This window comes from Fundulus heteroclitus, chromosome 5 (genome assembly GCF_011125445.2).
Source record: "Fundulus heteroclitus isolate FHET01 chromosome 5, MU-UCD_Fhet_4.1, whole genome shotgun sequence".
NCBI lineage: Eukaryota > Metazoa > Chordata > Actinopteri > Cyprinodontiformes > Fundulidae > Fundulus > Fundulus heteroclitus.
Genome location: NC_046365.1, coordinates 29,655,098 through 29,936,398, shown reverse-complemented (window position 1 = coordinate 29,936,398; position 281,301 = coordinate 29,655,098). Strand labels below are relative to the sequence as shown.

The 281,301-nt window shown below is 39.4% G+C and overlaps 9 protein-coding genes and 1 long non-coding RNA gene across 13 annotated transcripts in view; 5 read left to right on the top strand and 5 right to left on the bottom strand.

Moving 5' to 3' along the window:
- The window catches only part of LOC118563064 (85/88 kDa calcium-independent phospholipase A2-like), a 15,634-nt gene extending 14,912 nt beyond the window's left edge, over positions 1-722 (bottom strand). The window contains exon 1 of the mRNA XM_036136667.1: positions 505-722. Coding sequence (XP_035992560.1) covers positions 505-722 — 218 coding nt within the window. The remainder of the gene's footprint in view (positions 1-504) is intronic.
- Positions 723-4,253: 3,531 nt separating this feature from the next.
- LOC105915411 lies at positions 4,254-35,903 on the top strand. The gene is made up of 11 exons (XM_036136666.1): positions 4,254-4,578; positions 6,698-6,741; positions 6,916-6,981; positions 9,743-9,809; positions 11,369-12,589; positions 21,634-21,862; positions 22,061-22,794; positions 26,934-27,333; positions 27,980-28,221; positions 29,646-29,825; positions 34,428-35,903. The coding sequence occupies exons 1-11, from the start codon at positions 4,510-4,512 to the stop codon at positions 34,671-34,673; spliced, it is 3,498 nt and encodes a 1,165-aa protein (XP_035992559.1). The 5' UTR covers positions 4,254-4,509; the 3' UTR covers positions 34,674-35,903.
- Positions 35,904-44,446: 8,543 nt separating this feature from the next.
- LOC105915412 (dynein light chain 4, axonemal) lies at positions 44,447-48,397 on the top strand. Its single transcript, XM_012849507.3, has 4 exons — positions 44,447-44,569; positions 45,027-45,106; positions 47,098-47,181; positions 47,308-48,397. The coding sequence occupies exons 2-4, from the start codon at positions 45,035-45,037 to the stop codon at positions 47,470-47,472; spliced, it is 321 nt and encodes a 106-aa protein (XP_012704961.1). The 5' UTR covers positions 44,447-44,569; positions 45,027-45,034; the 3' UTR covers positions 47,473-48,397.
- A 20,254-nt stretch (positions 48,398-68,651) lies between these two features.
- On the bottom strand, positions 68,652-70,825 carry LOC118563203. The gene is made up of 3 exons (XR_004931097.1): positions 70,805-70,825; positions 69,103-69,314; positions 68,652-68,879 (listed from the first exon to the last, which is right to left on the bottom strand). It is a non-coding gene; the product is annotated as an uncharacterized LOC118563203 (long non-coding RNA).
- A 1,990-nt stretch (positions 70,826-72,815) lies between these two features.
- LOC105915413 (dynein heavy chain domain-containing protein 1) lies at positions 72,816-104,611 on the top strand. The gene is given in 45 exon segments (XM_036136664.1): positions 72,816-73,168; positions 73,353-73,538; positions 73,652-73,855; positions 73,962-74,072; positions 74,217-74,373; positions 74,504-74,755; positions 75,195-75,338; positions 75,456-75,561; positions 75,721-75,914; positions 76,029-76,272; positions 76,648-76,796; positions 78,158-78,283; positions 78,439-78,715; positions 78,852-78,979; positions 79,623-79,821; positions 81,026-81,120; positions 81,256-81,484; positions 81,597-81,722; positions 81,818-81,915; positions 82,004-83,791; positions 83,793-85,146; positions 85,247-85,355; positions 85,468-85,627; positions 85,732-86,014; positions 86,100-87,567; positions 88,225-88,330; positions 88,610-88,724; positions 88,828-89,014; positions 92,469-92,571; positions 92,768-92,896; positions 93,850-94,041; positions 94,225-94,644; positions 95,266-95,689; positions 96,425-96,523; positions 96,613-96,789; positions 97,200-97,378; positions 97,867-98,895; positions 100,061-100,229; positions 100,326-100,400; positions 100,582-100,807; positions 100,985-101,076; positions 101,150-101,299; positions 102,344-102,963; positions 103,470-104,380; positions 104,586-104,611. Coding segments are annotated over 44 exon segments (13,449 nt in total). The 3' UTR covers positions 103,887-104,380; positions 104,586-104,611.
- A 2,893-nt stretch (positions 104,612-107,504) lies between these two features.
- baiap2l2b (BAR/IMD domain containing adaptor protein 2 like 2b) lies at positions 107,505-126,299 on the top strand. 2 transcript variants are annotated; one of them, XM_012849499.3, is made up of 15 exons: positions 107,505-107,525; positions 107,663-107,971; positions 108,053-108,128; positions 109,169-109,255; positions 111,204-111,265; positions 112,117-112,188; positions 113,853-113,942; positions 114,043-114,174; positions 116,872-116,976; positions 117,745-117,847; positions 118,017-118,224; positions 119,302-119,367; positions 119,594-119,885; positions 119,970-120,013; positions 125,543-126,299. In XM_012849499.3, the coding sequence occupies exons 2-15, from the start codon at positions 107,918-107,920 to the stop codon at positions 125,616-125,618; spliced, it is 1,467 nt and encodes a 488-aa protein (XP_012704953.2). In that variant the 5' UTR covers positions 107,505-107,525; positions 107,663-107,917; the 3' UTR covers positions 125,619-126,299. The 2 variants fall into 2 exon arrangements, with proteins under 2 accessions (XP_012704953.2, XP_012704954.2); XM_012849500.3 differs by lacking the exon at positions 107,505-107,525 and having other exon boundaries at positions 107,571-107,971; positions 119,597-119,885.
- pvalb7 (parvalbumin 7) lies at positions 126,171-181,682 on the bottom strand. 2 transcript variants are annotated; one of them, XM_036137375.1, is made up of 5 exons: positions 181,599-181,682; positions 130,142-130,210; positions 129,872-130,001; positions 129,620-129,729; positions 126,171-126,815 (listed from the first exon to the last, which is right to left on the bottom strand). In XM_036137375.1, the coding sequence occupies exons 1-5, from the start codon at positions 181,603-181,605 to the stop codon at positions 126,790-126,792; spliced, it is 342 nt and encodes a 113-aa protein (XP_035993268.1). In that variant the 5' UTR covers positions 181,606-181,682; the 3' UTR covers positions 126,171-126,789. The 2 variants fall into 2 exon arrangements, with proteins under 2 accessions (XP_035993268.1, XP_012704959.1); XM_012849505.3 differs by lacking the exon at positions 181,599-181,682 and adding an exon at positions 133,569-133,706.
- ncf4 (neutrophil cytosolic factor 4) lies at positions 146,772-195,626 on the top strand. The gene is made up of 10 exons (XM_012849502.3): positions 146,772-146,982; positions 147,233-147,317; positions 148,492-148,651; positions 158,864-158,934; positions 162,100-162,227; positions 167,537-167,588; positions 181,699-181,797; positions 185,918-186,069; positions 188,467-188,532; positions 195,271-195,626. The coding sequence occupies exons 1-10, from the start codon at positions 146,951-146,953 to the stop codon at positions 195,476-195,478; spliced, it is 1,053 nt and encodes a 350-aa protein (XP_012704956.2). The 5' UTR covers positions 146,772-146,950; the 3' UTR covers positions 195,479-195,626.
- A 51,494-nt stretch (positions 195,627-247,120) lies between these two features.
- On the bottom strand, positions 247,121-268,352 carry LOC105915406. Of its 2 annotated transcripts, none has more exons than XM_021308942.2 (7): positions 267,467-268,352; positions 258,161-258,263; positions 256,298-256,363; positions 255,991-256,190; positions 252,648-253,755; positions 249,122-249,266; positions 247,121-248,103 (listed from the first exon to the last, which is right to left on the bottom strand). In XM_021308942.2, exons 1-6 carry the CDS (start codon positions 267,539-267,541, stop codon positions 249,130-249,132), a joined length of 1,689 nt encoding a protein of 562 aa, XP_021164617.2. In that variant the 5' UTR covers positions 267,542-268,352; the 3' UTR covers positions 247,121-248,103; positions 249,122-249,129. The 2 variants fall into 2 exon arrangements, with proteins under 2 accessions (XP_021164617.2, XP_012704951.2); XM_012849497.3 differs by having other exon boundaries at positions 255,991-256,187.
- A 5,048-nt stretch (positions 268,353-273,400) lies between these two features.
- Positions 273,401-281,301, bottom strand: part of LOC118563063 (platelet-derived growth factor subunit B-like) — a 20,911-nt gene continuing 13,010 nt past the window's right edge. The window contains exon 5 of the mRNA XM_036136663.1: positions 273,401-273,535. Coding sequence (XP_035992556.1) covers positions 273,401-273,535 — 135 coding nt within the window. The remainder of the gene's footprint in view (positions 273,536-281,301) is intronic.

Below are 281,301 nucleotides of genomic sequence, written 5' to 3'. Positions count from 1 at the left end.
ATTTTTTTGCTGCAAAACACAATTCCTGACTACTAGGTATTGTTTTAAAATGTCCATATTCCATTTCCAAGTTATCACAAAAATAACAAGGTTAAAAGTAACAAGGTGTGTTAAGGGTTGGGAATATTGCTGCAAACCACTGTATGGGTGTTTCAGATATAATTGAGCAGTAGCAACAGTGGAGCTTTAAAAACACAGACAGCTGACATTGTTGGAGTGGTTTAGACATTCAGAATGATATTAATTGTGTAGGGAACACTTGTAAAAGCATGCATTGGAACAGAATATTCTGTGACTTACTCCACCCGTTTCAATTAGTTGAGGTCATTATAAAGCGTCCTTTCAGTGATTCCATAACCTGTTTTTCTGGTCTCTAGCTGAGACAGCAACTCGTACGAAGGTGTTTAACAATGGTGGTCAATAGTAAACTAAAAATAAATAAATAAAAAAACACAGCCATGCGAGATGAAACCACAAACTTATACAGACGTGAACTATACTGACCTGAGAACCACATTTGGCGACTCAGTGGACATGAGCACGCAGTCCCATGACTGACATTGTGTGTTTTTGTACAGGACCAAGCGACCCTCCTGCTTCAGCAGAACTTTGCCTCCTCCTCCGTAATCAGACAGGGGCACGTCTCTGACCCGGTAAGGGTTTGTGAAGAGGGTCGACACGGAGGAGACGGTGTCCTGCAGCAGCCGGCCCAAGAACTGCATCGTTGCCTTAAAAGAAGGACCTGTTAATTGACAGAAGGCAATTTGCATTATCTGTGATCTGTGATCTCTGCTCAACAACACATGCAATGGTGTCCCTCTGTTTACTTTAGCAGCTCTGTTTTCTCAGTGAACGCCTATGGGATTCTTGTCATCATGAATGATTTATTTGTCCCCTGGGCAGTGAGGTCATCATTTAAGTGGATCAACAAGTTATGCACGGGATTATTTCAAGTTAGGGCGTCTTATGCTGTTCAGTTACAGCCTTTTTTTTAAATCAATGTAATGGCCTACATTTGCAAACAAAGAACTTCAATGTTGTGTTGATGTTTTAATTAGTAGGGCTAAAGTTAGCTGGTAACAGCGCCATCTCAGTCCATGACCTTCATCTTTCTGTACTGTCTAAACATAAATAAAGCTGCCTCTGGACTAAACGACGAACAAGCAGCTCCTTCAGCGATGTTCACAAATTCCCTGAGTCCATTATCATAATGAGATGCGAAAGAACGCATTACAACGCTAAACTGGGCGAAAACGTGTATCAAGACACTCTCATATACTCCGTGTTTCTGATTTAAAGTTCATAAATATATGTGTGGAGACACCACAATGTGGGAATATAGTTGTGAGTTGGAGCTAATCGCATCAATCGGTTCAAAACCCAACCGGCTTACCTGCTAGCTGCTCTCTCAGCGGCGGACAGCCTGACTTCTGACAGCTACATCAACAACCGACGCCGCAACCAAACCTGCTGAGACAGACATACACGCGCACACACCCTGATTGATGCAGGCTTGTCCAATCAGAGCACAGGATTCTGAAAAGTCAGCTCTGAAGGGAGGGGCGTAATTTAATAAGAGATGATTCGGTTTGTTTTCTACTCAGAAGGGTGAAAGCGTAATCAAGGAAAAATATGCATCAGTGACAGTTTAGTTTCGCTGCCCCGCCGCAGTCTTTTGTTGGAAAATAAATTTGGGTGAGAAGATTTAACTCGTCTCTGGTCATATACAATTGATCAATGTCAAAAAGGACAAAATGAAAGTAAAGTAAGCTGAGATCTGTCGGAATCAATCGTCATCATTAGTTTTTCTTTGTTTTTGTTTTCGTCATCATTTGCTGAAAAGGTTTCCTGTTGACGTTTTTTTTTTTTGTTTAGTGTGGAAATTATAGATCTAATACAATAGAATAGACAGTGCCAAAAAACACAGAGAAAGAAGACAGCAAACTTGCACACCAGATTAAATAATGATTAAAAAGCTAATTACTATTACAAATTATTTATTAACTGTTTACAATAGTAATAAGTTCAAATTTCATTGAAAATGTATTTTTCTTCTTATATTTAACAATGAATTAAGTCATAAAGATAAAAAGTTTACATTATTTTGTTACATTTATATTAGCTATGCATAAATACTACATGCTACAGTGAAAATTGTATATCCATGTCAAAATAAGGTCTCAATGGACCTACAACCTTTATTTTGGTTCATTTGGAGCAAATCAAATCAGGAAATTCACTAAAACAACTGATGCATTCACCAACAATGAAACAGTCCTGATAAAACCCTTCCAAAATACCAGTTTCAGCATCACTTGGCCACATTAAACCATGTCTAGAATCAGAATCAAGTTTATTGCCAAGTAGGTTTGCACTTACAAGGAATTTGACTTGGTGTTGATGGTGCGGACAAAACAAAATAAAATAGAACTTTCATCATGGGCTTAAATATAAAAATTCTTTAAAATATATCCATCCATCCATCCATTTTCTGATCCGCTTAATCCCTCATGGGGTCGTGAGGGTTGCTGGTGCCTATGTCCTCTTTAAAATATATATATATTTTTTATTTTAAGTCTAAATTAAGATCGTAAGTTGCAAAAGAAGACAAAAAAATTAAATAAAACCCAGCGTTGCCTTTTCTGCCTGTAATGTAAACAATGAAAACGCTCAGACTTTACAGTACTTTGCTAAAGCATAGACTACTCAATGCATTTTATTGGGTTTTGTGTAATAAAACCACATAAATGTAAACATAGTGAAGAGGAAGGAAAAGAATACACCGTTTTCAAAGTTTTTAACAAATACAAATATGGCGAACACAATCTGAATTTCCTTTCAATGCCATTGGTAAATATTTTTGTTGAATCTCCTTTTGCCGTAACTGCAAGTCTTCTGCACATCAAACTCAGACTGAATGGAAATCATTTATAAAAAGACAGCGTTTAAGTCTTGCCACAGAGTTTAATTTGGTTTTTGGTCTGGACATTATGCAATTATTACAGTAGAGTATAAGATCAAAAACAGAAGCTGGCTTATGGAGGACTGTCTACCTATCAATGGAAATTCTGATAAGGTCAGCAGAAAAGCTCAAAGGTTGTACATCTTCTGCAAATTCAATCAATTCAGAGAACCTAATGTTCATTTTCTACAATCTTATAAACTGTTCTTATATCTATAGATTTTTATCACCTGGTATGGCAGTGGGTCACAAAAACAAGAACAAACAATAGTAAAACTGGTCGGCAAAATTTATTGGTATCAAATAACACAAACATTTTAAAGAGAGTCACACAAAAGGCAGAATACATTCTCATCTTCCCCCGCACTTGAAAAGAAAAGAAAGCCAAAAGCAAGGATCAACAAAAAAACCCATTACTTAGCCCATTAGGCTATTTAGTTTAATCTAAAATTTGGTCATTGCTTTGTCATTTTTGTCTGGTGACTTATATCTGTAGCCTACTCATATTTTCCCCTGAGTTTTCTGTTTTCACAGCTGTTACAGAGTTATTGTGTTTTTTTTATGTCTTTCACCTGGCTGCAAGACAATTTTCCCTCTACAGACTGCAAAAAAAGTTATATAGTGAAAATGTGGCTGTCTGAAATCTGTTTTGTCTTGTAGGATAATCTGATATAGCACTGGGTTCTGCAACCTTCGGCTCTGGAGGCGCAAGCAGCTTTGTGGACCTTCAGAATGGCTCTTGATAACTTTGGCTAAAATGGTGAAGAAATAACTGCTGTGTTTGAATATAGATATAATGACTAATGCAGTTTTAGGCAGCTTTTCAGTTTTGCCAGGTATTAATTGCTCTCTCTCTGTCTCTCTATCTCTAATAAAATGCTTTTTGCAAAAGTCCCCCCCTTTGTTTTAAAACAGAAATAAAACTGTGGTTCGTTTAAAAATGAAAACGAATTTTCTGTAGATATTTATTAAAAATTATACCTTTTCTTTTTTTACCCCCCAAAAAACTTGGTGGAACATTTGCGGCTTTTGACAAGTGTCATTTTGCTGAACTGGGGTAAGAAATGGCTTCTAAAGAAATGGTTTGTAAAGTTTGCAGACCGTTGTGCGGCTCATTTCTAGTCAAGGCTATTTATTTTGTGTTTTTCTAACTATAATATGTTACTAAAAACAATTGGAAACAACTTTATGACGAAACGCCCGCCTACTGGTACGATTGTTATTTCGACAAAGAAGTCATTACTATTGATATTATTCATAAACGTGAAGCTTGACGTTAACGGCGCTCTGAACAGCTCGCGCGGTTCTTCCTGGCATCCTTGGGTCCGTCGCCTTGGCGACCAAGGATGACCCCGGACACGTGACAGGCAGACAGCGGGCTGTCCACGGCTCCACCGCTGTTTCTGCTGCTGCTCCTGCGTTTATATGACTGCCTGTGTGTGTGTGTTGCCTCTCCGCACAGTTTGGCCGACGTCTTACTACAGCAGACACCGGAGCTCGCCCGACTTTTACAAACCGACGCAGGCAGCTTAGCTCGGCCAGCAAGCATGGAGCTCTCTGCGGCGGGAGATCGCATTTTTGCCGCGGAAGCCATACTGAAACGCCGCGTCCGTAAGGTGGGTGTCGAGACTTTGATTGCAGATGTTGGCCGCGTCTCCGCGCTATAGGCTCCGAGACCGCCTTCTATAGGCAACGCCGCGGAGGCCCTCTGGTCGACGGATGCCAATAGTTGGACAGCCATTGCTAGCTTGAAGCTAACGCTCGTCCCTTGCCGCAGCTTTTATTAGCAGACAATGGGCAGAGTGATTAAAAAAAAAAACCCAGCGACACAAAGAAGCGGCTCGCTGCAAAAGAACAACACATGCATGCGCAGGGGAGGCGGGCTGCGCAGGGACGTAGTTTTTATTTTATTTTGGCCAGCTAATTGTGGCTAAAGCTATACATTGAAAGTGTCCCGTTTAAGATCTTTAATGCTTCCAGCAATGCTACGTTAAAAGTTGCCTCTAGGTCGTAACTTTAAATGCAGCGTGTGCTATAATATGGATCTCTTTATTTATTTATAATTATTATTATTGCTAAAGGCTCATTCAGACAGGATTTGATCAAGCATGGCTGACCAGATACGTCTAGAAGTTTTCATCTGGCCAGTGCTTTCTGGAAGATACCATATAGATTATGGTGGATCTCTGTTGGACCCGTGAACTTCTTGGCCAGCATTTACTTCTCAATAAAACCTGTTTGGAAATGTTTGCACGCAGAAACCACAAGATGTTACGGACATGGGGAATCTAAAAAAACAGCCGAGAATTTAGAAACTTTTCTCACAAAAAAAAAAAAAAAAAAAAAAGGAGCTGTTATATTTGAACGCTTGTACTTTGTTCTAGAGAAGGGGTCCACAACCTGCAGCCCTTGAGCCACATGTAGCTCTTAAGGGCCATTATTACAGCAGCTTTAATAACTTGGGGCAAAATAATATGGAACCCAGCAATGTTTTAAGTATAAGGATGACTTAAGAAGGCAAAAAAAGACTGGTTTCTGTAGGTTTTTGAGATGATCGTGCAATATCTGCATATCATTTTTTTGCAAACTAAGTCCCCCCCCCCTCCCTCCCCCAAATTGCCCACATGTGAGAGGTCTGATTCAAAAGCCATATAAGTGCCCTTGTTGTAAAGGCTTGATGTCCTTTATTGTTTTATAATCAAATAATTGAAAAATAAATATCTGATTATTTTAATCATAGGCACATTTTGATATAATGTGTATTCATAAAATGTTATATTTTTTGCTGTTTTAGACAAAGTTTCAGAGCGAGTTCAGAAATGGCTCTTTTTTTTTTATTAAGAAGGTTGCTGACCTCTGTCTAGAGCAATCAACGTTTAACTGTGTTTCGACTGTGAGGCTAACAAAGAACACGACAGAGAGTTAAATATGAGGAAATCGATATAATGGGGCAGGTTTTAGGAGAAACGTTAGGTATGTTGGCAAAAGTTTTCAACAGTTTCCTCTGAAACGGCAATGAAACAAGTTTTAAATGAGGCCAGGACCATGAGTTTGGCTTAAAAAGTAAGGCAGTTATAGAATATTCTAAGCTGGATTTCAGGGGAAATTTGTTATTCAGTTAACATTAAAGACGTTTTGACCCCAGATCACAAAACATGGACATTTTTCCAAAGTTCTGTATTTAGATTTTGCAGTACAATGAAACATTTAATAAAGTCTTTGAGTTCTACTCAGATATCAGATTGGCGACTTGTAATAATCCTTTTTATTTAGCCCTAAATTCTGCAATGTTTTTGCCATTAATAGCAACAACTGAGAAAGATCTACCTTGAATCAAAACTACATACAGCTTGCTTGCTTTTGCTGAAGAAATCATAAAATTAAATTATCTTGGAACAGAACCAGGTGCAGATTAGTTAACGAATCAGATCAATTAACTTTCGCCATATCGGTACTAAACAAGAATTAAAGAAGTCCTTTATGCATCCTCATGTCACTGTCAGCGCGTCTGCCATTAGGGCTCCAAGTGCTAAGCTATAAACTACCAGGCTGTTTAATAAAATAAAAATCTCAAATGGTGGACTTGCTGGTATTAGCCTCTTCTTTTTTTTGGTGCATTTTGCAGAGCATTGCAAATTCAAGTTTAGGATTAAAATCATCAGACTATTAGCTTTTAAAGATCTTGGACAGCGTTTAGGGTCTTGTTTTCATAACCCGTCTGTTTTTGTCTTGCAGGGAAGGCTTGAATATCTAGTGAAGTGGAAAGGATGGGCAATGAAGTGAGTGTCATCTTCCAAACTCTCCAAGCCTGCAGTCATTTCAGTTTTGTTACGTCGTTGCTAAATCTCCAGCATTCTGCCAAAACGGGTGTTGAATCTTAATTTGATGCAAAATCAACTTCTGCTTAATGCTTCATTTTATGTTTTTTCTTTTTCTTCTCCGACCATGTTCAGGCACAGCACCTGGGAGCCAGAGGAGAACATTTTGGATGACAGGCTCATACTGGGCTTCGAGCAGAAGTAAGTATATCCAGCTTTTTGAGTGTTAATCACTTTTGAAGTTTTCAACACTTCAAAAGCAGATTTATGGACCATAATGGCTTCTTGCGTTCCTTCGGTAGATACAATAAGATCCAAAATGAAGGCAAAAAAAACTTTGGGGTTAAGGTGGGAGCCAGTGTGAGTTCATGTTGTAGAGCTGTAGATGTAAGGAAAACATAAAACCATTAATACAAGGACATAGGAGGGCTCTGCTCCAAATACTGGACAAACTTTGCTCTGTAGCAAAAATGGACGATGAAGCGACTCACGTAAATAGAGCCGACGGTTTTTAATGTAATAAACAAAATGGAAGTGAAAAATTAAAGATAAAACAGAGAAGGAAGTAATGATAGAATCCAGCTTAACAAGGTCATTGATTGGTTGTCTAATTGTGTTTTTTGTGTTGTTTTTGTAAATGTGGAATAAATACATTTGTCTTGGCTTGGATCTACATTGTATAAACTGATAATTATTCCATCTTTTCCATGTTTTTGCACTAAAGTTTCCTAAAGAGATGCAAAACAAAATGAGCAATAACACAATGTGACAACAGTTTACAGAATAAAATGCTTTCCATCTCATGATAATTAATGTTGTGGAGGATGAATCTGTTTAAAAATCAATAAATGCATTAAAACAAAGAACAGAGAGGTTATGGTTATCACCCGCTCCCCTGGCACAGAGAGTCTGTGTGAAAAGGTCATCGCAGTGGGCAGAAACGACCTCTGCTGACTTTTTGCTGCAGCGCCGCTGAGTTTGCCTCCAACTGAAGTTCTGATGAAGGTCTGCAGAATCCGCCGTGTTTATCAGACCGTTCAGCATTCTTCTGCACACCAGCCCCCACCACAGCTTGTTCTTTACTTTGTTTACTTTCCTCTGATGTTGCTCTCCCGACGGACGGCTGCAAAGAGAGTTGTGCTCTTTTCATCACAAAGACATGGATGATAGAGACAGGGCCTCACAAAACTCAACTTTTCCTCCTTTCGTCGTGTCATAACCACAAGAATGATCGGGCTTGAGTTGGATTTTATATAATAAACCAAAGTGTGTTTTTTTTATTTTTTATTACAAATATCAATTTTATTGGTGTATATTTAGTTCTCCTGATTAAACAGCTTTAGATCAGGAGTGCACTGACTTTTGTGCTGCAATTCAAAAAAGACACAAATTTGGCCCACCAGCACAGGTGGTTTATACACATGGAGACTTAATTAAATTTATTACAAACAAATTAAAATCTATCCTCTTACCAGGGAACCTCAGCTACAACAAAGAATATTTGTTCACTTTTATGCTCTTTTTTAATTTGATATTAAATAGGGACACATCTACACAGTGACTTTTACTTAAAGCAGACTTTGATGCGGCCAAACATCTTATTGATGAACTCACCAAAGAGTGACTGAAATCCTGTTCTTATTCCTGAGACTAATTTCTTTTTAACTTTGTTTTGTTTAATCGAGCCCGAAAGAATTTGCAAACTGAATGCCGTAATAAAGGCAAACCTGCAAAATCCTTTTTAAGTTTTGAATCTGCAATTTATACAGAACTTTCCCTCAGATGATCTGACTGCTGTAGGTTTAATTAAATAAATTCTTCAGTAATTATATTTATTTGGCCCGCGGGTAACTTTGTCATGAGGAGTAAGGCCAGTGGGACAAAGTTTGGACACCCCTGTTACTGCAGTCACGCTGCAGGTTTTTGGGTGTATGGCTCTACTCGCTTTGTACATCTAAACACTAAAATTTCTACCCATTCTCCTTTGCTAGATATTCAAAGCTCAGTTGGATTGGATAGAGAACAAGTTTTCCTACAGTATCAGGTCTGGATTTTTTGGGGGGCTATTCTAAAATATAAAATATAACTGTGATCTAAAACAACTTGCGGTTTTATCTTCAGGTTTAATCGTCACGCTGAAAGGTCGTTCTCCACCTCAGCATCCCCTACATGGCTCGTAGTATGCCTTTTTTTTCTAATAAATAGCTCATAAAGGTGAGATTGGTGGAGGGTCCTGTCAAATAGATGGTTCAACCTGAGCTGGGGATCTCTACAGCTCCTCCAGAGTTACCATGGGGTGTTTGGCTGCTTCTCTGACCAATGCTCCTAACCCCCTCCCTGGGTTATCGGTGTAACACCGTCTCCTCTGTTTCTAAAGATAAAAGGGTTCTCAAGGATAATCCCAGTCCCCCTAAATGTCAGAATCCGGTCTTTATCTGGCTCTGCACCCGTTTGCTGTGAGTTTGAGTTCTGAAAAGCCGATCAGAAAAGGTGTTTGAAGGGAGCGCAGGAGTGTGGAGTGTCAGATTGTTCTTGTTGAGAAGACCTGGCTTGGCCTGAGTGAAACTGAGCAGGGTGTTGCATCTCCAGCCTGCTCTTTCAGACACCGTGTGGGCGTCGTGAAGCGCATGCCAGACTGTGTTGTTACTGCCAAGGACGCCACAACACTGTTGCATGTTCACTCATTAAACCGCTGTTTGTTCCTTAAAAGATGTTCAGATACAGTTTGATTTCCACTCATTTACTTTAAAGTGTTGTTTGTCTTTGCTTCTGACTTCTGAGACGTTTGCAGTCAAAGCTAAAAAAAGTGACGCATCAAATGGAAACGTAAATGTACGCGAAAACAGAGAATGAGAACAAGGCCCAGATATAATAGTATAATGCTCTCACCGCCTGCTTTTCATCTTTTCCTTTAATAATAACCCTCTTTTTTTCTTTCCCCCTGCTTTATTTTTTTTTTAAGGGAACGTGAAAGGGAGATGCACGGGCCCAAGAAACGTGGCCCCAAACCCAAGAACTTTGTCGTGAAGGTACGGTTTTTGCTTTATTTTGTGTAATTGCTGTTTGCACAGCTAAGGCTTCTGAATAAAAAAGATTTTATTAATACATTTGAGTTTGCATTAAAACTCCCTCTCATCTGATGAAAGCGTAAAATGTCCAAACGTGGCCCTTTCTCAGCCGTTGAGCACCCTTTGAAGTCTATTTTTGATTCTCATTGTGCGCCGAGCATCGGCCCGGTCTCTGTCATTAGTAAATGACGCGAAGAGAAGGTGGAGCTGCAGAGAAACATTTGGGCTGACCTACTTTCTTTTTCACTCAGCCATTCTCTGTTTTACAAATCAGCCTGAGAACTCGCAGCTCTGTCAGAACGGCACTAGACCCCGATATTAAAACACAGCCGCCGTCTTGTTTGTGTTGATGTAGCGAGGCCTGCCTTCCTCAGATGGGAACTTCAACCCATTTAACACTTCTTTTTTTCTTTTTTCTACACAACAATTCATGCAGGTGTTGTCCCAAAGTCTAAAAACATCAGGAGTGTATTAACTTCTTCCTGCCAATTTATGCTTAAGTTCTTATTGTGTTGTCAATTTTTTCCCGCTATATAGAAATAGAATTAATTATTGCTTAAACATAAAGTATTATTATTAATGATCACTATATTATTACTTTTGAACATTTTTAGAGCTTAGGTGGATTTTCTAATGTCTTAAAGGGGACCTAGTCTCTAATTTGGTCATGAAAAGAAAACACAAAAAAAACGTAAAAAGAAAAGAAGTTTGGCCGGGGCGCGATCAGCGGGCATAAACGCCATTGGCAGTACCGCAGAACTGTCGAAAAGCAAGATGGCCACCGTAACGTCCTGCAGCGCCTCGCAGTAAAGCGTCCTGTTTTGGTAAATGTACTCAAAAGCAATTAGTTTACTAATAAATAAAGCAAGAACAAAGTGTAAAACACAGAAATAAAATATAATAAAGGATACTTGAAACAGAAAACTTTCGTATGAAACCAGAGTGAGCTACTGGCGTTGTATTTCGTAAAGTATTAGTACGTGACTTGGCCCCTTTAAGTAAAATGAACAGGTGGTGTAAAATAGTCAGTCGGAGTTAAACTGCTGTCTCTGATTTGTCTCAGAGATTTCGTATCTGTGGTAGGAATCGTACACTTAAGGCTTCTTTCTTGTATTTCTGATTTAGAAATTGGCAAATCCGATTTCCGTAGACAGGAAACACAGCTCCATAGTCACATGTTACCTACGTCTGCGTCTGATTGGTGGAGCAGCCCGTGTGACACGTTACCCTGGAAGATGGTCATAACCGTAACGTTTCATCAGAAAAGCTTCCAGTTGTGCCACCATGAGTGTTTCTTAGGACCCTTTAGTTTGCTTTCTGTTTGCTTTCTATTATTATTGGATTTTTGGATTAAAATATCCCAAAATCCCCAGATTTTTACTCTCAGTATTTTTTCAGGCATTGTGTTTATGAACATTAAAGTCATTTTTACATAGCTTAATGTTGCTACACGTACTAATCCAGAGATCGCTCTTGGTCTTTACATTTTCTCAGCTCTTTAATTTTCTCATCTCCCTCAGGCTTGCGGTTCGAAAGCAGAGCCCAGCAGTCGCGCCTCCAGCAGCCGCCAGAACACGTCTCGCTCTTCCTCGTCCACTTCCAGCCGAGCAGCTCCTTCCTCCTCGTCTGCCGCCCCTCACACCTTACCGTTCTCCTCCTCCTCCTCTTCGTCGGCGCCTTCCCCCAAACTTAACTCTCTGGCAGCCACCCACAAGCTGAAGAAAGACATTCACCGCTGCCACCGCATGTCCAGGCGCCCGCTGCCTCGCTCGCACCCCACGGGCCCCGCTTTCTCCACTCCGGGTGGTTTTCCGTCCCGAATGCACGTCTCCCCTTTCTCCGAGACCGTCCGCATCCTGAACCGCCGAGTCAAGCCTCGGGAAGTCAAGAGGGGTCGGATAATCCTCAACCTGAAGGTGATCAACAAGCCGGGCAGGGGTGGCGCCGCCGCCGGCTCCAGGAACGGGCAGTCGGGACGCCAGAACATCCCGTCTCGCAACCGCATCATTGGCAGGAAGGGGGAGGCGCCTTACAGACCGTTCCAGCCCCCCCTGAAGATGCTGGGCTTCCCGATGTACGGCAAGCCTTTCGGGCTGCAGTGCGGCGGGCCGATGTCTTTCCACTCCCAAACGGGGTCCTGCTCCAGCGCCGGAGCGAGGGGCAGCAGCTCTTCACAGCGCCAGGCGCCACCGCCTCCTTCCTCGTCTTCTTCCAACTCCAGCAACGCCGCAGCCAAGCCCCCCCAGCCTGACGCCGAAGCCTCCAAGGAATCGAAATCCAGTAAAGCTCCCCCGGAAACCCAGAAACCGTCTTCGTCCGCCTCGCGTTCGGAAGCAAACAACAAAAGCGCAGCACCTCCCTCTCCGTCGTCGTCTTTAGAAGATCAAGACGAAGACGCCGCGGACTCTTCTCAAGCCTCGGAGGGAGGCAGGAACAGCCCCTGCCAGCACAAAGCTAAGCATCAGTCGGCCTCCGCGGTTCCCCCTGTAGATCCAGACCAGCCGTCGGCCCCCGTCGAACCCCAGCGGGTCCCCGCTGAGGGGGACCCCGACTGGCACCCTGAGATGGGGCCGAGCTGCAAGGATGTGGTGGTCACCGACGTAACCACCAACCTCGTGACAGTCACCATCAAAGAGTTCCCCTCCCCGGCGTCGGGCCCCGCCTCGCCTGCTGCCAGCGTGGAGAGCGCCTCCAGCCCGCCCCCTGCCGCAACGTCCGAGGAGCCCTCCGTCCTCAAGCCATAAGAGATCCAGTGATGCGAACTTAAATGCCATTAAGGGTAGAAAATTATATATGAAATGTATCATACCAGTGTTGCCACTTCAGCTCTATTCGACCCTATCTAACAGGGCGGTTCGCCAATATTTGTTAGATACTCAATGAAATATAGTGTGACTTAATCCCACCCAGCGATGGAATGGTAGAAAAAAAAAACATATTTTTTCTAAAAAAAGAGAAAAAAAGGACGGGGCTAGTCTGCCTTCTTGCCATTTAGATTGCCATATTTGATCCAACGTGCGCAGCAAACAGAGCAGAAAACAGCATTTGTTTTTAGCTTTATCCACACATGCCGATGGTTGCCTGTTTGTTGCAATCCCAGTCGTCCTAACCTCGCCCTAAGCTCTCAGCAGCTACCAGTGGGGTGGGGTTTGGTTACGTTCGACCCCTGGTGGGATTGGGTTAATGAGGATACGCGTTTTTGCAATTGGACTCTGAAGATACTGCGTCAGTACAGCGAGGTGAATGACTGCATCAGAAAACCCGTTCTATGTAGTTAATTAGCTTATCGAGGCCTTTCCTTCTGCTATCTATAAAAGAACATGCGTATAAATACGGTGCAAGAAAGTATTTATACGCACAACCAACTGTAGAAGCTGCCAAAAAAAATGGAGCTGTAGGTGTAATTTGGCTTCAGTTTCCCACAAACCCACCACCTTCCGCACTGATGTCATTAACTATTTAATCAGTTTATTTATATAGCGCCGACTCACCAACACACGTCATCTGAAGGCACTTTACCAAGTCAACTCTATCGAACCGTCCAGACAGATTGGTTATAATCTAAGGAAACCCTTCCTTAAATGCATCGACTCCTCCTGGATGAGCAGGTAGCCACAGGGGAGAGTCCGCTGCTTTGTGCCGGCGTACGGAGCATGCATGTAGCGAAGGTGGAGAGGAAAACTCTCCTTACACAGGAAGAAACCTCCGGCGGAACCAGGCTCAGTGTGAACGGCCTTCTGTCACGACCGACTTGGGGTTAGAGAAACCAGGGCAGAGACACAAAGAGAGCACAGAAGCCCTGATCCAGGAGTACTTTCTACGTGAGAGAATAGTAAAAGAGTAATGGCTGTAATAGCTCCTTTAGCGGCTTCGTCTAGGGGAGAAACACAGCTAAAAAGTAAACTCTGAGCCCGTTTCCAGGGCTGAAGGATGAAAGAGCACAGACGGTTAGCTGCAGTAAAAGCTCAGCCAATAGCAAGAGAAACGGGGCTAAACACTGAAAGACAGGAGCAATTATATTCACTACTTAACCCACGGCGACCCAGAAGCTCCAGGAGCAACAACCCAAATGAGGCTTTCATGGTTTCTGTCATCTTTACCGGCTGCTGGTTCACATCTGTGGGCGTTTAGAGGCAGCGGTGTGATTTTGTTTAAATCACCTGCTCTGCTAACCGGGACATGCAGAACTTTTCTCACACCTTTAAACCTTTTCTGCATTCTGTCCCTTCAGAACCCCAAACTTCAAATGGGTGTAAAATCCTAAAAGTTCTGCATCGATGTGAAGTGGAAGGTAAAGGATATTATGCTTTTGCTAGATCTACAAATAAAAATTTGAGTTTGTATTCGGCTCAAGTTCATTTGTAGTTATGCTGCAATCTGCATCAATTTCTGCCCTATAAAAGCGCTCTAGCTCAGCCAGACTGCACAGAGACATTTTTTTTTTAAAGTTTTTTTGTCTTAGATTCTCAGTCAGATTTAGAGCTGAACTTTAAATAGGCGCTTTTGACTCATGTACATGCTTTTCTAAACCTCCGCTCTCTGGTCTTTTCCAGCATCTCACTGGTTTTCCTCCACAATAGCCGTCTATTTAGCCTTTTCCATCATCCAAGGTGTCGCAGTGGTGACGGTGTTTGCTCAGTGTTGGTTTTCAGCAACAAAATGGCGTTTTTCCACGTAGCCCTAAAGTTCAGTTACAGTCTGATCGGACCGCAGCCCCTCCTGGCACGTTTCCTGTGTTTGTCTCATGGCTTTCACTCTTACATGAGTGACAGATAATTGTAGTTGTTGTGTTGTGCGTCGCTCATAGTTGTCGGGTTGACAAACGCGTCCACCTGAGCTCTGGATCTCTGCAGCTCCTCTACAGTTACCATAGGCTGTTTCAGTAATAAATGCCCTCTAGCCTGTCGGATTGGGTGGGTGTTAGTGTCCTACATAATAATAAAGGAGCCATTCTCCTTTGTTATTATTTATATATTGTGGCGCTATTGATCTTTTTTCCAAAGTAATTGGACAGGAAATGGAGCCGGAAAGGATTCGAGGTCCATTAGAAGGCCTTTAAAGCAGCGTTAGGCCGTTGAACGATGTTCTGTCTCAAGTGATCTCTGACAGACCTCTGAAGCCTCCACAGAGCAGCTGGATTCATACTGAGATTAAATTATACAAAGCTTCTGAAGGCGAGCGGTTGCACTAGATTTTACTTATGGGTATCCAAAAAAAAAAGTGTTGAACATAGATATTCCACTTTTTATTTTATTTTTTATTTTTTGAGGGAAAAAATGAAAAGCATGTTTCCTTGCCCTTCCACTTCCACTTGTTTTAGACTGTTCAGAGGGCCGTTTTACGTTGTTCACGACATCTTTCTGCTTGAAGGAACTGAGATAGTTAAACTCCGGCTGTGGTCGGTCCGGAGTGCGGATATAACAATGTCCATCCGTTTTTCTTTTCCCTTTTATTAACCTCAATAGTCTGGATGAAGGAGAAAGTGTAGCATTTATTATTTAGCACATTAAACGGAAAGATGGAGATTTTGAGCATCAACCTATTTACTCTCAAATACGTAGAATACTTGACGTTTTCTAGCAAAGGGGATACACCGTTTACCTTTCTTTTTTTTCTCTTTTTTTTCTAAACTTAAATATATGAAAAACGTTGCACGAGTTAGAAATCAACCCTCCGATACCCCTTAAAAAAATCCGGTGTAACCGTTTCCCCTTGGGAGTCATGAAGAAGGTGCCTCTACGATGAGACCAGTGAGTTTTATTTTGCTTTTATTTCATCCGTTCTGTTGCCGCTTTTGTCATCTGATTAAAAACTAAATGCGCCAGAACCTTCGTTTTGATGGATTAATAGACTTCCACACATCCTCAGTTGGTGGAAGTGTTACAGTCAGATTGCATCAGATGCTGCCGAAGGTTCAAAAATGTTTCTTGATCTCATCTTTTCATTCTTTGAAGACAGAAAAAGCTTTGATGGCAGCCTGATTTTTGTTTACTTGTTGTTACTCTCTTGTTCTCTGGCGCTTCCTGCGCGCTCCAGACCCTCCCAGATCGCCACTCGGCTCGCTGTGTTGTAACGCTTCCGCATGCGTTGCCTTATAGCTGTGCAAGCCCTGCTTAATGCTCAATGGGGCCGCTGTTAAATGCCCCCCCCCCGACTCCTTTCTCATTACTGTAATAAGTTCGCACTGGTTTTGATGTTCTTGTTTTGGAGGCTCGACCGCCGTCTGTCACGGACGAGGGCAACATTTCCTCGTCCGTCTGTTTTTTTGTTTTTCTACTGGATGGTTCTTGTTCTCAGTGCTCTTTCCATACACCGCGAATGGATTTATTCCAGTATGACTTATCCGTTATACGAGGAGAAATAAGTTGACTACCTTTAAACAATAATAAAAAATAAAGGAGAAGTGAACGAGGACGTTTATCTTTTAATCTTTTACTTAATTCAAACCATGCTGTGAACTGAAAGACAGTTTTCCTCTCCAAATGGATAGAAGTTATTCGGGAACTATTTCCTTCATGTTCCGTATATTTATAATCTTTTTAGGTGGTGGTGACACTAGCAGTTGGTAGATGTTTAAGATATTACTCCGGAGAGCATTGCTTTTTCTCTTTTGTTTTTATTCTTATATGAGGTAGCATAACTCAACTTAGTGGCCTGTCTTGTAACCAAATAGGGCTCTTAATTCTCTTTTTACTTTTACGCCTTTTTTTTTTTTCCGTCCCCCTTTGATATCGTTTTTGAGTTCATGATGTACTTTGTAAGGGCTGGATCAGCACCAATAGGGTACACTGAAGGATCCTCGTTTTAATGTATGAATTCAGATACTCAATTATGGATTGTTGTTTTTAAGCATTTTATTTTTTGGGTTCCTATTTGTACTGTACATTAATACTGGTTTGAAATATGCATAATTATTTTAATGTAAAGCTATTTTGAACGCCATTTTTTTAATAGTGTGTGTGTGTGTGTCATGACTGCAGTCATTTTTGGGTTTTATGATGATTTGAAACTGATAAGGACGAGAAGAAGGCGGAGGATAATAACGACGTTAAAATGTATGTGAAGCATGTTTTGCAACCTCTTGCTGTACAGATAATGTATTCAGTGTCCTGTTACATGTTGTTTTTGTGTGTTTCTTGTAAAAGGCCTTTGATTAAAAGCCCTCTAAAAGGATGTCGACAGTTTCTTTAGTGTTTTTTTTTTTTGTTGTTTCTCCTGTGGCAGGGTCCTCTCTGCAGACGGCTGGGGAGTCCTAAAGCAAACAAAGCAGACCTGCTTATGATCACCTGAATGGGATTTTGCTCATGAGACGCTCAGCTTGCTTATTAATGCTGCGGCACACACCATGAACCTGACCGGCTGTTTTCCAAGAACATTTATCTTTTTTTCTCTTAATTTGTGAAACTAGATTCAAAAGAAGGTAGTTTACTCAGGTGGTGCTTCTTGGGGAAGAAAACAATGTATTCAACAGGTTTTTTGCTCCATGTCTGTGTACAGGGTTGTTTTTTAAAAAGGTCAGTTTTTACTAATTCTAAATGCAGCACTTTGATAATGAAAAACATTTTTTTCATGGACTTTTATCAGTTAATATAAAAACAAAGCAGCTAATTTACACAGGAATCCTTTCTAAATGTCAGATTCCAGCAGGTTAGCTTTTTAAATGCCTTCTTGTACATCCTCTTCATGTGTTCAACAGACCAGTCTAGTCATTTAACCATACCTTAACTTTTAGAAACATTTCTTTTTATTATGTGAATTACTGGGGTTGTTACCAAGATTTTGTCATCAAATTTCATGTCAACAAAAATTAGAAAAGCATTTATTGATAAAAGTACAGACATTAATACTTATTTCATCCACTTTATAAGCAGGTTTCATTAAAGTTTAATACCCAGATCATCCACAGGGCGGCGCTGTTGAAGCGTGTCAGGATTGCAGCATCTTGGCTGTGTTTTTTTTTTTTTTTTGTTTTTTTTTTCTCTCCAGGATTGAGGTTTGGGGACATTAAGGCCAGCCCGCCTGGGTATTCATCTCTGTGTTTTGATGCTGTAATGAATAGTTCAAACAGCTTCATGCTCTTTCCACGGCTGTTTGCTTTATCCCTCTGCTCGCAGAGAGACGCTGATGAAACAGGCCGCGTGTGTTATTTGGCTGTTTTCAGGTTTTCCTGTGGATCTGTGTTTCTTCAGAGCTTTTACTCAGACTGTGACCCAGATGGAAGTTCAATAAGATCGAGTGACTCCGCGCCGGGTTGTTTATGTATCCTGAAAACCAATTAGCTTTAGTAACTCAGTTATTTGGCTGTTTTGCAAAGATTATGGCTTTCTCATTAGGTAAATATGAACATTTTGACATTGACAACGAGTTCACAACTGTTCATGATGAATACATCGGCACATTGAGTCCCATTTTATTGTGAAAGCTGTACCAAATGTCTCGACATTATGCAAAATTTGTGTTTTCCCCCTTGAAACAACCATGATCCCTGAAAAAATACAGCAGAATGATGGCATATGTTTAATTAAAAAAGTTAATTGATCTGTGTATAAATAGTTGATATTTGAATAGGTCGACCCTTATGATAAAAGTATACTCATACCATCAAATGGCCAGGCATGAACCTGCATCCACATAAAGATTCAAGCTACACTTTCAGAAAATCCTGATGCCTTTTCTTTGTCATTTTTGTTCCCTGGCAGCAATTATTCAGCTTCATAAACTGTTGCCTAAATGACTCCTGACCATATTTAGAATCACCTCTCTAGTACAGAACATACAACTTTTGCATTGCTATAGCCATGATCATTGATCTGTTGCATCTAATGATTTATTTCCTGTGTACATGCGACAAGTAAATAAACAAAATGTATAAAGGCTGCTAAACTTTTCCACATTGCATGTTTACAGTAAGCAAGCTGCAGGAATCTATTAGCTGTAAGCTCTACCTGTTATTATAAGCTTCTATAAAGCTAAGGACTTGTAGCCCATCTTCTTGTAAAGAAGCAAATAGAAGTTTAGGAGAAATTTTGGAAACAGTAGACGGCAAGAAAAAATGCTTTAGTACAAAAAGGTGTCTGTAAAAACATTTTGCCTTCATTATAATTTCATTACTAGGCAAACCAGGACAGTTGGGCTTGTGAAATTTGAGTTTTGCTTTATTGCCTTATTATAGAGCATGTACACAACTGTTAGCTCCCCTTTCCACCATAACAAACTGTGTTTGTGACCTAGTTTTTTGAAGCACATGTTATAGATTCTGGCTGGTGTCACATCTGTGACTGCGCAGACTGTATAGCCTACTGCGTGTGTCTCTGCTGAATTATGAAAACTCCCGTGTAGACTGTTTGTGGGCAGCATGCAGTTTTCAGTTTTTGCTTTTTGTTCAAAAGATAATGGCCCACACCCAAATTATAAGCTCCTTAAAACTTTTGCAAGCCACCTTTATGCACTTTTCTCCTTAACTTTGATGTAGAAGATATGCAAAATGGTGTCAGCCTCAAATTCACTGTTCACTTAAAAAACAAGCAGGCAATGAAGAGATAATATGGGATTTCAAGTGTTCGTGTCCGCTAAACATATGAGTTGATGTTTATTTAAGTCAAACTGTATTTTTATAGTTACAAAGCAAGTTTTTAATGTGATTTTGTCTGTGTAAATCATTAACCTGACAGAACATTCAAACATTGTTTCAGTCTTTACTGCTTTGGTCCTTATGTCGCACCTATTCTTTGTCTTGTAGGACCATGTCTTGATTTGTGGCTCTAATTGGCTGTTTTACTCCAAGTCCACATCTTTAAAATGGGGGACCTTGGTTCAAAACCTGGTTGAGTCAGGAAGGGCATCGGGTGTTTTACAATGTTTAACAAAAACACAAAAATTGTGGTACTCCTTGTGTTATTGGACCACACCAGTTCATCCACACCGCTCAGCTGCTCATTCCCTTACTGACCAAAGACCATCCCCAATCCTGTATAGTTTACTATTAATGCACAAATTCATCTGTATAATATGGTTGTTGTACCTCAAGCAATCATTTTGTATATTTTGCTCCCTCACCTGGATACATGGTCTCACCTGTACACAGGTTTTCATCTGTAAATACTGTCCATATGCTATAAAAACAACCTGCACCGTACCTCTTATATGCTGCTATTTATGCTGCATGCACTCGCTGCTTAATGGACTTCTGATTAGATGCTAAACTGCATTTTGTTGCTCTGTGCCTGTGTATATGTAATGGCAATGGAGTTGATTCTAACCTGGTTTAATAATGTGTTATTTTTTGTTTGTTTTTCAAACCACTCAACACCAAACTAAACCCACAGTATATTCATAATATATTTGTTGAAACTAGATCTTCAAATCACTGTGATGTGAATGAGGAAGAAATGCACACAGAAATGTAAAACTGACAGGTAAATAAAATTGAATATTATAATGGATAATAAACAATATAATTATTACAAAGGCATAAAAAACTACTAATTAAAGCTGTGGTTGGTAATCCTGTTCAGAAACACTTTTTTTATACTGGGCAAAATGGTCCTTCCATCCTGAAAGTAGTAAATACATTATGTTTTCAAAAACGAGAGGTTAAAAAATCTCTGGGGGAGCTGCATACATGTAAAAACTCAGTCACTGCTATTCGCACTAAAGGGCAGCCATTTGTCAGAGTTTTGATCCTGCTGTCACTCCCCCTGTCCCTCAAGGTCCAGGAGTATCGCCTTATCTATTGGTTGTCCCTCATGCCAATCACATTACATCAGTGTGCGTGCACATTCATGGTTAGTTTCTGCTTGGTGGCTGTGCATGCGCACTTCTATTGTTTATGTCCCCGGTTATATGCAGTTAGCTTCGGTGTTAGCCGTTCATTGTAGCTCCGCTGCTCTCACCGTATTCTTTGAACATGGCTGAAAGTCGCAAAGCAAACCACTTACATGTTTACAAGAAGAAGAGGAAGGCCTCAGTAGAAATAAATAAAACTAGAGTGGATTTGGGATATTTTTTTCACTCGATTTCCCTGAGGAGCAAAAGCAGGTAAGACGGTCTTGCACATGTGCAGTTATTCAAAAAGGGACTTGGGGAAAAATCGCCAGCTCTACCTTCAAAAACGATCTATATTTTTATGTCTTATTGTATAATTTGATTACTGCTTGCATTTATTTATTTGCTTTATTTATTTTGGTATATGCCAAATATACCTGTTGGTGGCCCCCCAAATTAAATTTTGCCCAGGGCCTCAAACACCCTCTGTTCGGCTCTGGTGCCAATAGTCAAATGTTTTCTATCCAAAACTATTAAAAAAAGTAAAAAACAAAGCAACTGGACTTGTTTTCCATAATTGAAGACGTTTCGCTTCCTCTCCAGGAAGCTTTCTCAATTCAAAAAGCCTGGAGTAATGTGGACTAAGGGGTGGACCTGTTTCGGTTGAAATTGCATGTTGTCTAAGCCATTACAAGGCCTTTGTTTTGGGCAGTAGTATAAAACTTGGTACTCCACATTACTCCAGACTTTTTGAATTGAGAAAGCTTCCTGGAGAGGAAGCGAAACGTCTTCAACTACGGAAAACAAGTCCAGTTGCTTTGTTTTTTTTTTACTTTTTTTGGAATGACCTGGATGACTGAGAACCTTCACCAGCATCTCCAAAACTAAAACAACCAACTGAAATGAACATTAGATTTTCAGGTCCGTGTCCGATGGTTTGCTATTTCTTTTCTTCCATCGCCCTTTCAATAACAGAGACGCACACTCTAAGGCGCGCGCTCGAACACGCGCGCGCGCATAGATCCCTCAGGGTCTTGTTCGCGCACGCGCAGCTGCTGCTGGAGGCTCACCTCTGCTCTCACAAGTCACGCTCCTCCTCCTCCCAGCAGCCGTCCTCATGGTAACGCACGCACGGAGGAGAGAGCAGCTTAGCAACGCAGAGACGGAGAGCATCCCCGCAGGTCCCGCAGGTCCCGCAGGTCCAGACAGCGCGGTGCCACTGAAAACCCACTCAGGAGGAGGAAACAAAGGGAAGCAACCCGCTACAGTCTACGTAAGCTAAAGAGCATGTCTTGTTTTTATCAGCGGATGTAAGGCGGACACTTTCAGGGTACGTCGTGATTTCGCTGCGCTCTCGGTGTACCGTGTCCTTCGTCTCGTTGCGGTGCGGAATGATGCTGCATGTTTGTGAGGGCATCGATCCGATCTGTGTCCGTCGCTTTTCACAGGCATAATGAAGTTTGTGCTGGTGCTGGTGGGAGCGGGCTCTCTAGCCTTCCTCGGCGCGGTCATCTGCATCATAGCCAGCGTTTATCCCCGGAAAGGCGGCGTGACTCCCGGCGACAACGGCACCATGACTTCCGAGGCGCTGATGCAGCCTCTGGAGCCCGGGTCGGTGGCCCACGCGGGGCCGCTGGGCGCCCTGCACGGCCCGGGCTCTTACGACGTGGACAACGGGCTGGGCGGCATCGATCTGGAGGTGCCCACGCTGAACGAGCTGAACCTGGGGAAGGAGACGGGAGGCGCGCCGGGGAAACAGTACAGCTTCAGTCGGCTGATCTGCACTCCTCTACCTGTTGGAGAGTGCAAGACCAAAGACCTGAGGCAGAGCCGGGAGCAGCGGCAGGCGGACGAGCCGCTGTACGGAAACGGAGGAGGAGACGAGGAGCTCCGGACGACAGCGGAGAACCTCCGGCAGATGGTCCTGCAGCAGAACGACCAGATCCTGATGGACCAGAGGACCATCCGTGAGCTGACGGGAAAGCTGAGCGAGTGCGAGAGCGGCTTGGAGGACGAGAGGACCACCCCGGCGCGGAGTGTCGGGGTGTGGAGCGGGAGCCGCCGCATCATGGCCGGGGATGATGTGAGCTCTTCGGCGGCGGCGCAGCTGCAGACGGCCCGGGCTGTGGAGGAGCTGGCGAGGGCCATTATGGACCTGAAGGACCGGATCGAAAAACTAGAGGTAAGTTTGCGTTAGTGGATAAAAAAATAAAATAAAAAATAGAAAAATGACGGAATAAAATTTAGCAAAAGTTTTCTAAACATGAAACAAACTCGTGTTGTTGTTTTTAATCATAGGTAGAAATATTACAATTTTATTTGAAAGGAGAACAAAAACCGGTTCGCCCTTTTGGAAAAGGTGGCAGACTGGGGCTAACTAAAGTCCCTTTAATGATTTTATTAAAGGGACTTTAGGGCTAACTACTTTGGTAACACTATATAGCTATAAAATATTTTTATAGAGGAAGTATGAGGATCTACAATTTAAACAAAATCTACTGATTTAATTTATCAACACATATATTATTCTTGAATATGTAATATTGATCTTTTTCACCTAGGTTCATGTTCCTTGTAATTTGGAAGCTTTATTTAGGGTATTTCAAATATTTTTTGTTGTTTTTTTACCCAAAACTATTATTAAAATTATGTTAAGTTACCTAGGTTTCAGGGATGTGTTAAAAAAAATCGATTTTCCAATTCTGAATCGATTATCATATTAGTTCTTAAAGATTGTTTTATGTAACGAAAGATTGAAATCCACTGTGAACTGAAATGTGAGAGCTGGCATTTCCGGCTCACACTCCTCTCCGGGAGGGCAGTTTTTAATGTCATATTTTTAATAATGCACCAGGTTAGTGTCCAAATAGCAGCTGTAGATATTTCCTCTGTTTTCTACCCTGGATCTGTTTGGGTTTTCTGCCCCTCAACATGTTTGTGCAAACAATTGTCTTAACATTCAGGGAGAGGCTTTGGTCCTTTCAGCCACCATTAACTACCATTACATATGATACTAGTGTCAATATGTTGCATAACTACACAGTCACGTAATTCAGGTAACAGCTAGAAAAAGGCTTTTAACACCAGCAATCCGATTTGAGATTGGATCGAAAAGAATCGATTCTAAATCTTGAGAATTGGAGTCAAATCGATTCTTGAAATGTGAATCGATACCCATCATATTTATGCAGCAGTGCAGAGCAGGATTACCTGGGAATGAGTCAGACATTGCCTTTAACTGCAGAAAAAATGGCGAAAATATTTTTAAATAGCTAAATAGATGATACAAATCACTGAGGCTTGTCAATTCTTCCAATTTCATGTGCAGCAGAATGGTAAGCAGTTATATAGGGTTAACTCTAACAACTCCTGTAACCTGCGGGGCTATTTCACTGCTTTTAATGAGGCTGGACAGCACCTGCACCCCCGCAGGGAACGACCGAGGGTGCAAGGGCACTTGAAATGTAAAGCTCTACAGGGAACAGAGATTCTTTAAAACACAATTTTGGATTTATGAAACCTGAATTATTTTCTCTTGATAGAATGCTTTTTTTGGCATTAGCACATTCTGAAAATTAATTAAGCATGAAAACCACAGTGCAGTGAAACCTTGACTGAATTATTTCACAGTGGTTACAGATTCTTTAAAACAGTTTGTAATCTGGGAAATCTTTACTCATTTAAGAAAAAGAAATTTAAAACCCAACAACAGATGTTAGGTTTCCCCTAAAAAAAACTTTTAAACTTCTCAAATTAAACAACCGAACAACTAGAATAGTTAAAAATCTCTTTTTTGCCTTGTTCTAGTGAACCCAATATCGATAACACACAATAAAATGTTGTATTGTGTTGTCACGTGAGCTGGATGCGTTGTTATTTTTCCTCAAGGCAAACTTTAAGTAGGGTAATTCTTCAAAAACAAAACTTGAGGGTTTGATATCTGTGCTCCGCATGAGGAGTCAAGCACTCTTGGGGGCAACTTGCTGGCCTTAAGGTCCTAAGCAGCATCTTATTTGCTCATACCTTGGGTGGTGGTGGGAATTAGGGTAATATATGGCGATCAAAAAATAACAGAATCCTCCCAAAATGCTTTTACACAAGTGACTCAGATTGGATGTTCCCCATGTTTCCGGCCTGCATTGTTTGTTGTTGTCTTTGCTGGACAAGCTGCCCGTCCATCTTTATTCCTCCCCTCCCCGCTGCCCAGAAACACTAACTCTTCTGACACAAATGCACATCATGTCTTGCTCACGCTCCCCACGGACCCAGGGGAAATCTGTCCACCTATACTGGCCCTCACACCCCAGTGCGCCCCCCCCGCCTCCCGTTATGTCAGCTGCCTCCTCGGCATCCAACAGTAGGACAGTGAGATACATAAAACATGAAGCTGGCTGGACAGCAAAAAGGCTGCCGCTGGGTGGGGGTTTCGGGTTTAGGGTTTAGGGATGGCGTCCGTGCATCTAGTTTGTGTGTGTGTGTGTGTGCTGAGATTGACAGACGTTACAGATGCTGGAGAAGGATAACTTGGGAAGAACCGGAAAAAAGTAAGAGACAAGACAAAAGCTGCTCCTCTTTATCGGACAGCAGGGGGATTTTTATTCCAAGACTTACATTCACATCACAACTTCACCGTCACCTTTTACATGAATGTGTATGTGGGGTGTTCTAGTCACGTATCACAATACATGTTTCCTATCATTTCTGAAAAGAATGCTTATATAAATGGTAAATTGACTGAACTTATATAGCACTTTTCCAGTCAAAATGACCACTCAAAGCGCCGTATATATAATTGTTCTACTGTGAAAAACAGGAAATAGCCAAACATTAACCACCCTTACTATCATTAGGAGGATCTCCGTTGTTAGTGAAATACAGGGCCAAGTTTGGCATCAACAGGAGTCCAGTTGTCATCATTTTACCCCCCACTAACGCTCTGGAACTTTCCAGTCTCCCGTACAGACACTGCTGTCCACACACGCACTCACGCACAGGAGCCCTGCTGCATCACTGCCAGCCCTCAGTGAGCGCAGTCACAAGGTTGTCTCCATCATTGTGAATTTATATCCTTGATGTCAAGATACAGCACTGCCTCAGCAACTCTCTTGGTATTATATATCGCCCTCGCACAAGTCTCATCCAGTCCAGCAGCTTTGCCTCTGTTTACGACAGCCTCGCCAACACCTCATATTTTAACTTATGCGTTGCATCTGAATAACAGCTTGAGTGATTATCGGTGCATCTGCTCATTTCAAAACAGCTATTTAGCAAGGAGCAACTTTAGGAACCCTTCTTCTGATATCCAGAGACAATTTGCTTCAACAATATGGTCACTGGTCATTCACTGTAAAGATAACCAATGAAAGATGAATTTAAAATGCTATGTGCAGGGTTTGGTCTTAATTAAGAAAGGCTCAGCATGCTGAGTTTTAATCCAAGTTTTTTAATTACAGGGTCTTAATACATTGATCGGACCAATCAACAGTTAAACAGAATTAAAATCTTACAATTACGTCTAATTAAGTGCCTCCAGAAGACCTGGTCTCTAAATTTCCAACCCAGATACACTTTCTTGAAAAAAAAAAAAAAACCCAAACAGTTTAAAGAGTTTTTGACATTATGCAGCATTTTAAAATTAGTAAGACAGTAATAGGTCACACAATACAACCTGGTTTAAATTTCAAACATCTTTATATGAAGATCAGTGTCCCTTTACAAAGCACTGTGTCCCTTTACAAAGCACTGTGAAATCTGCGAAAATAGTTGTTTACAGCCTAAAAAAACAGTCAAATATACTTTAATAATTATGTCCTTTGCTGAATTTGCCACAATGTTAAATACAATCATTTACTGTCCAACTATTGTTGACTGAAATCATGTTTGCTTTATGTTGATTTTTGCTTTCTTGAATCATTCTCGAAGGTTGGTTGAACCAAACAACCAGGAACCAGATTTAACATTTGAAACAAGAGTAGCAAAGACGTTGAAGAGTTTCCGTTGTGTTGAGCTGTGTTGTACCTGAGCTAAGAGTTTACACACATTTGTCAGAAGGTTTGTACATTTTAAAATTATTTGTTGTCCAGGCTCCTTATATGATCCATACCTGCAAGTTTATTTTCAGCATTCTTGTCTAGCTTTGCGTAAAGATCGCTGATAAGCGGAAACTGTAAGAAGTGATGTAACAGCCTTGTGTTTGTCGCTACCTGTTGGTCTTTGTTACTGGATGTCTTTCAATTTACTGTTCTCTTTTTTTAGTCTATTGCCATTTTTTTCCCTCTGCACTGCTCCAGCCTAATCTAGTCTTTCACCTCCACCCTGCAGGCAGAGATAGGTCCCGCAGCCCTGAACCTCACAGATCCATCTGTTGGTGCTGGCGGCAGCAGTAGCAGCAGCGGCGGCGGCAACAGCCAGACTGGGAATACTGGCAAGGCTCCAACTTCTCCCACCGGCGGCGCTCCCTCCCCGGCAGCGGGGGCTGCATCTGGGGGGCGCCGTCCTCCTTCTCTACCCTCCCCTGGCTCCAGGCCTTCTTCTCCCAAGGGTGCCCCTGGCCGGGGGAAGAACACCTGGAGGGTGGAGGACCTAGAAGGGGAACTGGAGAGGAAGATAAAAATGCTGGAGAAGGAGCGGCAGGCCATGCGGAAGGAGACGCACGGCCAGCACGAGAAGATCAACAAGGGCATTGACACCGTCAACCACCGCATCACGGAGCTGGAGCACAGTGAGTCTGTGGGAGTAAACTGATACACAGGAGGAAGCAGATAACTGCATCACCACGCTGACGCGAGAGCACTGAGGGAGACGGCTGAAATGAAAGTTTAACGAGCGCTGCGGGCGAACTAGGTCGTCGCAGCAGGGGAAAATACACTGTGGATGAAAATAAGATGGTTAATGAGTTCTGGGGTTTTGAAATGTCACGCAGGGGTGGAGGGGAGTGGAAATAATGCAGCTAAAAATAGATTAAATTAAGTTTACATTAAAAAAAATTTTTTCATTCAACTCCCTATTTTGTTTGGCTTCAAGGCAGGCAGTGGTGAAAACCACAGAGAAAAACAGGAATAAAATGATTAAAAGGGGGAAGTCAAGAAAACGTCAGGGAATTTAAAGGATACTGAGAGAGATTAGAAAAGACAGGAAACATAAAAAAAATAAACGTACACCGTCCTTTTTAACCTTATCTGGGTCCAACAAATGTTAGTATGAATTTAAATAACAAGAGTTTCTAGAGTGTCTAACTTCCCCTCACAATAAATACATTGTTACTGAAAAGAATTAGAATAGGCTTATCAATGAAACAAACATCGTCTTTGCTGCATCTTCCTGTCTGACGGTCTCTCTTTATTTCTCTGACCCGTGTCTCCAAAAAGCCCTGACAGAGCCACCGTTTCCTGACGGCTTCGTCCTCTCCTTCCCCATGCGGACCAACTACATGTACGGCCTGGTGAGAAAAGAGATAACTGAGATGTACGCCTTCACCGCCTGCGTGTGGCTAAAGGCCAAAGAGGGAGGCATCGGGACCCCCTTCTCGTACTCTGTGCCGGGCCAGCCTAATGAGCTGGTCCTGCTGCAGGGGGTCCACAACCCCGCAGAGCTGCTCATAAATGACAAGGTAGGGAGGTTTCCTCGCATCTATCAGTCGCAACTGTTGCTCATACCTTCGATACTGGGGCTAGAAATGACTTGCCAGGCGAGAGGTGTACTGAAGTTGAACAAAACAGAATTTGAGAAAAAATATTTGGGAAGGAATCTTTGTCTGAAGAAGAAGAAGAAAAGCGTTGTTTCCTTGAGTTTTCTTGTTAAACCTCAGGGCTGAGGCAGAAAATGACATAGCAAAGAAATCAATAGGGCAACCAGAGCAGCGCTGCTTTATTTTGATTAAAACAAGACAGAAACGAATTCCACACCTCAGAAAAAAGAAAAATAGTTCAAACTGAAAATGTCAACAAAGCCATCTATTAATGTTTAGAAGGGTAGAAGGTGAATCAGCGTCCTCAGGGAAATATCACCCAGTGTTCATACGCTGCTGGAAAAACTCACAAAAACGAAAACAAAAAATTGTTATACAAGCAAAAAAATGTAAAGTATGGGGTGCATTGTTATTCAGCTCCCTTTAAGAAGCTCCATAATTTTAATGCAGTTAATTAGCTTCAGAGGTTATCTTACGAGTTAATAATGTCCACCTGTACTTAATTAAATCTCAGTATAAATTGTTTGGCTGTATTGGTGAACAAACAGCATAATGAAGACCAAGAAACATAGCAGAAAGGTCAGGGATAACATTGTGGAGAAGTTTAAAGCAGGGTTAGGTTCTAAAGCAATATGGACAGCTTTGAACATCTGCAATACATCATCCAATACGGGAGAGAGTACAGCACAACAACAAAGCTACTAACACATGGCTGTCCACTTAAAGGAAACCAGGCAAGAAAAGCATTATTCACAGATACAGCCAGGAGGTCCGTGGTAGCTCTGGAGGAGCTGCAGTGGTCCACAGCTCAGGTGGGAGAATATATGGACAGAGTAAGCATTAGCTGCATCCACCACAAGTCTGTCCTTTATGGAACAGCGGCAAAGAGAAAGCTATTATTGAAATAGAATTATAGGAAATCCTGTTTGCAGTTTGCTACAAGTTAGGCAGGGGATTCAGCAAACATCTGATGTGCTTAGATGAGAACAAAATCGAGCCTTGTGGTCTACATTCAAATCAATAAATATGGAGTAAATAAAACAGTACATCACCTGAACATACCATCAACTCTGAAAAATGGTGTTGGCAGCCTCTTGCTGTGGGAATACTTGACTTCAGCAGAGGGAGCGAAGCTGGTCAGAGTTTTAAGAGGACAAAGTTTTGAGACAAAGGTTTAAATAACCGTACAACTCATCATACTTTTGCAAGGCACTGTATCAACCGCAAATCGCTTCCAGTTTAGCATCCAGTAATAATGCAAGCCTGGTTCCCCATCTCATTCGCTTGACCTCAGTTACTCACCACAGTCGCCATGTGCTTTTATTTCTTTTTCTGGTAACCTTTAGGTGGCGCAGCTTCCGCTGTCCCTACCCCAAGATGAGTGGCAGCACGTCTGCGTCAGCTGGACCCTGAGGGATGGAGTGTGGAAGGCCTACCAGGGGGGAAAGATGAAGGGCAGAGGAGAGGGACTGGCTGCCTGGCATCCCATCAAACCTGGGGGGGTCCTTATACTGGGGCAGGAACAGGTGGGATGGATGGATGGATGGATGGATGGATGGATGGATGGATGGATGGAAGGATGGTAGGGTGGATGGATGGATGGAGGGATGGTAGGATGGATGGAAGGATGGATGAATGGATGGTAGGATGGATGGATGGATGGATGGATGGATGGATGGTTGGATGGATGGTTGGAAGGATGGATGGATGGATGGTTGGATGGATGGTTGGAAGGATGGATGGTTGGATGGATGGATGGAAGGATGGATGGTTGGATGGTTGGATGGATGGTTGGAAGGATGGATGGATGGATGGATGGTTGGAAGGATGGATGGATGGATGGATGGATGGATGGTGGGATGGATGGATGGAAGGATGGATGGATGGATGAATAGATGGTAGGATGGATGGATGGATGGATGGATGGATGGATGGATGGATGGATGGATGGATGGATGGTTGGAAGGATGGATGGTTGGAAGGATGGATGGATGGATGGATGGAAGGATGGTGGGATGGATGGATGGATGGGGATGGGATGGAGGATGGATGGATGGATGGATGGATGGAATGGATGGATGGAGGATGGATGGATGGATGGATGGTTGGAAGGATGGATGGATGGATGGTTGGATGGATGGTTGGAAGGATGGATGGTTGGATGGATGGTTGGAAGGATGGATGGATGGATGGTTGGAAGGATGGTGGGATGGATGGAAGGATGGAAGGATGGATGGTTGGATGGATGGATGGATGGATGGATAGATGGATGGTGGGATGGATGGATGGAAGGATGGATGAATGGATGGTAGGATGGATGGATGGATGGATGGATGGATGGATGGATGGATGGTTGGATGGATGGTTGGAAGGATGGATGGATGGATGGTTGGATGGATGGTTGGAAGGATGGATGGTTGGATGGATGGATGGAAGGATGGATGGTTGGATGGTTGGATGGATGGTTGGAAGGATGGATGGATGGATGGATGGTTGGAAGGATGGATGGATGGATGGATGGATGGATGGATGGATGGTGGGATGGGTGGATGGAAGGATGGATGGATGGATGAATAGATGGTAGGATGGATGGATGGATGGATGGATGGTTGGAAGGATGGATGGTTGGAAGGATGGATGGATGGATGGATGGAAGGATGGTGGGATGGATGGATGGATGGATGGATGGTGGGATGGATGGATGGAAGGATGGATGGATGGATGGATGGATGGATGGATGGATGGATGGTTGGAAGGATGGATGGATGGATGGTTGGAAGGATGGATGGATGGATGGATGGATGGATGGAAGGATGGTGGGATGGATGGATGGATGGATGGATGGTGGGATGGATGGATGGAAGGATGGATGGATGGATGGATGGATGAATGGATGGTAGGATGGATGGATGGATGGATGGATGGATGGATGGATGGATGGATGGATGGTTGGATGGATGGTTGGAAGGATGGATGGATGGATGGTTGGAAGGATGGATGGATGGATGGATGGAAGGATGGTGGGATGGATGGATGGATGGATGGATGGTTGGATGGATGGATGGATGGATGGATGGATGGTTGGAAGGATGGATGGATGGTAAATTTGATGCCATTTTCTAGTTGGATGGATGAAATGTTGGAGGAAATGCCATTTTTTAGGAAATGCGAATAAAAAAGTGAGTGATGACTGACTCACAGTTGGAGGACTTCTGACCAGAAGATGTGAAGTTGTTGCCTCCTGTACGTTAATGATATTAATCCTTACTCTGGATTTCCCCTCTCCTACATTAGTGAGTCAGCTACATTACATAATCATTATAAAATCTTGTGTTATCCCTCCTCCCTGCTGTCAAAGAAACTCAAGGCTCCTGCTTGTGGCTCATCGTCCTTGCACCAAGGACAAGAAGCAGATAGTATGGCTCCCAATTCAACAAAATGATGCACCAGTGCAAAAAAAAAAAAAAATGATTTGATGGGTCGAATTTAGAGGGAGCTTGCACTTTATTAATCTCCGCTGCAAACAGCTGATGCATTGCTGCTGTGTAGATGTGTTGACTAGATTTTATTGGAAAATCCGGGCGTATACCCTCCCAGGAGGCAGCTCTGGAGTAGAATAAACATGTTTAATCTTGTTTTTGTGGAATCATCATAATTCAGTATTTCTGAGGCTTAGGCTCTTGATCCCTTTTCATTTCTATTTACCCAGGAAAGAGGAGACAGTTGTAAACCACTCTCCTGACAGCATTGTAGCCCTACAGTTAAATTTACAGTAGGTCAGTGTCACCATGATGTCGGTGTTGATAACAAGAACGAAAACAAAGTGGGACACAAACGTTTTATTACGCTTGTAATCCTTTTGTAACCTCCCTTAACCTCGGTGGCCACGTTTTTTTTTTTTGTTATTCGGGGAAAATGGAATGCAACATGAACAAAACCCTCAAAAAACTAACACCCTTACTCCAGTTATTCTCTGAAGAAATGCTGTATGTGAAGAGTCGCATACAAAGGGATAACATTTGTGACATTCCTCATTCTTCTTTTCTATTATGTATTTGTTTTCTGTTTCGGACTTACAGTCCTTATTTACAATGACAAACATTTTATGTGATAAACCAACACAAAACAACATATAATTATGAGGAGGACTGAACATGGTTTTAAGTTTTCTTTACAAATAAAAATCTTAACAATGTGTTAGACAATAATATTCAGCCCTGTTTGCTCCGGTACAACTAAAGGAAATCCGGTTCTGCCAAAGGCCTAATTAGTAAATACGGTCCTCTTATGTCTAATTTAATCTCAGGATAAATGCAGCAGTTCTGCGAAGGGCTCAGAAGTTTATTAGAAAATATTAGTGAACATACAGCATCAGGAACACAGCAGAAAGCTCAGGGGTAAACTTGCAGAGTTTTAAACAGGGTGGAGTTCTAAAACAATATCCCAATCTTTGAACATCTCAAAAAGCACCGTCCAATCCATCCTCTGAAAATGGAAAGTATCACACAACATCAAGCCTACGAAGACATGGCTATCCACCAACGCTGACAGACTAGACAAGGAAAATATTAATCAGTGAATCAGGCAAGATGTCTACGCTAACTTTGGAGGAGCTGCTGAGAATCGCAGCTCAGGTGGGTGAATCTGGAATTTGTAATTAACAAATCAGGCCTTTATGGACACGTTTCAAGAGGAAAACCATAGGGAGTCCCAGTGGCGATTCAATTCAAGTCCAATTTATTTATATAGTGCCAAATCACAACACATGTCATCTCAAGGTACTTTACAAAGTCAAATTCAATTATATCATCCAGACAGATTGGTCAAAACGTTTCATATCTAAGGAAATTTAGCAGATTGCGCTGAGTCTTGACAAGCAGCATTCACTCCTCCTGAAAGAGCGTAGAGCCACAGGGGACAGTCCATGGCTTTGCAGCAATCTCTCATACTGAGCATGCATGAACCGACAGTGGAGAGGAAAACTTCCCTTTAACAGGGAGGAAAACCTCCAGCAGAACCAGAACCAGGGTCAGTGTGAACGCTCATCTGCCTCAACCGACTGGAGGTTAGAGAAGACAGAGCAGAGACACAAAAAGCACAGAAGCACACATTGATCCAGGGATCTTTTCTATGTTTGACAGTAATAGTGGATGATCTGCATCCCCTGGATGATGTCACATCTAACACAATGCCAGACCAGGTGTACCTTCTATGAAGAGAAAAAGAGAGAGAACAAAAAGTTAAAAGTTGAAATAAAACCTAACGATGCATATTGGAGAGCAGTAGGAGAACTCAGCAGAGTGAGAGAAATAGATCCTGATGTCCTCCAACAGCCTAAGCCTATAGCAGTATAACTATAGAGATAGCTCAGGGTAACATAAGCCACTCTAACTATAAGCTTTGTCAAAAAGGAAAGTTTTAAGCCTGGTCTTAAAAGTAGACTGAGTGTCTGCCTCACGGACCAAAACTGGGAGTTGGTTCCACAGGAGAGGAGCCTGATAGCTAAAGGATCTGCCTCCCATTCTACTTTTAGAGACTCTAGGAACCACCAGTAGACAAGAAAACTGGAGAGTGCTCATGGGAACATGCATGTAGCTAAATATAGGGCAGTCCTCAATGAAAGGCTTTTGGAGGCTGCAATAGACTAGAGACTGTGACAGAGGTTCAAGCAGGACGACTCTAAACACATAGACCAAATAGAATAGACCAAATTCACGTGTTAAAGGACCAAATCATGGTCCAGACCTTAATACAACTGAGAATATGTGCCAACTTGAAAATTACTTTTCACACATCCGCTCCATCCAACCTGACTGAGCTTGAGCTACTTTGCACATCTCTAGGTGTGCAAAGCCCTGCAGCCGTGATGCCAGAGAAAGTATTGATTTAAGGTGTCACTTTCTTTTCTCTTCTGTTTCCAAATGTGCATCACTTTGTGTTGCTGTGTCACATAAAATCGCAATAAGGCATACAGAAGTTTGTATTAGAAACTTGTGAAACTACCAGCATACAAAATGTTTAAGGGGTAAAGATATTTTTGCTGAATACTGTATAAGATGGAGAAAAAGGAGAGCGTTAATTGACATGCAGCCATTTGTTTGTGACGGTTGTTTATTTTTCTACCAAAGGACACGCTAGGCGGGCGTTTCGATGCCTCCCAGGCTCTGGTTGGGGAGCTGTCGCAGTTCAACCTGTGGGACCGGGTGCTGAAACCGGCGGAAGTGGCCGCCCTCGCCGACTGCAGCTCCTCGGCGCTGGGCAATATCGCCCCCTGGACCGATCAGGATGTAGACGTCTACGGCGGTGCCACCAAGGAGTCCCTGGACCCGTGCCACGCTGCCCAGAGATCCAGCCCCTCCGGCCCCAAACAGTGAAACATTCACAGGGGGAAAAAAAATGGCCAATCATTGCTCTGTCTGATGGTCTATGTAGGAGTCGATTCAGATCTTTAAAGGTGTACCAAACTGTAGTTTAGAGTATATTTGTTTTAAGGCAGGCTAAGGAGGCTTGCTGGTGAACTGAAAGATTGTGCTACTAAGCTGTAAAGAGTGGTGTATCTGTTTTGTTCTTTGTGTTGGTGTACACGCACATGTGTTAACTTCTGCAGTGAGATACAGCGACTTCAGTCACAGAATCACTTGTAAAGGCAGCATAGTGGATCAGCTTCCAGCATTTACAGTTTTAACGAAGATGCTTCTTGTAGAGACTCGTAACCTTCTGTCGTTTAGCCTCACAGATGTATCTAGGCAGAGGGTTTGATGGCTTTGTGCGCGGTTTATGTAACGAAGCTGGAGTTACGCCATATCTAAGGTTTCTCATATGTTTACAGCACAGCGACACTAAGCTCTGTCTCTGCTCATCATGTGTCCAGTTGGTCGTTCAAAATGCTTCAAATGAAACCTGACAGCTCTTGTGCTATTATTGACTTTATCACTCTAAGGAAAAGAAAAGGAGTTTTGTTTTTTGTTTTGCTTTTCACTGTGTATGATTCTGTTGAGTAACTGTGATTTTAAGTTTTCTATATCGCACAACTTCATTTGGTAAAATATTTGACTTTAAATGTGCACGTGTGATGTCCTTTTGGTAACGTGGCTGTGTTCCAGTCTGCTCTTCTGCTCTGCTGTAAGTCTGTCTTATACTTCACTCTCCCACAGTTGAGGTGGGAAGTCAAATTTTGCTGCTGCACAACTCAGAAATCTCTTTCGACTTTGAAAATAAACACCCTGTCTCAATGACTGCTCATCGGACACAAGCACTATGACGCGTTTCATAATGCGATGATACTTTTGAATGTAAACGAGATGAAATAAGTATGTCTGCATGAGTGTTTTCTGTTTGTAAAAAAAAAACAAAAAAAACTTGCTGATGAAAGGGTTCATAAATTTCCCCTATAGCAGATATTTCAATAAGAAATTATAAACTCAGAGAGAAAGCTATTTATGATGGACAGACTTGATTGATTCTTTGGTGATAAAGTAATGTGGAGTCGAGATGCAACAGAATCTGCTGTCATCGAGCAAAGATAAACCTCAGCTGCCCTCATGCTTTTATCTAACAGAAGAAATCAAGCAAATAAACAGAAAAGATGTTTTTGAAACACTACACCCTCTTGTCTCCTACTGTGTCTGATTTTGCCAACTTCATGTTTAGACTTACTTGACACCACCATATGAATTTCATATATTTACTTAGAGGACGTATCCCTTCCTTTTCACCTTTAAAAGGAAGGTCATTCAGTTGAGGTCTGTATAATGTGGAACTGCAATGTTTTGGTCTGAATTCCTCATTATTGTCACCCCATGTTCCGCTTTTGACCTGTTTGGAGGTACCTCTGAGAGCAACTCGTTAAAGTTCTCCTTTGAAAGGAGGCACTTCACACCCCGCCCCCCTCCAGGTGACGGAGCATTCCACTTCCCCCCATTCTGCCATTTTTTTTGTATCCTGGGCGACGGTGTGGGTTAATATACCCAGCAAACAAACATTTTCACATATCCACTTGAATGCTGCTTGTCAAAGACTCGATGCAATCTGCTGGGTTTCCTTAGACATCAAACTTTTTAACCAATCTGTATGATTTGATTGAATTTCACTTTGTAAAGTGCCTTGAGATAAAATGTGTAGTGAATTGGCGCTATATAAATAAATTTGAATTGAATTGAATTGTAACTTCGGCATCCTTCAGCTTGGACCAGAAAATTGCAGTGAGAAATTAAAATGACAGTTTCGTGAAATTGATTAGCAGTAGGTCTATGAGCTTATTTAGCAGCTCCACAGCATGTGACGTAGTTGTTCAAAGAACGTAATAGAAAACGGAAAGGCTTGAAAAAGTAAAACCCACATTCTGACGTCAGGTTTTTCTTTATAGATCTCTGTCTTTGCGTGGAAAGAGACGTACGTGTGATTTAATCCCTGCTTTGTACAAACACAACCTTTATAAATGAGAGCCCGGCTGTTTTTTTTTTCTTTAACCTTTTTTAGATTTGCCATGTCCTGGTTGACTGAAAATCTCCACCAGAATATTCAAAGCAACCTGGGCCTATTTGAAGTTTGAAATGTCGTTGCCACAGTCTTAGAGGTACTGGTCCCACCCGGCCCGATTACTGCCCAACCGTTTGGGATCAGGAAATCCATTAAGTAGAACTTTAACGACAACAAGTGGACCAAAATATATCAAGAAGCAACAACATGCCTCGATCTTTAAAAAAATTCAAGGACTAGGAGAAATAAAGACAGTCTGAGAAGGTCACTTACAAGACGACGTCTAAAGCACTGCAGGCCTCAGTTACTGTCAGGATTCATGATTCAACAATAAGGGGCTCGGCAAAAATGGCCCCCACTAGAGAGCCCCAAGGCAAAATCACTGCTGATGGAAAGGAAAACAATGGCCCGTCTCAAATATGCTGAAAAAACAACAACACTTTGATGAACCACAAGACCTTTGGGAGAATGTTCTTTCGGCTGATGAGACAAAAGTGGAACGTTTTGGCATAATATTAACACTGCATTTCAGAAAAAAACCCACATCATGCCTATACTCTGACCACAAATCTTAATGCACTTATTGACTTTTACTAATTGGATATACTAATTCATAATACAATTCATACAACCTTAACTGTAGCTGAAGTCACGACAGATGAAAGTAGCTAAAATTTGACCGTGCCAATGCCTTCAGTTAAATCCTAATCAAAATGCTTAGATGGAATCTGTTACCAAAATAAATAAGCCAGTGTAAGAATTTAACTATTAAACATTATATTTAAAAACTAATGTATTAAATTAAAATTGAAATAACTGAAAAGGGTTAAAGTCATACCCTTTATAATTACTTTTTAGAGTGTACAGCGCAAAATGTGCTTTCTATCTTTAATTTCTTCAAGGGGCTCAAACATTCAAAGAGTGTACTCTTAATTATTCTGAAAGCTGAAGCCTTCATTTTGTCCAGGCAACCGTATTCCTATTCCGTATTAATTGAGGTTTTTGATGTTGTAGGTCTTTACGTTGGTAATTTAATCAACACCTCTCTTTCCTTAGGCTGCATCCCTGCTGCTTTTACACATGACGTGGGTCAACCTCTCCTTAAACAGACAAATTTACATCGTAATGTTCTATCGTACTTTAGGCCTACTTCTGGGTTGCCTTTCCTTTCAAATAATTTTAGAGATGGTTATTTACTTCAAACTTCAGGAGCATCATTCGCAGCATGGTGTTACTGAAACATTTCAACCCAGTTATAAATTGCATCAGAGCACAGAAACAGCGCTTTTTTGAGTTTTTAATAATTTACCTTTTACTGCAAACTGGGGAGATGTTGCTGTTTTAATCTTGCCTAATCTTCCTTTAGTAGATTATGATGGCTTCTGTTGAATGTTATCAAATGTTTGCTTTCATTAACAATCCTTATCAATGGGAAATACACAGATGAGATGTCTCACTTTGAATTCAGTGAAGCGGTATGACTCACATCACAGGAGTTAATGGTAGGGAAGCCATGCAAGCTGTGCAAAGCAACAGTGTGAACCTCTCTTGGATTAACTATCTGATTTGTTTAATCCTTTCAACACTGTATAAACACAACACAGTCAGTGATGTTCACTAAACTTTGTTTGCAGTTCGCCTGCTCTGTCTCTCCAGCCCTAAAAACAAGCTGTTTTTATGTTTTCTTCTAAATCACCATCTTCTCTTTCTTTCCGTTGAGATTGTCCTTATATGTCTCATCAGCAATCTTCTAAAAGCCTCTATCATACAGTAAATGGAATAAAAGTAAAACTATTATAACCACTGGTGGAGTTGCAAACACAAAATCGTGAGAGCGAGCGTAATCCCCACAGGCTTCACCACATATGGGTGTATACAGTAATTTCATTTAGTTGTGGTCAGATTAGATAAACAGCATGCTTACAATCGGGACGGCTGGGATAACACGTGTGCATATGTGTGAGATGGAGGGAGCGCTCATCAGAGACACCCCAGAAAGTCTGGTCTTGGAAGTAGACATAAGCCGTTACTCATGACTGTAACTGAGACCGTGCTGATTCGTGACTGCTGATCTGCCCACACATTTCTTGTTAGCTATAATGTGTAGTCTCCCACGAATAACTGAAAATTCTGAATATAATTCATCTAGTGTAGGCTTCATTTTCTCTTGTCTTTTCTTGCTAACTGCAACCTTTTAAACAAATACATTTAGACTTAATGCAATTTTATTCTGTTTGCATAACCTTTTTGTGAACTAATCGATGCCTCTTCTATGCCATCTGACCTTTTTGCGCGCATTCCTTGACGTTTCTATAAGCATGTTACAGCCTCCAGCCAGATTTAAGTGTGAAATGGAACAATCTAATTCAGAAATCATTAGAAGGAATGAGTCAGTCACTTGTAGTCATCAGCCAGTCACTCGGTGAGATAATCAGACTGTAAATATTTTTTTCCCCTTCACAGCCAAGTTTTTATTCTTGGCTCCATCTTTCTGTTTATAGCGCCTTTGTCACAGCTTGTTAACAGAGTCACATGGGGTCTTCCTCCCCCCCCTCCCAACAATCTGCTTCCTCTGCTGCTGAATTATAGATACAGCCTACCTTCATTACCTCTCCGAGGGAGGTAGGTTATGATAAAATGCTTGTCACCCCACCCAGCCAAAGCAGTTGAAATATTAATTTCTGCTGCAAATATTCATCACTCTCTGAGTTTTCTTTCATATCGCCTGCAGCCTTTAAATGGGGCATGAGAAGTTGAAGCTTCCTCCAGACTACAAAGGTAACAGACGGATTTTATTGTGGCTGAACGTCGCCTTACCTCATCGCTCCAAAACCTACTATGGAACCAGTCTTCATGGGGTGACAGGAAAAATGACCTAAACGTTGCCCCATAATTCCTAATGATTCGCCACATACAGGCATGTGAAAAACATTAAACACTATTAAATATACAGTTATTTAATTTAAACAATTGGAAAAAATTCTTAAAAGGATGTCCCATCTGATATTTGTCACTATTTTGAAGTGATATTATTAGATATAAACATCTAACATTCTGCTTATTTTAATTATTAAACCAAATATATTAGCAAAGATATTAGGTACGTGTGGTGGATTCTAAGACTTGTGAGCTGGCCAGGTCCTGCAGCAGCAAATTATCCCCAAACCATGATACTTCCATCTCAGTGTATGATATTTGGTATGAGGTTATTTTGCTCTGATGTTGCTTTTGGTTTATGCCAAACATGTCATCTGTTCTGGTGTCTAAACAACTCACTTCCATGATAATCTGTCCAAGAACCATTTCTCCAAGTCCTGCTCTTTTTCTACACTCAATCTGACCTTCATGATTTTCTTTGAGAGCAAATGTTTACTAATTGCACACATCCCATAAAAGTTAAACTTGGACAATCTCTTTGTAATTGGCATCGGTTTCTATATTAACAGAAAGAATTCTTTAGGTCTAATAAGGACATTTTAGGATTTTTGGAGACTTCTTTCAGCATGTTGCGGTCTGCTTTGAAGGTGAACTTGTGTAAAGGGCCAGTTGTTTTAAATGTCCTCCACTTCTAATGTAATTTCCCTACGGGATTTTCCCTTACTAGATCCCTAAACTGTTAAAAACTTCCTTCTGAAGGCCTCAGACAGCTCTCTCTATCTCACCATGAGGCTCATTTTCACTTTTACAGTCAGCACCACACTACACTAAATGTCTGAGGTTTGCAAAGAGAAATACTACTATTTATTCAAAATACTAAGTAATGATGTTCTCATCATATACACATGATTCAATATGCCGTTATCCATCCGTTTTTTTTAGGTTGGAAATAGGACAGAAATGCAGGTAGAGGAAGTTTATTAGTTAAAACAAAATAATGTACAGACCTTAACATGGAGCACTGGCAGAGTAACAAGAAGAAAATTCATGGAACAATGAAATGAACTGAGTTTATCTACTGAGGTGAGAGTGGAGAATGACATTGAATGCAAGTGAGAGGGATTAGGAACAGCTGTGGAGGAGTGCTAACAGGCAGATTTAGGGAAAGTGAATAATTAACACAAAGGAAGCTGAACAACTGCAAACTGAGGGGAAAAAAGACTAGCTTGATCTAAGAAACATAAATGCAAATGCACAAAAAACAGAACACAGGAATAAATTAAGAAACTAAATACAAAGGAAAGCACTAGTATGGCAACACTTTTCTTGCAGTAATGATACTGATAATACTGATGAATGAACTGAATGCAGTTTGTACACTTTTCATTTAAAAACATTCCTTACAACAGTCTACTGTTCAATATTTATATTTCTTGTGTTCTCCATTGGTCTCGTAGAAGTTCAAATAGAGATCGCTACAAAGCCATAAAATATAAGATATACCATATAAATAGCACAAAGGAAGCCTTTATACTCTCTGAAGAAAGAGGGTTAAACCTTCTACAGCTTGACATCTGTTTTGTTTTTCTTCAATAAAAAGTAATCCTGAATCAGTGTTTTGGTGTCTTTCCTGTCTCCTTTCTGTCCTCTCATCCTCCACCAATCAGAGCCAGACGGCTGTTCCTACTGAGCCTGGTCCTGCCACAGTTTTTTTTCCCGGTTAACAGGAAGTAGTCCGTATTCACTGTCGCTTCCTGCTTGCTTGGGATGAGGGGCTGCTGCAGTGTCGCATACTTGATGCAGCCGATTGAGCTTTCATTGATAACTTTTTACCAACTGGTATTACATGATCGACCTGTATTGGATCCTAAAATGGACTGAACTGGACTCTATGTATTTGGACTACATGATTTGACTATATTAGAGTTGAGGTGATATAAATTGGCTTTGGACCAGCAAATCTGTCTTGCAAATTATCATTAGATGAAATTTGATATAATGTCGGTGTCCCTTTACATATAGCTTGTCAATATTAACAAAACAGTTTATTTGTTTTGCCACATAGTTGCAAATAATTATGTTTTACCTTGCAAATTAACCAAGCACCTGCTTCCAAGCGTACATGGCACTGTTGACGTCAAATAAGGTGGAAGTCAGGTGAGAATTTACCAAACACGACACAACGCTTCTGGGCTGCAGCTACAGGGAAGCACAGGAAATAAGACAAATGAAACAGGTCTGTGACGATGAACTGCACAGACTGGAATGGCCGCATTTCATCGCGCTGCGATCATTTTCAGTCATGTAGCTGCATAAAAAGTTTTACAAGTCTCAACGATATTTCCCGCGGTGACATACGGACACCTCTTCAGCTGAAAATGGTGACCAGGCAGAAAGATTTCCGATGAGCCCAGTCTTACCAGTTACCCAAGCCATTCCTGCTCCTTTGGCACAGCCTTTACATGTACCATCATTCCAGTCAACATTGGCTGAAGGAAGTAAGAGAAGGATTATGCCGTTCAGGAGCTAAAACGACAGAATATATTTGGGTAAGTGATTTTGTCTGTTTTCTATGCTTCATTGTATATATGCTCTCAATCTGCATTTGCTGTCAGTGTTCTGGCATGTCACATAACAAGAATATGACATTTACCACTGGTATAACTATGTTATTTCTGTGGGCAATCACTGTCCTTGACTTTGCTTACTTCTGCTTCGCCATCCATGGCAACAGGTTGGGATGCTATGAGTCAAACTTTGACTCAAGCAAGTAAGACTGAAATTGAACTTTTGATGTGTCAGATGTGCATCATATTATTCTGGATCTGAGTTATATTCTTGAAGGGCAACTGTCATCAGATTAGATTCAGAATCTGTGTTGGAATCTATCAAAAATCATTTATTCATCCTGGTGTTACTAATAACAGCTGATCACATGAGACCTCGGTGGCCACCGCCAATCTTCACAGATCACCACTGATCCACGTTTTCTAGTGCTGAGTCTTTTATCTAATACAATCATCAAAAACACAGCAAAAGATTTTTTTTATTATAAATTGATATGCAGCAAGAAATCATCTGGTTACCAGAATTTAACGTTTTCATTGTGATCTGCTGTGATCATTAACCTATTAAAAAGAACAGCAATCCGATGTTTTTCTCACCAGTTAATGCAGCATATCCAAGAGCTATCTGGTTGTGTCTTGTTAAAAAACTGACCTGGCTGCGGTCACCCCAGGTTCATTTTGCAGAATAATATGGTGTTTTTATTGTAGACTTCTGTATTAATAAAAAAACTCTTGAAACCAAAACTATATTTTACCATATTTAATCTAAAAGGCAGAGGGATGTTTACAGCTTCAGTACTGGGCTCTCATACACAACAAGGCAACAGGCAAATTTCCGGACGTCAGAGAGTCCCGTTCATTCCTCCCCCAGACCTTAAGTAGGACCAATTGTGTACACCCATCCAGGGGCGTGCCCAGTATGATATCAGTGTTCGGTTTATCACATTGGTGGAGAAGATCATAGTATAATGCAGAGTTTCCTAGCTGAGACATCTTCCCCCAATCAGTCATTCTGTCCAATCTGAGTATGTCAGACTCTGTGCCTCCAAAGTCCGTTGTATATCTGTAATTTACATGGTGACCGACTTTCCAGTCTCTGTAATCTCATAATCCCTAATGGTCTACAACAACAACCTTCGGCGTGGAGGCGGTTACTGAGTGGAGAAAACTCAAAGTTGCCTATTTTCACTTGGGTGGTCAAAACTAAGTAAGATGAGGCTCAGAGATGAAAGAAGCTGTTTAAAATAGAACCGTTTTCTCAAAGACATGTTGAAATATGTCGGCAGTTAGTCTAGGCTGCAAGAAAGCGAGAAAGAGCAAAACGTTAAAAAAGGTTAAACAGAAAATAGCAAAGCTGCTCTTTGTTTTGCCTTTTGAAGCTTTCAATTCAAATCATTTCAATTCAATTGTATTTATATAGTGCCGATTCATGATACTTGTCATCTCAAGGCACTTTCCAAAGTCAAATTCAATCAGATTATATAGATTTGATCAGATTATACAGATTTAAATGATGCAGGATAAAAAAAAAAAAAATTGGCAGCCTTTTTGAAAAGTCAGAGTTTAGGTAAGGCTCTACATATTCTCTCATGGGAGCACACAGAGACTATTGTTTTTGTAATGAAAGCTGCACTAACTTCACCAACTGAGGAAATGGCTAAAAAAATATAATTATTATAACTGTATATTTCAAAATATGAGTTTTCTTCTTTCTTAAATAATAAAACATTGTTTTACAGTCTTACACATGTGCTATGACACCTACCCTATCATAAGTGATGATTATTGAGACAGGTTGGCTGGGGAAAAAAACATCTTCATAACGATACATTTTTATATCTTCGTAGTTTGCTTTTGTAAACTTGGCTGAAAATGTGGCAGTAAAAATACATACTTATTTTTACTTGGGCTGTGTTTTAATTGTACAACTGATAATGAAAGGATATAGACAACTGGCAAGTTTCAGGTTACGTGTAATTAGGTGACTATCTTCGGGGATGTGTGTGTATTCTAACAGCACCGTTCACTTTTTTCCTTATTTTTCTTCTTTCTATGAAGAAAGTAATCTGTTTCTCTCAAACAACGAAATGTTTAATGTTGCTCTAATTCAAGTTTGAGAGAAAGATTTAAAAAAGAAACGAGCAAAAGAGCCTGGTCGTTTCGTGAGGAGGGCCGCTGCTGTTGATGACGTCGTCCTTTCAGTTGAGCGATGGCCTTTTAACCAATGAGAACACAGCTGGACCGGAAAGGGCGGGGCTTTCCGAACTCTCCTGTACCTTGTTTAAGATGTCTCCCTAACAACCGATGCAAGCGTCAAACAGCAGAAGTTTTCGCTGGACAAACGTTGCGTAAGTAAACGCTTTCAGCCACGCATTACGTTTATACACTACCCGAAAACAGGAGCTGACGCCTTATATTGCAACCCGTTTGTTTAAAGTTGATGACTTTGAGGCAGAAAAAGGTCCTCCATCAGCTGTTTGTTCTCTAAGGCTAAGCTAATTAGCTAGCTAGTGAAGCCTGATTCAGTTATTGCTATTTACATGTGAAGGTATGCTCAGCGTTATGAATTCTCTGTTATTATCGGCATCTGTAAAGCCAGAGACCGTTAACACAAGCGTAGCGTTTATTGTTATTTGCTGGTCGATGCTCAGTGTAGTAAGCTAACCAGTTCTCAGTCGGCTCATGTTTTAGCATTGTTAGCTACTGACTTTACTGTGGCTTATGTGCTCCTCGTCGAGCGCATCTTAGGAGCAATGCATAATGTTAACAATCACGTAATAAGTCATTTATCACCGCGTATTTCAGGAGTCGGGATGGCTGCGACCGGCGAGGGAAAGAAAGAAGAGGCCGACTACAAGAGACTGCACAGCTTCCCTCTCATCAGAGTAAGACAGCAGCGAAAATCTCTTCTCGTTTTGCAAAAAACGGTTAAAATAACGTTTAGTGAAGTTTATTTATTTTATACTGTTGGTAATAAGGTATGGATGTGCTGTATGAGCATGCTCCAACTGTTCAACGTTTTTGTTTTCAAATGGTCCTAATGGTACAATTAAAGTATCTCATCCTACCTTTTTTTATATTATAGAAAAATAATCTTCACTGTATACTTTAGTTGCATTAATTTTTAGTTTAACTACAGAAGGAAATATTGATCTTTTGGTTGATTTAATATTATCTTTGGCAGCATGGAATTAAATCAACATCTCATTAAAGCTTATCAGTCACAACTGACTTTAGACTTGTTAAAACTCATTGGGCCAACAAATCTTTAGTAGGCATGAAAACCTCCCTCTGGACCTCAAAGCAACTTGGATTCTTTGCCTCTCTACTCTGGAACCTTTATTTGCCAATAAAAAATGCAGTTTTACCTGAAAAGGGGAGATTGAACATCCGATCAACAGTCCATTATTTTTGCTCAGTAGCTCAGTTTAGGAGCTCTCTGTCTGGCCAGAGTATGCTCCAATTGCAACCGACATCCTGGATACATTTCTAGGGCTGGGTATCGATTCAAATTTCAAGAATCGACTCGATTCCTATTCTTAAAGATTTAGAATTGATTCTTGTCGATTAAATTTGGTTCGATCCGATCTCAAATTGGATTGCTGGTATTAATTATTTTATTTATTTTTTTGCTGTTAACTGAATCACTATGTAGGTATGCAACATATTGATACCTGTATCATATTAACATTTAACTGCAAATTAATAAAGTAATGGTAGCTAATGGCGGCTATAAGGACCAAACCCTCTCTCTGAATGTTGAGACAATTGTTTTCACTAACATGCTGTGGAGCAGAAAACCCAAACAGATCCAGGGTAGAAAACAAAGGACGCCAGAGATATCTAGGGCTGCTATTTCTATTAAATTCAATTCAAAAATGCTTTATTGACCCAAAAGAACACTAAATCTGGACTCTAACCAGGTGCAGTATTAAAAATATGACATTAAAAATTCACCTCCCCGACTGGAGTGTGAAGGCTCTTGGAACGTATGCTGCGTCCATGCTTGGCGCTTTGTTTTGTTTTTGTCCTGCTGAGGTCTCAGAGCAGAAGAAGAACTAATAAACAGACACAGTTGTTAAGCTAAAGCCGGCTCTCGGTGTGCTTTCCTGATAAAGACACAATATTACAGCTTGTAATATTACCAGCGAGCAGTTTATAGGGTGACACCGCGCACACAAACGTGGTCATAAACATTTAGTCCGCACACTCATATCCGTGCAAGTAATACCAGCTCACACATTTAAGTTCGCAGAGGATTTTTTTTCTATATTTGGTTATATGAATTGATCTTTAGGAATTAATATGGGAATTGGTTCATAATTGGAAAATGGATTTTTAACACAGCCCTATACATTTGTGCGTGCTGGCCTCTAAAGCACGGAGTTAAGCCCTGGTTTCCCCCAAAATCTTGAATGAGCTGTGCTTCTCAACGTTTTCCAGGTTTCAGCCTTCCCTGTTTCTTGATGTCCTCTTTTAACCACATTTTTTCCTTCCACTCAACTTTCCATCAACGTGCTTGAACTCTGTGAACAGTCAGTGTCTTTAGGAAGAATCTTTTTGGTATTCAGGACTTATCTGCTAAGACACTGTCTGGTCAGCCGTCCTATTAGTGGTTGTACAAGCCGTAACGTGCGTGTGTGTAATTGAGCTACAACGTCATTATTATAATTGAATTGCCAAAATGAATTGTCTTGTAGATGATGCTCTAACTTATTCAGATGTATTTGTGAATCCTTTCTGCTGCTCTATCTAAGGGGTAGAATGAACACATTTACTGAGGGTTTTCTTAAATGATTTGGTGTAAAAGGTACGTAACTTATACAGGCTGGTTCCAATGCAAGTATGTAAAGCAGTTTGGCGTCTTTCTTTCCAGCACACAGACATGCCAGAGGAAATGAGGGTCGAGACGATGGAGTTGTGTGTAACAGCATGCGAGAAGTTTGCTACAAATAATGAAGTGAGTGTGTTCTGCTCTTATCTGTTGATATTCCAGAAGTGCTGGCCAGAAAGGACTGTTTTATGATTCTTGGTTTGCTATCAGTGCCATGTTTTTGACTGTTTTTTTTTTTTTTTTTTTTGCTAGAGTGCGGCAAAGATGATCAAGGAGTCCATGGACAAGAAGTTCGGAAGCTCGTGGCACGTCGTGATTGGTGAGGGCTTCGGCTTTGAGGTCACGCATGAAGTGAAGAACCTGCTCTACATGTTCTTCGGCGGGAGCCTGGCCGTCTGTGTGTGGAAGTGCTCTTAGCGCCTCCTGCTGGGTGCCCCCGGCTCGCTGATGCGGTCGCTATGCTGGAAACAAACACCAGCTGCCAGCTGGACACTGGTTCTCGTTTGTGTTGTGGCAGACCAGTTTGTCCAAGCTACCGGCCGCTGTGGCAGAGAAAGAAGTGCTCGGCCATGAATAAAATAACGCGGGATGGGAAATAACTTTTAAGAGGAGTTCAGACTGTGACTGTCACTTTGCCTGGTAGAGATAAAAATGGCTTCTTCCCTTTTTCTGCCACCGCTCATTTCGTTTTATACCCTCCATTTAAGCCACGTTCTGTTCCTGAACATCATCTCGAGTGATTGTGCGTTTGCATGTGCAAGTGAATTCAACTTCTCCAACACAGCTACAGCCAGCCAGGGTCTCCAAAGTCCTTTATCCTTCTTTTACTTCAGGGAGTGCATGCGTGTGTGAATTAGTGATTGCCGGGTCGGTGTGTGCTGGACACACATTTTTTCCTGAAAAAAAAAACAACAAAATTGTAACGTCACCTTCCTCGTCGGTTTTGTGCAGAGTTTATTTAACGTTTTTTTTTTTCCCGTCCATGCCACCCCAAACGTTTCACGCGTGTCTTTCTCTCAACAACAGCACTACTTTCAATAAATTTTGTAAGATTTTTTATGTGTACATATTTTAATGCAACTTGAAAGACTTCTTTTTAAAGACCAGTGTCGTCTTCTTACGACTAAGGGCTCAGAGTGTCCTGAGCCGAACAAACACTAAACCCGATTCCTTGTTTCTCCTTGCTGAGGTGTGTTCAAAGGCTGAATAATATCACCCTGCTGGGTGACTATAGCATTGTGATTGTCTCCTGTTGATGCCAGTTATGATGGACCAGTGCTACGGACCATTATTTGTGAATCTACCTGATTGTACAATAAATTGAAATGTGGAGAAACTTGAACTCAGAACTATTTTTTCTTTGCTATATTTGTTATTTTGAATAAATATTTTTATATTTTAGAGAAATGCCCGTTGGACATTTATAACGAATAAATGCAACTTGGGTTGTGACGGTGAGGAAAAATAATACGAAGGAATACTTTTGCTTGAGTTTGTGCTCTCGTGTTACAGCCACACACTTTAATGTGTTTTAATAGGATCATCAGTGATGGACCAACACAAAGTAGGGCCTAATTGTGACTCGGAAGGAACAGGATACACGGTTTTCTAAACGTTTTACAAGTAAAAATCTTAAGTGGTGTACAACCATCAAACATCAGAAATCATCTAAGTAATAAATAGAGTTCAACTGAGTATCATTTGAATGCAGCTGTTCTTTGAAGCTGCCAAAATGCTCTTGTTAGCTTTGAAGGAGCTGCATAGATTCACAGCTCTGGTGGGAAAACCTGTTGAGAGACCAGCTGTTAGTCCTGCGCTCCACACATCTGGTCTTTATCAGTCTGGCAACATGAAAAGCCCCATGTAAGGTTTTTTATTATCCATGTAGAAGAGCACAACAAGCATGGAAGAAGGTGGTCTGGTCAGATGAGACCAAAATGCTATGGTGGGAACACACTGAATACATTCCTATCATGGTCTTTAGATGTCGTGCTGTGGAAATACCCTGTGGTATAGAAAATGTAGTTGGTAAGACTTCATGAGGTGTTGAAAGCAGCTGTAAAACTGTTGGAGGTTCAGCTTAAAGCGGGTCAACAAACAGCCTGAGCTACCATGGTTTAGATCAAAGCATCTTCATGGCTGAGAATGGCCCAGTCAAAGTCCAGACCTGAATCCAATTGAAAATCTAGGGAACGATTAAAATATTAAGTTCACAGACACTCAGTTTACTCCGACAGAGGTTGAAGAATTTTGTGAAAAGAAGAATGGGGAAAATGTCCTTGTTTATGGATGTACAAAGCTGGTAGAGACAGAAAAAAATCTTACAAAATAACTACATGCTGCATTTCTGCTGAATATTTTAATTAGAATATCTTCTTTGAAAAGAAAGCGTGTGGTTCACAGATCAGTATTTCTTTTGAATCAGCTTTTATAAAAGGAAGAACCCAAAGGAGAAGATTGAAAGGACCATTTCCAAAATTAATTATAAAAGTTTTCCAGTATAGAAGCAGGAAAACTGAGTTGAAGTAGGAACTAAAGCGCCAATGAATGGGGCGTGTTTAGTTTTTGTGTTAAAAGGGCAGCAAAATTACAGTTTACATTGTTACTGAAAATACCACTTCAGTCGTTTAGTTCGGCTTTAATGTCCTTGTCGAGTTCTTCGTTGAAAGAAAGAAACGCATAAAAACCTGTGGTACTGATGTGGGTGGTTTGAGTTAAAGAAATCTATTTACTAAAGTTTCTATTTTGTGAAAGATCAATGTGCTTTCCTGCTAAATGCCCAGCATAAAATCAATAAAACTGCAGCACAATGTAAAAGTAGCATTTTATTAAACCCCAGCCCTCTAATGGCCTTTATATTTTATGATGAAACGTGACGTAATTCGATTGTTTCTTCAAAGCTCAGAGGGCTTCATGACCCAGCAGAGAAGGTACAGAGGCCATTATTGTTGACATATCAGCAGAATTTGCCAACCTCTGTGTCATCGTTTGTGAGCCAAAAACACAGACCACACATCGGGTCAGGCTGATCTGCGCTCACGACCTTTACCCGTTTTCTACCGGTGTTAACATTTAATGTGACAGGAATATCTTTGATGCTTTTGATCATATGTATAAAGTTGAGTTGGAGTTATTACAGAGGTAATAATAGCAGGTTACTGCTGTACTTAACGAAGAATATTTAAAAGTCCTTTTCTTTAAACAGTGACCATGTTCCTGTGTGTCTAACAGCATTATACATTAAGAGTTTGACATTTGTGCCTTTTTTTGGGGCTGTTTTTGCAAAGCAGCTCAGACTTCATCTGATTGATCATAGGCCGTCTGTAAATATCAGATCTCAGGTTATGAAACCGATGCTAAATCAGATTCAATATGCTATGGTCTAAATCATTCTGTTGTAACTCTGGCTCAAGGCGTGGGGTCCCTCTCTGCTGGAAGTTGAGCCTCGAATCCTGTCTCAACTGTTTTTTTTTTTTTTTTTGGCCTCTAACAGATTTTATTTTTTTCGAGGATATTCCTGCATTTAGCCTTAGCATTAAATCTGACTGTTTCCTGCCTCTGCATGATGCTGCCATCTCCATGTTTCATGGTGGGATGAGAGTTATTCCACCTGAGGCGCTGTGTAAGCTTTCTGTAAGTGTAACGTTCTGCATCAAAGCCAAGAAGCTATTGTCTACCCAGAGCACCTGCTCACATGTTTACCCTGTTCCCTACATGGTTTGTGGCAAACAGCAGACCCGACCTCTTATGGCATCCTTTCAACAGCAGCTTCAATAGATTTGTACCCCAAAGATTTTAGCTTTTTTTTATATTTGGAAACCAGATGGTTTTCTAGAACCTTCTTAAAACCGTACGCTATGTTGTGATGGTTTATCACATGATAAATACCATGAAGTGTGTGATTTAACAGTATATTTGGGAAACAAGTAATATTTCCAGTGCCATATTTTCTAATCGTATTTTGCTTTGCTAAGCAATAATACAAAAGATAGATCCAGTGAATAGATTTGAAAATAACAGATCCTTGCTATTCTACATCGTTTCTGTTAAACTGTATGTTGCTTATTTACAATCTATGGCTTACAGTATTACTTTACATGGAAGACTAAAATATTTACAGTTTGGGTGGTGTTTGAAGAATGCCATCTTTGTGTTAACTTTCTTTTTTGTGGCACTATTTTTGATCTTTACGTGCTGATAAAAGCAGTTTCTCTTCAATAAAAAAATGTAAGTAATAAACCTCTTGTCCTTTTGACCTTTGAAACAGCGTCTGACTCTGGAAGACCTCCCAACCACAATTAGCGCCCACGCAAGGCACTAGAACTGGTCAACAGACTTTGTTCTTACTATTTACTTGTTAATTTGTTTGGATTACTAAGACTTTGCAAGAAAAACATTAAAAGCATAAGTAAATACATTAAATAAATAATGACAAAATAAACTGGGCTGGAAAGAAATAACTACTAGTGGTAAATGGCTTGTACTTGTATAGCACTTTAACTAGTCCGACGACCCCAAAGTGCTTTACACTACAATCAGTCATTCACACCCTGACGGTGGTGAGATATGTTAGTAGCACAGCTGCCCTGGGGCAGACTGACAGAGGTGAGGTTGCCAAAGATTGGCTGAGACGGTTGGATCTGGGGATTGAACCGATAACTCCCTAACTCCTGCACTACTGTCACCCCTAATAATAATGTTAGAGAAAGAAAAGCTGTGATCAGATTTACAGTTTACAGGCATATTAATATAATTATAATATAAATATACTGTATATTATAATATAAGACTATTTGACATGTAAGGTGAGTATCCAAAATTAAATAGAAAGCTTTTTTACAGTTCTGGTGGTAATGCCACAAAACATGTTTGTTTACTGGATTTTAGATGTTGACAAGCAGCCCTAGTTTGAGAATTGCTGACCTAATTCTGCATGCAAACATCCATGTGTAATGACTGAGAGGGTTTGGACAGGGATACAGATGGATTGATGGGAATGATGCCAGCATAATACATTGATAGCTTTCACCTGGATTTACCTGGGTGACCTATTTGATGGGAAGAGGCCTTTTAATTCAGCAATGGCTGCAACGGTGCTAGGGCTAATCCGGGGGGGGACACTGTGCCAGTGAAAACGCGTCTATCACAGGAGCGACCTCATCCATTATTAACCTGAGAGGCTTTTTACATAAACCGCTCCTTCTCCTTGTGTCTCCTCCACGTGGTTAAATATGTATGCAGGGAGCCACAAAGTCACACAAAACACTTTGCTAGTTTGTTTTGTCTGAAAATCTTTCCCCAGTGTGAGGAGGGAGAAAGGCAAAGAGGCTCTTTGAGGCTCGCTTTGGAGTAACAGACACATTTCAACCAAGTGGAAATGCTGACAGACAAGCATGCTGCTCTGCATGTGCATGAAGCTGTTTTCAATGCTGATCTTCATGCCTTTTTCAACTTTTTGTCTCCCTACTTGGTGTTTCATAAAGGGAAATTAATATCTGAGATCTAATAAAATTGTTGTAAGCAAACTATGTGACTTAAACTGATTTGAATTTGCATGTTGTCTAAGCCATTACAAGGCCTTTGTTAGGCAGCAGTATAAAGCTTGGTACTGCACATTACTCCAAACTTTTTGAATTGAGAAAGCTTCCTGGAGAGGAAGCGAAACGTCTTCAACTACGAAAAACAAGTCCAGTTGCTTTTTTTTTTACTTTTTTGGAATATCTGGTCCAAAGTGCAGCGTCTCGGTTTCTCTCAAACGCTCCCAAACACGCCTATATTGCCCCCATTCTCTCCTTTCTCCTCTCACTTCCAGTGCGCTTTAGGATAGACTTTAAAGTCCTGCTTTTAAATGCAAAAATCACTTTGCTCCAGCATATTTGTGTGAACTTTAAACTGTTCGCCATAACGTCAGAACTTATAACCCTGCATGTTCCCAGTACTAGGTGCAAAAGATGGGGTGATCGTTCTTTTGCTTTTTTTTCTCCTAAGTTGTGGAACACTTTACCACCAGAGCCTTTAAATCACAGCTAAAAACACATCTGTTGAGACAGGCCTTTCACTCCTAGCTGTTCAACTGTGAATAACATTTTCTTTAGTTTATTTTGTGGTTTTTATTTTCCTATATAGCTTTTCAAACTGTTTTGAATTGTGCTATCATGCACTTTTTTGTTTTTATCCTATTTTCCTATATTTTATCTATTTTCTCTCAGCGTATTTTTGTTTGCATTTTAGCTTGTCAAGCACTTTGTGCACCATATGAATTGTTGAAAAGTGGTATGTAGATAAACTTTGATTGATTGATCACTGTTGCTAAATACAGTGAGGTAAAATAGCAGCCCTGTCTCACTTGTGGTGGCTGAAGAATGCAGAAACCTTTTCTATTCTAGTAATTTCTGGGTTTTTTTAATAAGCGGAAATACTGACAAACATGTTAGCTATCACACTGTCCTAGAGGAGGAGGACAGGCATAAAATAATCACACATAACAAACCTAAGCATCACTTATCGTTCCTGCCTATAGAACAAGCTATCGCTAGCACGGCTGCGCAGCACTTGCTGCTACAGGAAGTCAGAATGGCCACAGTTTGGAGTCGTATCATTAATTGCTTCAAAATATGTTCCTCTTGGATTTTTGCCATGCAGTAAACAGATATTGTTTCTTTAAAATTGCCGACTAATAACAGCCAGCGTGATTAAAACAAGTTACATGATGTTTTTCATTCTCTAAGGAACAGTCACTTCATTTTTAACATAATGGAGTAAACATTCATTTTTTTATTATTCTTTTTGAGGGAGATTGGGATTACTGTCCTGTGGCAGATGGATGATAGATGCCTTGTTATGCAGTAGGAGCGTGTCCATGCATGCTGCATGAGGAGCTGCTGAATCAGACAGCTGAGGATGCTGACCAAGCGATGACGTACAGAAAGCAGACGGAAGATGGGCAACACAAACATTAACCGGACCAACTACAGCAATGTGTTATTTGTCCTTTGCAAAACGGCATTATTTACACACAAGTACACCTGGAAGCAAGGGTCTTATGTGTTTTGATTAGGGAGCGAGGGGTAGGGGGAGAACATAACAAGAACAACAAAACCAGCTACTGAACCAGCACACCGGATAACTAATAAACAATAATAAGCCGAGGATGAGTAAACTAATGAGCCATAATTCTTTGAATTGTACAGATCACCCTGTCTGGCTTTAATAACCATGCAATATTCAAAGTCAATCAAATTTTTTCTATATTGTATATATTTCTATATTGAGATGCTCAGTTTGAACTTCATAAACTCCTTTCCCTACATCTACATGTCTAAATGCACTAAGTTGCTGCCCTGCCAATGACTGATTTGCTATATGTGTCGACAATCATTCAACAATGGTACCCAGCAAAGTGGGCGGTGATAATCAAGTGACAAATAAATTACTCGCTACCTCCCAGTAGTGCTTGTATGATGATCAAATCTGTGAGGATCAAAAACATCATCTTCTTGTTTGTGATGAGCCCACATGAGGTTTTGATTGCCAGTGCAGTTGTATTTTGAAGAACGTCGGCGCTGAAATGACCTTGGAAAAACAATAATCTACCCACCTGCTTTATATTTTCAGCTGTGTGGTGTGGAAAACAGCACACATCCATTGTACACCCAGCTACTGATGGCAGTTTGCAGCAGGATAATGCGCCGCGTCAAAAAAAAAAAAAAAGCTCAAATAATACCCAACAGGATGTGTGCTGTGGAGCCTGCAGTCACCGCGCAAAACTAATGATCCTCAGCATGAAACTGCACACATAGAGAAACACTCAAACTTAGGAGGGAATGAGTAGCTGGGTCATAATTTCATAGAAATATGAAATATTAGCTATGAAGAATGGATTGACTAAATGAATCAAATGTCCTTAGTAGCCACTGATAGAATAATTGTTGGTAGGTTTACTCCAGCATCCTCATTCAAAGCATGCCTTCGAGTTAGAAGAGCTTAGTGTTGTATCTTAGCAACCTCTTTACCACCTGTGATGACAAGTGAGAGGTTTGGAGGCTCCAATAGTGTGAGCGAAAGTGTGTTATTGCAACTTACAGGAGGTATGAAGAGGAGCAATCAGTTGGAGGCTGAGTGTATTACAGTTTTTATAGATTGCTTTGACGCAGCAGTCAACTCAAAACCCACATTTTTCAAAACAGTTAACGCAGAGACCTAAACACTGGCACCAATGGTCAAAATTGCAAATTTTGTTTGCAAAAGGCTCCAACTCTGCCAAAACATTTAAAATATGAACCAAAAGCTAAATTTGCCCTCAAACAACACAACTTGCACACAAATGTTTGAGCCCTTCCAGTCATTCGTTACACAAGGGGCAACAAAATACAAAACACCACACTCAGTGTGAATCAGTGCAACATTGCTGGTTCATTGTAGCCAAAGACTGTACGCAGCTTACATGGCAGTGTCATTTGTAATCAAATTTGCCTTTTTGCAAAAAATTAATCCAGAAGCAAATATGTTGTGATGCAATTTTTATTGATTCTTCATTCTTTTTTTTCCAGATAAACAAATGAAATATTCCAAAAAATGAAAGATTCCAACAGAAAATACTAGGGCTGTTTGTTCCTTCTAGTCCATTCTGTCCTGACGAATAGGCCACATGGCCTCATCTACGTCACACTCAATATTTTCCCTTGCACCTAGGGAAAAGTCTTCTTGCATGCCTGATCCATCCTTGACATGCCTCTGCATCTATATCATGGGCAGCAGCAGTCATTGCATTGAACAAGGGCATCTGCTCATAGGGGCAGTGATCATATACCCTCCATCTCCATGCACTGAAGAATTCCTCTATAGGAATAGACACAGATGTATAAACTGTATAGCAGCAATACCTGTTCTCCCATCGAAAAACTCTTACCATGAATGCAACCTTGTTTCTATTGAGAAAAGTTTGGACTCTTTGTCCCGCACCTCTAAGTGAAAGGCCATGATTTACCACATGATCAATCATAGATGCCCAAATTTCATCTGTAACTTCAGCCCTTCCAGCTACACTGCCACCTTGTTCACGGACTCCTCTTCCTCATAATCTTCTTCCCCTGACCCATCTACCTCTTACTCTGACTCTCATCTGCCGTAGACCATCCATGCTTGCAAAGAACAACACACAACATGGCACCTTTTACGTAAAGCCTGCAAACTGACTGCAAATTGAAAAATTGTGTAAAGAAGAGTCAATCAGGTGCTTCAGTGATTTCATACTGATCAAGAAGTTTCTAAGAGCTTGGAACATATGGTTTCTGTTTTGCTACCACAGCTAAAGCAATGGAGTTTGGACTGCATGAATGACATCTGCGTTAACTGTTTTGCAAAAGGGTGGGGAAAATGAGTCAAACCAATGAAAATGGGTTAACTCATTTGCAAGAGGTGTCTTTTGCTCTGCTGAGATGGTGATGCTGAAAACTGAGAGGTTGCCAGTTTCTTCAAACAGGTCAAAGCAACCAATAAAAACTGTAAGACAAGCCGACTCCCAGAATTCAGTTTAGCGAAGAAGGCGACGGCGGATTTCTGGATATTCTGGTTTCATACGTGGTTGAAAGATGCAGAGATTTTGAGGGTAGATGACTAAGAGGAGATTGTTTTGAGGCAGGCAAGAATTAGAGACTTGAGGCATCAGAGGGAGAGCCGAAACAAGAGGGAGGGATAAATCTTTCATCTGAGCATCACTTCTGGGCTTCTACTTTTTTTTTTTTTTACTGAGAAATAAAAAACACAATCCAATATTAATGGCCATGTCTCTTCCTCTGTGAGTGTCCATGAGGCAAACCCTATTTTTAAACTCAGTAGCTGTACCTGTGCACTTTTTTTTTTTTGTGGTCACAATACCTACTGAGAAGAAAAAAAGGAGCGCTACCAGAAGCTTTGGGGAAATGGAGAAAGAAACATGAGTGCGCAGATAGAAGGAATAAAAGATGAATAATGTCGGCGGATCAAACTTAAAATAGCTTGTTTATAATACATCAGTGGGGAACGGAGACAGAGGGAGTGCAGCAGACAAAATCTAGTTAGCAATGAGTAGACCCAGGAGACACACACACATTATTTGATGTCAGAATTATAAATTATTGGAAGGAAAGACACTGAGATGACAGCTTTGATGCTGCTAGAGTCTTATAATTGATTTGTTCCTCGTGGCTGTCATAACTTTTCTTCTTAAACACATCAAACTGAAATAAGTACAAATGAATAAAAGTACAGAAAATTCTATTGCATTTGCAATGTGCCCTTGGCTGTGATGAAACATGATGTGCCTATCAATTTTAGCCGCTGCGCCAATCTTGAAAATCATATAAATATAAACCATTCAGGAATTGCCTGGAATAAAAAAGAAAAACAATGCTTCAACAGCTAAATAAGAAGGAAGCAAAGAGTTTTTCAGCCTACACTCATATTAATTAAGACAACTCATAGCTCCACTGTTTGAAATGAGCAAAAAGCATGCAGCTGCTTTTATTAAATCACTCCTACATTGGTGTAAAAAAATAAAAATAAAATAGAAACATTACTTTGGCGTCAGAAGGTGGGACATATGTCGTACAGAAAGGAGCTTCTGGGTTCAAATCAAATGTTTTCTCTCGTAGTCACTGAAATATGAATCTTAGGTTACTCCTTGTGGATTACTGTCAAAAATGGGCCTCTAACTATGACACAGCCAAGGAGGTGTATGTAAGTCCTAAAGGTAATTATTACGAAGGTTGTCAGGAAATAACAACAAAGTAATATTTTTCAAGACATTTGATTTTCTCTGTTTTCTGTTACGTTACATTACATTATTTGCTGTTTAGCTGCTGAACAAGGTCATGGACTTCCATCTTACCAGTTTCAAAAATCCACCATTTTTGTTTCTTGGAGCGAGGGTAACTGTGAATAAAAAGGCGACTATGGGGGTAAGTTAATGAGGAATTCAGACCAAAGCATTGCATAGTCCCAACTGTATTATTTAATTGTAAAAAGGAAGAACTGAAAATGTCCCCTGACTGGGACCACCATCGCTGTCTTCCACTGGGCAGGTATTTTTCAAATCCCCTTTGTGATGTTTAAAAAGCACATCAACCACAACAGGCTCACAAAATCCAGGGCCTTAAGCATCAAGGTACACATTTCATCCCCTTCAATCGCCTTGGCACCACGGAGATCTTTTTGTTTTTTTTTATCTACTTCAATGTGCTCTCCCATAGAAATGGACTTTACTTTACCAAAATCGTTGAGGCAATCATCCTCGAAAAAGGACTTGTCAGCTGGACTCAAGCAGTCCATAAAAAGGCTTGTTTCATTGCCCGACAATGGCAATGGGGACAAAAATTGAGTTGTAGAACGACTTTCCGGAAATTTCTTAAAAGTTGTTTTCCACAGCATCACCAAATTCCTCTCACTCCTAAGACTATATATATATATATATATATATATATATATATATATATATATATATATATATATATATATATATATATATATATATCTTTATATATATATGTATATATATATATTTTTTTGCAGTTTTATATTGCAATATTTAAACTCATTAAGTGCCTAGTAAATAGCATGCAGTAATAACAAAATCTCATGTTTTTCTTTTTACACAGCATCACAACTCTGTGGGAAACTCACAAGTCAATAAATTTCTGTTCTTCATATCGACTTGTTTTTCGCAAACACTGAGATAATTATGAACCGAGTTCTCAATATTTTTGCAGTCCTATGAGGTGAGGAGGTGTTTGTTAGTCCTTCTGAGAAACAGGCTTGCTGGTTATATATATATATATATATATATATATATATATATATATATATATATATATATATATATATATATATATATTTACTCATGTGTCCTGTGGTTTCTATTAGTTTGCATTCGTAGTATGTTGTGTCCAAGCATCAATTATAATGTTTTTTTAGGAGTGTTGGTGAATAATGAATGAATATGACCAACTGTGAAAAAGAAAATCTACTCTACTCTTTGGAGCTGGTATTAAATGAGTCACACGCTGTTATTTTTCATCAATATCTCCTCCAGAGTGTCACATGGCTATGACACACGGCACGTGGATCGGGCAGAAAGAGCACACACAGTTATAAAACATGCAGAAAAACACACATGCACACACACAGGCGCACTTTAAAGAGCCCAACTTCACAGGCGCAGCGTATCTTCAGGGATCCCGCTCCACGCCTGACAACTCTTGACGCAAGCTTGCACGCAGCACATGAAACATCTGTCTCCCAGCTCTGGTGGTTGACAGCGGCTTCAGTTACATATAATTTTGATATAATGAATAATGAAATTCAAAACATTTACAAGCTAATGCCTCTTTTCTCCTATTGGGTAATGTTTTTCAGTCTGTTTAAATGTCAGTTTTTCAAAAAGAAAGAAAAAAACAAGACTTTTTGTTTGAACATAGTTTGTTAATGAAGCTCATCTAAATTGATGTAAGAATGTGAGAGTGAACCTGAGGTGTAAAATATTCATAATTTTTTTTCAACGCCATGAACAGTGCTGCGGAAGCAAAGTTTACAGATTAAATAGCATCGCCGATTAATTTTGTCTGCAGACGCTAATAATATCTCAGCTTTTAAATCATGAGTAGATTTTTAGCAAAAGCGTTTTTATTTCAGCAATAGAAGTTGAGTTTAAAAGTTAAAGAGGCTTGTGTCTTCAATTATTCATAGTTATCAGGAAATTAAAAAACGGAGAGAAACGTCACACTACATAAAACAAACACAATAGTACAAAGGGCCCAGTTTGAAGAGTAATGCGCAAACACATTGATTTGTGCCCAGATCACTCTAACCTGGCATCCCTCCCAGCTTGAAATTCCTTGAAAAGCAGATTAATGCAACCTGGAAACAACACAGTCTCTTGTCATACCTCTGGGAAAACAGCAATAAGAGCAGATAACTTGCAAAAGAAAGAAACATGTGAGTACATTTCTTTTAGCATGCTACGGATGTAAAAAAAAAAACCCACGCTGACTGGAGTAAGAGGAAGAAAGATAATTTTGAACAGAAACAGAAAGATATGATAAAACAAACCTAAAAAGGTAATTACAGTCTTTTCAATGGTTTTGTTTTCAAATTATTACTATATCATGGGTTTGCTCCTTACCTTCAGTGCCTATTATTCAGAGCTATCAGCTTTTGCTAAGTTTTCAACTGTACACCCACAGTCTTCAATGCGATCTGTGGGGATTTTGTGAAACTAGACCGACACAAAGTAGTGCATAATCTTTAAATTGATATTTGAAAAGTGACGTGCATTTTGCAGAACCACCTTTCACTGCAGTGAAAAGTGTCTCTGCATTTTTCTTTGCACGGTAGCTGAAGCTCACTCAGATTAGCTGGTTCGTATGTGGAAGCAATGTCCAAGCCTTGCCCCAGAATTTAATCTTAATTTAGGGGTGGATTTTAACTGGGCCGTTCTTACACATGAGTTTAAATCCAGGACAAAACCACTCTATTGCTGCTCTTGTTGTCGGTTTTCAGTCGTTTTCCTGCTCGATGGTGAACCTGGGTTTCTTTTGCTGCCTCTATCTTGCTATTTTCTCTTGAAGGAAGGGATCCTTACAGCAGGAGGCTACCACCATGTTTAACAATGGGTATGGTGTGTTCAAGGTGATGTGCACTGTTAGTTCTGCATGCATGAACCTGGAGTTCAGGTTTGGTCTCATCTGGCCAGAGCACCTTTTTCTGTGTGTCTGACGTTTCTCCTGCATGATATGCCATTCATGGCTGTTTGTTTGCTAATGTTACAGAGCAGTTTATTCATACAAAGATTAAATTACATACAGATGAACCGTAATTACTAATTGGATGACTTCTTCAGGCATTTGCTTGCAGGTATTTAATTTAGGGAAATCAGAGAAAAGGGGGCAAATTCTTTTGAAAAGCATGTATTGTTTTTCTTCCATTTCACAAGTATTATATTGTCATTGTGTTGTTCGGTCACGTGAAATCCAAATAAAGTAAAATGTGAGAATACTTTTGTAAAGCTCTATATTTCTTAAATTCTTTCAGATTCTATGTTTCCATGTATCTTTTTTGTGTTCAAGCTATTTTCACGTCCTCTGATCCTCTGCCTTTCATTTCAGGAGGATGACATGGAGTATGTGGCGTCGCTCCAGGACAATCTGTCTCTCCTTGGCCTTCATAACCATTTTCCTCCACCTCCTCCTAGCGCTTGTCACACTTTCCATTCCTCACCTGCCTTGTGACACCCCACTGCCATCCAAGACACACTTCAGAGATTTGGCACAAATCCCCGACACCGCAGTGGGGGCCATAGGTCTCGCAGAGCCGCCAAAGGATGCTCTTCAAAGAGATTTTTCCAATCAAGACGGCAAAAGGGAAGCAAAAATAAACGTTCAAAGACTTTCTTACAAGCGCTACGCATTAAAAGGAGGCAAACATGTCCTAGATAACAACACAGTGAATGCTGCCAACCAAACCGAAGGCCTGGAGTCAGACTTGTCAAAGCTGAAAGCGCTCTTTGACCACCCCCTTTACAACATGCCCAGGCCCGCTGTTCCCGAGGATGACAGGCTTCTGAAAGTGAAACCAAAGGGCAAGCCAATAGAGAAGAGCTCCCTGATGTGGTCAGTATTTATAGTTAATCTACAGGAGGCCATACCCGTGCGTTTGTGTGAAAGAGAAAGACCTACGGCAAAACAGGAACAATCATTTATTTCACTTGTATTTGAAAAACTGACAGCAAATCTGAAGATTCTAACATTGAACAAAAAGAGCAGGCAGACGATAGCTGAAAAATAACTATTATATATTTTATCTAATATTTTGGGGGGTTTTGGCAACCTTACACTTGGTTTCCTGGCATATTTCTAACATGTAGAATAAAAGGTTTTCACAAATGGGTCATACTGCAGGGAACAGATACAGTTCTCTGATGGATAAGGTTGGAAGTGGTGGTGCTTCTGCTGGGCTGTGCAAAGGGTTTGACTCATCCCGGATTGCTTTAATTTTTTGCATCCGAATAGCTAAACTGACTTGTAATCTTTTAAGATGGTCTTGAGTCATAGTTCTGCAACTAAATATTATAAAATGTATTTAGATAATTTATTGTTTTTTACTCTCAGCGTATTGTTTGGTTTCTGTGGACACATTACGAACATCCTTGTGTATTTCCTGTATTTAACTGTACAGGGACTTCATCCAACAGGCTTTTTAGATATTTAAAAAGATATATTGACATAAGATAATGTCTAACCCTAACCCATCCAGCAATGTTTTAATTTATCGTAATCCATAGATTGTTCTGTCTGGTCTGTATGAAAACAGGGCTATTTGGTGGCACAGTCATTAGCAATGATGCTTATCTTTGTATCTATAATTTATTTCAAGGGAAAAGATCTAAAGGAACTTAATTTCCTAGGTCACATAAACTTGCCTAACTTCCAGGCTGTTGTTTGCTCATCTGTATCTATTTCTTGTTCTAACTGGGATGGAACTTCAGTTTCCTGAGGTTGCAAGTTAAAACTCAGAGAGTTCCCACTATTGCCGCTGCCTCAAATCCCAATATGGCTGCCATGTGTTTAAAACATATTAATAGCACCACCAGGAATGAGCTGTTTATATGCACTTCAAGCAGCTTTTATCCGATAAAATCTGCCCTATATGATTACATGTGCAACCTTCTACTTGTTAACATGCTCCTGTAGACTTGTACATTATTTGCTTTACTGTTAGCTTGAGTTGTCACCATCCAGGTCAACCTTTTTGAAATCTAGCAACCAGAACATGGGGTGGTTGTAAATGATGTTACATCCAACTTCCAGTCGTCACTTACCAAAATTTTGTTTTCTTTGTTTGTTTTTTTTTGGATATGTGGGCTTATTAACAGAAAATTCTAGCTAATTTGCCCTGATATTTACCCAGTAAAAAGTTGACATAAAAACTGTTTGAGAGCCCAAGGCATTCTAGATGAACAGAGCAGTGCATGCCAGCTCCAAAACTGTTTGTATGTGTACTTTTTTTTTTTTTTACAGGGTAAGCGACACCCAGGATGGATACGACGATGCGCAGTGGAACAGCAGCAGCAGCAGCCTGCCTCCATGGCTGCGCTTCCATCTGGGCATCACTCGCTGGGAGCTCTACCCACACCTTGACCCCAACATGCAGCTTTTAACCGAGCAGCTCGCCACGCATCCCATCGTCAGTGCAGGTATGACATGCAGCCCCAAAGTTGTGATTTTCTTTAGATGGTCCGAGAGCAATGTTGGCTTTCTGTATTTATTCGTTTTTTCTTTCTGTTTTGCAAGCCAGATCAGCCATCTTGGCTGATATTTTAGGAAAGAAAAGAAATTTTTTCATTGTAATTTGAATGGGTGTACATTTGAGCCGACCGTAAATGACACTGGGTGTCACTTACAGAAATATCATTGGTATTCTTAGCCAAAATACGTCATGGAAAAGAGGGGCCACAGAGAGTAAAGAGTCCTTGTAATCCTGCAACACCCGAGGTTTGGGGCTCGAATTTAAAGCAGAGGATCTCTTTGAACTTCTTCTGCAATGAGAGACACTGAGGCTTGGAGATACCTTTTAAGTTCAACAAAAACAGAGGGGGGTTCAGCAGATGGTGGCTAAGAATGCGTTAGCTGCTGGCTTTGCAGCAAACTTCTCCATCTCAATCACACAAGTTTAAGCTTTCACTGTGTTCAGTCTGCTTGGTTGGTCAAACATCTTATATGGTTGAACCGTTTTGAACCTAACAATGAGGTTTAGATCCAGTCCACAGTATTTCTCAAAGGTATCAATACTGGTGTTGCACAAAAACCTTTGACAGTTTCACAGGTAGCAATGGAAATAACCAAATGCAGACAAGCAGGAGGTAAAGCATGACAGCAGACTCAATCAAGTATTGAACGAAAGTATTCCCACCCCTTGAACTTAATTTTTAAGAATCACAAACAATCAGTGTTGTGTTGTATGAGAGCACTTGTCATCTAAGTAATAAATACACCTGTGTGTCATTCTCCAGCTGTTCTTTGAACACCTCAGAGTTATTTTTGGAGAACATTAGTGACCAAACAGCATCATTAAGACTAAGTGATACAGCAGACAGGCCAGGAACAAAGTTCTGGTGAAGTTTAAAGCGTGCTAAGGGTTATACAGCAACACTCCAAGCTTTGTACATTTCACAGAGCACTGTTCAATCCACCATCCAAACACAGAGAGAGCATGGCTAAAACTGCAAAGATAGACTCGGCTGTCCATCTAAACGGACGGGCTGCAAGATAAGACCGAAACGGAACTAAAATGTGTGCAGGAAAGCAAGCTGTACACAACGTCTTGATCACTCAATTCCCCCTGAGAAGTAAAATGGCGGCAGCATCGTGCTGTGGGGAATCCGTTGTCCAGCAGAATCAGGGAAGTTGACAGCTGTGGAAGCCAGAATATAGTGGCACTGTCCTTTATGTTCTATTTAGGATATTCGGCACATCTGAATGGAAAAGGCTCCGAAAGGATCACTGGCTAAGTGGATACAGTATCAATCAATCAATCAATCAATCAATCAATCAATCAATCAATCAATCAATCAATCAATCAATCAATCAATCAATCAATCAATCAGCTTTATTTCTAAAGCACATTTTTAAAACCACATAGGTGTGTTAAAAGCCAGGAAATGAGAGTGCAGCAGCTCATCAGCTGATTTAAGGGGTTGAGGTGGGCAGTAAGGCTAAATCAGCTCACGTAAATATGGTGGAGCAAGGTTGGTCAAACATTTAAAAACAAATAACAAAAGCTTAAAAAATGTCTTGCAATCAGAAGGTTGTGGGTTTGATTCCAGCTTCCCTTTGTCACATGTCGATGTGCTCCTGGGCAAGGCAATTAACTCCAATTTGCCTAACTGTGTATAAAAAAATGAATGCGATTGGGTGAATGTGGCTATAGTGTAAAACGCGTTGAGTGGTCAGTATGACGAGAAAAACACTATGTACATTCTGTCTATGTAACATTTTTTTGATGGGCATCTTTAGGTCGCCATAATTTGTTGCTTTTTAAAATAGCCCAGATGAAGACTTGACCTAAGTCCAGCTAAGAACTTCAGTCCAAACTTTCTAGTACCAGACATTCTCCAATAGTCTGACTGGGCTTAAATTATTTGTCAAAGATAAAGTGACAAAGCCGTGTTAGTCCCTTAATCTGCAAAGCTTGTAGAGACATATTCCAATTATATGCTTATGTAGTTACAACAAATGCTGGTTTCATAAGCTATAAGCAGCACTGTAGCCATTCGTCAATATTACACAAGAATCATGACCAAAATCCCAAACCATGAAAGACTGTGGAACTCTGCTACATTTTAATCACGTGAGTATAATCATGTGAGGAAGATGTTTTCCATCAATACTTGCAACAAACACATTCTGTTGATGGGTATTTTATAATTTGGCCAATTTGGCTTTGATTACAGATTATTTTAAAATCATTGGAGTGAAAGCATTTATTGTGTAATTAATTAGTGTTAAAAATGTTACATTTACAATTAGAAAAAAAGTCAGGTTTCCATCATGTGTTTGGATTTGTAAATTTAGTTTATTGACTGTTACACTCGATCATTTCCTTATCTGAGCATGTAAAATTAAAGAAGCCTAAAGATGTGAGCAGTAAAAAGGTAACGTGTTATTTTTCATAACTGAGAGCTATTTCATATAAATGTCCGAAAGGTTAGAATTTTACTTTATTAAATGAAGTCAGATATTCAATAAAACTGACCATATTTTCATGTTACATTGTGCAAGGAGTGTCACACCAACAGGGCGTGATTCAAAAGATGTAAAATTATGCCCAATATATCAAAGCAGAGTGGGAGAAAAACAGAGATGAACACAATAGCTTCAATATACAAGCTGACTGAAGTGTGCTATGCTCTACCTAGGTTATGACGCACATATCTTCTCAAATACACTGGGTTTATGCATTTGCCTGGATGCTCCATTAAAAGCCAGTATTCGGTCACAGCAGGGGTTGTGTGTGTGTTGCGATGGTAACGCTCTATGTTGTTTTTCAGTGCAGAAGTCTGGGGGGACACAACTGAAGCTGGTTATTTCATTTCCCAACTACGGACAAGCTCTGTTCAAACCTAAGAAGTAAGTCGTGAATGGAAAAATTAACAGACTGACAATATGACAATATGAGTGTACATAAAATGTGATCTTCTTGAAATGGTTTCAGTAAATAAACACCCAAAAATATTCTTTAATGAAATTTATGAACATGGTTGGAATGAATGAAATACAATTTAATTTAATATCCAGCTTCAATAGATATTTTAAAGGCAAGGTAAGCAAATAAAGATTGATAAAGTTGAATATAAACAACAACAGCTGGAAAAACTGCTGGAAAGACAAAGTTTCATAGGGGGGAGAAACAGGGAAATATATATATATATATATATATATATATATATATATATATATATATATATATATATATATATATATATATATATATATAAACACCACCCTTTACCTTCAAGACAGCATAAATTCCTCTTGGTGCTATGTTTTGAAGGAACTCGGCTCATAGGTTGTCCCAAAAATTTTGGAGAACTAATGACAGATCTGTGGGTGTAGGCTACATCAAGTCCTTCTGTGGGGTCATGCCATGATTTCCAGGACGTTTTGTTCTTCTTAATGCTGAAGACGGTCATTAATGACCCTGGTTGCATGTTTGGGGTCATTGTCCAGCCGCAGAATAAATTTAGGGCCAATCATATGCCTCTCTGACGATGTTATGTGATTGACCTCTACCTGTATTTCTCGGCATTGAGGACAACATTAATCTTGACAAAATCTCCAAATGGCATTTGCCGAAACACAGCCTGAAACTTGGAAGGAACCTCAACCATGTTTCACTGTTGCCTGCAGACACTCATTATTGGATCGCTTTGCTGAACAAGCTGCCTTCCGTTCTGACTCATGAGTCAAGAGCACCTGCTGCCCTTTTCTGCACCCCAATTCCTATGTTTTCGTGCATAGTTGAATCACTTGGCCTTGTTTCCATGTTAGATGTATGTCTTTTTTGGCTGTAACTCTTCCATGAAGACCACTTCTCCAGAAAGTAGCTGGGTGTACCTGGATCTCACAGATTTCTGCCAGTTATGAGCTGACTACACTGCTGGACATCTTCTGATTTTGAAAGGAAACCAGCTTGATGTGTTGTTCACATTCCCCTCTCACTCACACCCCACTTGTGGAGCATAACCACTAACAACACTGAACAGCACGCCTTCCATCTCTAGCTTCAGACTCATCACCCTATCTGAAACTCTTTTTACCTTCAGAACATTCCTGACAAACCCATCCTTCAAGGTAACTCGTACACCTTCCCTCTTCCCATCCACACCAAGTTAAAAGAGTTTGAATTCTGCCACCAAGCTTCAAGTCTTCCTACCTTTCCCCCTGGTTTCATGAACATACATTATGTCCAACTTCCTCCTCTGCATCATGTCAATCAACTCTCTGGCTTTTCCTGTCAAAGTTCCAACATTCAAAGTCCTGACTCTCAGTCCTAGTCTCCTGCTTTTCCTCTTCACTCTCTCAGCGTAAGGTAACATTGTTTCCCTCTTCTTTCTCGTCTTCCTTGCTGACCAACAGTAGCCCAATTTCCATAAACATCACTGAGCTAATGACGACTGTTGTGAGTCTGGGCTCCGGCCAATCCGATATAAAAGTCATGTTCTTGACTCACATGGTAAATATAGCAAAGATTTTGTGCCAGATGCCCTTCCTGATGCAGCAAACAGGACACAGGACACTGAGCCTGCATTACTTAAATGAAACACTGGAGTTCTTTGTTATTTCTGTGTATTATGCCACCAAAATAAAGGTTACATTTAAGTTAAAGCTCCTTAGAAATCTTTACTAGTGGTGCCAATAGGCACAGTGAAAGCTATCTGACTAAAATGACTCAAGATGACCCTAAATTAGTAAGGTGTGTTGTTTTTGGAGCCTGGTATCAGCATCTTGGTAGAACGTTTCATAACACCTGATCTGTTGCTATGAAAAGTATGACCAATAGTCTCACTGTTTTTCCTCTTCGATGCTCCAATTTCCTCCATGTGTGAGATCCACGTTTGAAGTCTTAAGAATTGGGCTCTTGAAAGTGTAATCAGCTGGTTTTTCATGTAAACCGCTTACTTGCCGGAATGGTTCCTCAGTTGAGCTCTTAAAGACCTGAAAACTCAGCTATTAAGCTATAACTCAACAGGAAATCTTACAGTACAAGACATGACAAACTATGGGACACTACAGACAGAAATCTTGAATGGTCAACTGCAATAATGGCAAACTTATTTCAACTGATTTTATTTATATTTGTTATGTTATTTACATCATGACAACCAGAATCAGAATCATTTTTTCTAATTTCTTTACTATAAGAACAGTACAAATAAATGTACCTTTTTCTCAACAGGCAAGAGAGAGACGAAGAGACCAACTACAATCTTTACTACTTCTCTGACTTTGAGAGACACAATGCAGAAATTGCAGCCTTTCACCTGGACAGGTAGAGAATCACTTTATTAAAGCCCATAAATCCACACCACTGTCACAATGAGCATCATAAAGGAAATAGCGGGTGACATTTTGACTTAATGAACGTGTGTTACGCAATACTCTTTTAGATCTTTCTCCTCCTCTCCTTTCCCTGTCTTACTTTTCATGTCTTTTCTTTCTTGTCTTTCTTCTCGTCTTCCATCATCTCCCTGCAGGATCTTAGGTTACAGGAGAATCCCTCCTGCAGTCGGGAGGCTGGTGGATGTGGTGAAGGAGATCAAAGATGTCACAACTGACCGCAAATTGGCTAAAACCTTCTTTAATTCCCCTGGTACACACTCCTCAATTATTCATGGACTCTCTTGCAAGGCCTTTGAAATTCTGAGCATAAAGATGTGAATAACCACCCTCATTTCAGCCAGTCCCCTTTAATGCTGTTTTTTCACTTTGACACTGCTATCTCCTTTTCATCACTGACCTCTATTTTTCTCATTTGTACACCTCTTTCTCCCTCTAGTGGGCAACGTGTGCTTCTATGGCCAGTGTTCCTACTACTGCTCCACGGAGCACGCTTTGTGTGGAAACCCTCGGGACTTGGAGGCCTCGTTGGCTGTGATGCTGCCAGATGTCTCCCTGGCCAAACGAAGAAGCTGGAGGTCCCCGTGGAGACGATCATACAGCCGCAGCAAGCTGGCAAAGTAAGGAGACGCAAAGGAGTCGAGGCATTAGGTGACAGTTTGTGGCTCAGTGTATTACAAAAGCCGAACGGATGGCTTTGATGAGCATCTAAACTAAATCAAAAAATTTGCCGTTGCAGCTGTTGTTGTGGTTCATTTGGATTTCATTCAGTATTTGTCTTTGCAAAATATGAATCTTTGTGTGTTTCAGATGGGAGACAGATCCCGATTACTGCGCGACTGTGAAGAAGACCGCTCCCTATGACAAAGGCACAAGACTGGTGGATTTCATAGACTTGGTCATATTGGACTTTTTGATGAGTATGTTTGTTCTTAATACACTGCAAGACAGTTACTTCACACTGCAGTTCAATTAAGTTTGTTCTTGTAGCACCCAGCAGGGATAAGCATGTTAGAAAATGTATGTATGTATGTATGTATGTATGTATGTATGTATAAATATATACATATATATATATATGTATATATATATATATATATATATATATATATATATATATATATATATATATATATATATATATATATATATATATATACACACACAGACACACACACACAGACACACACACCTGTGCCAGCAGCTTACAGTGTGCAGCTGCTTTTTTGACCAGGATGCTTTTTCTATCAATGAGAAATTTCCTGCCTGCATTTCCAAGTTATCTACATACAATACATGAAGGCGTATGTAAAATCTGCAGAACAAAACTTTACAGAATTTCAAAATGTTATCATCTGCAATTGCTGCGCTGTTGAACTCAAAACTTATAGAATCAAAATAAATGCTTACTGTCATAGTTTAGAGACATTATACTGCATGGATGTGATAGTAGGTGTCCCACATTAAAACCTTACAGCAAGGACTCAGTGATAATATAAAACTTTAATGTTTAACAAGGTGGAAATTTTCTAATGTTGGAAATTCTCAAATACCTCAAACGTTTTTTGATAGTTCCTCACATCGTACAAAAATCCACCAATAGATAAGCAAATAATAAAAATAAAAATAAAAATCCCTGTCTGTTCCTAGGTTATTTAATTTGCCTTAAGAGAACACAGTATTGGTATTTGTACACGATTCAAACCTTGGTTTGAAATATGCATTTGACGGTAATTGTTATGAATACTAGACTCAACATGACACATTAGCTCGATCTTGATGCTGTCTACCTATGATTTCATAACATTTAAAGTATTATCAAACAAATACGTTCGGTAAGCATGGAGCAATAAAAAAAAATCACTATTTTCAGTCAACACGTGTATTGTATTACATGTAATCGTCTCAGCTCAGTAAAAATAGAGCAAAAAAAAAAAAAAAGAAAAAAAAAAAGAGCAACATGTCTGGATAAACAAAACAAAGTTATTCCAACTTTATTAGCAAGTGTATTAAAATCACAACAAGCGCATGAAAACAAGCCACGATGGGTCCTGTGGTGGAAACACCGTTGGACATTTTAAGATAACAGGTTGTGATTTCACCTCTTTGACGTCAAACTTCCGGCAAACCCCGGCCAGCGCGTTACCTGGGCAACGAGCCGTCGCCCTGGTTTCGCTCACAACTTTTCCCTGAGCAGGTAAGTTTTTTTCTTTCTTTCTTTCTAAATATCCGTAATTTCTCAGCGAGTACGTTGCGTTTCAAGTACATGTTGGAGTTTAGAATTCTGAGTATATTTGTACTTTAACCAGTTTTCACTGTAAACCAGGAACTTAGGTAGGAAGGTGTTCGTTTTTTTCCCGTTCTTCTCTTTTGTCAGCTGTCATTAAAATGTTAGCATAGACAGTTAGCTAACAAAAGGTGAGTGCTAACTCACTTTTAGCTTAGTATGATAACCTTTTTCATGCTGTAGTGGTTTCTTACAGACACTGCAAACTACAATTTATAGTGTAAGTAACTTGATTTTTATTCAAAAACACAGGTGCTGTATGTAATCAGGTAGTTATTAAGTTGACAATTATTATCTTAAACTTTGTTATTCATTGTATAACATTGCTATCATACTCAGAAATTATATTCAAATCAAACATTTAAAGCGACAGTTGCTTTTTCACACCCTGCCCTGCCACATTCACAGACTTTCATGTGGTTTTTTTCTCTGATTTTATGTGATGCAATAACATATAGTGCCTAATTCTAAAGGGAAAATAATGTGATACATGCTTTTTAAATGTTTTTTGTCCCCCAATAGCAATCTAAAAACTGTGGCGTGCAAATGTCTTCAGCCGCTCTTGCTTATTTTAATGACTGCTAATGAATAGAGTCCAATTGTGTGTGATTTAAACTCAGTAAAAAAAAAAAAAAAAAAAAAAAAAAACGTGTTCCGTGAAGGCCTAAGGAATTTGTTAGAGAACAGTAGTCAACAAACATTGAACGCATCAAACAGGTCGGGGATCACACAGGGCGCTGTTCATTATCCTAAAATGGAAAGAGTATGGAAAAACTGCAAACCTACCCAGATATGGCCTTACTCTGACAGCTTAGGCAAGAAAAACATAGAGCAGACAAGCAGTTAAGACACTCCAGCTCACTCTGCATGAGTTGCACAAATGCACAGCTAAGGTGGGAAAAATCTGTCACCAGGACAACTATTAGTCAGGCACTGGACAGATTTCGCCTTTACAGAAGAGAGGCATGAAGATAGCTCCTTGTTAAAAGAAAACCGTAAAAACGGCTGTTTTAAAGTTCGCTGCAATCCACGCAAAAATGGAATCCTACAAGGACGTTGATAGTGCGAGCAAGGAGACCATTAATCAGAGGAGCTACCAGAAAACTTGGCTGGAGCTTCAAAGACCTGCAGCCCATGTGGGAGAATCTGTAGAGGGGACAATTAGGGGTTGTGCCCTCCTCAAATATGGCCTTTATGGGAAAGGGGCTTGAAGAATCCATATTTAAAGTTTGCTACTAGCAATGTAGGGGGACACACTAACTGTGAATGAAGGTTGCTTTGGTCAGATGAGGCCAGAATAAAACTTAAAAATAATTCTACGTTTGGAGGAGGACCAACACTGTGCATCACCCTTAATGCACCATTCCCACAGTGATGGTGACAGTCATGCTGGGAGGATATTTTTCTCTGGCAGGGACAAGAAAGCTGATCAGAGTTAATGGGGAGAAGGTCATCTGAAGATTTTGCAGGGAATTATTTGCAACAATTTGGGCAAATGCTGGTCAAGATAAACCTCAAAAGACTTGCAGCTGTAATTGTCAATACTATAAAGTATTGACTCAAGTACAAACACACGCCGCTATTTTTAGATTTTTTTTTTGTTTTAAATGTTGAAAACCATGTGTCCTTTTCTTTCCACTTCACAATTATGCACAAACTTGTTTTTAACTAAACAATTGCCTTTGCAATGCTTGCACTTCTGCATGTTACAGGATGGCTCCAACAATGTATTTTATTCCCTACAGAAGTTTCAGAGAGTGCGGCAATGCAGGGTCTGCTTTCTGACTCTCAAACCAGCTAATGGTATGTACAAACAAATCAGTGGCATGTTTGTTGCCACCTCAAAGGAAAGATCCCATGATGGATCTTCTCGTTTGTCTCAAACAGACAAATCAGAGTCTGAATCCAAAGTTAAGAGAAAAGCCCCCTCTCCTGGGGTAACCTTACCATCTCTGTTCTCTGAGACATGTCTCTCAGCAGCCCTTGGCTCAAAGGACCTGTTCAGTTCCACATCTTTGCTTAAAAACATCCCATCTGGTAAACCCGTGTCGTTGCTGGAACTGCCTCACCCGATTGGTCAATGTGGCTCAGAGAGAGCCATAGCTGAGGCTAAATGGGCTGATGGGCCACGACTAAAAACTGACATCCCCACTGGAGCTGCTCTGCTGAAAGCAGAAAGGTAATGTTGTTTGGAGGTGGAAAAATTAATTAGAATCTGTGGTGTCTTAATGCTTTTTTTTCTAACTTAAATTCTTTACTGAAAACCTAACCGAGCTCATGGTCAGGCGTTAACCTTCACGATTTAAATTTTTTTTTAGCCCTCAAGGATTTTCTCTTTTGTTGATCCTGTTTCATTGTTTCAGTCTTGCTGCGAATGATGATTCAGTGGATGTTTCGGCAAGCAAGGGCAGAAGGAAAACGAAAGACAAAAAAGCAAACCAACTACATGAATATCCTCTAACGGGCACAGAGGTTGTTCTGATGTTTGCAGAGAAAAGCAACACAGAAGAGCTGTTTTACCTCAAGGAAGTGGACAAGGACGCTCGCAGGTAGAGCTAACACATAAAATTTTCAGTTGAAATGGACTTCTTTCGATTCGTTTGAGCTTAAATGCTGAATGCTACAATCGAAATGTATATTTAAGTTTCATTTTGCTTCGTAGGCCTTATGATCTGCAAGTGGTCCATGCCTTGGATGCCGGTCCTGAGCACTACATCTTCTCCCCTAATTCTGTGCTTCACGTGACAGCAACAGGCTTTGGTGGGGTTGTCAGTCTTGCAGAGTGGTACCGAGAGTATGTACTGTGGACAGCTTTACAGGAGATAAATTTTTTCAAAAACTTCCGGCTACGTAAAGCCTTTTCCTGGTAAAGTGCAGCAACTGTAATTTGTCTTTCTTACCACTCGAGTGTTCTGTACACAATGTTGTTTATATGCATTTCCTTTCGTCTGCTGTGTGGGTTTGTGTGGCAGCTGGCATAAGAACGTACGTGTGATCCATTTCCAGCGCAAGTGTGACAAACTTGAAGATCTGCTTCTTGTAGCTGTGCCTCAGTTCAGAACTGCTCTCCATCTGTTATCTGGGTAAGTTAGGAGTAACTTTAGTCTTGAATAGAAATACAAATAATTCCAGAATGGTGGCTTGGAATGCCAACTATCCTAAACTTTGTGGTAAAGTAATACAAGTTTGACTTTTAAACTACACGTTTTTACTCCGTATGCCTACAGATTGCTTAATGAGCTACAAGGAAAGAACCCGATGCCTTTGGATGGCTTTAAAACCCTCTCATTGCTGGAATTCAACAAAGTACTGATAACGAAAAATGAAGAGTTTTTTCTGTCTCTGCAGAAGTTATCTAAATACCATGCAGCACTTCTGAATGCGGTACGGCGTAGTTTTACAATAATACTAACAAATAGCTGCAATTTTGGACTCTGTATTATGGCTTTTCTCGTTTTAATTAAAATAAGTTTTAAAATTCTCATCCTCCCTGACGAAACAATTTTATCTTCAGGTAAAAGACAAGAGCTATGAAAACCACAAGGAGCTCCAGATGCAACTGAGACTTACCAAAAAGGCCATTAGATCCTCTGAACCCATCCACCTGGTTTTGGGCCACAAGCAGAAGCTGAAGAAACAGCTGGCCCAGTCGGAAAACATCTTGAAGAAACTGGGCAACTTTGCAGCGCTCGTCCATCAGATGATTGTACAGAGTCTGGTTACCGTCACGCAGCAAGATGCCAGATCTTTTCTCAGATGCCTGAAGGTACTAAGAGAATATAAATCATAGTGTGCTGTAAAAGTATTCATAAAAGGTTTTCACTTGTAGTGATATCAGAACCACAAACTTTGGTGTATTTTATTGGCCTTTTAATGTAACAGACCGGCACAAAATAGTTTATTTGTTACTAAATAAAATGAAAACTATGCATATCATTTTCAAACTTTACAAATATAAAAGTGAAAGTATTGCTCGCAAAAGTATGAGGCACAACAGATGTTCTTTTCTCAGTTTGATTGAGCTTGAGTTGTTTTGCAACAAGATTATGCAAAAGATTTCAGTCTCCTGGCGCATTATTCCACTAATATGGTGTTTTTCAATACTAAGACAAATCTTTCTCCTGTTAGGTTTTAAAGGGGACTCAAAGCTATAATGAAGCACATCTGTTAGGCGTTAGTATGCTGATGTTTGATTTGTTTTTCAGAGCTTTTCATCTCAGCGGTGCAGCGTCTTCTACACTGAACTGTGTTTTAGTGCTAATAGTCAACTAACCATTGAACCACCAATCTGGGAGTTTCACAAAACACTGAATGAATCTCTCCTGAGGGCTGGCAGCACCCTTATTCAGGTATTTGTTTTACATAACTGCATAAGTCTATCTAAACAGTTATTTTTAATGTTAAATTTACTACTTTTGAATTAGTCTGCATGTTGTATGGCTACAAACTCTTTTCATCCCTGGCAGATGTGTGACAATTTAGGATTCTTCCTGGAGATCAGCAACAAGGAGTGTAACTCGGACCAAGATTTAGCCTCTGACCTCAGCTGTATTAAATGTTCTACAGTGGCCGGTATGTTAATATGTTTTTGTTCATGTTGGACTTGTGTTGTAGTAACATCGGTTGGTTTGACCGAAAAGTGTAGCTTAGTCTGACACAAGTGGATTCATTTTGATTGTTTTGTTGTGTTTCTATATTTGCAAGAAAGACGAGATTTCTATTGTTCTCCAGGAACAAACACAGTGGGAATGAATGATCAGCCAATCAGAAGCCACCTTTTCCATTCTGAATCAAGTTTTTTGATGGTGGAAAGCAAAATGATGGATGGCTGCTACTATCCTCTTTCCAAAACAAAGCTAGAGTGGTATATCAACATCAACGATGTTACAGAGCAAGTTGAGACTGAGCAAGCCAAGATCCTGCAGGTAAAATCGTTTCCTATATCCTAGAAGCTGATTTTCAATGGATTTGTACCAATCACAAAGCAGAGTTAGTAATATGTGTGTTGCCCATATTTTTTTTCACGTCTCCTTGGACAGGACACAGAATTAGAAATAGAGCACGTGTGTAAGACCTATACGTGGTTGAAGGACGTCCATTTGTTTGTCAGTCAGTGGAGTGCAGCTTCATTGGAATCCATGAAGGGTCAGCCTGCGTCTGTGTATGAGGAGCACATTAAAAAGCTGCACGGCTGGGCTCAAAGAATCCATACAGTGAGCCCGTCAACATGTACATCAAGCCATCTGGTCGTCATCGATTCTACCAAAACGAAGGAAACTCTACGTAGGTATTCACTGTGTAAAAACAAAAGCTTCCTTTTTGGTGAAACCTTAAAAGTGCAACTTGCAATCTCAGCAACTGATTATCAATATCATATATTGATATTCTGGGGTTTGGCAAATCCTTACAAACATTGGGCAACGCCATGTTATAAAAACTACAAAAAAGGGCAATGAACACATGAATGCTTCTACTTTACTGCTTAATAAGACGACAAACACTTTTTAAATTTTAAATGATCTTGCCAATTTGTGTGTCACCCACAACCTGCCAAGATGCCCTTAAAGCCTGAAGAGACGAGTCCTGATGGTTTGGTTTGAGAAATGTACTTTGTGCTTCATGATTACACTCTTCCCCTATTTCCTGTTGCTTCAACAGTGCGGCAGCTTAGCCTCATTAAGGAGGAGGTGCAAGAGCTCCTTGTTGACCAGATGAAGAGGCAGTCAGAAAGCCTCATTGGTGACTTGGAGAAGATGACTGCTCAACTCAAAACAGAACCGGAAGACTTCTCAAAATACGCTTTCATGGTAAACAAACTGCTTCAAATAATGTGCATATACAGACAAAAAAAATTGAGAGTATCAATATATACCTGGTATCAGCATCAAATAAATAACGTGATTTTTGTCGTCTCTGATGTAAAGTTACCTACTGACACAAAAAAGTCCCTGTCCTTTAAGTAGGATTTAAACCAGTTGAGAGCTGTACTAGAGAGGCCGACCCAGTTTTCCAGGCGTTCTAACAGAATGGAGTGATCGACTGTATCAAATGCTGCACTGAGGTCCAATAATACCAGCACTGTGGTTCTTCCACAGTCAATATTTATTTGGATGTCATTAACATCCTTGATAAGGGCGGTGTCTGTACTGTGGTGAGCACGGAAACCTGACTGGAATATGTCAAAAGTGGCTGGTCATTGTTAAGGAAGGTGTTTAATTGTTGAAACACATATTTTTCAATAATCTTATTGATAAAGGGGAGGTGTTAGGTCTAAAATATGTCTCTGTGTGTTGGTTGTTTAACATGTTGAGTTAAACCAAAGTTTCTAAGTGTGTCACACAGTACTTTTACACCTCTGTCTTCAGGGTTGTCAACATGAAAGGTCAATTCTCCGACAATAATTAAAGGGACCTTAGAAGAGAAAACCCCCCACAGCTACATATGCTCCACTATACTTAAAAGCATACTGATCCATTTATTTACTCATTGTTTCATGCCAAACCCAGGTGAACTGCTCAGTTTTAGTCTCATCTAATTAATGCAAACACTTGTATTCAATGTCCTAATAGAATTTATCAAATTTTATGTTTATAAGTTTTATTATATTAAAAAAAGAAAAGAAAAAAAAAGCATTTTCTTTACATGCCCCCCAAGATCGGGGATATAGACCAAGTACAATAGTTATGAAGATGTGGTGACCCATTGAGGTGAAACTGTTGGTAGTAGCTCTCTAACAGCAAACATTTAAAATAGTTTGTGTTGTGGCAAGATACAATAAATATTCGTCTTAGCATATCCGTGCTACATCATGTACTTCAGTTTAAAACTGAGAGTGTTTTAAAGAGAAACCAGTACATCTGATTATCGTCATTCTATTTGTTTTAGCAGTTTTTTATAACAAGGTTTTAACGCTTGTGCAACACCGAAGCACTGAACCATTTCATAACCCTGTCATGTTTTTTCATAACTTTGTCATCATTGTATGAGTTTATGCAGCACATTAAACTCATACATCATACCTTATCATTTTTAACATCAGCCTATCAACTGGTACCTCTACTATAGGAGGAAATGTATTTACTTCCGATTACTCTCAATAACAATTAATTAAGTTGTGATAAACTGAGAAAGCAGTTTAATAAGCAAAGTGTTATTTTTTTTTCTGCAGGTCAGGAAGTTTATGAAAATGTTGGCTGACATGCAGAGCCATTTGGAATACATTCTCTCTCTCCGTGACGCAGTTTACGTGAGCTACAGGAAGATGACTGAGCAGGAGATTTCTTTGGAAGAGAAGGTTTGCTGGCAGAGAAGTGAAAACGATGCCATAAATAAGCCACATCATAGATGTGCTCTCTATCTATGTGCATAAACTTGAAACGTTTGCAGCTTTTTGATCAAATCTCAAAAATAAAATTCTTTCATGTACACCTGTTTGTGCTCTATGTTTAGATGCTGGGGTTGTGGGATAATTTTATCCCCCTCCTGAAGCAGGCAGAGAACCTCGTGTCCCAAAGCCTTCCTGCTGTGACTAACGCAATGGATACCATGTTTTCATTTTTGGTCTGTGATCTTAAAAGCATAGTCTTTAAGGCCACTTCTGGGCCTTTCCTTGACCCGAGCCAGAATGCCAACGAGATGGTTTCCAAGCTAAAGTACATGTGCGAGCATGTGCAGACCCTCAGCACAAAGCTGGATGAACTTAACAGCAGCAGCCAAAGCATGCAAGGTGAGTCAATATAAAAAAACAACATTGTTTTGAATGATATACTATAGGAAAAGAAAAAGAATGAACTTGTTTAAAAGTTATGCAATTAACTGACAAATGGATGTTATCTAGTTTAACCTTTTTTGTGCCCCATTAGAGCAAAAACTGGACCTAACTATTCTGGCAGCAGATGTCAAAAAAGTCCTTGCCCGTGAAGAGTTGTGGCAACTTAAAGCTGAGTGCACTGCATGGACGGAAAGGTGGAATCAATTACCACTCAGAGAGGTAACCAGTCAAATCATTCTTTTTCAGCTTGATGCCTAAGCAAATAAATTATCTCAGATATTAAAGCAGCAATAAGCAAAATGTCATTATTTTAGATAAAAAGAACAAAAAATAGTTTTGTGAAAAGGTATCTTTTAGTTTTGTACTATGGTAAATCGTCACACGCTGTCTCTCTGTGTTGTTTTCCATTCTCTTGTTTACATAGTCAGGCCAGCTGCACATGCACATACGTGCACACACGTTCTTCCGAAAGATGATGCTGTTTGCTGTGTATTTATCTTTATGATCCGATGGGTGAGGAGGGGAAATGGGTCCTTAGGGCTGGAGCAAGGTAGAAAGAGGCGTGGCTTCATGCAGATCTTGTTTTGACCTACAGACAGTGCTCAAGCTCCACCTAGGGGTGAAAAACCGCTCATTGCTCCTTTAAGTGTTTTATTTGGTTTACTACATAATTAAATTAGAATGATCTTTAGCTTTAAGTGATTGCATTCTTTTCTGGCAACAGTTTATTTCTTCAGAGGTGAAATATCTCAAACAGACCTATAATACATATGTATGTACTTAAATGGATAACTTGCACAGCTAAAAATCGGTTTTTAAACTATTATGCTTCATTTAACTGCTGATCTGTCTTTATTGCTAGGTGTCTGTGTCGCAAGCTCAGGAGAAAATTGCCATTTGGAAAAATCAAACGCTGTCTTTGACCAGCATCATCCCTGCCACTGATGCAGTCCTGGAGGAGACTTCCGGAGTCCTGGAAAGCTTAAGCCAACAGGTTGAGGTCTTGGCAAAGCTGAAGTCTTCCTCGCTGAAGGAGAAACACTGGACAAATATTTTCCAAGGTTGGAGACTTTGTTTATGTGTATTTTACAACATGCATCTATGTTCAAATATTCGTCCCATTGAACTTTTTCACATTTTTATCATGTTACAGGAATAAAGATCACAATATTTTGTGGGGATTTTTTGTGACGAAACAAGTAGCATATAATTATGAAGTGGAAAGACACAGATTTTCAGCATTTTTTGTTAATAAAATTCTGAAAAGTCTGGCACCTCTGAATTTAGCACTCGGAGTCCTCATCAGGATTTTATTTTCAGCGTAATGGTGAAAGGCTGGCGGCGGCAGGTTGTGCATGCAGGCATGTGTTGGTGTGCCATTCCACTCTAGATGTGTTCCCACAGCGGTGCGTTGCGTAGTGCAGCTCGAAGGGGGCTGTCCCTCAAGCTAATAACAGTTAGCTTGTGTTCTTTGGGAGGTTTAGCTGTGCTGATGTACATTCAAGAGCTTTACTGACTTTTCTATTTTGCTCTCAAACATCTGTGTCGTACTAACTGTTACACTTCCCATTGGGCGGAATGGTCTATTTTCAGCGTGACTTTGACAATTTTCAGCGTAACGGCCCATTACGCTGAAAAGCCCAGAGTCAATACTTTGTAAAAACACCTTTTGCTGCAATTATATTATCTAACCTTTTGGGGTATGTGTCTGCCAGCTTTGTACACCTAGATAACAACATTTTTACTCTTTCATCTTTTCAAAATACCTCCCCCCGCTGAAGAAACAAATCCCCACAGCATGATGCTTCAGTAGGACCTTTACTGCTTTCTTTTAATGATTTCTTTCTTGTTGTTGTGTTTTTCCTCAAATTTATTAAGACACCCTCAAGGCTTTCATGAAATAGCTTTATTAATGCTGAGGTTAGATTATATGCATGTGTATTTATAAATTTGTTTATTTTGTACTTTTAAAAATTGGTTGCATTTTATCTTGTTTGGGGTTATTAGAATCACAGAGACTGAATGCAAATACACACCCCACTTCTCAGATTCCTTTCTTGCAAAAAAAAAGAAGAAGGCAGGTCATTGTTTTTCCTGCAGGCCATTGTCTTTGTGTTGGTCTATTGCATGAAATCCCCATAAAATACACAAAAACTGATTGTAACTTAACAACATGTGGGAAAGTTTAATGGGTATAAATACTTATGTAAAACACTGTATAAATGATTTCTATAGCTAGTAGGAATGAAATGTTGGTTCATACAGGCATGGGCCTCCTGGATGTCCCAGAGAAGAGAGTGACTGTTGGTCATTTCACGTCTAGATTCATGTCTGGAACGCACCAACAACTAATGCAAAAGGCAAGTAAACATTACAGAGATTACAACCACAGTATGGCACAGTAGTGATTGAATGGCTACAACAGATAAGATAATCTGTTTGGGGAATCCGGCTTAATAATCATTTAATATAAACAGTACCTTTTATATTATCAGATATGCAGGGAGGCACAACTAGAGTGGGATTTGGAGAAGAGCTTCCAAACACTTTGTTTAAGATGGAGAGAAAGACTCTTTCAGCTGCATGAGCTCGTTGTCCCTGCTTGCCCTCACTGTGAGGCTCAGAATGGATTAAACAAAGAAGAGATGCTCACAGATTCCACCCTTTACAGCGTTCAAACGACCTGTCAGTGCCGCTGTAATGATGCCAGAGTCACCATTATCGGTGAGACTAAATAGAGCTGACCATTTTAGTCTTTTACCCTTGATTTCACTCCTTGCGTTACTGCAGACGGATTACTATGTGGGCCTCCATATTCTCTTACTATCTGTCTCAGGTCTAGAAACACTCTTTGCTGAGATACAGAAGGATTTGATAACGCTTTCTACCATGTTGAGGTCTCCACACAGTGTTGAATTCCAACTTCAGTTGAAGGATTTGGTTCAGTCTCTCAAAGATCTCGGTAAAGTAGTGATAAAGAAAGTATGTTAGAAGATTTTCTGTTTGTCCTCAACTCCTAAAAAAAAATACATTTTCTTTTCTTCTTTTCATTCATAGCTAAGCTGCTTGATTTATTTGAAAGATACCAGCAAACGTGGGCCTTCCTGACAAAGATATTTAGAGAAGCATCACATGATCGCGAACAAGCAGATCTGGTATGTTCTAATATTTACACAAGTTGAATATGTCTCAAAGGCTTTGAAACTGAAAATATTTAGACTATTTGGAATATTTTTCTTTCAGCTGAAGGATTTTCAACAAGCTGATGATGCTTTTAAAGAAATGATGCACTCAGTCTCAAAAGACCCTCATGTGTGGAACCTTGTGTGCTCTGAAACGAATCACCAACATGGTGGGGATAGCCTTTGGGAGATTCTCATGGACGGTTTGTTTGCAATGGAATGCATTTCCCACCGGATGGATAATGTTTTTCAGACCTTTCGTGAGCAGTTTCCAAGACTGTACTTCTTGAATGACAGGGAGATAATGGAACTACTCTCTTTTCACCCATTAGAATCGAAACAGCAATTATTTTTACGCAAATGCTTCAAAGGTGTACATCTGCTTGAAGTGGAGGTTGAAAGATTGTCCAATACAAGCAATTTGGAGAGCTTTAGGCCTTCATCTGAAAATATCGAACAGATGAAAGTTCTGGGTGTTTTTGGCAGCCTCCAGGAACACATTGCTTTTCAGCCTCCTTTGGGACCGAACCCTGATACCCTGGTCTGGCTATGTGCCTTTGAAAAGCACTTGAAATTGTCGATGATAAAGCTCATAAAACAATGTGCAGTGCTGAGAAGCCAGCTCGATCCCGCCAGTCAAGATTTCACATTCTACAATACAGTAGATGGCCCACAGTCGTGCAATGCAGATAAGATGGAAGATACACATCCTTTGTTAGATTTGCTTTTTGATTTTCCACTTCAGTGTCTGCTGGTGGTTGAGGAGGCATTCTGGTGCAGAGGTGTTCTGCAGACCTTAAAAGAAGGAAGTCCACTAAAGTTGAAAAATCTCAAGACACAAAACTCTTCAACGCTAAAGATCCTCAGCAATGCTGTCAGGAATAGAGTCCAAGGCTCTGAAAATAAATGTTTGATTTCCAAATATGCAATGATGTGTTTGCGTGCTCTGGTACAACTTGCAATCAATCATGGACAGCAGCTGTCTCGACTCATAGACCTAAAAGCAGTGCTTGAGTCGTCTTTTGAGTGGCTGAGCACGATGAAGTATCATATCAACTCAGAAGATGGGATTCATGAATGCAGTGATAATCCATCATGTTATGTGGATATTCTGGACCACCGTTTCCAGTACGGCTTTGAGTATTATGGACCAGATGACTGGCTGATGGTGCAAACTCCTTCCACAGAAAGGGCAACACTGGGGATTGTTCTTGCTCTGACAAGGTACAGGTCTGGGTTTGTGAGTGGGCCTTCCATGTCTGGGAGAACAAATACTGTAATCCAGTTGGGAAAAGCTCTGGGACAGCTGCTTGTGGTTAAGCAGTGCTCTCCAAACTGGGGGTCAGCCGTTGTTCAGCGGATGCTGCTGGGTGCCATTCAGACAGGAGCGTGGCTTTTGTTGGAATCGGTGGACTTACTTTCACAAGATGCCCTGTCTGTGCTGGGACAGCTACTAACTGACATACGCCAGCGCTACTTGAACCTACAACGGAATACGAATCAAAGGCTGAACAAGGAGCCAGAGTGTAAAACTGCAGCCACGGTCTTGGATTGCATAAACATTGCAAATCCAGTATGCCATTCTCAGCTTTTGGGGGAACAAATCTTTCTCCACCCGAGCTATGGCTGTGTTCTTAGCTCATCAAATCAGTGTGTATCAAAGATTCCAGATAGCCTGCGATTCGCTGCCAGACCTGTTTCATTGACGCACCCAGATTACAGGATTGTTGCTGAAGTGACGCTGGCTTCTCTTGGTTTTTTAGAAGCTATGTCGTTAAGTCATCGTCTGGTGTGTCTGATCACCCTGATCAAAGATTCTGAATGCCTGCCGGATTTATTCAACGACAATTAAAAGCTGTTTTCTTGTTGTCTTGCAAAAGATCATCTCTGCCTCAGAAGTATACTTGCACCATGCTGTAAGCCAGCGAGAAATTTCGTTTCAGGATAAAGTAATCGCTGCTGAACACCGTAGTCCTTTGCCTGTAGAAAGCTTGGCTGACGAACATTTTGGGAATGACAAAAAAGAAATGACAAAGCTTCCAAAGCTACGCAATTCTCAGTTGTTGGTCATTCAGGCTTTGATGGAGGAAACGGCGATCGTCAAAGCCATTCTTTCTGTTTTGATACCTGAGCACAAGAAAGCCTCACAATTCTACACTATTCTCAAGGACACATTCCCTATAGTCTCCCAATTTCCAGATTTTCAAAAGTATCTTCAAGAAAGAGAGAATAATCAACTTCAAGATGCAGTTGTGAAAGAGATGCAAGAACTACGCCTCTACTACGACATACAAGCAATAAACCAAGCCCTCACTCTTTACCACGCCTTGAAGTTCTCTCAAATGGTCATTCTTATAGGCCCCTCAGGTAGTGGAAAAACAACATGTTACAACATTCTCACTGGGGCAGTAAATAGACTGGCTAGCACAAAGGATGTACAGGGAACAACCAGTATAAATAACAGAGATGCCTCACATGTAGATCCACAGATCCCTGCATTGAACTGGTGCTACATTGACACTTTACACCTGTTTCCTAATGCTATGTCCCACGAGGAGCTCTTTGGCTCGTCCTGTGAAAAGAGAGGATGGAAAGACGGAGCCGTCGCAAAAGTGCTTAAAGATTCAAGACGATATGATCGAACATGCTTTGAAATCCATAACAATGATCCAGACAGTGAAGCGATATCACTAGTGAAGTGGTTGGTAATGGATGGAGAGCCCATAGGTCAACCTTGCTGGTTAGATTACTTAACCACTCTGTGCAATTCCCAGGATCCACATTTGTGTCTGCCATCAGGGGAAACAGTGTTATCGCTGTCACAAGTGAACCTTCTCTCTGAGATGACGGACCTACAGGACGCAAGTCCCTCTGCTGTGACCCGCTGTGGCCTTGTTTATTTCACACACACTGATCTGTGGAAGGCTATATGGAGGAGCGAAATGAATGCTCTCTCAGTTGAGCATAAACTGGACCAAGGAGTCCAAAAAATGTGGAATCGACTGGCCGACGACCTTTTCCCAAGCACGCTGAGTTTGCTTGGGCAGCATGCTTTAACCTCTGCCAATCATTTTGAAAGGGGATCATGCGAAAACTACGGCCTGCAAGAAATTACGTCCTTCGTCAGGATCCTACGAGCCCTTCTGAAACATTTTGTAAAGCAACTGAAAAAAACAGACCCATCAGTCCAAAACAGCAACAGAGGTATGAAAACTGCAACAGATGAGCTGATAACCTTGTAAAAGTTACTGTGTTTTTAATTTTCACAATGTATGAATAGCTTTTCAACCACATGTGCTTTTAGGTGGAACCAATAACCCAAGCACCAATACTCAAGGCGAACAAGATCCGCTCACTAGAAACCTCTTCTTGGTGGCTTATGTTTGGGGATTTGGTGGACATCTCCACTACCGGTAGCAAAATCTTTATTGAACCTTTTTATTGTGTTAACCAGTTTTATATCACTGAATATCTCCAGTAATATTTGCACCAACGGTCTCTTTTTAAACCTTCCTGTTTTATCAGGCATTGGCCCCAGTTTGACATGTTAGCCCGCCAAGTGCTGTTTGCTTCCAGGTATAAAATTCAAGTTCCAGATCAAGACAGCTTATTTGAACACTTTATTTGCACTGACACCAAAATGTGTTCCGGTGAAACGCACTTAACCGATTTCATCACGCCAAAGGTTAGTTTGTAATATTTAACCAGCAATGGTGAAAAGGAATGAACAATACGGTTTATTACCTTAAGGTATTTTAACTATTTTTATTTTCCAATGTATTCACACAGCTTGGGACATACCGGCATCTTGTGAATTTAATGTTGGAGGCAAACCAGCCGTTGTTGCTTGCAGGAGAGCCAGGTTCTGGGAAAACCACGCTGTGCAACAGTTTGTTACGTTTTGATCTGCCACACATTAACCTGGCAGCCAATCCTCTCATGAGCTCCAGAGAGCTGCGCATCATACTAAAAAATATCTCCAGCCAGAGGAATTGTAAACACAACGTGTGTTCAAAAACAAAACTGCCTGGTCTGCTTCTGTTTGTGGACGATTTGCACGAAGCCCCCTGTGGTAAGTAAATACAAAGATTGTGTATATTAGATTTTATGGATCAAAAGCTTTTGAAATTAATATATCTGTTATTTTTTGTTCAAAGACCTCTTCAGGAAAGCATCAACAGCTTTGGAGACACTACGTCAAAGTATGTCAAAGGGAGGAATTCTAACATTTGACTCCTACTCCTTTGAGTATCTGAGTTCTGGAGCTGTCAGCTATTTGACTACGACTGATCTCTCCAGACTGGATGATCCGGGGAGTCACGGAATATCTTTACGACTCTCACGGCTGTTCTCCATCTTTGTGCTCCCCAGCCTATCTGAAGATGCTATTTTTTCTTTCCATTCTCCATGGCTAACAATGTGGCTCAGAGAAATGCCACTAGCCTGCAGTGGAGAGGAAATGTCAAAATGTGTCATCGCTGCAACTAAAGATCTTTATGATGCCGTATGTGAACAGTTTCAGCCCTCTGCACAGAGGCCCTTCTTCTTATTCTCTCATCATGACATTCAGAAGGTGTTTTCGGGGATGTACCTGTGGAAGCACGACGTCTTAAACGCAGAAACCCACAAAGAGAAAAACTTGCCTCCAGGCTCTCCCCCGACTCCATCAGTGGCTTCAGATTTTAACATAGTACATCTCTGGATGCACGAGTGCTTGCGTACGTTCAGTGACAGGCTCTGCTCAGAGGACGAGATGAATACTTTTCTGTCACTCGTTAGCAGTACTGCAGCAACCCATTATGGATGTCACTTTGTTCAAGGAACCCAAATGGATACTTTGGAAGTTGATGATGTACAAAAATCACTTGTGGGGTCTAAATGTGCTTCTCCTGCAAATCTGCATCCAGGAATAAGTCTAGCTGGACAAGAAGACGTTCAGAAAGTCCAGGCAGAATCTAAAGATTTCTACACAGAGGAGGCAAGCCCAAAAAGCCACATTTTCCGACCAGAGATGTTTAAGGACATGGAGGAAGATGTGACTAGGCTTGTGTATGCTCCTGAGTTCTATGAGGCCTCTGATTTTATGAAAAAGCAGCAAGACATTAAAGATAGATGCTTGTATCAGCAGCAAGACTTTGATCTACTACAGCAAAAGCTGCATGCATTCATAGATAGAGAAGTCAGTGATGTCGATAACATAACAAGCAGATACATTGTGCACAGACAGGGGATGAGTCAGCTACTACACCTCCTCAGGGCTTTGCTCCTACGTGGAGGTCATGGAGTGCTGATTGGCTCAGACAGGAGAACAGGGCGTAAAACCGCTGTTCGCTTAGCTGCCTACATCACAGGTTACCAGTTAATAGAATTAGATTCTAGTAATGAGGCTCAGCTCCATGAAATCCTAAAAGAAGCGAGGACTAAGGCCAATATGGATGGAGTTAAAGTCATCTTACTGGTCCATGAAAACATCAGTCTCCCAGCGAGAGAAGAATTACTGATGGCTATGGCACAAAAGGCCTTCCCAGTGCTGTACAGGGAGGAAAAACTGAGCAGACACGTTTCCAGGGTGACTTCTCTGAAACACTCAAATCGATACCTCATGCACAGTTGGATCAATGAAAAGTAAGATTTATTATTTTGTGGTTAGGCAAAAACTACTATTTAGTATTTAAAGAATAACACCCAGAAATGCACCAATCAGGCATCGCTTTATGACCAGAATAGGTACATTGATCACAATCTGACACTTTTCCATTATTCCCACCTTCAGCTTCTTTAGCATTTCAAGCAGCAGTAACTCTTCTGTTGAACACAACGCACAGACTAGCTTTTGCTCCTTGTGTCAATCAACAAGTCTTAAAAACTCCCCAAGAGCTGCAGTTCTGGAGATGCTCTGGAACAGTTGTCACTATTTAGCTCTTTTTAAACTTATGCTTGCTCTTTTTTCTTACTTGTAGCACGTCGACTTAGTGGACAAAATATTCACCTTCTGCCTAATGATTCTTACCCTTTAACAGTTAAGATAGTTTGCAGATAATAAGTTGGTCATAATGCCTGATTAGTGTACCTCTTTTGTATTGAGTTTCTGTTTAAGACATTTTCTGAGTTAACCTTTAAACTGTGCCAGTGTTATATACAAGTTCAGTTCTGAGCATCGTATACTATGAGTATAGTTATGATGCTGGCATGAAATTGTTCAGTTGTTCACTGGATTGTGTGTGTGAACCTTGTGTGTGTGAACCATAAACTCTGTGTAATCTGTTTCTCTGTGGTTCTAAGGTCTTTGGGGGAAGATTACAAAAATATCCACGTGTTCCTGTTGATGCCATTTACCAAAATAGTCAACAGTGAAATCCCTGCAGACAAGGAAACACAAGGTTGGAGTGTAAGTGTTAAAATATTCAGCATGTCAAAGGAACTTTTTATCAGATTTTTGTTCTAAAAATGCTTTTCTACCCGCTCTCATAAATAAACATTCCAGAATGCATACCTTACTTAAAAACACACATTTTAACAGCAACTGTATCATCCAGCATAGCATGTCAGATCTACTGCATTTACTGCACAGGCAGTAAATAACAAGATAAAAAAAACATCAAGGGCACAAACATATTGTCTGTTCTGTGTAACAATAGATTATTTTCTGCACTTTTTTACATTCTAGGCACAATTGGCCAAGGCCCTGAAGCTCAGCTGCTGCGTGGAAGTTTACCAGCCATGGTCTAGTCAAACTTTGGCAGAACTAGCTATTAAATGCCTCAGAACGTATCCTTATGAAGGTGAGTCCTAAGACTGAAGTTCATCTATACATATTTTTTATTTTTTTATAAATTTTTTTTGTCTCTACTAAAACATTAAGCCTTTCTTGTTGTTTTTGTTTAGTGACAAAAGAGTGCTCAGAGGACAGCTTATCTGTGGCCATGACGGGAATCCATCAGTCCGCATGTCGGCATGCTTCTGTCTTTCTAAAATCTCACCCATTCTGCCCTGCGACTTATCTGGAGTTTATCGCCTGCTTTGGCTACCTTTGTAACAAACTGCACAACCAATGGCAAAGAGAACACGACAGGTAACTGTTCTTAAATTAGGAAACTAGCTTTTTAATCAGTGGTTTTGAGATTAAAAGGTTTGCGCCTGCAAATATAATGAGATTAACACACACGGATTACAGTCAGGTCACTGAAGCTACTGGCATCTATTGGTTTCTCAGTCTAAACAGTATCCCATTGAGATATCTTTTAAAAAAAGCATTTTAAAACTTACATTTTAAACCAATTGTTGGGAAATAAACTTTGAAAATCTGGCGTAATTCTGTTATAATTTACACTGAAAGTGGAATTTTTTTAAAACTTTTAAATAAACTCCATTTTTACTATTTGAACCGGCAATAATTCTAGAGTAAAAATTATTATAGATGCTAAAACACATGGTTTTGTTGTGATTCATTTGTTGAACCTTTATGGCAAGCCGTTTTAACATAAATTCGGTTTTACCGCCCTTACGTTCGAGATATCTCAAATTGTTTTATGACTAGACGTTTTAGCAATTTAAGATATCTCTAATTGTATTTTGACTAGTCAAAATACCTATTCGAGATATCTCTAATTACATTCTGACTAGTCAAAATGACATCAGATTTTCCATTGAGTTGTATGGAGACGTCAATTCAAGATATCTCGAATGAATTACTGACTATCTGAAATACCCATTTCAGATATCTACAATTAAATTACGACTAGTCAAAATTACAATTCAAGATATCTTAAATTGAGTTTTGACTAGTCATAATTCTAATTAAAGATATCTCAAATGCCACCATAATTCAAGATATCTTAAATGTATTTTTGGATAGGCGAAATGCAGTTTTGACTAGTAAAAAATAAATTTAAGATATCTTGAATTGTAATTTTGACTAGTCAAAATTCCTTTTAAGATATCTTGAATTGTAATTTTGACTAGTCAAAATTCCTTTTAAGATATCTCTAAATGAGTTAGAGATATCTTGAATTATTCAGCTTTTCCATTTAAGATATCTTAAATTGACATTCTGACTAGTCAAAATGACGTTACTGATATCTTGAATTACGAAACGGCTTGCCATATGTCATCACACAGGAACCGGAGGCGTGCGCTTTTGTTTTCAGAGAAGCTAAAGGAGGGTGCTGTAATGATGTGTGCCGTCTCGCATGTGAAAATCAAGAGCTAGCTGGCTTTACCATAATTCCCAAGAGGCAGATGCTTTACCACAGTATAAAAACTGCATCTGGTTATTAACAGAACTGGTCTGGGCTGAGGAATATTCCTTATTTCCAGCTTGGACATGAGTCGACAGTAGCGCTTTCAGCTAGCCGTTTTTCAGTGCATTGTGTGCGTCGGCAGCAAGTAAATCCGAAATTCTTTGCAAATTTCTTAAGCATTCTTCAAGTATACTATTTTCACCCTCTCTGCATATCCCATACTTAAAAAGCTCTTTCTATATTGTGGCATTTTCTTACAATTTTGTCGAAAACAGCCAGCGCCATTGAATGTTCAGGCAGCTTTGGGCAGCTTCCAGCCAATAAGGGGCTTACACGCAATGTCTTATTTCAGATATCTTAAATTGTAATTCTGACTAGTCATAATTACGTTCGAGATATCTTAAATTACATCTACGGATGTGTGACGCTTTCAATGACGAATCCGGTGACGTAATTTGAGATATCTTGAAAGGAATTTTGACTAGTCAAAATGTAATTGAAGATATCTTGAATTATTATTCTTCCTAGTCAGAATGTAAATAAAGATATCTTAAATTACCATTCCGGATAGTCAAAATGTAGTTTTGTCTAGTCAAAATGCATTTTAAGATATCTGGAATGTAATTACGGATAGTCAGACGAAACCGAATTTATGTTAAAACGGCTTGCCATAGAACCTTAGTTTTTATGGCAAGCCGTTTTAACATAAATTCGGTTTTACCGCCTTTACGTTCGAGATATCTCAAATTGTTTTATGACTAGACGTTTTAGCAATTTAAGATATCTCGAATTGTATTTTGACTAGTCAAAATACCTATTCGAGATATCTCTAATTACATTCTGACTAGTCGAAATGACATCAGATTTTCCATTGAGTTGTATGGAGACGTCAATTCAAGATATCTCGAATGAATTACTGACTATCTGAAATACCCATTTCAGATATCTACAATTAAATTACGACTAGTCAAAATTACAATTCAAGATATCTTAAATTGAGTTTTGACTAGTCATAATTCTAATTAAAGATATCTCAAATGCCACCATAATTCAAGATATCTTAAATGTATTTTTGGATAGGCGAAATGCAGTTTTGACTAGTAAAAAATAAATTTAAGAAAGCTTGAATTGTAATTTTGACTAGTCAAAATTCCTTTTAAGATATCTTGAATTGTAATTTTGACTAGTCAAAATTCCTTTTAAGATATCTCTAAATGAATTAGAGATATCTTGAATTATTCAGCTTTTCCATTTAAGATATCTTAAATTGACATTCTGACTAGTCAAAATGACGTTACTGATATCTTGAATTACGAAACGGCTTGCAATATGTCATCACACAGGAACCGGAGGCGCGCGCTTTTATTTTCAGAGAAGCTAAAGGAGGGTGCTGTAATGCTTTGTGCCGTCTCGCATGTGAAAATCAAGAGCTAGCTGGCTTTACCATAATTCCCAAGAGGCAGATGCTTTACCACAGTATAAAAACTGCATCTGGTTATTAACAGAACTGGTCCGGGCTGAGGAATATTCCTTATTTCCAGCTTGGACATGAGTCGACAGTAGCGCTTTCAGCTAGCCGTTTTTCAGTGCATTGTGTGCGTCGGCAGCAAGTAAATCCGAAATTCTTTGCAAATTTCTTAAGCATTCTTCAAGTATACTATTTTCGCCCTCTCTGCATATCCCATACTTAAAAAGCTCTTTCTATATTGTGGCATTTTCTTACAATTTTGTCGAAAACAGCCAGCGCCATTGAATGTTCAGGCAGCTTTGGGCAGCTTCCAGCCAATAAGGGGCTTACACGCAATGTCTTATTTCAGATATCTTAAATTGTAATTCTGACTAGTCATAATTACGTTCGAGATATCTTAAATTACATCTACGGATGTGTGACGCTTTCAATGACGAATCCGGTGACGTAATTTGAGATATCTTGAAAGGAATTTTGACTAGTCAAAATGTAATTGAAGATATCTTGAATTATTATTCTTCCTAGTCAGAATGTAAATAAAGATATCTTAAATTACCATTCCGGATAGTCAAAATGTAGTTTTGTCTAGTCAAAATGCATTTTAAGATATCTGGAATGTAATTACGGATAGTCAGACGAAACCGAATTTATGTTAAAACGGCTTGCCATATAGTTTTATCAATATTCACAATCATTGTGTATCTTGAGATTTAAGTCAAGTTTTGCTTTTCCCTTTATGGTGTTAACCATGTTGAATATAGTCTTCCTGGATTGAAACGTAAATTAAATTAATCCACAGTAAAACTTTTATTTTCCAGAATTGCCACTACTCTGTCTCGTTTGGACGTTGTGAACAACACATCTAAACATTGTAAAGATAATTTAAAACAACTTCAAGAACAGATTGACAACGCACGGCAGGTAATAAAGAGCTATATTCCTTCTGAGTACCTGTACAGTTTTATTCTGAGGGCACAGTTTGGCTGTCTTTAGAATAGTTTTAGAAAATTTATTTAAACAGATTTGTAACTATAGTTTACTTTAGTAATGTGTTCTATAGCACATCTCTATGATTTGCTAGTTTTGATTTTATCAAATTAATTTCTCTTTTCAAAAGCTTGAGAAGGAACTCCTGGGAGTTGTAGAAGAGAAGAAGATTCATCTTGAAATGGCTGTGGAGAAATATGCTGTTGGGGAGAGAAAACTGAATCAACTGGAGGAGCAGATTATACAATCTCAACATCTGGTAATTTTTTGGATTATGTGAACATTTTCAGAAATAAAAATCTGAAGAGTCTGGGTTACATATGTATTCAGCCCACACTCAACACTCCAGAACTACCATATTCTGCCGCATAAGTTCTCCGGACGTCACACATACATGCACGGCAAAATTCTTTTGCGTTGGCTTCTTTACCCTACATGGCAAACTTTAAACAGGGTTTCTTTTGGCCTTCTTACAACAAAGGCCAAATTTGGTGAGTGGATAATTACTGGTTGTCCCATCAACAAATTCTCCCACCTGAGCTGTGAATGTCTGCGGCTCCTCCAGAGGTACCACAGGGCTCTTGGCTGCTTCTCTGACAAAGGCTTTGTTTGCCTGTCATAACAATTTAGGTGGCTGGCCATGACTTGACAGGTTCAGAGTTGTATGGTAATCCATTGTCCATTTTTGGATTTTGTAATTTAAAACTGATTTAGGTTTCTCTACAGCTTTATCCCTGACCTGTCTTCTGTGTGTCTTGGTTTTCATAACACTGTTGTTCACTAACAGAACACTGAGGCATTCACAGTTTCGCTGTTGTTGCTGGCATTAGATTAAACATTGGTGGATTTTATTTAGGGGAATCCAAAAAAAGGTGACTGAATACACATGCACAAGTAGCTTTTCAGATTTTTTCTTTTCCATAAAAATGATTGAAAACAATGTCATGTTTTCTTTCCACTTCACTTGTGTTTTGCTCTGTTTCGGTAAATGACAGAAAATCCCTTTGAAATACATTTAAATCAGCAGCCATGTTATGAAACGGTGTAATAAAGTTCAAATTCTTTTGCAAGACACTGTAAAGTGTTTGCCAATAACTGCCTAAATATATAAATATATTTTATTTATAAAATGCTTCCTTCAGGAAATGTTTGAACATTTAGTAGTATTTATGAAACCATAAAAAAACCCGTTTCTTGCTTTGTTTTTAAAAGATAAAACCAGTTTTCCTGTCAGCCCTCGAGATCCTGAATTGCTTGAACCTATCTGACCTGGAGGAGGTGCGTCACTACAGAGATCCACCTGACCGGGTGGTGGACATCATGGATGCTATTTGTTTGATGTTTAACCGTCCAGCGGGCTGGGAGAGTGCCAAGCAACTCCTCGGACAGCCCAGTTTTTTTCAGGTGTGTAAGGAAAATGCTTATTAATATCACACAGAATGCAAGTCAAAGCAGTCAATAAAAGAGACCGTGGATGTTGGGCACTCTTTCATCATCATTTGTTTGCATATTGATGCCCCTGTTGCTTTTTTGCACATTTTAAGCATTTTTAAATGTTTTAGCTAATACATAGTTTTTCTTTTCCAGGAGCTGGAATTCTTTGACCGCTCCAGTTTGACAAACGATAAGCTGCAGCAGCTCGGACAGATCGTGCAGAGTCCTCTGTTTGTACCAGAGTCCGTGCGAGAGGTCAGCAAGGCCTGTGAGTCGCTGTGTCGATGGGTCCAGGCCGTGTACGAGTACTGCTCCATGCAACGTAACCTGCAGATCAGGCAACAGTTGGAGGTTCAAGCTGGAGAGGCACGAAGACAGCTGCACTTGTGGAAGCAGCAAGAGAAGGAGGCCGACCGGTGTTTAGAAGACAAAGAGCGTCAGCTTCAAACGGTCCGAAATGAGCTGGAGGCCCTCATCTGTGAGCTGTACAGAGCTGAGAGCCAAGAAGAAGAAGCTACCACGTGTGCTGTGCAGGTGGAGATGCACTTCCGAAACTGGAGGACCGAGTTTCAGGTGATGCAAAAGTTGCAGAAGACTAACATGTTTTCTGAAGTGAAGCACACAAATTCTACTATACAGCTTTCCTTGATTTTTATTTTTTGTATTTACAGAGCAGTGAAAGAGTATTTATCCTGTAACAGATTTTTCTGTGGTTCAGTTTAAAGTAATATATATATAATTTTTTTTTTTTGGGGGGGGTGTGGCTTTTTCACAGCTGTAGTGGCTCGCTTTTTATAAAAGTAGGCTGACAGGAAAGGGGGTGGAAGAGGGGGAGAGAAATGCGGCAAAGGACCGCGGGTTGGATTCGAACCCGGGTCAACCGCGTCGAGGACTAAGGCCTCTGTATATGGGTCGCGCTACTCGCTGCCCCACGAGCGCGCCCCCAATATTTTTTTATGTATTATTATTATTATTATTGCCCCAGTTTCACTAGCCTCAGTGTGGCTAGTGAAACTGAACTAATAAATGTCATCAGTCACAGTTTCCAGATCCTCATTTGAAAACACCTTTTCCTTTTTTCTTAGCTTATTTTATTCTTAAGTTGAAATTAGTTTGTTGATCTGACGCATGTATTAAATCTGCCAGGAGGCAAAACCGTGAGTGGTAATGAATCTCTCCTTTATTGTGTCTCAGGAGGCAGAGTTGCGTCGCCAAAACATACCCGGCGACGCCCTTATTCTTGCAGCAACCATGTCATATTTAGGACCATTCGAAGCTGCTTTACGGACACAACTACTGAACAAGTGGAGGGACCTTTGCCTGACTGGCAGTATCAACATAAACCCCAGGGACCTCAGAAGCTCCCTGTTTACTGACGCAGGCACAGGATCCATCTCTCCCTCTCCTGGTTTTCCCATCACTGTGACTGAGAGGCTGCAGCTGCCTTTTGGTTGGATTTTAGGGATGAAGGAATGGCAACATGAGGACACTCTGTCAACCAGGCTGGTGGTTAAGCTGCTGCTGTGGGGCTTTAAAGAGGCCCGAGTTCACCGCTGGCCTCTTCTGGCAGACACTGACCAACATTCAGAAAGAAGCTCTCAACAGTGGTTCACTACAGGCAAGTCCTCACAGCTCTCAGGCTGTTTTTGAACAGGTCTAATACAGAGGAGTCAGGAGACACCAGGCTATTTAGATTTATTTAGATGTTTTTATTTATATCCATTCCTTTTTATGTGCGGTTAGGTAGTGCTTTACAAAATATTTCTACCTCTTGAACTTTTTCCTATTATGTCTACTTACAGCTTCAAACTTTAAAATATTTTGTAGGTTTTGTTTGATGAATTAATAAAAATCTTTTTTTTTTAGATATGAAAATCATCTTTAAATTTAGCCCGAGTCAAGACATTCTGGAAAAACTATTTGCTATAATCCCAGTTGCAAGTTTTTTGGGGTATGATGATATCCGTCTTGCACCGTTGGAGACTACAATCCCTACCAAATGCTCTGCAGAACAGATCACTATCTGTCAGATTTGTTGCAGAGCATCTGTGAACATCAGCTTTCAAGCAATGCCACAGACTCTTAACTGGATAGAAGTCTGGACTTTAACTGGGTCAGCCTAACACTGGCATATGCTTTGATGTAACTTCAAAGTTATTAACTGCGTTGTGTTGGTCTGTTGGGAAGTATCCCAATAAAATACATTGCGGTTTGTGGTAGCGACATCAATATGTGAAAAGGTTCGAGGGGTATCATGGCTTGGCAAAGGCACTGAGCCTGAGTTTGAAGCTGTTTTTGAAATGTCTTTAAATCGGTGCTAGAAGTCAGTACATCTCACTTACCTCCTGTACAGGTGAGAATGCAAATCTTGAGAAGGAGTTTGGGTTTGGGTTGGTGCTGTGTGCAGATGATCCGGAGCTTCTTGACAGGCTGGAACTTGCTGCTGAGAAAGGTGAATTAAATAACCAAATGAAGTAAGTACCTGTTTTATTCAAGTGTTATTCTAAGTTAATTACTTATGCAAACCTTTTTTTTTTTTAGGATGGAAAGTATTAGTTACTCACATGGAACGTGCAAAGCCTAGTCCAGAGTTTCTTGCCAAATTGGTGCGTTCTAACCAAACTTGCTTTCATGGACTACGACAGCCTTCTCAAGCTGTTCATCCAGATTTCTGCCTCGTCTTCAGCACCCCTCTGCCTGTTAGACTGCTCAGCAGCGGTAAGATCATCTGGTAACGTCTGCACCAGCATTTTTTTATGTTTTAGTGTTAGATTGAAAAGAGGAGGCATTTGTTTCGATCGCTGGCATTGATTTAAGATAAGAACAAATTAAGGCCTAATTTTATCCATATTATTTGTTCCACAATAGTAAAAAAAGTGCCTTCAAAAGTATTCTTAGCTCTTGGACTTTTTCAGGTTTTATCACGTTATGACAAAATGTGAAAGACGGATGAATACTTTTGCTTTGCACTGTGTATTGTAACAAAAGTTGAATGGAAAATGAGATAATAAGGGTAACTAGATCCCAGCATAGAATCTGTGGAGGATACTGGATGACTTTGTGGCGATGACCTCTTTCTGCACATTTGAAAGTAATAACTCAAGGTTTCATTTGCTCTTGTTCCCCAGGGATCGATCCGTCCATCTTGGCCCAAGTACTTGTGGTTGACCTCTCTCTGAGCTCAGAAGAGATCCGGGAGCTGATGCTGACACAGCTGCTGCAGTCTGAGTGTAGAGAGCTGCTGATTCAACACACGCGATTCCTGAATTACAATCAGCTTCTGCAGGAGAAGCTGGTCTCAGCAGAGGTGACTTAGGCGGACTGTTTATTTTTTGGATCTTTCTGTTGTGTCAGATCATTGGGATGATTTTTGTTTTTTGTAATTCAAATTTTTTTATAGATTTTCTGAACATTATCTCACATAAAACACAAATACAAAACAAAAAAGGCTGGTGCACCACCCCCCGCCCCCCAGTATCCAGGGTACAGTCATATATTATATGTATGTTACAGTGTCAATTCAAAAACATTCAGTAGTTGAGAGAAAGGTAATTGTCCGGGAAAATCCGACTTCATCCAGATACATTAAGATTATTGGGATGATTAAAAAAAAATGTCTTTGTGTCAGTTGCCTGATTTCTTCATCATTCAGTTTGGGTTCTTGAGATATTCAACTCCTGGAATGAGTTATTTTTGTTAGAGGTTAAGTTTTAATTTAAGTTTAAAGACTATTATTAAATTATGTTTAACACTGTTGTTTTGTTTTCATACTGAATGTTTTTCGTCTTCTTCTAGGAAGCATTGATGGACTATATCCTGCAAACTGGCGGCTTGCTGTTCAAAGATTCACATTTTCTTCCTCGTGTGGCTGATTGTCAAGAGGAAATGAGGAAACTGAAGGCTGAGATAAATCAGCTAAGTGAAGAGCTGGATTACCACAAGTCCCTGCTGGCCTCCCCTCGTCAGTTAATGAAGCTGGCTGCTGCCCTCTACCAGGCGCTTCAGGCGGTGTCCCGTCTCTCTCCTGCGTATTACTTTTCCCTGCAAGGTTTCATAAAAGTGATGCAAGAGGCTTTTAGCGCAAAGGGCAGACCATTAGTGTCATACACAACTCGGAAAGCGGCACAGAGCGTGTTTCCAGAGACGACGAGCATGATGGTGCAGCAGCTGCTGATACAGTACAGACCACGTCTCTTCAAGAGACATTTCGCCGTTTTGAAGCTGTTGGTGTCTCTGGCAGTGCTTGAGCACAATCAGCTTTGCTCCGAGGCAGAAAAGTTGGTCTTCCTCAGGGGCCTTGAAGATGTAGAAGATGAAGTAACTGATGTAAAAACTTCTGTCAGCACCTCTGACACGGCTTTAAAGTCCTCCAGTGACCTACCCAGCTGGATACCTGCGAATCTTCACACAGAGCTTCTCCTCTTGGAAAAGATTTCCTGTTTCAATGGGCTGATTGATTCAATCTGCGCTTCTCCCACACAGTGGCAAGAATACCTCTGTTTCACTTCCTCCACTATAGTAGGCAACGTTCCCTGTTGCTCTCACTCTCACCTTTCCTTGCTGCAGAGGGCTATCCTGTGGAAAACCATACGCCCAGACTGCCTAGAGCACCTAGGAGACTCTATAAATGCCTGCTTACTTTGCCTGACTGCAACAACATCCGCAGCTCCTGACTCTGAGATTCCAGAGGCTCTTTCAAAACATTTAGCAAGAACTGATGGACCCATCATCCTTACATTGCCTAGTTCAGAAGGAGATATGCTGATAAGCGTTCGGCCTCTCTGTTTCATACAGCAATTGATCCACAAGGACGGAGAAAACGAGGTGACCCCACTATTTACATTGTTTTTTACATTGAATTCAATGCTTTGGAAAAAATTATCCCTGCTGAACGTTTCACACATATTTATGTTACAAACACAAACTGATACATTTAGTTAAGATTTTTATGGTTGACCAACACAAAATCGTGAAAGAGAAGGAAAATAGATGTTTTTAAAAATCTAGACAGCATGCGGTGCATTTGTATTCCAGTCCATTTCATGTTTAGTCATGCTGGATGAAGTGCAACTGGAATCAGCAACAGTCTGGGCCTTTTCCAAAGCATGGATACGCTTTGGTTAAAACCTTTCCACAACTCTCGGTTAATGTTTAAACCATTGGACATTGTCCGTCTGGTGGTTTTGTGTAAGAATTATGTTATATTTACACCCATCTTCCCATCAACTCTGACCAGCTTCAGAGTGTATGTCCTGAAAAAAAAAAAAACTCATGGCATAAAGCTGCTGCCACTATGTTTTAATAAGAAGACAGTGTTTTCAGAATGAAGTGCACTTCTAGCTTTCTTCCATATATAACGTGTGTGTATTCTAAAAAGTTACATTTAGGTTTCATTTGACCTCTTTTTCACATTTTAATGACCGTAGCTTACTTTGTGCCACTCTTCTTTAGTGGTAAGTTCTGTGGAGTCTATAATTATTAGTCCTGCCAACAGACTCTCCCACCTGAGCTGTGGATCCCTGCAGCTCCTCCAGTAATGCAGTGTTCCTCTTGGCTGCCCAGCTTGTCAGTTTTTGGTGAATGTCTTGGTTGTGCAGTTGTGCCATACACTCCATTTTCTGATGATGGGCTGAACTTTTCTCCATAAAATCTTTAAAGTTTGGAAAGTCGTTTTAAAAATATATTCCTACTTTAACCTTCTCCACGTGTTTATTCATGACCTGTTTGGTGCAGATTTTATTTCGATATACAAGAATATGTGATGCCCAATAGAAATGCAAGCCACACTTTAGAGATTTTTACCTATAGATAATTTTGAAAACCATGTATCTTGTCGTCGTCCTTTATGGAGCCTAAACTTTAAGATCCCAATAAATTAAGATTCAAGTTTTTGGTTTTAATGTTGCAAGTGAGAATAATGTTCGAGGGGTGTGAATAGTTTTACGAGGCTTCATTCTTTTCCTCTTTCTTTAACACCTTTTAGGTCCAGGTAGAAGTAATTTCTTTTGGGGGATTGTGTGATAAAGAGCTCATCCTGTCAGCTCTGGACAAAGCCGTTAGTGAAGGCCGGTGGCTGGTCTTTAACAACTGTCACCTGTTGGAAAACTGGGACGATGAAGTGGTGGCGCGGCTCAGTCAGCTCACATCTCCCTTTAAAGGTAGAGTCATCTGTTCATCCACAGCCTGTGGAACTGATATCTTTACACTACTCCTATTAATATATTTTCCTACCCACACGTTTCCACGACCTCCAGAGGAGAAGCGTCTGATTCATCCGTGCTTTCGATTGTGGTTTGTAAATCAAGAAAATGCAGCTGAATCTTTACCAGGTAGATTTCTCCCATTTTTATTGATGCCCAATCAATTTATTTATTATTAACTTCTTCTTTTTTTGCAATGTAAACTTGTTGTGTGCTAGTGATTGCTGTGTTCTAATGCTTTATTAAAATCACTGTTGTTTTTGTAATAATCATTACAGTTTTAGTCATGATAATATTTTGTTTTTCGCAGCTGTAGTGAGAATGTGGGCCCTACCGCTGTGCTGTGACTCTCCCTGGGACCTGAAGGAGGAGATATTTTACTCTTTCCAACAGGTTTTGTCAGTCAGTCACCATCAGTCATGGTCAGATGTTGCAGATGACAACAAGGAAGGGCTTCTCCGCTGTGCCATCTTCCATTCAGTTCTGCTACAGAGGCGGACTTATACACATTTCAGCTTTGGAAGAATGTATCATTGGTAAGAAACAAACTGGTAATGAAAACTGCTAATATTTCAGCTTAAATATGTCGTTTCTTGTCCAGAGATGTTTTTTTTCTTCATATAAACTATGTAGCCATCTGTATATCTAGAAACATCGTTTATATATATATATATATATATATTCAAGTGGATTTTTTATATCTTTTTTTGAAGGAGTCAAGAGGACCTCCTTACTTTATTAGATGCATACATTTCCATCGCCAGTCAGTGCCATGATAAAGTAAACGTTTTACACTACATGGCAGGTAAGGCATGAAAGATTTAGACAGTCTTATTAATTCAGTGTCCACTATAATCATGTTTTATTTGCATTTCTAGCCAGTGTCGTTCATGGTGGCCACATAACAGACTCTACAGATGCAGAGGTGGTGCAGAGTGTCGCTAGGTGTTGCTTTGCTCCAGAGTCGTCCCTCTCAGGGAGCGGACCAGGCCTCCTTTCAGATATGATCAGCGGTTGTGGCCATTTTGGTAACCGTACAACTGTTGCTGAACCTGGGTGCAAACTCAGTCAAACGGCATCAATAGATTTAAGACATTTAAAATTGTTACAGTGTTTTGCAAGAGTATTCATAGCCTTTGAACTTTTAGTCAACTTGTCTTGTTACAACCACAGACTTTGCATTGGGATTTTATGTGATAGACCAGTGCATGTGATAGGAAAGGAAAATTAAACATGTTTTTGGATGTTTGTTATATTTAGCCTCGCTGTGGTTATGCTCTGTAGAATTACAGCATTTAAACCGACAAGACATCCGTCTTTGCAACTTTTAAGACAGCATTTTTTTCCCCTACACTTTTATTTCTTTTGAAAGTATTTCCATGTCATTCAGATTTGATGGAGATTGTCTCTAAACAGCCACTTTTGGGGAATTTAGGTCTACACTTTGACTGTCTCTTTCTAACACATGAAAATGCTTTGATGCAAACAATTTCAATGTCAATCTAGCTGATGCATTGAGTCCACTCTCTTTCTGGAAGGTGAACCTGTCCAGTTTCAAGTCTTTGGCAGCTTCTAACAGGCTTTCTTCCAGGATTGCTCTGTTGTTGCATACTATTAACATTAGCTGGGTTTTGCACCTTTGCTAAAGAAGAGTATCCACACCATGATGCTGCCACTAGCATGTTTTACTATAGGAATAGAGAATTCACAGCACTGATCAGTGTTAGTGTTCCACCACACATAGTGTGTTGCATGCACTCTTCAGATTTTTATTTGTACTTTGCAGTTTATACACTATACTACTACGACGGGTCACATAAAATCCCCCCAAATACAATAAAGTTTGTGGCTGTAAAGTATCAAAACTGACATTTAGAAGAAGTTTGATGGGATTATTAGTTTTGTAAAGCGCTCTGTATAAAGTAATATGAATAAGAACTGCTAGAAAATTTGACAGATCTAAATTAAAAGCAGCAAGAAGCAAATATATAAAAACTATTGTGCACTTGTTTTATTCGCCGTTATGTAAATACGTTCAACACTAACACAAAGTAATTTTCTTTCTCTCTTAGATTTATCAGGACTGCTGCAAGTTTTGGAACAACGTTTTCGGGATTTAGCGATCAGTGACCCGGATGTGCTTGGTTTCAGTGCAGATGTGGCCCCTGAAGTAGCCAAAATGAAAAGCTACAGTTTAAACGTACTCCTCCGGGCCTCCCAATCACCTTTAGGAGGAGTGAGGAGTTTTAGCCCTAAACAGATTCCACCTGTCAAAGTGCCAACCTACCTTAAAGTGAGAGAAAGACTGCAGGCTCTGAAGAATTACCTCACACACAAGAAAGACAGCGCGATTAGAGATGTGGGAGCTGCGTCTCACAGTCCCCTTCGTGACTTCCTTGAGGCTGAATGGGATGATCTGATTGATTTGGTAGCGTTGCTCCTCTCACATCTCCAGCGCCCTGTTCAGTACAATTTGTCCTCCACTTCCCTGATAAAGTTCACAGACTTGTCTCGGTTAGAGAAGAGGGCAGAGCTGCTCAGCGCTTACCTCGGTTACGGCAGCGCTTCAGATCCACCAGGTGCTTATCGACTGGCAGCTTTTCAAAAGCCCAGAGGCCTTCTGCTGGCGTTGATGCGAGGGGCTGCTCGAGAAAATTACAAATACATCAGTGATATAATACTACATTTTCAGGTTGGGAATACAAGACATACTAAACTCAACCTTATAAATTTAGTTTAGGAATTTTAAAGTGAGTTTCTTGTAAAAGGCTAAAAGATGGTAATATCTCCTTTGGCGTCTTTATTTAGTATAAATCAGCTGAAGACTGAAGTTTTGTCTGAGGGGCTGAGACCAAAGCGGACCCTTATTGTCTTAAAACTATTCTGCAGCCACATTATTCTTTAATTTTTTTTTACGGTAAACGATTTCAATTTGTTTTTCAACTGAGTTGCACAGGGTATAGTTCACATTAAAGTTGGGAAAAGGTTGATCTTGGTATAATTCTTTCAGATCACTAAAATCAGACATTTTATATCCAATTTATCTACTGTAGGGAAGGCATTAACTGCTTACACCTTTTAACAGAACCTCACTTCAAAATTCCTGAACTTCTGCTGTAATGAAAACGATGGATTTTGCTCTCTTAATGTACCTGACATGATCATCACTGTGACCTTTTATTGTTTTTGCCCCTCCAGGTTCTGCGTGAGAGGACATGCCTCGCCTTGCTTCCTCCAGATGCCATTTATTTGTTTGGCTTGCAGCTGACAGGAGCATCATGGGACCCAGAGATAGGAGCCCTACAGGACGGCGTGTCCTCCCGGCCATTTTCAATGCCCATTATTTGTGTCAAAGCTCAAGTCAGGACTGCAAACAGTGCAGCGCATGCTTTAACTTGTAAAAGTTCGTATTTAACAGATATAGGCAATCTTCAAGCTGCTCCCACTGCTCCACATTTACCAGTCTACCACTGCCCTCTCTATCTGAATGAAGACTGTGAGAGTGGAACCTGGGGACTGAGTGACGTTAATATAATCACAAAGGTTCCCCTTCGTGCCAACTTCGATCCTGCTTTGTGTAGTTTAAGAAGGGTGAGATTAGTGAGTACACTCTGACTCCTGTGAGCCGCTGTGACTTCTAACCCAGAGTTAAGTCATCAAACATCTGCTGTGTTTTGATAGGATCGGTGCTTGTAAGTCCACATGACAAGTCAAACTATACAGCCAGCATGTATTTTCTTTCTTTCATTTTGTAAAGTATTACAAGGAGGGTTGAAATAAAATTATTGTGTTAAAACAGGGAGTTTCTGTTGTTTTGTCGGTTTTGGATAAATAATTTTACAACAAATTATTAAAAGGTATATGACTAAATGACTACACAATGCATAGAATCACAAATATGCAGGTTTTATGCAAACAAGTGAAAAATATATGTATTTGAAAAATATGTGTTTGCCAATACATCCATATTGTAAACTGTTTGAATTAGAAAGCAGTGAGCCTGAACCCCTTTTTACTTCATGTCCAGGTAACATGGACAGGCATCATTATGAAACCTTTGAAAAGTATGGCAACAACACCTTCCTGCTGCATCTCGACAATGGGAGGGCGTGAGTATTTTAGCCGTTTTCAAGCAATGTGTTTGCGAGGTGTTTTTTTTTTTATCTTGTTTTAATGTACTACACTTTGGTCAACCATGTGGTTTTTAAAATGTGCTTTAGAAATAAAGTTAATTCATTGATTGAGTGTTCACGTGCTTGTCAGAAACGTCTTCATTCACATTTGGTATTTCTGTTTTTGTCTTTTACGCTGCAGATTTGGGCGTCACTCAAAGGATGAACCTTCGATTTTAGCCCCACTGCGGCAATGCTGCAGGTATGAGGAAAAACATGCAATCGTGTTATTATTATTTTTTCCCCAGATAGCTAAACGTTTTGTTGCTTATGTCCAAAATGAGAGTTTGTGGCAAGACTCCAAAGTTTCTGTTCAGAGACGCTCTCCGTCCGAACTAACTAAGCTTGAGTTTGTCTCTAGATGTGTAAACATGGTAGGGACATATGCCAAAAGATGCAAAGAAAGGTGACTCTACGAAGTATTGACTCAGAGGAGGTCAATGCAGATGCAAGCCAAACCTTTGAAAATTTTATTTGTAAAAAATCTTAAAATAAAATATATTTTCCTTGAAATCCACAATTATTTTTGTTGCTGGTTGATCTGTCACATAAAATCAAATTACATTTATTAAAGCCTTTTTGGTTGTGCAATAAGTTAGAAAGCATTTAATGGTTATGAAGACTTTTGCATGACTTTAAATGTTTTTATCTTATCTAGTCCTCTCACACTTGTTCTGTTTTGGGGTCCTCAGAATCCGTCGCTCCACTTGGCTGCGTCTGCGTCTTCTGTCGTTGCCTCAGTACCACATAAGTGACGTCATGAGGGCGTCGCTGTCGCAGGATCCGCTTCACAAGGTGGCCCCGCTGCTGTCCGAGCCTCACCTGGCGGCTCTGAGTCGACGTCTGAAAACGGTGCTGGAGACCGTGAGTCGTTGCCAAGAGCAACATAAAGATGGCGGATGGGGTGAAGATGTCATCTATGACGATCTTGGGGATTTAAAGTAGAGAATGAAACAAACGAGCTGCTACACATGTCCTTCTGATGCTATCTGTATTCATACACAGTCCCTGCTGTTATTTCAAAACCTGAAATCAAAATACATTTTTGTGATTTCTTTGTTACAACATCATGCCACATATGAACAGAGCACAAAAGCTTTCCATGATGATTAGCTGTCACACCTATTGCAATATAGCCATTATATTAGAGTAGTGCTGGACGTTTGTACGTTGCAAAATAATATCGATGTCACAATACCCTCGAGATTTGATCTCTCTGTCAGCAGTGACTCTGCCCCACTTCTGTTAGCATTTGAAAACTCTGACAAGAGAAATGTGCAATCTGACAGAAGCCTGGATCTCCAGCACCAGTGTGCCAACTCATCAAAGCTTTATATTGTGCACCCACTGGGAATAGTATTCTGCTGTGTGTGTGAGTGTGTATGAGCCCTCTGCTTCTGTGTTTCCTGTCCAGTGGTTGTATTTTTATTATTATATTATAATTCAGTATTGAAAATCTAGCTTTCAGATACATTTAGAGCTGAAAAAGGTGGCATTTTAAATAGATTTGAACTGCTCTTTACTTACATAATGAGTTAGTGGGTTTAGTTTTATCTGGCAAAGCTTGTCTTGTACCTTTTGTGTCCTGCAGAGGAAATTAAGGTTTTAAGACGGTGGCTATTTTGATCAGGGCTAATATTTTTGTTTTGATTTCTACGTTTTCATTTAATTTTATTTAGATTTTGTCATGTTAATTTAAGTGCTGTCATCATGGCATCCTTCTAGAGAACATTCTAAATGTCTGATGTTTCCCTGACTCATGTTTTCAATATTTATTACCGTCCTTTTTATTCTGGATTTTTATCTTTTTAGTTTTTGAAGGACAATTTGTGATATGTGATGAACTGGTTCTCAGACCTTATTTAAAATTGACTTTAACACAAACTAACACTGGACCCAACCTTAAAAAAATAAAAGGACTTCAAAAAATTGTATTAAGATGGATGTCAATTTATTTATTTATTTATTGCTTCCTATTTTGTGCTATATGAGTTGGTATTTACATAAATACGACAAATGCACTCACCAGCCACTTTATTATGTACACCTGTCCAACTGCTCATCATCGCAACTTTCTAATCAGCCAATCACACAGCAGCAACTCAATGCATTTAGACATGTAGACACGGTCAAGACGATCTGCTGCAGTTCAAACCAAGCATCAGAATGGGGAAGAAAGGTAATTTAAGAAAGCTCTAAGAATTGCTATTGTGTTTGATACAGCAGGCCCGGTCCATCAGTCTAACCTTGTTTCACTCCTAGACATCAGCTGTTGGCTGAGATTTTACTGCTTCTAACTGTCTCTGCTCTCTTTCACCCTCTTGACCTGAAGGCTCAGAGATTGTCTGTGTTACTGTGTTTCTTTCCTAGATACAGCCACATATATAGCTAGTCTGCCATTACCCACTCCAACATGAAAAGTAATCCTGGTTCAGGGCCTCTGTTCTCTTTTTGTCTGTATTTTTAACCTTGTGGAATTTATTTTTTAATTTACCCCAACCAATTTTCAATTATTCTGTTTGTCCTGAAAGCTACAGAATGATCTCTGGCTGTATGATAGAGCTGCACAATACACTGAATCCTAATGGTTAACACAGTTTCAGTTCATTCGATATCGCAATTGCTTGGATGTAGTATTATCTAACCTATAATATTTCAGGTGCCATGCATTAAAACCCCACATGCCAATAACAAAAACGCCCATTTTGAGTTTGAATTACTTGTTTCTACATATTCTTAGGTTAAATCTTATGAATAATTTCAGGATCGATGTTGTTGATGTTGTGCATGAAAAATAAAAATGTTCATAGCAAGCGATGTCCTTAACAGAATTATCAACCATACTGCAGTTTCATCTAATTTGAAGTACATGCTAAATGTGCACTGTGGGAACATTTCTTATCCAATGATGGTCGTTGTGCTCTAAATTTTGCAAAGCAGTACTCTTTATTTAAAAGGGTAATGCTAGCTAATTTCAGATCATCACAGAATAAAATAATGTAAGAAAGTATTTAAATTACCAGGTTGCTGCCTCCTGATTGGGCCAGCAGCTGGTTTCACTTGAGTGAAGGTCCTCCCTCAGGTGACCAGAGACATACGTCATAGACCGCTCTGCTTTCCTTTCAGGTCTCAGTTTAATATTTCATCTGGTTACATGGATGCCACCTCCTCCCTTTTCACTTCTCCACACATGCTTGCTCTCTCTTGCTATGAAAACAGGTGATGACAAGGCGCTGAGGAGCTCACTGATGAATGACTGAAGAAGCAAGAGAGAAAAGTGTTAAAAGCTTTGGATCAGCATCAATCAGAAGAGTTGGAACTACAGTAACTTTCTCTGTAGACGTCGAGAAAAGGGCTGCCGATACTTTTTCAGAAACTTGAATGGGGATACAGACTCTTTACACTTCATCCTGACGATCTTTTTTGCCGTTTTTTTCTGTTCTTCTTCTACCCATAACTTTAAAGTCGGTCACTATGTCAGGAGTCAGCAGTGATCAATTGCACAAATCAACTTTAAGTGTCTACTCAGTAAGTTTATGTTTTGTTTTTTGCTGAATAATGAGCAAGTATTGTTTTGTGCTTCTGTTTCATGACTGTTTTTTGTTATAGAGCCTGATGGAGAACTTCAACCCAGGTCTGCAGAAGCTCGTTGCACTTGGAAACGGCTATGTTAGAGCTTTCCAAGGTGAGCGAGTTGGTCAGTGCTGGCATAGAATATGTATGAGTTCATACGTACTTATTTGGGCACAAAAAGGAGCTATTTGTTATGAGACTGTTTGTACCCACCATGAATTCATACCCGCTTGTGGAGGTTTTGTCTCTGGTTTGACAACCACAGATTTTTAAGTCAATTTCTGTTCTATACTTACATTTTACTGCAGAAAATGTTGTAATGAGACTTCAACAAATACCAAGGGTCTGCTCAGTTTCTTTTTAGTTTTATCAGAGCTCATATCCTCTCATGTTTCATGGAACTGCCTGTTAGAAAAAAAGTTCAGGGCTACAATCAATGGAAAGTTGGTTTAAAATTACATATTTCTAAAATAATACCAACTAAAAGTAAATTCATGGTGAAATTTGATATTTTGGTTTAATATTTATCTTTCTACTTCAACTTTATCCTCAAAAAACAAGTAAAATGGACAGGTATGTAGTGGTTAAGGGTATGGATAAGAAAAGGTTTGCTTAGGGGTTCAAAATGGAAGAAGGTGGGGATAACCTTCAGATCCTTAATGGAATAAAAACAATTTTTGGATATGTATATGGAAGCTTAGATCTACACTGCATAAAACCAAGATTTTTTAAATGTTGATTATTATTTGGTGATAATATTATAGTGCAGAATTTAATTGCTAGTGCTGCAAGATTTCATTTCTTGGCATTTCTTTAGTCTTTATCGTGAGTGAAACACAGGTAACTGGGAGAGCAGCATGCATTGTTAATGTGCCTCTCTTCCTCCTCTTGAAACAAGAACAGGTCCACAGTCACGGCGGAGTGTTGTAATACAAAACCCTCTGGCACGAATCTATTCCTAGACCAGCAGCACGTATCAGGTGTCAGCACTTCAGGGCTTATTTTCCTAATGAGTAAGAGCAGGGCCGCCGGGTGAACCAATTAACTGCTCCTTGAAAATGCGTGAAGTTACTGAAGAGCTAATATATGCCCGTGTCTGGTGCTCCATGTTTAAAATGTTTGCTGGAAGATTTGACTGTGTCTTTGCTGCAGCCTTAACTGTTTGCAGTGAGGCGTACTTCAGCGCTCTGGCTAAGATGGGAGACCAGGCCCTTCACACGATTTCGTCTCATTCTCTTGGTGAGACAGTTTACTTTTTACATCTGACTGTGAAAGGGTTAGCGTATCATGACAAATGTTGGTCTGGTTTCCAAAAGGGGTGTAAAGCACCAGCTTCATCACAATATGATGTTATATTGACTTGTGTGGTTGAGAATACAATATTGGCCGATGTCACAAAGTCTGTTAGATTACGATTTCCGTTAAATTCAATTCCCAAGTCTGCAATTGATATTATGCGATATCATTTGCCCATCTGACATAATTATTTACATTGATATCAACTCATAAATAAAATCATTTGTAATTATAGAATATCATTATCATCATCATCATCATCATCATCATAAATCACCTGTTCAATATAATCTCATGTCTTATGAATTTCAAACTAAAGGCATATTTTAAAAATTATGATATAGATTGGTGTTGTTTGCAATGGTATAATTGAATCGTTAATCATTTAATCAGTATATCCATGTGGATTTATGTATTTTTACACCCTTCATTCCTAAGGTAGGTTAGGGAACCATAGTCTGACCATGGGCCCTATGGTGCCCTTTGAATAATTGATAAAGACAGTTGTTCAGCTGCACTCATTTCTGTAACTTAACCACCATCCATACACCCAGAGTTACCTTCAATATAACGGCTTTGATAATTTGACAGTTTAGAAGTCAAATTTGTGCCTTTGAATATATTTAAACCCCTTAAACGTTTTCAGATTTTAAATCAAAACCACAAACTTCAATGTGTTTTTGGGGGGACTTTATGTGAGTGGTCAACCAAAATTATAACTGTACATCCCTAATTGCGAAGGTGTGTAAGTTATTCAGCTCCCATAAGTAAATACTTGGTAGAACCACCTTTTTTGCAATCACAGCTTCAAGTCTTATATCATTTATTGTAATTATAATTATCTTTATTTGTCATTGCGACATACATTACAATGACATCCTTCCTCTGCATTTAACCAATCCCTTAGGGAGCAGCGGGCTGCCACTGTGCTGCACCCAGGGAGATCTTTTGGAGCATATCTTGACCAGCTTTAAACATTTAGAGACTCATTTTCTTCCACTTTCCCTCATGCAACATCTTTCAAGTTCAGTCAGATTAGTTCGGTCAGAACATCAATGAACAGCTGTTTTCAGACTCTGCCACAGACTCTCAATTAGAACTAGGTCTGGACTTTGACTGGGCCATTTTCTTCAAACCATTCTATTATAGCTCAGACTGTATCCCCACAGCATGATGTTGCCACCACCATGTTTCACTGTGGGGAGCTTGTGTTCAGGGGGAGGCGCAGTGATCGTTTTTTTTTACGACAAAATGTTACATTTTGGTCTCAACTGACCAGTTTGTGTCGTCCTTCATCTTAATGCTATGCTTTTCTTCAAAAACCTCTGAGGCCTGCACACAACAGCTGTATTTGTACTGATATTACATAACAATGATATTACATAACACAAAGGTGCGACCTGTTTATGATTTAAGAGACTTCTAAAACGGTATCATAGTAAATGGGGTTGACTACAAATCCATGCCTCACTTTTCAAACATTTTAGCTGCAAAAACACATAGTTTCTTTTCACTTCTCAACTAAGCACTACTTTTGTCTTGGTCACATCAAATCTCAAGAAAATATATTGATGTTTGTGGTTTTAATGAGACCAACAAGTGTGTGAATAGGTGCATAGCAAAGCCATACATTTGTAAGGCACTGTGGGAAAGGACTGAGATTCTCCATAAAAAAAAGATTACAAACTGTTGATAATAATTCAGACAAAATGGCTGAGGTGTCAGTCTTTTGTAGACAATAAAGTTTTCTAATAAATATTTAAATTTAGATTTGCACTTTTGCTCACCTGACTTAAATTAAATAAAGTAGACCTTAACTAAGATCACAATAATGAAATGATCCGTTTTTATTTTGTGCACTTAGAACCACATCTATTTTTGCTTTGAACAGGCGATGTCCTGATCCAGATATCAGAAACACAGAGGAGGCTCACTGCAGAGATGGAAGGGTTGGTGAGTGCATTTCACATTGAAATAAAAATTAACCATCATGTTGAAAGTCTCCCAAATTAGTTTACGATTTACCGGTCGATCTACGTTCCTACCCTCATCTATGGTCACGAGCTTTGGGTCGTGACCGAAAGAACGAGATCCCGGATACAAGCGGCTGAAATGAGTTTTCTCCGTAGTGTGTCTGGGCTCTCCCTTAGAGATAGGGTGAGGAGCTCAGTCATCCGGGGAGGACTCAGAGTAGAGCCGCTGCTCCTCCACGTCGAGAGGAGCCAGTTGAGGTGGCTCGGGCATCTGGTCAGGATGCCTCCTGGACGCCTCCCTGGAGAGGTGTTCCGGGCACGTCCCACCGGGAGGAGACCCAGGGGAAGACCCAGGACACGCTGGAGGGACTATGTCTCCCGGCTGGCCTGGGAACGCCTTGGGATTCCTCCTGAGGAGCTGGCCCAAGTGGCTGGGGAGAGGGACGTCTGGGCCTCCCTACTGAAGCTGCTACCCCCGCGACCCGACCCCGGATAAGCGGAAGACAACGGACGGATTTAGTATTCAACACATATTTTAATATTTTTGGATTAAAAACATTAAAATATTATTAAATAATTATTTCAGAATTTGGTTAACACAGCTGACATTATTTCAAGAACATTTTAAAGAATAACCGGCCACTAAACATTTTCCAAAACTAAGACCAGCTTGCTTGAATTTCCATTTTTTAGGGTGTTTTTATTGACATGACACAGCTTCTAACCATGCAAATTGTTAAACCTGCCATGAAAGCAAACATATTTGAAGAAATGTGCAGTATTCCTAAGAATTGTGTTATACCAGCAGTGCTGTCTTTCTTCCTGCATCAGTTTCTGTGGTTCCAGAAGGAGGTGCTGCAGGCGATGGAGAAGAATGTCAAATTGGATGAGGAGTACATGGAAGTGAGTTCACATTGTTGTTTCTAGGCCTAATTAAACTTATTACCCAGGTAGGTCTGTTGCTTTTTGACCCAGTCCATTAAACATGACCTTCGGATTTGTTAATCACTTACCCCACTATGTTTCAACCATTACAAATAATTACTTTTTGCTAAATTTACAGTTGTTAAAAATGTTGATCTCTCAATAAGCTGTTTTGGCTTACCAGCAGCTGTGAAGGGGATAGGCAGCATACACTAAAACGTTTGTGATGATCAAACTTATTTTAATGTTAGTCAAGACTACATGAGTTCATACAAAATGCAAATTTCAAATGATTTAATTTAATAAAGTAAAAGATTATATTTAAATCAACCTGGCCCAATCTGGAAAAAAACAAAAACAAAAAAACAATAGCTCTTTGCTTTTAACTTCTTCCTTTTCACATTTAAATCATTCAGTTGTGGTCTATATAAAGTGGAAATGCAATGCTTTCATCTTAATTCCTCGTTAATTTACCCGTGTTTTGAGGTATGTCTGAGAGCAACTTGTTTTGCTGCTGTCTCTTTAAATGTAAAAGGGGTTGCAGAGCATTCCACTTCACCCCGATTGGCCATTTTTGTTGTACGCTGGGGGACGATGTAATGAACAACCAAACATTTTTGATTTAATTGTGACTTTGGCATCCTTCAGCTTGGACCACAAAATTGCAGCGAAATACAAAAATGGCAGATTTGCAGAATTGGTTAGCTAGAAGTCCATGACCTTATTTAGTGGTTCCACAGCAAATATTGTGACGTAATTGTTCAAAAAACATAATGGGGAAATAAAACGGAGTGGAATACAAATTTGACTCAAACAGAATATAAAGATATCTACGCAGCACCTGGACAGAATACATTAACGTTTTCTGCACTCCTAGACACTCCAAGTACACAACAAAATGTATTTAAGGGCTAGAAAATTGGATTTTGCTCTATATGTCCACTTTAACTGATATTTATCAGATATTTTAGAAAGAAGAGGATCACATCAAAATAACCTGTCTGACAACAGAAAGTAAAAATATCTTAAAACAGCAACACATCATGCCCAGACCCCCCACCCCCCAAAAAAACAAGAACAGAGAGGATAAGCATCCATCAGTCAGGAAAGGGTTTAAAAGCCATTTGAACTAAAAACAGACCATACGTTAGATTAAACTTGGCTAAACAGAGCAACAGGGAGCAATGTCCTGTTGTCTTTGCTGAAAATGCAGACACAAAAACAAATATAGACAAAAATAAAGAACCTGAAAATTTAGGATATTTTTTTTTAAGCTGCAAGACCCTGGTGTTCCGAATCTATTGTGATGCAGAGATCCATTTTCTAAAGACCGCCCCACCCGTACCAAAGAGTTTGGACAGCAGTGATTTAAAGGCATGCCAAAACAGCCCTTTAGCTGTGGCTCTAATTTTTCCTGCGTTCTGCCAGCCTCTGAAAGAGGGAAGCTTGTGGCTCCCGTGGCAGAAGACACAGCAACGGGTTGGATTAAATTAGGAGAACTTGCAACATGCTTCCTCCTGGCATTATTAACGATCAAGAAGCACAGCTAATTAGCAAAAGCATAAACATCACTCAGTGCACTGCCGACAGACAGGTTCGGGATAATTTGTGGTTCTTTAATCGAACTGTGTACTTTGCTGCAGGGCAGTCGCAAAGTGTACGAGATGGAGGTGAGAAACCAGGCAGAAGCTTTAGAGAAACAACTTAGAAGAGGAACCTTCAGAGACTCTCTGGTAGTTCTAAAATGCACACATATGCACAGAGACAATGCAGAAGTGAAACCAATGGACTACCTTTTTGTGTCAAAATATTTTACTATGTGCTGTTTTCTAGGAGAATAGTGAATACATGGTTTACCTGAGGCAGAGCCACCAGGGGATCCTGAAGGAAGAGGAACGACGGTATCGCTTCCTGGCAGAGAAGCACTGCGGCCTCACTCAGTCCCTGCTCTTCCTTGTTAACAAGGTATACATTTATACGCTTTAAAGTCCCTCGTGGGCAGCCTATTTTTCACAATGTGTAGTAAAGACATTTAGAGGGTCTGGTCTTAGCTCTGGCTTTCTTTCAAGTGTTGGTATGCAGAGTTTGTTCTATGCATTTGTTCACATTCAAGTACTGTAAATACTGCTGCCTAAAATTATTATGGTTCAGGTTAGAAGTTACAATGGTGCACCTCACGTTTAATGCATATTAGAGAATCTAAAGTACTGTGATAAACACAAAACTGCTCGTTTTAGCGTTTTGTCGCATCACAACTGCAAACTTCGAATTGATTTGATGTTATTAGCAAAAAAAGTAATGTATGATTATGAAGCGTCAGGAAAAGGATACACGGTTTTCAATATATTTTCTGAAACTTGAAAAACACTATGAAACATCTACCAAAACTCTATCTGAAAGGTAAATTAATTGTCTTAATCAGGAGTCCATCTTCTTGCATACTTTATAGAAAGAAAATTACATTTGTATTTTATAAAAAAATGCAATAGTTTTTTACTATCACATTATTAACCTTTCAACTGAAATTGAAAGATTATATTGGAAGTGGTCCCTACTACAATATAGGAAGTACATATCAGAACTCATACTAATCTATTTGAAAGATTAACTTTGTAAAAAAATAAATAAATGCATACCGTAAGGAAAAACATAGGAATCTAGCAACTAACTAAAGATAAATTGCAAAGACATCTGAGAATGAATTTACAGAGTACTATTACGAAAATAAATAAATAGTGAAGTGGTAGTTTTTGGTTCTAGTGGCTCCTGTGAACCTCCCTTTATTGATTTGGGCCCCTTAATGCCATATTTAAAGCAGACCGTTTCTAACTTGGGTTTTAAGATGGACAGTGATTTTAATTAATTTAAGGTTGTGACATTGATTAATTCCAGTTTTTATTACAGTTGGGAGCTGGCAAAGATATAAAGCCTATTGTTTTTAAATAACAACTTGAAGCAGCAGTTCATGCCTTCATTTCATCCCGGCTTGTCTACTATAATGGGCTTTACCTTGGAGTCGGCCACTCCCCCCCCAGAAACATCTCCAGGCGGGTCAGGATGCTGCCGCAGGCTACTACCTAAAGCTGCTAAGAGGGAGCGTATCACCCATTCCCTGGCTTCCCTCCAATAGCTGCTGGGGCCATTTTAGAGTCCATTTTAGGATTCTGTTATTTTAAAAAAAAAAAAAGTTTACCAACTCCACTGCTCTCATGCTCGATGCCTCAGGTCAGCTGATCAGCTGCTCCTGGAGGCGCCGAGGTCTAAAAGGAAGCTGAGAGCTGACAGACCTTTTAGTGTTGCTGCTCCAACCCCCTTCACTGTCCACTTTAAAAACTCTTTTAAAAATGCATTTTTATTTCTTGGCTTTCACCACAGCATGAGACCTTTTGTTTTTGCTCTGTTTAATTGTTTTATTGATACTATTAGGGCTTTTAACTGTCTATTCTTATGTTTTTTTTTTCTTGTTTCATGTTTTATCTGTTATATGTGCAGCGCTTTGCCGCAGCCATGGTTGTTTTAAAGTGCTTTATGAATAAATAAAGTACTAGTAGCTAATCAAAGCTATAATGTTATGACAATTTCTATCAGTGTCTCTGTCTCACTAAGAAATGTAACACAAGTTTTTGCTTTGAATATTAAATACTTTACTTAAATAGGAAATAGTTTTAAGTATAGGTGAGCCACCTTTAGTCCGTCAGCTCTGGCCACCACCAATTTACCACACCAAAACTAAGAAGAGGATTCCTTACATCTGTCCAAGACCAGACTGTTGGATGTTTCCATCTGGGAATTGAATTTGGACCTCAGCAGGTGTTGCTGCCACATGTCTCAGATGCTGCCAAGTGGAGAAATTCTCTACACACAGGTGTTCTTCAGCCAGGAAGGTCACCCTCAGACTTGGTGGGGTTCTCTCTTTCCTGGGACCCGGTCCCTCGCTCAATCTTCAGAATTGAATTGTTAACTGCACAAAAAATAATCTTACTGAACAAGTTAACGAGCTGCTGAACAATCTACCACATGTGCATGAAGACAAAATTAAATGGAGTTTGCTTGAACTTTGAAGCTGATTTTGTGGAAAAACTAAACGCCAACCAAATCTTAACCGTCCTGATCACGCTTGATAAATCTGATCCCTCCTCTTTTGGTGTTTCTCGATCTGTTACGCCATATAAATTGCACAGTGCTTCGTATGACAGCACTTATTTCATGTCAGCATAATGTCAAGGCCCTAAAGGAGATTTTAAATGTGTGCATACACTTGAAAAATTCCCATATTTCTCGGTCCATAACACATCAGACACAATATCTCATTTAAACCTTAGCATAACAACACATTTTTTTTCTTTTTTATAGTAATAGAAACACGGTTGATCATTTTAATGTATTTATTCCAGTGCCTATTTTGCTAGTGTGTTTGAAATAGATTTTGCTGCTTGTGCTCTCGTCATACCTCGCTTCAATTGTTTTCATCTTGCCAACACTTTGAATTTTCCAGCATGCCTATTCCAGCCTGGTAATATCATGTTAATTGCTTGCTTATCTGATGAAACTCAAGTCTCAATGGGCAAATCTCGAAATTACTGAAGCTTATGCGTTAATCTTGTTTTACCCTGATTATGTTTGTGATTTAATGAGGCGCTCAATTCCCCCGTCTACTTTCAGACTGGTGCATCCCTCCAGCAGAAGGCAGATGGATGGAAAGAGAAAGTGAATGAGAACAAGGGGTCTCGATCACGAACTCCGACGCATGTAGATCAAGAGGCACAAGTACTAACATTTTTTTTCCCCCTTGTTAAAGTCTGTTTCTTGTTTTTTAAGATAATCACAAATAATACTGCTTCAATTAAACGGTACCCTAGAGTAAATGGTCTGAAAGCTGCTGTAGCAGTAGAGTAAGGGCTTTATTGACATTACCTAAAAAACACATACGCACAGATGGGTTGATGGATGGATAGTCAAATGATAATTGATATCAAGTTAATTAAAAAAAAGTACACATTAAAAACTATTCCAGTCCATTAATTTCTCAGTAACAGTTACAGTCGCCTCAGATTTACAAAAACAACAGTATTTCTTAATATGAAAGCTCTGTGAGGAAAGGCTGCATGTACTCTCACAGATGAAGTGGTGTGGGCTGAATTATATCCTCACTTTGCAAATAGTTGTTTGTCTCAGTATTAAAGTGAATACAATCTCAAAATGTCAATTTCTCTAACATCATGGATGATGTTCAGCCCATGTAATTTATATAAAAGGGGTTTAACTGAATCTAAAGGTCATTGTCAGTGACAGTAATGTGTCAGTACTGAACAGAGAGGGTCGAAGTAAAGAAGTGATGCAGATATTCAGGAGTTAATCTTTTTTTTTTCTTTGCTTAACACACATCCCCTAACTAAATCTTTCATGGAAACCAACTCATATAAACGCATAAACATCCCATTAAAGGACAACCTGATTTTGTGCTGAGTCCCTTTAAAATCCCTCGGTGCACATAGAGTTCCTATCATCTTTAATCTGTTTGTTGGATGTGCAAAGCTGCGAGGTTCGGTGAGCTCTCTGCTGCAGACAGTCGCCAGAGATGAGGATATGTCCTGGGCCAGGCGGGAGCAGTTAGCATTGGGTAGAGTGCCCTCTAGAGGTAACAGATGGAAATACAAATTTACATTGATGTACATTAATGATAAATAATTTTTCAAGCCAAAGAGTGACACAAGCTCTTCAGGTTTTTTTTTTGTTTTTTTTTTTTTTCCAAAATCTCCTAGATTCTATAATTTTTTTCTATTCTTGCTCCTATTTACTTTCTCCAGCACCATCTCCCCTTCCCAGTCGCTCTCGCTCCAGTTCAGTGGGGGAATCTCTGGGTTTGGGAGGAGGAAGGCCCATGAGAGCCCTGGTGTCACACCCCTCCTCCTCCAACCCAAAGCTTTTGCCTTTTAACAGAGGAGAGACTATCATTGTGCTGGTCCAGGAGCCACGGAACGGCTGGTTGTATGGACGCACCGACAGCACCCTGCGGTGAGATATACTGTGATTGATCTGTGTACTCACATACAGATCCAAAGCCACCCAACAATTATTTTTCATCATCATTTCTATTAAATTTAGCCGTTTTCTACCAGGTTAGACATGGCAAGGCTTTTAAATGTTCACATTTTTACTTGTCCTTGTGTTTGGCATTGTCAGGGAAACTGTGTTTCTACAAAACACAAGTTAGAGATATGATTTCTCTTAAATGTATCCTGATTTATCATTATTATTTTTACAGTTCCTTTTTTCACATAGTTGTATAAAAAAACCTCTGCCAGGGCCTTGGAAGTATTCATATTATTTGAACTTTTGCACTTTTTTGTCACATTACAGGTATAGGATGCTTTTATGTTCAACCCCATTTACTCTCATACCCCTAATAGCTGTCCGACATCACGTAATTGGTAAATAGAGTCCACCTGTGTGCAGTTTATTCTCAGTATAAATTCATCTGTCCTGTTGAGGCCTCAAAGATTTGTTCAAGAACATTAGTGAACAAAGGTGATAGTAGAAATCAAGGAACAGAACAGATATACCAAATCAATGTGTAGAACTTTAAATAGGGGTTAGGTCATATAAGAACATCCTAAGCTTTGAACAGGAGCACCTAAACTAATGGCCGAGCAAGGAGATTAGTAAACAGTGAACCAGCCATGTTAACTCTGGTTGAGCTGTAATCTAACCATCTGTGGTAAGAATTGAAAATTGCTGCTCAAAGGCGCTCTCTGTCTGAAATCTGCAAGACTGGAAAAGATAAATACCAAAAGTTATGGAGCCGTAATTGTCAAAGGTGCCAAAGGTGATCAGTGACTAAGGGAGCCGAAAAGACCCAAAATTTTTCCATTTATAAATGTAAAAAGCAAAGAATTGGACACTCTCTTTCTATCTACGAGTTGTTATGTTCAGTCACAAAAAAATCTTAAATAGGTATTTTGAAGATTACCGTTGTAACCCAACAAAATAAAAAAACTAAAAAATAAATTCAAGGGGTATGAAAAGCTCTTGGAGGGCGCTGTAAATGTAGCGTTTCTTGTGCGTGATCTGCTTTGTTTCATGTTCTTTCAGTCAGGGCTGGTTTCCTGCTGCATATGTGGCTCCTGTTGAAGATGTCTCCAGCACTTTATCAACCAGGTGGGAGCTTCAATTACTCTGTAATTCTGACAAAAAGCTTTACCAAGTTAAAAAGCCTTTCTCATCCTTGCTTTTCTCATATCACTGAGACAAGCAAAGCATGCTGATTTCAAGAAGAAAAAAATAAAAGGAAGCTTCAACATTTTGTTGTTGTTGATTAATAACAACCAGATTATTGTCTGTTAACAAATTACTTATTTTATGCATGTGGTTCCCTTTAATGCAGTAGTGATTCTCTCAGGAGTCACAGTATGAACAATCTTCTGGACAATGACACTTACCCTGAACAATTAGAGGCCAAGGGTTATGGCGACATCCCACCCCCAGCCACGCCCAACCGTAGGGCGTCTGTAGACTTCCGACCAGTTTCTCCGGCGCCTGACAGGAGGACAGAACCAGCAACGGAGACAAAGCCTCCGCCTCCTCTACCAAGTCAGAATCTCAGAAGAGGCTCTGCAGATTTACGACCCATCTCTCCCCTCCCTGACCGGAAGGTTGACTTGGCAGCTGATGTTCGGGTACTTCATTTTCAATTATTGTCTAGAAATTAATGTTGTCTGTAAATTCATTATTCTATTCTAACTCCGTTCTTTTTTTTCTAGGCATTATCTCCACATGGGCAACCTGATAACCCCTTGTTTCCCAGGTAAATTATATGTTGGGAAAAAAAGGAAAATAGAAGCAAATGTTTTACTGCGGAATGAATATCAACACATTCACTTAGATTTGGTAAAGGTTTTGGATCTTTCATAGCATTTATTTTGTGTCTCACTATGGAGAAACAGCTCCTGTGTTACCTCTTCAGATGCTCGTCATTACGCCAACCCTGAATGGCTGACACCCTCCTGACGTCAATGTTAGGAAGGGCCCAGACCCTCACCCTATAAATAGGCTGACATGGCCATATAGTCTTCTCGCTTCTCTCATATTTACTATTTCCTGTTTACAAATGTACTGCTGGGCGCTAAACTCCGTCCCTGGGCACTTGATCCAAATGTTTGTCCACTACCTTGCAAAAAGTAGCAATACTTCTCTCAGGTAGTACTAGTGCAGGGTGACAATACATTCACACAAATTTAGTGACTTGCAATACTTGACAAATGAACGGTAGTAATACCTTACAGCACTATCTGACCAGGAAATAGCAATATTTTCCTGTCTTTGCTCCTGCCAGTTAGCTGTCCAAGTTACGACTGTGAACGCCGGTGTAGATGAGGAAAGTCCTAAACTCTGCCCTCGTGATAAGCAAACATCCTCATTTCTTGTGTCTGGGATGCCTGGGTTTGGCCCGTTCTAGGCCAGGGTTTAGCTCCATACACGAGTGTGTCCACTGTGTGGCTTTCTCATCTAAGCTGCTTCACCATAAGCTAGCCCTCCAGTTTAGCTTGTCCGGCAATACCCAGGTTTGTGTGGGTTGGCGATGCCTCAGGGCGAAACCAAAGTGGTACCACTGCCTACACATTATTGGAAGGGAATGGAGATGAAAATGGGGCTGAGTTAAAGGACTTGGAGTTCACAGTGTCAGACGAGGAAGAATTCACCATTTTTGTTAGCTCCCTCAAGGTTGCAAAGCCTCCTGCAGCAGAAGAAGATGGTTAGCTCGCGGCTTACCATCTTGTGTCTCCTGGATCTGGATAAGCAGGAGAAGAGAAAGCTTGCGGCCACGAGGCTGAGCATTCTTTGGTGTGGACTTGATGGCATCTGTGGACATACACTGCACCACTGTGTGGACCAGCTTAGGGGTAATATGACTGTACTTTTCCAAATTTCAGTAGACTTGGGCCAAATTCCGCAACATTGGAAAACCTTTTTCCTTTTAACGACTTTTAACGAACAGAACCAGCGTGTCTTACTGAATGGTAAAACGTCAGATGCCCTTCTGCCCAATACCGGATCTCTGCAGGGTTGTGTGCTGTCAGCTATCCTCTTTATATTTTATACTGACAGCTGCAGAAGCTCCAACCAGAAAACGCACTTTGTCAAATTATCTGATGACACTGTTGTCCTGTCTCTTCTCCAGGGCAATGACAAAGTGCATGGCCCGGCTCTTTCCTCCTTTGTCGCCTGGTGCAATGACAACTTCTTGGACATAAATGTCTCTAAAACTTAAGAACTTGTTGTAGACATTAGGCAAGGAGGTGACCTGCACAAAGCCAGTGCCATCAGTGGTGAAGAAGTGAAAATTGTCAAGAACTACAAATACTTGGGAACTGTGTGTGACGACAAATTGAAAATTGACATAAACAGGTATTATCACAAAAAATGAACAGCAGCGAGTTTACCTGCTGCACAGACTCTGTTCCTTTGGTGTTAATGAAACAATTCTTAGAGGTTGCTATTGCTCCTACATCGGAAGTCTTCTCACTTTTTCATTTATCTGTTGGTTTGGTTGTTTATCTGTGAGAGACAAAAGCAACCTGAACGGCATTTTTAAAAGTGTGCTCTAGAATTACAGGCATTTGTCAAAGAGATCTGGCCTCACTCTGGGAGAGCCGGGTCACTAAGAAGGCTGGTCAGATCATAAGATTTGGGTCAGAGGTCTTATCGACATGTTTTAGTTTAATGCCCTCAGGTCAGTGATATTATATGCCTACAATCATTAGATATCGTGAAAAATGTGTTGAAAAACAAACAATTGTTGCCTGGCACAACACATCATGGGGAGACATACGTCTTCACAGATGCGAAGACAGCATCCCGGTTGTTTCTAAGTCACATGTTGGTGGATTCCAGAGGACAGCATACAGATTGGTGGTTCTACTTTTGCTCCTACTCCTTTGGGTTGTCACTGTGTCCAAGACTAAAAAAGCACGGAGGCAGCAGTGGCTTCACTCAGGGAAAGAGGCATACATGTTGCCACATACATAAACGAACCAACCTCTCAGGAGATTACTCTCCATACCAATATGCAGGTGCGAGACGTGGAGCATCCAGGTTTTCACATAAACAGGGAAATGAGTGTTCTAACGCCCTCTCAACGCCTCACTCTTATAGGGCTGAGTCTGGAGTCTTTCCAGTTCAAAACTTTTTTGAAGAGGCCATGCAGTTTGAACCTACAGCCTCTGAAAGTAGCTCATACATCAGGAGCCAAGAATTACGGTGCACACCTGTTATACTAGCCTCGTGAGACCATCCTGATCTCGCGAGCTTTCAAGGTTTCACTCGCAGATCAGTCTGGATACTCTCCGTTAAAGAAAATTTGGAGCCGTTCACCAAACGAACGTCCAATCAGCGTTGGCTTTGAGGCGGGTTGAGGTGTGACGCAACGGGAAGCGCGTCAGTTCAGTCTAAAGAACATGGCGGCTTCAGCCGATGAAACTAGCGTTAGCGTGACTATCCAGCAAGTTTTATCGGAATTACAGAGTATTTCTTTGCTGAGCTAACGAGCCTTTACCTGCAGCAGCAAGAGTAGCTTGGCTTGTGGTTGTGTTTTCGTCGTCGCTAATAACAGAGTGACGACGAATCTGATTGGTTCATTTGGCCCGTCTATCACCAATATAGGCCAATCAGCTGACCAGTATTTTCGCCCCTTCCCAAAATTACTTCAACGGAAGGTTTCCAGATGGATATGCGGAGCAAATCTATCTGGCGGAGTCAGGTTACTGTTATACAGGGGCAACCAATTTCAACAAATTGGCAACTGAACCAGGTCTGGAAGAGGTGTGCTCGGCAGGTTTTGACATTTTTGCGTGAAGAGAGAAAGCTCTGTGTTCACTTTACTTCTCCCTGTGAGACGACAGATCCCTGCTGGGGGTGGATGTAGGGAGTGCCTCTTATTGCTTCCTCTCTGTCCTGGGGTGAGGGAAAAGGCTCTGTCCATGTTCCTAATAGTGCCACAGTGGCTGGGAAAACACTGGTTGGCCAAGATTTTTTTATTTTTTTTTTTACTTATCTGCAGCCTGTCGCAGCAATTACCACTTTGCAAGGACCTGGTGTCTTAGGCTCACAGAGAGATATATCACCCTTATCCAGAAAGGCTGTTTCTGTGTGCTTGGCCCCAGAGTAGCTGGATATAAATTCAGATGGACTCCTTGTTTGTGTTATTGACATCATTCGTTGTGCCGGAGATCCGTCCACCTGCTTCCCTGTATGAGCAGAAATAGAAAGTGTTCAAAATGAGCACAGACTCTGACGCCACCTTTGGCAGTGATCTTGCCATTTATACAGAACCTTTCACCTATCAGGTCAGCAACTCAGGTCCTGATTTAAGGTTGCCATCTAATTGCTGCACTTTAACTCAACTTGAGCTTTTATTGTTAATCTTTACTTTAAGTCTTAGCTCCAGTCTTGTATCTTTTACAAATGTGTGTTTTAGATTGGTCTCTTTTAACTTTTATAAGTCGCTTCTTATCCTTCTGTGTTGTCTATTGTCTGTATTGTTTGTGTGATTGTGTGATGGTTGCTACTACTATTACTTGCTACAAATGAATTGCCCTTTGGGAACCTAATGAAGTTAAGTCTAAAGTCTATAATGTCAGCTTTGTGGGGAAGAGCAGGCCAACATCCATTGGTGTGTGGTTTTATATAAGGGCCATGCTGTAAATTGCCCACGTCCAGGTCACTGTCCCCACCGACTTTAATCCCACTGTTTTAGAAGCTCTGGGAGAAGTTGATTATAGACTATTATCGCTCAAAATAACCTTACTAATTGCTTTGGCCTCAGCTGAGTGAGCTGGCAAAATTCATGCCCTTCCTGTACATCAAGCCTGCATTTATTAATTTCCTAATGACACAAGGTCAGTCTGTAACCTAGCCCAGCTTTTTCTTCCAAAAGTTGTGGGTTCATGCTCTCTAATATAACCCATCCCCTTCTTTTTGTTCAGAAGAGCAAAGACGAGTCCTGTGTGCTTGCACAGTGGATTTATTTGTGCAGGATGCAAGGTTGTTGAGAAACCAATCTGTTTATTTTTGTATCTGGCATTGCCAGATGTAGGAAAGCATGTGTCAAAGAAGCATCATTCCCTCTGGGTTGTGGAAGCGATTACTTTGGCTTAGTGCAGCAATAGGTTTCAGTGGCCTCCTGGTCTTCTCCCACATACCACGAGGCCTACATCCTCATCAGCTCTCTATGCAGGAGGTGTGTAGCTGCATGCTGGGATTCCGCTGAGATATAAGCTAGATGTTACAACCTTGATGTGACTGCTCCTGTTTTGGTACATTTAGTACCAAACTTAAGTGTAATCCCTCATGGTGTAGTCCATTACTGACCAGCCACTTGGAACAGCTGTCACATATATAACCTCGCCTCTCTGATTAGCATTTCTCGCCAGACCACCCTGCTTGATGTAGAAGCAAGGAAGAGGTGATCTTATTTGTGTTATGTTAGCCCCATTTGTAGCCTATTTATTTTATAACCTTTCAGGGTTGACGTAACGACATTTAAGCTTCTGATGAGGTTACGCATGAAGCGTTTCACCATAATGAGACACTAGCTAATTAGTTGTGTTGGAAATGCAGAAAGTAAAAATATAAATATAATACAATAATACAAATATAATTCAGTATTCCTCTCTTCTGACACAAGCGCGTTCCAAATGTCTTCTGTGTTCTCAACAAACAGCAAATGTGGCCTTCTATGGTATTTTATTTCAACAATTACTTACTTTTCACCTCTTCCCTAGAGGCCAGATTTGCTTAGTGCATGATTAACAGTGGTTCTGTCAACAGATACTGAGATAAAATCAAACACATGTGGACTTTATTCATTTATTAAGTAGTTGACTTTTAGAGTAAGTAGGTTGCAATCGATTTTATTTAGGGGTATCAGAGTAAACGTCTCTAAGGCAGTAACCTGACAAAAAAACTGAATGTTAAAGGGAATGTGCTGTACTAGATCTTTTAGTGGCTCTGTGCTTACCTACTGGTGCATTATGATCTGTAAAGCTCTTTAATTTTTGCGGCATGCAGTAACATCCACATCTCCAGCTGCTCTGAGCCCTAATCCTGACAGATCAGCTCTAAAACCGTTCAGACTTGGAGTTGTAGGAGGAGGAACTGTGCAGCCTCCTCTCCGCCCTCATTCAGGGTTTACCTCCCTTAGTCTCGGGTCAGCGTGGAGTGGATTTCCTCGCCTGGATCATGTGAACACGTTTGAATACCTCGTTGTGCACAAGCAGAAGGCTGCTGAGCGTGCGCGGTGTTGTGTAACATTTTCCACCATGCTCTCTCGTTTCAGGGGCACAAACCCGTTTGCCACCGTGAAGCTTCGCCCGACGACGACCAACGACAGATCTGCTCCTCGGATCCACTGATCCGCCGTCACTCATGCGGGCAGAGGTCGTTACTCAGACTCTAACATTGGGTCATGAGGGCAGCATGTACGTTTTTTTTATATCTTTTAAACGTGAATGCACTTAACCCGATGGACAGAGAAATGTTTTCGGAAGATTTTACAGACTGAGCAAAAGTAAAATGATACGTTGTCTAAATAATTTAAACCACAAACGGGAGTAGCCGTTTTAACAAGTCTCTGGACAGTAATTAAGATGCTGTGTTGTTTTGGGTTTGTCTCCTATAGCACAAATGTAAAAGTAAAATTTATTCTTCCTATTGTCTGAAAGTATAAAAGGAATCTTTTGTTCTTATCAAGCTGGAGCATTTTTTTTGCCGTTTTCACCATTTTTTTATTCTTTCGACCTCATAGTCTTTGACCATATTGTATGAAATTTGTATTGGTTTGTTAAATCATATTCAAGCAAAGGCAAATAAATATGTTTCTCTGTAATTTGCCTTTTTTATTTGCATGTTTTTCGAGACCAATATTTAAGACAGCTGTAAGAATTAACAAGTAACGACACAATATCTCAAATTTTTTTTATTTTTTATTATCATTTCTTACTGGTGTCTTCTCTCTTCACAGCTCTCCTTATAGATGCATTTTTTTTTTTACCACATCATCTGTTTAGAGTTTGGAAGTGAGGAGGAGGAGGTGGAGGAAGGGACAGAGGTGAGAGGAGGAAGGTCAGGAAGGGTGGAGGAGGAGGAGCAGTGGGAGGAAAGTGAACTGATATATGAACATCCAGAAATAAAATCAGTGAAAACATAATGCACAACCTGCCATAAGACAGAGAAAAGAAACCGAGATTAAAGGAGTCTTGAACATCTACACCACCTACAGCACTATTACCACCCGTTTTTGTTATACCACACACTCCTCCTTTTTCATTAATGACGATTCTGGAATCTGTACAGCATGTTCAATTAAATAAATATATAAAAAATGATGAAGGAAGCCGATGCACTGCCGGGATGATTCTCTTCCTTGTGACTCCCGGTTGGCCCGTTATTGTTAGCGTTTCGTAGAGAACGGGCCTGGTCTGACTCCATAAGTGGGGTCCAGAGGGAGGCAGGAAGAGAATGAAGTTGGGCGTTGACAAATGCGTGAACGAAGAGACGGAGGAAGAAGGGGCTTCAGCTATCCCCTTACTCGTGAACCAAGGCTTCAAACTCTGAAAATACAAAAGAAGATAAAAATATGAAACCGCAAACAAACTGGTCACCTGCTGTTTTGCTTTGGTTCACATATTGCAGCTGTACCAACACAACACATTGCAGATCATTATTAAATTATCCCCACACGTAGCAGCAGGTACTGAAAATGCACCCGAGTGCTGTGAATGGGTTTTTTGCTAAGACATAAAAGCTCGGCCAACACTTTTAGAGTTTATTTACCATTGGCATGGGCAAGTTGCTGAAAGAAAGGTAGACCAGGTAATTAAACATTTATGGTTTTAAAACCAGTAAATTTTTTACACCCTCCCTACAGTTTAAAGTCTTTTTAATGAGAAGCCAGGGAAGAGCAGGAACGACCTGAATTTATAGTCTGTCTTATAGTAATGCTGCACTTCCCCTTTACCAACTACTGCATTTTTCCCTTGTTTACAAGAAAGACAAATTCAGCTGTTTGGAAATATGTACATTTGCAAAAGCATAAAACAGTAAGAAATGGAAGCTAAACGAGGTTTTACCGATGATTCTTATTAAGGGATTGCTGTTTCAAAATGCCAGAGGTTTCGTAAGCAAACCATGTTACAATTTTGCAGCAGCATGGCTCCTTGTTGATCTTCTTTTTCAAATAAAGTGAGTTTGACTAAGTTACATAATTTTGTCTTCATTTTAACAGTATGCTTGAGCCACAAGCATATTGTTAAAAAATACCGGCCCATGTTTGATAAAAAAAAAAAAAAAAACTCATCAAAAAAAAAAAAAAAAAGAAATTAAAATATGGGTTAAAAAGCCTGTATACACTTTTTGAAAGGGAGAAAATGTAGAAACAATGAATGGACTGACTGTGTTTTTTTTTTTTTTTAACAATTTGCTGGAGAATTTAAAGCTTTCATTTTTATACTCCTGTTACATATTGTTCTTTTTGCCTTGTGCTTCATTGATGCGCAAAGATAAGACTCTAGCTTCAGCTATAATTTGTTCTTCAGATAAGCTAGGCTGCCACAGATTTTTTAAATGAGTAAAAAACATGATGGGGCATGTACATTGCTATATAGAAATTATATATTGCACATAGACACAATTCCTGCTAAATTTGCAACCTAAATATCTTACTACTGACCCATAATAATATTGTCTAATCTCATGCTCCGCTATGCAGATGCTTTGTTTGCTCTGCTGAACATTCACTCACCTCAGCATGCTGAATACTTGGAGTTGTTGACATACCAATGTAGTTGAAACTATTTTCTGACTAATTTAACAGATAATCATTTGACCACCAAGGGGCTCTATTAGAGAATATATAGAGCAATGGACGTTCATCCGCAGGTGGTTAGATCAATCATTAAGCCCTTACCTCCCAGTTTTATCATTTATTAACAATACAAACAATATGATTATTTATGTTTTTGCTGTCAATAAGAAGCTAAATAAAGTAGAGATTATTAAATTTAATTTAACAATCCATATAATTTTAGTATTTTAGTACTCAAAGTATTTAAATTAGGCAGTCTGCAAAGGCTTAAATATAAAAAGAAGAGAACAAGATGGTGACATCACAGCAAAATTACATAACACACTCCTCATGCAGCAGTGCCCTTTTACATACTTTAGGCTTATTTCCAATGCAGGAACATTTCGCAAAATGCTAGATCATATTAAATTTTTTTTTTGATATTGGCAGCTATTTAAAACACTTTCAATAAATCCACATTTCTCATTCTGATGTAATATTCTAATCCAAAATGGCATGTTTTCATTATTTGTCATAAATAACAGAAACAAAGACTGAAAATATCAGTCTGTGTGTAATTATTCTGATATGTTTCACTTAGTTGATTATCTGAAATAAATTAACTTTTCAATTTCTTAATTGAGTATGACTGTACATGCTTTATGAGCATGATAAGACTTGATGTTTCACATATTTTATTCTGTCAAGTTTTGGCCTAAAACACCAATTTTACCAAAATACACAACTAGATAAGAACCCATGATCACAGCTCGTCGTCTGAAGAGCTGCTGTCTCTGGTGTGTGTTTTAACTAAAACAGGAATTGATATCTACCTATGTCGGTTCATTCTTCTTAAATATTATATATAAGCAAATCTTTTTGATGACATTATTATTAGTAAGATAAAATAGGATAAGATAGACTTTATTGATCTCACAGTGGAGAAATTCACTTGTCACATCAGCTCAATAATCAAAAGAAGGTACCAAAAGGAGGAAAAGGTGCATAAGGTATATACAGTGTGTCCACATATATACAGTGGATCGAAAAAAATAAAAGTAAAAAAGAAATAAAGCAGAGATTCAAGGTGACTCATATACATATGGATTGACGTTGTACATTAAAGTGGTACCAGGTAAAGAACAACAGAGAGGTAGTGAGATAACTATAACAGCTGAAGTCTCTTATTTAACAGGATTATTGCACTGGTTATTGGATAGGCTATTAAATAGTAATAGTAGTAGTAGTAGTAGTATTTATGTTTCTGCTTATTTTGAATGTGTGTGTGCAGCTGTGTGTAGTCATAATTTTAGATTTTTATTCCAAAAAAAAGAATTACTTAAGATGGCAATAAACTGCTTTATGAAATTTTAGGATCCTATAATTAGCAGCATCTACATTTTGTTGGTATAAATCAGAGCACAATAGGCACTTCAAATCTATGGAAAAAAACAACTTTTGTCTTGTGCTATGAAGAACTCAATTTTTTTCTAAAATACCATCCCTCATCCTTCTGCGCCTTCTTCTCCAGTAATAAAGTCTTATGTTTGCATTAGGTCTCTTTCATCTCACCGTCAATGCCGATTTTGCCATCGCCATCTTTGTCCGCGGCTGTGAGGAATGCTTTTGTTTCGGCATCCGTCAGATCCCTACCATCCTTTGCAAATCCCTTCAGTACAAACCTGAGAAAGCAGAAGTTATTGCAAACAAAGATCACACTAAAAGTGTGTAGCACCAGTAAACATGCAATCCGTCTGTGTGTGTGTGTGTGTGTGTGTGTGTGTGACTCAGTTTAGAACCGCTTTTTGTGTGTTTGCATCTTACTTGAGTTCCTCTTCCTCTATGAATCCGCTACCATCCACATCCAGAACCTGGAAGACCTTCTTGACATTTTCAGCTGACATGGCCTTCATTCCCACCATCTCAAAGAACTTCTTGGGGTCAAAGGTTTCCGCTGGAAAAGTTGAAGGCAGAGCAAGATTTCTTTTTGCGTCACAAAATGTGTCTAGATTGGTTGTGTCTGTTTGTAAAGTTTTTATTATTGCATTCTTTTTTTTACCACAGTTATCTAAACAGAAAAAAATAGTTGCAAACCTGCAAAGGAATCAAGAGCTTTCTTGATCTCCTCAGGCTTTAGAAGATCTGTCATTACCATTCTGCCAGCTAGAGAGAAGAGATGAAGAGACATTTAAGTTAGGCAAGTTTATTTCTATAGCACTTTTCAGTAACAAAACAATTCAAAAATATACATAAATAAAAATTACAGAAGAAAGAAAAGCATTACAGAGACAGAGGTAAAGCATTACAGAGGGTATCATTTAGGCTGCTTCAGAAGAAATGTGAAGATTATTTTGAAAACTTTCTTAAACTTTGCATGTTTTTAGTTTTAAGTGCCAAAGAAAGAAGGTGATAGTCATGTCTTTAAGAACAAAAGTGAGGCATGTTGTATTGAACACATGCCTTTCTTCATTTTTTGACTTTTTGAGAACATAAACGTGAAAAGACAAAACAGATAACCCACATAGCCATCCCGCTGCAGTAACATTCATCTACCGCTAGGTGTCAGAAGTGATCAGAGGGAGTTCTCATTTCTTGATCAGTTTTAAGCAAGAAAGGTTAATGTTGATTATTTTTTTTCTTCTGGTTTGTCTCTGTGAACAGAATCCTCAAGTCCTCGGATATCGGCCACATGTTTCTGTCTGCTTTCTCCCTCACTCTGGGGTCGTGGGGAAGATATTTGGCCCTGACACCCACAGCAATCCCAGGTGGGCACATGTCAGCAATCCCCCGGCAAGCTGCACTGTCTTGAGTCCAACAAACTACCCCCCCCCCCCCCCCCCCCCCCGACCGAATGACAGAGTGACAGAAAAAGCACATGAATTCACTGCCATCCTCTTTCTCCCCTGCCCTGTTTACTTGTCCTCAACTTTCTTGACACCTATCATATTTCTGACTTCTGGCACCAAAAGCCAATTAGCGGGCTTCTATTTGTACATTCGGACGTGTCGTGAGATCTAATCCTTTTTTTGATTTGTTAGATAATGTCTTCTATATAGAAAGTTGCTGTAGGCCTGGCAGTTCAGAGAGAAAGTTTCAACTAATTTCACCTGGCGTGACCTTTTACCGTCGCTACCAGCCTGTCAGGCGGTTCTGGATCTTCATGTCCTGTCAGTGTGTGTAAAGGTAAACATAGCAGAATGAAAAAAATCCCAGACAGCAGGACATGTAATGTGGTCAGCGACTTAAAAAAAAGTTGGAAAACCGAGAAAAATGTGATTAAGAACAACAGACCATTTCAATCTTTTGTTTGAAAATATCCACAAACTAACTGAAATCGGAAAGTATTTAAGTTTTATAAGAATATAACTGGATTTTATATGTCAGAGCATTAACATGCTGACAGTGCATAGAAGTGGTAGAAAAACAATATGAAGTATGATGCCTTGGACAACGACTAAGTCCAAGGCAAAACCGGGCATATTAAGCATTCAAAATGCTCACAAGGGGAGAAGCTGACCACTTTTGCAAGATATTGCTCTGCAGAAACTGTGAATAGGAGTAATTTATATAGGATTTAACTGCGTACATGAATAGATTTTTAAAATCAAACATTGAGGTTAAATGTACGGTATTTAGCATTGCTAAACGTGTCCTAGAAAACAATGTATGCTTTCACAAATTAAAGTTAAATCTTAACTGTGCAAACTACAGAAAACGATCCTAAACGAGATGCACAGTTTCTGCTGCCTACTCTTTGGAAAAGCCAAACTGCACTGTGATTATTTTAAATGGGAATTTCTATTGGGAAAATGTTTTAACTTGGCCCAGTAGGAAAAGGCCAGTTGACCTGGTGTCTTTAAAGGGATTTTAACCCACATTATGCATGAATAGCAAAATCATTACTTCATAGTTAAAGGGTCCAAAATGGGCCTGCCTGGTGTTTTTGTCCTGCCAGCCATCTAAAACATTTAGCAGTGAAGGCCCTGAACCTTCAAGCAGCTGAAATCCAATATTAGGCAAGAAATAGACAGCAGCTCACCCGCAAACCCACAGTCTTTGTGTTAAAGGCTGATAGGGGGATACAACTTCATTAATATAGCTGCTTTCAAGGTGCAGAAATGACAAGGATCCATAGCAACAATGAAAAGCAGAACAATAACAGGAGAGATTAATGAAAAATCAGATTTAATGGCATGGATTTTAAAGGGTTGTCGAGAGAAACCGAGGCGTTTACTTTGCTCAGATCCAAAGGAAGAGACTTCCTGAGTCTGGGGGCCGCTGAAGAAAAGGTTTTGTCTCCTTTCGTTTTCAGTTTTTTTTTTTCATTTGGTGAACAATGTATATGTTTTTATTTATAAATTTACTGCAAATACCCTTAGCTTTAACTTGAATGAACAAGTCAAAACACCCCTTCCCCCTCACTGAAGCTCAGAATTTGCCCAACAACTTTTCCTGCAATAAACAATACAGTAATTCTGCCCCTTATAGTCCCAGCCCACATTTTCACTGTAAAGAAAAAAAACCTGTTCTGGTCCTTATAAAGAAACGGTGTTTGTCTGAAGAACATCGATCCTGATTCTAAAACATTTAATTTGAGGTGAACATTGCAAATATATCAGCTTCAATTAACTTTTCTGATTGTGAATCTGGTTCAAACCGGAGCCTTAAGCTAAATGTATATTTTCTTAAAGAGGGCAGAGCATCCAAATTGAAATCACATCTACAGTAAAAAAACAACAAAAAAAAAACATTCAGGATTGGCTGTACTGAAAGCGATGGCTCTGTGAAGAAGCACCTTGCACAGGTAACCTCTGAACCAAAATAAAACCTACCTGAGGATCAGAAATGTTTAGATTTTGTTATGATGGTATGCACAGACAAGGACTATGGCTTCAATTACAGCACTCACAGCCTTCATACAGACATTTGGTACTGGAGAAACACTTTTACCTGAAAAAAAACACCTTTAATGTCAGGCTCGTGTTTGCAGAAAAACTGAGATACAGTGAAACTGATGTAATGCACTATATAAGGTCTGAACTGAACACTCTGGCATCAACAATCCTAACTAAGACAGTTCAAAGCAGCTGAAAAAAAAAACTACTTATTTTTCCTCTGTACTGAAGAATAATGAAGCTGTGATGTTGTCATCATGGATCCCTGCTTCCATTTTTGCTTCTTTTTTTTCTTCTTCCATTTTTGCGTCTTTCACTTAAATCTACATTTACTGGCAGTAAAAAAAAAATAAAAAAATTTGATATGCTCCATATTTTACACACCTCGCCTGTTTTAAAGCAGCAACGATAACAGCGGATTTGTGGCACCGCTTTCATTGTGATACGCCGTTTCCGCCAGCTGCAGTATCCCTGATTGCTACCATTGATCATCGTCGTTTCATGTCTTGTTCGTGTTGGCCTAGAACCCGGTGCTGTATTTTACCAATCTCTGACTTTTATTTTGCCCCTTTTTGCTGTCAAACGCTTGCTCTGTGCTGCTGCGTTTAATGTATGATGAGTCTTACCTGAATGAACTGATGGATAGCTGCAAAGGAAAGGAAAAGACAGCAAGAGGAAAGGATGATGGAGGGAGACGGGAGAAGACAGAAGGTCTGGAGATGGAGGGTAGGGTGAAGAAGTGGAGGGGCGGAGGACACAATAAGACTTTTATAGCTGCCTCTGGACCCATGCACACTTGTCCCTTCTACCCCCTGGGCACCAGGCTCATCCCCAGCTCTCTATTTTCAGAAGAGGGGTTTGTCAAGACATGACGCAAACACTGTTGGCCTATTAATAATACCTCTTTATCTTACTTCCCTGGGACCTCATCTCCACCAAGGACTATATGTAACACAAAAGCCCCTTTTTTGCTCTTATTTGCTGTCATTTATGCCTACTGAGTCCTTTTGATACAACCTTAAAAGGAGAATAAAATTTCCTTTTAAATGGGATGCTGGTTAGGTTACAAGACGTTTTAAATTAAAGGAAAACTTGTTGGTGCGTTGCTATTTGCTGAGGGATGTAGGCTCAGTATCAAGTGCTAACTTTGACTTGGATTCATCCCGGTATGTCTACAGTCATTACGAAAAGAAAGCACACCCTCTGTGGTTCTAATGCGTTGTGATTAAGTAACTTTTGTATTTGCTTTTTGTCGTATTAAAATCTTTTAGATCATCCAACAAATGTTTATAGTTTTCAAATGATGCTTTCCTTATAAAGGGTAATGTGAAACAGTAGCGGCCCCCTAACCCTAATGTCTGCCTATGATGCCCAACAACCACCATCAAACAATTGCTACTTTAACTTAGACGTTCTGAGCTGTTTGCGATCTGCTGGATGAATCGTTGTTTTGTTCTTTAAATAAATTTGGAGGGTTTTGTCTGTTTGTGGACAATCAGCTTTACTCTAGTCCATTGAAGTCCCAAAGCCTTTAGAAATTGCTTTTTAATCCTTTTGACACTAAAAGACGTCTTTGTTTCTCATGTTTTCTTTAGTTTTGGGGTTTGACGTGTTGCTCTTTGAGGTCTTTTTGCCCGCTGCTTGTTGTCAGACAGGTTATGTTTGTGTGATATCTTGATTCTACAGGTTTTGCAGTAAACAACGGCTAGTATTGTGAACCTGTCCAAATAGCGTGAGGAATTATATGTTACTTATGATTAAACAAGGAATTTGTTAACTGTATCACATAAGGCTTGGGTTATTTTTGTCTGGTATTCAATTTTGTGACGATCAGAAACATTTAAATGTGACTTAAAAGCAAAAACAAGCAAAAACAAATCTGCAAGGAGACAAATACTTTCCGCATCACTGTTTAAGCCAATTTTTAGTATGGTTGAAAGCTATTTAAATCCAATTCCAAGAATTCAAACCTATTGGCAAAGCCCAAATGGAGTGAATAAACAAACACTGCAAAAACCTTAAATAGATAACAAAGACATTGACAGCGGGTGTGTTTTTTTAATCATGACTGTAAACCTACTGAGCAAGAAGAAAACATCTTTCTGCGAAGGACTGATAAGTTATCAGGAAGGTCTTTGTCTTGGTTGTCATGAAATGCAGGAAATCACAGATATTTCCAGGGTTGAATGGCTTTATTTCAAAACCGGCAGTTTAGTTTGAGCAACAGCCCCGTGTTTCCTAATCCTGTCCCAACATTTACAAGAAACCAAGATGACGTTGCCTCAGATCCACCTTGGCCTGCCTCATAGTAGCTTTTCTTTTGGTTTTAAACAAGTAAGCGCTCTGCATTTATTTCAGCTCAGGATTTACATCCATACTTCAATTCTGTGTTGTCAAAGACTCTTTTTTTTCACTCTGCTTCATTAGGAACATGCAAATCAAACTTTATTCTGGCTTGGCAATATTTTCTTAACTTATTACTGTATATTATTGTTTCTACAGTAATAAATGTATATTTGTGTGTTTCTACATCTCTCTCTCTTTCAGCAGATACTTTTCACTCATATGTCTCCTCATCCATGTCAGTCAACACTTCAGTCGTATTTATTAATGGTTGCTTCAGTATATTTTCTATAACTCTCCCCAACCTTCTCCTGTTCTACTTTAATTTGTAAATTTCAGTTCATTGTAATCACTGACTTTGATCCTGATCTGAACTAGTTTGTTTCAGCTCTATTTGTTTTAGATTTTGTAAACATTGCTCTGACTGTAGATATAAGCCGATCAGTTCAGGAAGTTATTTTCTTTTAGCCATTTCCTGAATTATGAAGATCAACACACATCTGCCTTCCTGAATTGCCATGTTTCCTTATTCTGCACGTTTTGACGAGTGCCATATAAATAAAACTGAAATAAATTGAAATTAAATAAATAAAAGTGGAAGGAAAAGGATACATGTCTTTAAAAATGTTTTACAAATAAACGTCTGAATAAATCTGCCAGGCATTTGAATTCAGTCCCTCTTACTCTGATACTCCTAAATAACTGCAGTGTAATCAGCCGCCGCAAGATGTCGCCTGAGTGGAAAAAAGAGCCTAAATGTATGTACTTAATAACAGGATCAGTCGACAGGACAACTAGTAGTAATCTACTCCCCAAATGTGAAGAAGAACGGCGTTGTTGAAAGAAATCCGTAATAGGTCTTGTTTCGTATTTCCTACAAATAGTGCAGGAGAAACTGTAAATATGTGGAAGAAAGGTGCTCTGGAAGATCCCCATCGCACATACACAACATGAACAACGTTTGGGGCAGTATAACTGCTGTGGTACACATCAATGAAAAACCCAGTAAAAAATATTAGTTTGTGGTTGTTAAAAGTTGAAAAAAGGAGCAAAAACATATGTTGCTCGTGTTTAGGAACGACTTGTTGGATAAAATTGGCAAGAAATGATGAAACCCTTCTTTTCATAAAAAAAAAAAAAAGACCAGCTTGGAAAAACAGCCCTGTCCCAACTGTACACATAATGAATGTCCTGCACTGACCCTCAGTCCTGCCAGCCTCTTGTCCCAAGACTCTCTTAAGTTTCCCGTCTATCGAATTACCCCTCCTCAGCACTTTCCAGCATTGTAAGAACATGTGAAGGGGAGGGGGAAGGCAGCGACGACAACATGCTGGAAGGTTTTGTTGCGGGGGAGAAAGGATCAAGACGAGAAGACAGAGCGAGGTCCATAGAGCCGAATGTATGGGGCCGTGTTAATAAAAGGGTGCAGCCGATGAAAAGAACTAAACCAAGGGTTTAGAGACCAAAGATGGTAAAGCTAACAATTATAGTGAAAACCTGAAAAAAAAAAAAACAACAAACAATGAAAATAGCCCTAAAAGTTGAAGTGACAGTGAAAAGTAATTGTGAGCTATGAGTGCGTAGTGTACAGCAGACAGGGATAAAACTTTTAGTGTGACCAACAGATCAAACTAAAATTAGAGAGAAAGTGAGAGGAAGAGTGACAGACAGAAGAGAGAGTGGCTGAAAGGAATTAAATGTGTTTTTAATGACCAACGTGCTATTCAGCAACAGGTGGCGCATTAGGTCATGGCAGGAGCAGCCACTGGCCAAAGCTGTGTGTGTGTGTGTGTGTGTGTGTGTGTGTGTGTGTGTGTGTGTGTGTGTGTGCGTGACTGTCTTAGCAATATTAGAGGGGTATCCCTTGTCCACTTATACCCAAAGATTAGCAGATATCAGCCCTAAAAATAAACGTAGGGGAACCCGCTGGTGTCTGTGCTCGCAGATGTGAAGAGAATTAGATTATTAGACCTGTGCTCCTACAGTAAAATCTACACAAGAATTACACATCATTTCAGAGTAATCTTATCTCTATTTATTTTTTACCAATATAAGCTGCTAAATTTATCTGGGAAGGTTTATTGTGATGTTGTTGCCACACAAAGCTAAAATCAGATATTTATGTTCGCATAATAAAAAAAAACACGTCTAATCTTTTTTTTTTTATTAGATGTCTGAAATTAAATGAGACTAAAGATTTACTGCTTTAGGTCAGTGAAGACGACCAAAATTATTTCTGTTTGATACATGGCAAAATGATCCAGTGGGTTGCCGGTTCAAACCCCTGCTCCCACCGTCTTAGTCGTCATGTCCTTGTATACGTTTAAACAGTTCCTCTATTGTGTTTCTTTTCTGTGTGACTTTTTATGGGTGCTAATAATTTTGGCACCAGACATTTTGTAAAAAAGAAACAATAGTTGGTTAACACAGTTGTTTTCTTTCATAAATATGCAGCCATGTATTGTTTGTTCAAAGACTTTTAATGTGAGGGTATTTTACAGTAATAATCTGTTGTTTTTTGATAAACGTTTTAAACATCATTCGCAGGAGTGTAAATAGTTGCAACGGGTAGCGTAACATATATTTTGATGGCCCACATTCACCATTCATGGAAAACCTGAAGCTCCTCAGATGTCTGACATGAAAAAGATGAAAAGCTTCCACAGTCCTCAGAAACGGCCAATCTTTTTTTTTTAATGAAATGTCTGAAATAAATCAGACTGACGATTTACTGCTTTAGGTCAGTGAAGATGACCACAATTATTTCTGTTTGTTACATGGCAAAATGATCCAGTGGGTTGCCGGTTAAAAACCCCTGCTCCCACCGTCTCAGTCGTCATGTCCTTAATTTGCTTTGCCTGCTGTCGGCGGTCGGAGGGCCCGGTGGCGCCGATTGTCTGGCAGCCTCACTTCTGTCAGTCTGCCGTAGGGCAGGGCACCATCAACGTGTGAATGTGTCAGTGACTGAGTGCAGTGTGAAGAGCTTTGGGGTCATCAGACTTGATAAAGTGCTATACGAGTAATGGCCATTTAACATTTGCTCACACTGAGATTAGAAAGATGGACGATGTCGTGGCTTTGTAAGTTAATTGACAACATCTGTGTGTCCAAGAGATGAACACAGCCTGATGGGAAATGTGCATCCTAAACAAGAATAAAAGAAAACACATTGAAAAGTGTACTTTATCCACAGTGAAATAAATCATGATGATGATGTTGATGAGGACGACGATGATGATGACGGCTTCTTGTTGAAGTGATGTAACCTGACTCTAGCCAGATTGATTTCGCTCCACCTAGCTTCACTCACATCCATCTGGGACCTCTCCCATAGAGAGTGATTTCTCCGACCAATTTTATTGTCCAGCCAATCAGGACGCAGGGCTGGAGTGTCATAGACGTGATGTAGTGGAGAAGCGACCGTGAAAAAAAGCAATGGCGGCTCGCTTTGAGGAAGCAAGCGTTAACATTGATGCTGCTATTTCTTCCATGTTGTCCAATCTACCTAATATTGTTTCATTAAAAGAACATCAGAGAACGGCTCTGAAGGCTTTTGTTGGTGGAAACCATGTTTTCGCCATTCTCTCGAACGGATTTGCCAAGATTTGTTTTCCGGTGCGCGCCCGCGGCGGAGCGGTTAGCACAACCTATATTAGGAGGCCTTTAGTCCTTGACGAGGTCGGCCCGGGATCAACTTCGACCCGCGGCGCTTTGACGCCTGTCTTTCCCCCTCTTCCTGTCAGCTCACTGTCAATAAAACGCGTGCCACTAGAGCCGCAAACACATAAAAAAGAAAGTTTTGTTTTTTCCTGTGTCGCTCTCACAGCGTCACGGGTTAGCTTCGGTGTGAGTGGTTGAAATAGCACGTCGATAAAGATGACAGACAAGTAGCTTATCCAATCATATGCAAGGATTTTTGATAAGGCCCAGCCTTCAATAAAGGCAATTCCTATGGAGAGGTCCCAGACGGATGAGTGGAGCTAGGCGGAACGAAATACATCTGGATAGGGTCAGGTTAGAAGTAACCATCCCTCATGGATAATTGTCTGAGCCAGCAGCTTCTGCTCATTCAGTTTGGGGCTCCATGTCATCTATCACTCATCATACGGACCTACTGTAAATCTTGCACAAATTATTTTATTCACTAGGCTGGTTGATTTTAAAATGGGCAAATTTATTTATTACAAAGCCTTGAAATCTTAGTTTGCATCCAGCTGACTGCTCACAACCTCCAGAGTTGAGTTCAGATAAAAATACTCCAAAGAGTGGGAGAAGGAAGCTTCACATTAAAAAAAAAAATGCAGCTCATGAAATTAGGAACATATATTTAGTCCTAATGTGACTGTATTTGTGTGGGTGAGCATGTGGGAGACGTGGATATTTTTTAAGGAATGCGCCAAGTTTTTCAGAGTTAGACCAGTTACACAGGCAGCTTGTTAAATAACAAGACATCAAACGGTACACATGGTGTATTAAAATCTAGTTAGTGATGCTGATTAATTCCTGTTTCTAGCAGCATCTTCTCTGTGTCAAGAGCACATTGAGGGTGTAAACTGATAATCAGATGTATGAATTAATTTATTTAAAATGCAGTCTGTTGTCCGTCTGCCTGGCATAATTACCGCCAGTGTCTCCCAATTAAAATTAAGTGAGTGCATCACCTAATAATTTATGGTTTTCCACCAGCTTTGGACCTTTTGAAAAAATGATATTCATATCAAAATACTCCATATTCTAAAGACAATGTACCCACTTGTTTATTTTTTTTATTTATTTTTTTTTTTTTTGGAGAGGGACCATGTTTGGAAGGATTAATGTCAAAGGAAAACATGATTTATACTTTAATAAAGCATGTTTTGTGCATGTTTCCCTTCAGCTAATTTAATTTACTAGTCCTTCTGTTCTGAATAGAGATGTTATCCCTCAGTTTTGTTAGTTTTCTTTTCATTAACAAGTAATTACATTTGTTACATGGTGTAGTACGTGTAAATTAATTGTTCTCTCACCTACTTAAAAAATCTTTACTTTTACTAGAAGTTTTTTTTTTTTTTTGTCAATTCTGACCCTATCACAGCCCTGAGACTGCAGTGGTAAAGTTCTTGAATTAAATAGGTGTTTACGGCGATGCATGAACACACTGTCTTGGTTTCACTCCATCTCAGCGCTGCATTTGACACAGTTTATCATAGCATAATGCTGATTGGCTGGAGGAGGAAGTTGGATTGTCTGTTTGTGGAGAACATTGGTTCAGATCTTACTTGGCAAACTGAGACTACTTGGTGGCTTTTCATAATCACAAAAATGAGCAATCACATGTGGGATTCCCCAAGGCTCCATTCTCAAGCCCTTTTTGTTTAAAGCGTATGTGTTGTTTCTAGTTTGAATAATAGATTATAGCAACATCTTTTACCATACCATTGGCTAAAGACACATAACTTTATATTTCTTTGTCAGCACATGCCAAACATAATATTTGCTCAGTTGGTGTGTTTGTAGCATCGATTAGTGGATGGGTCAGAGTTTCCTCTAGGTTTAATAAATAGCATACATCAAACAAAAGTGTAGTTATGGACTGAGACTTGACTTTTAGCATCTACATAGTCTGCTAACAGGGGTCTTTGTCAATTCTGGTGGGTCGCACTTGATCAACAGGCTGTTGGTGCCCTCAGAAAGAACTGAACAAAAGTCCGGTTGCCTCCGATTTAATGCCTGTTTGCTGCTGCGATGACGCAGATAACTGGGAATTTGCACAGACATAGTCTGCTAACGATTCAGCCTATTGCTATCTTTAAAATGTGGCCAGAATTGTAGATTTCCTGTTAAAACAGAACATGGAAAAACTGGTGCTTGGTTTTAGTCTTCAGGACGTCAGATGCTGTATTTACAGATTTCTGTAAAACAATCAACCTCATGTAACTCATTCAGAATGCGGCATCCAGATTTGAAACATAAACCAAACAACAACAATAAAAAGACCATGTCACACCAGTCCTGCTGCACCATTCGGCCCCTTCCTCATCAAAACAGGAATTTTAAAAAATTTTCTGTTTTCCAGAGTTACTGGTCAAGTATGAGCCAGGTAGATCCCTTAAGTCATCAGAGATTTTTAAAGACTAAACAAGCTCCTCAGTTCTGGAATCTCGGTTGAAACTGCTCCTTTAAAACAGAACAGAAACATTGCTACTTAATACAGCTTTCCCATAAAGGTTAAATAAATCCCTTGTTTTGAAATGACAAGTTAATGTTTTTTTTATTTGTGATGCTTAGGTTTTCTGGTACTCTTTAAAAAAGGTTTATTTTTTTTATATATAATTAAAAAGACTTTCATTCTAGTTTCCTGTACAGCACATTGGATTTTCCTTGCATATAATTTTTTTCACTATACAAATAAACTAGGCTTGCCTTCACCAGTTGTTGCACATATATAGTTATATTCAGAATATAATCTGCTAATTAGGTCTTCAGGATTTCTTACACTGTTATGAATGTAAATGTATGTGTCTTTATGGAGCTATTTCATGGCACAATCATCAGTGGTGTAAACACTTTTAAACCAAACAGTGATATATTTGGTGTTGTTGTTACTGCTTCCCGGAACTCCATTACTTTGACAAATGTTAATTTTTCATCTGATTACAGACAGCAAGCATGCACATACTGTATTTTGCTTCATATTACAATTTCAGCACAGCAGTCTGCACTGCTGGCAGGAGCTATATAATCATATGAAATTGCCAAAAAAAAAAAAAATCATATATATATAAAAAAAAGCCATTTGCTCATAGTTTACTTTGATGACCTGAACATAATTACGTGTGCCAAAAAAGGCAAAAATAAAACCAAAAACAAAACTACATGTGTTAGGGCTCACGTATTTCTTTATACCTTATCTTTTGATGAGGTGTATTGCTACATCAGCTTCTTTTTATCTAAAACTGTAAATGTTTTAAGCAAGCTTTCTGGACAATGTGGCTCATTTCTGTAACAATGTATATTAATATGAGACAGGGGTTTGTAGTTTGTCATCCATGCCACCACAAGGCCCCTAATTTTAAAGAAAAACACGTCACTTTATGCCAACTTAAGAGTTAAATAAGTTGTGAAAGACCTTTTTCTACATTTATAGTTAATTTATACTTGGTCTCCATGTTTTCTAATATCTTATATATCAGACTGTGGTTGAAGGACCTTTTTTTTGACTCAACCAACAGGTTTAATGCACACAGTAGCGACCGTCAGGGTTTCCAGAAGTGCTCAGCTCCCGCTCTTCCTCTTTCTGCTGCTCTGACAGCGCTCCCATGGAAACCAGCGGTAAACATGGCCAACACAAGCCGTGTGTTTGTTGAGACTTACTGTCAGGCTAACTTCTTCTATTTCTGAATATGTGTTTGGTGTCTGTCTCTGTGTCTGTGTGTGTGCGTGTGTACGTCAAATTAATTACTTATTAGATTTCACCAGCGGACATTTTTTAAACACACACGCACACATACCTCACACACCCATATAGGCACACACATGCGCACAATACCAGAAGCACAACAGACCTCAGCAGCTGGCCTGACCTTGAAGATAAATACAAACTCAAAAAATGTTTCTGCAATTCATGGCTGGCGATGGCTTGATATATGACCGACATTTCAAAGGATCCATCTCAGGCGACGTGGAAATAGATATGGAGTCAACATGCGTTGCACTCACACTCACAAGCTTCCATGCACCAGTGCACTTGATTGCATTTACTGTTTTTGTCTTTTCTTTTCTTTTTTTGACGTCCGCAGGCACTGGCAGCTAATTTCAGTCAAACAGATATGTACATGTATGTAGTTTTTCTCCCCCTCTCACAATCACTTTTTTGTTGCAGGTGATAAATGATTAGTCCCTCACACTGACAGGACTCACAGACACGACTCTCAAACAAATGTAAAGACTTTAATAAACTAGAATGTCATGTTGAAACAGGAACCGAAAGTGAGCCGGTTAAAACACCTGCAGCGGGTCCTTTCAGCTGCAATCCCTTTTGCTTTCAGCTCAGACAAGCTGTCAGTGGTGAAGCCCTGACGTTATGCAGCACAGAAGCTTAGATAGGCTGGAGAAAGTCCACCTCTGAGGCCTTTAGCAGAGCCGATGTCATTGTACCAGATCAAGAAGACTAGATCTGATGAGAAACTACAATCAGTAATGATTTTAGATCTGATGTCAAATCACTCCTCTACTAAACACACCTAACGTCAGCACTTGGGACACTTTGCTGACATCTAGTGTTTAAATCTCAGCGATGACAGGCTGTCTTGTGTTTTTTCTTGTGTCAACAGTGGAAAACAAGTAAAGGTGAACACTGAATCAATCCAGATTCAAATGATGGATTCATAAAGTGTGCATGTTTCCCCTCAGACAAGAAAACAGAAGGGAAATGTCTTGCAAGGTCGCGAGGTAAATACTGACATTGAATGGAGAGGTGCCAAAATGGAAGTAGATATATTAATTTTATTGTTATTTAAGCCACTTTGGACATGCCAGCCATGTTATGGTCTTTATATACACAACAGTTGTAACGTCAGGCACTTACTGAATTTTGCATTTGTTGCAGAAACATACAAGATTGTTTTTGTTAAGGACTAAAATGTATGTCTTAGTTTGACTGCTTTTCTTTAAAACGACAACTTATTTGAGTTAAAGCTATTTAGGTTCTGGGTTGGACAACAACTGTGCATTTTTAATTCTGGATTTTGCAGAGAATAACTCGTTATCAGAAAGCAGGATGCCTAAGATATCTGCATGTTTGATCAGAACTGGTTCAAGTGTTACATGGTGCTGGATCTCCTCTCGCTTTGGAACTGTTCTGGGTTGCAGGAACTTTTTCAAAGAGTTTGGTGGAAAGGATTTTTCTCAGATAACAACTACAGGCTAAGTGCAACTTTTAAATATGAGAGTTTGGGAATCCCAACAGTGTGTGATCTGCAGAGGTGTCAAGTAACGAAGTAGAAATACTTCGTTACTGTACTTAAGTACACTTTTTAGGTATCTATGCTTTACTCCATTACTTATTTTTCTTCCTACTTCTGACTTCTACTCATTACATTTTCACACAAGTATCTGTACTTTCTATTCCTTACATTTTTAAAACAAACGTTACTCGTTACTCTTGGCTTCAGTTTAATATTTATAAATATTTATTTCACGTAATGTGCGCCATCCAATGCAGATCATTGGCGCCATCCACACCTAGTGAGAACTAGTGTAATTGGATGAGTCATATAACGCAGACACTCATTGGTTAGCTATTTGTCAAATTTGTGCCAAATTAAGCTTTCAATTCATATAGTGGCATTTTTTTTAAAGGTTACTTTATACTTTTATACTTTAAGTAGTTTTTGGAGCACATACTTTTTCACTTTTACTTGAGTAAAGAGGTCAAGTTGATACTTCAACTTTTACCAGAGTGTTTTTAAACTGCAGTATCTATACTTCTACTTAAGTAACAAATGTGTGTACTTTTGACACCACTGGTGAATTTGACCTGCATGTACCAGAGGTTGTGGTTCATGTTTTAAAACATATGTAGACTCTTCTATTTAGCAAATGACTTGATTGGATTTGGAACAATGATACTACCACCACCATGTTTCCCACAAAGGATGATTTTCCTTTATTAGGTGACTTTCTGACTAACTTTGTGATCTGTAGCTCACTTAAGAGGCAGGAAAAACATAATCAGGCCACATTCGTTGCTTATTCTTGGTTTTCACACACCTTGATATTATTGCAATCACTGATAAATATTCAAATTTCTGTATTTTGGTTCCAAATATCTTTTTTTTGCGTGTGTACGGTCTGTTTTATCAAAAACCTCGGTAATTGGTAGCTACATGCATGCTTAATATGAGGGATTGCTAAAAAATGTCGACGGCACCATGCAAGCGACTGCCTTCTGTCTTTACATGCTCCTCCAGGAGCAGGGAAGGCTGCAAGTCACTGGCTTAGTGCATTCAACTGGGTTTCCTGACATAGAAAATGTTTTAGCCAATTTCAATATTAAACTGAACTTTACTCCAGTGTTTGATAGCTAAGAGCAATTAGAGTTTATTGCTTGGAAGAGATAAAGTTGACTGAACTGATTTCTTTCTTTTGTATTTTTTGAAAGTTGCCTTTAGATGACGTTTGTTGTGAATCGGTGCTGTATAAATAAATTGAATTGAATTATCTATTGTTGGAGCACGATTTACTAAAGGACAGTGGACCAACCCCAGCAGATGAGCTGCCACCCTAAATCTTCACTGACTGTGGACATTCCCGCTTGGATTCTCTGCCTCTCCACTTTTTCTTCAGACTCTGGGACAATACATCTGAAAAGAGGACTTTTGGAACAATGAGCAGCAACAGTCCAGCTCTTTTTCGTTAGCAAGCTTCTGACGCTGTCTCTTGTTCAGGAGCGGCTCTAAACGTGGGACCCACCAGTAGTTATTTGTGTTCTTGATTATCTGTCTGCGATGGCTCTTGAAACCAGAACTTGGATTAATTCCCTCTCTACTCTTCCTCTAGACTCTGAAACCCTAATTTCCCAATAAAATGCAAAACTTATAGTCATTTAAAAAGAGGAGTTTCAACGTCTGGGCAATTGTCCAGTTCTTCTTCTCCTCAGTCCAGGTAAGATGCTTCTGACACTGTCTCTGGTTCAGGAGTGGCAGGATATATACGCTTGCCTTGTATCCTGGATAGCTCTGTTTGTGGTGGCTCCTGAAGCCGCAGTAGTCCATGACACAGGGGTGCCGTCACAAATTTTGGGCCCTATGATAAAAAAATCTTAATCATCCCAAAGACTCATATGTATAAACACAATTTTCTTTTTAGGGGCCTCTTGGAATGGTCCTAACTTTCGCCCGCATATGACACCTCTGCCATGACATGAATTATCCCCCAAACTGAACTTGAACAGACTTTGCTTTACAGTTTTCTCCTTCCACTTAACTTTCCATTAACTCAGTTTGATCCAGCTCTCTGCAAACAGCCAGCTTCTTAAGCAATGCCTTTTTTGTGGTTTATCCTCAATATGGAGGGAATCAACTGGAAAATGTCTAGTCTTCTCTATGATTGCGTTGGCCATGCCGATCAGATCAAAACACATCTGAATTAAAAATGTGTTTTTATTGTTCTCGTGTAATAAATACATTTGCTGGTAAGCTGATCTTGGGGTTTCATTAGCTGTAAATCACAATAACCCAAATTAACAGAATTAAACGTGCAGGATATTCCCCTTCCTTGACTAAATCAACACCAACTTTAACCTTTTAAATTGATTTAGCGTATGAAATAAACTGTTTGATGACAGTCCAGTTTATTGAGATGCGTCTGTGTTCCCATCCTTGCTGTAACTGACTGGTGACATTACACCGACCTTCCAGCCAGGTGGAGCATCTGCAGCGCCAAATGAACGCTCGTCTGATTTAACCTTTTTTTTTTTTTTTTTGGGAACTCCTGCTTCCGGAGTGTTGCCCGTTTCCGCACTGTTGCGCCTCTTTAACTATTCAGATACTGCAAGCGTCTCTCGGCTCGCGGTGCATGAGCCATTTCTTCATCTGCAACTCTTCAAACAGGCTTTTTTTCCCTCCCTCCGGATAAAAGTCTACATTTTCTTCCTGTGCCAAGAAGAGACAAAACTGCGCAAAACATGTCGCTGCCGCAGCAGTTAAGGGACGAGAGGTGAGTGACCAGAAATGGGAGCATAAACTGGTAGTTAAAGTGAAAGCTCTCTGTTTTACACTTCAGCTCAATTCTAACGCGCTACGCACGGATCTTCTGCGCAGCGACGCAATGTTTGCGTCGGTTTTCGGCGAGTGGTGATTTTCTGGAGGCGAAAAACTTAACTTTTTTATTAAAAAAAAATAGTATTGGCCAATGTAACAAGAACGGCAGAACGTTAAAATGAAAATGTCTTTTCCCCTTTTTTCAGTGACTTTGACCAGCTCCCAGGCAACATCCCCATCAGTGCAACAGTTGCTGATATCGAAGAGAAAAAAGGCTTCATTGACTACTTTGTAAGTCTCAATAAACACAAACCTTTCACCGCTAAATTTGTGCACATCTTTTGTGTCTATCAGTGGTGCATTTGCTCAGGGCCAGCCAGACCAAGGTATAAGCAGACTTTGTGGCTTTAGAGGTCCCCCTGGGGCCCAAGAGGACACAAATTAATCATAGAGGAGAACGTGAATGTGAAGTTAACAGCCATATTTTCAAGCCATTATAATCTTTTCTGATGTCCTGCCTAGTGTTACTCATTCTAAATAAACCAGCAAGAAAAACACTTTAAAAAAAAAAAAAAGTTCTTAGTTTGAAAAGGTTTCACACAAACAATATATATATATATTTTTAGATTTCATGTTTATTCACTATGCAAAACTGTCAGCAGCTGAAAGAAACATCCACAGTCCCTTAGAGTGATCTTGAATTTACTTTTTAATTTAGTATCAAGGAGGAAATAACGGACTCTGGGTGATTCTATAATTTAGGGTACATTGCATGTCCACTGATGTTAAATATAATTATACAATCAAATTTCTTCAAACAAATTGCATTTTATGTGTAAACTTGTTTCATGAAATAACATCACACATACAATAAATGCAATATATTCTTAATTTGGCTTAAAATGTGTCATTATGGCCCTAAATGTACAGTTTTGTCCATGTCCGATTTCAATGTGAGAAAGTTGAGGGTCCAAAAACATCCATTAAAACCACTGAAAAAAATAAATTATTTTTGCAATCTTTTTCAAAAGTCTTAATATTAAAGGAAAATAATAGTTTCAAATATGAGTTATTTATTTTAATACTTAAAATATATTAATTTATGTGGAGGCAATTTTAAACACACCATGGTGGGTCTCTTCTCAGTTTTTTTAATATTTGATGTAGAAAAGCATATTGTCAATAGCCGTATTATTAACCATCAACTATGTTATGTACATTGTCATGGCTAAAAAGTTATGAGCTCCTGATCATTTATAAATGGTTTAAGTCTTTCTTCTCGGCTTCTGGGAAGGTTTACTACAATTATTGTGGGAATTAAACGTTGAAACAGAAACCCAGAAATTAATTTCAGTTAAATCCTCATACATTCTTGGACCAGGTCTCCATGTGGTCCTTCTTGAAAATATTGAAGTAGTTTCAATGCTGGAGTAACAGGTGTATTTTTTTTCTGTTTCTTGACTAGAGGTTTGTGGTTGAGGTGAAGACAAAGGGAGGCAGTAAATATCTGATCTATCGGAGGTACAGAGAATTTTTCAACCTTCATCAATCCCTGGAGAACAAGTACTCTCCTCAGGACCCGGACAGACCTGGTCCCAACACCTGCGTTCTGCCCCCTCTTCCAGGTGAGAGCAGCATAGTGGCGCACAGACACAATTCATCAGGATGTCAGATTTCACATTGTTCAAATACCTGTCTGTCATCTTCTATAATTAAACCCTTTCAAGTCAGACTAATCTTCCATAAACTGTGCAAGAAATGAACTTTGTTTTGTATGAAGATCTCAAAGTCAGACAGGTTCCTCATAAAAAATGGTTTAAATAAATCTTAAGCTTGAAAGTTTTAGCCTGACTTTTCGATACAATTAATAACTCCCTTTAAATATGTCACACACAGAACAACAATGTGTGGTCAGTTTTTGATTAATTTCCCCATTTTTAGTGAACCATTTAATCAATATCAACAGCCCATAAACTCAGTTGTGCACAGACAGGCCGCTGGTGACACCACAAAAGGCAACAGCTCAGAGTTTCTTTTGAGTACAACCATTTGTAATTATCTTATTTGTTTTTTTCTCTCTTCATTGGACCATTTTTCAATTTAATTTCTCCAGAATACAAGTTACTTGTATTCCGTTTGGCTGCAGAAAACCTTCTGAGCCATGAGAGCACCCCTGCAAGGATTTCAGAAAAAAAGTGTGAGAAAAGAGATGTTTGAGAAGCAGGACCAGGACTGACTGGATTGGACGTATTTCATTGTCAAAGAGCAGCAGAAATTAGTTTAAGCTAAGCCGTTCAATAACAAACCTCTGGTCTGGTTGATAAGCTCTATTCAGAAGATTTTCTAGGCCAAACGATGTTTCCTGCAGAATCACCTGCAGGCTTATGATGAGCCCAATCCTGCCAGATACATCTCCATGCAAGCACCTGCAACACATCCTATCCAGGGTTCTCACCAGCTCACTTCAGCATAACGGGCCGTTACGCTGTCAGTTGTCAAAACTATGCTGTGATCAGGGCACTACGCTGTCTGACAAGCTGTGTAAATGGTGTTTTTGAACACATTTACCTGCTTATTTGCATATACGTGTGAAACCTGTCTGTCAGAAGACCTTGAGTCAGTGCTATGACTGACAGTTTCAGTCATGTGTGCTTGTTTATGTGTGCGTATCTAGGTTATTTATGTCCCAAGCCCAGCTGGGCTGACATCTGGGCTGACATCTGGGCTCCCTTTCCATGTGATTTTTTTATGTGGGTTATTGTGCATGAGTTGAGTGTCTCCCGCCTCCTTCCACCCTTTGACCCTGTGCGACCGCTAAAGGCTCCCACATACTCAGGCGTGCTGTTCGCAGTGCTGGCTTTTCATGGACGTTTACCCTTCGTGGACCTATTGCCTACATTTCTTGTGAAAAATTCCTACACTTCCAACACTTTCTGCCAGCGGGATGAAGCGGGGGAAGGTATGGTAAAATGTCTCATCAGCTAGTTGAGCACCCAGAGCCGTTTCTTATGCACGGAGACGGACTGTGATGCCAGGCGTCCTTGCAACAGCCTGCTTGGAGCAGCTGAAGATCGGTGACACATATTAAACAGTTCGATGTGATGACTTCTTGCCACCGAGTGTGTGAGACTGAGTACATGTACGCAAGGTGTCACACACTAGAGCTCTGCGCGTACCCGCCTGTGTAGACTCCACGCAGATGTTTGCGAACTCATCTCCGCACAAGTATGTGGGAGCCTTTATTGTGGCAAAGGTTTATACAATTATGTCAGCGTTGAAGCGTGGGAATGACAACAAACGCAGGTGTCATATGACGGCGTTCTTCCAGGTAGCAGCAAAACATGAAATTGGATGACAGTCACCATTGATTGGCGAGGACCAAAAGGGCTGGCCTGCATTGGCCAGTACCAGCGGCGCCTCAAGCCGGGCATACACTGTACGAGTTTTTGCCCTTTTCGGGCCGATTCTTCAGTCGTGCGAGAATTTTTTTGGATCAGGTCGAGTTTCAGCTTGATCGAGCGTCCTGTATTGTGTAGTATATGGGGGATAACGAGGGGCGATTCCTTTCACGACCACCTCCCGATCAAGAATCGGACGGTCGGATGAAAATCAAACATGTTTGAAATTCAGTCGGCTCTCGTGATGATTGTGAGCGATCGTGAGCGCCTCCTGCTGTTGAAGCAGAGTTACGACAGTCTACAAGCCGATTTCCCCCGACCTCGCGCACTGAGCACGCGCAAAACAAGTAGATTCTTCTTCGTCGTCTCAAACGAAAACATAGGAGTGGAGAGAAGCATGATGGCGGTGCGTGTGAAATGGAGTCAAACTACGGAGGAGCAACTCGTAGAATTGCCAAAGCAGCGAGTTTGTCGTTCCAGTGTGCCTAATTTATAACAGTGAGCATCGACACTTCCACTTTTTTCTTCTTCTACTGTTGACATTTGGCTTCCGGGTAGTTGAGTCTGAGTAGCGCCATCTCTCTACGGGGCTGAGTCCGGCGTGTGGTTTTTGAACGTACAGTGTGAGCAGTCAGGTCACATCAGAGCGTCGGGCCGCACAGTGTAAGAACAGATATCGTGAGCAGCGAACTTTTAAAAACCTGCGGTTTCGTCGTACAATTTGAGCTGTATCTGAGAACAACAATCGAAAATATTGTGCAGTGTATGCCTGGCATAAGTCATCAACAAAGATGTAATTTCTGCTGAAAAGTGAAAATCCAAGGTGGTTGGAGGGTTAAATTACTTGAATAAACAGAAGTCTGACATCGATCCGCCATAAAAAGGAGACTTCCAGTGGCCAAAATAACGCTCGATGAAGCTGGTAGGCCTTCACAGTGTGGTGTTTGCGCTCACTTTTAAACCTTTGACTCTACTTTTATTCTGGCCTTGTTTGCCAACCACTTCCATGATTTCAGCCTAAATGGACACATTAATAATTACTGTATTATCATTATTAGCCATTATCTATGCAATTGCCTAATATGCATCGCATAGAACATAACGTTACAAACTTTTTGCAATAATATTATCAAAGGTGAATACATTTACTAATTTTACCACTTGTGAATATGGACAGAAACTAGTAAGACAAAACTTCACACGGGAATACAAGCAAGTCTGCACCAGTGAAACCCTACAAAAAGAGAGGAATATGTTTATTTATTATTTAAAGTGGCAAGACCATGAACAAAGTTATTTCTGCTCCATACATTTTATACTTAGCAAGAAAGTGCACTCTTAGGAAGTCCTCATAGGTTTCTCCCTCTGCAACACACCCACTGCATATTTCTCAGACGCCAAACATCAAAAACATTTTCCCAAAGCAGGACTCAAGCAGCAAGAACTCCCAAACCAGAAGTGCAAGAACAAAATGATCTCAACACACAACTAGCATCATTATGTATCTGATTTTGTGTTACTTTGAGTTGTTTCAATAATTTTATTTTTTTTACTTTATATCTTACTGAAGCATAACTTTGACTGCATGTATTTGTCTTTGTCTTGTCTCAAAAACAGCGATCGTGCTTTACAATTTAATTAAAACATTCATTCCATTAGCAGTGGTAACTTTTACTGTTTGTTCGGAGAAGAAAAGAAGAAGTATAATCTGCATGGCCGCATTAATTTCTGGTTTCACATTGCCTGCAGTGATTTTTCCCTCTCAGAGCTCTGCAGCACACTGAACAAAGAGGAAATGCTATGAACTAGTTTGCTGCATTATTACAGCCTTGCTATCCCCTAACCTTTACTCTTAAATTCATTATGCTTCATGCATTTAGAGACAAACAGATTTTATAAAAGCAGCTGGTTAAAGTCCTTCCTGACCAAAAACGTGATCTGAACTAAAATTTTAAAAGCAGCTACAGCCATCAGCTCTGTTTAATACATTTGTGCTCTTGGTCAGTCTACACAGAGAAGTATAACAGTTACATCATACATTATACAATACATTAGCTGTAAATAAGATTTTTACTAAAAGAACCTTTAATAAAAGACTTACTGCCGTTAAACCCAGTCAGCTAGGCACGTGCACGGAGCGACCTCTAGTAGTTTTAAAGCCCCTGCCCTTTTGCCTCAGATGAGAAAAGTACCCTCTCTGCTGAAGCTGCATTTTTCTTCATTTCAAAATAAAAAGCTCCCTCCATTTATTTCTCCCTATAAGGGTTTTGATATCATCTAGGCATCACATTTGCTGAAAAGCTTGACTTTTCATACAGTAAGACATGTGATATGATGGCGGTCTGCAATTAATGGACTGCTGGCTAGATGCGCAAGTCTTCCATCCGAAGTGCTAAGCAGTCCTTAAATGTTTTTCCTGCTGCTTCATGCAGGTGGTTTTTGAACAGTTGCTGCAAGGACAGCTATAAAATGCATGGGACCTTCAAGGTTTGCAGAGTAAGGCTCAATCCGAATGCCCTTATAGAGCCACGACTCTTTAGCCAAAGCAGAAGTGCGTCAGCGGTCGCCATAAGTGCTGTCTGAATAGTGCTGTCTGTAAGGAAGGAGGTAGGAAAAGGAGCTTGTATGCTCCTTCCTGCAGCTAGTTTTGCCAAGTAACCTCACAACGTCCCTTACTGGCGCTAAGAAGCCTTGAGGTATCCCACAATGCTTTGCGTGACCTGACGTATCAGCACAACCCCCTCACGAAAATCAACAAAAATGTCCAGAGAGAAGAGTGCACACTTTGTAGTGGATTTAACTCTGGATTTAACTCGCATGATCCATGTGCGTTTCTGTCATTTAATGATGTCGGAGTTAAAGGCAGTCCGATTTTAGCACAGCAGTCCTCCCCACCATAGGGTTCTTACTATTTACCCCATGAAAGGCCAAGGAACAGGAGCTAGGAGCTATTATTAAGGATATTCGGATGGAGCCTAAAGCTTGATGAGTGCTAAGAACTTAGAGATGGCAGGCCACCTGTACGTGCTAAAAAAAATGTTTTCTTAAATATACAGTTGGGTTATTTTGTAAAATGTTTTAAAATATTTTGATGTTAATAGAACAAAAAGAGGTTAACTGTGCGGCTTTTTTTTGCATAAAAATGATTTTATGGTAGTTTGTTTTTATTTTCAATAAATGCCATAATTCAGTGTTTTGAATTCTGGGTCAGAAATGTTTAAAGGGGAAATGCAAAACCCACTTTTTTTTATCCCTTAAATCCATTTTGTTGTGTAATCAGAGTCTCTAGGAGTGCAGAAATGTTGAATTTAGTCTGTCCAGGAGCTGCGTAGATATCCTTATATTCTGGTTTGGTTGCATTTTTCAAACACTTCAGTGTCATGTGTTTTCTATGACATTTATTCAGAACAAAGAACAAAGGGGGAATCAGACCAAAGCATTGCAGTTCCACTTTATTTAGACCGCAACTGAATGATTGCGATGTGACAAGCAAGAACTGATATGTCCTCTTTAAAGCATATTTAAAGTTATTAATAATGGCAGTTTAGCATGTTAAATGGGAAATGCCCCTGCTTAGGGTCATTCCCCTCATCCTTCAGTTACAAATCTCTAGTTGCTTGAGGATGAATAGCGTTAGGTGCATTCACAGCTAAATGCCAAGTTTCTTTTAGGACAAGACAGTAGATTGATAAATTTAATCCTTAGAACAACAAAAACTTGTTTTTTAATGCTCGGACCTCCGTTGGGAGAAAGACCGCCCAAGTGGACTTTTATCAATTATTTTCAAAGACCCTTAGTTTCAAGTTACAATATTTGTGATAATTATTAATACATTGTTTAGTTATTAAAAATCATGCACAACATGGCCGTGCCTGTTATTCATTTATTTATTCAATTTGATAATTGCAGTTATCCTATTTGATTAGACGTATATTGGTTGTGTTAGCATAAGTAAGTTAAATATACTTTACTGGGTTTTTTATTTTATTTTAAGAATAAGTTTAGCGATGGGTGCCCTTTTGTTTTTGCTTGAGGACCTGACCTGAAAAAGTTCTGTGCTCGTGTGTGCAGTCACCCTTACGTCATGAGTCCATAGTATGTAATGTTCCTGAGTAAACGTCTGCATTATAGACCACATGTTGTAGTGGCACTGAAAAACAGTGTGCCGGATCATTTAAAAACCTTCTACTAGTTAAAGAAGCTTGATACGGAGAATACATCAGTCACAGATGATCACTGCTTTCGTCCAGAAGAGGAACACACTTGAGTTTTTATTGCTTTTCCTTGAGTGCCATTAAATAAAATGGGAACAAGCTTTCTAAACTGAGCATGCACAACCGAACCCTCATTTTAAAATGTTGGTATGTACCAAACTTGTATTAAGACGTATTCGATTAGTTTTTTTCAAATATGTTGCTTTATGAGGAGAAATCTTACTAACTTGGGTGGCCATTTGCTGTAGGAAGTAGCTGCAATGGCAAAAATCTTTGCTGAATTTGGTAGAAAAGCATCACCCAAACCACTAAGGAAACCCAGTTTTGCTGCTAAAACGCAAAGCTTTTTCCTCCAAGATTTTTTACTAAACAGTAAATTCAGTTTATCAATATAGTTTATAGATCAGACCTGGGCATTTTATCTGTCCATGAGCCATATCTAGCCCTTTAAGAGGTGTTCAAATGCTGGGCAAGAAAAATAACAATTAGACATGCATAAGGCAAGCATCATTTTGAAGATGATGCCTTTCATTTTCTATTTAAGCATCCTCTTACGCTGCTTCAACAATGTGCCATTGTAAAAAGAAATGAATAACTAAAATGTGTCATTGTGTTGCCATAAACAGAGAAGTGCAAGTTACTCTGAGAAATGTTTGCTTTTCTATTTGGATTTTTTTTCTTCAGTCCTGAATGTTAAAAAATCCATTTAAAAGTTTATGCTTTATTCTTTTGCTCAAAGGGACATTTTTTAGATTAAAAAAGAAGCCACCACTTTGCACTAAAAGTAAAAATTTATCATAGGTGAGGTTGCTGCAGTTTGAATAATATCTAGCCAAAAATTACTATTTGCTCATATGAGGTATTATTTATTTTAATGTTGCTGCTTCAACAAGGGTGGGTTTAAAAATAAATTTTTACTTCTACCCACTCCTTTTAACATACTTTACTATTGTTCATCTTTTGCTTGTTTTTTAAAATGTTTTACCCTTTTTAAAAAAACAAAAAAACAAAAATAGAGACTTTAATTGCTTAAGTTGACATTTAACAAAACCTAAACAAAATTGTGAATAGTTATGTATTTGACAATAATATTTGTATGTGTCAGAAGTTTGTAATGACTTGTAATTCACATTGCTGCCAAGTGAATAAATACAAAATAGTCTACAGTAATAGTCAAACAGTAAAAACTCAAAGGGAAAAATCACCACAAATATCAATTAAAACCATCAGAGATTCTTTCTTGTTAGATTTGAATTTGGGCGAGCATTACACTATCCAACAGTTATAATAAAAATGTTTGAAAACTTCTGGACAACATGTTTTTCAGGCTTACGGGCAGACTCGGTTTTCTCCTGGCGGGTTTTTTCATGTAAAATGAATCTGAGCGTAAAGACATTAATGTTTCTATCAACTCAAATCGCTTCTTTTCAAGACTTCCTTTTTTGATTTCTCCTTCTGAGTTGAAGCGACATTTACCAGATTGATTAATTACTGGTAGATAGTAGTCCTGTTATGACCTCTGGCTGTTGGGAAAGCCTATTAGTTAATATATCTATAGACGTTTGGGTGTTATTGACTTTTTCATGAGCTCTTAATTCTATCGTTGAACTTGTTGATAAAGTTACTTGGATAATTATTGCAGAACTAAGTTTTAATGACACTGAGTTATATATGGAAAGAAGAGAAAATAAGACACATGGTGGAACCGACAGACCCATTTCCCTGCGTTTAATAACCCAGATCCTGCAAGGAATCAAGTTAACTGCCAAAAAAGGAGATAAACCTCTTTGAACTAAAAGTTTGTACCATATGCAATGAAGCAGACACTTTAATTAAAAACGACAAGGAGGAAACAAACATCAGGAAGATAGTATAGAGGCCATTTGTGAGTTTTTAGGGTTTATTGATAGTAGTGATTAAAAGAGGGATTATCAGGCAAGACGAGCTTTACATTTATTTATTTCTGTTTTTTTTTACCCTTATAAGATGCTCTCTGCTGTAAGTTTGTGTCAAACAGCAGTCAACAGCAGCACTGGAATGTGGCTGTGTGTCTTCTTTACCTTGGTATCTATGGTTTAATCAGCTGATTGTTTTTCCAAATGTCTCTTTCTGGGATTTGTCATCATGTCTGCGTAGATTATGTAAACCTGGAAGCCATGGTTTAAATCAACCAGAGTCTGAAGCCTTCCAGTTGATGGCTCGGACCGTCGGGTTTGTAGGTGGAGGTTAGGGTGTGTGTGCTGACTACACCTGCAACAGCTTCTAGTTCGCCTTTGTCTTGGTTTAATCAAGACTAATTGCTTTGTCATTCAACAAAAACCTGAATTTGCTTTTACCACCTGATGTCATGCATGCATGTGTCATACTTAGAGCATGTTTTGTATGATATGGTTCTAAACTCTCACATTTCAAGACATCTCTCTTCCCATCATCACTCTTAGTTTGTTGTGGTCGACCCTAATATGTTCCTGGGCCAGAGAGGACGTATAGTCCTTCAATCAGGGTGTGGTTTTGCCCTCGGTTCTCATGACCTGTAAAACTTCCAGAAGTATAGATCTGTCTTTAACCCAATTTGTTCTTTGAAAGACCTTTTGTAAAACAAGGAGCCTTTATTGGGAACAATTTAACACATTTTCAAAAACCTTACGGCTATGATGTGTTTTGCTATATTAGGAAAGTTCTACTTTCCCACTAACTCAGATATAGCAGCTGCCGCTACGGAGTCTGCTGGTTTAATTGGAGTGCCACATCTCATCAGCATGGAAAGGGAATAAGAGAGACAGTGGGGAAAATGGAGGGAGATAAAGGAGGATAGGTTGATAGGTAGATGGGCTAAAATAAAAGAATACAGGCTCTTACTCAGGAGTTTCAGCTTTTCTCATTAATGGCAAAGCTTATAATGAATGTGTGTTCAGATATGACCTTTACTAGACTGTTTTGTTTCAGGGATTGTGTAATGGTACGATTGTCTTATCAAGGGCTGTGTGTTTGATGGACTGATATTTAGTTCACATGATATGACAGTGTTCTGTAGTCAAACAGAACCCTTGGCTCTCCCATGGCTCTAAATATCTCTGATCAAGTTATGTGACTCATGTATTCCTTTCAAAATTATGTAATTTAGATACTCACTTGCCAGGTGAAACTCCACATCATATTTATTTTTATAAACACTTCTGATTTGCATGCAATATGGTGTATAATTGTGTAAGAAACAAGATGCATCTCCTTGAAAAGCTCCTAAGTATAAATACTGAGTTATGTACGCCCCCAACACTTTGTATTCTGATTGTGTGTTGATTGATTGTTCTTGATCACTTGTGAACAGGTTGTTCTTCAGTATTTCTTATAATTTTAATAAAGGTTTTGAAGAATAAAAAAATTATGGCAGCTTCTATTGAAACAGCCGTAACAAATGGGTTAGAGAAACTACTGAACTAGGGTGACCGCAGTCCCCGTTTTGGACCATCTGTCCCCAGCAAAAGCTGTTCCCTGAAATGTCCCTGATTTCAGCGTTTTATAGATGGTGTAAAAAAAAAAAAAAAGTTGCGCACAGCGAGAGCTATTACCTTGTCCCGCTGCTGTCAAGTAGATGAGCCAATGTTAAAAAATGCATCTAAATACAAATGCTTTCTTTAAACATCGAGTTTTCTACATAAAGTACAGAAAATGGCAGCAATATTCTTTTTTCTGCTGGGAGAAACACGATAGTCACCTGACCAGGTTGTAAGCCAATGGCCAAAAAAACAAACACTGAAACATTAAGGAACCAAATTGTGCCAATACAACGTTTCCCCCTGTGGACAAATCCACAGGGGGAAACATGCTGTTACATGTTTTTTTTTTTTTTTAACATGTGTTTACATGTTACATGTTTTTTTCAGTAAGACTGGGTTATATGTTTCAGACAGTTCCATTACTTCACAAATATGCCTCATTTTAGTGGATTTCCAAAGTAACCAGCAGGAATGAAAACACTGAAAGTGTAAACCTGCCAAATATACATTCCTTGTTTAATTATTTTTCACAAGTTAACTGTAGACCTCTGTCCGGCCTTAGAGCATCAGATATTGCATCTTTGCTAAATTGCAAGTGACGTAAAATCTTTTGTATAAATATAAAGAAAAACCCATCAAGTCATACATTTCTGTTCATAGATCCATAAAGGTTGTCTGTAAGAACAAAGTCATTAAAATTTTTATTCTGCCTTTAATTTTGACCACAGGAAAAATCTACATCGGGAACAAAAAGGATATTGCAGAAAGCAGAATCCCTGAACTCAACACGTACATGAAGGTAATCGCATTTAATTCTGTGTAAAGTGCTTTTTTATTTAGTTCAAAGGAAAGGGCTGCTGGCATGCTTGCAGTCTTCTGCAGCGTGCGTTGCAGAAACCTACATCTTAGTGGGCAGAATGATGCTGTAGGTGGATAAGCACCGACTCAGATATTTCAGCTGTAGTTTGGAGATCGAGCTCAACGTGTAGGCGTTTCTGCTCTCTTCTCTTTGCTCTGCCCTGTGCCCACATTACGTCTGACTGACTTTAGTTGAGGGACTTTTGACATGTTTCACTGTTGCTCCATTGCTAAAAACATGATCAGGTTCTGTTTCTCCCACTCACTCACTTCTCTTTTCTCCTTTGCTGTTTCTACTACAACCTACGTTGCTCTCACTTCTCACTCTTTCGCCTTTGCTTGCCTTGTACTTGTAATACTTCTCATCTCCTCTGTTTTTATCCACTTCACCCATTCCACTTCTTTGACTTTTCCACCACCCTGTTTCTTGATGCCTTTATTATCCATCATTCCAACTGTCTTTTAAACCTTTTAAATCTTTACTAACATCTCTAGACATTGACAGTCAAATTAATCTCCATTTGGCCTGGTGCTCATGTCAAATTTTCTGACTAAATCCAGGAATTTATGGCAATAATGTGCAAATGCATTGTTCTTATGTTTGAATAGCCATGACAATATTGCCCTTTACTGCGCTACCTCTTCTTTTTTTATTTTTTTTTAAACAGATGTTTATTCCTTACTCCTTTTTCCAAAGTAGCATCTCCAGACCTTCTGTGTTACATTCATGCACAGTCTACTGTGTATATAGTCTAGATTCTGTATATATATCTATCTATTTTGTTTGCACCATCAACACCAAGGCAAATTCCTTGTAAGTGCAAACCTACTTGGCAATAAACTTGATTCTGATAAAAAATGTAGGAATACTTATGATTTAACTAGCTTTTTTTGGCAAATGACTAAAGCATGACATTGTGTCGTATGATTCAGTCGTATAATATTTCCAGTTTCCTTTTTATCAATGCACATAGATTCACCAAAGCACTAATCATCCAGCCATACATTGTCTTTTGCTTAGCCAAAATCGGCATGTCGGGGTAACAGGTACAGAAGAGAATCCCAGATATGCTTCTTCCCAGTGACACTCTCCGTCATCTCAGGGGGATCTCGAGGCATTCCCAGGCCAGAAGGGAAAAATACTCCCTTCCAGTGAGTTCTACGTCTGTCTTGGGGTGTTCTCAGAGTGTGATGTGGCAGAAAACCACCTAAGGGTACCCAGGAAGCATCCCCCTCAGATGCCTGATTCACCTCAACTACAAAGCAGTACTACATCCAATTCAAGGTTTCTCCAAATGACCGTACCCTCTAAGGTTGAGTCCGTTACTTGTGTCCTGCACTAGTTGAGGTTCAGAATGTCGCTAAACTGGTAAATCAGGAACTTTGCTTTCTTGGTGCAGCTCTTTCCTCATTTTCTTCTATCGATCCATCTCCCGCTCCACCCCACCACCCCTGGTGAACAGGGCACTGAGAGACTTGATCTGATGAATAAACTGACCTCAGACCCTGAGGGAGTACTCTTCCGCTTTCGGGTTGAGAGCCGTGGCCTCAAGCCAGAGTTACACATTTACGCGACAGACGTCTCAAAAGAAGTCAGTCACAAGGAACACTTTATAACTTCGCTTGATGCACATAGCATTCAGTGCTGTTCCTTTTTTAAAGTGGGTGTTGCAAAACATCAAATTTGTGTACAATAAATGTTCAACCATCTGTACCAGATGAAGAATCAAGATGAAGAATATTTTATTTGTCACCGCGGCAAAACTTCTTTTTGGTCACCACGGTTCACATTACACAGAATGAAGGCAAAAAAATAACAAACAGCCGATGAACCAGGGTTACATTTTTTTTAAGCGTTCAGGAGAGTCACAGATGACGGGTGCTTATTGAACAATAATGAATTGAGGCTTCGTTTACACCTATGGAGAAAGTGCAACCCCAATAGACAACTCTATCTACAGTTAGTTTGACCTAACAAGTGTACCATTTGGTGTTCGTAGAAGTGTATGTAACATTTCCCGATAAATATTCCCTCTGTTTTAATAGTCAGCCGTGCATATGCTTGTCAATACGAGCTCTTCCTACTCAGTGAGCGCTTCTATTCCTGTACTGGGGTTTGTGAGGATAGAAATGGTGAGTATAGATCGGCAGTCAAGCTTACAGGAGCTGTTTTCATCCTGGCCACTTTGTTGGAAAGGGTTTTAAATATAGTAATAATGCGTTTCTCGCCCAAAGTTGGTACAAACACAGCAAGAAAATGATAAATGCTTGCAAACTACCCGTCATAATGTGAACAGGGTCTTAAATGGTAAAAATGGTAAATGGCTTGTACTTGTTTAGTGCTTTAACTAGTCAGACGACCCAAAGCACTTTGTACTACAATCAGTCATTCAATGGGCCCTCTGACCACTGCCAGCATGCAATACGGGTGAAGTGTCTTGCCCAAGGACACAACGACTGAGACAGTCAGAGCGGGGGATTGAACCGGCAACCCGCCAATTGTGGGACGAACTTCCTAACTCTTGCACAACCCTAACTTCTGCGCCACTGTTGCCCCAATAATTCATAAACACAACAAAAAGGTCTCAAATGAAAAATGTTATTGATGTAAAGATAATGAAATAATTATTTTACATAAGAGCAAAAAAAATACTGTGGATTTTTTTCCCTTTTTCTTCTTCTCCGTGTTATTTATTTATAGGTGCACAAATTATCTGCAGATTATTCTTTTATATGTATAAATGCAGTGCCGCGCATAAGTGCGTGAGTTTTGGTGGTCGGTCCTTTTTTTTTGTCAGGTTCTTTCTGGTCCAGTTAAAGATGATGGATTTGATGGTATCCCATTTTGTGCAGATTCATCATCATAAAAAAGATTAAAAACATTTAAGTTACATGTTGTAATATAACAAAATGGGGTAAAAAACCCAAGGCGGGTAAATACTTTTGCCAGGGACCTGTACCAGTTTGCGTGGCAAAATGGCTGCTCGTACAATCCTTGTTTGTTACATTGTTCATGCATTTATTCCCTATTCTTTATCCTTGTCTAAATCTTTATTATTGCATGCTTTCAGTACCCCCACCTCATCTTCTCTCTTTCTCTCCTCAGAGGTTACTTGGTCTTCCAACATGGCTGTTACTTGATGACACTCTCCGGATGTTCTTCTACCAGACGGAGCAGGACAGTCAGCACGAGCCACGGGCCCTAAGACGTCTTCGTCCACCTACTCGCAAAGTGTAAGCCCCACTGCTTAAAAAATAAAAGCGCACTTAAAGCACAGATACAGTATCAGCTGAAATAAGGGGATGGGACCATTTCCTAAATGTGCAAAGCAGCCTGAATAACCTCAGTGCACATCTGCCTAGATTGTGGTTTTTTTCTGGGAAAAAGGCCGCAGCGAACACCGGAGACATTAATCTGTTTATCGTACGGATTGCGTGCAACACCTTTTCTGCAAGCTAGCCCTTCCAAAAAAAATTATAAAACTTACACCAGATCACATGAGCCATTTATAGAGAGTGAGACTAAATTCAGCCCCTTTCATCACTGCTAACTGAATAAATGGGTTCTTTTTACCGTTCGAGTTAGCCCGCCCTCTCCATGTGAGATATTAAGTCAGTTTTTAAGACAAGTTTTTACAGAAAGGATCAAAACTTATACTTACTGTATCTGAAACAGAAGTCCCTCATTATACACAATTAAAGGACCAAGAATGACCTGAGACTTTTGCTCAGTTATATTGCTTCTGTGAGAGACTTTAGTTCAATCAAAATAATAATGTGTTTACACTGTGCACAATTAATAGGCAAGTCTTATTTTTATTCATCACCAACGACAGGTGAACTCTCTTTGAATCCAAAATGTTAACAAACCGCAAACAGGAATCTTTTAAGAGATTCAAAGTGAGGTTTTGCCTTTCTTAGAAGAATATTTATATGTGCTGCATCCCTCTGAGAGATTTCTGGTATTTTTTTGACTTATTGGACTTATTTTTTTGCTCATTTTGCCTAAAGAAAAGAAGCTGGCTTCGTAAGTATGCACCCCTTCATACAGAGTGTTAACCTCCTTTGGCCACTGCATCCCTAATTACACAGATACTCATCACCTGCTATGCTTAAATCCATTAAGCATTCAAGTGTATCCAGCTTGCAGTTAGAAAATGGGTCTGAAAATTATGATATGGTCAAAATACTCCTTTGGCTAATAATTGTGCACACAGCGTATGCCTGACAAACGAGGCTAACACATTCGCCTTAATGGATTGTGTTTACATTATGCAATACTTTAAAGAGTGAAGGATTTGTAACATTTTACATTTCATTGATGCCGGTCAAGATTAGCTTTTATAACTATTCTCAAAGGATCGCATCAGCTTCCTGTTGTGTAATGAGAGAACAAATGAAAGAGGTTTTCAAACTATGAGGAAGTTCCTTTGTTAATTTTGGAAGAAATGACGAAATGCTGAAAACCACGCAGAGCTGAAAAGGGGAGTAGAACAGAGGCAGAAAACAGAACCAGTGTGGGCAATCAATGGGAAGTGCCAGTTTGAGACATGATTTCATGCAAATACTGCTGGATGTCAGCTGATGATTGAGTCACAGCTGGGCTGATGATGACTCCCGGCAATTAAATGGAAGTGAATCTTCACTGTCATGCCTTAAATAGTCAATAATGTGTATTTTACTAGAACCGTCTTCACTTTTTTTAATTATGAGTTTTATATTTGTTTGCTTTCTTGGGGTTCTCAAAATTTAGGTTTAGTTTTTAGTCCTATTTAGTTCATTGCTCTGATCGTATGGTATGATGCAGTAGCTCAAACGGCTCCATGTTTTTCTTATGTCTGTTTATTTTGGTCTGTTATATTTAGTTTAGTTCTAGTTCCATTGGAATAGTCTTTTTTATTTATGTGGTATTTTCCCAAAATCAGGAGGATTTTGGGAAAATCTGGAGGCCCCTGCACTCCAGATTATGGTCACTTAGGTCTCAAGGACCTCTGACAATGTCTGGATGTCTCTGGAAAGCCGCAAATTTGACAAACTGCATTTCACTGAAAGTCAACCATGACACTTCTCCTCTCAGTACGTGCCGGATAGATTACAATGCTACAATCAATACTACCATGACAAGTATTTTCTGCATTTAGCCTGCAGGTTTTTTGGTCACCCAACCAATGCAGAATCTGGAGATGTTGTCCATTGTTCACAGCTAAAAGTCCTCTTCCACAATTAGCTCTCTTGTCTTGTCTCTTGTTGATTTCCTTCTCATAGAAGTTGTTAGTTTAGAAATGAAAGTAACTTGTTCTTGAAGTGAATGTGATATGATTCAAAAAATAAAAACTGCATTTTCTCACACAGTAATTAACCAGTGCTGATTTTCCTAAATTTTAAAAACATGATATTGTAGATATGAGCTGTCTGAGTGATTCTCCAGTGCCTTGCAGAATGTTCCTGCCCTTTGAATTTTCCACATTTTGTCACATTTCCATCCACAAGATTGAGATCTTTATGTGCTAGATCACCAGGAAGTGGTGCATAGTTGTAACATGGAAGGAAAAGGGTACATGGTTTAATCTTTCACAAATAATTTTAAAAATATGGTTTGCATTTGCATTTGACCCTTGAGTTAATACTTTACAGAACAACCTTTCTGTAAAGTTATGTCTCTACCTGCTTTACACATCCAGAGAAGTTATTTTTTTTTCCTTCTGAGCTATTGTTCAGTCAAATTGGGATAAGAACATAGATAAAAAATCATTTTCACGTCTTGACACTGGCTTGGATTCAGGTCTGGACTTTGACTGGGCCCCTCCGACACATAAATATGTTTTGATCTAGACAACATCATTATTAGCCTCGTGAGACCATCCTGATCTCGCGAGGTTTCAAGGTTTCACTCGCAGATCAGTCTGGATACTCTCCGTTAAAGAAAATTTGGAGCCGTTCACCAAACGAACGTCCAATCAGCGTTGGCTTTGAGGCGGGTTGAGGTGTGACGCAACGGGAAGCGCGTCAGTTCAGTCTAAACAACATGGCGGCTTCAGCCGATGAAACTAGCGTTAGCGTGGCTATCGAGCAAGTTTATCGGAATTACAGAGTATTTCTCTGCTGAGCTAACGAGCCTTTACCTGCAGCAGCAAGAGTAGCTTGGCTTGTGGTTGTGTTTTCGTCGTCGCTCTGTTACGAGCGACGACGAATCTGATTGGTTCATTTGGCCCGTCTATCACCAACATAGGCCAATCAGCTAACCAGTATTTTCGCCCCTTCCCAAAATTACTTCAACGGAAGGTTTCCAGATGGATATGCGGAGCAAATCTATCTGGCGGAGTCAGGTAACATCATTATAGCTCTGGCTGTATGATTGGGTTCATTGTCCTTCTGGATGGTGAACTTCTTTTTCACTTACTCCATTTGGCTTTATTCTTTCCACTCTTCCAGAAAAACTAGATTTTTGTAGTTCAATGTAGTTAATTGAACTTTGATCTGTGAGATGTTTCAAGCTTGGGATCTTGTTTCACTACCAAACCCTGTTTCAAAGGTTCTTTATCATACTTTTTCCAAAGTCAACCATAGGCATATGATAAAATATTGCCATTGGCACTACAGAGTATTAATTTGTTATGAAATATTAGTCATTTTCTGTTGTTATTTGCCTAACCAAGAAGACAGACGCTTGCCTTAACTGTGACGCTGCCTCTCCCCATGTGGGGTCACCCTAGAGCCGCTGCAACATGGTATCAAAAAAACAGCATTTGCTGTCGCTGTGCAGATTAGGTGCTAAAAGAGCTACTTCATCTCAATCTAGAGTAGAAATGAACGCGCTCTGCCTCACATCACCGCTCCAGGGTGTGTTGTTTACTGGGCAGGGGCAGTCAAGGTAGGTACTTCCTGTAGGGGGCAGGTAATGACCACTCTACCTAGACCAGTATGGAACACGTCCAGGACAGGGAGGGGCTGCTGCTCGGAGAGCAAAATTCAAGAGGATTACTCACTCATGCATGAGTCAAGCTAAATACCACTTTCGGCATGATATTGCCCCACAGGTGGGGCCTATTTTCTGATTAGGTGACTTCTGAAGGCAGTAGGTTGTGCTGGATTTTATTTAGACGGATCCAAACATAGAAGGCTGAGCACAAATCAATGCATTACGAAATAAAACACAATGAAGATTTAGTAACTTGACAAATGTGAAAATACAAGTGGCATGAAGAGGTTGGCAAGGTAATATCTCCTCATATTGCTCTAATTTCATGATTACTTTGAGATAAGATGCAAAGAAAACAATGCAAGCAAACTTAGACAGATATACTGGTGAGAAAAATCCACTTCCTCTAAGACGGCGGTTTCTTATTGCCTTGTTTTCTTATGGTCCATATATAGGAAACACGTTAAAAGGGAGGCTCTCTCAACAGGATATTTTGCAAAGTTTGACTTCTGCTGTTCTGTGCCTGCTCTTGTTTAATCAATTCAAAGAATAATCACCCTTTAAGTTAACGGGAAATCTTTTAGCCTTTTTAGTCTCTTAGTGAGTGTGAGTCTCCTGCTGTATTTGAAACAATTTCACACGCTTGGTGTTCCCATCGACCCTTCAGAACAGAGATACATCTTGAGGTAAATGGGACATTTACTTTAAGCTTTGTTCCATCAGCAAAAATTAGTTTGCATTTTTAGACAACTTGATGCATATTTTTGCTTGGAATTTTAATATTTGACTTGCATACAGTAATTTTGTAGGAGCATAAAGCCACTGTAATTTCTACTAAATTAGATCTTGCATAGGCATGATCATTTATTTTAATGTAGAGTCTCTGGTATAATGCATGCAAGCCTGTTCATTTGAATTTGAATTCATTTATTGAAATTAAGACAGTATGCGTGGGCCATAAACTAAAATTCATGTGGTATTGGCTTCCATGAGACTTTGAGAAAATTTAACATTTGCTGAAAGAAAAACTCTGCACTCAGCTTGTTGATTACTAAGTGTCTGCAAACTATTTACATGTGTTTTACATGAAGGATGGGAAAGAATAAACAGATTAAATTTGTGATTAGTAAACTGTTAAAACCGTGAACTTGACACTTAGGAGAATTATATATATATATATATATATATATATATATATATATATATATATATTTTTTTTTTAAGTCAACATAAAAGTTTTTTGTCTGCCTCAGATAAGTGGTTAAATTAATTGTTTTTGGCATAATGGAAAATATTGGTGCCAAATCTGAAGTTAAGACATGCGGCTGTTGATCAAACATTTAATACTAAAAAACAAAAGGTGTCTCTACATGTTATGGAGAAAAGAAATACATCTTTTGACAGAACAACCAATTGCTTAGGACATATTTCAGAGGTGCAGATAACAGACAGACCAATAGCATAAATGTTTAATCCGCTCTGGGATTCTGACCAAGAAATACACAGTCTTTTTCTAGCTGTAATTGGTGAATTATTTTTGGAAAGTCTTGTTCTGTCAGTTTGTGTTTTTCAGCTTTATCACTTGCAGACAATGACTTTTTCTCTGTTTCTGTTTGCCATCTAGGAAAACGGTCAAAGCACCAAAGATGGACCTCTTCTCCTCTCCCAGGGCAGAGGTATGTGTAGTTGCATATTTTGTTGTTGCTTTGGTTACGATCAACTCCCACAGAGTTACAGCCTCGTAGCTAAACCACCACGCAGAATGCACTTAATCACCCTGAAACATACTGTATTATCCTGATAGCAGCACCCTTGGCTTTAGTGCAACACAAACACACACACACAATTGTGTAGAGTCCTGGCCACATTAACACATCACACTGCATGACTTAAACCCTGTTGCTCTACAGTACTGTGCTAAAGTTTTAAACCCTTTAATTTTTCTTTATATATTACTCATTTGTGTCTAAATACACTAAAGAGCATTGATAATGTTTTCCTTTAAACATAGTAAAGAATTTAAAATAAAGAGTGTGGGAATTGTGATATGAGTTCTGTTAAAAGGTATCTTTTTTTTTTAATATCTTACCTAACCTGGCCAATCAGATTGATAATGTGTAGCACTCTATGTTATGCGCATTATCAATCTGGGACTGCTCCATTTGAGTCCGTTTGGAGAAAGGAAGATATTTCAGCAGAACTCTGAGCTGATTGGGCGAAGCAACACCTAGTGCCCGCCCACCAAAGGTTGGTTTTAGCCAATCACAGTATGAAATTAAAACATAAGCTGCACCGTCAAGCGAAACCATAATAGGATAAGCTAGTCAAGGCACTTCCTGCTGTTCTATCATCAAATAAGAAATTTTGGATTCTTACAAAACAGATGTGATGGCAGCGGCTACGCATGCGTCCTCCTGCACTGCCAGGTTTGTGTTGGTTTGGCTGCCGGCTCAACCGCTCTTGCTTTCGTTGCAGCGGTATGTTCTGCCTTAAACCTGAATACTGCAATGTGATTGGAGTGAACCGATTTTGGTTTGGACACAAATGGTTGAAGCCGGAACGGTACAAGATGGATTGTCATGTGTTTGTGAACACACAAATATCGCGAGAATTCATCTTAGAGGCAAGGTTATATCTTACCTGCAGTTTGCAACTCTCTTGTTCATAAATAAATCCAGATTCACTGGACATAGAGGTTGAAGCTAGGGGCTAAGACTAACGTGTATTTCTATATTAAAGGTATACAGCCACGTTATATGCTTAAAAAAAAGACCAACAGCTGTTTCATCATGATAAAATAAGGTTAAATACACCAAGCATCCATCCTGATGGTGTTTTGCTGGTCCTTTGTCAGGCTGAATTTAACCCCACAACAGGTGCGATGAGCAGATATAAACAGATGTGGCGCCATCTACTGGCTGTATCGCAGAACTATAATAATGGCAGTTTTCTTAATTAATAAATCACTTGTAAGTAATGCTGGACCGAGCCTGACCCTCTGCAATCCGTGCAATGAAGCGGCAGCTGGCCGCGATCAAAGACCAACTGTTAATAATTAAATACACCAATCTACAACAACTTTAAGAACCTCATATCAGAACATTTACTCACGTCAATCAACTCTGCGTCACATCTGAGCAACTGGCAGGTTTAGCGTCCGTTTCAGTGATCACCAACGTTCATACTGTATTCCCAGCAACATTCCAGTCTCTTCCCTCTTGGAATAATTTTTTTTTTTGCCGTTTTTTTTCCCCCACTGGACCTTGGACCATTCTTGGACCATTGTTTCTCTGGGAGATGCTAATAGCCGTTAGCTGCTTCATTGATTTATCCTCTGCTGCACAACATACTTACTCTTGTTATTTCTAAAAATAAAAACTAAAGGCCTTATTTACTAACAAACTGAGCATAAACAAAGCATAAAAGACAAAAATAACTAATACGTCTACAGGACGTGGCAGTAGACAGATCATCACAGAGCCACAGGGATTCTCAGGACAGCCAACCCTCCCTGCAAACATTCAGACTAAAGGGTGTTTAGCCAAACATACATGCGTTTGGGCAGTAAGAGGAAGTTACAGAAAGCTTACAAATGCAAGGAGGAGAACATGTAAACTCTGCACAGAAAAGCCCAGATTCAAACATTGGACCTTCTTTCTTTCAAAGCAGCAATGCTAACTGTTCCACAGTGTCGCCTAACAATTTTTTAAATGTTTTTCTTAAAGAAGTTATATTCATGTAACAGTGTTCTAATAAGCCGTATCCACACGAATCAACAAAAAAAATCCAACATACAGCGAAATAAAAATGATAATGAAGCAATAAATGAAAAAAAGAAATAAAATAACATTTAAATAGGTCATCTTATGCTCATTCCTATTCCTAATCAATAAGCGAAGAGTGGTTAAAAAATGTATACTTTGCAGATGGGGCCATGGAAGCTAAACTCACAAAAACTGTCTACACAGGCAAACAAGAGAAACAAGCATTTAATGCAACAACCAAGTACGTCCATTAGGTAATTTATGCTGATTAAAAGTCCAGGTACATGCCCCACATTGTCTTTTCTGCAACTTTATTTAATTCTGTCATCCTATCTTATAACAAAGGCTCTCAGGTTGTCTTCCAATTCCTCAGAATAATTTGCCATCCAATCACAGTTTATGTTTGAAGACCCTCTCCAATCTGAGCCAATATCTGCTGAATCATGGGAAAATAACTCTTTGGGAATCACCTTGCATGTGTAAAAGGTAAATTACCTGCCTATTTAACTGTTGCTTTCATGCATGCAAAACAAACTGTGAAAGGTTGTCAATAACAAACCTCTTTAAAATACAAAATGCATTTTAGCTTGTCTAGCTATTATTGCTTTTCAGCATTTTGGTTAATTGAAAGCATCAAATATAGAAATATGAAATGTTCCAAAACTTTTGCACAGTGCTATAAACACTAATTGACACCAACTTAAAATAGGAGCCAGAAAAGACAAGTGGAAATTGTTTGGACTCTTGTGACAAACGTGTATTATGTTGGTTAAGGCTTTCAGCGTTATTTTATTCCTCCACTTTGCTTCTTTTTTCATTTCTGTATCTATTTCTCCTTTTCATATGAGGCAACATTATCTTCTCCAGCTTCCCCATATCAAAGCTCACCCTGTCCCCTTAAACTTCTAAGTTTGTCTGTTTTCACATCACATGTGGTCTTCTCTTCAGTGTCGAATCCTGCATCGACTTCTCTGCTGCCGCCTTCTTCCCATTACCTCCTGTGATTATTGTTCTGTTCATGGCAAGCACTGTTGCATTGCCACGGTTTTTCAAATGGCAGCAACATAGGTTTGTCTGGTTGTGTTGCTATTGCAGTTAAGGATGAACATGTTAAACATGTGCAACACGGCATTTACTGTATATGAACAGGAAAATAACGTTTTTTTCCCCCAATAGGAAAGGACTTTAACCTGGACAAGTCATATTGTGCTTTTTTGTTTGTTTCGTTGTCTAGTTTCCTTTTGAGTGTGCTTTTCAAAGGCTGCTGTTGAAAGAATTATGCAATCTTGACAAAGCTCAGAGCTTGAGCGACCATGTCTTCCTAAAGATGAAGATGTAAAATGGAGACATCTAGTGATGTGTTGAAGAAACTATTTGACTGAAGACTGGAACAGAAAATGTTGAAATAACAAGTCCGGGTGGAATAGGAGTATAAACGAGATTAAAAAGTAAACAGCAAACCGTCAACGTAAAGAAGCTTTTAAGGTCTAAATTTGGTTGAGAATAATCAAATGGATTGAGTCGGTCTGGTTTTCAGCGTCTTTGCTGTGGCTCAATTGGAAAAAGGACATTTCAGCTGAAAATGTCACCTGTTCTATGTGGTTGTTAGACTAAATAATGACTGAAATGGCAGATAAGGTAGATGCACAATGTTGCTGTTAAGGGAGATGATGCTGTTAAATGTCGCTCGTTTTAATTAATTACCTAATTTAACTTTCTGCATGAATGTATGAATTGAAGGGAGACATTTTGATTTAGCTGAAATTACGCATTCAAATTTCCTGTAAAATCAGAAGAAAATTTGCAGACAGCTCATCAACTGAAGGTGCTTGGGTCAGTTGCGAGCAGAATTCATCTTTTTATTGGTGGTGGGTGGTATCATCATGCTGTGGGGCTTCTTTTCTGTAGCAAAGTAAAGCTGATCAGAGTTGATTGTGAGATGGATTCAACTAAGAAGGCAATCCTAGAAGAAAACCTGTCAGAGGCCACAAAAAAGTGAGGCTGGTGTGGTGGTTCACTTGCCAGCAATTACGACTATTAACTTATCTGCAAAGCTGAAGGAGACAAACTTCATGCATTTTGTCTTTCCTTGCTTAGTGTTTGCCAGTGTTTGCTCACTATTCCCATGTGTGGAAGTGGCTTGGTCTGCAGGTTTTATAGCCTACATTTTGAGTGCGTGTCTGCAGGTGAAGTGTTTTTCTACTCTTGAACTATCTGTGCTTTATGCCCTCAAAAAAAGCGTTTAACTTTCCTGACCTTGTGCGTCACCTAAAAACGTGGGACTCTTAATACACACGAACACACACGCATCCTATATTTTTTTTTCACCGCACACTGAAACAATCTTTAATAGCCAAACTTCATTGCACTGCCTCCTCTCTGTCTTCTTACCCTCTCTCCCACACAGAAGTAAAACGCCAATGTACTCCACTCATGAAGCTGCCAGCCTACTCAACATTTATTTTAGCTCTGTCTTTTTCTCTCTGGAAAAGTGAGTGATCCTCTGTGCATTTTTTTTCCCTTTGTGCTATGCTGTGTGTGTTTCTAGTGCTGGAAAGAGGCTATTAAGCTGTATCCAAGCAGTGATAAATGTCTGGTCTGAGCCTCATGGATAGCAGGAGAACGCCTGGCATTTGTCACAGCAGAGGACTACAGTTTCCTCTGCAGCACTTCCCACTCCACAATGAATTGGTTCAGGCTTTGCCCCAAACAGCATGATGAGTAATTGTTGTTAGCTGTGCTACTATGAGCTTTAAACGAGGTCAGCAAGACAAGCTGCTGCCGGGTTGGCATGATTTTGATGCATTAGGATGAGCCTAAGGCCTGATTTGTCCGGTGAGAAAGATTAGCACAAGTGAACATGAAAGTAGAGTTTGAGAATAAAATACATCTAAAATGATGCCAGAAATATTTCAGAGAAATACATAAAAATAGCTTGATGCAGCTCTTATTAATAAACGTGGATGATCTTTTATGGTTGTGTTTAGCTAGTTATTGTGAGTGACTATATATATCAAAGCACAATTAAATTTTCTCTTTTAAGTATTGTGTTTAAAGATAAAATAAAGAATAGCAAATAGAAAAGAGGTACTTTAACATGTATGTAACTTATAAACATGCAGAATATCTTTTCTCAGTCTCAAACACATGGAGCTCATTCTGAAAGATGTACAGTCAAAATGCCGGTGAAAAGGTTTGTCAGGAATTATAAGAAGCGTTTCATTGCTCTAATGCCAATAAATGGTGTATCCTCCATTGATTTTTTTTTTGAGAACTTCTGCTTTTTGATGTTTTCTTTTTTGAAAGACTCCCTTCTGATTTATTATTAGAAACAACTGCCTTGGTTGAATCAGCATCATTTTAACAAAAAATCTTCCTCAGGGTATGAATAATTTTGTGCTTAACTAAACATTGCCCATGTCTTGAAGTAACCCCAAGATAAGAGTGCTGCCCTCACAGGCCTGGGACTAATCCTGTGGAAAAATTTAATCCTCTTTTATTGACCTATCCGATAAGGTTATAGAGGTAAAAAAAGTCATAAACTTTTATCTTTTAATAATGTGATTATTGGAATCCTCTGGTCTTAAATTTTGCGGTTTGAATGGTCAGTTTTTAAGATAATTTTACCGAAAGGCTCATCGCAATACTTCATTTTTCTTTTACAAAAAAAGATTTCTGTCCATACTTCTACATTAATTTCATTCATGCCGCAAACAATTCTTCACACTGGTTTCATGTTGAAAATTATTATTATTATTATTATTATTATTATTATTATTATTATTATTATTTGCTTGATAGGGGACACTCATGTGCACTTTGCAAACAGGACCAAAAGTTGTTTTCTAATACATGGGAGACCGGGTATGATGTGTAATTCATAACGGTAAATCACTGTATCTGTAGTCATGGCCCTTTTAAAAGGGACATATAATGCAAAATCAACTTTTTTTAGCCCTTGAATACATTTTGTTGTGTACTTGGATCCTCAAGAATGCAGAAAATTAAAATTTAGTCTGTTCAGCTGCTACGTAGATATCTTTATATTCTGGTTTGGTCATATTTTTCAAGCCATTGCAATTTCTCTTTCTATTCCGTTGTTTTTTTTTTTTTCAACAATCACATCACAGTATTAGCTGCGGAGCTGCTAAACAAGGTTATGTTCTTCCAGCTTATCAATTTCGGGTATCCATCATTTTAAATTTTTTCCACTGCGATTTGTTTTTTTTAGTCCAGGCTAAAGGATGCAAAGGCAATGTTCGGTTGTTGAGTGTAATAACCCACACAATTTATTACACTGACCCCCAGCATCAGGGGCGGCCAGGCACATAGTGGGCAATAGTGCACCGCCCTCCTTAAATCACATGAATAACAGAGAGGGAAAGGACTTTATTTTGCCATAAGTCTTAATAAAATCGTCCAATCAGCAGCCTGAATATCGCTGTGACGTTCATCAGCCACTTCCAACCAGAAGCCCTGCCCCTTGGGGGTGATTTCAGTCAAGTTGAAAATCATACCCATACAAAATCATGTTTATTATAAGATTATTTTTTTTATTTTTGGACACAGCAATTCATTACTATTGGCTCTGGGAGGCCTTGCCCCAACGTGATTTCATCACATGCACTGTTTCATGCTTGGCCGATACGTACAGCGCGCGTACACGTTAGTATAATATGATCTGAATATTGATATGGTACTCTTGATTGCAATACATTGCAGACTATGCTAACATTGATTTCAAAGCCAAAATAGTGGATAACAATTGTATGTTTTATGGCCACAGTGTAACTGTTCTATTGTTGACTCAAAATGTACTGTGTTTGAGAATTTAACTCAAGTACTGAACAGTATGTACAATTCATGTCTAGTGGCTGAACAAGAAACCACATTAAACGTAATAACAGTGTGAATTTAGCTGACTTTTATTTATTAGTATTTTTTTGATGGGTGTAAGGTACCTCATTAGCATTTAGAGACCACACACCTCAGTTGTTCTCAGATGAACCTCAGAACAAAGGCAAAAGAGGGGATTACAATAAGGGCGAATTCAGACCAGTGCATTGCAGTGACACTTTATATAGACCGCAACTGAATGATTTTTAAATGTGAAAAGGAAGGCATTAAAAAGAACGATGTGTTTCAGAAATGTGTTGCATTATCTTCATCGTGCCATTGAAGTTCTCAATCCTGTTGTTGTTTTGTTCCCAGGGCGTAAAATCTTTCAGTGCCAGACAACAGGCGACGTGCTTCTTTTCAATATATAGACAAAATCAAATTTTAATATAATTTACAGTTAATTGCAACAGCAATTCAGCTTAGCTAAAAGTCAATGGTGACAAAAGCATTGCTGCAAAACTGGAAAGTGTTTTGTCTAACACAGACCTTTAATATAAAAAAACAACAAACAAGCTAAATCAAGTTTAATGTACCACCACATGAATTTAACAAGGCTTTCATGATATTAGAGGCATCTTAGAAATAGATAGCATTTAAATATAAAACACCTTATACAGATTAGGTAAATTTGGACTGTAATATTTTACATTGGTTATTCATTTTATAAATGTGCGATTCATGTTCCCCAAATAATATCACTAAAATCTTTTTTCTTATCGTGAACCTAATAAATTGAATGCATCATCATACCCCTTTTCACACATCTATATATCCCACAGGCACTCTGTATAAAACATTTTTTCCATCTAAACTAAACTAATAAAACCACTGCCATAAACTGTCAGAATTACCAGCATGGTTCCTGTCTAATATCTTTGCACATAAATCTGTGACTGAACATTTTTGCCCCAAGTGGATGTTTAGAACACTGTCAGTGAACAACTAATTTCAAAGAGAAATATTACAAGACGGTTTAATTTTTTTCCACCCTTGTGCAATTAGTCTTTATTTATTCTCCTTAGTTTTCTTATACGAATGACGGCTGTGCTGTAAGATCATGACACATTTTACTACTGTACAGAAAAAAATACATACAAGTAATTTAAAGGGAACAACTTTAATTTGCATCATTTAAGTGACATGTATTTGTTTTCTGAATGACTATCAATCGCGACAGAAGGAGGAGTCACTGAGCGAAATGGAGAACACAATAAAACAGACACAGCGAAAAAACCAACGAGCTTAAAAGGATAACAAGATGAGAACAAAGATGAGAAGGTCATAGAGAGACAGGCGGTATATGGAGACAATAAATTGCTTTGTCACATCATATTTGGTGTTTAGATTGGAGATAGTGGCCTCAAACACGCTTTCACATCATCTGCAAATTACTGCAACCTGAAGGTCCACAGTATAATAAAACGGTGTGAAGAACCATTTATTAAAAATAGCGGCCCTGGATTCATGCAGTGAGAACACGAGTGTGTGTGTGTGTGTGTGTGTGTGTGTGTGTGTCTTGTCCTCTGGGTGAGTGTAATCTCTGTGGATTGTTAATCCAACCTGCTCCCTCTCTCCCTAGCTTCATTAATCTGCTACCAGTATGTGTCTCATTTTCTCTTGACACACATCCACACCAACCTCCTCTTCTGTGTAGCCGGTGAATCCGGCAAACAAATGAAAATCTATAATATTCTAAATAAACAATCCTTAAATTGTAAAGCTGTCAAACCTGATTCCTGATGCAATCTCTCTTTTGAATTTAGCTAATAATTTTTCACCTTTATACACACAGGTTATGCGGCTGAATCCAGATGTTTACCTGGTGTGTATAAAAAGAAACAACCCCTTTTTCTCACTGTCTGACATCACATCAGACTAAACCTTTCCTGTTTCAGATCAGTGGCCTTTACCAAAGTTATTTCTATTTATTAAATGCCAACATTTGTACAATATATTTTTCTTTTTTTATTTACCTTTTTTCAAATTCAGACATTTACACACACATGCTATTGTAATTGATATAATTGCAGTATGACGGGTATCCTTTTAAACAACAGTTTGCTGGGATTGTGGCCTTTGCCTCCTGGCAGAGTTAATGTAATCTGGTCAGGTTTGTAAGAAACATTTTCAGCTTTGGCCCCTAATTTCTGAGACTTTGTAATGACCACTTAAAAACATTAAGCCCCTTTTGCACTTAATGTAGCTGTATGTGAAGTGCGCCCGCCCCTTCAAAACGCCCACATGACATGACACGGCCAACCGTGTACACCACAGTTGAGGTGGTGTCCGAATTGCTACGTCATTAATGGTAATCATGGCAAAACACCACAGGTCATTGATTTCAGGGTATTATAAGCCTGGCGCCAATGTTTACTCGCACCCCTGCCAGGCTAAGCGTTGCTTGTTCATTTTAAATGCCTCGATGTTTGAGAGTGACATAAAGCGGTCAGTAAAGAAAACCTTCTGATATAAATAAGCTAACAAGCTAGCCGTTGTTAGCTCGACGCACATTACGTTCACGCTGCGCCCCTCCTTCGACCTGCATGACGCATCGCCCACAATGACAATACCACCATGATTTGCCCTTTTTTCTGGGGTAAACCCTGGATTCCAAACATAACGTTGTCCCTAGGTGCCTTTCCAAACTGGGAGCTGCTTTTATGATGTTGCTTTTTTTTTCTTTCTGTTTAGCCTTTCGGCACATGTTGGACCAGGACTAGCTTCAACATGCGTAACAACACGCTTTCCAGGTCCGTCCAACATTTTCAAATGTTTTTTTTTTTTTTTTTTTTGTTCTCCACCCAACTCAGTTCAGTTATTGCTACATGGTTAGCATGAAACGGGTAGCTATGTTTCTTAATACGCGACTAAGTGGGTGACGAACCTGCAACAACGCAAAATATAGGTTCCGCCTGTCCAATAAATCATTAAGGGAACCTATATTTTCAAACATAGAAAAATATATAAAGGCAAAAAGGGAAATTAAGAAATTATCCATTTAAACCCACATAACTTTTTTGGTACAATGGTTTGGTCCATTGTACCAACAGCTAACCATTGCAAACAAGCACAGCAGTGCCATCTGTGTCTATAAAGCACAGAAACCTGACCTCTAGTAAGTAGCTACTTAAAACAAAAAACATGTCTCATATTTTATTTACTTCCACTTTTCTATAGAATGAAACGTATTAAAGTAAAGTCAGACCATATTTTGTTCACCCTATTACTTTAATTGAATCTGCCATGTATTGAGGGAGGGTGTGGTCAATGTTGAGAGTGGCTCAGCGCCGTGTTTTGTGCGAGATAGGAGAGAAAGAGAGCAGAGTAAGCGACAGCAGAAAGAGAACCAAACAAAAAAAAATTAGGAAAAAAATGTCAGCCATAAACAACTGTCTAGAACATTGTTTAAAATAGTGCTTTTAAGAAATAGAAGAAAAAAATCCTACAAAGAATCTACATAGGGTCTAAGAGCTGCATCCTTCAGCTGATCATCTACGCTTAGATTTTTAGACCTTAGGGAATCACCTGATTCGCTCTGAAATTTAGCTTCATGTCTGTCAAAATGTTAGAATTTGATATTTGTCATAGATTCACCATAAGGAACGACGAAAAAAATTAGTTTTCATTCAGTAAATTGTCAAAGGATCTAAATGTTTAGAAACATAATTTTAATAAAAAAATAATAAAATCTAAAAAAAAAAAAAGACCTTGAAAGAGCTTAATATATGAAAAAATAAATTTGAGCTTCTTGGAAGAACAAAAAAAATTAAGAGTAGTTCAGGATTTATGAAGTGAGGTTTTGTCAAAAGGTTTTATGCTCTCAATTAAACTTAGTTAACCTGCGGTATTTAACTTTCTTGGTGCCCTCATTTAGAACAAATCAAGATTAGGTGGCCTGAAACTAAGGCTGGTCTGGGAGGGAATGATGGCTCAGGGGACTCTCACTCCCACAGCTCCAATTTCAAAAAGATCAGCAATTTATGTGAATACCATTTTTATTAACCTTTTTATGATTCTGTCATGTTTGTATTGGGAGATTATTTACACAGCAGCCAATGATTATGTACACATGAAATGGAGCTTGGAGATGGTGAGCCACCAATGATCTTCCAATGTGAAACATATTGGCAACTGAGCAAGGAAACACGTTTTACACAGGAAGATTTTTCGTCACACACCACCTCCTACATCAATATCCTGTCTAAATGTCTATCAGCTTCTCTGTAAATTACAGTGAAATGCAAACATTAAGATGGTTTTAATGTTCATAAAATAGCATCTACCTAAATGACATTTTTGATATTTAAGTTGTTTAGGGCGATGTAAACCCGCTGTGGTCTCGGTCCATCTCCAACTAGCTTTCAGGCGTTTTGAGCTTTTAGGAGCACCTTACATTGAATTTCCACTTCATTAAGAAACCAATAGTTATCTTTTAATGGTGACATGTTAACACCCATACTCTCTTGTCATTGTTCTTGGGGATTTTTACAGCACAAACCTCTCAAATGAACAGCCAAAATACAGTGTACAAAGTATTCTGCCAGAGACACAAGTTCGCACATACTAGAACATTAAACCATGATTCACATCTGAAGAAGCTGCTTCAGAGAGGCTTACAGCAGTGGGGCGTGGCCTCCTGTATAAAGAAGGTAGAAACAAACTTACCAAGGACATCAGGGCACCTAAGGGAAACTACAGCAAAGCTAAAAAGTACCTTCTTGGCTCCTGACCCTGCAGCAGCTTGAAGGAACTTGAACATTACTAGCTATAGGAGCCTGTCTTCCCACGATGTGATGACCTCCATGACTAGCTGATGACCTCAATAGCTTCTGTATGTTAGAAAACCAGCCATTCACACCTCAGTCCCACACAAAAGTACTACCTGCACCCACCAACAACTCTAACCAGCTCCCCTCTCCCCTATTACCACCTGCTTGCAGTAAAGGTCAATGAAGAAGAGTCTTTCAGCATCAGGAAACGTCACCAAGAGAGCTCCAGTATCTCCCCCTTCTGTCTTATAGCCTGCACAGACCAGCTAGCACCCCCCCCCCTCCCATATCCTGGACACACACTTTTTAGACTTTTACCTTTTAGGTCAGCACTGCAGAGCACTATTTGTCAAAACCAGCTGTCAAATATATGGTTTCATTCCCCAGGTGTTCTCCCGGATGAACACAATAAGCAGTCAGCTAGGAAGCAAAATAAGCATATATATATATATATATATATATATATATATATATATATATATATATATATATATATATATATATATATATATATATATATATATATATATATATATATATATTTCTAGTTATCCTTATTTTATTTACCCAAGGCGTATACATCTTTTTACTTAATGTTTCTACAGTTTGAGCACTTGGAGCCAAAGTCAAATTCCTTTTTTTGTACACAATCTTTGGCATTTAAGCTCATTCTGAGTAAATGCTTTCATCTGGTCTTTTTTTTTTAATGTTTAGTTGTGTAGCACCATCACCTTTTCTCTGTGAGGAAAAAGCCAACATAAAGGCAACAGGGGAAACGCATAGAATGAGGCGGGACAGACTTGTAAAAAGTGGATGTGAACTATACATAGATTAAGTTAGAAGCCTAATGACTGGTCTGAGAGGAGAAACTAATTTAAAAAATCACTTTTGTTACATGTAAAAGGCCACTGCGTATTGGATAAACTAATTTAAATTTTAATAATCTGAATTTCTATATATCAGAAGTATTCACTTATTTTTTGTCTTGTTGGGTGTTGCAGCAACCTTACAACTTCTCAGTTTGTAGCAACCCAACATAAAGACAAGAAGGACGCATCAACCTCCTGCAGCACTGTACCTCTGCTTAACTTTTACTTTTCTTATTATCCACCGTCCTCTTCCACCTACTCCTCCTCCTCCTCTTCACCTCCCTCCCACTGCTTTAACCGCTCCTAGTTCTTTTTTTGGTCAGGGTAGTAATTCTCTGCAATTTCCCTGTTTAATGTTTCTACTTGTTTCTTTTTTTTATCTTATTTTCCTTTTTTATTTTTTGCCTCTCAGTTTTTTGACCTCGACTTCAGCAGAAATTCAAGACAAAAAATGTTTGTATGTGAGGGTATTTTTTGTTATTTAGCTAAATTTTGGCCAAAAACTATCACGGTAGTGAGAGTATTACAAAGTGGTTTGTGTAATTTGCATGTTTGTGCGTGAAAGGTTGAAAATCTTGTCTGTTTAAGGGTTATTTTAGTCTAAAACATGGTAATGAGTCTGGTGATCTCTGCTTCACATGCAAATTCACTCTGACAGGCTTTTATTTCACACACTAATGATAACCTGGAAGGTTAAGAGTTTAGCCACCCTTATAAAACACACAAACGCACACACACGCACACACACACACACACACACACACACACACACACACACACACACACACACACACACCTTGGGCTGCAGTTTGTTTCCCTATGAAGCTTTCCAGCATTCTCGTACCTGCTCTGTAGCTACACAATCTTTTCATTTAATAAATGCAAAAATACAGTGTTTTAGTTGCGGACCATATCCAGGTTTACCGTTTTAGCCTGAGCTTAACTGGAGAGATGTCTCTTTGTCTGGGATCATGATCTATTTCTCAGCAGAAGGCAGTCCAAAATGTCACAAGGTGACACCAAAATGTCATTTTTGAGCTTGCTTCCTTCTTCTTTTTTGTCAGGCTTGGATAGAGTAATGTGTATATGAACTGAAAACATGTAGTTGAACTCTGATAGAACTCCCAACTTGGACTTAACCTTTTTTTACTACTAAAATGGCAGAATAAAATGGTTTGCTTGCATACCTGAATACCTTCATAGACTTAAATACTCAGCATTTCTAAATTGTCAACATAATTTTTGCCTCAGTTTCCCATTTTATGGCAAATTATTTACTTTCTAAGCAGAAACATATCTTTACATCCCATTTTCTGTCTCTTAATAACTCGCACATACTTATCCTTTACTTTGCATCAACAAAAACAAAGTGTGTGAAGTCTTACCCGTCATTGCTCAACCTTTGTGCTAAATCCGCCTGCCTCACTCGGTCTCTCGTTCCTCTCTTCTCTCACTCACTTACTTTTTTCCTTCTGTGCGTCTCAGGCAATGTTTGACTTTCGCGGGAACGGCAAGGCAGAGTTAAACCTGAAGAGGGGAGAAGTGATCTTCCTGCTGCGACGAGTGAATGCCGACTGGCTGGAGGTAAGAACATAGAGGGAGAGAGGCAGAACGGGAGAGGGAGATGGACGGGAACGATTGGAGGCTGGAGAAGAGGAGAGGAAGGGCGAGAGTGGGGGAGTGGAGACAGAAGGATGAAGGGGGGGATGCAACAGAGGTGGAGGAGAAGAGGAGGTGGATGTAAAGTAATGAGGAATAGAGAGAACGTATGAAGACAAGGGACAAAAAGCCTGAAATGTGCAGAGTCCTGCAAAAACCCATTTTCCAATCCACATTTTTTCACATTACCACCCATAACCTCACTGTATTATATTTGGGCTTTGTGTGATAGACCGACTCAGATTAGTTCATAGTTCTGAATGCTGGTGAAGATTCTCAGTCATCCAGGTCATGGTCATTCCAAAAAAAGTAAAAAACAAAGCAACTGGACTTGTTTTCTGTAGTTGAAGATGTTTCGCTTCCTCTCCAGGAAGATTTCTCAATTCAAAAAGTCTGGAGTAATGATGAGTACCAAGCCTTATACTACTGCCCAAACAAAGGCCTTGTAATAGCTTAGATATCATGCAAATTTAAAGCTGGGTTAGACCACAAGAATTAAGAACCTTTAGTGTCACTATGTATTACCATACCCTTTAGGGTCTGAAGAAATTTGCATCCGAGTCTAGAAAGTTTGATATTAGTCCCTTTTATGAACAATATGGATTATGGTGTTGTTGCATAAATTAATCAAACGCCCCCTCGATGATGCACTCATGCCCTCTGTAAATATTCCGCCATTATCTTAAGCCTTCATTTACAGAACTGTGCAATCAGAAATTGGAGTGTGCAAATAGGCATTATCAGTAGTGTCATTGCGTAACAGACCAGTAACTTCTCAGCATGGGGCAACAGCCCTTAAAGTTTTTGGGAAATAAGCTGGTTTTAAGTCCACTAGTTTTTGATTTAATGTGCATTGCAAACAGTGTATTGCCCAGGTTGGTTTGGATCTGTAGCAATGTGTGTGGCCTTCTCTGGACTTGTGCAGCATAGACCATGTCTAGGTCCTATAGAAGGCATCCCACAATCCTTTGTGCTGTCCTCACCACCTGTGCTAAAAAAGAAAAAGAAATATTATGAAAGGTTTATTTGAAAAAGAAACCTGGATCTAGAGGGAGAACCTCTGTAGGAGCAATCTGGAACAACCTGGCAATGACGAGAGTTGACTTTACTCCCAACAGAGGGGTCAGGCAAAATCCAGGGGATTAGCAGGGGTCATGTACAGGTAGTCAGAGATTGGCAGACAAATCCAACGGCAGGGTATGACGATAATTCAATGACGATATACTGCTCAAAGAAATAAAGGGAACACTTAAACAACACGGTGTGGCTCCAAGTCAATCAAACTTCTGTGAAATCAAACTGTCCACTTAAGAAGCAACCCTGATTGACAATCAATTTCACCTACAACAGGTGGAAACTATAGGCAATTAGCAAACCCCCCCCCCCCCCCCCCCCCCCCCATCAGCCGACAAATATACCACCTCAGTGGTCAGAGGTGGTGACCACTGACCACTTTTCAGTTCCTCTGCCTTCTGGCTAATGTTTTGGTCACTTTTGAATGCTGGTGGTGCTTTCACTCTAGTGGTGGCTTGAGACGAAGTCTCCAACCCACACCAGTGGCTCAGGTAGTGCAGCTCATCCAGGATGGCACATCAATGCAAGCTGTGGTGAGAAGGTTTGCTGTGTCTGTCAGCGTAGTGTCCAGAGCATGGAGACGCTACCAGGAGACAGACCATTACATTAGGAGACTTGGAGGAAGCTGTAGGAGGGCAACAACTCTGCAGCAGGACCGCTACCTCTGCCTTTTTGCAAGGAGGAACAGGAGGAGCCCTGCAAAATGACCTCCAACAGGCCACACATGTGCATGTGTCTGCTCAAACGATCAGAAACAGACTGCATGAGGGTGGTATGAGGGCCTGACGTTCACAGGTGGGGGTTATAACACCATGCAGGATGTTTGGTTTTTGCCAGAGAACACCAAGATGGGCAAATTTGCCACTGGCACCCTGTGCTGTTCACAGAAGAAATCAGGTTCACACTGAGCACATCTGGGACATCATGTCTCGCTCCAACCACCAACGCCACGTTGCACCAAAGACTGTCCAGGAGTTAGTGGATGCGTTAGTCCAGGTCTGGGAGGAGATCCCTCTTGAAACCATCCTTATCAGGAGCCTTCCCAGGCGTTGTAGGGAGGCCTTCACAGGCACGTGGAGACCACACACGCTACTGAGCCTCATTTTCACCTGTTTTAGGGACATTACATCTAAGTTGGATCTACCTGTAGTGTGTTTTTCACTTTAAATTTGAGTGCGGCTCCAAATCCCGACCTCCATGGGTTAATAAATTTGACTTCCACTGATAATTTTTGTGTGATTTTGTTGCCAGCACGTTCACCTATGTAAAGAACAAAGTATTTAATCAGAATATTTCCTTCATTCAGATCTAGGATGTGTGATTTTAGTGTTTTAGTGTCTTTATTTTTTTGAGCAGTATATATTGATCGATAGTCATGTGGTGCAATAGGAAAAAAGGGTCAATAAAAAGTTCAATAGAAGTTTTCCTTCCTTTTGCATTTTAGCCATTTAGGTTAATACTACAGTCATTAAATCCTACCTACCAAACGCAGACCCAGGAACGCTCTGTCACCAAGCTCCGCCCCCTTGAAAGGGTTCAGAGAGCACTAAACTTGCAGTTTTGGTAAAAAGTTGGTTGAATAAAGTGTGGAGTTTTGAATTCAGTGTGTTTTCTTTATCTAAAAATAGGTTGCTTAGCAACAGCACAGAATGGCCAGGGCTGCACTTAAAATATATGTTTTGAATTTTTTGGTAATTATCAATATTGATCAATATGATTTCTATTTTATCTATATTTTTTTGCAATGGATTACTGCATCAGTGTGAGTTGGCATGTTTAAGATCATGCTGTAGTTATGCTGCAGTTAAATTGCTGAAATAAATTTTAAGTTTTCAATGCCATTCTTATTTCTTGAAATGTTTCTGTATGTACCAAGTATACAATAACTTGTCTTTCTTGCCCAGTAGCAAAGAGAAGTTGGTAGAATACAAAGTAAATGAGAAGACAGAAAATAGATAATAATCAAACAAGAAATAATAAAATAAGGACTGATTAGACACAACGCCTGCCATCCAAAATCACACATTTTAATTAGCAGCTCGACTCTGAAATAAAGACTTTAGCAAACAATATAATTGGAAGAAGTTCTGGTCATCTCAGTGTGCTAAAACAAAAGTTAAGAAAAGAGGATTATGTTTAAAATTGGTGAAGTTATAAAACAGAGTTAAAAGAAGCTGGGATAAAAAAAAAATAGAAGGTGGAATCTGATGATGAAGAGAGTGAATAAACATGGGGGAGAAACTGGAGTTTGTAAAGACATCCAAAAAGCAGCACAGTGTTGTGTTAATGTGTTAAACCTCTCCTAATTTTTTCATACTTACTCCTGAGGAGAAAAACTTTGCTGTAACCTTTCGACAGGGTTTAAATCAGTATTTCTTCAAGCTTAATGAAGGTCTGTCGTAGTTTGTGGCTGTGTGTCTTTTTCTTAAAGCATAAAGCCCTATGCAGCTTTCAAGAATGCATTCTACCACAGAAAAAGAACAATTAAAAAAAACATAGAAAGCTATAAATTCCCGTTCACTCCAGTTTATTGGGTGTTAATGTAAAACTACAATAATTCTATAAATGAATGTCAGAGTAGTAAGTTGCCGTTTCTTATGCTGCGATACAGTATGCAGTTAATATGAATATTGCCTATACATTTTATTGGGCCTGTCTCTATCATAGTCCTGTGCTTGAAACATTGATTTGAGCCCTAATATTGCACCTTTTCACATTGGTTTCTTTTTCCAGACTAATGTTCAGATATCACGGGTGTGCTAAAAATGCTTTATGACTGGGCTGAGTGCCTCTAACATCAGCAACTTATGAGCTACCTAATTATTCCACAAAACATCTCTCTGGATGCTCCTCTCTCAGGCTTTTTCGTAATTTCTCTCTTTGAATCACCTCCTCATCACTCCATCCTCCGAGAGTTGTCTCATCACATCAATGTTTCTCTCTTCTTTTTCCTTTTTCTCATTATCTTCAGGGTACGGTGAACAATCAAACGGGTATTTTCCCAGAATCCTTTGTGAAGATTATTAAACCCCTCCCAGAAAGTGACTCAGAAAGTGAAGGTGGGGGCCACACTTACAGCTGCCTCCGCTGTTTCCTGCTCACGCCGTCTGGAGTTGAAACCAGGTCTGTTTAACCAATTCTCAGCCTTTCCTGTGTTGCATATGTTTGCTGTGTGTGTGTGTGACATCATATATTGTTAAAACTACATTCACCTAAACTGTACAACAAGACATGCAAACCTCTTTTCTCACTGATGGGCATTAAAGCAGACTAAACGTTTCCTGTTTTAGGTCCATTAGGTATACCAGAATTTATATTTCTTAAATACCAGAAAAAAAGGTATTTTTGGTGTTTGTGAACTCTGAGGTTTACGGCAGTTTTCTTGCCAGGGTTGTGTTTTAAACATGCTAGACGAGTTAAATGTTTGGGGTATCCTTCAACAAGTTTGCTGAAATTTTGGCCCCTTTTTCTCTGGAGAGAACTGGTAAAACTGACTCAGGTTTTCAAGCTGGCTTCCTTACAGACACCTTTTCTGCTCTGTCCATAAATGTTCAACGAGTCGGAGGTCAGGGTTTAGTAATAGGCACTCCAAAACAACGTCTTTGTCATCCTTTATGGAGCAACAAGCAAAGTTTTACCACTGCATGCGCTGATGAGCACTGTCTGTAGACCAAATCAAGATGTGTTGCAAGCCACACCTCCCTTTACCTCCAAAATCTAAGCACCAGACCAGTTGTCCATTTCGATTTTACATTTTTGTCGCTGTCGCTTCATGCTTGCTCAGTATGAAGGATTGCAGCAAAGCCATGGACAATGCAGACGACTCTCCCTGTGGCTCTACGGTTCCCCAGGAGTGAATGCTGCTTGTCGGGACTTTGATTCAATCAACTGGTTTCCTTATATAGGAAATTTTTGACCAATCTGTATAATCAGACCCAATCTGTATAATATGATTGAACTTGATTTTGTAAAGTGCCTTGAGATGACATGTTTCATGATTTGGCGCTATATAAATAAATAAAAATTGAAATTGAATTTTTGTGAGAAAAAAAATCAATGCGCTAAAAAGTATGCAAGGATCACAGTGAGCAGCTCACAAGCCCGCAGGGCTGCATTAAACAATGCTGACTGTGTTAGCGGTGCTACTCGCCTCACATGACAGTAACGCCTGGCCCATCGCTGGTCAAACTCTAATAATAAACCCACAAGCCACAATTGCAGCATTACACTGAATCGAAACAACACAGCGATTACAGACTGTAACACCAACAAAAGCAAACTTCACGTTGTCCGGAGGAGAAAAGCTAGCTCTGAGTCAGACTGGTGCTGCTTCTGCTCTCCACCTTGGAAACAAGAGGCCAATGTTAATCATGATTTTGTCTCTCTCTTTATCAGGCAACTTGTTAAGGCAAAGACCATTGTTTTTTTTGTGGTAATAATGGGCCCTGATCGTCTTCAGGGCAACGCAACGGTGGTATCTTATGGGGAGAAAGGCGCTAAGCCCTTAGTGGCAGCTGTTCACATGGACGTACACGCACATGCGGCCGACCTGGCTATGAAAACAAGAGGCTGGAGCACAACACAGAGCTGGGGTGTGATGTCATGCCATATTCCATCTAAAAAGATACCTTAAGTTCTTCATAGAGCTATTTTTTAGTTCTTTCCATCTAAAATAATGAAATGTCACTTATTTATCCTTTTAAAAGGCTTCCTAAAAAATTGGTGTGGAGCTTACAGTTATTGCTCGGTAGGAGGATCCATTTGTGCCCAAGCTTTAACTTCCTTGTCTTGAGATGTTGCTTCAATATTTACACATAATGTTCTTTCCTCATGCTGTATTTTTAGAGAAGTGCGCCAAGTCCCTTCTGCAGCAAAACAACCCACCATATGACGCTTCCTCCTTGTTTCGACCAATATACGGATGTTCATAATAGTAGTCAACAACTCTAAAAAATAAATAAATAAATAAGGTCTGTGTGTGCTATAATCTGGCTAAACTGTGGAATTAGGAAGATGACCCGTTTTACTGTGGATAATTGCATATATTACTGCTGTAGCTTTAAAGAGTATCTTCACTTGGTGATAGTTATGCCGAGTTATGTCTAATTTCACTGATTTGCATCCTAAATACCTGCATTTATATAATGCAAGTGGCATGCAGAGCACCACTGATGGTGGTCCAGGTGAATTAATTTTTCAATCCATCCAAAGAGAGTTTACACCTAGAGTTTGGCACCATCCAAGTGCAGATGCTCAGAAGAGTTGTTACTGTCATCTCTCGGCATGGTTTCTGTACGCTGTTTGAACTTGACAAACGTCTTTTTCCACCACTTGCAATCTACTGAATTCGGACAAAAGACTTTGTCCTGACTGTGGAAATTGACCGTTTTACTTCCGTCTCTAGTAACTAAGGTCTCTAGCTTTGCACAAATCATCATTTATTTTTGTGCCTAAGCTGACAACCTTAATTTGAATTGTAGAAATATGCTTTACTTAAAGAACTGTTCTCCATTCGTTCAGAGATGTGTGTGTACAAGAGGCCCTCACCATACAACCAACATACAATGAGCTGCTGTCCCGCATGAGGTAAGCGCAATCCAAACCTCTGTTTCCTCATTGTTTCTGCTTTATTTGTGCCTGATTAAACCTTTTTGTGGGTAACAGAGAGCATATGAGGTTTGAAAGAGTTGGTTTGATGTTGTGTTTTTGTTGCATTTACATCCGTGTGAGGAAACATAAATGTTTGTGTCACTAATAAACTGGTATTTAGCAGTGCAGAAGTAAAAGGTATTAAGTGGAATTTCACACCTTTTTAGATATGTGATAATGGCTTATTTGAAAGATAATTGAGGTGAAGATTGGTGACATGCTATGGATATTTTTTCCTTGTGTGCTTTTGTTTGAAGGTATGAGTTGACAATGGCGTCTTACGGCAAATAATGCAGTAAATCTTTTTTTTCTCCTGTTATTAAAACTAAAAGAATCTTAGTGTTTATTAACATTGTACAGGTTGACCTACATCTCAGATTTACCTCTTAAGTTCATTCAGATATGAACAAAAATAAAATAACTGTAGTTCCTTGCAAAAGTAAAAACACCTTTTGAACCTAGTGACATGTAACAGCTAATACTTCAATACATTTGTTAGAATATCTTTGTGTTATTACAGCACAAAATAGTGCAGCCTTGTGACTTTGAAGCAAAAGCATGCAATGTAAAAAGGTTTTACAAACAAAACTTTGAAAAGTTTGTCATTTTCATGGAGTGTGGGTTTGGTGAGGGAGCAAAAGGCAGAATGGAACATGTGATGAGCACTGTGAGGATTAAATAATCATAGTAGAAATACAAGGAGAACAGAACATTAAGCACAGGCAGGAAAATGGCAGAAAAACTGGAAATAACAGGATGCCTAACAGGAGGATCCAGCAGTGAATAATGGCCGTCAGTGAACTTAAATACTGAGGGAAGTGTGGAGAATGACATTTGAAGCTGGTGTGGTAATGAGATCATAATGAAAAGCAGCTAAGGTGGAAGGTAAGCGGAGTGGCTGACGGAAGGATAATAATTTCCACAGAGGAGCTGAACTAAGACACAAGAAAACACTTAACCAAGGAGAAAGACAAATACTACCCTAAACTGATTAAAGTAGAATACTCAAGGAAACCAACACAGGAATAAAGTAAGAAACAAAACACAAAGGAATATACTAATATGTCAACACTTTAGAGTAGGGGTCTTCAGCCCTGGTCCTCAGGACCTACTGTCTTGCATGTTTAGATGTATCTCTGCTCCACCACACCTGAATCAAAGGATTGTGTGACCTCCTCAGCGGCCATCATAGGCCACAGAGGCCTGTTAATCAGCCATTTATTCAGTTCAGGTGTGCGGAGACAGGTAAACGAGGACCAGGGTTGAAGATCCCTGCTTTAGAGGCAATAATAAACATAGAGACATACAGGGAGATGATGAGCAAACCAAAACCTAACACCCAGAGATCATGACAGACGTGCATTTTTATTCAATCCATTTCAACCCTTGAGAAACCCCAGTGCAACCATTTGCTTTCAAAAGTAACATTATTAGTAAACAGAGTTCCCTTGTCTGTAATTTAATCTCAGAATAAATACAGATCACTTCTTTAAAGGCATCATAAATTTGTTAGAGAACAATAGTAAAAAAACAGCATTGTGGGATAATCTTTTGATATGACAACTATCAAGCACTCCTATTTATGGAATAAAATCGTGAAGAAAGGCATTTTTGACAAATCTGCCAAATTATATGTTCAGCAGAAAGCTAACAACCTGGACACACCATCTCTACAATGAAAAGCAGTTGAGACAGGATCGTGTGTGAATAGTTCTCTTCAACAGGGACAAAGAGGCTGGTCAGAGTTTATGGGAAGGTGGATGGAGTTAAATATAGGACAAGCCTGTTGCAGGTTGCAAAAGACTTGAGATTGGGATGTAGGTTTACGTATCAGCAGAACAACTACCGGTAAAGTAAGAAGTTCAGTGATATGGTTTAGATCAATGCCTAATTGTGTGATAACATGGCATAGACCTAAAGCTAACTGAGGATCTGTAGGAATACTGATACAGATACTCTCCACCCAATCTGACTGAACCAGAGGTGTTTTGCAGTGATTCACTAGATGTGCAGAGATGGTAGAGACATACTACCAAAAGACTTGCATCGTCTACAAAAATACTGACACAAGGGACTGAATTCAAATGCACCCCACCCGTTTCAAAATTCTATTTAGAAAAAAAAAATGCAAACCTGTAAAATTTAAAAGGTATGCATACTTTCTGGTTCTTTCTTAGATGTTCTGATGTGAGCCGGGTCCCAATCTATTAGTCTTTAAACATTTCCTTCTCTCAGTCTTTTGCATACAGGTTGCAATGAAGTTTCACATCTAAGCTGGATAAAAGTCTGTAAAATAACATGCCTGCCCTGGAGGAGAGCAGATTTTATTATGCTTTGCAATACTTACCAATTTCCAATCATCAGAATTAATAAGAGAAATTCCTTTAGGACATTTTCTTTTCCTCCATCTCTGCAGGAGCCCCTTTACTGACTGCACATGCTCATCACACATGTTCTTCTTTGTTCCTTTTATTCAATTCTTCCTCTCTCTCCATCTCTAATTATTTGCTAATTTAGATAGGTGAGTGTGATGATGACTGACCCCCCCCCACTTATAATCATCTAACTTCCACTGCTTATTTTCTCATTATTGTTTCTTGATGTTTGAGGCTATTGTGCCCTGGAGTCGGACGGATGAGACTCTGGTCTCAGCCCTGGTAACAAGAGGAAAGGAAGCAGATCAGAGCAGGGAGGGTGGGATGATGGATGAATTAAGTAAATATGATATATGAAAATAAATAATTATACTTTATTGGAAGAGAGGAAACGGGCTGCATTTCCTGCTGTAAATGAGTTGTTTATATAGGGTAAATTAGTCAACAATTAAAGAAAATCACAGAATTATTTAAAAGTCTAATTCTGGTTTTACAAACTTTAACAAGAAACGTATTCTACATATTGGAAAATTGGATAACAGACGAGGGGAGAGTGTACAGCCCAGAAAGGTCACCAGTCCAACACAGAGACAAACAGGATCCATGCACACACACACACACACACACACACACACACACACAAACCCTAAAGGTTTAGAGAGACCACTTACATTCATGTTTTTGGACTCTGGGAGGAAGCCGAAGTACCCAGAGAGAGCAGACCCATGCATGCAACGGGAGAACAGGCTAACTTCATGCAGAAAGACCCCAGGCCAAACTGAGGGCCTTTTTTGTAACGAGACAGTTATATTAAAGTCCAGTCAAATGTTATGTATTGTGTCAACTAGTGAAAAGTTATCAAGCTAAGCGAGCCCAGACAATTGTATTTAGTCATTGACTTTCTCAGAAGCCCCCCCCCCACCTAGGCTGTGACAACAATGGACTTGTCCTCACATTGTGGATTTTGTGTCATTAATTGTGACACAATCTTAGATTCGGTAGTTCTCGTGTTTTCCTTTTCATTACCAAACCTGGAAGACAAATAAAAGCAAGGATAATAATATTCAAGTAACAAAATCAAGTCAGAGTGAACTGTTAAAGTGGTCTTTCTAGGTTTATTACTTTTTATTACCAGTTTTATTAAGTGGCCATGATTGGTATATGCGTTTCATCTATGTGACCAAAGACACTTTCCCTGAACTTAATTTTGACCTGAAATTTTTATTTACTTTAGCCAAAAGCTTTGTGCATTTTCACTAGGGGGTCCATAGGCATGCTGCCTTCTTGATATATAGATGATATTCTTCCACTTTTTATTTGTGTGTTACTGCTTCTGCTTCAGTTATCTGGGGAGACACATGACAACCCACTGCTAACCCTAACCCTCACCCTAGCGCCTAACCCTAAACCGACCCTAACCCTTCCACAGTAGTTATTTCTTTAACAAAAACATTTAAATTAGATTGAACTCAGATCTTTAAATATCAGTTATAGTTTAAAAGCTAAATAAACTCAATTTCATTTCACAAGTACAACTGATGGTCCTGTCCAGCAATTAAACTTTCTATCAATATGAAGTTATTCCAAGCCTTATGGAAAGGTATCATGACAACAAACAATCAAAGCGTTTTTTTGACTCAGTCATGTTTCCTTGCATAGACATGAGGAGAGCAGAGGTTCAGCTGGGGTTCTGAACACATAACTTGTGATTATTTCACAGAGGTTGCACTCTTCTAATTTACAGTGAGTCAGGAATAAGCCACTGATTTTTATTGATTAATGTATGCAAAGAATGCAAAATTATTAAAAGGTTAAAGCATACAAAATGTTTCCTAATTGAACATCTAACACAGAGGTGTCACACTAATTTCTATATGGGGCCACTTTGGCATCATGAAGTCATTAAAAAGGGCCACTTGCATGTGTAGAGACGATACTTTTCATTTCATAATTTCATTCCAGTTCACACAGTAGTATAAAAAATGCACAGTAACATAAAAGTAGCAACCTTAGGCCCAGTTTATACATGAACACCTAACAGGTCCAACATGTTTTTCCCTGTGAACCATGCACCAACAGCTGTGTCCTTAAACAAGGTACAACAAATGTATAAACAGATGATAAGCCCTGCGCAGCCTGCAACAGCCAAGATAAACATGGGCAAGAAGATGACACAGGAAGTGACTTTACCATCACCCCAGGAGGATCTCAACAGGTCAAAAACACCACCAACTAACCCCCAACAAGGAACCCAAAACCTCCCATCCCCCAGACTGCACCCACCTCCTCTCTTCCCCCACTCAGTCCAGATTTCCCATTCCTGGATTTCACTTACAATATGTAAGAGGGTTTTAAGACTGGCTTACAGCTGGCATCTTCTCCGCACAGCCACTCTGATAACCGACCTCCCAACCTATCACCTACACATATCAAGGATGATGAACATGCCTGTGCTTAGGGCCTTCAGATTAACCAGTCACAGAGACTATGCCAACCACTAAGTCATATATGATACCTTGCTGGAGGTTTCCCTTCCCGTAAATGGGGAGTTTTTCTTTCCACTGTCGCTTCATGCTTGCTCAGTATGAGGGATTGCTGCAAAGCCATGTACAATGCAGACAACTCACCCTGTAGCTCTATGCTTCTCCAGGAGTGAATGCTGTTTGTCAGGACTTTGATGCAATCAACTCGTTCCCTTATATAGGAAATTTTTGACCAATCTGTATAATATGATTGAATTTGACTTTGTAAAGTGCCTTCAGATGACACGTTTCATGAATTGGCGCTATATAAATAAAATTTAATTCAATTGAATAACATGATTTCTGCTTATTGGAGCTGAGGGTTACCTGGTATGTTGGAAAATTCGGAAGATCTCGGCAGCAGTTCTAACCTTGTTAAAGCTGCCGGGAGTGTGTGAGGGATTAAACCCAGCTGTGATCACCCAGACACAAATGCTTTGTGAGGGAAAACTGCAAGCTGGACGCTATCCTTGCATGGCATTGCAGGCCGGTTGTGGTGTAAACTCAATGCCGCAATGGAAAGGTTTCTAGCTACAGTGCAATAATGGGCCTACACTGATGTACACATGAACATAGCGATAAATACAACCCCTCTATGACTCACTGCCTTCTGCCTTCGCTGTGTACGTTATGCTTATGTCTTTTTTTTTGTCTGCGTTCTCCTACCGTCTACAAGAGACGGTGCGAGAAATGCACTTTTTTTCCCCTCAACCATCCCAATGTATTCTTTTCTATATTCTGCTAAAAGGCAGCGCCTTGAAAAGGGCAGCAAGGCCTCAGTGAACCTGTCTACTCATGTTTGTCTTTCTCTTGATGGGTTGTACTGAAACGTAATTTCCCCCAAATTATCCCAAGAGAGGCATCATAAGAAAAGCTGCTACTGTTCTTTTGCAATGTGCTTGTCTCTGTAATGTTTTCTCTGTCTCTGTAATTCTTGTCTTTTCTCAGTTTTCTTTTGTTTGTTTCGTTCATGTACAGCATTTTGAATCGCCTTGTTACTGAAAATGCTATAAATAAACTTACCTTGCCTAACATACAGCAACCACGGTTTGCCTGTTTTATCCAAACTTGAAATCAATGAACACACAATCCAGACATATCTGATCTAATATCAAGCTCAAAACATTAGTGCCGCAAAATATTATAACATTACTGGTTTAAATCTCTAAAATGGCTTTGATCAGAGAGTGCACTCTCTGGCTCCACGGATGCTGAATACAATGCATTTAATTAATTTGATCAATGTTTAACTTAATGTTTGCTGATTTTATTAATGTATTTTGTACAACACTGTTATTCATCATGACTAAATTTAAATCATTATCTTTATTATCACTATTGTTTTTGCCAGCTGAAATGCACATTCTTCTGTTGTATAAAGTTTAATCCGGAGGATGACTCAAATGTAACACTGGGTATATGCTAGCAGTAAGACATATTTAACAACTCCCATAAAAAAAAAACTCATAGTGCTAGCTTCCCATCAGCACCATTTCTTGGGATGGACTTGGTGGTAATCTGACTTGGATCTGGTTCCCTCAGGGAAATGAGAATGGCCCCAGATATCCATCCTGGTTCTTGGGAAATGTTCCTACAGCCAAAACACAACTGAGTAACAAATCAAGACTATAATAATTTGTGTTTAACACACACCAACCAGTTCTAACTAATCCTTCAAGGCAGACTTATTCAATACATTGAATGTGCTTTATATAGATTAATAAAACTTCAGTTTAAATCCAGTTGAGCTTGGGTGACAAACTCTCTCTATCTCTCAGGAACGTGTTCAAGGTGGATGATATCGCTCTGAATTACCGCGACCCAGAGGGCGACCTCATACGCCTTCTCGACGACGAGGACGTCCAGCTGATGATCAGGGAGGGCAGACGTCTGCAGGACACAGTCAAGAGACCTGTCAATCAGTTTCCATGGGAACTGCATGTGACCATGGCCTCTGACCTCTCAGTTTATGGTTCTGAACCCTGAGAAAACGTTTACAAATGGATCCAGACCAAAGGAAGTACACAAATTAGGAATTGTGGCTGATCTCGTCCTTTGCATTTATTCCTAATGTGTTGAAGTACCTGGTTGATACATTTCATTTAGCTAAATAAACTAATTTAAAACAGTGTCACACACTTGTTTTTATTTTAAGGTGTTGTACTTCTCCAGTCTGTATGTAGCATTGCTGTGGGATTTGGAAAAGGAAATTTTAAGCTACATGCAACCTGATTCAGTTTTGATCTCAGTCTTACTAAAAGCTCACAACAGAAGTGGTAGAGCTTTGATGAAGTTGAAGAAGTGATTCCATCTCATTTGCTCTGCTGGTCCATCCCAAATATGCAGACATACTCAGGAATAATTGACCTACACACACGCGTTAAACGTGTGAACAGGCTGTGAAAACCTTACTGAGTTTTGTGCCTTTTTCTTAACTTTTTTTGAATTCCCACCATTGTAATCAATAATTATTCAACACTATATCTTACTTTGCCAACATGAGATTTTTGAAACTGCTTCAGGTGTTCAATGCCATCGAAATATTTTTACATGGGTTTATTTATCTTTTTTTAGCTACAGTAATTCATCTTCTGTAGATCTACAGTACTTGACAGCTTTTAAATTAGGTTTTTCTGAATCTGCCAATTTTTTTCCACTACTTTTTCTTAAAAACCCTATTTTTTTAAACATGCTGAAAGAGACTAGCATGAAAATATTTGAGGTTTGAGCATATATTTTAAAAATAAGTCACACTTTGTGATATATAACATAGCTCATCGCTGTATAAAATGTCAAGACATGTCAAGTGAAGCCTAAAATGTCAAAACTTGCTTTTCTTTTTTAAATGACAAAGTTCCACAAATACCTTTTCTACTTTTAAATAGTTTTAAAGAACATATAACTTTGAAATTATGTTTCTTGATATTTTTTACCTGTTATTTTTTTTCAAACAACACATTTATATTTACGGCATGGGAAATACAGCCTTTATTTTTCTAGTCATTTTGTTCAGCGTATGCGAAAGTTAACAAGTAAAAGTTTAATGTTATCCAGTACGCAAAGAAGTATTACATAGAAGATGGATTTTAAAGGAAATTGTATGTTAACTCTATCAGATTAGTAGAGCTGGTGAGCTTTTTAGATGAAGAAGACATCTTTTTGTTCGGTCACTTGGCAGCTCATCACATTTTAGCTTGAAATGACCGGTTATTACTTGGAACTGATAAAATGCTTTCAACCCCTTTGACCGAGAAATCATCTGAGATCTCTGGACACTTGTATGTGTAAATGGTTTTTTCAGGTGTTGCTGGTTGTTTTTTGTTCTGTGAGGCCCACAAAACCACTTCACTGCAACCTGATGTCGGTGACTTGTCTGTAGAGGGATGGTTCATGTCGATGTTTGACCTGGAAATAATCAAATCTGAAGGAAGAACTCTTGGGAAAAACAAAAACACTCTAAGACCTACAGTATGCAGATATGGACATACTCTGACAGATTTACTGGCGAGCAAATCAAAGTACTCTGAAATCTGGAGAAAGAAGACATGTCACTGAAAGACAATCTTCTTATTCCTGCAGCTCCTTAAAGGATGGAGAGCCTTTATTGATGTATTCACGCTGGTCTTTTTCGTGTGGAATCATAATTTAACAGTGACTTTAAAAAGAAACAGTTGGGTTCTGTAATGATCTGCTAAGGTTGAACCCAATGTGAGCCAGACACAGAGCTGATGCTGAAAAGGAATTTATTAACAAAATCCAGGAGGCAAAAAGGCGGACTTCAGGCAAGCAAACAGAACCAGGCAGGGACTAGATAAAACTCAAAAACAGAAGGGCAAAGAACAGGTCGGGCACAGACTGGCAGAAAGGCAGGTTAAACAAAAATAACAGAGGCTGGAATGTGCTTACCGAAAGCTGACGAGTAGGGTAAATAGAAGACTTTCTGGCACTGGAGACTGATCAGAACGGAGTTTAAATGGAGGTGAGAACAGGTGAAATCATTGAAAGTTAATTGCAGGCAGGGAGGAGACTGAACAGGTGTGCTGAGTAGTAATTGGATCAGCTCCAGTGCCAGAAACGTTACAGGTTCAAAAGTTTTAATGTCCAAATCTGTACATACAAGTTCTAATAAACACGTACTAAATGCCGCTCAGCAATTTGCAGCAGCAAATTTTCCCTAAGTTTAATCTGAGGGCCATTCTATAACTTAAGCTATGTTATCCATTCAAAACCCCTTTTCTATATTTGCTATCAGTGTTGTGCCGGAATACCCAACTGCTGCTAGGTTTCAACAACCTGACCCAAACCGTCACCCTGAGATGAAGGGACACTGGTAAGGATGTTCAAGAACAATCTATGAACCACAAAGACTCCAGTCCACATTCAGGGGAAACTACTGCAACACCAGTGTCACCGACCATTTTTCATCTGCATGAAGTGAGACGGTGCCAACCGAGAATCAAGCCATTAAGTCAAGGTGAGGCGAGTAGATCTAATAAAACTTTAATAAACTGTACCAACTATCATGTACGGTGGTGGCAACATCAGTCTGAAGGTTTGTTAGCTGCAACTGGCATTGGTGCGTTGCTCAAGGTGGATAATATAATAAAACCACAGAACCACCCCCAGATTCTTCAACTCCACCTACTGTAACTTTAATTGTTGAAATCTATTCATAGTTTTGTGCCCCAACAGTACAAGGATTATAAATGCACATTATAAATGTTTGATTGGCTGAATAGTCTAACAATGGTATTCTTGAATTAAACCCTTTCAGAAATATGCAAACTATGATTCAAGGCTACATTTATTGCCTAGAAAGCAAGTATAATATTCCCTGTAAGAAGAATTGTCAAATATCCAACCAGAATTACATCAGAAGCGTGGTTGATGGTCACATGTAGTGTTTGGTTTCACTGCAGCTTGCTGAGAGACATTTAACCAAATATGTACGGGTGATGTATGTATACTTTTTGTTTAGCACATATGGAGACTTGTGACTGTGTGAGAAAAGGAAATATGTACTAAATTCAATATTTTGTGCTTCTTTTCAATTGAAAATAAATGCGTGCTCATTCTATAAACAGTTCTAGGGATTTTTTTTAGTGATTATAAAACTAAATCAATAAAATATTCATGTCAATGAAACACTGAATAATAATAATGATGATAATTAAATGGCTTACTTATAATTTTGGCCTATTTGCTTCTATGACAGGAACTATGATTCTTCAGCAAATGCAAATTGTGGGAGTGCTTTATAAGATGCAGCTAACGTTAGGTAAACTGCAAGACCTGCATTATAATTTTATTTCAGCATATTTCTGTCAGTCAGCCTTTCCAGGGCCTTTTGACATGCTGACATTTCTCTCTATCTCCACCCCTGGATAAGATACCATGGAGGCATATTCAACCTCTCCCTAGAATATAAATATCAGCACTCTTCCTTGGAGGCTACTGCTATGCATCAAATGAGGAATATAATGAATGTTATTAGGGGCAGCACTGTGTCAGAGTGCAGACGTGTACTTTGAACGGATACGAGGTGGGAAACATTACAAAAACAAAGCTGGAAGAAAAAGAACATTTGATTAATTATTTTACAGTGTATACAAATTTGCAAACATTGATTTAATTAAGATTATTGGGGTCACAGAGACAGCGTTTTGACAGCAAATTTATAACTTGTTGAGCTGATTTGACGTTCAGGAAGCTTTTTGGTTCAATGAAGATTTAAACTGCAGGCACTGACAGAATAGAAAGCAGAAAAGGGGAACATCACGCAATGCTTTTGACAGTGAAGGGAAATTGACTGTGGAAGCAGCGAGGACCCTGGCAGGAAGCTGCTCCAGGGAATTCGCCTCCGGTTGAATCATCAAGAGGAGAGCCATAGGTAAGGCAGAACCTAGGCAGTTATCCTGGGAGACGTAACTGTTCAAAAGCATTGCACCAGGAGCATGTGAATGTCTAAAATTAACTACCTGATGGACTAGAATATGTTGGATCACACCGGCTTGAGATGACAAATGCTAAATATAAAGTCACTCGGTGTAATAGGTTAATTGGGTCAGATCTTCTTTTGAAACACTTGCTCCTCCGAGTCCAACCTTGGCCAGTTTGTCAGAATCAGAGAAAGGACAGAATGGAGCAATAAATCCAGAGGGACTGAGAAAGGAAAGCTGCAAGTAAAGATCTCTGCAAAGATCTGTTGGTTGTGATGTGTGGTCTTTATAGGATAACAGTCGATACTTGGGTTATTCTGCTGGTTGTCCATTCAGCGTTCTGAATGTACCTCAATAATTTGATTAAATGGTCTGAGAATGAAAGCTATACTCAACAAAAGGAAACAAAACAGTTTTGGAAATCAAAATGTAAGCCTGATTGCATTTTACTGAATTAAAGTGCAATTGATTTTACCATTGGAAAATCAATTGGTAGTTTCCCCTTACATAGAGCACCATCCTATTAGGCCATTCAGATTGCTTTACTAGTTCTGCAGAAGTTAATTGTGTTTCTTGTAAATATTTCCAAATTACGACTTTATGCAGCTGGTTTTTTTCTTTCTCCCAGTGTCCTGTCTAGCAATGTGGCAATAGGAATTGATATCTCAAAGCCAGATAGAGCTCGACAGATTTTGCTTTTACAAGTGGAGCGAACAGCTTTCGCCATAGTGCTCCACTTGATTTATGCTTGTAAATAGCTTTATTGTGATTCCTGCAGGGAGAATTTCAAACTATATGGACATTACAGTGGGAGAGTAAAGGAAGAACAAGAAGTGAGAGAGAGAAAAAAAAAAAGATTAGAGGTGAAAGAAAGAAGAGATAAAAGGGAGAGAATGATAAAACCTTCTCCGTCTGCTCCATCACCTGGAAAGAGAGATGCAAAAAGACCAGCACAACCAACAGCCATAAAGCAACAGATACAATCGAATAACACCTAGATGCCATTGCTAAATCATATATATTATTATGTAAGCTGACATGTGTAATGTGATACCTGAAAAAAGAAAGTGAAAGAACATAAATAATTAAATTATAAGCTTACTGTATATAAGTGAACATTTAATACCTGGGATGCAGCTGTTTTAAAGAAAACAAATTACACAGAGGAGAATTTCAAGTTTTGAAGTAAGGGGAACTGAGCTGTTAGCTTGAGTTAGGTTGACTTGCTTTAAAGATCACAGTAAAGTAAACAAAAACTCTCATTTTAAATCAGTCAACACGTTTAGAAACTGTGGAACAATGTTTTGTGCTGTTTTACAACAATGAATAGAGGTGCTCAGTGACAGTTTCAGAGGTTAGTAAGCAAATAGCATCATGAATGCCCAAAGAATGAAGCGGAGTTAAAGCAGGGTTAGGTCATACGGTAGTATCCTAATCTTTGAACGTCTCACTGAACACGGCTCAACCCACTGTTGGAAAATAGAGAGCCTAACCCTAACCCAGTGGCACTACTGCACAAACCTGGATTTTGTGGAAGAGGGGCAAGAACAAAGCCAGAAAAACTTCATATATATAGTGGATAGAGCAAGGATTTAGAAGATGCTCTGATCAGATGAGACAAACATTAAATTGTCCTTAGCTTACATGCAAAACACTGTGTGTAACATAAATGGAATAATGCTCATCCACCTGAAGACAACCTTCCCTACAGTGGAAAATAGTGGTGGCAGGATCATACTTGGTATAAACTGCTTTGTAACTACTCAACATTATGAGAAAGGGGATGAAGCCAAATTTTATGCAATCCAGGAAGAAAACTGTGTTTTCCTTCCAGCATTGCAAAGACTCTCAACATACAGCCATTGCTACAGTGAAATGGTTTGCTCAAAGATTAAGTGGCAAGAATTAAAAACTGTTATATACAGTCAGTTATTCTTCGTCCAATCTGACTTATAAAGCTGGCAGAGGCATATCCCCAGAAGACTTGCAGCCCTAATTGTAAAAAAAGTTAGAAAAGTACATTCACACAAACTTAATATTAATACACATCAGATTTAAATAATCAAAGCAGCCTGTGTTGTCCTCTTATTTAATTTCCCAATAAATATGTAACTGATTGTGATTATGACATAACAAAATGTCAGGGTTTAAGGCTGAACTGCATGTTTATATTGGAGAGCAAGATGTGGATCTTACAACAGGACACCTGTGCGAAAAGTTATAACACAACTAATTTGATATCTATCTATCTATCTATCTATCTATCTATCTATCTATCTATCTATCTATCTATCTATCTATCTATCTATCTATCTATCTATCTATCTATCTATCTATCTATCTATCTATCTATCTATCTATCTATCTATATACATTTTATTATAATTTAATATCAGTAAGTGTTACATTCAATTTATCACTCAAGTACTGGTATTACATTTCAATCTATATACAGTATCTGTATTTTTTTGTAACTTGTGCTTTGTAATTGTAGTTTATTGTAAGTGCAACATTTAATAGGCATTTATTTTTTGCCATATTGTGTTTTTGGGGCAGTATTAAATTTTCTGCAACACTGCTGTTGGTTGCTGAGGGAATGTTGTGGTGTTTTCATTGTAAAACACCAGGCGGCGCTGTTTACTCGTCAGATAAAAACTGTTGGTTGACAGTTGAAAGATTATAACATTATATAAATTATATAAATATATAACTGGAACTGAGGTAAAAGCATCAAAGTTAAGTATTCAGGAAATCTGAGTGTTCAGAATTAAAGTAGTCCATAAAAAATGCAGAAGGAAAAAAACGAATTGTTGTATCAAATAAATAAAAGCATAGCTTCAGAAATAGTTAACATTTTGGGTAAGGAAATGACAAAATTATTTTTCTTTGAAACACAAAATTAAAAACTGTGTCACGAACAAAAATAATGGTAAAAATGAAGACAGCATCAACTATACTGATGTCTTCTCTCTGGTTGAATTTGTTGCCTCTTGTTGCCACAGAGAGGTGCTGATGGTCTACTTCTGTCAAACGTGCGTGGCAAGGATCATTCTGCAGAACCAATGCACCTCTCTATGAATGTAATCTGCAACAGGGGCCGTCACCATCTAAAGCCGTCATCGTTACCATGACTAGGGTCCTGAAACATTGGGCAAGACTCATAATTATCTTTAACTGCTTTCTGGATGTATTTGTCTATCCAGTAGACTAATATCTTAAACCAGTCTGTCATTATTGCAAAAGCTGAAGATTTCATACGTTTGCTTGATACTGATCAGCTTTGAATCCACAGCAAGTGAAAAGTATGCACAGTAGTAGATACGCCATCGCTGATGGTGCATAAACTGATGCACATCAGAAAACTGGCTGATAGGCTGCATCCTGCAGCAGTCAATCCTCCACTAGACGAAACAGAGGGTGAGGCAGCAGTAGTTTAGCAGGGGAAAGAAGCGAAGGTCTAATACAGCTTTCTTTCTTTAAAGCTGCAGAGTCTGATTGGATGGGGAGGGAGTGGAGGAGAAACAGAGGGCAAACAAAATGAGCAGAGATGGGTTGATGGAAATGTTCAAAGAGGGCGACTGGAGTCACACGGATGGCCAGACACACACACAGAAGGTCAATTATGAAGCTGTGGAGGAGGCAGAGACAGCTTGGAGTCGGTTGTCAAGAACTTGGCTTGTGATGTTGGTGTGAGCATACAGTGTGTGTGCATCTGTAAGTCACTGTTGGGCGGTGTGTTTGTTGTTTCTCTATGAATCTTATGCCCTTGGTAACGTCTTTACATACAAAATGTGGGAGTCGCAAATAGCTATGGGGTGTATATAGTTTGTCGGAGGCTGAAATCCTGGACTGGGTGGTCTGAAACTCAAACCCGATATTTTGCTGATCAAACATTGCTAACAGGCTGCACAGACAATGGCACAGTTTGGTGCGTTACTGGGGGAAGATGACTGAAGATGAAAACTATTTCCAGTAACAGTAAGATGCTTAAAACATAAGTTCAATTCAATTATGTTTATATTGCGCTAATTTATAACACCTGTCATCTCAACTCACTTTACAGAGTCAAATTCAATCAAAACATCCAGACAGATCGGTCAAAATTTTTTCTATCTAACCCAGAAGATTGCATCAAGTCTTGACAAGCAGCATTCACTCCTCCTGAAAAAGCGTGAATGGTGAACAGTCGTCTGCATTGTCGATGGCTTTGCAGCAACCCCTCATATCAAGTATGCATGTAGCGATGGTAGAGAGGAAAACTCTAATTTAACAGGAAGAAACCTCCAACAGAATCAGGTTCATTGTGAACAGCCATTTGCCTCGACCGGCTGGGGGTTTGAGAAGACAGAGCAGAGACACAAAAAAAGCACACAACCACACATTGATTCAGATCAATAACTAAGATCCTAGACTCTGCTCTGATGGAAACTGCTTTCCATGATATATTAAGCTACCTTTGGTTAATTTAGGCTGTGTTAGAGTGAGAGAAAGTGTCACGTACAGTAGATAAAAGGAAAGCTGAACAGTTTATTTTTAAAATATTGGAGAAACCCTGTATGTTTACAGGCTTTTGAAACGTATTTTCTTTAATACGTTCTGTGTTGCATTGTTCATATTCGTCCATTCTTGTTATACATTTTTTGTTTTACAATTTTTCTATTTTTCTTTTAAATATTTGATTTCTGGTTTAAAGCCCATTAAGAAACAGATCTCTACAGATCCTGAATAAATTTAGCTGAGTTGGTTTTTCTTCAAGACAGTTTTGCAATCTCAGCATGTTTTGTCCCACTGAAGTCCCAAGTTCCACATTTTTATAGTCGGGGTTCCATGGAGTACTTTGGACTAGTCAACATCTAACCAAAGCCAAAAATTAGTCTTGAACCATAATGAAACATTTTCCTTTTAGAAGTGTTTTAGATGTTAGAAATTGTCTCTTAAACTGAACCTAAATTGAGTAGCTGTTAGTTTGACCGCTGACTCATCAAACAGAGATTATGCAAGCCATTTTGAGTAAGATACTGACTCAGCATTACTACCCCAAACAAAACATATCCACTTAAAAGTAACTGATCAATCTTTAAAGGCACTGATTGTTTCATCTCTCTTGCTAACTTTAGCCTGACAATTTTTAGGTAAGACATAATACATTTAATCTTTTCTACTAATTGTGTTACAGGTCGATATATTTAGTGTCATTCATATAATCTAACCGAGCTTTCTGATTGCAACATTTCCTTTTTATATAAAGCATATTTAAAATCAGTTGGCATTGCAAAGAAGGATATGTTATTACGTCACTTGAAACAGTTGAAGGAGAAAAATTGTGTCATCCAAAGGTTGCTGTGAGGTAGGCGGTCATCATCCTTTCTCTGATCCATGAAATGTCCACTTCTAAAGACCAAACAGACAAGTCTGAAGTCGGAGTACAAAGGTAGAGGCGGATATTATGTGGAAGAAGCACACGCAAGTGGACACACACAATAAACACACGGCCTTTTTCTCTAAATAAACTCACTCATACCCACTGAAATAATCCAGCGTCCTCACCTACACAGGAACTGTCTGTTCATGCTTCTGACAAACAGGAACAAACCAAATTTTTCGGCCGTACACAAACGCATGTACAACAATAAACTGTTATCAACATAAGATAGCAACACTGACACCACGCCTGAATAGGTACTTTAAAAATATCCACAGAGGTGCTTCATTTAGACATCGAATTTCATTAAACCATCTATAAAACTTTTAATCTTTATGGTTCAACAAGCAGTCATTTGAAAAAAATTTAGGACACCCTAGCAAACATTTGAACAAATGGACATTTAATGTCAGTTTGAACAATACTGAAAACATTTATAGCTTATAGGAAAATGTAATTTTAATAGATGCCAATTATGGATTAATTGGCATGTCTGCATGTTTGTTCCTCCTTGAAATTGCTGAAATCACACACAGGTGGCTCGTACCAGACATATATGATGAGAACATCATGACATTTAGTTTAGATCTTCTGAATGCTGAAGTGAAGGTGAATACAATGATTAGATCAAAAGAGCTGTTTGAGGCATTCAGAAGATTGTAGCAGTTTGAGTCCAGTTGGATTTAAGGAGGTGTCAAAAGAGGGGAGAATAAACCATTTGACTCTCTGGAAAACAACCAACAAGTGGAGGACATTCAAATCAATTGCCCCCATGCCCAGGTTTTGCTGTTCAAGCAAGTTCTCTCAAACAGCAGGCGCCAACATGCCGAGAGGTCTTACTAAACCCTAAAATGTAATTTTAGGACATTCAGCAGGGTTTTGCTACTGTTGGTGAGAAAGTACCAACAGTAGTATGTCTATGTCTAGAAAGGACTGCACAAGTTCACCTTTCAAGGGAGGTGTCCAAAAAGGAACCTTTGCTCTCCAAGAAAAACAAGAGAAGGTAGAGTACAACAATAGGACTTCTGATATAATTTTCTTTGTACAGAAGAGTCGACCATTTTATTATTTGGATAATAAAACTTAGGACATGTTTGGTTAAAAACAAAATATTGTGTTACAGAGAAAGAACCTCATAAAAACTGTGAAGCACAGAGCTGTACGTGTGTAGGTTTAGGGATGGTTTGCAGCAGTACAACTTGGCCAGCTCACCGTCTGCTATGATTGCTACTATATATAAGCGGACGTTTAAATCTATATAGCCACATTATATGCTTAAAACAGGACCAAAGACCATTTGATCATGATAAAATAAGGTTATATACACCAATCGTTAAACACACGTGATCGAAGACCAACCATTATTTATTAAATACACCGATCTACAGCAAGTTTGAGAGCCTCATATCAGAACATTTACTCACGTCAATCAACTCTGGGGTCACATCTGAGCAATCGGCAGGTTTAGCGTCCGCTTCAGTGATCACCAACGTACATACTGTATTCCCAGCGACATTCCAGTCATTTCCCTCTTGAAATCATATCTTTTTTTTGAGTTTTTTTTCATTGGATCTTGGACCATTCTTCAATATTTCGCTAGGAGATGCTAATAGCCATTAGCCGCTTCCTTGTTTCAACCCCTGCTGTGCAGGCGCAGTACGTACTTCCATTAAAATAAATAAACACGAAAGGCTTTACCAAAATAACAACTAATACGCCGGCAGGATGTAATTATCTTTCGTAAAAACCTTGTATGCAACCAGAGTAAACTACAGATGTATAAATAAATAAAAAAGTCAAATAACTTGGCTATGCACCCTTGAGGGAACTTTCAGACATTTGTTAAAACAGTAAATGAAACAGAAGCAGAGTTGCACCCTGCAACACGAAAGCCATCATCCTCAGTCCTCATCTGATTTTGTATTTATTTATTTATTTTGCATAATATATTGTTATTAATTTCTGACGTCCTTTCAGCCAATTTCATGCTTTCATTTGGGTTCTGTTAAGAGATTCCATGGTTCTACAGGTGAAGTTTCAAACCCTTTTTGTTTTTCCATACTCATTCAGAGCTGTTAGATAGTCGAAGCTACAGTTCAAACTAATTTTCCAGAGTTTTCCAGACTACATAGAAACCATGAAACCCATACAAATGTACAAACACAAATCCACGTCAGGCTGATTGCTCAGACGTGGGTGTGGGAGCACTGTTCTACTTCCCCAATGCGGTGCAGAATAAACCATTGTTAATTCAAGGCGACAAAGAGAGGAAAACCATTTGAGAAAAGTCCCGCCAACACACACAAGTGCACAGTCTCGTACTGGACCAGGGTGATGTAAAAACTGGAGACATTGCTCATAAAGTTTGTGAATCAGCTTGTCTGCTCCATTGTTCCAACGGTTTCCATCCTGTCCACCGAACTGAAAGGCATTTACACACTTACTGATACACAAGTGGAGCTCATCCAACATCCATCATCTGTCATTCTTATCATGTTTCCATTTTTTGTTCATTCTTGTCTGTCTCGCCTTGCCATTTTTGTCTTTGCTATTGTCTGCGACAAATCAGTCTATCTGCCAACTCCCTGTAAATTGTGTTATCTGTTCGCCATTTCCTCCTTGGTCTTATGCTCCTTCTGCCGTGTTGCCATCAAAAACAAAGGGGGGAAAAATGAAAGCCTTTGAACTTCAATGACTTTGCATTTGATGTCAGAACGGAAGCTTTTTCATGACTGTCCAGGCTGTAATTAGGGTTTGCCCATACAAAGAGCCACTGCCCTTGATGGGCCTTGTGTGGATAAACTACAGAAAGATTCACACCTTTAGTGTTGTTTTAGAGTGGTTAAGTATCTGCGCCCCCCTGACCAATGTGTGTTTGAGGTGGTCTCCGTGGCTTACCTCACAGCGGCACAGCTGAGTCAATAGCCTTTTCATGAGGCTGCAATGGATTCCTTTGGTGATCAAGTTGCCATGTACCTCGCTGTTTCAGTCACATGGGAACTATATTTGAATAAAATGAAACATAGAAAGTAAAAAGCACAAATGGGACAATGAACAGATTCACAATCAACAACACAATGGCACAACAGAATAAAAGACCGTTCTATGCCCCCTGAAGGTAATTGTTCACATTCCTGTAGCTAAATACTACTTGTTTCCGACAAAGTAAGTTTATCTCCCAGTTTATCTGGATTTGGTCCATGAATTAATCTACCAGCAGGAGGTTCATTTGGTTTAATCGGGACTTACAATATGTCACATTTCACAGTAATCATCTGACTCAAATGGAGTCAGAATAAAATCAATGGAAATACAGTTTAATATGAAATCTGCAAAAAACAATAAATTCCAATTAACATGAGATTTCAGCGTTTTTTATGTCCAAAATATCACAGAGTACTTTAATATTGAGTGGAACATTCTTCCAAGTTGCATTGCACCCAGCCTCAATGCCACCTTTATGCAGGTGGGGGATCAAAGTGAGGAAGCGCTCCAAGTTTCTGTGAGCCTTTTTGCAAGGTACCCTGTGTCATAGGGTTCACACGACTGAGATCTTTGAACAAAGATGTATGCCTTACAGATTCAGTGAGGAGGCTTTGTGATCTTGTAGGAATTCATAGTAGAGCTCCTGCTTATCCACGTTGAAAGGACTCAGCTGAGATGGTTTTCCTCCTGGAAGTTTCATGGCACATCTAACCTGGAGGCAGGCCTGAGATTCACTAAATTCAAAACTTATCCTTTTTTTCCTTAATTGCTTCAATATATCTCAGAAGGAGACAGAGAGTGTCGCTGAGAAGACATTTATGTGAGTATCTACCCTGCAAAACGGGAACTAAAAGTAAGTAAAATCTTCTTGAAATTAGTGTGTTTTTCCTTGATTTGAACAGATAAATAAGACTTAGCCAATGCAATAAGATGTTTGCAGTTAAAATAAGAATTAATCTCCATCATCTCATTTTAAGTGTAGGATATCTAATTCTTAATTCAACAATACTTATTGCATTGGCAAATACTCTTATTCCACTGCACAAATCAAGGGAAAATATACTAATTTCAATTAAATTTTACAAAACAAACAGACTGTCTTTTTCATTTGATCAAATCAAACCTTTTTACATATTGTTACACCTACAACAAAAGGATCTCTTACACTTGGCCTTCAAGGCGAAATCCAAGAAGCAATGGTCGAGATACGGAACAATACACAGTATCATCGGATTCGGGTTTCCAAACGAACAGTAAAAAATGCTAAAAATAATATGTAAAGCAACATATGTTTTAGATGGGAAAAATATATCTGCCAGTATATTTTGGAAGTTCTGTTCATTGTTCACGATGGCGTCGTCATGCTTTTTGCTTTTGTTTATGTTTTGTGCTGGCTGGCTGTTTCCTCTTCATGCTCCGTTCCACTCATCGCAGTCTGTTACGCCTGCTGCTGGTCATTAGCATTAAGTCGATTCACCTGGGACTCCGCCTACTTCTACCTGCCTCTCACAGCCAGTCAGCGTCAGGTCGTCCCAGTGTAAGCTGCACTCCATTGCTTGAGTGCACCGCCTGCCTGACCTGTTTTCCTGTGTGGATTCTCTGCTCGCCCTGCCCTCACTGGATGCCTCATCAGCTTTTGACTGGGGTCACGACCCTGGACTGTTTCTAGTTGTGGTTCCTGTCTCACCCCCTTTGGACTGTTTATGCTGGATCAGCTGCACTGCGGTGCTTAACCCCTGCCTGTTTCTCCCTCTGCCATCATTTGCCCGTTCAGCCTGTCACCACCTGTCAGCGGTCATCTGCCTGTTCTGCCATCTTTTCCACTGCTCATCCTGGTGTCCGTTGTTTTCTTCTTATTTTATTCTACAATAAAATAAAGCACAACACCACATCCGGCTGAATTATCAGATTCTCCGTTGTGTGCATAACAGATAGTGACCTTCCGAGCCCCCTCACCTCCGGTGACTTGTGCTCCCCTCCAGCTTTAATCACAAAGAGGTCTGGGACGTCTATCTATACCTGCTGGTGTAATACAAGTTTAGATGTAAGTTTGTTGTGAAAGATGATTCTGCTGCAGAGATAAATATCCCAATATTTTGCAGTAGCCTAACTATGCTATAAATGTGATTTTGAACATTCATTTAAAAAACGTGCATAAAAATAAATTTAATCTATCTCCGTTTCATTTTACGGGAAGCAGCTTGATCGTTCCTTGCACTGATTTCTTATTTGTTTCCTGTCATGTGCAGCTGCAGTGTACACATCAATCTGTAAATGCCTGCAGTAACCAGCTACCTCTCGCCTTCTAAATGTCTTTAACTTGACCTTTAATTTAAACCCATCATCGTCTCAGCTCAGGTTTACTTTACACCAACACCATTTACCTCTCCCTCTGCTTGCTCTTACTGTAGCACAGTTGGTATCGCAAGTTTATAATACCGTGTAGCACTGAAAGGTCAGTAGGGCGACCAGAGTTGTATGATGCATATTAAACATGCTGCTCCAGATTAGGATTTACTCAGCAAGAAAGACTGACTCTAACTAAATTGCTGTAAATTTAAGTTGTATGCCACCAAAGGCAGTTGCATCTTGTCTATTTGAACAGATGAAACAGTTTTCTGTTGGAGTGATGTTTTTTTTGCGATTGGTCAGCTGAGATTTTGTTCTACATTTTGAAGCACTGGCTAAATATAAAGAGTAAATAATACATTTTTAGCATTAAGATTTAATGACAGCTTTTTTTAGGCTTGTTCATGTGGCTTTTCTACAGTTTCCTCTGCTTAAAAATACACCCGCTTATTTTTCGCCAATGATGAATTTGTTTTTCAGACACCAAAGAACAACTGCAAAGAAAAGTAAAAAAAAAAAGTGGACAGAAATGCAAATATATAAACATACAGTAGAAAACCAGGATACAACCATAGGGTACTACAGTCTTTTATAAGACATAAAAGATTATCTCCCCAGATATCAATATTATTAACAAACTCTCTAAGTTCTGTTGAGCACTTTGCCCCTTAGCAAAAAGTGTTTAACAAAAATAAATTGCATTCATTGACTTTGAGTTTTTACTTAATCTTTCTGTTCTACAGATAAACATATCCAGAAAAATATCCAAAAAGTAGCTTCAGTCCGGAAATCTTAAATACATCTGCAGTGAAAGATATTTGCATTTAACTCTTCTTGGATTTTTTGATAGTTTTGAAGATTGCTAATATTTGAAGAACTCAATAGCTTTTAATTAATTTTGATTTAAAATACAGAATGCCAATCCCAATTACCCACACGCACCTAAAATAACACACGAGTCATGTCAAAGTAAAAAGTTAGTTTTTTAATACAGTAAAATAAGTATTTGATACCAAACAACCCAGACTTAGCTATGGGTTGAGTGGATTGATCATATGCAAGGTTCACTCAAAGATATTTATGTGAATAAAGTACGCCTGTCCACAGGATCTGCTTTTCCAATTCCAGCTCCCCAAGACCCGTCAAACGATGTCCAAGACAACATTGTAAATCTGTGCAAGGCTAGAATGAACAAGAAGCTCCTTCTATTCAGTCAGAATAGAAGAAATGTATGATGACTGTCGATCATTTTCAGAATGGAGCTCCATGTAAGATTGAGGGGTAAGGATGATGATGGGAAGAATGAGGGATCAACTCACAATTCTACCTACCTAATAATGGTGTGTTATCTTGCAGTGTTAAGGGCATATGTACAAACCTTAAAAACGTCTTCATTACCTTTCAGCATTTACACATTCCTACGTTACAACCACAAACCTCAATGTATTTTCATTGGAGTTTATGTGACAAACCAACACCAGGGAGTGCAACAAAAGAGAAAATAACAACATTCATGGCTTTCTCTTTACTTTGATTCCCCTAAATAAAACCCAGTGCCATCAACTCTCTTCAGAAATGACCTTTTGAATAAATACAACCTGTGTGTGGTTTAATCCCCATTTAAATGCAACTGTTGTGGACTCCACAGATCTGGCTTTACTGAAAGAAAGCCATTAGTGTCATGATCTTGGCACTGGTGCTGGTCTGACTCACCTTTTAACACACCCGTACAGCTCCGCCCCGTCCTCATCAGTCTTCACCACCTGCAACACTGACTATTAAACCAGCTGTCAGACCAGTCTCTAGTGCCAGATTATTACAAGCCATCGGTGAGTTAAATCCAGCGTCCTGAATACCGTCTGCCTGTTTCCTGACCCGTTTCTGTCTTCTGACCCTCTGAGCCTGCCCAGCCCGTCGGACTCTGATTATGGTGCGATCTGGATTTCTGACCCGTTTCTGTGCCCTGACTCTGGCCACGGATTCTGCTTTGGACTGTTTCTGGATTTCTGATCACCCCGCTCTGACCCTGGACCAGCTCTCGGATTTCAGACTCTGGTTTTTCCGCTTGCTCTTCCTGCCTGACTCTGCCATCACGGTTCTGGCCCTGTGCCTGCCTATTGACTACCGAGCTCCTGCCAGTACCAGGAGTAAAACCCTGAGAACTTCCCTGAGCGGACTCCGAATCGCGTTAGTGCATCTCCAACAACATACTCCACCAAGCCTGCACTCACCTTCCCAGCCTGCTCCCATATTGTGAGAAGTGGTTCCTGTCCCTGATGCTAGCGATTCACCCGCGACCTGCAGCAGTTTATTCCTCAATAAACTGTTTTCTTAACATTATCTAATTGTGCACTGCAGATCAGTCTGAGCATACCATCTCCACCATAAAACATGATAGTTTGCAGCGGTTCCTTTTCTTCACATGACCAGCACTGCAAAAAAGGAACTAAAAGAAAGTGACATTTTCTTGAAATTAGTGTATTTGTCCTTGATTTGAGCAGGTAAATAAGATTATCTGCCAGTGGAAAGAGTATTTTCACCCCTAAAATAAGATATTTAGAAATACTGCACTTGAAATAAGATGATGGAGATGAATTGTTCCTATTTTAAGTGCAAAAATCTTATTCCATTGGCAGTTAATCTTATTTACCTGCTCAAATCAAGGACAAATACAATAATTTTAAGAAGATTTTACTTATTTACAATTCCCTTTTTGCAGTAAGGGAAGCTGATCCAGCTTGAAGGTGGATAGAGCTAAATACAGGATATTACTAAAAGAAACCATTTTAGAGGCTGAAAAACACCTGATACTATAGGGCAGATGTTCACCTTTCCGGAGTACCCTAATATGAAGCTACAAAGTTGCAGACTTTTGCTTTTTAATTAGTAAGTGAATTCAGCAGAGAAACACTCTTTTTTTCCCCTCCTTTTTCATGCTTCGGGCTACGCCTCCCTTATGAAACTGTAAAAAATGTGCACAGATTCCAGCAGTTCAATGACTAAGTGGCAGAGTGCTGGTTCCAAAAAAAAAAAAAACAAGTACAAATAAACACACAAACACATTCATATCAACAGCACCGTATCAAACAAAGAAATCTCACTGATGTGTATCTTTAAACATACCTTAAAATCAATGGACTGAGGTGAAGCATATTTCAAACGCTGGAGCCGTTTCCAAGCAGTTGTCTGAAGAGAAAAAAAATCATCTAGAAAAATGAGGCATGACGAGCTCATTCAAACAGTCAGATAAGGTTCAGGAAGGAGGCTCTTCTCTGCTGCTTTAATGTGTGTAGAGTTATTTCTATGTGCGCTGTGTTGTAACATTGCCTCTGCACGCAGCTGTGTTTGCACCAGTCCCACATTTCCACCGTGAGCTGCAGCAGATGCAGGTTACGATGTTGGTGGGTTTGTGTGCACATCTGAGTTGACTTCCACCCATAGTATGAGCGCACGAAGACAGACAGAAGGTGCTACAGTTTTACTTTCAAAACATCCTGGGAATGAAAACTGATACACATAGTATTTGACAATACCATCAGTGTGTGTGAAAGGCAGAGGTGAGCCAAAGTGCGTTTGTCCCCCATATGGGCTTGATGGGAGAATGATCTCCAAACCGACACCACTGCCGCCACATTAAAGAAAACAGTGAGATAAGGGTGTTGACACGTAAAACTGGTTTTAGTTTTCACATTGAAGATGGTTTTTTGACACAAACAGATAAGAGTTGTGAAATCGTTTTTGTTGACTTATACATTGTAAAAGGTGCCATTGTTTTAGTAGTTTTATCAACATGGGCCCATCATGGCAGGACTGAACAACTCGGAGAACAAACTGGAACAGCACCACACCTTTTTATGAAAGATGTGGTGCGCATTTATTTATCTTTATCAACGTTCTTTATCAACATTGTTGTTTCTGTTTTATACCATTGTTCTTAAGTCGCTGGTTGTGTTTTGAAAAAAAAAAATCAATCTTTTCGGTACTAATTTTTTTTCACTGCGGGAATTTTCTCAAACGTTTCTTCCATTTTCTTTCATGGTAAGTACATTTGTAGCTCAGAAAATAGAGCTCAAACAAACAGAGATCATTTAATGACTTTTCAAGCATCTGACAAACTTGAGTTTGGCAACTTTTTCTGACGGTTCCCACTGCAATCATCAATCATAGCAGCAGGTTGGAGTTAGACCATCCAGTGTTCTTTGTTTAGCTGCCTGTCTCTGAACCAGCTTTATTCTGTGGATTCTGACGGTTTGCCTTTTCCCTGTCGAACTCTCCAGTTCGCCTGTGATTCTGAACACCTAAACTCTGATTTGCCCTGTGACCAGGCCTGATCACTTTGCCCTTTGGATACCTCTGCCTGCCTCTGATCATTGTGTATGCCTTTTGCCTCAGCCCTTTATCAGCCTGCCTCAAGAGGATCCGTCACCTAGAGAAACTGATCAATCAAGCAGAGTCCACATATCATAACCAGCACAACTTCCCGAATTCTGAGAAGGTCAGTTGCTTTTATTCAGTGTTCACATCCACTCAATGAGTATGTTTTGGCCAACAACCTTTCTCCTTTTCTTGTAATGGTTCTTGAATGTGCTCCTGACTATTTTCTATCCTGCAACACCTTTTATTCAATAAACCTTTTAAACTGCTCCTGTTGTCTGGTTGAATTATCGGGTCTTGGTTTCCTTTGTATTACAGGTAGATGTCATTTTCCTTTCTACATTTTGCAAAAGAAAAACAAAATGTGAAGAATATAGCATGTGGAGCAGGAAATTATTTTCTTTTGATACACCTGGTGGATTAGTCAATAATATGGCCCTCACATTTGCATGCAAACAACTGTGTACACTTGAGGATGAAGTGATAGCATTCGCATCAACCTCGGCAGCCACATTTTGTTAACTGCCGACAACTCTGGGTAATTGGTGTAAACATCGTCCACAATACTTGGCAGACCTCACCATCTTTCTGCCACCCACTTAACTTGAAGGTATGCGCACCATATCTGTGATTAAATTTGTAAGACAGCTCCAATAGTACTGATAATGAGTCACACAATGACCACCATCCTGAAAACTGGTGTTTTCGAATGCAACTATCAATTTTTTTTCCAGTCACAATATAGATACCATTTAAAGTTTGGATCCTAGCATGTTTCTATGTATACATATGATACACTGAAATTGTTTTCTATGAGATGGTTCTCTTGAAAACTGGTGGCTATTTTGGATTTTCAGTTGGGTAACATGTTTTTCTTAAAAACAATAGGTCCTATACTTGTGCCAGATTTGGTGCTTGAACCATCAAGTGAAAGATTCTCATGGAATATTGACGCTAACATGAGATTTAAGAAGTAAGGGATTCCAAGGATCAATGTTAATAATCCCTATGAGCAATTTCCCAGTTTGCCTCAAACTCATGACTTTTTTTGAATATGAAAACCAATAGAATCACTGCTTCTCATGGTAGCAATAATTTATTTTTATAAGCAGTAAATTCTTTACAAGATCTTCTTCAAGCCATTTTCTAAATAAACTAACATGTATGCTTTGGGTCGTTGTCCATTTGGATGATCCATGTGTGTCCAAATCTTTACCACCAAGCTGATGTCTTCATTCAATATTTCCACGTAATGTATATTCGTCATGATGCCATCTATTTTGTGAAGTGCTTCAGTTCCAACTGCAGCAACCTCAGTATTGTACAATCTCAAAAGCAGGTTATCCAGCAAGGTAAAAGTAAGGCGCACAGTCAGTCAACCCTACAGTTTGTGTGTGCCTTTACCTAGTTCTAAATTTATTCTAATGTAGTCTTCATTGAACAGACTCTCCCCCACACATTATAGTTTTTACTAAACAAAGATGATGCCTCACCACACCAAACAAAATGCTAAATACACACAAAGTTATTATCCTCATAGGTCTTTCCAACACTGGTCAGACTTAGTAATCCTGCTCACAATAAGATCAAGATTTTTTTACATCCCTGGTATTATTTGCAGTTTTCCATTTTCTTTTGTCACTAGACTTATTTCTGTACAAATATTTAAAACTGTACATTTTCAAATTATCTTAGTTGCACATTTCTTAGAACCAGAGTGTTTTACTTTTATTTTCCTTTTTTAAATAATGTCATACTTATTTTCTTTTTATTGTTATCTTTGTGTATCTGTGTGCTTCCTTCTGGCTGTCATACTGCTGCTGATCCACTTGAATCTCCTCACTGAGGGAAAAAAAATAGTCATACATTCTAACTACATACATTTTCCAAATCCAAAGCTGTTCTTGTTGTACCACCTTAAAGCACAAACTCACAGCATTATCAGCAAACGCATTTAAACCACTACTTCGGTTAGGCTTTGATACATCAATGAATAATCAGAGGAAAGCAGTTAGAGAAAAGTGTTATTTTTTTCAGAAAACTGGTCATTTTCAGAAAGGATTTTTGCAGCAAAGTTGTCTGAAAAGTAAGGATCATAAATTGTTAGAGAGACAAAAGTAATGTGTGAAAGAAATCCCTGCTTCTAAGCAGAGGCCACAGATCCATGTATGGCATGTTTTTGTGGTGTGGGAGTTGCAAATAAAGTAGCTCAATCATTAAAAGAAGGGGATAAGCTCTGAAGCATTTATTAAGGTTAAACATTTACTCCTGCACGTTTACACCCCCACCCGAAATCGGCAGCATTACTAGGAGAGGGAGGAGGAAAAGCTAGTTCACTCGGTTCAAAGCTTCTTCTGATGCTCACCGAGTCCTAGCACCATCTGTAATGTGTGTTTGTCTTTATTTTTCCTCTATGCGTGTCTGTTACTTTGCAGTCTTTGATGTGTACAGTATAGGTCTGGTCATGCCTTCCTCCATCGTTATATCGCTCTGGATCCTTTGCTTCTGACATCTGGACCGGTGTGAAACAGCTGTGTCTGTTTCAGTCCCCCTTAGGATTTATGGCACAGGTACACACACACACACACACACACACACACACACACACACACACACACACACACTGGCAACTCCTCAAATAACCCCTTACTCCATATCTCTGTAACACATCCAGTATCACGCTGAACCCTGTGCTAACCCGTTTTTCACCTTGCTATTTTTTGATAGAGATCAATTCTGGGGAGTTTTGGGACGCCTCTGGACTCAACAAGGAGCTTGAGCGTGGCCAAAATCTCGTCAAATGTCAGTGCACTTGGCAAACGGTGACATTGCATGTATGAATGTGCATCTTTTCGTTTTTATGCTCTCTTTAAGCCTGCAAGCACATACATGTGGACACTTAAAGTTTCATATGGTTTGTAGTTTTGCATCCCCGTGGCAAACATTCCTCTTCCTCTGATCTCCCACACTTCTCCTCATTTCATCCCTTCGTTTCTCTCCTCCTTTTTGTTGCTCTCCTCCTCTTGTCATCATCCTTGGGGCAACAGTTCAAATTCAAGAACGTTCTAGTTTTGCTCTGTTGAGGGGGAAATAGTTTATACTTTCATCTTTTGCCCTTCTTTCTTAGTGCTTTTTAGGTTATGAACTAGTATGTTAATTTGCACAGTGATTTGTGGAATGAACTTGGACTCAGGCAAAATTTTGTACAAGAAAAAAGATTGCATTAAGTTGTTTACCCTGCCATCTGTGTACGTTTTTGTAACCTGATTAGCAAATGATTGATTGCCCTATGGGTGCATGTAAATAAAAGAGAATATAATTGATACTATATTTTCTGAATTTAAAAAACACTATATAGACTAAATAAGCAGAGAGAGTGTTATAAGCATTTATTTATGTTCATTTTGATGGCTATAACTTACGACTTTTGAAAACCTTAAATTCACTTTGTCAAAATTGTAGAATATTACATATAAGAGAAGTGAAAACAGATCTGAAAATGTTAATCTATCTACATTATGACCTATAAAATCATGACGATGAATACTGATGGTAGGGCTGGACGATATAGAACAAAAGCATATTGATAAATTAGAAATCATATTGAACGATATCGATAATTATCAACAAATTCAAAATATAGATTTTAAATGCAGCCCTGGCCATTTCATGCTGTTGCTTGTTCTCATTGTGCTGTATCCAAGCATGTTATTGGAAAGTTAAGAAAGGTCCAAATGTACTGTACCAATATGTCATGATTAGTTTGCAAGGACCCAAATGCAGAGCAGAATGGAAATCAGAGTGTTTAATAATAAAAAGAAGAAAACATACAAAATATTTTACTCAGGAAAACACAGAAACTGGACATGGCATGGAGCTAACGGAACAACTCAGCACAAGAACGGAAAAACAAACAGAAAGACTATATATTAGGGAAAGTAGGCAGAGAAGGCATGGAGAGCAGGTGAGAGCAATAAGAAACAGCTGAAACCAATGAGGGGGAGAGCTGAAGGAAAGCTGAGCAGAGTCTGACCAGGAAGAAATCTAACAGAATATAACATTGTCATGTCCTCTGAGTGCTAGTTTGTGCTGTGCTGTGTGTGTGTGTGTGTGTGTGTGTGTGTGTGTGTTTGCTCCTCGCCTTTTTCCCTGCAGGGTGTGATGGGCAGGCTGCCGTGCAGGTGTTCTTACAGGCTGGAACAGTACAGGCTGATTAGGAGAGTACAAAAGGAGGCAGGGAGCAGAGGGAAGGCGTCAGAGTTGGTAACTTGACCAAATTTCTCTGCATGTCGAAGCTTCCCCGTGTGAAAGACTTACTCTGTCTCTTGATCCCTGCCTTCTAGGACTTTCATTGGAATCTATGTTGTGGTCCTCTGTGATCTGCTTTCCGGGTCCCCAGTCTTCAGTAGCCTTCTCCCGGGACACCTCAGGAAAGCGCCATTTGCTTCCTTCTGCAAGCTGCTTTCACTCTTCCTCCGTATCCATTCTGGTGCACTCCACACTCACCATCTCCATCGCTGCCTGCGGCTCACCAGCCTGACCACCCTCCAAAACTCACCAATATCCCCACGTCGATTCACCTCCTGGACCTAGACAGAGAAAAGGAATTGAAGACTACCAGCCTCACAAACCTGCTGGACTCTGTGGACAGAATAACCATCACCAGGTTATTCCTAATATTCCATTCTAAGCCTGTTCAACACATCACACATTTTCGTCTGAATTTAGAGATCTCTGTAGTCACTCCAACTTTTCTGCCTCAGAACCCAACCTGCATACGGATAACGCCTCCGTTCGAACCAGCCTCTTCTCACTTCTAAGCTACTGTTTAATACACTGAATCCGTCTCAACCTTTGTGTCCCATTCCAAGCCACACTAGAAATTCTCTATGACAAATATAAAACGAGCATCAAGAAGAACAAAGAATCTGATCTACAATGAATGAACAAAATTGGAACAGAACAAAAACAACAAAGAAGCGGAGATAATGTATAGTAACTACCAGCACCGGCCAATAATAAGCACAAGGAAATAAACTCATGTGGCAAATCTCAAATGGCTAAAATAACAGAATATGACCAGACCACTAGAACCTACCGTAATAACAAAGGAAATGCTGGAAAACATGAAGACAAAATGAAAACCATAACGAAACCTCGGGATCATGGTACCTGCTTCAACCACCATATTATCACTGTGCTTGACTGGCCAGCAAACTTACCTTACCTAAAACCCCTGATCTATAGAGTGCTGGTAAGAGGAGGATAAACACCAGACCTAACAATACAGTTGAGCTGAAGGCCTGTATTAAACCAACCTAGGCTTTCTTAACACCTCAGCAGAGCCACAGACTCATCTTTTCAATGCCACACCGGCTTGATGTATTAATTCATGCAAAATGAGACCAAACAATTGAATTCACACAGTGTACAGTACATGGACAGGTTTACCTTTTTTTTTTTTTTGTTGGTCCAATGCAATATTAAAATTGTTTAAGAAACAAAAATTTATGTTTCTAATGATTGCAAAAAGAGGTGCAACAGTACAGGTACCTGTGCCTAAAAATATCCGGTACAGCCCTGTCAGTTCGGTAGGCACGTGTACAGGGTCGTCTTATATATGAACCTCTGCAGAATCTTTTTGTGCAGAACTAAGTAAAAAAAACAAAGGACTCCCAGCTGTTACTAAATGCTATTGTTTGGGAACCTTAATGAATCTCATGCAGCTACAATGTAGAAAGAAAATCTGAATGAACCCAAGCTAAACATTCAACAGTGGTAAGTTATGTATAAAAGCTCATTCTACACTGAACTTAATTATTCACCTGAAACAACGTCAAACTGAATTTAAAGAGAACAGATGCTTGATGAAAATCAGTTGTCAACCAAATCTGGCTACCAAATAGCCTCCACTAAACTTGGATTTGTAAGTAGAGGACTCAAGTTGGAGCAGGAGGGGAAATGTCACTGACAGCTGCCATCCACTGGGTTGTTGAAATATCAAAACAACCAGAAAGCAATTTAAACTTGTTTTATTGTCAAATATGAGCACAGTCATGTTCAAATATTGCTAAACATCAACACTGACCGTTTTCAAGTGGTTATATTGTTGTATGATCTATCTATCCAGACATTGGCCCTGCCTGATTGTACTGCTTTGTTCATCGGGAAATTACGGCCAAATCTTCACAGAGTTGTAAACTTTCCACTTTTATCAGCTCAAATTAAATTAATTTTAGAAACTGAAAATATTATTTGTTTACTGCTGACTAAAGCAAAAAACAAACAAACAGTATTTTGTTCTTGATTTTTCTTATACAATAGAAAATCCAAATTCATGCATATTTCAATATACTCAAAATTGTGGAGCCAATATGTTTTCTATGTTAGCATTGAAACCCATGCAGCAAATGAAATTATTCCCAGATGTTGTCATTTACTGTAAACCTTGTCTAAAGTGGATGTTGCAGATTTTTTTAAGTCTGTACACAAAAATACTCTTATAACAGGTGATCTCTGTTTCAGTTGTTCTTGCATAACTTCTTGCTTAACCACACCGTGTTGTTGTGAATTGTGATTTTTATAAAAGGGCCCTTCAATCAAAAGAGAGTATCTTATAGTGACAAACTAAATGCATTCGTTTAAAAATGTTGTCAAAGCAGTTACATCTAAACGTGCCAAACTTTCAGTGTTCTTATTTATGGTGACCAAACGGTTTTTAGGCATAGAGGGAGTTACTGACTAATTTGAAACTTTTCTTCGCCGTGTGTGAGTGCGCGCCTGTGATACACGCAAGATTGACTGTGTCTCCCATTATAGCCACAGAGCAGTGATTAGTCTTGTCTGTGAGCTGATTAATATTCTCCAGAGACGCCGGGTGAGGTGAGGGAAATGATTATGGGAGGGACAGATAATGGAAAGATAATGCCCCCATGGATCACACTGTCAGAACAGAGAGAATGTGGGAGGGATGGGGCAAAAAGAGCACGGGGAGATAAATATGCAGGTGCTATGAGGAGAGGATTTCTTCTGAGGAATTTATAAACAGGGGTTAGTCAGAAATTTAAAAAGGGATCAATTTAATCAGATTAAGAGGATTAAATGAGGAGACATACAATTAAACACCTTTTTCAGCAAGACACAGCCAGTTATTAGCTTTTTCCACATATTTTCTGCCTTTGTTATTAAAAAAAAAGACTGTGGTTTGCACAGAACCGTGACCTAAACCCCAGGGTGTTTTTTACCGCCATTATCAACAATGCTTTTAGGGTTGAGTGAGAAAGCATTGCAAAAGCTTTCCAAGTATTCAAAGTCAAGTTAAAGCTATTCAGACTTCATATGAACCACCTCCCAGATTCAGTCCATGATACAGACACCCTGCCGACTATTAAGCCTAGGCTTAAAGCTTTCGCTTTTGATAAAGCTGATAGTGAGGGTGGCTTAGGGTATCCTTAGCTATTTCTGTAGTTATTGTAGTTATGTACCTACATTCTCCTACTACTCGCCAATTTACATTTTTTCCTGAACTTGCAGCTTTTAACTTTTATGTTTTCTGTAACTGTTTAAACTTGTTTCTTTCCAATAGCCATTGCCATTGGCTTAGCTTTTACCTTAGCTAACCGTATGCGTTCTCTTTCATCCTCTAGACTTGAAAACTGACCGAGTGTGTATGTGTTTTTCTTTGTAAAAACTTTGTAAAACTTCCAATTGTGTGTTGAAATTAACCATTTTGAAGTTACAAATGTTTTTCTGCAACATTTTAGTCAACTACTACCATTGGGCAGTACCTTTTTTTCTTTTTTTTCTTTTTGTAAAATAAAATATTAATTTATTTTACTTGGAAGTTAAATGGCTTGACCGACACCTAAATGCATCTGACCTTCAAATTATCAGTCAGCAGCAATGCAGTTTTAGCTTTTTTTTTCATATTCTGAGAGGCACAGTGTATCATTGGTTGATAAAACTCACACCAAGCTGTGTCATGTAAACAGACAAGAGGTGGGTTTTTTTCCCAACTGTTGAAGAATTGTAGTTCAAACACATTAAAATATGAATTTCAATTTCAGAATTTTACAAAAATACAAAGATATGAAAACATATTTCAGAAGAAAAGAAGCAAATAGTTCATCCTCATATATTTGAGCCAGAATATGGATGATGATCCAGTAAGCAATGATGGGTGCTAATATAGAGACTGAAGCTGAAGCAAGCTGTGACAGTGATAGTGATTTTCAAACCATAAATTGATGTTGATGGTTTTTCATTTGACTGATCTCTGTGAATGTTTGTCCCTCAAAAACTTGGTATTCTGCAGCTATCGACTGCACTACCTCCCTGTGGAGCAGGTGACGCAAAATCTACAAGTGTTAAGAGTTGAGTTTCACAGGGAAGCTACAGATGATCTATTAACAATGCCTTGTTTGTAACACAGACTTGATGTTTGAAATCGAGGGTCATCCTTGGTCAGAAAAATTATTTGTACACCACACAAATGTTTCATCAAAGTATTTATTGACTATTCAAAGCACAGAAGCTGGGAGTACACCTGCCAACTCCAATGTACATTAACTGAAGAGAAATTGCATACAATCAATCAAGAAATGCCTCAGGGCTCTAAAAACCTTGAGAAGAGATGTTCTTGCATCAAGAGAGATAAAGGCAGGAGGGAGGGAGGAGAATGAAATGAAATGGTGAGTTAAACTGAGGATGTAGTGAGGGTTGGTATAATGATTTAAGGAGACAAAGAAATTATGAAATAAAAGACAATGAAAAGGTGAAGAATAATATCGGGAGGAGTAAAGGGAAATGGCTCAGAACGATATGGGAAAAATAAGAAAAGGGGATAGGGATATGCAGCAGCAAAGGGACAGATCAAAAATCAAATTGTCTCATCGTCAGTGTGATTTGGCAAAGAAATCCAGATGTCTATTACCAGCATCCCCTCACCAAGCCAGGCAAACAAACAGCAGGACTCACAGACCAGGAAGATGGAAAGGACGACTAAAAGATAGAAGACAAGATGGATGAGTTAGGTGGCTTAAGGAGAGGAGGAATAAAGTGGTTTGATTAAAGTAGATATAAGTCAACTGCACTGAATAAGCAAGACTGAGAAGATTATTTATTCATGCAGCATTGTGCTGAAACACAACGTGAAAACAATAAATGCAGAAAAAAACCCAGTTAGAATCCTGCTTCAAAGATAGTCCAGCATTCAAAACGCATTCAAAAAGCCACATGTGTCACTACCTCACAGTTCTAAAAACACATGCATATAAAAAAAGCATTTATAAAAAGACGAAGTTAATAATATAAAATATAATCTCAAATTAAAACGTACTGTGCATGTTCTATTTCCCCCGAGTTTAAAACAGTCACAAATCTCAATGAGTCATTTTTTAAAGGCCCATATTTAATTTGTGCTATGGACATAAAAAAGTAATACATAAACATACTGTATCTCTAAATATGGTAAAACTTTAGTAAATGGGTTCTTATGTCACATTAAATATGTAAAACAGTTGTGAGGGAGTAAATCTCACCGCAAGTTGTGAGATTAAGGCTACATTCTTATTGAGATCAGTCAATCTTTGTTTAGACATTCACATCAAAGAAAATTCTGAATGTTATCTTCACCACAAGATGACTAGACATTAAGTTGCTTTTTGAGTTCACCAATGAAACCTCTGTACCTTGTAAACGAAGCACAGATTCTGAATGTAAGTTAAAGTACAGTGTTAAATCATATTAAAACATGCAGTAACTCATCAAGTCAGGATTGAGGTTTTTTTTTTTTTACATAACAAAATACTTCCAGAGGAGATTACTACATGAGCTCTACAGCAAGCAATCAAACAGAAGCTGACAGGGCTTTATTTATGTTGGCTTTGTGGGATATATATTATATATCAGGAGGATATATATATATATATATATATATATATATATATATATATATATATATATATATATATATATATATATATATATATATATATATATATATATATATATATAAATAATTTAAATGATACCTGTACCTGTCTTTTAATAAAACATCAATTCTTTTTTTTCTTTTTCTTTTTTTTTTAGAGTTCAACATACATTTATGTTAAGATTTCCCTCAGAAATTCGCAGTGAAAAACTAATGACCTCACTGTTGCCTCTGTTTCTTGAAATATGTGCTTCGTTGCTTTTTTTTTTTTCTCTCCCAGAGCTTCATAACTGACCCTTTGTTTGTGTCCAGCCATCTGTACGACTCTGTTTGAACATTTGCGTCTTCTTGGGCAACATGTGTGTGCTCTTCATTGTTTCCCATCCTTCTGCATCCCTCCCTGGTTTTAGCTCCTGCTCCTTCTCTCGGGTAAGAAAAGCACTGGAATTTAAAAAATGCAGTCTGAACTTCCTTTGTTTTCATCTTGTTGCTAAGGTAGCACTTCCTGTCAATGGAGCTGGGAAAACTGTGTTTACCCGGCAAAAACCAACTCCGCCAAAACAGATTAAGGTGTATGCACTGACAAACACAACGTGACATTAATTAAATGGCCAGGATGGTGAAAGAAGATGCGGATAAAGGCCAGGCATGCATGCACATCCAAAAAACAAACTTCAGGGTGATTCGACTAGAAAAACATCAAACAGAAATACACAGTTGTAACCATAGAATTTCCATATATTTAGGATTTAATAACTTTGAGTGACCAGGTAGTGATGACATCATGAAAACAAGAAAAATGTCTTCAAAGTAGGTTTTTATTTCACTCCAAAAATGTTTAACATATAGTTAATTGGCAGAAATAAATTACATATAAGTAAAAAATGTACTTACAAAACTGACCTAACACAAAGACTGTCAAGTTCTTTTTTAATGTGTGCAGCTTCCCCACTTGAAAAGGGATGGATAAATTGATGTAGACATTCATCAACAGGGTTTTACTCATAGGACCACGCAGTTTTCTTCCTTTTATCCTCCATTTAGTTAGTATGTGTCAGGACATGTGCAAAATTGGTCCAAAAGCAGGTAAAAACCTTTAAACAAGCCCAAAAGAAGAAAAATAAACAATTACTAATCCATAAGTTAATTTACTTAAATTAATTCCACTTAAACTACAAAGGAAATAATAATCTATATAAACAATACAAAGCAAACCACTATGAATCCAACCCACAAAGTAATCAAAGTTAAATGAACAAGTAACTAAACTTAAGTTCTTTAACTTTAAAATACATTTCGAATAAATATTTACAATTACACAATTACATTTATTTAAAATATACAGATATCTACTTTTCAATATTAGTCATAAATATTCATTTTATAAATATAAATAGCTTCCAGTTGTAATTCTTTCTCATATGATGCTAAGTTAATTAATAGTTAAACTTAACATCCAAATCCAAATCCACAACTTTCCCTTCCACAGAAGGGTAAGTTGTGATGTGATTTTGCCAGACCATTTATAAAAAATAGAGAAAACAGAACTTAACACCAATACTTAGTATCAACTACGCTAACTAAACCAAAAACACCTCCCTTGCTGACAAGCATGTGGTTGGTTCTGATCTGTTGACATTGCGCTTTCAAAGTCCTCAACTCCTTGACTACGCCTCATTCCCAGAAATGCGAAACGCCAACTTCCCAAATCAAATATCTAAAAAAAAAAAAAAACAGAAACAGAATTAACATACTAGAATACATGTTTTACAACAACGCTGTGCTATTCTTTGTGCATTACATAATATTATGTTCAAGTAAAGAAATTAATTAATTACGTGACTAAAATACATACAAGAATAAACTAATGAGGTTAGTATGTGTACTGATTTTACTAGTGTGTGGCTGGGGTCATCATAATAACATAAATGCAGTATCACTTCAGAGAATAACATTTGTTAACCAGCTACAGCAACAATCGGGGACAAAAATTATTCTGTACTTATTACATCAGGTAGTTTAGTTTTCTTGTGCTGATCCATCTGATGATACGAAATCCAAGCACACATCAAAACAGTTACAGAGCTGAACATGGTAATATGTGGCAGATAAAATTGCAACACTAAAATAGACAACACATTAATCTTCAAAAATTATTGGTAGATGTTTGTATCTAATGGTAGATACAAAAATCGTAAGCTGTTCATCCACTATACTCTATTTATACTTTGACAAAAAAAAATAAAAACCATAACAAAAAGTGGGAAAAAATCTTTATCACTCCTCTAACCACCAACCTGTATTTATGGATGAAAATAGAACAACTGCAACCTGATAAAATAAATATGTACAAACTGCTACCACCTGCTGTACCTGATTGGGAGAATTGCTTGTCTCTAGTGCGGACTCCCTTGTGAATCCATTGAAGAAGCAAATAAGAGCAAAACAGCTACATAAATTGAAGGAGTTTTGTGAGTTTACCCCCAGCTGAAAAAAAATCTTGATTTCACAACTTTGCTGATTTGATCATCAAGTTTTACAGAGCTATTCAAAGTCACGTCAAGGACTTAAATATAACAAAATATTTAATATTAGAATCCAAGGAAAGAAGAAAATAATGTGGGTGATGTATTGAGGCAGTTCACTAAAATTTAAAAAGTGGGTTTTGTTTTGATTCAAGTCAAAAATATTTAACTTCAGCCAATGATTTAAATGTCATCAAAGATATTTTAAATAGGTTGCAAAATTGTTTCCTATTCCGAAGGGGTGATGAATTTGTACATGATCTGCAAAGCAATGATAAAAAATCTATTTAGTAATGGTTTGATCCCAAAGGTAACATATACAATGAGAACCAGATTTGGGGGAAGTTTAGATGTTTTAGGAACTCCACAAGTAAGTATAGCTGCCACCAAAGAAAGTTGATTCATCTGCACATAGAAGCCTCTGTAGTTTCCCTGTCCAGCTAAAAGGGATATGATTGGGGTTAGATCATATTTTAATGAGATTTATTTGTATGAAAGCACTCATGGCAGTATTAATGATTCATGCTTTCTTGGTGATACGTTTTAATACACAAAGACCTGAGATTGCAAAGTAATTGCTCGGAATACTTTGTTGCTGATAAGAAAATCCAATTTATTCACAAGTATGTGACTTAAGATTTTCTCCTCGCTTGTGTTTTTTTTTCCTCCACAATAACTCACGGAAAATAAATCCCTTTGTTTTCTTCCCATGACACCCTTTCGGTCCTCTTTTTGACAGTCACTGCAGGTTCATGACCCCCAACTTGACCACAATGGGGGATTGAAGCATTGTCCCGCTGTCATTCTGTCAGACTCATCTTTCTCTCTCTCTCTCCTGCCCTGACAGCCTGTGACAGTACGGAGAGGGACACGACACAAAGTCACATACAGACTCTTATTCTTTCAGCCTTTGTCACCAGCTTACAAAAATGCCATTGTTAGCGCACCAGAAAACTTAGAGAGTGGTAGAGGTTGTGAGAGGTACTTGTCAATGACAGTACACTACTGGAAAACGGCTTGTGATCTGTCTTTGTTTCGACCGACCAATGTTGAAATGTTGAAAAGTCCATCAAATAAATCCTAGCTGTAAGAACTGTCAAAGCATAACGTGACAGATGAACAGCAGGATCAAGCAGAAATATACCACATACTTTGTAGTCCTTTGATTTTAATGCCTGAATTTAGCTCTAGCACCCCAAATGTTGTTGTATCATCCTGTGCCTATTTCTGGACTCCAGCTGCACCTTTCCCTAGCAGGACTGTAACAACCAGACAGGTCAGCACCTTGAAAAGGACAGTGCATCCCATCAAACTGCCTTTCAAGTATGGCTCAAGGTACATGGCTAAAGTCATTGACCAAATCTCCAAACTTATTGAATGTCAATTCAAAAGTGCATGAAGATGTACCCAGGGAAGCATGCTTATAGACCTAGTGCACTGAATTTGGATGCAGTCCAACTTTTGGACTGCATCCACGGTCCACATAAAATTTATTTGACAACCACAAATGACCCAAAAGACTGTCCTTTCGGACCCCTCTGGTATTAATATACAGAACATTTATATTAGTTTCTTTCTTTTTTTGGGATTTTCTTAGAAGTCTGCAGTTTCTTTACACTATGGAACCTGTGCACCTGCAAGATATATATATATATATATATATATATACATATTCTGGCTACATGTGGCAGAAAAAAAGGAAAAAAGGCACATTTATTTTTTAAGCACATTATGGTACAAGAACAATGCAAAGTGCCTTATGTGATTAAAACAGCAAGTAGAAACAGTCGGAATAAAATGTTGTAAAATGTAAACAAAATTAAACAGGAAAATTGAAATTAAAAGCAAATGTTAATGATTTTAAAACAGTTGGACTACAAACTTAAACTAATGATGTTTCAGTAAACAGTTTTAACTACGGCAGTAAAAGGCAATCCTAAACAAAAAGGTTTTTAATCCTGATTTAAAAGAACTCAGGGTTTCAGCACTTTTACAGTTTTCTGGAAGTTTGTTCCAGATAAGTGGAGCATAAAAACTAAAAGCTGCTTCTTCATGTCTGGTTCTGGCTCTGGTTCTGCAGAGCAGGCTGGAGTCAGAAAACTTTAGTGGTCTGGAGGGTTGATGCACTGATAACAAGTCTGTGATGTATTTACGTGCTAAGCCATTCAGTGACTTATAGACCAACATAAGTATTTAAAAGTCCATACTCTGAGATACAGGGAGCCAGTGTAAGGACTTTAGAGCTGGGGTTACGTACTCTACCTTTTCAGTTTTAGTGAGGACGCAGGCAGAAATGTTCTGGATCAGCTGCAGCTGTCTGATTGACATTTTAGGCAGACCTGTAAGGACACCCTTGCAGTAATTGATTGCATGGATGAGTTTTTCCAGACCCTGCTGGGACATTAGTCCTTTAGTCATGGAAATATTCTTCAGGTGATAAAAGGCAGACTTAGTGACTCCCTTTATGTGCCTCTGAAGGTTCAGGTCTGAGTCCATCACAATGCTGAGATTTCGGCTCTCATCTGTGGTTTCTATCTGTAGTACCTGAAGCTGTGTGCTAATTCTTGATCGATCCTCCTTTGGACCAAAAATGATTACTTCACTTTTGTTTTTATTCGGCTTAAGAAAATTATGGCAAATCCATGTATTGATTTATTCTATGCATCTAACTAATTCTCTAATAGGTTTATGGTCACCTGGTGACATTGTAATATATAGCTGTGTGTCGTCCGCATAGTAATGGTAACTGATCTTGTTGTTTGTTATAATCTGAGCTATTGGGAGGATGTGGGTATTGAATAGAAGGGACCCTAAGATGAAACCTTGTGGGACCCCACATGTAATTTTTGTAGTCTCTGATTTTAAGTTACCTACTGACACATAAAACTCCCTGTTCTGGTTTAATTTCTCTGGTTTAAGTAAGATTTAAACCGGTCAAGTGCTGTGCCACAAAGACCAGGCCGGTTTTCCAGACGCACTAATAAAATTCAGTGATCAACAGTATCAATTTTTAAGACCTGGGGGAAAACACATGATGAAAGTGATGTGTTTATTATTTGAATCAAATCAGATGCTATGACAGGCAAAACTTTCTTAAGGAAACCTGTGTGTAAAATATTGAGACAGCAGGAGGAGGAACCTAGCTAATGAACAATTTCTTCTAAATCTGTGTAGTTTATTTTGCAGAATTGGGACATTTTAGCAGAGTTAGTTCTAACTGGAGACAGTATTGGCACTGGCCCTGACATTGATGTACAAACTGCCCTTCTAATACCTTGTGTTTTCTCAGTAAAGAAGTTTGCAGATTCATGGCAGGCCTTGTTAGATTGGAGTTCAGCTGCCGAAGATATCGGAGAGTTTGTTAACCTGTCAACTGTGGCAAATAAAGTACAAGAATTATTCATATTTTGTTGAAAGATTCTCTCACATTTTTCTGTTTTAAATTATATTTGTAAAATCTGTCTTTGAAGGTGTCATACTGAACCTTGAATCCAGTCTTTCGCCACCTTCGTTGAGCTTTTCGGCACGCCCTCTTTTCACGTCTCACAGGCGGAGCATTTCTCCACAGAGATTTCTTCTTCCCAGAGACAACTTTCACTTTAATTGGAGCAATCAAATCAATTATATCTGCGCCTTTAGCATTAAAATTATCATCTTTAATGCTAAAGCTCATCTGCTGAGTCACAGTGCAAGGTGGAAGTGGAAGGGTAAGCCTTGGTTACGGCTTCAGTCGCGCTGTCCTTGAAAACTTGTTTTCTTATAACATCTTTTTTTGCTAATTAAGTCAGGGGGAAAGATGCTTTCAAAGGCAGCAGAAAACTGATCATATAGGGCAACATCAGTTACAGGGACCTTGGAAATATTTAGACCTTTACTGATGACCAAGTCCAAAATAGATCCCCGTTTGTGTGTTGGTTGTTTAACGTGTTGAATCAAACCAAAGTTTTTAAGTATTTCACACAGTTCTTTTGCACCTCTGTCTTCACGGTTGTCAACATGAGCATTAAAGACCCCCGCAAGAATTAAACAATCATGATCAACACATATCCCAGATGTGATGCTTCATTTCCTTTTCCTTAGGGTAAAACAAAAAGCTTTAAAAATCTGACTTGAAGCCAGCACTCATAAATCTAATTTGTAAAGGTATTTGCAACTTCTGTTCTGAAGCAGCCTCGTGCTTTAACCCTATTAATGTTTGTTTGTACATGCTTGTGCATTTTCCTTCTGTCTTTAAATCAAGTTAGGAGTCCAAAACTGTGGCACACCTCCACTGTCAGAGTTTCCACTGCACTGATCTCATGCTGCTGATATGCATGTACATGCACACGTTAGGAGTGTTTATACAGCATTTATCTGCAATTTTACATTGTGAATTAAAGTGCCACAGAGAAAAACATCTTTAGAATGCTACTAATGTGAAGTATTAGACACGTGGGACACAAATTATCTGGTTAATGTTTTTAAGTCTCTGTTTTTGAATGTAATTTTACTCGCCGGTTTGTAATTTTCAGGTTAAAGTTTAAGTTGAGGTGCTGAATCAGCACTAAGCAAGCATGGTTTAATTAAAGAGAGAAGTAGAGCCACTCTGAAAATGGGACGGCACATGCACACACATGCATAGGAGGGGGTACGACAGGGCAACAGGCATGGCTCGGACAGACAACATCGGATTACAGAGTGACAGAGAGTGCAAGGGAGAGATCAGGGTCATTACAGAGAGAGAGAGAGAGAGAGAGAGAGAGAGAGAGAGAGAGAGAGAGAGAGAGAGAGAGAGAGAGAGAGAGAGAGAGAGAGAGAGAGAGAGAGAGAGAGTGCTGAGAGTTAAGGTGGAGCTGACAACAGAACCAAAGAATGCGTGACGACAAGCTGAGAAGCTAAACAACAGATGGTCACAGAAGAATTCAAGTAAAATATCAGAATTGTTCAGAATTAAGGGAAACTACATTTTAAAATCCTTTTCTGTTCCAAGAATTTCAGATAGTGCCGGGGATGTTATTAAAAAGCCATTTAAGGTGATCTGCTGCCATAAGAGCTTGCACTCCTCTAATATTACGTTTTCCAAATGATTTTGGAACATTATAATAAACTTACATGACAGATTGCATGATTTTGTAAATGCGGAATAGTTTCAGTGGTGCCTTTTCCATCTCAGCACTGATTAATCTGACTCTGCAGCATTAGCAGCGTTGTTGCTATCATATGCAACATATACAACATCTCAACATATATAACAAATGTGACAAGTAGGCCAAATGAATTGACCGGCTAAATTTGCAGGCTGGACTGTTACTGGAAGCTAAAAAGTGGGGATGTGTGCAAGGCAAAAAAAAGTGACATGAAATAGCACCCTCCACATTTACTCTTGTCTCTCAGTCTCCACTCTAGCTCCGCTCCATGGGTATATAGGTTATAGTTTTGACATGATGCCTATGCTTCACATACTCTTCAATATTGGAGAGACAAGACAGGATTCAAGTAAGGAAGATGTGCGTTGATTGTCAAAAGTCCTGACATGGATGTACAAACATACTTAGTAAACCAAACCTGCCAATGTCTGCTGAAAAAGAAATAACAAAAAAAAAAAGAGAAATAAATTAAATTAAAAACTGAAAATGAGACAATAAAAGGCTGGCGAAGGACCAAAATCTATTTTGCCCTCAGAGAGTAAGGGGGATGTCAAAAGAGGTAAAAAAAACAAAAAAAAACAAAAAAAAAACACACATCTAAAGCTCACTGTTAAAAATTGTTTTAGTCTGCAATTGATTTTGCAAAAAGTAAAACGTGTTTTATTTTTAGTTTTTATAGTAGCTTTTTTTTTCATCTCCATCTGATTGACATGGGAATTTCACAATTGTGTGACGTCAGGAAACGAGGATCCAGTTAGAATTTGTGTTTAAAATTTGACAAATTTCTAAGAAGTGTGATGATAAATACTTGGTGTATTCTCAATTTACATTTTTTTAATCACATACGTCTGGAAAAGAAAAGCAGGTGTGTTCAGAGGATGTATCCCTGATGTTGAAACATAGATGTTGCATTACGCCACATCCATCCCGAAACCAGAGACAAATATAGTTCTAGCCAGAAGAAGAATGTGTTCCGCTTTCAGTGTTACTTTCTTCGTGTTTTCAAGAGGAAACATGCAGAGCAGCATGATGAGAGGAGCGTGATAAGAAAAAGGGAATACAGGAGGGAGAGAGATTTGAATTTTAAAGCTTAATGACAGAAAATACAAGGGGAACAAACTTCTGGTTTCACTTCTGTATATCTAAATGAATACCTGGGAACAAGCTAATGCCTAGTTACTGTAACCACAACTCCTTAAAAAACAGCATTGTTCTAAAAAAAAAAAGATTACTCATATCAAATGGTTTCACCACAATCCCAACCTTTTACCCTGAAAGACTTTTAAAAAAGGGTTAAAGAACAATTGACTCCTCAACCAATGGTAAATTAATTATGGGTCATTCTACATGTGCAAGACCTCAAGCAGACTTTCTTTTAAGGGATGTTATAGCAATTTACACGAGGGAAGATGGAAATTAGAACATTCTTAAACTATAATCATTAAACTATAAATAAACATCTAATAATAAGTAGACTTTGCTGGGCATAACTGAAAGAAAGGACGACGGATTTTCTCCCATGAGAGTTATCATGATTTGAGCCCCTATCTAGATCATAACAGGAAGCTGTGCAGGAGGATGTGCAGAAACGTTGACCACCAAGCTATTGTGTAACAAAGTCAAGTGATGACAAAATATGGAGCTAGACTGACAACCCAAGTTCTTTGTTTTTAAGCTTTTGGACTTATTTGTAGAAATTTGGGGAGGATCACACATTGTGGGTTTGAACATTTTTGAAAAGTGAGATCATCTGGACAGAGCCCTTACTGTCTCACACAATGGATTATTAAACATTTAAGACTGCAGTTCTGGTTGGAATTTGCCTTGTGGATCATTAGTCATCTCTACTGATTCAAATAAATTAAATACTCATTTATCACCCGTAACCTTCAATCTGGAGTAATGAAACTCAACATACAAAGACTATACATTTGAAGCTTTAAACCTATTATTTTTGCCCCAAATTTTGTCCAGCATATGCACATTTATGAAGATGAACAAAGATGTCTTAGAATTTCTCTCATAGCATTCCCACAGTTTAACCAGTTTTAAAGACTTACCAGAGATAGTGCAGAGAGTTCTCTGATTGTATAACTGGTTAAACAATGGCCTTGAACTTTAAAATATGGATTTTAAATTGAGTACGGAACTGAACCAGGAGGTCAGTGGTGCTGTTATGAAAGGATGGGGTTCAAATGATAATGCACATAGCTGAATTCTGGACCAGCTGAAGTTTATGGAAAGATTTATGAGGGAGACCGAAAAGAAAGGAAATATTACAACCCAGACAGAAATTGACGAGACTGTGGAGAAGGATGGCAGCAGTGTGTGTGTATGTGTGTGTGTGTGTGTGTGTGTGTGGGGGGGGGGGGGGGGGTGATTAATGTTATATAGATGGAAGTAGGCAGAGCTGGTAATGTTATTAATGAGAGATTAAAATAATAGTTTGCTGTCAAGAATGACACCCAGACTCTTAAAGGTAGAGACGGTAATTTTGCCAGAAAAGTAAGTAAGTCCCCTTTTGAATAACTGCACGCATGCACAATACCATCTTACCTGCTCTTCCAGTCCTCAGGGGGATCGCGTGAATCACCAATTACTGTTGAGAGAATTGTTCCTGTTGTTCCTATTGGTCGCTACTGTCTACTACTGCTGTCAGGATGGGAGAACCATTTCAACCATTATAACAAAAAGTGTTTCTGAACAGGATTATCAACTGCAACTCGAACCTTGGGCGACGGAACAGTGGAATCATCAATAATGAGAGGAAACCTGTTGGTTTTGGGTTAGGGTGGATTTGATGCCAATGAGAACCTCAGTTTTTCTACTGTTTAATTTAAGGAAATTAAGGGTGAACCAGATTTTTATTTCCGAGATGCAATCCATGAGGAAGGTGGATGGAGGAGTGGATGAGGTTTTAGTGAGCTGGGTGTCATCAATATAACAATGGGAGTGCATGTTAAATTTGCAGAATATATTGCCAAGAGAAAGGAGGTAAATGACGGAGAGGAGAGGTCCCAGAGGCAGAGGAGAAGAGCAGAGGAGATGTCCTTGCTGACCAGAGCCATGGGGTGTACAGAGAAAAATAAATCCACTAGTAGTGGATTTGTTCAGCTGAGAGAAGTCATTGGGCTGTTGCCACGTCTCAGTTAAAACAAAGAAAGTCTAGCTTACAGTCGGTGATGAAGTCCTGAATGAGATGTCTCTTGCTTGTCAGTGAGCGGATGTTGGGCAGAACAAAGTTGATTGAGTTGTTATTGCAGCTGATGGTGTTGCTAGCTCACCAGCCCAGGCAGGCTAACTCGCTGAGCTGGACTAGACGGAATTGGCCCACATCATGGACGAGGACTCTCAGGCAGCATTGGCGGTCAGAAAACGGCAGGTGAAGTTCAAGCCAGGAGAGGACAGATGAGCTAACAGTGAAGACTCACACAGATGGTATTACTGGTACATCGTGAAAGTATTGAACATGAAGGCAATTGCACAGTCTAATTGGACTGTAGAGGAGGAAAAGCACTGAAGCACGTATGGCACCAGAATGTGACACTAACCTGATTTCTGTCATTCTCCTTCTATAAAAGGTGTACATAAAAAATAACTGGGAACATATAAACAATGTGATCGTAATTACCTATCCATTGTATACTTGTGTGAGATTGGGTAACATCATTCTGAATAAATATGTGATTACTATCATTAGTAGTAATAGTATTAGTATTCATGTTCAAATATTCAAGTGTTCCACAACATCTGTGGCCAAATTACATGTTAGCAGTTTTTGGGATTTTCCATAGAACTGCTGCTTTCACAACGAGTGAGTGCATGACAACTGGACCAACAGTTAAAAGAGTACAACAGTTTGTTCACTGCCTTGACATGTCAACATCTGTCAATATGTGTACTGGTAATATAATGAGCTAATTGAGCTGGTGTAACTTCTCTGAATCATGTATCCACAAAGAAACCAACTTAGTAAAGTAATTAAAAGTGATATCCCAAGGCAAGGTGTCCAATAACTTTTCAGCACTGGAAAACAATACCAAGGCTAACTCTGGTTTCACTTCTGCTTCGAGTGCAGCTCGATGTGCCTTTTGCATGTCTAATAAGAGCTTGAGTTAGACCTTTTTCCAAGGCAGTCTAGCTGACTCATCTTTACAAGGAAAAGCACAGGTTCCGTAACAAATCTTGTGGGAGAACCCTGTATTCGGCCAGACACTAGAGCGAATGCTTAACAGATTTATTGGGGGTGATGAAGATGATGGATCAGGCAGGCAGACAGAGAGCAATCATCAGCTGAGTACAGAGCTGGTAACCAGGCAAAACTTGACAGGGAGCAGGCGGGGTCAGAAACGGGAGAACAGATCAGGTAACGTATGGACAGGCAGGTAAATATGAATGCTGGATGGCTCTTACCACAGTGAACAGGAGGCATGAGAAATGAGACATGACTTTCTGGCAAGGTGCAAGGAACTGAGGCAGGTATAAATAGGCTGATGAACAGGTGAGCAGAGTGAAAACTAATCAAGGCGAAACAGGTGGAAGTGATCAAGGACGGGGGAATAAGTGAAAGGCTGAATGGACAAGTGGCAGGAAACAAAAGAACACAGAACACAAAAGCACATAATGGAAACCAGAACTACTACTAAGACAGGATAAGAAATGTGACTGATCAAATAAACATAAAACAAAACAAAACCCAGAATATGACAGGTTCTGCAAGTGCTGTTAAAGATGCTTTAGTATTGCCACATTACATTGAAACAGTGAACAATGGAGAAAGCTTGGCAGAAGTTTGTAATGGTATCTCCCTTTTTTTTCTTTATCTGTTGTGAGCCAAAATATCTGCTGCCAAAATGAGGATCTGCTGCACTAAAAGAATGATGCTTTTCAAGTTGTGTTAGGGTCTAACTTAGTTAAAGTGAAAACATGTTTTTTTCTAAAATATAAAGGTAAAAGTACGCCACCAAATATGTATACAGCTCTTCAGTAGCATTTTAAACTACTGTTGGACACGGCTAGATTAATTGATTAACATGCCCACAAAAACAAAACAAAAAATAGGAATGTGGTTAGTTTTTGTTTGGCTGTAGGAAATAAAACAATTACCTTTGTGACAAAAGTTCTTATTTTAACAGTATTGTGTCCAAATTTTGAACCTAGCCTGCGCCTTGATTGAGCTTTACTTAAAGGAACAATGAGTAATGACACGTAGTGGTTGAAATCAGAGCAACAAATACACAAAACCTTTAACAGAGACGAACCATTTACTCAATGGTGCGTTGTTGCTGTGAAGCTCCACATTTGAGAAGATTGTGAATAGCAGAGCAGCGGGGTATTGCCACAAATGAGAAATTAATGGAGAATAATATTGTTAAACATATACACAATATAGATCTAACATAACTAAAAAATATACGTTGTGTGCCTTTCATCAATGATAGCAGCTTAATGTGACTTTTTTGTTACAAAAAGTAAATGAAAATGAATAAAGACATTTGATATTTTTTATGACAATTTCCCCATTGCATTTTTTACAACTTCATGACGAGCTGCTGGGAGGTAACAACATAAATAAATCAACATGGCACACAGGAAACAAAACTGGTTGCTTACTTGTTCGGAAACACACGTTCAGAAAAAACAAAGTCAATAGATAGACATGTAAAAACATTATTTGGTGCTTTCAGACATTTTAAAATGCAAATACATCAAACAAATTCCACAAAGCAGATAGAATAAAATTAAACCGGCTGCTACTGTTTAAGGAAATTTCAGTTTTATCAGAAAAATAAACCAAAATTGGTGATTCCTCATTTAAGTTGGCAGTATGATTTTATGTCTTTTTGTATAAAATGTTTTCACCTTATAGCACAAAATGTCACATTCAGAAAGGAATTGTGGATAATACACTTCAGCGAAGCATTTATCAATGCGGACTTCACCGAAGAGTGGGTTGAGGTGCAAAGGGGGCGGGGCAAAATATCACTCTGGAAAACCGGAACACACGACACACTCACACCTTCAGCGGGAACGCACATTTGAGGGGCGCGAGGGTGAAAGTGCGAGTATTGGGACAGGGCCCAGAACCCCGAAGCAGTTCCGGACCGTACCTCTGGGTTTGAAAGGAGAAAAACTTGACTAAGACGTTGTTGATGGAGGGGACCGATTGTTTATAGGGAATGTTACTTCCAGCCCAGGTGACAAATGAGAATGATTTATGTTGATTTTACAGTAAATATCTTACTTATTGATCATTTAATGCATTAACACAAAATTCTGCACCTGTTGTAAGAACATTCTACACTTAATTTCTTAAAACATTTTAACAGTTGAAGATAGTACTGGGGTTTGTGAAAAGAAACAGAGCTGTTGTCATTGCAACTCTGAGCTCCCTGAATTCAAATTTAGCTACTCAATCAAAAGCCACAGCAATGGCAGATTGAGTTTGTTCCCAATTCTTGTCATATTCATGAACGTATGCTCAAAATAATACATAATGCTCACATGGATGTGCAAGGGTAAGTCCTAAAATGGAGAGAATGTAGGACAAAGTTGTGAGTGTGTGGGTGGGGGTATTAGACAAGGACACACATGGAGCCACAACACCCCCTCAACAAACAACATAGAGACCAAACTAGCACCACAGCCCATACAAACATACTTTTACCACACAACAATGCTATTGTGGCTGAGGCAGACCGCGTGTGTGTGTGTATGTGTGTGTGTGTGTGTGTGGGTGTTCACTTGGGTGGGGTTGGTCATCTGGGTTTCCTCTAGAGAGCGAAACAAATGGATTTAGGGAGATTCACTTCCCCATTGGGGCAGACGGATAATATTGACAAAGTCTGTCACAATAAGAGGCAGACTGAGCCAAAAAAAAGTGCAAACTACAGGGGCAAAGGGTTTCATGGAAATTTCTCAGTAGATTAAATCTAAATCAGCCAGTGACTTTAATCACCTAAACAAGTAAACAAATGCAACCATCTGTTACTTTAAATACATTATTCAGAATTAGATCATAGGCAATCTTTCACTCCAATCGATATTTTATACATACTTTTGTCTCGTTGGATGGATGGACTCCTCAAACAAGATAAAGAAGTTTTATACGCATAAGTAATGTTATCTTAATCCTTTTTCTTAAATGGGTCTAGAAGTACCAGTTAATCCTTAATGATTTATCAATTTTTAATGCTTCAAAACACTCCTCAAATGCCTTTTGGGGATTTTTTTAAACCTTAGGGAAAGCAGAATGAGGAAACATAATATCTTTTAGAATTTTTTTAGTGAAGTCATTTATCCACTTACTGTAAAAAATATTGTTCTTGTAGAGCAGAGCTTTGACCCTTATCAGGTTTAAGCAAAAAGCTTTGGATCAAGACATTAACTTAAGGGGGCTTAAAAAGAGTTTATCATCTGCCAGAATCTTACTTCTATGAGAAAGTAGTATAAAAACGTTAATTTATGCCATCCTAAAACTGTAGCCTCAAAATACATACATTTGCGAAGAACATTCTATCCCTCTGTACCCAGGCAGCAACATCTTAAAAAAAATAACATGCATGGGCTGGAACCAGTGTTGCCAATTTTTGCGGGAGAAACAAACAACGAGCTGTATGAACTCAAACAAGCCCAAAATAAGCCCAGCAGTCAACCAACCAAACTAATACAGAGGCCGCTTGTAAACAGTATAAATGAAGTGCATGTGATTTGTGCAGAAATGTTGGAAAGGTAAGAGCCCAGCTCTGAGTCCAGGCAAGGCAAGGCGAGGCAAATTTATTTGTATAGTACATTTCAGTACAGAGACAATGCAAAGTGCTTTACATGATTAAAATATAGGAATATAAAACAGAATAAAAGCAAGTTGGAATAAAATGTAGAAACAAAATAAAACGTGGAAAAATAGAAACTAAAAGCAAATATTAAAAACACAAAGTTGAACTAATGATGTTTCAGTAAAACAGTTTAACTAGGACAGTTAAAGGCAATCCTAATCAAATGTGTTTTTAATCTTGATTTAAAGGAACTCAGGCTTTCCGCACTTTTACAGTTTTCTGGAAGTTTGTTTCAGATAAGTGGAAGCATATTAACTAAATGCTGCTTCTCCGTGTTTAGTTCTGGTTCTGGTTCTGCAGAGAAGGCTGGAGCCAGAAGACCTGAGTGGTCTGGAGGGTTGATACACTGATAACAAGTCTGTGATGTATTTAGGTGCTAAGCTATACAGGGATTTATAGACTAACAGTAGTATTTTAAAGTCTATTCTCTGAGATACAGGGAGCCAGTGCAAGGACTTTAGAACTGGGGTGATGTGCTCTTCTTTCTTAGTAGAGTCCAGTCTCCTTCCACCTTATGCAGTGCCAGTAACAAATCTAGAAAGCTCAGTTACACAACTAATTAAATGCGACCGCCATCAGAGCTCTGTCTGAATGGTCCATGACCCCAAAGCGACCTGCATAAGCATAAAAGAGAAGAAGACATTACACAGCAGCGGATACCGCCGTCTCTGTGTTGTTGACCAGTGGGAGACAACAATATTAAGGCCACATCATAACAAGAAGAAGACAGGTAAGAAGAAAACAGCACGGCTATTAACAACGGTTTAATGTGGAGCCGTGACTGTTACTGCTGTAGAGAAGTCTGTGTGGGTGTGTAGTAGATAATGCAGTTAACGATGAGTTCTGCAATTATCTGTTTGCGGATTAGCGCAACTGTGCCCACAGCTGTTTTTTTTCTTCATTTATTTAAGATTCAGCATTTACAGATGGTAAGTTCCAGTCTTGGCCGTCATTGAAGTTAATAAAAGCATCTACTGCATCTACACTACAGATCAAATGTTTGAAAGCAAGGCTAAAACAGGCTGAAGATGAAATGGGAAGTTTCTGTTCACTGTGCCTTTCTTTAAAACCGGTGTGACTTCAGGAGATTTTGGGATGTGTTCAGTGTTTGATTAGCTAGTTTACCTACAGTCCTTACAGTGGCTCCCTGTATCTCAGAGAATAGACTTTTAAATACTTCCGTCAGTCTATAAATCACTGAATGGCTTAGGACCAGAATACATTACAGACATTACAGACATTTTGTCAGTGTATCAACCCTCCAGACAACTCAGGTCTTCTGAGAGGTTCTTTAACAACCGCCCATTACTAAGCGGTGGGCCTGTTTCAGTTGAATGTGCATGTTATCTAAGCCATCTTAGAAACAAAATTTACTTTTACTCCATTTACTTTTTTTGGGATGACCATGACCTGGATGACTGACAATCATCACCAGCTTCTGAGAGGTTGTTAGTTTTAGAGATGAAATAATTTACAAGACTTGAGCAGAAAAGTAAAAACCAAACTGCCGTTTTAATATATATTTGCAATACTTGGTTTAAAGCCACAGAGTTACACGGAAGTAACTCCCTCGGTTGTCATGTCTAAATACATGAGAACTATAATAAAACTGCATTGTGTTAAGTGACTATTTAAATAATAATCATACTAATTTGTTACAAAATAAATAGTAAATGGCCTGTACTTGTAAAGCACTTTATCAAGTCAGACAACCCCAAAGCGCTTTACACTACAATCAGTCATTCACTCATTCACGCACACATTCACATCCTGATGATGGTGAGCTACATTTGTAGCCACAGCTGCCCTGGAGCAGGCTGATAGGCATCTGTTCATCGGTGCCACCAGACCTTCTGATCACTGCCAGCAGGACTGCCAGCTGTGTCCTTGGGCAACTGTCTTGCCCAAGGACACAGCAAATGAGACAGTCGGAGCGGGGTATCGAACTGACTACCCGCCGTTACAGGACAACCTCTATAACTAAACTTTTTTTGTTTGCATTTAACCCTGCTTCCAAACTTTTAGCCTGTATATATTTGAGGTAAGTCACATTTTACAAGTATTACATGATCAACATGATCCGAAACCTCGCCAGGGTTAGGGAGTAGCAATTGTGTGATTTGTTCAGCAATGTTCTTCATGGTGCAGTATCAATTAGCAGTGATAGAGTTTTAATCCTAATGAAAGATTCAACAACCTCTATAAGCTCCTGGTATGATTTCCCATGGCAAAAATTGGCCTCAGGTGAGGACTAAGACTAAGAGTAATTCAATGTTTCTGATGACACAGCCAACCACAATATCAGCTGAACCTCGTCAGGGTTGGGGAGACCGGTGCACCCTCCTGGAGCCAGTTCTGGAGGTAGATCTCTGGCAAGACTCTGATGGTGAAGCCTTGGCTCCAGGGGCTTGGCTGGGCTCAGCCAAGCCCCTGGAGACCTCCTTTTGAGGGTTTTCCAGGCTTGTCATTCTGGGATAAGACCCCAGGGAAGGCTTGCATAAGGAACTATATTTCATGTCTGGCCTGAGAATGCCTTGAGATCCCCCAGAATGAGCTGGAGGATGTCCCTTGGGAGGGGGTTTCTCTCCTTGACCCATTGCCCCAACCCCAAGACCTGATCATGGATAAGCAGAATACGATGGATGGATGGATGGATGGATGGATGGATGGATGGATGGATGGATGGAAGAATGTGGTTGGATGGATTCATGTCTTGCTCCAGCTGAATTATTTTTTTTTAAGTACAAAGCAGTTTGCTAAAGTGACAGGGTAACGTTAGCATGTTTCCTTCCTATTTTCACTCAACTTATTGATAACTTGGCTGGTAAAGCATTTCAGTGTGAGTCCACTTAATTGTGAGTAGGCAGGCAGCAAGCATGCAAAGATTAGCCCTTGTTTTTAAAGGTTGACCAGGCAGGGGAAGAAGCAAGATACACCCCAGGCAGATCACCAGTCCACCAGGCATCAACTAACACATCAAGACTGAGACTGGTCGGTTGCCTAAACATGCATGTTTATGTATGATTTTAGGAAGTCACAGTACCTGAAAAAATGCATACAAGGGAAGGACTGTCCTCAGAGAATGGCCCAAGCTCAGATTCAAAGCATGGACTTTCTTGCTAACAACTGCTCCACCTAACAACTAGGTGGAGTAACTGCAACTGTTCCACCCGACAGGTGAAAAATAGTTTATAGGTGAAAAGTTGAACACATCTACAGATTTTGCAAAGCTCCGTTTCTTCCTGTGAATCAATCCCAGGAAATCATGTCATCTTTCCACAATCAGAGGGTTGGCTTTGCAAAAGTGTGAACGCAAACACACAGTGTTGCGCCAGAAAGCTGTGTTCCCGATGTTGGCATATGCGCATATAATCATCTGTGTGCTGATCTGCTAAAACTGTGACCTAGGTGCTGTGACCTCTCTGAAAAGTGTGTGCACCCATTTTCTCAGGTGAGCGTAAAATGTATGAGAACTGAGCGTGCAGTTTGCACAGGACACCATGGTGTGACTCCAGAGGATGCCGGTGACCGTGAGCGGCTGCCAACTACCAGCTCATTAAGCTACTGGCGTGGGGGACATCGTGCCAAATAACACTCTCTCCATTTGTTTCACAACACATGAACACAATCACACTCACTTGTCAGAGGAACACCACAAGGATGGCTGGCAGCCACGCGCACATGCCCACCAATGCATGTGCAACCACTCTCACAAATCATCACAATGCATTTGGGAGCAGAAGGTTTGTGTTGCCTCTGTGACCTGTCTGAACTTTGGCTCACCTTTATTGGTTCATTGCACCACAAAACCTCACACTTACGCTACAGACAACTGGACCAGACCAGGGGGTTGTGATTTGTTGGAGCAGAACAGAAACCATAAGAAACAGCAACAAAGTAGGAGAAAACTCAAGAGTAGAGCCAACAGGAAATTACAAGAAGAGGTGGACTGTATTGTTTCAATATTAAAATATATTTTTTTCAGAATTTATTTGATGACAACGTCTTTTTTTTTTTTTTTTTTTTGGTATATCCTGTGGGTATTAAAGGAGTCTTGTCAGCAACAGTGGGCAGGCAAAGCAGGGAGGGACAACACAATCAATCAGTGTTAGCACAACATTGGCTTTATTTTCATTCCTCAAGCTAATAACATTGTACTCACCCAGTTAAATGATGGGGGGTGAGAAAATGGCAACGTGCTTCCCTTGTCTACAGCCTAACATAATATGTGGCTGCTTCTTTTGCATGTTTCAACATTGGCCAGGGTCATGACAGTGCCTTTCAACCAGTGGCAAAAAGACAGTGGTGTCCAATCACATGTTTTACCTCCGTGGATGCTTTAGCATGCTTCTCCTTGAAATATTTATGAATTGTAATTTTTGTGTGTGCTTATTTTAGATTTTGTGGCAATAATGTCCTTGATTTATTAGAGGTTGGACAGGAATAAGGGCAGAGAGATGTGAATGCAGCAAATGGCCCTTGGCTTAGAATCTAACCTTGAGAAGAGTAAGCTCCATATAAACACCTCCCCTGAGCCAATTGACATCAATTTATTAGTTTTCTTATTCATTTATTTATGCATTTACCCTTCTTGAACAGTGCTTTTTGACCATGTGAAATGTGCAATGTATATACAGTGTTGTGAAAAAGTGTTTGCCCCACTTCCTTTTTGCATGTTTGTCACAGTTAAGTATTTTAGAACATCAAACTAATTTAAATATTATTCGAAAGCAAAACAAGTAAACACAAAAGGAAGTTTTTAAATCAAGGATTTTATTATTAAGAGAGAGAAAGAAAATCCAATCCTAAATGGCCCTGTGTGAAAAAGTGATGCCCACCCTTAGCAGCAACAACTGCAATCAAGCGTTTGCGATAACTTGTAATAAGTCTTTTCCAGCGCTGTGAATAAATTTTGACCCGACTCATCTTTTTCAGAATTGTTGTAATTCAGCCACATTGGAGGGATATCCAGCACGAACTGCCTTTTTAAAGTCATGCCACGTCATCTCAAAGGGATTCAGTTTAGGACTTTGACTAAGCCACTGAAAAGTCTTAATTTTGTTTTTCTTGAGCCATTCAGAGGTGTACTTTCTGGTGTGTTTTGGATCATTGTCCTGCTGTAGAACCCAAGGTAGTTTCCGCTTGAGGTCACAAACTCACAAACAGATAACCGGACATTCTTCTTCAGGATTTTTTGGTGGACAGCAGAATTCATGATTATATTTATCACAACAAGTCGTCTGGGTCCGACAGCAGCACAACAGCCCAGACCATTATGCTATCACCACCATATTTAACTGATGTATAATGTTGTTTTTTTTCTGGAATGTGTTACTTTTACACCAGATGTAACAGGACAAACACCTTCCAAAAAGTTCAACTTTTGTCTCATCAGTCCACAGAATATTTTCCCAAGTCTTACGGATTTGGTGTGTTCTGGAAAAATTTAGATGAGCCTTGATGTTCTTTTTGCTCAGCAGTGTTTTTCGTCTTAGACCTTGACCATGCAGGCCATTTTTGCCCAGTGTCTTTCTAATGATGGAGAATGAACTCTGATCTTATCTGAAGTGATGCCTGCTGTTCTTTGGATGTTGCTGTAGGGTATTTTGTGACCTCTCGGTTGAAACGTCTCCACCAACTTGGTGTCATTTCTGTTGGCCAGAATTTTTGGACAGTGGAAAATTGCCCTCACTGTGGTTCGCTGGAGTCCCAAAGCTTTAGAAATGGCTTTGTAACACTTTCCAGACTGACAAAGCTCAATTATTTGCTTTCTCATTAATTCCTGAATTTATTTGGATCTCAGCATGATGTTTAGCTTTTGAGAGTCTTTTGGTGAACCTTACTTGGTCAGGCAGGTCCGATTTAATTGATGTCTTGATTGAGAACAGGTATGGCAGTAATCAGGCCTGGGAGTGGATAGAGAAGGTGAAATTAGGTTTGATAAACCACAGTTGTTTTACCAGGGGACGGGCGCAATCACTTTTTCACGAAGATCAATGTAGGTTTGGATTTCTTTCCCCCTTTAATAAAATCCTTCATTTAAAACTGCATTTTGTGTTTACTTGTTTTTTTCACACCATTGATTTTCCCTTCAACAGTCAGCTGTGACAGCTATGACACATTTTGGTAATTGAGTGTCACCTCTCCCTTCCCCCGCTAATCTGTGCTCCTCAGCATTTAATCCTCCACTTTCTAGTCCATCTTTGCTGGATTCATCTGCTGCACACCATCCTGGTCCTGGTGCTCTCAGGTTCCCTGTGGGTTTTTATGCACAAGTTCCTTATTTCTGGTTTTGCCATTAAAGCTCCACACTTCACATGCTATGGTACTTTTTCCTGTCTGGACGAGGGTCCTTTTAAATCCACAAACCACAACGAAAGACTTAAAGAGCAGGACTTGTTAGACAAATTAGCTCGTGGGTGTTAATGATTTGTTTATTAAATGCTTGCCTTAGTTTGGCTTTTAAAAGTAAGAATTTCTGGGATAAAGTGGTCTTAATTACTGGAACATTTGTACTGTGTGGATTAGATGTGTGCATTTATTAAGACGCTTAAAACACACTTAAAGACTCGTAATCAAAGTACAGATAATGCCCTTGTGGTGACACATTCTTCATACAGATGACCAAGTGAGGACCACCACCACCACCACCCCGAGTTAGGGAGCCGTCTACAGGAGAAGGAAGGAGAAATCTAATTATGACTTCCAAACTGTATTTTACATGTCTAACAAAGACCTTATAAATTTCTTTTTGTGTATGGTTTTGGTCAATCTTGTCCATGTCATATCCCAGGACCCCTCTCAGGACCCTTAGCACACTCTAACCCTCGCCCCTCATTCATCAACTGGTCATTCCTAGGCTGACATCCTCCCTCCCTCATCCTTCTTTCAAACATCTGATACTCCTCTGTTGACACGTCCCTCCATGAGTACCCATAGCAACCAGAAACTCTGCTAACCCCTGCTTTGCTTCTCGTGGTGGTGCTACATGATTTACAGTCATAGAGCGAAGATTAGCAGATGACTCTAATGTGCAACACACAGCCAAACACACGTACACACAAAGCGTACATGTGCAGCCATCGATAATGTGCGTGCCCTGTCCGCATATGCTCAAGCGCCCACAAAAGAGAACAACGCAGTTTTCCTTGAACATTTTTTTTTATTTTTTATGAAAAATAACATTCATTACAATTGTACAACCAAATATTATAACATTACATGTTGGAGACAATAATTACACTTGATAACGAAAAGGACTTCCTGTCCTCAATTTTTTAATAAGTTAAGAAATATTTTTTTTTCTCTTTCACCAGGAAATTATTTTTCTTAAAAGCATTTTTATTTTATTTTACAACGTAGCATTATCTATAACTGGCTCACAACAGTCTCTAAAAGCCATGTCTTTAAGACCTGTGGATATTTATAGCATGTTATTAAAGCAGGCGTTTAGTTGTTATTCTGTTTCATTCTATCAGGCAGTAGTAAAAAATGAGCAGGTTACTGATATTTTCCTGTACAATTAGCTACAGTACACAGTAGTCTCTAAAGTCAGTGTAGTATGATCAGTGTGTGGCTACTCCAGTGATATTTTTATTTTATTTAGATTCAAACATTTCAGGGTAACAGTAATCTTTAGCACTGAGGCCAAAGCTTCTCGCTACAGTTTCCAGTCATCATCCCAGTGTAGAAATCCAGTTCTCCTGGTCAGATAGTTTTTATTTCAAACTCCATGATTAGCCAGAAATCAGCAATTCAGTATCCATCATGGATGTGAAGCAACTTGTTAAAAGTAGCCCGTCAATGGTTGCCTCTTGCCTTGCATTCTTTGAACGCTGTCCAAATAAATCCTCATTTAGCTCCATTTGTGCTTAACTGACACAAGTGAAATCCAGTGTTTAGTGTGTCAAAGTTTCTCATAGCTTGAGGAGTTCACAAGATTGCACTTATTAAATCCAGACTGATGGATACTTTGCAGCATCTCCAGAGGAGGAAAGGTGACTTTCTGCCAAGCTGATTACTTAAAACAGCAGGTCTGAACGTCCCACCTGCAGGAAAGACCTCTTACATCTCCATATCCCTTTGGAGAAGTGTTTCATAATCTCTCACTTCGCAGCACCAGTTCCTGTCGGAGAAAGAATTCAGCAAAATTATAAACATGCAAATTTATCTTTTTTTTTCTTTCTATTGTCTGACAGTTTATGTTTTTGTAAAAAAAAAAAAAAGAAGAAAAATCTGAATTTTGTGGTTGATTTTTAAACTGTGGATTTTGTGAAGCTTTGAGCTGCTGATGCAGACTTGGGTCCGTTCAGATTTGTCATTAAAGACTATAACTACCAGCATTCAAAATGTGTTTCCCACCCTTCTTGTTAGGAATAATCATCAATAGTCTTTATTCATCAGGAGCTGAGGTGCACCACTACACTGTGAGAGAAAGGTCACTGAAACGCATAGGCTCAATTATTTGAAACGAATAAGAAAATGGTTAGTGAATCAACATTTTAAACTGTTCTATGAATTTTATATCAGTGATTAGTGTAGTTAGCGTTACTAAAACAGCAGTCTCCATGTGTATTCACTACTAGAGAATGAGAATACTAGAGACCCTTCCCTTTGTAATTTCTAAAATGCTGCCAACATTTGCCCATTTAGAAACCTTTATGTTCTCTGTTTAACCTTCCTGTTATCTGCTGAAAGTCTTGGTCTCTTGTATACTGGACAAGCAGCAGGGATGTCTTGACACGCTGTAGAAAATAGTTCCCTTTCAAATAGCTTCTTGCGTTGCTGTGCTTCCTCTTAATTTATTTTCAAACATTTCAATTGAAACGGAAATAGGTAGTTTCCCGCAGTAGCAACTTCTAAACTGGAGCGAGTCGGTGTAACCCGGTGGCACATACCAATGGTCTCCATATTGATCAGAAAAAGATTACCTTCTTGAATGTAACACTGTCCACCGATGTACGACAGTAAAACTTAAAATTGAATGATTTATTCAACAGCCTGTTTCTCAGTACATGTCTGATTAGTTTAGCTCTCTCAAGTTAATGGTTTATCACCTCTATAAATATTCACTCCTCCTTTGCATGCTTTCTTTAATGATGGGTAACTCATTATTATTCCTGTAACTTTCCACTCATCCTTACCTTCATCTCTACATGATCATAGCCCTCATAGCAGCTTTGCTGATACGTTTGCGGTGTTTTCTTTTCCTGCGGCGAGGAGAGGCAGGTCGGAACGGTACCTGACGAGCTGCCGTTGACTTGGGTGCTACGGTAAACAGCGCTGTAGCTGAAAACACACAGAACCAAAAAGACAGGATGAGTCACCTCTTCTCAAAATGCCTGTGTAACTGAAATCTTCTTTCATAACAAATTTAAACATGCTATATATTTCTGTTTTTGTTTGTTTTCAACTCAAATCTTCCCAAGATTTTTATATCGGCACTAAGTATTAGTGACAGACTTAAAAAGGAGCGTTACCGCAAGTCATTCATTCCTGCTGCTACCAGACTATACAATGCTGCAAAATAACTGTAACCACAACTGCAATAACTAATGTGCAATGACTAATGTGCAATAATCTATTTAATACACTGGGCTACAACCCGTGCAATAATCCTGAAGTAGTGACTTCTGCTGCTATCACTACCTGAACATATGTCAGTACACATGTATGTATGTATGTATGTACAAATGTATGCACGTATTTATATGCACATATATACGTGTAGGTACGTATGTATGTAAGCGTATAGGTATATGTATATATATATAAGTATGCATATATGTCTATATATATATATATATATATAGATCACCATGAATGTAAATAAGACATCATATGCCCATTCCTACTTCTTTTGTATTCTTTTGATCCATTGTATATATGAAGTTTCACTGTATATAACTGAATGCACCTTCCCTACTCTGCACCTTCTTGTATGAGCTGATGTGGCAAGTGAATTTCTCCATTGTGAGATCAGTAAAGCCCATCTTATCTTATCTTATCTTATCGTATTGTTAGTTTGAGATCCCGCGTCCCTCCACATTTATCGGCAGCCATGGTCAAGAAGGATTAAAAATCTTACTTTGTGCAACCCCCGTTCACCTTTAGGACAGCACTTAGTCATCTCCAATAAGATTTCATTTCAAAGATCAGGATTTCTAACACTCTCTTCTCATCAGCTCAACCAGCAGGTTTTCTGTAGGTCTTGGGTCGGACGGTTAATTTATTTTTGGATATGTTGAACAATTTCCATGTTTTTGGCCCTGATGTTTTCAATCATCATATTACTGAAAACCCAAACAGTGGCACATTTTCAGTTTGCAGGAAGACATCCACTAGATTATTGCTTAAAATTTCCTTGAATTTTAAAGTATTTCATCATGCCATCTACTTCGGAAAGGTTCCCAGGGACCACAGCAGCACAGATCCTCCACTATACTTAAAAGTGGGAATAAGGTACTTCCCCAAATATTCAATCTTTGTTTCAGGTCAAACTCAGCAGCTCAATCTTAGTCTGACCAATGCACATGGTTCCAGTTCCAAGTCCCAGCAGCATTTAGCAAACATAATATGTTACTATTTGTAATGCTACAAGGAAAGGATGTTTTCTGACATAGCCAGCAAACAACTGTTGGCATGTCATGATTGTTATGGAGACTTGGAAACCTAAATGTGCAACTTATTCAAAACTGTTCAGTGAGATAATTCAGTTACAAAATAAGATTTTTTTTTATATATACTATACACTGATAAGGAGATCGGTAGGCAAAATGGGGTTACAAGCATTGCCTGGGGGCACACTGACATGTGGCAGGAGGAAGTTGGAATTAAATCCATAATCGTCAGATTGCAAGACAACTACTTACTCTATTGAGTCACAGTTGCACCATCACTGCAAAAGCGAATTAAAAGTAAGTAAAATTTTCTTTAAATTAGTGCATTTGTCCTTGATTTGAGCAGGAAAGTTTAAATGATCTGCCAATGGAGTTAGATTTCTGCACTTAAAATAGGATCAACTCATTGCAGTATATCTAATTATCTTATTGTAGGGTCAAAATATTAATTCCATTGGCTGATAATCTTATTTACCTGCTCAAATCAAGGACAAATATAATAATTTCAAGAAAATTGTACTTACTTTGATTTCCCTTTTTTGCAGTGCATTTTTACAAGTTTACCTGCCGGCTTGGGTGCTACAAGCAGGCAACGAAGAACACACAGAAATGCACATTCCTGGAATGATCCCAGTTTAAGAGAAAGGAAGCTAGCAGAAACCTGCACTACAGGTTGGCTTGAAATTTACCAACTGTGCCCTGAGGGGACCTAAAGCTTTTTCACCCGTGACTACGATTACACGTACGTTTGAGTCCATGCTTTGAACGGGGAACGCAAAATGAGGATACATAGTTGGACAGGTTGGTATGTTGTTGTTTATTCAAGCATGTGCCGATTGCTACATCTTGATAGATAAACTCGCACTGAGTCACTCATGTGTCACGGACTAAGATTGTAATCTGCGTTCAATGAACAATAGGGGTAGTGACTCTTGAATTTTACTTAATTTTATCCCCAACGATCAGTGAAAACCGCATTCAGTGGCATTTAACAAGCTGCTCCTTGTGGTTCTGCTTGGGTAATTTGAGTTGTGCATTTAAAAGAATTGGTGTACTGCTGCATTGGGTTTTAGTGCATATAAAGCAAATTATGGGTCAATTTTAAACACCTGGCAAAAGTGTTTTACATTTTGTCACATTAAAATAATAAGATTTAGTTAATTAGGACAAACATAAACTAGCATGGATAGATAATGACACATGTTTTTTTAAACTTTTTTACAGTCCAAAATCTGAAAAGCAGGGCATGCATTTGTATTTGCCACCCTTTACTCTGATACCTCTAAATAATTGACAGTAAAACAAAATTCAGTGCAACAAAATGCCTTTGGAAGTCACCCTACCACTAAAAAAAAAGAGTTCAATGTGTGCACAAGGCTTAGGTTATAAAATATTATCTAAAGCTTTGAACATTTTCGAGCACTGCCTAGTCCATCATGCAGAGATGTAAAGCTCAAGAGGAAGAATCTGCCAACAGGAAAAGTGTTAATTGTTTACTCCATACATCTGCCCTTTACAGAGGAGCTGCAAAAAAGAACCCCATTGTGCAAATAAAACTGTATAAATATTCAATATAAATTTTACCACAAGCCATTCAGGGGACACAGCAAACGTGTAGAAGAAGTGATTTCATCAGATGAAACCAGAATTAAACTCTAACTATGTTGGAAAACTAATAACTGCAGATTACTGGTAAACTTTTTAAGAACCGTATATCCTTTCCTTTCACTTTGCAAGTGCGTACCATTTTGTGTTGGTGTATCACCTAAAATCACAATAAAATACATTCAAGTTTGTGGTTACACCGTTTACAAAAGGTGAAAAAAGTTTGAAAAGTATGAAAGCAGTGTATGTGTCCGAGACATGACTTGTTAAAAAAAACGTTTGGATTAATCAAAGTTCTTCTGTAATATACGCTAGCCAAAATTTTATTTTGACACATTAGAAAAAAAGCCCTTCACATGCACATTTATTTGCACCTTAATTGATAGTATGACATTGCGTTTAAACTGCTATGACACAACCAGTCATCATACCTGATTTGAATTACCTGATTTAAATGTTGTCGGTCTCGGCCTTTGCTGAGGATGCAGAAGAGGCGCTTTTTCTGCCTCACTCTGTACCATCTCCAGTAGCTTTTGTCGTATCTCCTCCTCTGTTAAACGATCTTGCCCCCCACTCAATATAGAGTCTTTTTCCTTCCCCTGATTGGCTGCCTCTGCCTGGGCTAGGTCCCCGCTAACCGCTGACCCGCTTTCTTCCTTCCCGGTCCCTTTATTTTGACCGTGTCCTTTGGTCTCCATCTGTTTGTGAGGGGTTACCTCTGCATATTTTTGGCTGGTCACTGAGTCTATCTGAATAACGGATGTAAAAGGAGTGGGATTTTCTACTAACTTGGGTGCCTGGGTTATGCTGACAGTAGAAAAAGCATCGTCTGACTGAGGAGCGTGAAGCAGATACTGTGTCCTTAGCTCCTGGTCGTCGTCTCCTCCGGGGTTGAACTGCGGCGAGTGGCGTGGCCGATCAGGATACTGATGCTCCTGTCTAGCCTGGTGCTTTGACAATTGCTGTTGATGCTGTTCATGATCAGGGCGGTGTACTTCCCCACCGGTCTCCTCGTGGCTCCTATCAAAGCCACTTCCATGCCCAACTTGCTGCGGGCTTCCCATGACGCTGTGCTCCGCCCTGGCCTCGGATGGCCAGGTACTGACCGAGCCCAGCAGCCCGGCTGTCGTATGGCGCAGTCCAGTCTGCACATGTGCGGGGGCTTGATGCACTCTCGGCTGCGTCCAGCGCACCAGCTGAGTGTAACTGCCCTGTGCCCATTGCCTCGCCAGCGGATCGTGCTCGTGCGGATGATGGCGATGATGCTGGTTGTGCTTGAGATCATCGTGGCGATGGAGGTCCGCCTTGGAAGTGTGAGTCTTTGGCGGAAGCGGATGAGGTGTGCGGGAAGGGGACAGAGGTAGGTGGGGGGATGCAGGGGGCTTTTGTGGTGGAGGCGGAAGAGGGTTTGGTTGAGAGACAAAGACAGTTGACGAGGAAGAAGAGGATGTGGAGGGAGAGGATCGCTGGCAAAAACAGCTTACATGATCTTCCACAGGGATGATGGCTTTTTCATAGCGAGGTTTCCGGTTGACGTACTCAACCTTTATTACCTGAGAGAAAAAAACAGATGAAGGACCAGGTAAGAAAACTGATTGGCTCTGGTAAAGGCGTGATGGCTGATACAACATATTGCTGCATAAATATACTCGCAAACCCTTTTACTAGGAGTTCAGTTTCTGGTTAACATAAATAATAATCAGCCAATCACAGAGTAGGAGCTAGGTAAATCTAGGCATCTAGACATGCTGACGACAACCGGTTATGGTCCAAATTAAGCATTCAAATGGCGAAAAAGGAGATCTAACCAACTTTTATTGTAATTGCCAGACTGGCTGGCATGAGTATTTTAGAAACTGCTCATGCACTGGGAGTTTTATCCATAACCATCTCTGCAGTTTACATATAAAGGCCCAAAAAATAGAGAAAATATCCAGTGAGTAGCAGCTGTATGGATGAAAATGTCCTGTTGCTCCAGCCATATTGGCTGCCTTGTATCAACAACTTTGTAATTGTGCACACTTTTGTCCTCTTAGCACTAACTTATCATTGTTTAACTGCCACAGGCTACCGGAGTATTGCTGCTGACCATTTTTATCCCTTTATGACCACAATTTACCCTTCTGATGGCTACTTCTAGGATGTCTCAGATCTGAAATCATCTCAGTCTGGTTTATTGTACATGTGCTTGTACATGAGACTGACTTTAAAGGCTGCTGTACTCCAGCAGCCTTTAAAGTCAGTCTCAATGCAAAAGCACCTTTGGGATGTGGTGGCAAGAGAGATTCACAGCATCGTGAGAGCAACTGCATTAGGCTATAATGACCGTGTGGACCAAAAACAAGTTTTTTGAACACCTTTTTTAATCTTTGTTACCAAGTAATGAGGCTGTTTAGAAAGCAAACAAGGTCCAACCTGTTACTAGCAAGGTGCACCAAATAACGTGGCTGGTGAATGTAACATTGCATGTAGAATGTAGCTGACTTCCTAGTATCGCCATCTAATTCCATGCAATTAGGTGGCTGCCAGTCAATGTAATCTGATGGGTTTCCTTAGATAAAAAGGTTTTTAATCAATTGGTCTGTACAATTTGATTGAATGTAGTTTGTAAAGTGCCTTGAGATTTATGAATAAACTGAACTGAACTGAACTGCCTGTCCGGACCTGTACTCCTGCTGTTTACCAGAAATAAAAGCTGAGATTCCTGTTCTTAACGTCTCAAAACACGACCTGTAGATTAATTGCGACGGTCCATGGAAGCAGATTAATCATTCAAAGGAGTAACAATAGAACTGCAACCTAGAGCTTTGATCTGTGTTGTGACAACTAGCTGTCAACATGACTTATTCAATGACATTCCAATGCAAAGATTTGTTTGGTATCTGTTTGTTTACAAAAGAAAAACAAATAGATTAATAAGTGTCTTCCTCTATCCAGATTCTGCAAGTTGCATCATGTACTGAATTACAAAAGGTAAAAGATCATGACAAATACAAAGTGGTACTAAAATTATAACATGAACATGCTAACATAACTGTGTATATCTTTGACACAAATGCATTGCTCTGTTTTATCATTAGTCCCACATAACTACCCTTTTTAAAACCCTGTCTCATATAAAAAAAGGGGGAAAGCCATGACTTCAGTTACTATTTGCTCTGTACTATTCTAAGCAATGTGGTCAAATTTAGATTAGTAATGACAGAAATATGTACTGCACCTTCTGCAGAAATTGGAGAAATGTGGATTAAAAATGTTCTATTTATTTAAAGGTTTAGGGTCTGTGACATCAAAAGCTTGGTTTATAGCATGCATATGGATTATGTGGTATATTTTAAGCCAGCTACAATTTCGAGTACTTTTATTAGCTGAAAATCATCCTTATTTACAAAAATACAACCTTGAAAACATCAGTCCAAGCGTGGATAATCTATATAATATGTTTCACTTAGTGAATTGAGTTGATAAAATAAATAAGCTTTTCAATAATATTCTAATTTATTGAATATGTTGGATACTGTTTACACAAACAGTAACTTGGGTAAACAAGTTGTAAAATCAGGCTAATTTGAGGAAAACTCCATGCCTGAAACAAAAATCCCCTCTAATCAAGAAATGTAATTCACATTTGTTGATTAGAGAAACATTAGAAAACATTTTCTTCTCTTGGAGACACTGAAAAAGATGAAGCTTTTTAAACCTCAGTGAGTCTTTTTTTCTTTGTTGTCATTTCTACGGAAAATTATTAAAAAAAGAAAATTTTAATGGCTGCTAGATAGAGCGTGTACCTGCAAGTATCGGCTGGAGACAACAGTGGGGACACACTGATTCTGTTTGCTGTTGCAGCAGCCGGAACAGCGCTGCACTTCCACACACGGAGGCCACACCAGGAAGTGTGCATTGGTGCGATCCAGCATGGATCGTGTTATTTCCATTACTTCTGTTCGGACTTTACATTCTGCCTTCTCGGCAATCTTTGCATCGACTTTTAGGACAAAAGAGCCAGGAGAAAAACATAGATAAGAATAAATGAAAGAAAGCTATAAAGATAAAAGAAGACTAATACTGGGAATAGAAGAAGACGTGGAAACCTACCAAGACTTCTAGTGTACCGGCCATGGGTGGCGCTTGGAAGACGGTCATGCTCTTCCTCTGTATGTTCTAAATAAAAGAGATCAAAAGAGGAAGGCACCGTTAGGTCATCTTTATTTGTCACAATTTTGATTTGAAGCAGGGAAAGTCATAAAAACCTCCACCATAAGCAAGTCAAACATGTAAACCACGAGCGGCCTGTTGGGCAGGTTTATGCCAAGCTCATTGTTCAACGCACAAAGGAAGCCATTTTTTTTTTTTTTTGCTTTACCGCTCTAAAACAATTAGGCTATTTTCTGCCACAATTTGTCTCACTGCTGTCAAGAAAACTGTTGAACAAAGATATGACGTTTTAAATATAGCTCGTGTATGTGCACGTATACTCTCATTTCATGCGGCAGCCCCTAAGTCCTAATTATAACCCCGGTGCAGGCTGCTTTGACCAATGTGTGAGTGTCTGTTTCCAAAATATACATGAAGGTGTTACTTGGTGGCCTGTTAAGTTTAATTAGCTGCCTGGAGCTAAATAACACTTCTATTTTGTTTACAGAGGTTGCTAGGTGTTCATTTATCTGTATCTAAATAAACTGTAAAGGTAATTCATCTCAACCCTTTTATGTATTACCATTTGGCTGGCTTAAATCTGTAGACGCCAGTACATTAGTGTTGGTCTGAATGCCTGGCTCGTTTAATCATAGCATAGAGCCAATTTGAAGATAATTTTTTTTCAGATATGTTAAACATACAAAGGTTACACATGGTTCAAGGCGATTAAAAATCAACAAAACGCAGACGGTTTAGTCAAATCCTAAAAAAAGGGAGATGCTCTGCTACACATTTGGAGAGAATCGAAGCTTTGTAACAGCTAACTTGTCAACACGCTAAAATGGCCTCATAAACATGCTAGTGTTAGTATGTGAATGCTGAAATGCCCCGTAAACAATGTAGCCTACCACTGCGGGCTAATAAAAATGTTTAGAAAACCCATAACCAAAATATTTTTTCTATCGCTGAATTAATAGGAGTGCTAATATCTTCTAATTAGTTAGCACTATTGTGTGATAGCTACAATGGATGTGCTACAAATGCTACAAATTTACAGGTTTTGTTATGTGTATTGCCAGGGTTGGCCCTGTGATAGGCTGTTGGGTAATTTAATTCAATTTACAAATGTCTTCAAGATATCATAATAAAAATTAGGTTAATTGATTTTTTTTAATAGAAAACATTAATATACAAGCTGCATTAGCCCCTGCCAAAATAAAAATACTTAATTCTAAATAAAAAACAAGATTGAGTCACTTCCTTGCATCCTGTTTCGAAGCATCCTTCCCTCTGCGTGTTCCTCTCTATGGCCACAGTTATGTCACTGTGTTATTTATGCATTATGAGACGATCAAAGTCCTGTCTATTAATATATGTACGTGCGACTTGGTTCCTCTTTGGGGAAACTTTAAAACTGATCTGAGCGTGAGCTGGTTTGGTTGGACTCTGTCGAGGTGGGGAAAGTACACGGCGAGGGTTGAACTCTTTCTGTGACACAAATACACACATCCATAATTCAAACCTTTTGAGGAATCCAGAGCAGCAGAACAATGCGGTGACCTTGTGCTGGAAGCGTTCCCCTTCCTCCCCGTTTCAGCTTGTGAAATGAAAACGTCGCTGCTGCTCTCTTTCAGACTTCTTCCATGACTGACTGATTAAGCATGTTACTTGGTATGTTTTGCTGACACTATCTCACACTGCATTTCTCTCTATTCATGGCTGCGGATACACCCCTAAGCTCACCTCCTCCGTGTCTGCCTAATTAACGTGTGTTTGTGTGTGTGTGTGTGAGAGAGAGAGAGAGAGAGATCCCGTTAGTACCTATTGCACTGGCCTCCTGCTGCAGCAGCAGCTTTAGGTCCTCCACTGAGGAGATGGGAGAGTCCCACACAAGGTCGACCAGTGACTGAGGGAGTGGATCGCCCTGTGGAGACAGAGACACGCAGTTGCTATGTGTTATTAACTGTTTTGGAAACAATATGAATCTTTAAGGAGGGAATACAACTTATGAGAGATTAGGATGACCTGAATCAGTCACACTGTCCCAGTTCTGAGGTTGCATTTGACTAAATCTGCAAGTGACGTCTGCCGTCTACATCACCCCATCACCACGAGGATACAAATGTTTGATCTGGTGTTGTGTTGCTTGGTTTATGGGGCATGCCACTAACCTACTCTTGTTGTACACATTCTTAGAATTATACGAGTGGTAAAAATAGAAGAAAATGTGAAACAAAATGAATTACGTAATTAAACTGATTCACAAATAAACAACTAGTTATACTGCTGGTAAAAATATATAAAAAAGGTTCAGATCCCATGTATCTTTTTATTTCGGTATTTTGATTCTGAGACACGGACAAATAAAACTGAAGGTCAAACTCCTGCTAAATATTTTGGATGTTTCCTTGTGTTTATTGTGAAGAATTTCACCCATTTCTGGCATCCCCCCTCTAGAGTGACACAAGGTGGTTAAATTGTCAGGTTATTAAACTGTTTTAATAGTTATAGCTGTAAATATGTTTAAATTGGTAGAAACGAAATTTAAAGTAAAACATTTTTTAAATAGCATCTGTTATTAATTGCACTAAAGACAATAGAAGCAGGTGGAGAACTTGAGGACAAGGAAAAGAAGCCTTTTACTTATACTTTATAGTACCTCAGTTCTTGAGCTCAGCCAAAACTTGCTCCAGTTTCACTTCCTCCTTTGAAGCAAATGATGGTTGTGATTGGTGTTTGCTGCTGCTTTTCTCACTCTTTCCCTGTCTGTTTACCCACAAGACCCCCTGTTTCTTCCACTGTGACGCAGGAAATTAGCCTCTATGAGCTTGCTCTCCCTCTCTTTCTCTCTCTCTGACTGTATTTTTTAGAATCCTAATTTCCTTTTAACACGCATCTTGGCACAATAGAGAACCAAAGAAGCATAATTAAGATGTAAACAAGTTGTAAAAAAAAAAAAAAAAAAAAACATCTCTGCATTTCAAACCCCAAAACTAGCCAATTTTTTTTCTTCAAATTTACGTAATGAAATTATTCATTATGCACGAAAAGAGATGGACTGAGAGAATTAATGAGGTTTTAATGAATGCCACTGCAGGGATTCATTATGGATCTAGTATGGCCGTGTTTAAGGACAGACTTGTGCTTTCACTTGTGGGATCAAAGGCAGATGGCAGGGAATATTCTTTGGAGCATTTTGTTTTGGTTGGCTGTTACTTGATACCATCTTAGAGAAACATTTGAATCAGGAACATTTCAAGAACATGCCGCAACAAATTAAGGAAGTTCCAAGAATTTCAAATGACATGTGATAAGATAACTTTTAGAAAGACGATGGATCCGTTAGAGCTCTAAAATTTCACTTCCTGTGTTTTTCTTAACCGTATTTACTGCAATCCAAATTCTTTGGCTGCACCATTAGTTCTTCTTAAATAAACCCCATCACAGGCAATGTCGGAGCACATCATTTGTGTTTCCACCAGCTGATACTTCAGAAATCTTGCTTTACTCGACAATAAACAAGGCTCATTTAAATAGCGACAAACAAAAGTAAGGCTGCAGCAATATAATCAGCAGCTGGCGCTTTTGAATTCACTTTGAAACAACAAAAAATTTGGTAGCTAGACAAAAGAAAAGCATTAAGGAAAAATAAAAGTTGTCCTCTGCTGGAAGAAGTTGGTTCGCTGAATAAGAAGTTGCAAAACTAAAATATTTGCCTCTTCAGAAATGTAAATCAAAACTACCTTAGAAGACATAAATTTGATACATTTATTTTTTCATATATACCCTATTAGTGCAGTTAGACAACAGCTTATGCCAATTGTACTTGTGCCATATTCTATGCTAACAAAATGTGTCATACACAAGACTGCTGTAAGAAATCTCATCTCACAAGGTGCTTTTATTTATCACGCCAATTCTTTGGGAACCTGTGAGACGTTGGGTACACCAGAGAATGATTTGTGTGTAGGTTTATTTCAGCTGGCGTCTATAAAACTCAGTAAATCTAAAAACAAATGGCACATCAATCCATCAATCCATTTTCTATACCTTCTTATCCGTGGCGGGTCACAGGGTGGCTGGAGCCTATCTCCAGCGTTCATTGGGTCAGAGGTGCGGTACACCCTGTGCGGGTCGCCATTCCATCAGAGATCAATGGTTCAGTTGCTGGCAATTTTATATAAATGTATCAAAATTGATACAGTAGCTGCTTTTGTACATGGCTCATTTTCGTTAAACGTGTTAAACCTAGTTCTACCAGAGATATGAATCATTTTGGGTCTATTTTATCATTCCTCCATGTATTTATTTTCCAGATGAAATGAGTTACCCCCTTGTTGGCTGCTTATAGATACATCATTCTAAAAAAGGAGCCAGTCTTTTGAACGAGTAATTTAGAGGAACGCAAATACTATCTCATGTGAATGTGTATGGTTTTAACATCATAAAATTATGTTTTTCCAACCTTGAGACTATTTTTCTGGAAACAATCACCCATCCCTAGAAGGGCTTTGCATTTTACTCAGCTGCATTATAAATGTAGCTTTCACCAAATGGGAAGAACCACAAACACTGTGGTTTCATAGACAAACAACTAAAGTGACTTTTTTTGAGCCCAAAGAATGCATGATGCTTACAAAATTAATAGTGAATCATGCAAAAAATTAACTATGACTTAAATGTTTTACTTTTTTTTCCTGCGTGTACCAGAGCAACTCTAGCCAAAAGTATCCCCTGAATCTTCAGTAGTGTCTGACCTTGAGTGATTTGAAATTCATTTCATGTCTTCTTTTTTTTTTCTATCCGCACCCAGCTTTCTTCTCCTTCTGCTCTCTGTCTGTTCAGTGGGCGGTGATGTGCTTAGGACACCTGGATGACTTTCACGATCCACTGGCTGACCCACTTAAGCAAACACACGCAGACACACACACTCCTCTTTTTGTCCTTTACATACAGATGCTTAACCACTGTCCGCCCAATTTGTCAAGGCAGCCTTACACACACACACACACTCACACACATAAACACACACTCGGACTTACAAAGAGACACTTTTCCTTCTATAACCGGCCATTATTACAGTCCCTGCACTCATCGCGCACACATGCATACAAATTAGGGTGAAACACACATCCAGGAAATAGTTTCTTCTTGCATGGACAGACAACACACCACTGCTTTAAAATAAGAATGTGATTTGGACAAATAACAGTGATTTAAGAGAAGGTCTTATTTCTGTATTCTGTGGACACGCGCATTTACACAGAAGATATCTCTGGCCTGTTCTGCTTACAGCCCTGCATGAGCATCTAGCTGAGACTGTATAGGTCAAAAAGGCAGTCTGCTAGGATGTTGTGATGTGCGAGCGGGTCATAGATGTACTTGTGAAAAACACACAGTGCCCAGGCCCTTGGAGGAAGCCCTGGGGGCCGTGATGTTGTAAGGAATGTTTAGGGAGAAAGGTGAAGTGTAATGGAATGTAATTATGGGGCCAGCAGACGGCTAGTGCACACACGCTGTCAAGCTGGGGCTCAAAGTTTTCGAGAGAAAGCAAACACAAACAAAAGCGGAGCATCGATGCGATGGCGGAGTCACAATCGCACCGGGATGCCACGCCACATGCCTCCTTTTATCAAAGTGGTGGCTGGTCGCCAGCTTTATGCTGCAGAAATAAAAGAAGACCCGCTGAGCTCAGTGGGTACTTTTTCAATCACACACAGCAGCAAGCAGAGCAAACAGACACCCCCCACGCATGCTGCGACCCAGCCCTGGCAGAACAGATGAGGGTGTGGGTGACGGATGGAGGGACGGCAGAAGAAAGGAGCTAAAAAAAAAAGAGCACAGAGTAAATGAGAAAACAACGATCGGCTCTGACTGCATTGGAGTTAACGTTCTTCTTTTCATAGCGTCTTCAAAGAAAGCTGTCACCTTTGTGCTTCCACGTACTGTTTGTACACTGAAGGGTGTTCTTCCGCAGGTGTTTCCTGAGATTTCTACACTAAGCCCAAACCCAAAAGTTAAAATGGTTTGTCATCAGCTACGAATAGGCAAATGTTCAGTAATGCAAACTGATCTTTGTATTTGCAACTTTCTATCTTGCAATATCAAGCAGCTTTATGTGGTTACCAAGGGGTTTGGTCATATTGCTACGTTATAAATTTATATGCTTTTAATTTCAACCTTTCTAATCTCAAACATTCGGGTATGAAAAAGGGCAGCCATCTACCGGAAGTTTGGTACCAACCATCTACCATTTTGTACCGCACTTGAAACATTTCGTAGCCGCACTGACAACTGATCATTGTAAGTAATAAAATAAACTTATAGTCTACTGTAGGGAAATGTGGATATAAGATTTGAACAAATATTATGGACCAGTGGCAGGTTGCTGAAAATATTTTGGATCATCTCTCGTATTTCAAAAGAGGGTCAGAATAAATACAAATGGAAAGAGGATGTAATCATTGTAAAGCTTTAAAGTACTGTTCAGCAGTTTTGCCGATTCTAGTTCGCTAGACTTTGGAACAGTGCTGAGAATTCTTTTTTTGCCTGCATTAGCAATAATTATTATTTTTTAAGTGTAACTCACCCCACAATTATTTTTTTTTGCAGATAAACTGTATAAACTGGGCCTAATGGTGCTACTTTAATTTTATAGTGCAATTTTATAAGTTTTTTATGTGAACTTGTTTAGTGCTGAAATATTTTAGTCTTAGTGCTGCCCTCTTAGGGTTGAACCGTGGCTACTGCCGTTGAATTTTCCTATTGGTTCAAATGCCACATGCTTTTGTCATCATAGCTCCGGGTTCGAATATAAAACCATTTCAGTCAGACACACACCCTGTCTTCCCAGCAAATCAGACTCAGGAGTTGGAATCGCGAGCATTGAGAATATTGATCAATAGTATGTAGTGTTTGTTTCTCCTTTTAATATTTACTCATCTTAGCAATGATGCTGCTGTCATCACTTTACCACTCAGACACTGCACCAATCCTGGCCTCCACTGCCTCGGCAGCGCCGGCTTTGCTGGGACTGGACCGCTGAGTCGGCACCTTGAGTCGGCGCCTTGAGCAAGCGTCTCGAACTGATAAGTTTTGCGTCGCCAGGCTCCACAAGGGGAGTAAAAAATCCTCCCCAATCCAAAAGGCTGACATTTTCAACATCTTCCTAACCCTAACTAACTCTAAACATCTCACACAACTCTAACCCAAACCCCTAACCCTACTCATATTCCATTAAAGAGGTTGAAAGTGTAAAAGGACAAAAACAAAGCAACTTTTATGTACTCCATTCAGCCTTCCTGTTATTTGGTGACACTCTTGCGCTTTCATGCAGACTGAATGGACCGCTGACATGTAGCTTCTAACATCTACGCTTACTCTGAGTTCAGTTTTAAACACTTGGCTGATCCATAATTCCTCCATAATTCACAAAAAATAAACTGTTAGTTGCAATCAAGGCTGGAAGATATAGAAAAGAAGCACATTGATAAAACAGAAACCATATTGATTGATATAGATAGTTATCAAAAAATTCAAAACATATTTTTAAGTGCAGCCCTGGACATTGAATGCCGTTGCTTAGTGACCTATTTTTAGTTAAAGAACACACAAACACTGAATTCAAAGTCAACCCTTTATTCAACCGACTTTTTACCAAAACTGCAAGTTTTTTAAAAAGAAAAAGAACATGTGCTCTTTGAACTCTTTGAAGGGGGCGGAGCTTGGTGACGGAGCGTTCCTGTGTTTATGTTTGGTTGGGAGGATGTAATGACCATAGTAATGACCTACATGATACGCCAGAATGCAACAGAAAGGAAAACTGCTCTCTATTGAACTTTTTATTGACCCTTTCTTTCTCGATAGAAGACATATGTATATCAATCAATATTGTTATTGAATTCTCATCCAGTCCTAGTTGCAATACACAACTGTCAAAGTATATGGCTATGAAATGGAAGAATATCGGGATGAAATGGCAAAGACATGTTGAGAACATATTGGTGCACAAACTGATGACCCTGAGCTACTTTCCTTTGTGCCGCTCAGTATATATAATTGAATTGCAACTGTCCTTGCAATATCACTGTATGGAATATTTAAATAGCAAAGGACTACACAGATGGCACAGTAGTTAGGGAGTTTGCCCTGTAACTGGTCGGTTGCTGGTTCAATCCCCCACTCTGACCATTTCCGTTGTTGTGTCCTTGAGGAAGACACTTCACATGAAAGTGATCAGAGAGGTCTGGTGACGCCGATGTATGTTAGCCGCACCTTTGTCAGTCTGCCCCAGGGCAGCTGTGGCTACTAACATAGCTCCCCACCGTCAGGGTGTGAATGGATGAATGACTGACTGTAGTGCAAAGCACTTTTGGGGTCGTCGCACTAGTGAAAGCGCTATAAAAGTACAAGCCATTTACCATGTGATTTGAGATAAGACATTATATTTTAAATGTGATGTTTCATGCTCTCCATGTCCATATGTTTGACCAGATGGATGGGTTCTAACTGCCCTTAATGCCCACACACGTTTTATATTTCTAGTAGCAGAAATGCTTAAACTCAAAGACAATGTGCATTGGGAAAGAAAGAAAACTATCAGTGAAATAGCCTATATGATCACCAACATTTTCACCAGTAGTATTTTGGTGCAGCCCTACTTTAGTTAGACATTTGCCACAAGCCAGTAACTATTTTGTCTCCATCTTACACTTAGTGATACCATAGTTGTGGGGGAAAAAAAACTTGATTAGCTAACACACTTTTCAAATCAGCCACCGGAGTAATCCATGCTACCGTTTTGGCTGTGGGACTGAACAATGAGAAACCATTGGCAGCCGTATAGTACTAGCTCAAAGACACCACTTTAAAACCAATGACTTAATAAACCAGCTCAGTATTCCTCCTTTTGTGCATAAATTATAATTATATCAGAGAGGGAAAAAAGAAAACAGTCGCTCTTTAGACTAGCTATTATGCTGAAATTTGCCACATAGTCCACATACTTGCAGTTGCTTTGAAGTAAAAGCCTCCCAGCTATTTTGAGTCTAACGGAAAGTATGGATGAGTCACTTTGATACATGTTGCAATAATCTCTGATTCATCCTAAACCGTATTTTTGTCCAAGAGCTGAGAAAAGTACAACATAACATATAATACAAGGTATGCTAGATTTGTAACACCACCCAAAACGTCAGCACTTACTTCATTTATCATCCCATTTATTGATTCAAACAGTTCACTTTATGGAGAAGAGATGTTGTCTGTAATTACAGCACACAAAGAAATGCTCTTATGAGCCACACTGCACATTTCTATCCGATGTTTGCAGGCCTAACCCCTGACACACGCACACACAAAGAGAGAGAGGGGGGGGGGGACAAAAACCCATGCACATATGTCACGCTAACATGTACCCGTCCACGCTCGAACATGCATCCAGATGTGAGCGCACACAGAAATACACACACAGTGCATAAACTCCATGAAATCCCTGGCAGATTAGTTGTTGTTCTTATGTAAAATGGATCAAGCGAACAGGCGGCAGCCAGCTTGTGTGCAGAGACAATTGTCACAAAACAACCTGTTTAAAAGTCACCAACCAGTTGCTGTTATTTTCACTAGAAGATGAGGAGGAAAACCTGCGGTCTAACGTGAGTGACGCCTAAGATTTTTTTTTTTTTTTTTGTGGGTGTAGCACCATTAAAGTGGTTAAAAAAATGAAACATAATTCCTAGCGCATGTGTAGACATGCTTTGCTTGTGTTGAACAACATATTGTATAAGCAGCAATGTGTTGCTGGATTATGCACAGTAGCAAAGAGATAATGGACCCTGGCTTGTAAAAAGATTCTACATTTTCAGGTGTATTTTACACTGAGATTAAAGAAGTTGGAATGCTATAAAACTGCTGAATAATCAGCGGGCTCATGTGGAGTCCATTCAAAAAGTGCATAATGCTAACCTGAAAACAGAGGTGTTTCCCTTTCCGCTATAAGTACATGCTTCAGATTAAGCATGCTAATGGTTTACTGCCTGATTGAAACCAATGTTTGTTTCACTTTAAAGAAGAAATGCACCAATCAGTCAGCAAGAAACTGGGATCAGCCATTTTGCCATTGATCAGCCCTGATTAGTGGCTGGCCAAATACTGAAAGATCAGATTTTTCTCTTATTACATGCATCAAAATTAAAAACTCCCACTATTTCGGTTCTATATCAACCAACCACGTGCACTTTGATATACATTTTTAAAAATAAAATAAAAATGTGTAGCCTAAAGGGTAAAGACATCACATATAATTCATAAATAGAGATAATCTTATAATTACTTCATTTTCAGTTGGAATTTAAAACTGTTACCTCTGTTTTTGGGTTATAGTCGGGGGTGGGGGGGGGGGGGGTCACTGAAAACTGGAACTGGTAGCTGATCAGTCCATCTCTTTTTAAAAGCAGTTCATGTACTTCTGAAGTAACATCATCAGTACATCTTACTTAAATTACTATGATCGTCTCGTTGTATAGAGGTCAAAACTGTGCTTAATTTGATCCATTAGTGAGTTTTGTCTTGGATGGATGACTGACAAAAGTAAGTGCACAAGATGTCCTAATGGAAACCCCTTAGGTGACCCGTGGGAACGCCCACCTGGAGCCCATTACTCTTTCCATTTCTAACCTATATGCCCCTTTAAATGTTAGCTGGGGATCTATCTTATGGATTGTCTAAGCACATTAGACAGGGATGTAAAAGCTTCTAATGAGTTCCTTGTTGTCTCGCATTTAACGCAGTCCCTGTGGTGAAGTCTATGTTTAAAGATTCTGCAGGTCTTTACATTTTAGACAACATTCCTAATCTGTGCCCATTCGAAATAATTAGTGTAAAACCGGTCCAAACGCATGATCTCAGGCATTGCGTTTAAAAATGTGGCATACGTTTACCCAAGAGTAAACTGTTTAGGCCATTGCATTTTAAAAAAACTGACAAAACCTAATGATACAATCAATTATCTCCAGCAATAACGCGTTTTAATTTCAATTTGAGCCAAAAAAACAAACAAACTATGTGGCCATCTACGCATCTGTCAGGTGTCCCCTCATCGATTAGAGGTCATATGTTTACCGGTCTTACCTCAGCGTTCCCGAGCCGCAGACGGGCCGATAAGAGCGCAGCCAGCAGCAGCGGCAGCAGGACCCAGGACTTCATGTTTCCGCCCAGCCTGAGGAGCCGCAGGGGTCCGGCTGGGCATTTAGCACTCCGGGGTCCAATCCCGCAGCCGCAACGAGCCTTGTCCCGGAGTCGTGTGCTGTCGCCGCTTGCGCAAAGTACGCACTGTTAAATATCCTCAACCCAAACGTGGTCCGTCAGCGCTGCCTGTCCAAATGTTTGCTCACGGTGACTCACACGCAGGATAGACGTCTGGGATGACTGTCCATGCCGTTGTTTTTGAAAACTCACCCAGGGGTTTCCGTCAGTGGGACAAGTGCGCAGGTGTAGCTATCACGCACAGTCTCTAACCTACACGCTTCCAAGGTTTCAGAGCCAGGTTCAGTTCAACAGAGCTTGCTCCAACAAGCCGGTCCAAGAACAGAGCTGAAAGCATTCGTTAACATGTGGCAAAGTGTTTAATGCGTCTATTCTCCATGCTAAATTCCAGACAGCAGAAATGTCAGTTAAGATCCCGTTCCTTGATTGCATTTTAGAGCGAGAATAATGCAGATTTGGGATCTCGGGTGGAATCTCTCATCCCCAAAAGGTCTGCGCGTAAAAAGCTGGTGTGCGATGGAAAGGCGCGTGGTGCGTAATTCTTGCTTAAAAACGCGACAGAACTCTAATCTTACCGCGATCTATTCAACTGCATAAGAACTGAGTCTTCAATAGAAGCGTTTTTCACCATGCATGTTTATTCCCACGCGTATTTTTGCGTCCGCCGTGTCTCTTGCCATCCGTTGAATAGAATGAGGTTGTTCTCGCCCCGCGCGCCTCTCCTCTGGTTGCGTCCTGAGCGTTGAGCGGGGTTTAGCGAGAGAGCGGCTTCCCTCCTTAACTTTTATCCATCAAGTCAAACGGAGAACATTAAATTCTTACCGGAAGTAGGATACCTTCAATTTCAAAATAAAAGAGCAAGGGAAAACTCGTGAAATTGCAGGTATTTTAACCCCTTTTATTACCATCCCCATCACTGCTGACAACAGTTACCACGTGTTTAACCCTGCTCTTTAAACTCCTACCGCCCGGCCACCCCCCCCCCCATTATTATTGCCAAACACTGACAGTTATAGCTGTCTTGGAAAAAGGGACAGAAGCTCTCACGCACTGCACATTTTCGTCTAGACATTTCGTCCTGAATTTTAAATAAATCGAGGTTTGTCCTTGCATCACTTGGACATATCAGAGTTAAAGATGAGATACTATAGTGCCAAAATAGATGGGATGTTAATTGTTTCTACATCACAGGTTATTAACAGCAAGCTGATCGCTACAGTCCAAAGAGCGGGGGGGAAACAAACTTAAGTTTTATACTCGGGAAGGCTTATTGTCTCCAGAGTTCTTACTTTTCTAAAAAAAAAAAAAAAAAAAAGACAAAACAGGTAGTTGCGACGATTAAATGACGTTCTGTGTTTTATTTTGAATGTCAGCGGGCGGATATCTTCCTTCACAGATTTCTGTCTGCTTCTGTCCCCAAGTTTGCATGCAAGTCTTCGTTGTCTTGACGGCAGGGTTTGTGAACCTCAAGCTCCTTATTGCGTGTGAGGAAACTGCAGCGCTCCCGGGTTCTCATGCGGAGAAACTTCAGAGCCCTGGGTCACAGCAACACTGTGTAAAATAATTTCAGACTTTCATAATTATTTTTTTCTTTCAGGGTGTAGACTGTGAGCTCTTGAAGTGATGTTAAAACAACCTTGTCTTCAGCTTCTCTGCAGGTCTTTCACGGTGTCTTTTGGAGTTTATCTGCTGATTCAATCACTTATAGTCAGTTAGCTGAATATTTTTTGGATAATAAGCAGATATGCTGTTTGCTTATTAAGTCAGTTTATGTTAACATAATAAATGACTCAGAAAGGAAAATGCTCCCCAGGGAAGCACCAAAGTTGCCCATAATAAATAGTAAATTATAAATTTTGAATTGGATCTGTGGACATCTCGTCACTAATAGGCTAACTCTAAAAAAAAAATAAAAATACATGCATAAAAAATATAAGAAAAAAAGTTGCAAAGATATGAAGCATTTTTGACACCAGCAATTTTAGTTTTATTCAGCTGAGTTCAGTTTATTAATACAGCATCAAATTACAACAAATGTCACCTGAATGATCTTTACAAAGAAATTAATTCCATATGTGCTATTATCAAAATAATAAATAGAATCATATTTGTCTGAAACTGCTTGTCCTTACAGGGTTTGCTGGGGGCCTGGTGTCTATCTCATTGAATGAGAGGCAGGATACACCGTGGAAAAGTTGCCAGTCCATCACAGGACAAGCAACCATGCACACACACTCACACCTAAGTGATATTTAAAGAGACCAATTAACCTAGCATTCGTGTTTTTGGACTAAAGGAGAAAGCCGGTGTATCTGGAGAAAAGGCATGCATGCACAAGGAGAACATGCTAAATTTAATTCAGATCAATCAAACATATTTCAATACAATCAAATAATACAGCCTGATTAAGAACCAATTATATACTAATTCAGTTGATGCAACATGGTAAAAAGGTGTTACAGGGAGTACAAAAAAGCCAAGGACTGTTGAAAAAACTGAAACCAAGATAAATCATTTCAGAACTAATTTCTATCAAAAAAGAGAATCAACCTCTACACCTCAGGGTGGAAAACCCCTAAAATAATTTTGCATGTTACATAAATGTGCATGCTGTAATATTACTGGGAATGTGGTTGTGTTCAGAAATAGCAGCAAATTCAAACTAATGTTAACTGGAGCCTGCACACAGCGGCCATTATTTAAATTGCCCCTTTTCCCAAACACTGTTCAGCTGACTAGGCTTTTCCTGAACAGTTGCATCTCACAGCTAAAGTTATTGTCCACAGAAAGCTCCAGAACCCAGTACAGGGATTTCCTTATTGAAATGTAGCCCATCTGTCAAGAGACACAGACCGAACTGAAATCTCCAAGGCATCAGATATACGATGGAACCCAGTGAAGATTGCCATCATCACATGGTGAAAAAATGGTACAACACTGACCTGCTGAATTTAACAAAAAACACATTTGAAGTCTCCAAAAGCATGTGGGAAAATGTGTTATGATCTGACACAGCCGAACTTGTACTTTTCTGGCTGTAACAGCATACCCAGAGTAAGGCATGGCAGTGGCTGTATCATGCTTGGGGAATTGCTTCTTACACAGACACTTGGACCTAAAACAAGAGGGAAGATATTTTGAAAATTTCCAAAAAACAGCAAATAATTGTACAAAACATTCAGGATGTTATGTTTGAAAAGCCAAGATGAAGAGGAACTCTGTTTTGCTTCTTTCACAGCCACGAGCCAAGCCATACACCCAGATCAACAAAATAATGGCTCCATAAAACGAAGGTTAAAGTTTTGGAATGGTTCAGTCACAGCACAGACCTAAATCTGACTGAAAATCTGTGGGTGATTTGATGACAACTGTGCAGAGGAGATGCCCTGACAATCTCACATATTTGGGGTGTTTTTGCAAAGAAGAGGGAGCAAATATATTCAGATAAAGATATTCCATGCCAGATGTGGTGGTGGGACTGGGTTAGAACTCATGTTCGGAGGCCCCAGTCCTCGATGGGGACATCCTGAATCCGAGTGCTCGCCTGTGAACCCTCGCTGCACACCGTCCCCCCTCTTTCTACCCTGTTTTCTGCCAGCTTACAGTTAAATGAACCACTGCAAAAAGGGAACTAAAAGTAAGTAAGAATTTCTTGAAATGAGTATATTTTTGATTTGATTTTTTATATTTTTTATTTCAGGAGCTAAATAAGACTATTTGCCAATTGAGCGAGTGTTTTTACCCCTAAGATAAGATGATTAGATATCCTGCCCTTGAAATAAGATGATGGAGATGAGTTGTTCCTATTTTAAGTGCAAAAATCTTATTCCATTGGTAAATAGACTTATTTACCTGCTCTAATCAAGGAAAAATACACTGATTTCAAGAAAATTTCATTTAATCCTACTTTCCTTTTTGCAGTGAGGCCGCTTAGTGCCATGGTGAGACACTCCTACCCAAAAGTTTAGGTGCTGTGAAAAAAAATCAAGATGTGCTTCAACAAAATATAAGTTTGAAAAGGGCACCCTTATGTACCAACAGGATTTAACAGAGATTTGGAGACATTTAAATCTATTGTATGAGAAACCCAGACCAATTGCATTGGGTAATTGACTTTGCAGCAATCTGTTATCCTGACAGTCCCCTTTTCATGGCCTATGTCCCAGAAAGAGACGCAGTTCAGTGCAGAATCGCTGGTCCAAGTATGGGACATTCATAGATGATCACCTGAAGCGCAATGCTTCTCTCTGATATGAAGGATGATGCTTTTTTTTTATTTCTCAAAAAGACTAATTTCAAATATGATCAGTTTGTTCTTGGTGATTAATTAGACCTGAATTCTCCTATTTTGTCTACTGCACAATATGCTGTCATGCTCATATGATACAAGGATTGGATAGGAAAAAACTCAAGTATTTGCAAAACCTTCAGAAAGCCTGAAGAGTATTTGGTCAGACTCTGGCTCCTTGCAAAGAAAATACTAAGAAATCAGAAATAAATTTACAGATTACTGCACACTTCTTTTGTTAAAATTGTGGTCGTTAGTGATTTTTTGTTTTGGAGCCACAATTGAACATTTTATTCTTAAATATTTCTTAGAATATAATCCAGAAAGCATAATAGAAAAATAGTGGGGACATTGTGCTCCTTTTTGTTCTCTGCTGTAATAAAAATAGAACAATCTAACAAAATGGAAAAACAGTGTTTTTTGTTCACAAATTGTACAGCTAAGTTTAAGCTTAAAGCAATTGAAATTAAGTATCGAAAACTGGGAAAAAAAATAAAGATTTCCTTTAATCTGCTCGGATTATTGCTTGGACTGAATGTTGGAGCTTTGCAAACAGAAGATTATTATTATTATTGTTATTATTATTATTATTATTATTATTATTATTATTATTATAGTCATGGATAAACTGGGTAACATGACTCTGATCATATTTGTATTTTTTTTCACGGCATCTTTGTGTTCAGGGGTCATTTGTTTTGCAAACGATTTGGATGTTGGAAGTCAAATTCTGGACATGTGAGCTGTGTAGATTACCCCTACTTTGCATATGTGTGCTCTTGTTCAAAAAGGCCTTGGTCTTGAGTAGATTTTCTTAAACATCTCAACAATTCAGTGCTATCACACTTCCTTGTCCAGGTCTGTTCATGGACAATGAAACATGGATTTTTTGCATTTTCAGAAAACCCCACATACACTGTCTCATGATGCATTTTCTACCTTGCTGTAGTCACATAAAACGCGATGCAAATGTTTCCACATCCCTTGAAGGTTTTTTTCAGATGTTGGTGATATTATGCTACAACTGCACACTTGCAAATATTTTTTGTAGATTATTTTTTGATAGACCAATACAACGTAGTGCTTAACCATAATGCCGAAATGAAAAAGTTACATGCTTTCATTTTTTTAAAAAGAAGTGTGGATTGCATTTTTTTTTAAAGCTACTTGAGTCAATACTTTGTAGTACCACCTTTTTCTGCAATTACACTTGGAAGCTTTTGCAAGTCTGACTGAAATTGTGTGTATTCTTCTTTGTGGCTACTTCAAATTGGATGGATATTCTCTGTAGAAAGCAAATTCACAGTTTTGCTATTTTCCAATGGATTCCCTCCTGGATTTCCACTATATAGGCCTCGACTTTTCTTGGATCATTCTAACACAAGAACGTGATTGGATCAATTATAGCTCCGCCTGTGTGATTGCTGCTGTTGTTCTCCACCCCAGTCTCAAGTCTTTTTCAGCCTCTAACTGGTTTTGCTCCATGACTGTCCAGGATTTTGCTCCTTACCTCAACTCAGACTGGCTTCTCTGGCGCGGTTGAAGATGCGTATGCACTGCCACAGCATGATACTGTCTCTACCAGGTTTCACCGTGATGATCGCATGTTCCAGATTGTCTGAAGGTTTAGATTTCCACCACACAGTCTGTTTAACAGGCAGGGCATAAATGTTAGATTTTTGGTCTCATCTGAGCAGAGTGTCTTCTTCCTCATATTTGCTGTCATTAGGCAAACTTAAACAAGTATATTCTTGCTTCTCCATCAAGAATGCCAGAATAGTGTGGTGCAGAACTAATACCTGTCCTGTATTCTGAGCTATGGGACTGTTTAGATGGACTGCCTGTATGAATAATGCTTTCCTTGCTTGTTAGTTTAGGTGAACAACCATCTCTTAGTATTAGAGTTTTTTTCGCTTTTGGAAAATCGTAGAATATTGTTTTATAATCTAACATGGCTTTAAACCTCTCCACAACTTGGTATCTGACTTGCCTGCGTGCTTCCTTGCTCTTCATGATGCTCCATATTCACTAATGTTCTCTAACAAACCTCTTAGACTTTCACACATGATTTAATTACACACAAGAGGACTGGATTCACCACTAAAATGACTGTTGATGCCAAATGGTTGCATGAATTTTATTTTAAGAAAATTAGAGTAAAGAGTGTTGAAAATAATGCCTTTCTGCACCATTTTCTTGGTCTATTAATTAAATTCCTGATAACATTAACATTTGTGCCTGTTGTGACAAATGTAAATATAAGATAAAAAAAAAAAATTCAAGCAGGAAGGACACAGATTCATTTTCTATCTCTTAGGTTTTATCTGATTGGCCAAGCAGCATTGTTTTGACCTGTTGCGTGGCAAATCATTATAGATGTGCTTGTTTTGAAACAAAAGACAAATGTGCTCTCATTTCCAGTGCAGACAGTGAGTGTTTTCCAGGAAGCTCGATGTTTCGTTTTCGGGTCATGCCGTGACCGGTCGCTGTCGAAGCCGGGGGTCAAAGGAGATTCTTCCTTTTCTGCAGCAGGGAAGACAGAGGAAGGAGGCATCTCTGTGGGGCTATTTCTGGATTACACAAACATGCACTCAAAAATATCTGCCCACGTAAAATGCTGGTGTTTTTGGGGTAATGTTTTCTTCATCATAATGAATAAATGTATGGCTTTTTTGCCAACAGGCTCCAAGGTTCTTCTCCAGACTACCCTTTCTTACCCTTTTTACATACAAAAACACAGTCACTGGGACAGTATTTCACAGTAAAAGTACAAACTGCAATACAGCTGAATCTAAATAAAGTCCATGTTGTAGTATAACGATTGGAGACCTGACTGAGAGGTCACTCGCGTCACTGACAGGTTGAAGTACGAGCCCCTCTGCACAGTAATGACCCCAGTGTACTCCTATGAGGGTGCAATGACTTGTAAGCATATCAGGTTAACAGAGCTGCTTGCTGTCAGTGCTCCAAGTTTAACATTCCTGGTATGTAACACAGGAAGAAGATGTACCTCTAACATGTCCGTGTGTGAGTGAGTTCCTACAGGTGGTATAATGTCAAACATTTCCGCACTTTCACAGCTGTCCATGATACAGACACATGGAGGCATTGGACCCTAACTGCTTTTTTGTGTCACCGCAACGTCACATATTATATAAAAAGAGTTGAACTGTCACGCTGTTATACAAATAACTAGAGAAATGTCATAAAAGTAAAGAAGAGATGTAAAGAAAGCAAATCTTGTGTTGGATTAGATCAGAATATATTTCTTGTCTAATCATTATGTTCTATAAGTTTGGTAGTTTTTTGGTAGACATGCAGAGCCTCATAAAGTAATGTATATCCATTTTCATTGTTTTGCATTTATCATGTTACAATTGTAAACTTTCTTCTATTTAATTCAGCCCTTATGCCATACAAATGTCTATGAATTAGAAAAAAATTATCATAAAACTGTGGCATGCATTTGCATTCTGCCCCGTTTTGGCTGATACCCCTAAACAAAACCCAGTGTAACCACTGTTGTTAAGAAATGACTTAATTAGTAAATAAGACCACCTGTCTGTAATTTAATCTCAGAATAAACTCAACTATTCTGTGAAGGCCTCTGAATTTTTTTTTTTGAAAAGCAGCCATCAAGAAGACAATAGATAGATTGGGGCTTAAGTTGAACAAGGTGTTTAAATCAATCATCTGAAATGTGAAGAGGATGATAGAACTACTAACCTACCAATTGTTAGGCAAGAAGTGCATGTATCAGAGAAGCAGCTAAGAGGACCGTGGTGACTCTGCAGGAGCTGCAGAGATCCACAGCTTCGGTAGGGGATTGTGTGAAAAAATCACGAGTCTGATTTACACTTTACCACATTCCATTTATGAGACACATCAAACATGTGGAAAAATGTGCTCTGTTTTCAAATGGGACCAAATTAAATATTTAGCTTACATGCAAAACGCTCTCTGTGGTAGAAATCCAACACCATAAACCACTGAACACACAATCCTGACCAAGCAATGTGGTGGTGGAAGCATTATGCTGTGGAAATGCTTTACTTCGGCAGGCACTGGGTAGCTGATCACAGTTGAAGACGATAGATGGAGCAAAATAAAGGGTGGTCCTGATAGAAAACCCGTTGGGGGCGAGGGGTGGAGGTTTACATAGCAGCAGGACATGGGGCCAAAACAGACAGCCAGAGCAACACTGGAAAGGATTAAATCAAAACATATTGATGTGTTAGAAGGAAATCCAGATTTAAATTTAACTAAGAACCTTTGGAAAAATATGAAAATTGAACTGTATAGTTGCTCATCATTCAAACTGGCTGTGCTTAAAATGTCTTGCAAAGGTAAATTGGCAAAAATGTCTCCGTGTTAAGCTAATGGAGAGCTACACTAAAGAATAGTGACGTTTGTCGAGTATCGGTGACGTACAGGTCGGATGAATGCGACCCGGCCGTACAGACACAGGTCGCATTTGAAAAGATCAGATATGTATCGGATTCAGGACCACATATCCAAGTGGCCTGGGTCGCATTTTAAAAAATCTGATATGTGTTGTTCAGACTATCATAAAAAGATCAGATACAGGTCGCATATGGGCAAAAAAAAATCGTAATTGGGTCACTTCAGGCTGCAGTGTGAACGTAGCCAAAAAGAACCCCAGGAAACTGAAAGCTACATTACTTATAACAAAGATTCTATGAATCTTCATGCAACTAGTTAGTCAGAAAATGTCTTTCCTCCAGCAAACTTAAGTAAGTCCAGACAGTATCAATATTAAATGCCTTTGTAAGGATGTGTGGGAGTGTTAATTTATTTCCTGTCCAGTTTCCTGATCTAATTCTTTGTATAAAGTTCTCCCCCTCTCTCCTCTTGCCAACTTCCTCTGTCACCAGAGCCTGTTACAGGATGAGGCAGGGCGGCACTGGTCTCCCCTAAACGTTCAAACTCAGGCCGCAGACTTAACACGCAACCTCTGCAACCTGCTCTGATCATGTCCTGAATGTCAGCACTGACAGCATTGCATTTCTGCAACACCAGAACTACTGGAGAAATGTAGTTTGGACAGCTGAGAATGGAGCTGAATTGCTTTGACTCCAGAACATTGGGCATATTTGGCATTAATCAAATACAGCGTTTTAGGGAAACAAACTTATACCAGGTGGGAAGCACAGAGCTGGAGGAGTCATGGTTGTGGGATGATTTTTGGCAACAGGACCTCAGCTCACCATCAGAGAGTCCACCATAAATCAGAGGTCGCTTGAGGTGAGTGTAAACTCATCTGTAAGAAAATTAAAGGTGAAAATTAAATAACTGGACCCTGCAACATGACAATGACCATAATACTCCAGGAAATCCATTAAGCATTCACTGAGAATTAAGAAACCTAGGTCTTGGTCCCAGTTAGACTACATTTTGATCTTACTGGGATGTTATAGGGTGACCTGGGAAAAAAAACTGTACAAGCAAGAAACCTTTCAAACATCTACAAACTGAAAGTCAGGAATAAGACAGTTCCTCTCAGTTATTTCAACCAAAAGGGGATGGATGGATGGATGGATGGATGGATGGGTGGATGGATGGATGGATGGATGGATGGATGGATGGATGGATGGATGGATGGATGGATGGATGGATGGATGGATGATTATTGCATTATATTTTCAACGTATGAAGGTCAAATTAATTTTTTTTTTTACATGAATGGGATTCCCTTCTATAGTATTTTAGCTATTTTGATTTCAAAACTTTTACATTTTTGTTTGTTTATCGGGTTTTTTTGTGCGAGTTATTGCTGCTGAATTAAAATCAGAATTTATTTAAATCAGTGGGCATATGTTTACCAGGGCCAATACATCTGGAAAAAAAGAAGAACATTTCTTTCTCCCATGAAGTTGGAAGGACTTTGATGAAAGAACCGTTTCCCTTCCCAGCTCGTATTGAGAAATCCCATTAGGGTGTTCCTAATGAGTGTAAATATACAGAGAGATCCCATAACTCACAGGTCCCATATCTGATCTGTGGTCTGTTTGAGTCTTTTAAAACATCAAATGAGAATCTTTATATCCTAATTGCACCAGCTGATCTGACCATTAGAGAAAACCGGCAACAGCAGTGCTCATATGCAACAATGGAGAAAAATGTGAACGGAACAATAAAGCCAGAAACTTGTGTGCATGAGTCATTGGAGCTATTATTTTTATCTGGATGCATGATTCAGATTTTACACTCGCTTGGTACTTTTTTGGCATTCCGATTGTACTTTTCAAGCTAATAACGGGGCAGGGAAGTTTGTGTTTGTGTTTGCTGTGGTCATGTGAATCAGTTCACAGTTTCCTTCTCAAAGTAGCTTTTGATAATATGGAAAGTTAACAAGGGACCACTGACTCAAGGGAAGGTGTTACAGGGTGGAGAAGATGGTGGGAAGCCGATAGCAGAGGAAAAAAGGGAGGTCAGAATTACAGCTGTATTGTTGTGTGTTTTCCCAACATTAGCAGCGGAGGAAGTGGAACAGTGCAGCTAAATATACAAACAGCACAATGAGGCACCGAGTGTGTAGCAGCAGCGGAGCATGGCTGTCAGGACTGCCTTCTTGTTAGCTGAGGAGGACCTAATGGAGACACAAAACTGTTTATGTGATACTGACCACTAAGATTAGCACAAGAGCTTCGTATAATTCAATTTATTTAGATTACTTACCTCATTCCGGACCTGACAACTGACTGGCTCCTGCTAATTAGGCTATGAAAAATGGGAACAACACACCCAGAAAATTCATCCATCCATTTTTCATTCATTCATTCATTCATTTTGCAGGACTTTTAGCTGTTCTGGGACCAGAAAGGAAGCAGTTGAAACCTCACATTTACATATAATGTATAAAAAAACACATAACCTTTTATTTATCGCTGTCAGACAACAGATATGGTTAGATATTTATTATTTTACATCAGGGCTAGGCTTACCCAAATTATTTCTGGGGCGCTAAATGCCAGATTAGAGAGAGAGAGAGAGAGAGAGAGAGAGAGAGAGAGAGAGAGAGAGAGAGAGAGAGAGAGAGAGAGAGAGAGAGAGAGAGAGAGAGAGAGAGAGAGAGCTTTTCACTGATTTGTACTCTTTTAAAAGTCAGACATTTACTTTGCCATGATTTTTATGCCTCTATCATTAGGGAATGCTCAGATCATGACAACATAGATTTGTAAACTGGTTAATTCACAACACATGGGTTAAATGGAGTCACACCTTAGGGCACTATCTCAAGCATACTGCTTTGTGACATTAAAAAGAATCATCCAAGATATCAGGAATGAAATTGTGTCTGATTTAAACCTGGGTACTATTGCCAGAAGCGTGAAAGCTCCATATTCTTTACACATCAATGTAAACAGCATGGAAATGCTGTAGTATGATGGCTGTTCCTCCTCATCAGCCATCATACTGTTGAGGAGGAAAAAGGGTTCTTAATGACATAGTGTCAGCCAGTGAGGAAAAGAAATGATGTGTTTTCTTGATACGGTGCATGTAAAAATCTAGTTTCAGCGCAAAATCAGTTAAGTCACTTATTATGACTGAAAAGATTGCAGTAATATGATTATTTCATTATGTCCAGGAAAGACATGTATTATGAGGATGAAAATATAAATGTTCAACAAAGACAGGCTAATATGAAGACACACTGTAAACTTCAACCTTAACCCATCAAAAATACTTACTGAAAAACTCACCAGAGAAAGCAAAGTATTATAATTGTAATCAGTTAACCTGCAGATGAGTTGAGAGAATACAAATAGAGTAAATCAGTAATGTGTTACAGGTGCACACACGGGGAGCTGAGGCACCACACCCAAAAGACACACAAGCATTCATACGACACATACGTCACACTGAAAGCAGGAGACAACAGCAAATTTGTGGATTCAGAAATCTAAGAATGTTTACTGGTATTTTTAGAAATTGCTTCCTAAAAAGCTGGTAGAATTAGATTTTATAGCTTTATATGAAATTGTGTGCATGAAAAAGGAAGTGATAAACACAATAAATCATGATTAAACTGAATCAGCTTCCCTTCTGTTGATTCCTGTTTTAAGCACATCTTCATCCACATCAGTGTCTGAATGACAAAAAGCAACTGTCTACAATTAAAACCAGATGTTTTTCTTACATCTTACAAAATACACATAATCTATTTTCGTCTTACATCAAATCAGACTAAATAGTTCCTGTTTTAGGTCAATTAAGATTTAAAATTATTTCACCAAGCAGTTCTATTGAGCCCTAAAATTTCATTCACCTTAAACAAAAGTATAGAACGCGTGGAGGAGGTCACTGAGTAGTGATAGTTTGTTTATGCAGTTACATCGCAACAAAAAAGGTGAAAAAATTTCTATATTTTTGTGATCCATTTCAGAAAGTTAAATTTAAACTGTACATCACAAAGATTCAATAGATACAAAGTGAAATATTCTAAGCCTTTTAGTGCTTCTAATTTTGATGCTAACAATATTCAGGGAATGAAATATGCGTTCTTTAGAAAATTTGAATAGTGTGAAAATGTTAATTCTAAAACTTAAGGTTTGAAAAATGAACAGTAAACAATATCTGTGCCACTTTCTGAAATAAAGTGACACACGTAGTGAACCTTTTCACAATATATTTTTTTTTTAGATGTACCTTATACTATAAGTGAATAATTGACATAATAGCAATTATATTACACATTAAAATGTTATTTGAGAAATCCAGTGCAGGAAAAGACAATTAGAAGCAGTCAAACGTCAAAATGTTGTGGTTTTGTTGCCCAGGGGTTGAACAATTGAAGGCAGATCAAGAGATTCTCTGTTCAAACGCGGCTTTCACCAAAAACTGTTTTGTGGTTAAAATGGTATTAGGTAACAAATACTTTACGTAGGCAGTCTTTTGAACAGAACTTGTTCCATTGTGGTAATACATGTTTTTACCAACCAAAACCGTGACGGAGTGTGCCCATCCACAACTCTTCTCAACTCCCTGAGGGGCCACGCCCAGCAGATAGCGGGGAAAAATATTACACAGATCAGATCAAAGTTTCTTTTATTGAAACATTTTCTGTGAAAGCGAATAGCAGTACAAAGCAGAGCATGTGAAGACTCGTGAAATTCAATTTAAAACTAAAAAACCCAACACATGCCTTTAACAATCCCACAAGTGTACTTTTGTGGGAAGAAAGTGGGAAAAACCCGGTTACAATATAACAGAAAAATAAGCAAAAAAAGAGAAGAAATTAGTCCTTTCTTTTTCCAAATTTTGGACCCAAATAATGTCTCATCCAGTAGTCATGGCCTGATTAATGCCCAGGGCTCTATGATCAAAACCAAAAGAGGCCCCTTCATTATTAGTGTTTGAAAAAAAATCCTGTAATGATTTATTTTGAGGT

Coding starts and splice junctions, on each gene's coding strand:
- LOC105915406 (XM_021308942.2), bottom strand. CDS start 267,541: ATGAAGTCCTGGGTCCTGCTGCCGCTGCTGCTGGCTGCGCTCTTATCG. Junction 256,364..258,160: donor GCAGGAGGCCAGTGCAATAG/GTACTAACGGGA, acceptor TCTTTTATTTAG/AACATACAGAGGAAGAGCAT. Junction 249,267..252,647: donor ACCGACAACATTTAAATCAG/GTAATTCAAATC, acceptor GTGTGTTTTCAG/CTACAGCGCTGTTTACCGTA.
- baiap2l2b (XM_012849499.3), top strand. CDS start 107,918: ATGTCAGGAGTCAGCAGTGATCAATTGCACAAATCAACTTTAAGTGTC. Junction 108,129..109,168: donor CTATGTTAGAGCTTTCCAAG/GTGAGCGAGTTG, acceptor TCTTTGCTGCAG/CCTTAACTGTTTGCAGTGAG. Junction 109,256..111,203: donor GATTTCGTCTCATTCTCTTG/GTGAGACAGTTT, acceptor TGCTTTGAACAG/GCGATGTCCTGATCCAGATA.
- pvalb7 (XM_036137375.1), bottom strand. Junction 130,002..130,141: donor AGCTCTTGATTCCTTTGCAG/GTTTGCAACTAT, acceptor CAACTTTTCCAG/CGGAAACCTTTGACCCCAAG. Junction 129,730..129,871: donor ATAGAGGAAGAGGAACTCAA/GTAAGATGCAAA, acceptor CTGCTTTCTCAG/GTTTGTACTGAAGGGATTTG.
- ncf4 (XM_012849502.3), top strand. CDS start 146,951: ATGTCGCTGCCGCAGCAGTTAAGGGACGAGAG. Junction 158,935..162,099: donor AACTCAACACGTACATGAAG/GTAATCGCATTT, acceptor TTCTCTCCTCAG/AGGTTACTTGGTCTTCCAAC. Junction 186,070..188,466: donor CCGTCTGGAGTTGAAACCAG/GTCTGTTTAACC, acceptor CCATTCGTTCAG/AGATGTGTGTGTACAAGAGG.
- LOC105915412 (XM_012849507.3), top strand. CDS start 45,035: ATGGCTGCGACCGGCGAGGGAAAGAAAGAAGAGGCCGACTACAAGAGA. Junction 45,107..47,097: donor ACAGCTTCCCTCTCATCAGA/GTAAGACAGCAG, acceptor CTTTCTTTCCAG/CACACAGACATGCCAGAGGA. Junction 47,182..47,307: donor AGTTTGCTACAAATAATGAA/GTGAGTGTGTTC, acceptor TTTTTTTGCTAG/AGTGCGGCAAAGATGATCAA.
- LOC105915411 (XM_036136666.1), top strand. CDS start 4,510: ATGGAGCTCTCTGCGGCGGGAGATCGCATTTTTGCCGCGGAAGCCATA. Junction 21,863..22,060: donor CTCAGGAGGAGGAAACAAAG/GGAAGCAACCCG, acceptor CGCTTTTCACAG/GCATAATGAAGTTTGTGCTG. Junction 28,222..29,645: donor AGCTGCTCATAAATGACAAG/GTAGGGAGGTTT, acceptor GGTAACCTTTAG/GTGGCGCAGCTTCCGCTGTC.